This window comes from Euleptes europaea, chromosome 17 (genome assembly GCF_029931775.1).
Source record: "Euleptes europaea isolate rEulEur1 chromosome 17, rEulEur1.hap1, whole genome shotgun sequence".
NCBI classification, from domain to species: Eukaryota; Metazoa; Chordata; class Lepidosauria; order Squamata; family Sphaerodactylidae; genus Euleptes; species Euleptes europaea.
This window is the reverse complement of record NC_079328.1, coordinates 42,618,014-42,906,371: the sequence shown is the minus strand read 5'-3', so window position 1 is coordinate 42,906,371 and position 288,358 is coordinate 42,618,014. Positions and strand designations below refer to the sequence as shown.

General features: G+C 46.1%; 3 protein-coding genes and 1 non-coding gene across 5 annotated transcripts; 1 reads left to right on the top strand and 3 right to left on the bottom strand.

The window, feature by feature from the left end:
- Positions 1 to 18,224: 18,224 nt before the first annotated feature.
- CYLD (CYLD lysine 63 deubiquitinase) lies at positions 18,225 to 41,676 on the bottom strand. Of its 2 annotated transcripts, none has more exons than XM_056862959.1 (16): positions 41,017 to 41,676; positions 39,458 to 39,760; positions 37,995 to 38,100; positions 32,618 to 32,713; positions 31,905 to 32,021; positions 29,487 to 29,866; positions 27,202 to 27,367; positions 26,133 to 26,274; positions 25,741 to 25,863; positions 24,787 to 24,878; positions 23,706 to 23,772; positions 22,795 to 22,927; positions 21,946 to 22,054; positions 20,840 to 20,958; positions 19,874 to 20,090; positions 18,225 to 18,442 (listed from the first exon to the last, which is right to left on the bottom strand). In XM_056862959.1, exons 1-16 carry the CDS (start codon positions 41,518 to 41,520, stop codon positions 18,258 to 18,260), a joined length of 2,859 nt encoding a protein of 952 aa, XP_056718937.1. In that variant the 5' UTR covers positions 41,521 to 41,676; the 3' UTR covers positions 18,225 to 18,257. The 2 variants fall into 2 exon arrangements, with proteins under 2 accessions (XP_056718937.1, XP_056718938.1); XM_056862960.1 differs by having other exon boundaries at positions 39,593 to 39,760.
- A 21,439-nt stretch (positions 41,677 to 63,115) lies between these two features.
- SNX20 (sorting nexin 20) lies at positions 63,116 to 67,576 on the top strand. Its single transcript, XM_056862962.1, has 3 exons — positions 63,116 to 63,278; positions 65,666 to 65,829; positions 66,908 to 67,576. Exons 1-3 carry the CDS (start codon positions 63,116 to 63,118, stop codon positions 67,574 to 67,576), a joined length of 996 nt encoding a protein of 331 aa, XP_056718940.1.
- Positions 67,577 to 71,274: 3,698 nt separating this feature from the next.
- TRNAA-CGC (transfer RNA alanine (anticodon CGC)) lies at positions 71,275 to 71,346 on the bottom strand. The gene has a single exon. It is a non-coding gene; the product is annotated as a tRNA-Ala (tRNA).
- A 53,620-nt stretch (positions 71,347 to 124,966) lies between these two features.
- On the bottom strand, positions 124,967 to 261,108 carry NKD1 (NKD inhibitor of WNT signaling pathway 1). Its single transcript, XM_056862961.1, has 10 exons — positions 261,069 to 261,108; positions 260,829 to 260,861; positions 260,397 to 260,545; positions 180,071 to 180,128; positions 150,904 to 151,010; positions 141,068 to 141,163; positions 129,119 to 129,266; positions 127,947 to 128,031; positions 126,571 to 126,701; positions 124,967 to 125,544 (listed from the first exon to the last, which is right to left on the bottom strand). The coding sequence occupies exons 1-10, from the start codon at positions 261,091 to 261,093 to the stop codon at positions 124,970 to 124,972; spliced, it is 1,407 nt and encodes a 468-aa protein (XP_056718939.1). The 5' UTR covers positions 261,094 to 261,108; the 3' UTR covers positions 124,967 to 124,969.
- Between the last annotated feature and the right edge of the window lie 27,250 nt (positions 261,109 to 288,358).

Below are 288,358 nucleotides of genomic sequence, written 5' to 3'. Positions count from 1 at the left end.
CGGTGAGGTAGGTGGGGCTGAGAGAGCTGTGACTGGCCCAAGGTCACCCAGCAGGCTTCATGTGTAGGAGCGGGGGAACAAATCCAGCTCACCAGATTAGCCTCCGCTGTTCATGTGGAGGAGTGGGGAATCGAACCCGGTTCTCCAGATCAGAGTCCACCGCTCCAAACCACCGTTCTTAACCACTACACCATGCTGGAACAGGAATGAGTGCCTTGGCCCCACCTCACAGCAATGCAGATTTTCCCCAGTGTGGGTCCTAACATCTGAGCAAGTACAAGTTGGCGGGGGCCGACAAATTAAGGGCACCTAGATGAAAGTGCACAGGTAGGGGGCCTGAAATGTCTTCATGTATCCTGTTTTGAGCCGGCCCTTCATCCCGAAAGCTCAGGGCGACATACATGTTCTCCCCTTTGCCATTTCCCCCGCACAACAACCCTGTGAGGTAGGCAATGTTGACAGTGTATGGTCATTTATGCTTGGGAGTTTTACCCGAGGTTCGTTGTTCGCTGGATCCACACTTCCCTGTTGGGAATCTCTGCACCAGCAGTCTCCAAGCCCAAATCAAGTCTCGCACCTTTAAAATCTGCTTTGTAATTGGCTTACTTGCAGTGCTTACTGCGAGAGAACATTTCCCCCTCCCAAACCAATTGCCACATTTAAAAAGCATTTTAAGAACAACAACATAAAAAACGGAGCAATCTGAAAGGAAGGCGGGGGGAGAAATCCAAGCCTCGGTTTTAAAAAGCCTTTCTTCTGCTCAGAAAAAGCAGGAAGTATTTCAATCCCCGCTCTGGACATGCTGCTTTGTAATTGGCTGTGAGCAAAACTAAGCTTGTGCACCCCACACTTTGCCTTATGCACAGGGATTTCACCCAGGCTTTGCTCGGGGAACATTCGGGTTAACAGAGGAATGGGAAGACCCGGACGTTGGGAAGGCTGGCAGGGAAGCTGTGAGACGGATGTACCATGTAAAGAGCTTCAGTGGACATTATTATTTGGGGAAGATATTGGATAAGAAACTGAGGAAGAGCTGAAGAATCGAAACCGCCATCTGGCTTGCTGAATTTCATCTCCCTGTGAAAGGAATTGGACATATATATATTATTATATACAATACTACAGCAACTTTAAGACTTACCTGAGTTACGGACTTGTAGAGAGATTGTTTTGAACCGTGTACTACCGATTACTGCATGCTTACTTTGTGACAAAGCGGAAACTGTATATTATTAGAAACATTTATGTTGACTACGGTTACTTTTTGACAATTTTGTTAAGTAAATAATAACACTTTTGAAAGACCGTGGTTGGAAACTGTGTCGGACTTTTGCTAATATCTAAGTGCACACAGTGGTGCTTATTTCCTCCTATACTACCTGGAGGTGGGCAATCCTATATGACAGCGTCAATTAGAGACGGTGAGAAACAGCGAACTCGCCGAGGTCCGAAACCTCCCGTCAAAACACGAGCTTTTCCTTGTGCTCCTTCGTCGGTATATCGTCATAATCCGCTTTGAGAGGCATTCCCTTCCCTTCTCTCCCCACCCCAGTTATTGAGCTGAAGTTAATGGCTGGCTGAAAACTATGTCAACACAACAGCTGGAAAGCCACACTTCCTGGTAGCTTTATGCGAGCGCATATGCCAGCCACTCAGAACATGTGATAATTCAAACTGGAGCTGATACTACAATAGCAGATGGGACGGAGCATTGTTATTCTCACTTCAGCTCCCAGCCCTTGAGGGATCACTAAATAAAATCAAAGCAGATGGACCATTACAAGCTCATTCGTGTTCAGCTACAAGCACCTCCACCCCCAAGTTGTGATATACGGCACCTTGGTATAAAATGACATGGATGGGTAACATGACCTAATGAAAATAGCATCCGACTTGGCAAGTGAGGAATGAGGCTAAAGAAATATGCACGGGTCTATTTATCACAGGAGTTCTTTGCCTTGCAGTGCGCTCTTTGCCTTGATGCGCTGTTCCTGGAAATTCCTGCAGAGGCCTGGTCTACCCACGCAGCAGACGCCTTTTCAAGGTATGTGCATTGCTCCAAACAAGGCACCTGGGGGTCCCCTGCATTTTTCTCCTTCCTCTTTGCCCTTCTCGTTTCTCATTCTTGGGGCAACAGTAGGGTTGCCAACCTCCAGGTAGTAGCTGGAGATCTCCTGCTACTAAAGCTGATCTCCAGCCGATAGAGATCAGTTCCCCTGGAGAAAATGGCCGTTTTGGCAATTGGACTCTATGGCATTGAAGTCGCTCCTCTCACCAAACCCCGCCCTCCTCAGGCTCCGCCCCAAAAACCTCCCACCGGTGGCAAGGAGGGACCTGGCAACCCTAGGCCACAGCCAGAGCACACCCTCCTTTATCGCTTGCCATCTTCCTAAGATGGACCATCTTCCACTAGGTGGACCACTTTGTCTGAGCCAGCCAGGCTCTTCTTATGCTCTTAGGCAATGGTTTTGTTCCTCAGATCCTAAATGTGCCCCTATTTTTGCCACACCCATTCTGATCCGTTGGCTATGATTACAAGAAACTGCCTTATACTGAATCCAAGCATTGGTTTATCAAGATCAGTATCCTGCAGCTGGTCTCCACAGTTACAGGTCTTTCACGCCACCTGCCACCTGATCCTTTTAAAACAGGAGATACCAGGCACTAAGAAGAAGTTTTGAAACGCCGACTTTCTCTACCATTTAAGGCAGAATCAAACCGGCTTGCAATCACCTTCCCTTCCCCTCCCCACAACAGACACCCTATGAGGTAGGTGGGGCTGAGAGAGCTCTAAGAGAATGGTGACTGGCCCAAGGTCACCCAGCTGGCTTCATGTGTAGGGGTGGGGAAACCAACCCGATTCACCAGATTAGCGTCCTCTGCTCATGTGGAGGAGTGGGGAATCAAACCCAATTCTCCAGATCAGAGTCGAACACTCCAAACCACTGCTCTTAACTGCTACACTACACTGGCTCTAAACCAAAAACCTTCTGGGAGCAAAGGCAGATACTCAGCCACTGAGCCACAGAACCTCCCGAATAGGGCAATAAGTCAACAATACTATCAACGGCATCTTATCAGGCCTGCTCCCAAGAACCAGCCGCTGCCTGGTTGTGTGAATATATCTTTAGGCAGATCTGTGTGTGTATATAATAAAAGATCATGCAATCAATAAAGGAACAGCTCATTCACGGGAAACTGCATTTTAAAGATAATCAATGCCACAACATTCCTACATCTTTAGATATTCGGGGAGGGGGGAGTCGAGGAACCGCCAATAATGCAATTGTGCTAATGAGGCCCAGAGAAGAGCATGATGGGTAGGATCCATCCGCGGTTGGGGCTCATTTGCATGAACAGCAGCTGCTGGGTTTCACCATCCTCAAAAGATCATCACCTGGCTTGAAAGGGGAGGAAGAGCTTGTTCACCTTTGGGCATATAACTCTGCATTCATTAGTAGCAGCTGCCCATCTCATTAACCCCCTGTGAACGCTGCATTATGTACACTCCTGAGTCACTGATTGGTTGTAATGGAAGGCTGGGAAATAGGATTCTCTTTTGCAACACTGCTTCTGTAGGCTCCCGATCAAAAACACACACAGCATGGAGAATCCAGCGGAATACCCACAGGCCTAAGAAACTCCAGGCACCTCCGCTGATTCCAATGGGCAACTGAGCACACCGGGAGAGCCAAACGGGAAGCAAATGAGCAAATGGGGTCATTTATGCCTGGGAGTTTTACCTGAGGCTCATTGCCCCCTGGACCCACACCTTCCTGTTGGGAACCTATGCACCAGCAGTCTCCAAGCTCAAATCAAGTCCCTGCCCTTTTAAATGCTGCTTTGTAATTGGCTCACTTTGTAGTGCTTACTGTGAGAGAAAATCACCCCCCCCCCAAAAAAAACACCAATGGCCAAATTAAAAAGCATTTTAAGAAAAAACAAAAAACAGAGCAATCTGAAAGGGGAGGGAGAAATCCAACCTCGTTATTAAAAAGACTTTCTTCTGCTCAGAAAGAGCTCAGAGAAAGCAGGAAGCATTTGAATCCCCGCCGCTTTACACACTGCTTTGTAATTGGCTGCATGCTTTCTGTGAGAGAAACCAAGCTTGGTTGTCCCGCGCTTTGCCTTATGTACGGGGATTTCATGCGTGCTGAGCTCAGGGGAGAGGAAAGAATAAGGTTAACAGAGGAACGGGAAGTCCCGGGATTTGTGAGGGCTGGCAGCGAGGTCATCTCTAACGGATGGAAAACTCATGCATCACTCCAACGAACAACCGAGGCAGACCAGGGGCGAACGTGAGTGAAAGTACCCATGCATAAACGACCTGAATGTCATTGTGTTGGAAGAAGCAGGCTCTAAATCCACAGAAGCTTCTTTTCGAATAGATTTGTTAGTCTTCAAGATGACACAAGATTCCTGTATCTCTGCTAATGACCGATTCTGGAAGAAGGAGAAAGCAGCACTAACCGGGAGGAAAATGATACACGTTGGGCAACGTCAGGAAAGCAAGCTTGTAATACATTTGGGTAATCTGTTAATACAGGACATTGCTTGCGATCAAAGCACCATGTCTGTTCTTCCTGCCTTCTTTATTTATTAACTTTCACCTAGCTCATGGGTGACTCTTTGACCAAAAATATTCCAGTGCTCTGTCAGCCTAAACAAGCTCCAAGAAAGAATTTTTGTATCCCCACCATCCAACCCAAGCATTTGACATCCAAAGCTGCCTTATATACATGGCGTACATCTGGGAAAGATGCAGAAAAGGGCAACCAAAGTGACAAAGGGGTTGGAGCCCAATCTCTAAGAAGAAGGCAAACATGCTTGGAGCTTTGCAGTGGTAAAAAAAATGACTAAGGAGACATAATAGACATTTGTAAACCATCACGAAAAAAGCAGGGAGAGAGAAAGAAACACACACCCTTCTCCCAAAATACTAAAATTCAGGAGCGCCCAATGAAGTTGATAGCCAGTAGATTCAGGACAGATAACTTCTTCACACAATGCATAATTCGTTTGTGGAACTCACTGCCACAGGATATAGGAAATGAACTCCAGCACAGGTGTCTTTGAAAAGCACCTGCTCCAGATACCAACAGACCGCCCCACATCTCAGGTTATAACAATCCAGATTTCTACCAGCAGCCCTAAAGTGACAGGTAGGGTTGCCAACCTCCAGGTACTAGCTGGAGATCTCCTGCTATTACAACTCATCTCCAGCCAATAGAGATCAATTCCCCTGGAGAAAATGGCCACTTTGGCAATTGGACTCTATGGCATTGAAGTCCCCCCTCCCCAAACCCCACCCACCTCAGGCTCTGACCCAAACAACCTCCCGTCGGTGGCAAAGAGTGACCTGGCAACCCTAGTGACGGGAAAGCTGAACAACACTCTTCAAGCAAAAACAGAAATAAAACCTCTTCTTATTCTTTTTGCCTGGCAGAGCTCCTGTGCTATTAAAAACAAATGTGACAGGCAGAAGTCCAACAGGTACAACCCTCTTGGCAGAGATGCCGTAGGGGGAGGGAGGCACAAAAAGAAACGCCTGTCAAACGATTGTGGAACGATCGATACAATCACAGCGAGTACAAAACAGCCTCGGCCCGTGGCCATTGACGGCCACCAGAAACTGCTGCTTCATTACAGGCCGCCGTTGTTTTCAGAATCAACGGCGCGTATCCAAGGCCTACTGTTTCAATAAAACGATTTTCCTTTTAGGTTGGACGAACGCTCCCCCGGCTCCGGCATAATTGGTTATGAATTGAATCAACATGCATTTCAGACGCCAAAACGAGGTTTTAATTAATTTCACTCACCAGACATTCAGCGCAAACCATCCCGCTTGACCTGCGTAGCTTTGCTCGCGGAAACAGGGACTTGTTGGAGTTCACCTGCCGGGAGCAGGGCATTCGCTTTCTAAACCCCAGTGTTTTGCAAAGCTGCACACAAGAAAGAGCAATGCAGACATGCAAACCCTCATGCGGGAAATAGGTGAAAGCAGCAGCTGGCAACCTGGGTGCCAAATCTTGCTCGCAAATAGGGTTGCCAGGTACCTCTTTGCCCCCAGCAAGAGATTTTGGGGGTGGAGCCTGAGGAGAGCAGGGTTTGGGGAAGGGAAGGACTTCAAAGCCATAGAGCCCAAAGGCCAAAACGGCTATTTTTTCCAGGTGAACTGATCTCTATTGGCTGGAGATCAGTTGTAATAGCAGGAGATCTCCAGCTAGTACCTGGAGGTCAGCAACCGAATCAGGTTCACTTAATGAAAAGGCCCTCCTGAAGCATTCCATTTTACTACAACCCAATTCCTTTTTATGCTAAAAAGCCGTTCTGATCAATTCTGGTTTGCTACAACCCTATTTGTTTTATAAAAACGCTCTCCCGAACAATTCTGTTTCCTGCACTCTGCAGAACGACAGGACGACCCCACTGGCCCATCTCACCAAAGAAGGCCATTCAGACACTTCTCGCGAAAGCTTCCTTGGCCGTTGGCAGCGTTTCAAAGCCCTTCCTTCCCCTAATGAGCCGGTCCTCTTCGGCCTGAAGGAGGACCATCTCTGCCAGCTGGAACTGAGCCCGATATGCCTCTCTGCCAGACATTCAGAGGGTGAGCAAATGGTTCCGTCAAGGTCCGTTGAGGAAGAGACACACAGTTGAGTGTCCCCAACTCATTGATAACAACAAACCTTCCACATCGCCTTCAGGGATTTGGAGATGTTGATGTGACGCTGCGGGGAGTGCACGACTGCCCCAAGTATCCTGGCTGCCTTAAAGAGATTATAAATCAAACCTCCATCTACTTTCTATTTTAATCGTATTGCTGGACAGCAAAAGCAGCTCATGAAATTATCAAGAGTTGATTGAGGTAGAGTCGTTTCCCTCTAATTTCCTTTTTAGTCACCAGAGTTTCTTCACTGTCTCTAGGTGGACAAAATTTTATTCATAGAAGGGACCACAAGGGTCATCTAATCCAACCCCCTGAACAATGCAGGAAATTCACATCTACCTCCCTCACACACACACCCAGTGACCCCTACTCCATGCCCAGAAGATGGCCAAGATGCCCTCCCTCTCGTCATCTGCTTAAGGTCATAGACTCATCATTGCTGACATATGGCCATCTAACCTCGGCTTAAAAACCTGCAGGGAAGGAGAGCTCACCACCTTCCTTATTGTTTATAGGCCTCTTGCCAACACTGAAAGCACTGTACAATTAAAAATGAAAAAGATAAAATCCTTACAGCAAACATTAATGGAAAAAAACTGAAATCAACTGATTGCCAACATTTTAAAAGGGTCTTGAAGATCTTAGGAAGAGCAACCAATGATGGGCTGGAGGCTATGGTTGCCTACTCTGGGTTGAGAAATTGCTGAATATTTGGGGTTGGGGCCTGTGGAGGGGAGGGACCTCAGTGGGGTACAATGCCATAGAGTCCACCCTCCAAAGCAGACATTTTCTCTAGGGGAACCGACCTCTGCAGTTTGGGGATCAGTCATAATTCTGGCAGACCTCCAGGCCCCACCTGGAGGTTGGCAACACTGCTGGCTGTCTTTTGTAATACACAGGTGATTATTTAATTAGGAAAGTCTCCATGCCGCTTTTCGTCTTTGTCCCAAATGAGAAAACCTTTTGACAACGCACACATCCATAAAGCCAAAGAATACGAATCCCGAAGAATAAAAGATCCATGAACACCAGCCAGCAGGTGGGAATGCAAGTTATCAGCGCTAGAAAATGTAAGGGCTCACTCAACTTTCCAATGGCTTTCTAGAATAAGCAGTGCCAGGCCAGAAGGCAAGGGAAGGCGCCAAATTAACTTCAAGTGGTAAAGAGTTCCATAGCCGGAAAGGCAGCAACAAAAAAGGCCCCTGCTTCGCATTAATCACACTTGCCTTTGCATGGGCCACACAGAAGAGGGTAGCTTGCAAAGTACTGGACTTGCTCCCAACTTGACATTGAGGTCATTTTCACGGGATCTGCTCTATCCAAATGTAACAGCCTTTCCACCATACTTAAGACTCAGGAGATTGCATTTCGGTCGAAAGCTCCAGTTCCGAGACTGAAGCTTTCATCCCCACCATCCCTGCTGCAACGTTCAGGTATCGGTGCTGAAATCGGAAGCCTGGCTCAGCTTCAAAACTGTGTCCCCTCCCCCAACTTACTTTCTCTCCTTTGGAGATCAGAACAAAGCATCAGTCTTTGCTTTCAAACAGTATGATTGAGGCAGAAACCCATCTGGATCCCGAAGAGAGGGGTGTGTCCTAAACAGCGCCTTCCAGAATGTTCTTTGGTATTGCCTGCCTCCTACTGGTCGGTGGGTGACATGACTAATCTGGGGTGGTACCAGAAGAGCAGAGATTAAATTTATAGAGACATTTGTAACAGGAAGGGAATAGTTGGTATTAGAGTTTCTGCAGGGCTGGAAGAGTTGTTACTACAGGTTACTTCCGTTTGCTCAGCTTTTGTTTCCCATCGCCAGCGTTCTTGGTCTTCTGCCCACAGTCGTCATTTTGACATGGTGGTTCCATAACTCCAGGCCTCCCACTTCTTCCTGTCGCATGACTTTGATCTCACATGAACACATGTAGCTGCCTTATACTGAATCAGACCTTTGGTGCATCAAAGTCAGTATTGTCTACTCAGACTGGCAGCGGCTCTCCAGGGTCTCAGGCAGAGGTCTTTCACATCACCTACCTGCCTAGTCCCTTTCACTGGAGATGCCGGGGATTGAACCTGGGACCTTCTGCATGCCAAGCAGATGCTCTACTACTGAGCCAACAAATCTCATGTTTGAGCTCAGGGTACCAGGCGTGGAAAGGCTGAAGAGCACTGTAGTACTGCGCCAGTATGGTGTACTTAGGAGTGTCGGAGTTGAATCTGGGAGACCCAGGTTCAAACCCTCACTCTGACATGGACGTTTGCTGAGTGACTTTGGGTCAGTCACACTCACAACCTAACCTACCTCACAAGACTGTTGTGACGATAAAAGAGGGAAACTGCGTAAGCCACTTTGGGTATCACTGGGAAGCCAACTCTGGACTTGGCTGGAAGAGATCCGTATTCATCTCTCTGCTCGCTTGGCCTCTACAGTCCATTAAGCTTTTAGCCCAGCCTGAGTCGCAAGATTATTTGAACATATACAGCCAAGCCATGCCGTTGAGCTCAGGCTTACAAATCATGCCACAACAGCTCTTCAGGTTGGGAGACAAAGGACTTTAACAAGCAAAGCATGTGCTCTGCAGCTGAGCCACAAGTCCTTCCCCAAAAAGCTGTAGTTCAAAATTAGTTAAGCCCTTCCTTTCAGCCCATAGAATCATAGAGTTGGGACCACCAGGGTCATATAGTCCAACCCTCTGCACAATGCAGGAAATTCACAACTACCTCCCCCCACACCCCCAGTGACCCCTACTCCATGCCCAGAAGATGGCCAAGAGGCCCTCCCTCTCATCATCTGCCTAAGGTCATAGAATCAGCATTGCTGACAGATGGCCATGTAGCCTCTGCTTAAAAACATCCAGTGAAGGAGAGCTCACCACCTCCCGAGGAAGCCTGTTCAACCGAGGAACCACTCTGTTGGAAAATTCTTCCTAATGTCTAGATGGAAACTCTTTTGATTTAATTTCAACCCATGTACAGTTGTGAACTCTTTAGGACACACATGAAACCTTAAAATTAATTTTTAAATCAGCCTGTAAAACTTTTTTTCTCAACTACATACAGTATCTAGGATACATCTGAACAACAGCACTTTAAAATGAATTATGGGCTGTTTAAAAAAATAAAGACCAACTGGAAATTGTGTTTGTCTGCCACAAGATGGCATCTTATACATACATTTCAACCTGAAGTAGCTTGTGCAGAATTAGAAAAGCAAATCTTCCTAATTCCAGGATGATAAACGAAATATAAGGGTTTTCAAGAAGAGCAGCAATTCAAAATGGTGTTTATAATGAAGAAGCAGCGTAGGTTTTTATATGCCGATTTTCTTTGACGTATATGCAAAGGGTGGGAAATTGGGGGGTGGGGGTGGGGGAATCAGGAATACATACCATGACTCAGACTATGCACGGTAGGGATCAAGCCACCCCCCAAACTGTTGTGATGCACACATTGGAATCGTTCAAACAGTATGTCCAAAACGTACACCTGATCCCTTATTGTGTGTAGATATCATAGAGCAAGGAGTCGTGGCTGTAGGGTGCTCTAAGTTATTAGGATGAACATTCAGCATCCTCCCTTCCCTACCTGTACCATTTCTACCCCGCCCCACAAGGACTCGACATCAAGATTTAAATCCCTACGCCAGGGGTCCCCAACCTTTTTGAACCTTTGGGATTCTGACACAGGGTGGCGGGCGATGCCATCCACACCGAGGAAGCATGAGTGCAGGGGAGAAGAAGGATACTTTTTAAAAATATTCTGGGAAAAAGGATTGAAACAATGAAGAAGAGGAAGAGGAGGAAGAACAGAAAGAGGAGGAAGAGTTGGTTTGTATATGCCGACTTTCTTTGCCACTTAAGGGAGACTCAAACCGGCTTACAATCACCTTCCCTTCCCCTCCCCACAACAGATACCCTGTGAGGTGGGTGAGGCTGAGAGAGTTCAGAGTGAACTGTGACTAGCCCAAGGACACCCAGCTGGCTTCGTGTGTCGGAGTGGGGAAACAAATCCTCCAGATCAGACTCCACCACTCCAAACCACGGCTCTTAACCACTACACCATGCTGTGGTGGCCGCTACCATTGAAGCAACATGCGAATCTGCTCCGCCAACCTGATCTTCAGTAGCCGGTCAGAAGATCTGCAAGGCGAGTGCCCCACCTGGCCCCACCCACTTTCTAAAAACATTCGGTGGGCGCCAGAAAAGGTATCAGCAGTCCCCATGCCACCCACGGGCACCCTGCCTTAGCACATCAACCGTCAGGTGCTTTCTAAGTCCGCAAAGAAATGAGAGAGTCATAAAAACAGGACGTTTAATAAATATCAATACAGAAAACAGGATATGGTACAGTCTCTTCTTCTCTGGGAAAATTAAGGCTGTATTACAGCAACCTGCTATCGAAGACTTCCCTCCGTTCTTGGTGGAGACAAATCTATTGAGGACACACAGCACCGGAAACAGGCAGTTTATTTAACAAAATACCACAAACTGTGTAAGCCAATGCAAAACACACTTCATTACAGTGGCAAATAAATGGATCCAACCTTTAAAACAGGCAATCTAAGATTTTTATTATTTTTTTAAAAAAAAATAAGGTTTAACCTTCACATGCGCTCAACCACGGTTCTTCAATCTCATACCCAAGAACACAGAACTAGCGTTTGGATGTCCCGCTACTGTATGAAAGCTTGTATGAAGAGTGAATTACTACCTAAAACAAAACCATTTCACCGCTACCAATATCTGCCCTGCTCAATTCAGGTTCATGTTGTAGAGTAACACATGAAAAGTATTAAGCACAGTATCAGAATGCCAGAAGAACATCATACCAAAACAGAGAGACGATAATTATAAAGAGGGCTCAAGTTGTGTGTTCAACTTTGCATTTGAGTTCACGCATGCAAGTTCTCCATGGAAGGAGAACAACATTGGGGAAGCTTCCAAATGTGGGGGAAACAGTCATGGTGCCTGGTGGGGTTTCCTTCCAGCTCAAAGGCAATGCTTTCCAAAGGTAGTAAAACCCATTTGAATTGTGGTTTGATTTTAATGAGAATAGGGAAGTAAATACTCCTTACACCAAAATGTAAGACTTGTTGGTCGAGAACTCAGTTTGTTATGACATCCTGATACTATTTGGTTTAGAACCCTGGTTGCAGGCAAGAAAAGCCACCATTTCTTAAAATGCTGGATTTGGAATCGCCACCAAGTTACAATTACTTTTAGCCCAACCAAGCCTGCAGTCTTGGCTCAGCGGGCTAGTGGAGCACAGACGTCCCAAGGACTTCCTGGCTCATTCTCAATTGGCTCATGATGCTCGAATGCAACCACTGCTTTCAAACCGGGAGCACAGCATCTTCCAACAGCATAAGAACGAGGCAAGAATTTTTCAGACTAGAAAAGGAGTAAGGCCTCCTTCTCTCTCACTAGCACTGGGAGTGCGAGGAATGTAATTCGAGGTTTGTTCCTAGCAGGATGACCCCACTAGCTGAGGATTGAAGTGACACTACAGTTGTGATGAAGGAATTACCTCCACTGCAGCAGAGACAGGTCTATAAAATTATGCATGGCATGGAGAGTGGACAGGGAGCAGCTTTTCTCCCTCTCTCATACTAGAACACGGGGTCATCTGCTCAAGCTGGAGGGTGAGAGATTAAAAACAGATAAAAGGAAGCATTTCTTCACACAACACGTAGTTAAATTGTGGAACTCCCTGCCCCAGGATGTGTTGATGGCCGCCAACTTGGAAGGCTTGAGGGGAGTGGACATGTTCATGGAGGAGAGGGGTATTCATGGCTACTGGTAAAAATGGATACTAGTCATGATGCATACCTATTCTCTCCCATATCAGAGGAGCATGCCTGTTATATTAGGTGCTGTGGAATACAGGCAGCATAATGCTGCTGCAGTCGTCTTGCTTGCGGGCTTCCTAGAGGCACCTGGTTGGCCACCGTGTGAACAGACTGCTGGACTTGATGGGCCTGGGTCTGATCCAGCATGGCCTTTCTTATGTTCTTAAGGGGGGGGGGAGAGCTGACTGACAGCTTTAATGTTCAGAACCTCACCCATATACAAACATCCAGCACTGCTCATTTCCAACAGTTTATAAAGGAGTACTTGCCTCTTGATTTAAAAAGCCTTTAAAAATTTGCAATATTTTGCATACCAAGGTCTTGTCAATGGCAAAAACTCACAGAATTAAAAGGCTCTGTCATGTATAATACTGAACACGCCAAAGACAGTTCTCAGACACCATCCAGCAGAAGCTAACTTGGAAGGTCCGAGCCAAATAATCCTAGTGTTCAGGGAATATTCGAACACACACAAATAAGCAGTTCATATTCTAGTCCCCTCACGCTTGATGGATCACTTGACCGGGTGCCAATCTTTCCATAACTGCATATGTGTCTCACCGCAGGGAAGTCATCGGTGGAAGAACAAACATGGGATTGCTGTTGCTTCATTGTTCTATATTATGACGTGGTAGATAATGCTCTTCTCAAACTCGCACACTGTGTACACAACACAGGGGAAATAGGCCGCATCAGAACATCCTCTGACTGATTCGGAAATGTATCCATGTAAGAATGCAAAATAGTTTTAGACCCTAGTTAACAGCAAACAGGAACACGGTCGAATATTCATTTCAAGATACAACCGCCACTGAAAGTGCAAAGATCAACAGCTGCCATTTTGTCGTTGTTGTGTACATTGACTTTTGTGGGGGGTCTTTAAACATTACTCCAGCCACACACAGGGGCTGCTCAAAGAAAGCCAGTCTTTGTACAGGTAGCATTGACGATGGGCCTTTCTTTCAAGCTTGTATTGGTACCCAAAATCAAGGTTCGCCAGGAAAGACATCCAAGAGGTTCTTTAGGTAAGTCGTACGCAAGTCAACAACAAAGAGGTAAACTGAAGCCACGGATTTGTTGCCCAATGATATGCAATGTAGATGAGCAAAGATTTCATAGAAGGCAGGACTTTCGAAACATCAGCATCCACCAAATTGCTTCCTGGGAGTGGTCATTAAGAACCACAGAGCTCAGAGCTTGGTTGTCAAAACGACATACACCAAAAAACGCCAATCTCTGTTTACACAGAATCACAGGGTTCAATTAAGCCTCCTCCAGTATTCTGACAGCTTGCTCTATCGACATTTCACCCCAAACCATTTTTTTCCTAAATTGAAAAGCCCCCCCAATGTTTTTGTTTCCTCTTGTACTGTAAGGTCTCTAGGTTACGGGCCTGTACCATTTACCATGTAAAGCACAAAACACTTAAATGTCGCCCCGTGGTATAAAATTATTTTTTAAAAGATCATCTCAGAGCTTCTTATCTGGTAGATGTAACAACTTATAGCCTTAGAGCAGCTCTCACATCACTGCGATTTCAAACTATGCCCACAGAGCTTCTTGCCGGTCGTTTTTCGAATAAACCTTGGGCTCAACGTATCTGTATATGCTCAGTGGAAGATCTAGTCCATTACATCCTGGCCTGCCCTCTCTACATCTAGCCTCGGAATACGTTCCTGACAAATATTCTTTCCACTTATTATCTGATGCCAATGAACTAATTTTCTTGTTTTCTGATATTGACCCTTTTGTTACCCGAAAAATGGCAGTTTATGGCCTAGCAGCCAGGAAAATTGGTGCAAGGAAAACCACTGAATGCGGAAAGGAACCAAATTGGTATTTTAATCTTACGACTTTTAAGGGTTTTATATATATATTTTAAGTTGTTGTAATATTGTCTAGAGTGTAAAGGCCTGTGGCCACGCACAATAAACATGACTGACTGACTGACCTAAACGACGCTGACAGCATTTCAGGCCAGTTAATGATCATTCCGTTCCAGCCGAAACAAACTGAACTTGATGCATGTCAGCCCGGCAAAAAACATCAGGCTGGTTCCAATGATTCCCTTCCACTGAAGGAACGAGCCCTCCGCAACAGGAGAAGGAAGCAAGTGGATTCAACCTGGCAGGCCTGGATCCAACCACTCACTTCAGCTCACAGAAATCAGCCTCAGATGTGTTAAGCGCTACTCTCCGTCACCAACTGCGTGGCGAGGGGATCAACGACTCACAAAATCCAGCCGCCACCCCCCACCTGCCCCACATGCACACGAGCGGAAAGCTTTTAGTGTGCTATTGCAACATAGCAGGTAATCCATTTTTCCCTTCAACAGCCACATTTTGTTCACAACTGGACGCACAGTTTAACTTCTTTTCAAAAAAGTTATTTTAAAAGATGCTTAAGGCAACTACAACAGGATTATCCCCACAGCAAAGAGCTATTCGACTTACAGTTCATTTAAAATAAAAAATACACTCAATACTTTACAGGGAAATTGAAACTTTTAAGTTGTTTTTTTCCCATATGCACTGAAAGGCAAGTTGAACGATTTAACTACATACTGATCCAATTTAATCCTGGCAGATTAAAAAAAACACATTAGCAATACTTAAAAAAAGTCCAAAACAATCAACACAGTATATATACCCAGGCAGAGGGAAAAGAAAACCACAAGCAACAGCTTCTATTGAACAGACTAACAATTTCCTTCAATGACATTTCCCTGAGGCAAAAAGCTAATACATTGTTAAGGTTGCCATCTTGTGTCCCAGAAATCTGTGTACGGCACAGCAAGGGGTCACGGACTGTAGGGGACCATTCACCCCAACAATTTGAGGTATTTTGAGGATTGTCCTTTCAAATCAACCTCGCACAATGCTGCCAAAATCCATTCCAGATGCACACCGCACCTGAATGCCACGCATGAGCGAGCAGAATAAGCAAAGCATACAAGAATGAGCAAAGCAGACATTGGCTACCTTGATCACTGATTTCCCAAACAGTAGACAAAACGGGCCGTAGAGTTTCCCAGTGCGTAACAACTCAGCTGGGAAGGTGGAAGCATCACTTCCTTCAATGAGGGACCACAATTCATGTCCTCTACGCGGCTGACTTCCTCTGCGCCCCAGACTTGTCCTCTATGCACACATTCTCTGTTTCACATACATACGCAGTCATCTAACAAAATGTAGAAAAAGACACTAAAAACAGAGTCATCCACAAACATCCATAGTGGTATTCTTGAACCAATCTGAATTAGCCTTGATGCCTCAGTCTCCAAGCAATGCAAAAATAACGACAGCACTGTGGCCAAACTGAATTCTATGCAAGTAATGTATCAATCCTCTATAACAGGGCTTCTTAAAACTTATTCCACTTGCGACCCCTTTTCGCCCGAGAAATTTTTATGTGGCCACAGGTATATAGGTATATAAAATAGGTCTACAAATCAAACATTTACTGATAATAAATCATAAATTTAGAAACCTTTTACTGTTGCCAAATTTTTCGCAACCCCCATATTCAGTTGCACGACCCCATATGCAGTTGTGACCCACAGTTTAAGAAGCCTTGCTCTATAGAACTATCCTAGACTCTTAAGGACTCAAATGTTAAATATATTATACATACCACATATACACAAATACATTCACTTCTAATAACATATCACACTCCTAAGAAATAACCAGATCTCAAGGCATGAATTAATGAACAAGGAAAACACCACCAACATCTGGTGAATCTTACATACAATAAACCAGCTTGAATTGATCGCTATTGGTGTCTTCGCTGGTTTATTGTAACGTTCACCGGATGTTGGTGGTGTTTTCCTTGTTTGTTAATTTGTGCCTTGAGATCTGGTTATTTCTTAGGAGTGTGATATGTTATTAGAAGTGAATGTATTTATATATATGTGGTACACATAATGTAATTAACAGAGTCCTTAAGTCTTTATGACAGTACTATAGAACAGTGGTTCTCAACCTTTTTCCGACCATGGCCCCCTTCCGACCTTGTTTCCTTCCTGTGGCCCCCCTGTCCTACTGGTAGAAACGTAGCTATTTAAATGTTTTGTTTGTAAATAGCCAAGGAACAGAGAAGCATAAACAGCCACACAGAATGCACACATGCAGTTCTTACTGGGAAACTGAAATTTACAAAAAATACCCCACAAAAAGGGAATACAAGCTAATAAACAACAATGTTCACATACAAGGGAGAACAAAGCCTCTACCACCGTTGCGCAAGATTACAGCGATACAAAAATCCACAGTTGCAAACGATGCACAGAAGTGCAACGAAGAAAGTCGTTTGTTAGGTTTCCATGTGTTTCCATTTTCTTCACTTCTCACTTCCCTCTGTGGCCCCCTAGTCTCGTGCTGTGGCCCCCCATTTAGGCAATTTTCACCTGTGGCCCCCTTGGAATATCCTGTGGCCCCCTGGGGGGGCATATGGCCCCAGGTTGAGAACCACTGCTATAAAGGATTGATACATTATTTGCATAGAATTCTGTTTGGCCACAGTGCTGTTGTTATTTTTGCACTGCCAAGGTTAGCACGAATTTTGCTTTTGTTTTTTATTACCTCGGTCTCCAAGCAAACAAAACTATTGAGTTGTAACTCCCAACGGATTGGGCAGCTTCTGAAAAAAAGGACACAAATCCATAACAGCAGGCATGCAGGGTTATCTGCTAAGGAGTTCTGAACATGAGGGGGGGGAGGGAAAGAGAGAGAGAGAAGAGAGAGACAATAGATTAAACCAAGCTTGGAGAGAGTAGCGATGTAACATTCTCCAGCTGCAAAACGCCTTTGGGGATGGTTTTGTGTGGGTGCGCACACTGCAAACTTGTTTCCCCAGAATGAGTCATCCACACAAACTGCTCGCAGATGATTCCACGAATATTCTGCGAACTCAATGTCAAGTTTTCGAGGAGGCTGGCCAGATGGACCCCCGCGACAAAAACCCCTCCGTGTGTCGGCTTCTTGGGAAACCGTTCAGAAAGGCACCCTGTGGCTGCAGAAAAATTTGCCATCAACCTAACTTCGACAGTTTCCTGAAGGCGGTCATTGGCCACCTATAGAACACGGAGCATTCTTGGTCCACAGGAACACGGCAGAGCAATCCCACAACTGATGTGGTTTTACACACTCTTGTACAAAGCACTACAAAAATGCTATTTGTTTAACGATTTAACTTTGTGCTGTGTTTTACTTTTGTTTTTTAAGCCAACAGAAATGTCAGTGATGAGATTTAGGTCACCGTCCAGGGACCCAGAAAGGTAAAGTTCCTTAACTGTTCGACCTGCACAAGGTTTAAGAAACGTGCCATGCTCCCCGACGGGTTTTGTGGTTCTCCCAGACGTCTATGTAGAATACGCCATGTGGCAGATTAGACACATACACACATTATTCCACGTACACTGCAGTGCCTCCAAACTGTAGCCTGAAAATTTTCACAGCTTCGTTTAGACTTTTTTTATTAAAAATACCATACACACACACATACACACTTCCTAGAGTGCACAATGCTTAAGTACTTCAGTAACAGAATGTCACTGGAAGGGGTTCCCCCCCTCCTTTAAATATTCACTTCTTTTGTTGTAGACATTTTGTTTCCACCCTTGTGAAGCATCCATTGCCGGCAACAGATGTGCAAGCAGTTGAGCCGACGGCACTGCGGGGCCTTCTTGTGCGAGGGTTGGGGCCCGAGAAGCCCCCGTGTCCTTCTTTCCCAGTCAACAGGTTTTTACTTGTACAAGCTCATGGTTGGGCTCTGATACATACACATGTAAGCGTCACAAAGTAGCCTTCGCGCACAGCCTTGAATCCTCCGCGAGTCCAGGGAATGCAGCTCCTCTAGAGACATTTTCAAATACTCCCCAACTTCTGGACACGGAGTCACTTGAGGAATGTTGAAGCCATTTTGGCCTCCTTTTGGGGGGAAAGCAGAAAAAGATTGAAATTAGAAAGAAAAAGAAAGCACAAATAATTAATCTGGAGGTGGCTAGTCAAACAGAAGATGGAAGGAAAACCGGCTCTCCCACTACGCTGTGCCAAGATGGTTATGAGTACATCAGCAAGGATAACAGCACGGATTTGACCCCATTCTAACCTATATAATACCTTGGAACTATTACAAAGCAACCAACAAAGCAGGATGGGGCTACTGAGACTGGAGCAGGCTCACCTGAGACCTTTCTGCTTAATTATGCAAAGGAGGGTTACCCAATCGCGCAAGAAGGAATTTAAAATCTATCAGTGACATTAGCTAGATAGTGGGAATCAGGGCATGTTCAAACTAGGATAGAGTGGCTTAAAAGAGTTATGTGATGCAGTAAAACTGGTAAGACGGATTGCATTAAAATGTAAAAGAAATCAAGGGCTAGAAAGGTTACTGGGTCCCCCCTATATTGTGCCATTGTGCAAATGAAATTTGTAATAGAGCATCAGTATAAGTATTAAGGAGTACACCTGTGTTAAAGAAGTTATTGATGATTGAGATGCATATCCACATTAAAAGTCAAAGTGCAAGCACCGGGTCATTACTGACCCATGGGGTGATGTCATATCCTGAAGTTTAGTAAGCAGACTATATTTACGGTGTGGTTTGCTATTGTCTTCCTCAGTCATCTACACTTTTCCTCCAGCAAGCTGGGTACTCATTTTACCAACCTCGGAAGGATGGAAGGCTGTCAGCCTTGAGCCGGCTACCTGAAACCGACTTCGGTCGGGATCGAACTCGGGTCGTAAGCAGAGCTTTTGACTGCAGTACTGCACCTTACCACTTTGCACCACAGTAAGAGTTGAGTGTGCAAGCTTCTCCTCACTACAATGTTGTCCTCAACTGTCGTGCTGTATATAAAATGGCCAGTATTCGACTTGCATAGTAAGTTGAATTATGACCATTCATATCTCTCAGAGACATCAGTGTGGGGGTTGGGGTGGGATCAGCCCAAGCCATTAAGAATCAAGTTTCCTGCTATCTTTCTAAAAAAGTAAATGCATATATACATGAATTTATATTTTGTGCTTTTATGTGGAAGTTGGATCCTGCACATCTGTTCCACTAGCTGATGCAAAATGTTTGAGGGAAGCTTCTTCAGCCACACTAAAGGACCTCTGCTACCATAAAGGAACCAATCCGCTTCTATACTCGTATGATTTGCCACTCGATACACCATATTTTCAAGCACAATATAATGAAGGCATCGACTCTGAAAAGTCGGGAGGGCCCAATACTGGGCAAGAAGGGCTGCAACCATGCAAAGTTCCAGAGGCTGAGCCAGCATTTAAAGGTCTCTCTCAAGCCAAAGTGGAAATGAGAAACAGAAAAGGGGAGGGTCAAACGAGAAAAAGACGTACCATCCCGATCCGCCATGCTGTCAAAGAAGAGCCAGGCAGAGTCGCCCTTGCCGTACTTAACAAAAGCCACATAGTGGCTCGTTTCTATACACAAAACGGCAAACAACTCCATCTTCTGGCAAGGGATGCATCCGTGCCTCCAGTCCCAGTCAGGTAGGTCTTTAGGAAGAGACACCGGATTGAACTTATGACTCTGCCTTTTGGGATGAAGGTGAACCTACAGAAAGGAAGGTTAAAAACATGGGCTTAAAGATTCCGTCCCTGTGGCAAATCCTGTCTCCTTTTAAAAAATATATATTTTATTGAAAATTTACACATAACGAACTCAGTCATTCCCATACATACAGGATAATCAATCTTCCAGGGAATTCGTTTTAAACTTATTGATTCATTACTTACAAAAAATAAAAAGAAGAGGCCTAATCAACTGTCTTTCAATGCATTACTTAGTCTCAAGTTTATAAAAATATTAGTAACCATTTTTTTAATTTAAAATTTTATTGGAGACCAACAACAATAAACAATAACAGGAACTAAAAGAAGCAGGAAAAAAAACAATCTTCATGATTTAAAATACAATATATCTATAAACACAATAAAACAACAACAGGATTCCTATGCTACAGCTTATTTCTTTGTCTTTATATTCATTCCATCTTGACTGAGCACAACACATTCCCCTTTCTCACCCTTATTTATAAAATTCTCTATTTTATTTATAGTTTGTATTTCTTTTAATCTATACTTTAATCTCCATTTACTATTCCACGTCAAACTATTATATATATATATCCATTACATTTATTATCTTTATATTGATATTCTAGTTTAATCCTGTCTCCTGAAGGCATTTAAACCTCACATTCCCCCTCCGGCCCAGTTCCACACAAGATAGTCACTGCCTCTGGAAAGGATCCAGTTCAAACCAGAAACAGTGCCAGGACTGCTTAGAAAGAGCAAGCTTACTTGTGTGTTGCAAGTTTTGCAAAACTGCTTGATTTTGCCTGCAGAGATGTCTGTATCTTCGTAGCATTCTCTGCATTCATACATTGCGAGCCCTCCGCATATACGGCACTGCCTAGGAGCTGCGTTGTGTAAGAACAAAGCCACAGATTAATCACTCAGTAAAGCAGAGGGTGCAGCCGTCCTCTAAACAGGGACCAGATCCATTTAACCAGCCTAGCCGACAAACTTTTACATGCCAAACGTTAATAGACTGCTTTCAGTAGCGAATCTTTTAAGCTTTTTTGTGTAGAAAGGGGGGGAGAACTTAATGTCATTTACAAACGAAGGAAATTTTACTGCTTCAAAACAGTTTCTCTTTTCTGCAAACTTCGGAGAAGAGGGGAGGGCATTAGGAATGAACCACCCATGCAGTTCCCTCAGCTATCTGTGAGGGTCACATCAGCCCATTTTGATATTTGAAGCACAGTAGTTCACTAATAGCCACCAAGATTAGGTTAATTCATGCCATCGTATTCCCTATTACTATGTATGGGTGTGAAAGCTGGACAATGAAGAAAGCTGACAGGAAGAAAGTGGACTCCTTTGAAATGTGGTGTTGGAGAAGAGTGTTACGGATACCGTGGATGGCCAAAAAAACAAATCAGTGGGTTATAGATCAAATCAAGCCTGAACTGACCCTAGAAGCTAAAATGACTAAACTGAGGCTATCGTATTTTGGTCACATTATGAGAAGGCAAGTGTCACTAGAAAAGACAGTCATGCTAGGAAAAGCTGAGGGCAGCAGGAAAAGAGGAAGACCCAACAAGAAATGGATCGACTCAATAAAGGAAGCCACAGCCCTCAATTTGCAAGACCTGAGCAAGGCTGTCAAAGATAGGACATTTTGGAGGACATAGGGTCACCACGAGTCGGAAGCGACTTGACGGCACTTCACACACACACACACACACACAAAGAGTTCACTAATGAAGCACAGTAGTTCACTTCCAACTCCTCTCTTCCATGATCCTTTCACGCAGACAACATCCCGCCAGCATCACTGAAAGATGTCAGATGGAAGGCAGTGTCAAGGGATCATCGGATTCACCAAGTTATTGTATACTCACTGTCTTCCAAAAGGTCTGTGATATTCAACTCCAGGGAAGGAAAAATTTTGTTGAACATTTTGAAGTCTTTTCCGAACCGAGGCATCTGAATGATCAGACATGAGGGGGCCTGAAAACAAGAAGGCAGAGAGAGAGAAAACATGTTTTTCTTGGTTAAGTCACCCATCTGACACTCTAACCGCCTGACACTCTAATCGCTACACCACACTGTACTCAGATGCATGGCTTTAAAGCAGGCTGGAAAGCTGAATGGCAGCACAAAAGGTCTTGACTCACACACACACTCCCACAAACAGGTATCCACTGATTATATGAAGCACTGATACCCAATTAATGTTATGTGCGAAGTCTCCGTAGTGTAGCAGAGGGGGAAAAGTAATTTTCAGACTCAAAAGAAAACAAAAGATCCCCTTCCCCCACTCCCAGTGTGGGGTAGTGGATAAGAGCGGTGGCTTGGGATGGTGGAGTCTGATCTAGAGAACTGGGTTTGATTCCCCACTCCTCCACATGAGCAGCGGAGGCTAATCTGGTGAACTGGGTTGGTTTCCCCACTCCTACACAAGAAGTCAGCTGGGTGACCTTGGGCTAGTCACTCTCTCTCACCCCCACCTACCTCACAGGGTGTCTGTTGTGGGGAGGGGAAGGGAAGGTGATTGTAAGCCGGTTTGATTCTTCCTTAAGTGGCAGAGAAAGTCGGCATATAAAAACCAACTCTTCTTCTTCTAACATGCATCTACTAGGAAGCTCCAGAGCTTCCAACTGCATCCCTCGGCTTTCCTCAGAACAAGCATCTACCGGGGACATGTAAACCCAATTAACAGAAAGTGAAAGCAAGCACATCCTCCAAACCTCTGCAAATTTCAAACTGCTGTTGATGAAGGACCATTCCAGTAACTGCTGTATGGTAGGAACGCCAACTTTCTCGTTCTTGTCCATAAAAATCTGATAGAAGTAACAGTCCTGTACCTTTTGTCCTGCTGATCTAAGAATAAGAGAACATTTTAAAAAACAGATTCCAGTGAAAAGCATTTAGACTCGGCACCTAAGACACGTGATGCAGGAGATCTAAGACAAGAGATCTCCCACTGTTTATTATTATTTCAGTTTATAACACGCCCTCAATCCCTGGTTAAGGCCGGGCACAGGGCGGCAAACATTCTTTATTCCAGTCCTAAATGCAGCTTCACGGGGGGGGGGGGGAGAGATCAGACCCGAACTGGAGTTGTGACACTGGGGGAGGCAGGATTCCTTCACCTGTGCCATTCCACCACCACCACCCCAATTTAAATCTCCCACTCTTCCTATCAAATGGAATTCTATTTGCCCCACAGGCAGGAAAACACCCCAACTCTGATGGCACCTGTATGTCTCTCCTTGCAAGGCAAATAGTCATAGGGGTGGGGAGGGAGGGGAGGCAAGGCAAAGAGGGACTCTGAAGTGGAAAATAGTACAGAGATTGAAGCCAAGCCCCTACGACCCAGATACAGAAGAGTTAAGGATTCACAACTGAAGTCTGCAAGCCACAGAGTATCTCTCAATTTAATCCAACTGTTTTGAATCCTGCGAGGGGGCTTTTTTATTTTTGCTACTACAAAAATGTCACTAAGTAGAATGTTATGCTTCTGGCAGTTTCAAAACAAAAACCCTGAAATGAGCCAAATATTCTCTAAAAGGCAGAATGCTTGCTGGCATTAAAAAAAAAAAAGATTAGAAAAGTAGCTTTTTTCGCTGTAAAATTAAGTAGCAGAGGAATATGTTACCTTATTTTTAACAATGGCTCAACTCTCAAAATATGATGAAACAAAATGTTCAAAAATTCTTCTGGATCTGTGGGGAAAGGAAACAGACGTTACATCAGAATACCAACCAAAGTCACTCTGCAAAAACAGTCCTTAAGCTCACATATCTCAAACATATTTAAATTTAAAAAAAACTGAGAAGTCGGCCTGAACTGGGTGTTTTACTTAATATTCATCCTAACCGAATGCACAGTGGATCATATGTTAAGAATGGCTTTTTGGTAGGCCAGTGTAAAATTCACCCAACTTGAAATTGGCTACAATGCCCAAAAGAAACTGGAATTCTATTGGAATATTGAAGAAGTTCTGTAAAAGGTCTCTGAAGATAAGACCTCTCAAACCACTGAAGGCAAACAAAATCATTTGCTAAGCTCAGTTCTCACTGAAGAATCCTCACTTGATCAAATGAGTACGTGTTGCTCTCAGCACAGAAAAAAACGAGAAGAGTTATTTTCTATACCCCGCTTTTCTCTACCCCCCCCCCCCACAACAGACATCTTGTGATGTAGGTGGGGCTGAGAGAGTTCCGAGAGAGCTGTGACTGGCCCAAGGTCACCCAGCAGAGGTGGGGCTGTTTTTGTTTTTTGGGGAGAGGCATGGTTCTAGTTTAGTCTTCTCCAAAGAATATGGTTATTTGTAGGGAAAGACGAAATTCAAGAACGTTTCATATGTATGTTATGCACCTGGACACAGGTTTACCCTCTCATAAAGAGCTAGGTTTTAATCCCTCAAACAGGTGCAAAGTCAATTCCCATCTTGCAGTCTTGAGTTACCATGGGCGAAAACGCATGGTCACTTTAGCCTCCTTTATTCCGTTTCAGCCAGGATTCAGCCAGGATCGAATGCACGTTCGGCAAAAATGCATGCGTTCAATCCTGGCTTGTATCCTGGCTGAAACAGGGAATAAAGGAGGATAAAGCGACCATGCGTTTTCGCCCCATGACTCTGGTTAACCTTATTCCAACGAGGAAAATAAAACGGAGTTCTCTTCCACTCTCTTCTCGCTACAACCATCCAGAGCTAAGCTCAAAAACCTCATTACCTTTCTCTTCAGAAGTGAATCCAGAAGCTGCTTCAACTTTTTCTAAGATTTTCCTCAACTTCATTATTTTTGTTGCACACACGTATCCGTATCTACAACATAAAGATGGACGGTTTGAGAGAGACAGCCTGAACCACGAAGGGAGGCTGCTCACGAAGGCAAAACATTGCCAGCAAGGGAACGAAATATTATGTCAGAGCCTCCCATAGAATTTCCCCGGTTCAGAGGTTCCTCCAAGGCTCTTTCCCTCAGCTTGTTCTTAAGAACATAAGAAAAGCCCTGCTGGATCAGACCAAGGCCCATCAAGTCCAGCAGTCTGTTCACACAGTGGCCAATCAGGTGCCTCTAGGAAGCCCACAAATAAGACAACTGCAGCAGCACCATCCTGCCTGTGTTTCACAGCACCTAATATAATAGGCATGCTCCTCTGATCCTGGAGAGAATAGCTATGCATCATGACTAGTATTCATTTTGACTAGTAGCCATGGATAGCCCTCATCTCCATGAACATGTCCACTCCCCTCTTTAAAGCCTTCCAATTTGGAAGCCATTACCACATCCTGGGGCAGGGAGTTCCTCATTATAGCACACCACCAGGTGAATTTCCTTTCCCTGTCTCTCCTAATCTGCCACCCACGGTTCTGCCCTGGGCACCAGTGAGGTCACAATTCTGCCTTCCTGTCACATGGTTTTAGTGCACATGACTTCCTGTCACACTGTTGCAGTTGGGTGGGGCCCAAAGCTCGGTGGGATCCAGCTCTGGAAAATCTGATGGCCACTGTTTTTAGGGACAGTCAACCCAAGTTGCATGAACTGAGAGCACAATCTAAACTTCCTACACCCTTCCCCACCACACACACACACAAAAGCAATTATATGGGGATGATCAGTAGCAGTGAGCAAGGATGAGTTTCCTAGCAAAAAAATTCAGAAGGTTCGATTTCCTTTACTTACATTCTGAGAGGATTGACGATCTCTGTCCGCAGAAGCTCTTGAGTTTCACTATAATATTCTACGTCGTTCTTCTCTTTTGGTCTAAGCAAAACGGTATCCAAAACTGAGCTGAACGCAAACAGGCTGAAAAGAAAGGAGAAAATACTTTCACCCTGGAAACCCATGCTGCATTTGATCCGCGCTGAAAATCAGTGCAATGGAAAAGGATCTGCGAGAAAATTCGGAACATTTACAGGTCCAACTGGTTTCAGAGCGTTCTGCTCAAACTAATACCACACTGAGCGGCTATATTTTCCAGCTCGCAGTCGCCGGCTGAGCTTATGTTCAGGTCACTTGCGTCATTTCTCTCAGCCTTGGGACTTCAAGAAAAACTACAGCTCCAAGAAACTTACCAGAATAAAGTCGAGTCTAAATAGCAGGAGTTATAATGACCCTGGATTCCTTTCTTCTTTCCGATCATGGTTTCCAAGCCTTCTTTTTCCATTTTTGGAGGAGTGTTCTCTTCAACCACTTCGCTCAAATAGCCGCCGAATGCTTAAGAATGACATGTGAAGAAGAAGAAGAGTTGGTTTTTCTACCCCCGCTTTTATTTATTTACTTACTTATTTTTAAAATTTGTAACCCGCTCTCCACAGCAAGCTGGCTCAGGGTGGGTAACATCATTTAAAATAATACAATAACAATTGGTACAATAAAATCAACAGTAAAATACCTAAAACCCCAAAACCAACACGATGGTGCTCAAAATACAATTATACTGTGAGCCGTACAGGCCACCCATTCAAGATGTTATGCATATGAGAAGGGGAAGGGTAGGGAGGCCAGTAAAGATGATACCCGTGGCTGTCCTCGGTTGTGGGCATGGTAGAAAAGCTCTGTTTTACAGGTCCTGCAAAACTCCTTAAAGGTCTTTACCTTTATGGAGTCTCCAAGCGGCTTACAATTGTCTTCCCCTCTCCACAACAGGCACCTTGTGAGGTAGGTGGGGCTGAGAGAGTTCAGAGAGAACTGTGACCAGCCTGAGGTCACCCAACATGTGGAGGTGTTGGGAAGCCAATCCGGTTCACCAGATTAAGAGTCCGCCGCACTTAACCACTACGCCATGTTGGCTCTCAGTTAATCATGGGTCTGAGCGCTGTAGCAGAGAGGGGAAATATTGTACCGATAGTTACTTCCCAAAGTGCCCGAATGAGGGGGCAGGATGTTCCCTGCCTCAGAGCCGCCGCCCCTTCCTCCTATCACTGTTGGTACCACCGTCATAAGAAATAACGTTCCAAATCATACCTGACGCTTATGAAACATAAGCAAGAATGAAACAAATTCTATTTACTTCCTGTTGGGGAGCTCGCTGTAATTTTATGACTGTACAGAATACCCTACTGCAACCCACCCCCACCAAAAAAAAAACCTCTTGAAAACAATAAAATGTACTTTTTTAAAAAGGCAAGAAAGCTACAATACCTAAAGAGTTACAGCGTTCAATCTGGTTGGATACGGGCTGTAACGCAGCAAACCTGGAATCTGGCCTACAGCTCTTCAGCTTCACAAACAGGGCCTTCTTGGGTGCGCACGTAAAGTATCGAGTCCCTTTAAATGTACCATCTGTACAGCCTGCGCATTCCTCTTCCTGGAAGAAGCAAAACAGAAGAAGGTAACCAAAAAAAAATGCAGAGGATGGAGGGACCTTGATCCCATATCTAACATCGAAAGCAACCAAGGTTCTGCCACAAAGCCAGCGCCTGGGTGCAATCACCGGTGCATGCTCTGAGGAGGGCAGGGAGCTGTTCCTGTTGGCAGCAGAGGATAGGACTCGCACTAATGGGTTCAAATTGCGGGTGGAAAGGTACCGGCTGGATATTGGGGGGGGGGGGGAATTTACAGTAAGAGTTGTTGGACAGTGGAATAGGCTACCTAGGGAGGTGGTGAGCTCCCCCTCACTGGAAGTCTTTAAGCAGAGGCTGGACAAGCACTTGACAGGGATGCGCTAGGCTGATCCTGCATTGAGCAGGGGGTTGGACTAGATGGCCTGTATGGCTCCTTACAACTCTATGATTCTGTGATTCTACGCTCAGGCTGGTGCTTCTGACCAAAGTGAACAGAGCTTGGACAGCAGCTATCATCGCGGGATATGCCGAGTGCCACCTATTACAATTCTAAGGGCTCAAGAGTCAAGGACAGAGCGAAATCAGCAGCACGGACCTCGACATCACATTTTAATGTCATCTCCTCAAAAGCTCTCATTTAAAATATTCTGATCCCAAAAATGAAGTTTTTACAGAGATGGTGTAAGTCCTAACGGCCAGTTATAACCAAAGGGAAATTCTAAGACACTTGGTCAACAGGAATTCTAATCCCAAGTAATGACATCAATCTTGGCATTGAGCAGCGCAAAACTGAAGGAATCTCATTTTTTAAAAGCAGTCTGCTGGCCTTTCACTGGTGACCTGATAAATTACGGTAAATATGACTGCATCTAACCTATATTGTTCTTCCTGTGACAAATTCTGTGGTTTCCTCCCACCATGGTCTGTTTAAAAAAAATAAATCAAGATTTGCTTTGCTTTGTGGGCATTCAGCTTGCATTGCACAAGGTGCTATATCAGCACCAGTTTCATTATTATGTGACACTTGGTTAGAATTCTACATCCGTGTCTTTTAACCTGTTCCAGAGAACTCCAGGTTTCCTCAGGGCCTTTTAACAGGTTTCCCCATTAAATTCAATGGGATCAGAGAGACGTCCCTGAAAAGCAGATTGCTAACAGCAAGCAAGCTTGCTTCAGATGCTCCGTTTATACTGGATAAGACCTCAACCCATGAGAACAAGCCAGTGTGCTGCGTAAGAGTCTGCCTGCTGAGGATTCTGGGAAGTGCAGACACACAGGTTCATTTCAAATGAAAGGAAGGGCCTGACAGAGACAATGTTTGGGAGGAAAAAAATGCTGTTCTATGTAATTTGACATCAAGGGATTATTTATATAATTTGCACCAGAGTTTTTCTGCTTTTAAATCAAGAAAGACTTATCTCATTGGCCATGATTCAGCAATGACTTTGGAATGCTTCACTCTCCCCAAAATGGATTCGTATAGCCAGTCTGTGATGAACTCAACATGAGTGCTCACGTGACTTAGTTCTTTAAAAATTAGGTGCAACAAGCAAATCTTGCCCAGTAGCAACTTGGGAACGCTTTGGACCCAGTTCAATGCATAAAGATTTTAACCTTAAGCGTCTCTTTCAGGACTCATCTGCCCTGCGAAACACAGCAGGTTAACAGTTCCCCAGAGGCCACAGAGGTTATTCCAGTTTTGCCTTAATGGAATGGCCAACTGGGTGGGTGCATTCACATCTGCACCCTCTTCGCTATTCCAGCTCCTAGTTCTACCCCTCAACGAGCGGCTGGGATATGCCTACACAGCTCTTGCCAAAAGAACACAGAGTCGCCGAAGCAGTAGCAAGGAAAAGAGACGCATACATCTTGTCTGCTTGCTCTGCTCGCTTGTCTGCTTGTTCTGGTGAGACATATATGGTATCTTCCGCCTCTGTTACAACGCTGGAGAAAGGTAAAAATTTGCACTGCCGGCTTCAACTTTGCCAATTCGTTTCGTACTGCCTAATACCCAATTCCATTCGTGACCCTCACTCCAAAATCTTGCACTGCAGCCAAACAAGGTGTCCCGTTTTCAAAAGATGCCGTACAGCAAACAAACCAGAACAATGAAGTCTTTTTTTAAAAATGAACGCTAATTACCAGTTCTAGTCCAGCTAACACTTCATTTACTCCTGGCGGCTGACCAATCCAGCGGATTACTCCGTAGAAAGGGGGGTTCTCCTTCACTTCAGCCAAGGAACCTGCTTCGAGCCCGTGCATGTTGACGGGCGCAACGGTCGATGGCGGGCTGTCCTGGGGGTTCCCGGCACTCCCCTCTCCGATAACCGACTGAACAGATAAAGAGAGAGGGCTGTGGCCAATAGCATTGTTACTGCTGGACATCTTTGTCAGGCTGAAAGGCAGAGAGTGGAACCGGTTTTCAGCAGATAAACTGTTCGTTGGGGGAGGCTGGAGTGGTGGCGAAGAATGCCCAAACCCAGGAGATGAGTCGTTAAGGGATTTTGCAGAGTCTTCAGCAACTGTTGAAATTAAAATAAAGGAAATCAGCATGTTTGGGGGGCTTTAACGAAAATTTAATAAGTGCCTGAACAAGGCAAAAAGTAAAGGTAGTCCCCTGTGCAAGCACAGGGTCATTACTGACCCATGGGGTGACGTCACATCCCGACATTTACAAGGCAGACTATGTTTACGGGGTGGTTTGCCAGTGCCTTCCCCAGTCGTCTACACATTACCCCCAACAAGCTGGATACTCATTTTACCGACCTCGGAAGGATGGAAGGCTGAGTCAACACGTTGAACTGGCTACCTGAAACCGACACCCGTTGGGATCAAACTAAGGTTGTGAGCAGAGCTTTTGACTGCAGTATTGCAGCTGACCACTCTGCGCCACGGGGCTCCTGATGCTTGAACTAAAGCTCTGTGATACCCGTGGAAAGAGAGAACAAATATGCAAACAATCAGTCTCTCGGATGAGGTTCTGTGATGAAAACTGGCCCACTTATACAATGTACTGGGCACTTCTCAGATGAAACGTGAGCCAACAAGGCACACCCATTTTTCTAACATCAGGCTAGAAGACAGTACATAGGGACACGAGCCTGAAAAGGGAGGCCAACATGGCCATATTAAGGAGAGTTACACCCATTTAAGTTCACTGAAGGAGGAGGAGAAGGAGGAGAGTTGCACAGGGGACTACCTTTACCTTTTTAATTCCAGGCATGTTTGGCCAGCGCTCTGAATGAACTGTGCATGCAGCCTAGAACACACAAACTCTCCCTAGATCCTTCTACAGCACACATGCGTTTCACAGGAGATGCTGAGCAGACAAAGGCTTTCCCTGAAGATAGAACATTTGAAAACGACTGCTGCAATCCAATTTTTTAATATAAAATCTGCTATTCAAGATATTGCATGTACATCTAGCCAAGGCAAAAGGATCAAGTCACCAGCCTGAAGACGTGTAAATAAATCATGAGTCACGTTCAGTGCATGAGGTCACAAGCTGCTACGCTGGTAGGTTACTATTTATAAGCATCTGGCAACCTGGCTAGTCTAATAAGGAGTGCAAAGTCAACCTTTCACTGAGCACTGCCTCAGACGTTCTCGGCAATGACTCAAAAGCCCAAGTTAGCAGTGGAAGATGTGCCAGATAAAATGCCTGGCATTAGCCTGATAAATAGTGGCCAAGATCCAAAAAAGAACCGGGGAAGCGGCTCCCTGAGCCTAGAGGGCTTTGTTTTTTGCAGAGCACCCCGCCTCTCCCATCCCAGCTAACTGCTATTGAATCCGAAGGGCTCAAAAGTACTCTGCAATATAGTATGGGGAGTGCAGCTGTTCAAAACAAACGTCAAAACAGAGGTGTTGAACTCAATTGTTACGAGGGCTGGATATGACATAAATGACACTTGGTCGGGCCAGGCCATGCCTCGCCAGCACAGATCAAGAGTTGGGGGGGGGGCTGCCTCACAGACCAGACAAGAGCTCTTAAGGGGCCCAATCGGACCTGCGGGCCTTATGTTTGACACCCCTGCATTAATACATTTCCCTGGGCTAGCACCAAACCCCTTACTTCGGTGGATTTTTGAACTTTGGTCATTACAGAAGAAGCAGTGTCTCACACTGAAGTGACACTGCGGAAAGTGACACTGCGGAAGTGTCCATCGGAAGCACTAATTATCCACAACACAGTTAGCGGTAAAGCGTACCATCAAAATGTAACTGGCTCATGGCGACCCCAGGACCATGGGGTTCTCAAGGCAAGAGATGAGCAGCGGTGGTTTGCCACGGCCTTCCTCTGCCCGGCAATCCTGGTCTTTCTTGATGGTCTCCCATCCAAGTACTAACCAAGCACTCTGTTTAGCTTCCAAGCTCTGATGAGATCAGGCTAGTCTGGGCTATTTAGGCTGCTCCACAACACAAGGGCCACTAAATCAAACTTCCTTTATACTCCCTACATAAAGTACAACGGCCGAATGGTCTGACCAAGGTATTCACTCACCACCGTGATCTGCTTATTACACACACACACAAACGCAATGACATTAAGCTTCTCGTTACCTTCATCGATATACCACGTGTTTTTCGATTTCGGCTGCGGCTGAGAATCTACTGAGGAGCCATTTAAGGCGTAGAAGAACTCTGATCTGTTTCTGCTTCCAGGGTCAGAGAGCGCACCTAAGACACACAAACCGCGTTGTAAAGAGAAGAGAAACCACACAAGCAAAGAGGCACTGTTACACTAGTGGAAAGCCAGCACATTTAAAACAGGACTAGTTGCTGTCATTTAACAAGTTTGGCTGCCAACTTGGAAGGCTTAAAGAGGGGAGTGGACATGTTCGTGGAGGAGAGGGCTATCCATGGCTACTAGTCAAAATGGATACTAGTCATGATGCATACCTATTCTCTCCAGGATCAGAGGAGCATGCCTATTATATTAGGTGCTGTGGAACACATTCTCCTGCCGTCGTCTTGATTGTGGCTTCCTAGAGGCACCTGGTTGGCCGCTGTGTGAACAGACTGCTGGACTTGATAGGCTGACCCAGCAGGGCCTTTTTTATGTTCTTATGCGCTAGGGACCCTGATGCAGAGCGATGCAATAGATTGCTATACATCCCCAAGCGTCAGGTAGCCATACTACCAGGAAGTGTGTATACAGCTAGTTCTATAGCCTTCGTTCCCCTCAGGGAGATTCACACATAACAATTTTCACTCTCAGAAAAAAGGACAAACAAAATGCCCGATGCTTCACTAAGCAAGGTGAGTACAAATACCTGTCGACTTCGGCTTGTTGTGACTGAATCCTTTGTCACAGCCAGCTCTAGAGGTAAAGGCAAGTTTGGGAGGTCTCCTGTCCTGAGACACAGCCTCTAAAACAGAGCGGAGGGACAGAATTTTATTTACTTTTTACAAAAAGGAAGAGCTCACCACAGAAGATCTCGAGTAACCACAGGCCCACTTCAAAGCATCAGCTCAGATGGCAGTATTGCTCCTCCTTGCAAGGAATTGTGGGGAGGTGCCGTGGCTCAGTGGCAGAGCGTCTGCTTGGCATGCAGAAGGTCCCAGGTTCAATCCCCGGCATCTCCAGTTAAAGGGATGAGGCAAGAAGGCGATGTGAAAGACCTCTGCCTGAGACCCCAGAGAGCCACTGCCGGCCAGAGTAGACAATACTGACTTTGATGGACCAAGGGTCTGATTCAGTAGAAGGCAGCTTCATGTGTTCTGCTGAGGAATTTATTTTAATCCCCAGCATCTCCAGTTAAAGGGACTAGGCAAGTAAGTGATGTGAAAGACCTCTATCTAAGATTTTGGAGAGCCTCTGCCGGTCTCAATACTGACTTTGATGGACCAAGGGTCTGATTCCGTATAAGGCAACTTCATGTGAATGCACCTGTGGCTCAACATCCCTAAGGAACAGACACTGGCACAAAGCCTTCACCTGTTGCAAGGGTATTCCCAGGATTGAGTATGGTACTATGGGAAGCATGGGTCTATGATACTTTTTACTAACTGTATGCCTTAGATTTTGTGTTTTGCATTTCTGTATGTTTGGTCACTTCCATATTACTATATTTATTGATTTGTTCTGCTCATGACCTGTAGGTCACCGAGCATATGGAACAGAATAAAAGGAAAGGAAGCATGGGTCTATTTTGGAGAGCATAAGTAGAAAGGGCAGTGGTTAGACTGTCTGACTAGGAACTGGGAGACCCAGGTTCGAATCCCCGCTCTGCCATGGAAGCTCGCTAGGAGACCTTGGGCCAGCTACTCTCTCTCAGACTAACCTTCCTCATAGGGTTGTTGTGAGGATAAAATGAAGGAGAGGAGAACAACATAACCTGCTTTGGGTCCCCATTTGTGTGTGTTTTTGGTGTGTGATTTTTTTGCTGTCAAGTTACAGCTGACTTATGGCCACCACGTAGGGTTTTCATTGCAGGGTATAATGAAGTAAGTTAACATATTACCTTTTACTTTTTAACAAAATGCACAACTAAGCCAGATATTTTTGGCCTTCTTTTTAGATCCTGACATATTATTTCACCTGCACGGAAACCAAAGCGTTGTTGTTTTTTTCCAATTTAGATATTTATATCCCCACTTTTACACAATGCCCAAGGAGGCTTACACAACAGAAAACAAGTTAAGTCAGGGATGCTCTCACAGTGAAGTTACATAGGACAGAAGTTTAGAATAGCCCCCCTCCCAAAGAATCAATTATGACGTAGATCGCAAAATGAAAACACTAAAAAAGCACCAGATTACAAAACCACCAAATGCCAGCCTTGACTTCAGGTTTATTTTGTTTGCTTACCACACAGTTTGAGAACAAGCACATGCATCAAAAAAAACTTTCAGTTTCAGCCATTTGTTTAATTTACGGCTCATAATTTGCCTGACAGTCAGCAAATGGGAACACTTTTTTTAAAGAACGAGATGAAAGGTTCCTTTTTTAATACCCAACATAAAAAGAAGTCTTCCCCCCGCCCCCTCCCACCTCTCTGGTCAGATCTTCGGCAAAATTCAAAAAAGATCTTAAGGGGAGGCTGGGTGAGAACGGGCATGCATAATAAGCAATAATTTCAAAATAAACAATGAGCTTTCTTCTCTAAGCTGGTAAATGGAACTCCTCACCAAAACAACAAATGTACGGAGAAAACTGCCATTTCCTCTGCGTAACATCTGAGGATTCTTAACCAAGCTAGATATCCGTGTGCAAATGAGTGTGCAAAGAGTGTTCAAATGAAAATGTCCCTTCATGTTTCATAATCGGAATATAGCTGTTCAATGACATTTTAACCAACTCGCCCCTTGGGGATAACGCTATTAGCACACTTCAGTTACTTTCGCTGGAGTACATTAGCTTATCTCTACCCGGCCAGCGAAGGAAACATCCTTTGGGGGGGAGAACCCGATCCTTCAAAGGAAAGAAAAAATGTACTAGTAGTACTTTTTGTTTCTTGAAAGAGCATCATTGCCTCAAGGTGCTAGAAGCTAAAGATTACATTTAAAAGGCAAACACTCTGTGCCATCTTTCTTCCAATTAGGGCCCCGTTCCATCACAAAACATATTTTTCAAGTTGTTTTTTTTCATCAAGTGTTTTATTTTTTTCATTTTCTTATATGTTCTTTACGGAATATGACACTCACATCTCCTGCTGTATCCTGGCCCTTATGCCACACAAACTGCTGTCTCATCCCCCCCCATGGGGATTTCCCCTAAAGGGAAATGGGTTCAGTGCAACTAATTCTCCTTTTCTTTCCCCTGGCCTCCTCCCCTGCACTCTCAAATGCATTAAAGGAAAATCCCCTCTCATGCTTTTCTTTACTTAGAACGTTTTTTATGCTGCCTTTCCACCGTATCAGGATGCACGAGGCGGCAAATACGAACGTTAAAAACATAAGAAGAATTTTCTAACAGTTAGAGCAGTTCTTCAGTGGAACACGCTTCCTTGGGAGGTGGTGAGCTCTCCTTCCCTGGGGGTTTTTAAGAGGAGGTTAGATGGCCATCTGTCAGCAATGCTGATTCTGTGACCTTAGGCAGATGATGAGAGGGAGGGCATCTTGGCCATCTTCTGGTCACTGGGTGTGTGTGTGCGGAGGGAGGTAGTTGTGAGTTTCCTGCATTGTGAAGGGGGTTGGACTAGATGACCCTAGTGATCCCTTCCAACTCTATGATTCTAACAATTGAAAATACAGTTAACATTGTAAAATAATTCAATTAACACAAAAAACACTAGAAGGAGGGCCAGTAAACACAACTGGGAGTATTTGCCAGATGAACCCCCCCTCAAAACTATTTGTTTTTATCCCTCCCTTCCTGCACAGAGTTCCAGTTCATCTCACAACAACCCTGTGAGGCAGGCTTGGCTGAGAAACAGCCCAAGGCCTGCCACAAAGCTCGATGGGAGAGTGGGTATTTGAAGCCAGGCCTCCCCTCTTTGAAGAAGAAAAGTTGGTTTTTATATGCTGACTTTCTCTTAAGGCAGAATCAAACTGGCTTACAATCGCCATTCCCCTCCCCACAACAGACACCCTGTGAGGTAGGTGCGGCTGAGTGAGTGTGACTAGCCCAAGGTCACCCAGCTGGCCTTATGCGTAGGAGTGGGGAAACAAATCCATTTCATCAGATTAGCCTCCGCCGCTCAGGTGGAGAAGTGGGGATTCAAACCTGTTTTTCCAGATCAGAGCCTGCTGCTCCAAACCACCGCACTTAACCACTACACCATGCTGGCTCTCTTTGCCCAACTGTTTAGCCCCCTGCTTTTAAATCCTAGTTCACCTTGTGCCAGCTTGCTCTCCCCCCATCCCTTGAGCACCAGCAAAGACCCATGCTATGCCTCTCGACCACCTTGTTCAGGCACAGCAACCCAGTATGTGCTCTTTGCCTCGGCTGTCAAGTACGGGTTGCCCCAGCAGCTGCTGACTGGGCAAATCTCTCTACACCCCCCTCTTTCACCGTGACTGGGCAGGGTGTCTTGCCCATCCGCAAGGAACACTCTAGATCAACACAGCGGAGCGAAATGGCTCATCACAGTTCACATCCAGGTTAGGTTTTACACCGAAAGATTATTTACGTAACTGATCTTTGCTTGCAACGGAGCTGGCAGAACCTGGCCTTCTGACCGGCAGACAGCATCTCCTGATGTCATGTCTGTAACTTACCGCTTGCATAGCATCCTGCCTTTCAGGGTCTGCTAATTTTGGCTGCTCTTGGCAGTCAGCAACTGTTTATAGCTGCCACCACCTCTGGCCCTCCACACAAGTTTTCTCACACATACAGAAGAGCCAGAGGAGGGACTGGGTTGATATTTCAATTCGTAAACCCCAGAGTTTCAAACCCCATGATAAAATTGAACACATGAACATGGGAAGCTGCCTTATACTGAATCAAAACATTAGTCCATCATGGTATGGTCTACTCAAACTGGCAGCAGCTCTCCAGGTTCTCAGGCAGAGGTCTTTCACATCACCTAACGCCTGGCTCTTTTAATTGGAGGTGCGGGGGATTGAACCTGGGACCTTCTGCCACTGAACCACAACCCGTTGCCATTTGTATACTCCAACCACTAAGGGGCTAATAACATCTCCTGTAGGTTACGGAAATGGTATCACAGTTCTTCCACCGTCATGTCTAGTTCAACTCCAAGTGCCTCCAGAGCCCAGCATGAAGTCAGAATGACCCCTTCCACAAGATGCCATAAAACAAGGAAAGGGTGTCTCTTGCACCTGGCATAACGCAAGACCTCCCCTTCTTCCAAGTTAGCTGCAATGAGCAAGTAACTTGAGGAGTCTCTTTCTTTGACGTGGGCATCTAGAGGCAGAGGCCCCAGAGAGTTATGGTTGCTGCCCGCTACCGTGTTCTGGAACCCTGACTCTCATAACCAGCCTGCACATTTCAAGCAGTGCACGGCTGAAAATGCTAGATCCCTGAAGGCAGTGACATTTTGCTGTGGCAAAAAAGCTCTGGCCGTTTTTAGAAGTCTGGGCTCCGCATGAAGACTATTGTATCGCTAAGCTCCTCCTTGCTTTCAACCTTCAACACAGAGAGAGAGCACACTTGAAAGCTCGCAAAACATCAGGGATGAAAGATATTATTCCAATAAAACGAGACAAAAAAGCCATACCACACAACAGCAAAGTCAGCCAACAGACTCACGGGCCTTCTTCCTAGCTACTGTGTTTGGAACACAGATAAAAAGACCTAGGTCCTGACCAAGGTTAAAGTTACAGTTCAAGAGTGCTTAATATTCTCTCTCTTTCCCCCTGTTTTTAGACAGAGGTCTTGAACAATAAAACCACAAAAAGTAATTAAGACCCATCTCTATAAACACCTCCCTTTAACTCTTCTCTGAAGCCTCCAAAAACGAGCAACAAAATAAGTATGCTGAGGGCCAGAATCCTCTAAGAGGAAGTGAACCTTTTGCTCCAAAAGTTGCTCGAGGAAAAGCCGACCATTTGTTAAAACATGGTATAATCCCTTTTAGCCTAAGTGGGTACACGTACGGACAATGCAAAAGGATATGTACCAAGGAGTCCACTGACTGAAGAGGGCAGGGACACAGCCAATCTGAAAAAGGGATCCTTAGCATACAACCCAGGAAAGAGTGCTTAATATTGTGACTTTTAAAAAAAAAAACACGTAACACGTACCTGGGATAACATCATTGATATGCAAGAGAAGCGTGCTCTCGACACTTGCAAAACTGCACAGCTGCTGTCCATTGTATCTTCCATCCCAGTTTCCAATCGGATTGTCCTAAAAAGTTATTTTAGAAACCTGGTTACGTGTTGCCCCAAGAGGTGAGCCCGACAACATGAAATTCAAGCAGCGCCCGCGGGTTTCGGTAAAAGGTCTCGGGCACATGCAGCCTGGGTGGGGAGAGAATAGGCTTCTTCATGACTGCCTCGCAACAGCATTTCAAGAGTGGCGCTTTCAGGGGCGTCATTCCAACTCCCGCACTTACAGAAAAGGGACCGCATTCTGCAAATATCGTTTGCTCTGCCACAGACACCTCAGGGACTGACGATTACAACATTCAAGTGGTGGGAGAAAAGCCAAGCAAGATCTGTCAGCGACACAGAAGCCTCACAACAGCTACACGAATGGCTCTCATACTTGCAGTATTAAAGAGTCATTTTCAACACAAAGAAGACTAGCTTCTTTGCAAAGCAGCAACGGGAAACAAGTACATTCATTTACATGTTAAAAAAAGTGCAAAATGAATAATTTTCCCATATTGAATGCCTGCTAGTACTATAAAAACGTAACAGTTCCGCTTAATTTCCATTCATTGCAGAACCCCAGTAAACACTCCAATGTCAAACACGGCTAGGGGTAAAGATGTGGAACAGCACAGGTTACTGAAGTGCTTTTGGGAACTGCGCAATTCGCGTTAAATAAGAGCCTGATAGTCCTCCTACTGGCAAACAAGAAAAACAAAAATTCAGAACAGTCATCTTTTCAGAGCAAAATTGAAAAAAAGTCAGTAGTGCCAACTGAAATGTTACTCGGCTAAGCAAGCAAGGTACATAGAAGCAGTTATGAATAGAGAAATCTTGCATGATCACTTTCAAGTTAAGCTTAATAGGGGCTTTTAAAAAAAGATTAGTAGCCCATAACAATCTTTACTAGCCTCTCTGCTCACACTGTATCGCTTGTGGACTAATAAGGAAGTAAAACTTTGGTCAGTTGTCTGACATTCCATGGAGGAATTTGTTGCTGTTTTACTCACCAACAAGAAACCAGACAAGTTGCTATTTACAAGTCTGACTTCATGCTGTTTTTAAAAAGCAGCTGGATGGTGTCTTTAGGTAGCAATTGTGCATGATGAAGAGAATCACGGGTCATGAGGTGCTTTGGAACACAGGCAGGATGGTGCTTCTGCAGTTGTCTTGTTTGTGGGCTTCTTAGAGGCACCTGGTTGGCCACTGTGTGGACAGCCTGCTGGACTTGATGGGCCTCAGTCTGATCCAGCAGGGCCTTTCTTAGGTTCTTATGAGCCTAAAATGGACTAGCTGGAAGATATCTCCCCCCTCCCCTCAATATTGCATGTACTTCCATTTAACACACATGCAAAAAAAAAAAGTTTACAAGAATCAGGTGAAGTTCTTACCATGTCCACTCCAACCACGTATCCTAAACTCTCGTTTCCTGGTAAGACATCACAGAATATAACTGTCCCATACTCTATATTCTTTCCTATCTTCACAGAAACCCTGGAGTTGAGCTCCAAAGGAGGAAGTTCTACCTGCATGGAGTCAACTGGAGCAGCATAGTCATTCTCCAGTTCATTGTCATCATCTTCCGCCAGCTCCAGTTTGTCAAGTGCAACAAAAACGCCGCAGTCTTCGTCGCATCTGAACAGCTGTTTGCCTTGGTACTGTCCATCGGTAAAGCCCTGGCCGCGGCCTTCTTCCTAGATTTGAGGTTGGGGCAGGGGAGAGAAAAAGCACGGGCATTAGCAGAAACTAGGGTGCCGGTTGGATCCAGAGTAGATGGGCAATTTCCACGGATTACGCCTGTAGACCCTCTGGTGTCATTCTTCCAGGTCCCCTTCTGTCAAGGGAGCAGCATTCTGAGATCAATGGGCGGAACTGGTGGAGTGAGCGACTCAGAATGCTGGGACATTGAGGGGCGCGACATCACTCTAAGAGTGTATAAGTGTTATCTCCTTGAACGAGACGTCCCTCTCTTTGTCTTAACCTGGGACCTGCCCTCTGACCCTCCTGTTTCCCAGGACTCCTATAGTTGTTGTTTCACAGACTCTGCCACCTAGCTATCAGGGCAAGAAGAGACCTTTCAATCTCTTATTTCCTAGAGAAACGCAGAAGTATGGCGATTTACCCAAATCTCTCGTCCCGTTCTCACTACTGAACTACCCGACACCAGTGGCTGTAATCCCTTCACACTACCTTGTATCTGGAATAGCTCCTTCCCAGAGACTAATCCCTCTTTGTGACCTGAGAAAGGGCCCTTTTCCTCCCAATCCTGTCACTTCACAGGTTGTGTTTCACTAGCTTAGGCTAAACTGAACCCTCAGGTTCACAGGGTCATTCTCTCTCTGTCCATTGTTCTGCCACTCTCCACATGGCTCTTCATGGAGTCACAGGTATCTACAGGTCTCTCCTGTAGAAACAATGCCTCACACATCCACACACATGATGCCAGATTAGCTGGCCACTTATGACAGGGGAAAGTACTCTTTACATTAGTACTCTTCCTTTCGACTGCAACCTGAATGTGAACAGAATCTACTTGAATAATGTAAGTTTTACTTTTTTTGCAATATATTTCTTGGGAGATTTTATTTACTGCACTCAATCTCACGCTTCTATGAAACTCTGCTATGTTAACCAAATATTACAATAGGGATAAGGCCGGGACAATCCATTTGGAAATGCAGTCCTACCCTTATAATGAGCAGACCCAGGTTCAAACCCCTGCTCAGTTCTGAAGCTCACAGGGTGACCCTGCACTAGTTATTCTCTCGCAACCTAATTCGTGGGGAAGTTGAAAATATTAAAATGGGGGGGGGGGAGAAACTAACTATACCACACCCTGAACCTCTTGAGGAAGAAATCTTTTTTAAAAAAAACCCAACCGTGACTAATGGGGTTCATTCTTCAGAATGCTTCCCCTTGTAAAATTAAGACACATATACAAGAAACTTACCAGAAGCTCTACTCCGAAAAAAATCCCAGAAAGTGATCTTTCTTGCAACAGCGGTCCTCTAAACCGCACAACTCCGGGATATTTTTCGTCTCCTGATCTGAGCTGCACTCTCACCTGCGAACCAACCTCTATATGGAGACCTTTAGCCAGTCTATCTTTGTTCTTAAATATACTGTATCTTTCCTCGCAATTGGTAATGGCCAAGAGCAGCTCTGCTAATTTCTCATTTATTTCTACAACTTCCTTCTCATCCACAAACAGGATGGCGTGAGGCTGCTCCAAAATCTTGATTCCTACTTGCACTTTTTTACTTTTGGGGATACTTCTGGTATGTCCTCCAGAAGAACGATCCTGAATGAACTGGCCGATGCTCCCCTTTGGAACCTTCAATAACTTCTGAGTCTGTTTGTCTATAACGCTGCATTCTTGGAGAAGCAAATAAAATATACGCTCTTCCCAATAAGACGAGCCGCCTTTCTCTTGACTCCACAAGCCTGAATTCATTGCAGCACAAACTTTGTACAAACACAAAGAGAGATCTTCAAGGCAGGCGAGGGGCCAGCATAGCTGCAGAGGAATTAGAAGATTCCACTAGAAGGCCTGGTCCCAATAACAAGTTAAAGATTCTTCATTCATGTTCAAGAGAGCTAAATCCGGAGCAGATGACCTGGGACACAAAAATAAAGATGGCATCACTGGAGGTTGAAGGACCCGTAATAAGAGTAAACCACAAGAAAACAAACCCATTTTGAAAGCAGACATCACTGATTTTTATAGACCTATGACAGCAAGCAGCTGTCAAGAACGAGAACGCCTCTAAGGTAGCCACAAAGGTCATGCTGAGGATTTTCTCTGACACATAACACTGACTCCTATACTTTCTTATTCGTCGTCTCTGCAACAGTAATTTCATAAGACTGGCTGTGTCTAGTACACATTATTTACCCTTATTTAAACCTTGAAAAAACTGCACATCTGGTATGCTACTAGAAAGAACAGAATACTTTGCAAGTAACTGCTATAAAGGAGGATGAATCCAGTATCTGCTATGAAAACAGAAATGAGGGACGTGATTTAAACACACAAAAAGCCACACCGGGGGTTCTGACCCCTTTCCCGAGATCTTGCTCCATAAATCCATGCCACCAACACCACCCAACAGTGCCAGAACTCAGCTCAGCTGGGGTACGTGCACTTGGGACTGATTAGAAAAGGTGGAGAGAGGGTTCAGCATATAACCACGTGTATGATATTTTATAATACCCTTTCCCAACTTAGACTTGATCCAAATTTGATGACATGGGTGGATTGTTTGAAAGTATTACCCTAAGGCTTTACACAGTATACCTGAGTGAGTAACATTAGTTGTTTCTTCAGATTCGTACACAAGCTTATTATGATGTAGACATAAGGGATGCTTTGAGAAATAAAAGAAGTAATTTGCGAAAGCTCCCAAAAGAGGCCACAAATTACATGTAACTAAAAACTACGTATTGAGTAAACTAGTCTGAGGAAAAGCTTTTTTAAAATATAAAGCCCTCGACAGGTGTGGGAATCAGAGCCAAGAGCCTCAGATTCAAGCAGAAATCTCTACCCACTGAATCATGCTTTTTACTTATATAATTTTGTTTTGAGAGAAACTGATGCCCTTTAAACGTTCTCCCAGCTGCATGGGAGTCGCTTCATCCGAGAGCGCTTCCCACATAGTGCAAGAATGTACCCAAAAAAGTGACAAAACCACGTGCTTGGGGTGATCACATGCCCCCCCCCGAATCAGCATTCCATTGAAAAGACCCACACAACTGGCCCTACCCACATAGCTCAGTCATTTTAGACATTCTTTCATTCATGTGGGAAGCACTGTACTCGCCAACCAGCTCTCATGCAGCTAAGAGAATTGTTTCCAAGGGCACAGACTTCATTCTCAAACAGGCCAAGAATTCAGGGGGGCACAATGCAGGGGTGGTCATTAACCTATATGGTTTTAAGCAAAAAAGTATTAAACAAAATAGTAAGAGGCAGGTCTCTTGATGGATGCTTGCTAACTAAAGGGAGCCTCCATGCTCATTACAGCGTTAAGAGCGGCTGCCCTAGATCCGACCAGTGGTCCATCTAGCACCCCGTTTTCCCACAGGAGCCACCCAGGTACACCTGCAAGCCCAGTAAGCAGGAAATGGAAGCCAGATCTTTGCAGCTCCCAAGGTACCCATAAGTTCTCTGCCTCCGAGAACTGCTCCACCTAGCCAGATCTTTGGTCTCATCCATTAAGGAAATCCATATAACAAGACAGTTTCAGATGGGTAGCCATGCTGGTCTGCAGTAGAAGTTACCTGGTGAAGGAAGCTTTGCCTCTCGAAAACTTATACCCTGGGAATTTTGTTGGCCAGTTAAGGTGCTACTGGACTCAAATCTTGCTCTTAGAGCGAGACGCAGAATGAAAATACCACTAGTCCTCTTTCTATCTCCCACCCACCCCTTTTTGGTCCATAGCTTTTTCATTTGTTGCCCAAAGGAGTTACATGTGAAAAGAGTCAGGGAGGGATGGGTGATTGCAATCCCAAAGAGCCAGCTTAGGGATGGTGAAATGGACAGCACATTTTTCCCTGTCTTGAATTCCTCCAAGGTGAGAGAAGTAAATAAGCTTCTAGGAAAAATAGTTCGATGACAGGAGCTGTGTTGGTGTGGGAGGTGACTTTGTGGTCAGAACCAAGAGCATGGTTTTATGCATTTTGCATATGCTGGCCTGTGACTGCTTTATGAACATAAGAACTACCCTTCTGAATCACACTAAACTGCTCCCAACAGACACTACTGGGAAGCCCACCTGCAGGACTGGAAGGAACTACCCTCTCCATTTGCTCATCCCCCAAACATCTGGCCCTTGATCTGGATGGCCCAGCTTAGCCAGATCTCATCATATCTTGAAAGCTAAGCAGGGTCAGCCTTGGTTAGTACTTGGATGGGAGACCACCAACGGAGTACATGCTTTCTATGGAGAAGCAGGCAATGGCAAACCACCTCTGTTCATCTCTTGCCCTGAAAACCCAACGGGGGTCAATATATGTCAGCTGTAATTTGATGGCATTTTCCACCACCACCCAAACATCTGGTATTCAGACATACACTCGCGCTCTTCAAACAACACATGCAGGTAGTAGACAGTGTGCATAGATAGGAAACAGGTAGAAACAGGTTGAAAAGGGAACAACCCCTTTTCAAATGAACACAATGAAGAAGAGTTGGTTTTTATACCCCACTTTTCTCCTCTCCCCACAACAGGCACGTTGTGAGGTAGGTGGGGCTGAGAGAGTTCTAAGAGAACTGTGACTGGCTCAAGGCCACCCAGCAGGCTGCATGTGGATAAGTGGGGAAGCAAACCCGGTTCTTCAGATTAAAGTCTGCTGCGGTTAACCACTACACCATGCTGGCTCCATCACTGGGCAGAGCCAAGACATTCAATCACAAACTCGGGTGGTCCCCGCATGCTTTCCCACTGCCTCCTACAAACACTGGCTTCCTATGCCATATGAACAGTGAGGCTGCCTCTGAACATGGAGGTTCTAGCCACCTACCACAGGTGATAATTTCCATGAATCTACCTGACCTAGGCTACTGGCTACCACTATTAATACCACCTGCCACTTACTTACTTCAAAGGAATGACCATGGTAGTCTGTTACAGCACAAATAAACCAAGGACTTCTGGCATTTTAAAGGTGAACAACTTTTTATTCTAGCATAGGCTTTCGAGGACTGAGGTCCCTTTTGTGGCTTAGTGAAAACACACTATGTGCATCTGTCAAAGAAGGCTGAAGTCCACGGAAGTCAGTCCTAGAACAAAAACATTTTAACTATCAAGGAGTTGGCACAAGGCATCTGATTAGATGTTTCTATCCCTCCTGTGGTACTTCTGAAGATAAATATCAAAAAGTAAAAGTAAATAGGACAAAGAAGATGAAGTTCTATCAACTTTCACATCTATATCCAAAGTCACCACCACCACAGATGTGCAGCACAGAATTCCTTAAATAAGCTCTACCTTGTGTGAAGTATCAATGCTTTTGAATCCCTCAAAACATCACAATAATTCTTAAAAACCCATACGACAAAAAAAATTAAAACCACAAAATTGGTTGAAATCCCCCCAAACTATCTGAAGCTTAAAATGCCCTAAACTCAAAATGCAGAAAAGACCACACATTTAAAAAAAAAAAACAGAAGACATAAAACATAAATTCCCCTTATACCAAACTTAAACCCTTTATGCAAATTTAAAACAGTCACAACACATTCAAAAATCACTCAAGAGACTTCATAACATTTCAAAAATCCCCTGCAGGAGAGAGACTCTTTCTAATGCCCAAACGCAGAATTTTAACTCCCTAAGAAAACAAACAAAACTACACAAATATTTAAAAAAAAACCATAAGGCATGAAATATGTTTTTGCAAAATCCCTCCATCACCCCCCCAAAAAATCTAGAACTTAAAACCCCCAAAATACTATATAATTTGATGCAATAACAATAATTCCTAAAAGAAAGAAAAAAAATTGTGCCATAATAAAAGGGTAGAAATCACAAATATATATTTCTGACAGTTCAAACTGATCCCTTCTCATAGGACATGAGTTGTAAAATCTGATGGTTTTATGTTTTTAAAAGGTTATCACCCGCCCTGAGCCTGGCTTGCTGGGGATGAGGGTGGGCTATAAATGTGATAATAATAATGATAATAATGATGATAATGATAATAATATAAAGAAAATAAACCTAAAAGGAAAGAGAGAGGAAATATTAGGAGCACCGTGGGGAGGTGTCTTTGAATAATAATAAATTGAGTAATAAATTGAGTAATAATAATAATAATAATAATATACAGAAAATAAACCTAAAAGGAAAGAGAGAGGAAATATTAGGAGCACTGTGGGAGGGGGGTCTTTGAAAATAATAATAATAGTATAATAATAATATACAGAAAATAAACCTAAAAGGAAAGAGAGAGGAAATATTAGGAGCACCGTGGGAGGGGGGTCTTTGAAAATAATAATAGTATTTTAATAATAATATACAGAAAATAAACCTAAAAGGAAAGAGAGAGGAAATATTAGGAGCACCGTGGGAGGGGGGTCTTTGAAAATAATAATAATAGTATAATAATAATATACAGAAAATAAACCTAAAAGGAAAGAGAGAGGAAATATTAGGAGCACCGTGGGGAGGTGTCTTTGAATAATAATAAATTGAGTAATAAATTGAGTAATAATAATAATAATAATATACAGAAAATAAACCTAAAAGGAAAGAGAGAGGAAATATTAGGAGCACCGTGGGAGGGGGGTCTTTGAAAATAATAATAATAGTATAATAATAATATAAAGAAAATAAACCTAAAAGGAAAGAGAGAGGAAATATTAGGAGCACCGTGGGGAGGTGTCTGAATAATAATTAATAGAGTAATAAATTTAATAATAATAATAATAATAATAATAATAATAATAATAATAATATACAGAAAATAAACCTAAAAGGAAAGAGAGAGGAAATATTAGGAGCACCGTGGGAGGGGGATCTTTGAAAATAATAATAATAGTATAATAATAATATAAAGAAAATAAACCTAAAATGAAAGAGAAAGGAAATATTAGGACGACCGTGGGGGGGGGGCTTTGAAAATAATAATAATATAGTAATAATAACAACAATAACAATAATATACAGAAAATAAACCTAAAAGAAAGAGAGAGGAAATATTAGGAGCAACGTGAGGGGGGGTTTGAATAATAATAGAGTAATAAATAGAGTAATAATAATAATAATAATAATAATAATATAAAGAAAATAAACCTAAAAGGAAAGAGAGAGGAAATATTAGGGGCACCATGGGGGTTGTTTTTGAATAATAATACTAATAATAAAATAATAATAATATAAAGAAAATAAACCTAAAAGGAAAGAGAGAGGAAACATTAGGGGCACCGTGTGTGGGGGGGGGAGGGTCTTTCTCTCCCCCTCCCCCAAAAGGGCTCCTCCCCAGAGACAGCTGCATCTCCCTCTCCCCCCACCCCGCTACTCACCGCTTCCCACCCGGCCCAACGCGCGAGGACCGGCCTTCGCCTCCGACCCGGGTCGCCTCCCCTCCCCTCCCCTCCCCTCCGGCCGCCGCCCCGCCTCTCCCCGCACGACCCCGCCGGCGCCGCCCACCCCCTCGTCCCCGTCCCACTCACAGAGCAGCGCAGCCGAAGAAGCGCTTCGCGGCGCACACCCTACCCCGCTGCGACGCGCAAGGCCGAGCCGGCCTCCCCGCAGCAGCCAATGGCGGGCCGCGGCGCGGCACACTCCCCTCTGCGATTGGCCGCGGCCCAAAGAGAGCGCTCTCCCCCCCCCCGCCCCTCACCTCCCGCTCGCGGCCGCTCGGGAGCCGGGAACGGAGGGAATTTCCAGCCCCCCGAGCAAGTTTGGTGGGAGCGGCAGAAGGCGAGCCAAGCGGGCGTCGGATTGGCTGGTCCGTTTCCTTGCGTGCTTAGTGGCTGCGGAGGGGAAGGCGGGTCCCGCCCCCTTCCTCCTCTCCGGGTTTTGATTGGGTCGATCGGCCTGCTCCCGCCCGCTCACCTTTCTTTGACATGTGATTGGAGAAAGAGAGGCGGGGAAAGATAGAGGGGATTTATTTCATTGGTTGGAATCTCTGAAGTTTATCTACGTCTGCTATTGGTTAGGGAAGCAGAAGAGAACCCCTTGCAGATGGTTTAGTCCGGGTAGTTTCTTAATTTTTTTGCTGCTGGAAGCAAGCGAGTGGACATTGCCTTACTTTAAAATTTTGCAAAATTTTGCAAAATTAATTTTGCAAAATTAAGAGTGATTTTTAGTGACAGATGATGATGATTATTAATTAAAGGCCTTCTTGGATTTTTATTATTGTGATAGTTATGGATACAATCTTGGAAAGGTTTCAGTGTGATACGTGTTCACATATACAATTAAAACATAATACAGATGCACAAAGATTAGTTGAATATACAAAGATATTATCTAATAGAGACACAATATTTTAATTGTATACATGAATGGATGGACAGGATTCGATTCTTAATGCAATGTATACAATCTTAGCATTTATATCTCACTTTCAGTGTTCAGAAACACTGGGCATATGGTAAATGTTCTTTATGTAAGTCGTACAACTGCCCTGTGATAATAACAGCAACAGAACAACAACAACACATCATAATAATAAATTTTATTTGTATCCTGCCCTCCCCTGATGAACCAGGCTCGGTATGATTACTTAGGCACAACGAGAGTGGCTAACATCATATAAAACGCAACATAATTACAAACTTATAAATACAATACAGTTTAAACAATCTAGAATTAGAACTAAATTTCGACTCTAGCCCAATGGCACCTAGTTACTCCACATTAGGGAGGATATTGTTTTGAGGTGGCCATGTGTCCATGCCCCTTATCAATGTCTCACAGTCCGGGGGGAGGGGGGGGGAGGATGCAGATGGAGAAAAGACATAGACAGGCCAGTGTTGTTATACCCACAAGGGTGTTTTGCCTGCATCCACCCAGTAAGTTAATGACAGAGGCAATTTGAACTGCAACTGATTCTCTTACTGTGCCATCCTAAATACACTCCATTCTAAATCCATTGAAATCAACGGGCCTAGAAGGGTGTGACTGCTCAGGATTACACAGTTGGTTACTAGTTTATCTGAAGCTAGCTTCTTTGAGTTATCTTCGCAAGCAGCATTTTATTCCTATATTGCACTGGCAAGTGAAAGTAACTGCAACTTGCCTAAAGAAATCTCATAAGTCTAACTCAGAGACAAGATATGAACTTTGCACATCATTTAAAAAATCCAAATGTAAAGAAATGCCCTTTTATACCTCATGTCATTACAATTTACCAACACTGTTTTATGCTTTCATACTTTATGTTGTAAAAATACATTTATGATAATGCATAGCTATGGAATGGAATTTACTTCATTTAGTAATAGGTCTGTCTCTCGACTACCGGCAACTTAGTCTGAGTTTTGATTGTTTAATGGGCCAGTGTTGTGTAGTGGTTAAAGTGTCAGATTGGATCTGGCCAGTGTTGTGTAGTGGTTAAAGTGTCAGATTGGATCTGGGAGACATAGGTTTAAATCCTCACCCAGCTATGGTAGCTCACTTGGGTCAGTTTTGTCCCCAATGGGGACCCAAACCTGCTTACAACATTGTTCTCTTGTTCATTTTTATCCTCACAACAACCACTCTGTGGTCATTTATGCATGGGAGTTTTACCTGAGGTTCGTTGCTGGCTGGACCCACACCTTTCTGTTGGGAATCTATGCACCAGCAGTCTCCAAGCTCAAATCAAGTCCCCGCCCCTTTAAATGCTGCTTTGTAACTGGCTTACTTTGTAGTGCTTACCGTGAGAGAAAATCCCCCCCAAACCCAATTGCCGCATATAAAGCATCCAAAAGCATCCAAAAGGAAGCGGGGGCGGGGGGAGAGAGAGAGAGAAATCCAAGCCTCGGTTTTAAAGTCATTTTCTTCTGCTCAGAAAGAGCTCCGAAGAAACAGGAAGTATTTCAGTTCCCGCCTCTAGACATGCTGCTTTGTAATTGGCTATGAGTGAAACTATGTTTGCGTGCCCCACACTTTGCCTTATGCATGGGGATTTCACCCAGGCTTCTCTCAGGGAATGGAGGGAAAACTCATGCATAACTCCAAGGAACAACCGAGACAGACCGGGGGCGAACATGAGTGAAAATACCCCTGTATAAACGACCTGTGAGATAGGTTAGGCCGAAAGAGGGACAGTCCAAGATCACCCAGTGAGCTTCGAAGGAAGAATGGGGATTCAAGCACAAGTCTCCCAGATCCTAGTCCAATAGTCTAACTGCTCCTAGTCCAATAATCTAACCGCCACTCCATGCTGGTGGAGGGGAAAGCCTCATTTCTCTCACCAGTTTTGTATTACTGTGATTACTAATGCAAAGAGAGCATCCCGTGACATCTATGAAGTAGTTCTACTTTTCATCCTGGCTTGGTTTCCCTCTTCTCTTTTGCACCCAAGGCTTGCGCCCTCTCCACCAATGCCCTGCTAGTATGCAAATTATTTAGAAGGGTGGGGAGAAAGTATTGGCTGATCACAATGATGTCACCCAACCGCTGAGATGGCACAACCGTATTATAGGGTCACAGAGCCTTGGTGCTGACTAATCAAGAATCTCCACCCATGCCAGAAGTGGTTTTGAAAGTCCAATGTCAGAAGGGGTTGGTTTTACTTTGGATCGTAGTACCTCAGCCTTATTGCCTCTTGCTTGAGTCTTGGGCTTGGCTGGCATTCCCAAGAGTCATTGGAAGCTGAGGCCAAAGGAGATGAGGATATCTGAATGCTGGGCGGCCCTCCTCGGATGTCTCTGTTGTTTCAGGACAAAGAGAAGGTACAAGTTCTTTCTGTTCCTTGGATTGTTATAACTAAAGGCAAAGCTGACTTGGGAAGCTCCTACAGTGTAACCTCACAGAGACATTTGTTTTTTGTGCTGTCAAGTCACAGCTGACTTATGGTGACCCTGTAGGGTTTTCAAGGCAAGGTGGTTTGCCATTGTCTTGTCTCCATGTCACGGCCTTGGTATTCCTTGGAGGCCACCCATCCAAATGCTAGCAAGAGTTGACCCTGCTTAGTTTCTGAGATCTGATGAGGTTAGGCTAACCTGGGGCTATCCAGGTCAGGGCAACAGAGACTTAAGAAGAAGGAGCCAGTGTTGTGTAGTGGATAAGAGTGGTGGTTTGGACTCTGATCTGGAGAACCAGGTTTGATTTCCCACTCCTCCACATGAGCGGCGAAGGCTAATCTGGTGAACTGGATTTGTTTTCCCGCTCCTACACACAAAGCCAGCTGGGTGACCTTGGGCTAGTCACAGCTCTTTTAGAGCTCTCTCAACCCCACCTACCTCACAGGGTGTCTGTTGTGGGGAGGGGAAGGTGATTGTAAGCCGGTTTGATTCTTCCTTAACTGGTAGAGAAAGTCGGCATATACAAACCAACTCTTCTTCTTCGTCTTCATCATCTTCTTCTTCGTCTTCTTATTCATCTTCATCTTCTTATTCGTCTTCTCCTTTCATGAAGAGTAAAGAAAGAAAGAAGGGTCTAGCAGAATTGGTTGGAAGCAAAGCCCAGAGATTGAACTGTCTTCTGTGTGAAGGACCTCATACAAAGTGCTGTCCATGATCAGTGTAGTGATGGAATTTATGATTTCAAGATATTCCCTTATATTACTCTAGTCTAGTGTGTTAATTGGAAGAGCTTCCCTAAGGCCACATGTTCAAGTAGGCAGTTCAGCTACTTGAGAGTGCTTGCATACACCTGCTGGAGTTGCTTCTTAGATTAAAACGGTTTGAACTACTCCTTGTTCTTCCAGTCTCTATTTTGGAACCCAGAAACATTACAATCACTATTGAATTTATAGGCTGAATCTCCATTTTGAACACATGAAGCTGCCTGAGTCTGACCATTGGTCTATCAAGGTTAATATTGCCTACTCTGGCTGGCAGCAACTCTCCAGGGTCTCAGCTAAAGGAGGCCTTTCACATCACTGGATCCTTTTAATTGCAGATGATGGGGACAGAACCTAAGACCTTCTGCATGCTGAGCAGATGCTCTGCCACTAAACCCAACATCTACCAGACAACATGTCTATTGCAAACCCTCTGAAGTACCTATTGCAGAGATAATCTAGATCAGTGGTTCCCAAAGTAGGCAGTACCACCCCCTGGGGGGCGGTGGCATTACCTTGGGGGCACTAAGAGGCAAGAGGGCAGCAGGGGGGAGCTAGAGGTGGGCCCCTTCAACTGTGTTGTAGGATAAAGTAGGGAGCGCTGGGGTTGAGTTTGTGGAACCAAGAGGGCAGTAGCCTGAAAAGTTTGGGAACCACAGATCTAGATGGATGAGTCTTGGAGGAAGACTCCGTAGATTGGAGGAAGGCTTCAAAATTGAGCCAAAAGGAAAGATGGGGTATGAATATTTAAATGAATGAGTGAATGAATGAACTTTGCTCAGTGGAGTGGTGAGGGGTAGGAACCCCCCCCCCAATATCATTAAGACCAACCATGACTAGCTGTCAACCACATGAACATCAAAGGCCCCATAAAAATGCAAACAAACCTGAATTAGCTAATCCTTGCTCTTAAGCAAATATGCACATTCAGGATCACTTAGGACAGATCCACCATGCCTTTATAGCACAGAGGTCTTGTTTAAGAATGAGATCCAACACGTCTAGCATCCTGTGCAAGAATCCCAGGAACTGTCTCTAAATGGGGCTTCCAGAGCGTTTGCAAACAAGAACTGATTCAAAAGGCAGCTGCCTGATTATTGGCAAGTTGTATTGGTAGACCATGAGGGTTCTAGAGTTTAAAAAGCTATGCAAGACCATGACGTTAGCCCGCCCTGAGATACCAAAAGTAAGGCAAAGAGGCTGCCTGACAATCCAGATCTTCACCTAATAATAAGAACATAAGAAAAGAACTTAAGAAAAGCCATGCTGGATCAGACCAAGGCCCATCAAGTGCAGCAGTCTGTTCACACAGTGGCCAACCAGGTGCCTCTAGGAAGCCCCCAAACAAGACAACTGCAGCAGCACCATCCTGCTTGTGTTTCACAGCACCTAATATATTCAGCATGCTTCTCTGATCCTGGAGAGAATAGGTATGCATCATGGCTAGTATCCATTTTTACTAGTAGCCATGAATACCCCTCTCCTCCATGAACATGTCCACTCCCCTCTTAAAGCCTTCCAAGTTGTAGCCATCACCACATCCTGGGGCAGGGAGTTCCACAATTTAACTATGCATTGCATGAAGAAATATTTCCTTTTATCAGTTTTGAATCTCTCACCCTCCAGCTTCAGCAGATGACCCCGCGCTCTAGTAATATGAGAGAGGAAAGCTTCTCCCTGTCCACTCTCTCCAAACCATGCATAATTTTATAGACCTCTATCATGTCTCTCCTTAACCGCCTTCTTTCCAAGCTGAACAGCCCTAAGCTGTAACTTTTTAATTCTGATTTATTTATTTCAATAATGGTCATACTCCTTTTTGATAATGTTCTTAAGGTTTGTTTTCAAATTTGTCTTGACCTTCTTAGTAAGACCGACAATATTCATTCTTGTATTTTTATAATGCTGGTCAAATGACCGTAATAAATTGAATTGAAACAGCCCTAAGTGTTTTAACTGCTTAATAAGTGTTTGGTTTCCATACAGGTCTATGGAAAAAATGTTTATCTTTTCTGGAACCAAGTGGCGCGCTCGCAATCGGGAGCCTGTGATGGTACACGACATCTTATCAAACGATATCTCAGAGCTCAGGGACATCTCGAGCCTGGAGATCACGGCTATGATTCATGGCATAAAGGACGACGAGGACTTGTTGAACAGTACTTCTGAACTTTGTCTAGAAGAAGGTGCAGATGTGGAAGATCTGGGGTCACAGTGCCAAGTTTACATGGAGGGCAGGGAAGTGCATGGTACATTACCAAGCGAGGAAATGCATGGAAGCGGGACAAGGGAGAAGCTGGCGGATGAGGGGTATAAGAGGAAAGCACTTGAAGAAACAGAGAGCAAGTCTGAACCATCAGCAATGGGAGGAGAACAATGAGACAGTTTCTCAACGAGACCAGTACCTACTCTGAAGGAGACGGCAAGCGGAGAAATGGGAACGGAGATTGCCTTGGTGCCGATACTATTATCAGTGGGAAACAGATACACATGGGCTCCTACCACTAGTCAGACTGGTTATCGGAGACGTTTATTTGTGGGGGGGAACCTAGACTGAATCCTTGCTGCTACGTATCCCTGCCTCCTGAACATTGATGTTCAGTCGGGGGGGTATACGCTTGTGATCCACCAGTCCTGGACTTCTGCTGTTTCCTTTAATCTCCTGAAACAGGGAACCATGATAGGTTTTCTGGTGTAGGAAAGAGCTACTTTCTGTCCCCTTGTTTTTGAATCGTCTGGGGACCCTTGGCATTCTCAATACATCGAAGGCAGAAGAACCTCTATCTTGCATGCGGCATACCTAGTGTAGATATCCGAGAATCATGGTACCCCAAAATGATGTCTCTTTCAAGCACACTAGTCATGGGCTGCTCCTTAATACAGCTCCTAGCCTACCATTTGGGACGGTTCCATCTTCATCCTTTGCAGATAAAACCCACCTGGCGAGGAGATGTCAGAAAAACTATACCGTAGGCATACTGACGTATAAGATCCTTTTGTCGTCGTTTCCTAGGAAGGACAAACTCATTTTCATTAAATGTATTTCAGTGTGTACGTGGGCAAAGACTCCATAGTTGGTGGTTTTTCTGAGCAGCAATTTATCAGTCTTCTGTGAGCCTAGGAATGTTGGGTACAGGCATACGATAATTTCAGCCTTGCCAGGAAGGTGTCTTTTCGGACTTCAATAACAAGGGCTTGAAGCAGATTCAGAAGATGTGTGCTGAGTCATAGAATAGAATCATAGAGTTGGAAGGGGCCACCAGGGTCATCTAGTCCAACCCCCTGCACAATGCAGGAAATTAACAACTACCTCTCCCCACATGCCCAGTGACAACAACCCTCCCCCCGCCAGGCAGGATCCCACATTCAAAGCTCTCCCGACAGATGGCCATCCAGCCTCTCCTTAAAGACCTCCAAAGACGGGGACTCTAGCACCCTCCGAGGCAGTGCATTCCACCATCGAACAGCCCTCACCGTCAGAAAGTTCTTCCTAATGTTTAGGTGGAATCGCTTTTCAATTAGTTTAAATCCATTACTCCGTGCCCTAGTCTCTGGAGCAACAGAGAACAAGCTAGTGCCCTCATCAACATGACATCCCTTCAAATATTTAAACATGGCTATCATGTCTCCCCTCAACCTTCTCTTCTCCAAACTAAACTAACCCAACTCCCTAAGTCTCTCCTCACAGGGCATGGATTCCAGACCTCTGACCATTCTGGTCACCCTCCTCTGGACACGCTCCACTGGACATGCTCCAGTCTCATGAGTAGGGTTGCCAACCTCCAGATACTAGCTGAAGATCTCCTGCCATTACACCTGATCTCCAGCCGATAGAGATCAGTTCCCCTGGAGAAAATGGCCACTTTGGCAATTGGGCTCTATGGCATTGAAGTCCCTCCCCTCCTGAACCCTGCCCTCCTCAGGCTCCATCCCAAAAACCTCCTGCCGGTGGCGAAAAGGGACCTGGCAACTCTACTCATGAGTAGCATGGAAGCAAGCCAACCATAAGAACTAGTTGGACCAGCAAGGCTCTCTGCTTAACCCAGGGCTTAAGTTACCCTGGAGGGCAGGAGCCATCCCACCTGTTCCTGGGCTTCACCTGGCCAAGACTTGATCGAGACCCAATCCTACAAAGCACTATGTACACTTAGGCAGTGATCGGGCTCAGTAGCTGGAACACAGGCTGCCAGCCCGGCGCTCCTCCGGCGCTGAATTGCCTCCTCGCAGGCCCGCGGGCCCTGTTGCTCTTGCTGGGTGCAAGTAGCACTTGTGGGGGAAGATAGTCTAGGATCTGGCCCTACTCATCAGGGGACTGGCTGCCCTGGATTCTGGCAAGTTGACAACAGTACTTGGAGCTAAGCCTTCAGGAGCAGGTCTTTTGATGTAGGCCTCAGGATCCAGGGGCCACACGTCGCTATTAGATATATAGATGAAGAGTCCCTCAGTCTATCAGAATGAGTATCTTGACTTAATCCAGTATTCTTGCTTTAGGAGTATTCACTTGTAAAATAGAGGGAAAAAAGCATCCTCATTTTAAATACAAAAAGGAAATGTCTATTTGGTACACTCTCAGAAACAGAGAATTTTCAGGAACCCAACACACATTTTGTCTCTACCTTTTTACACCAGCGTGGTGTCGTGGTTAAGAGCGGTGGTTTGGAGCGGTGGACTCTGAACTGGAGAACCGGGTTTGATTCCCCCACTCCTCCACATGAGCGGAGGACGCTAATCTGGTGAACTGGATTTGTTTCCCCACTCCTACACATGCAGCCAGCTGGGCGACCTTGGGCTAGTCACAGCTCTCTCAGCCCCACCCACCTCACAGGGTGCCTGTTGTGGGGAGGGGAAGGAAAGGTGATTGTAAGCCGGTTTGAGTCTCCCTTAAGTGGTACAGAAAGGCCATTTATGCATGGGAGGCTTTGCCTTGGATTTGCCACTCTCTAGATGCACATTTTCCCCATCCAAATTTTCTAAACTCAACAATAAGCCCCCATGCAGAGTTTTGAGATTTCGGGTGGGGAAAATATGCATCTAGAGAGTGGCAAATCCAAGGCAAAACCTCCTGTGCATAAATGGCAAAAGTCGGCATATAAAAACCAACTCTTCTTCTTCTTCTTTATTATCTTACCCCAGATTTTGAAACAAATTTTCCTTTAATGATTCTGCGTCGCTGTGGGATAGACTATCCGGATGTTTTCTGGCACCACTTTTTAATGCTTTTGACAGGAAGCAGCCTGAAAACGATTTCTCCCTCTTTTTTTATGTAGTTGTACAACCCTCTCACATCTGTGGATCTTATTTTAACAGTGACCTGCTTATCAGCCAATAACCAAGCTGTTGAGCTTTCAAATTGCTGAGCACAGTGGAAATTAAAAAGAGATACTTCACTACTTCATTTCCTTTTGCTTCAGTCAGATCAAGGGGGCTTTTGTGCCTTGTGAATTACAGCCCAGAAATCTTTGCTGCATACCTTTGCTACAAATACATCTATCAGCACATTAAGGTAAATTTCACGCTCTGTGTCATTGGTGCCACTCACTGTGAGTAGGGCACACACACTATAAACCAAAAATAAAACTCCCAATGACAAAGTAGTAGGAGAGAAAAAGAAATAGGGGAGGGGCTGTGGCTCAGTGGTAGAGCATCTGCTTGGCATGCAGAAGGTCCCAGGTTCAATCCCCAGAAGCTACAGTTAAAGGGACTAGGCAGGTAGGTGATGTGAAAGATCCCTGCCTGAGACCTTGGAGAGCAGCTGAGAGTCTGAGTATACAATACTGACTTTGATGGACCAAGGGTCTGATTCAGAGTAAGGCAGCTTCATGTGTTCATGTGTTCAAATAAAGCCCGTGTTGGGCCACAGGAGAGAAGGTGGCATGGAGTAGCCTAATCTCATCAGAACGCAGAAGCTAAACAGGATCAGTACCTGGATGACAGACCACCCAGGAAGACTCTGCAGAGGAAGGCACTGGCAAAGTACCTCTGCTTCTCACTTGCCTTGAAAGCTCCTTGCTGGGGTAGGGCTGCCAACCTCCAGGTAGTAGCTGGAGATCTCCTGCTATTACAACTGATCTCCAACTGACAGAGCTCAGTTCACTTGGAGAAAATGGCCGCTTTGGCAATTGGACTCTATGGCATTGAAGTCCCTCCTCTCCTCAAACCCTGCCCTCTTTAGGCTCCACCCCAAAAACCTCCCACCAGTGCCGAAGAGGCACTTTGGCAACCCTATGCTGGGGTCACCATAAGTAGGTTGCGAAATGACAGCACATGCATACCTATAAGTTTGGCCTCATTTCTGGATTTTAGTACAAGTTCTAGATATGTGATATATGTGGTTCAACTTGCTCTTCCACCATCTCATCAAGGCTGGCCCAGGTGAGGAGCATCTTTAACGTCCTCCTCCCTTCTCCATCTGTTCAATTTTTGAATACCTCAAGCAATCTTTCTCTCTCTCTCTCTCTCTCTCTCTCTCCCTCCGTGCCCTCCTAGCAGAAGAGGTAGTATGAAACCGCCATAACATAATTTCCGCACTCACTCTAGGCTCTCAAAGTAGAAAGTTGCAGGTAGTTGCACTGGAAACTTTCTGGGGGATCTGTGTGTCCTTGTAACATTTGGCCCTTTTTTGAAACCCCTAATGTGTAGTGCCTGTAGTGGCACCTCTCTGTAATACTCTGAAATGACCTGGAAGAAGAAGGAGAAGGAGAGTTGGTTTTCATATGTCGACTTTCTCTACCACTTAAGGAAGAATCAAACCAGTTTACAATAACCTTCCCTTCCCTACAACAGAAACCCTGAGAGGTAGGTGAGGCTGAGAGAGCTCTAAGAGAGCTGTGACTAGCCCAGGGTCACCCAGCTGGCTTCATGTGGAAGAGTGGGGAAACCAACCTGGTTCTCCAGATCAGAGTCCACCACTCCAAACCACTGCTCTTAACCACTATACCACGCTGGCTCCCTTAAGCTACCTTCTTGATGTAATTAGCATTTCCTAATAATTTTCGCTACCACCAAAGGCTCCTGCCCTAGACCGCTTAGTTTAACCGGAAGAATAGGATATCTTAGTTATATTTGATAGAATGACAACAGTCAGAGTGTGGGTGGTGGCTGTCAGGTAAAAGGAGATCCTTTATTTTAAATAAAACAGATATTCTTAAGTTGTTTAACAAGTTTAAAAGCTTAATGATTTCACTTTGATTCAAACGTGTCATGGTTTCATTAAGACTACTAACTTCCTGGTTGCCAGACAGGCGTAGGGCTTCTTTTTTCTTTTCTTTTTTAAGTTCCCTAAATAGACCTAGCCACAAAGGCTTATTTTACGCACTTGCTACTTAGGCTAAAAAATTCCACATGGGGAAAAACACAAACTTTTCTCAGGGCAAAAACGCACGGTCGCTTTAGCCTCCTTTATTCCCTGTTTCAGCCAGGATTCAGCCAGGATCGAACGGATGCGTTGCGCCAAACATGCGTTCAATCCGGGCTAAATCCTGGCTGAAACAGGGAATAAAGGAGGCTAAAGCGACCATGCATTTTTACCCTCAGTACCTCACATTCTCCCTAACTCTTCAGTCCCTCTCCTGTTTCTCACGCAAACCCTCCAAACAAACCCAGTCAACCCCACACCGTAGCAAACACAGCTACCACCTTAGGGTTGCCAACTCCTGGATGAGAAATACCTGGAGATTTGTGGGGGGAGCCTAGGAAGGGCAGGTCTGGGGATGGGAGGGACCTCAGCATGGTATAATACCATACAGTCCACCCTCCACAGAAGCCGTTTTCTGCAGGGCAACTGATCTCTGTAGCCTGGAAATCAGTTGTAATTCTGGGATATCTCCAGGCCACCCACCTGGAGGATGGCAACCCTACATCCAATCATCACTCATCCATCCAGCCCCCCTCTTTGGAGCAGTGGAGTCTGATCTGGAGAACCGGGTTTGATTCCCCGCTCCTCCACATGAGCGGCGGAGGCTAATCTGGTGAACTGGATTGGTTTCCCCACGCCTACACACGAAGCCAGCTGGGTGACCTTGGGCTAGTCACACTCTCTCAGCCCCACCCACCTCATAGGGGAAGGGGAAGGGAAGGTGATTGTAAGCTGGTCTGATTCTCCCTTAAGTGGTAGAGAAAGTCAGCATATAAAAACCAACTCTTCTTCTTCTCTTTCTTACCTTAGATGCCTGCATTTTAAATAGGGTTGCCAACCCCCAGGTAATACCAGAGGATCTCCTGCTATTATAACTGATCTCTAGCCGATAGAGATCAGTTCACCTGGAGAAAATGGTCGCTTTGGCCATTGGACTCTATGGCATTGAAGTCCTTCCCCTCCCCAAACCATGCCCTCCTCAGGCTCCGCCCCAAAAATCTCTGCCAGTGGCGTAGAGGGACCTGGCAACCCTAATTTTAAACCACACCATACATACATATAAAACCCCACATTAAATTGCAGAAATAAAACACAAAACATTTACATAGCAAAAGATTACAGTCCTGTCAGAGAGATCAGATGCTTATTTTTGTTTCTTAATGCAATGCTTCCATTTTTGGCTTCTTCTTCCCAGTCGACCAAACATCTAACCTGAGTCCAGTGCCATTTTAAATCTGCATACCTCCTCAACATCTCACCCAAGACACATGCAAGACAAAGTATTAAAATCATGGGCTGAGACCACTCTTTTTCTTCTCTCCCCTTTAGATTTTAAAACATCTCGCCCGATGAAAAGGTCTGTAGGACTCGCAAGCTGCCACGCTGTTTTGTGCCATTTGGGTTGGTCCTAAGAAAAAGTATTGCGTGGCTTTCTGTGAACCCCAGCCTGAAGACCCCTTAACAAGACAGGGCAGCCCCTTAAACAGGGCGTTCAGATCCGCACCAAAGATTACCAGACCTTGAATCCTGATCTCACTTAACGGCATAACCACCCTCTTTAAACTCCGAAAATAAATTGAACCAGGAAGCCTGTTAAGACTGAGCACTTCCTTCTTCCTTCTGGAGATGTTAGCGCAAAGCGAAAGTTACTATTCTCAGAATGCAGAGGAAACAGAAGCAGCGCTTTCAGAAAATACTAGGGACTTTTTGAGCAGCGTTGCCACTCTGCAATACTTTCCACAACGCAACAGGTCAGTATTTGGTTTTTGCTTTATAGATTATTAGAGGTATCAGGCAGGAACATGGGTTTTAATGGGCTGTATCTGGCAAAGAAAAAAAAATGACGACAAAGAGTGGCGTGTCCTTAAAGAAGGCTTGTACTGATGGAGCATCTCTTATCTGGATATCCGAAAACCTTCAATTCGTGACTGGAGAGAGAAACTATGGATGTATATGAGGATGGCCAAATTAACAGAATTCCTACATGGAAAAGATATGGAAGATTACAAAAAAACTTGAGAAAAGGCCGTCACATATTGGGATAAACTGGCAAAAATGGATTTTACTATTTTAGTTAGTGAGTTATAGAAACAAGTTTTATTACTTTTCTATTTTACTGTTAATATTATTGTTAAAACTGTTTAGACACTTCTTCGGAAGTCTGGTGAGGGGTCACTTTTTTAAGGTGAGTGGAGGGTCAAAAGGGTATCTTTGTTTTTTGAACTTTATAACTTTGTAACTATGAATGTATGAACTAGAACATACAATTGATACTCTTTTGTATCTTTTTTTATTTTGTTTTCATTATTGTAACTGTTTGTTTTGTTTTGTTTTATGTTATAAACATAAAAAAATATATATCTAAAAAAAAAACGAAAACCGGACCCTTCGAGCTGGCTTGCAGTCAGATCCATGCTGCCTGCTTTCTATGTTTCTTCTCACCTAAAAATAAAATAAAATACAGGGTACACTGCATCGTAGGCGGAGACTGAAAGCCTGCCATTGTTAGATTGTTTGTTGTTGCTCTTGTTTAACAGCTGATACAGGTATTCTGGTGAGATAGTTACACCTTTGCTTTCTGGTGGTTCAATGTACCGTACGCAAAAGCGAGAACAGAGAAAAATGACTTATTGAGGATTCTTTAAAAAGTGTCCATTCAAGGATGGGCAGAAGACAGAGGCAGCTGTGATCTCCTTGTAAGAGATCATTGGAACAGCAGTCAGGAGCTTTTCGTAATTGATGGGATGATTGTGACGCCCAGGAAACTTGTGAAACCAAGGAGTTTCCAAAAAGGATCTGCTGTGAAAGACCCATGAAATACACTTAGGAACAGTGTAAAAAACGTGGGATGACCTACAGATCAATCAGAACATAGCCAATACCAGTAGTTATACAGGTTGAATATCCCTTATCTGGACTCCCCCCACCCAAAAAAAACCAGGCTTTTTGAGCCAGCATTACTCAGAGGCCCTCAGCAGCATGCCAATTTGCTTTCTGATTGTTCAGTGTACACAAAATAACGTTAAAACATTGTTTAAAATTACATTCAGGCTATGTGTATAAAGTGTATATAAAAACATCAATGAATTTGGGTCTAGGGTTGCCAGGTCCCTCTTCACCACCAGCGGGAGGTTTTGGGGGCTGAGCCTGAGGAGGGCGGTGTTTGTGGAGGGGGGGGGGACTTCAATGCCATAGAGTCTAATTGCCAAAGCAACCATTTTCTCCAGGTGAACTGACCTCTATCGGCTGGAGATCAGTTGTAATAGCAGGAGATCTCCTGCCACTACCTGGAGGTTGGCAACCTATTAATAAATCATGAGTAAATCATGCCCCTGCGGCCTTTTAAAAGACAGCAGCTGGCGGAGGTATCACCAAAGTGGGAAACTGGGCTCTCCTTCTCCTTCTCACGGGTTCTCTTTTGCCCTCCATTCTCATCGGTTTATATAATGCGCCCTGCAGCACATTTCATCTGTTCGTTCATTGCCGCTCCGAACTGGGACCGAATTGTTTCAGCAGACCGTTTGATGTTTGCATTCCACCACGCAATGCTTTTTTAGCTGCTGCTTTCAAGGGCTCGACCTGCCCTCTTTTAATCTGTTGTAATTAATATTGTTTTATGTTTTATCATTTTATGTTTCTAAGCTTCTAAGCTGCCTCGAGCATTTTTTTTAATGGAAAGAGGAACCTAAAAATATTCTGAACACTGACATACACGCACACATATATGCACACCCAGAACTTGCTATATTCTGACTGCTTTCCCTGGGCTTTTACCCTGATTAGCTGATAGCTGCCAATACTGCATATGTACTGTCTTCTAGTTGGATTTCTTCTTCTTCTTCTTTATATTTTATTTTATTTTATTATCATCATCATCTGCAAGGACTGATTGTTCCTCCTTCCCTTCCTGGTAGGTGAGTCTTTCCAGGTATCCAACACCCACTCCAACCCAGTTACACCTAGGGTTGCCAACCTCCAGGTACTAGCTGGAGATCTCCTGCTGTTACAACTGATCTCTAGCCAATAGAGATCACCTGGAGAAAATGGCCACTTTGGCAATTGGACTCTATGGCATTGAAGTCCCTCCCCTCCCCAAACCTTACCCTCCTCAGGCTCCGCCCAAAAAACTTCCCACCGGTGGCGAAGAAGGATTGGCAACCCCAGTTACACCAGTTCTGTTTACCAGACTGATCCATATTTTAGTTGCTTGCACTGGTTAGGGTTGTCAACCTCCTGGTGAGGGCTGGAGTTCTCAGAATGACATCTGCAGAATACAGACATCAGTTCCCCTGGGGGGGAATTGTAGCTTTAGAGGGTGGACTCTATGGCATTACATCCATGCTGACCTCCCTCCCTGCCACAGACTCCACCCTCTCCAAGCTCCACCCCCCAAAATCTCCAGGAATTTCCCAAGCTGGAGTTGGCAACCCTAAGCAGGTGCTCTTGACTCTCTTCCTTTTTGGACAGCTCTGCCATGGAAGGAGGCCTGCCCTACTCTGGAGAAAGCAACCACAAAGAAGCAACTGGGGTCACACCCGATTCTGCTGCGGCTGCCCACTCAGATGAAGACGATGGATACGAAGACCTGACTTCATTTAGAAGAAACCAGGAGCAGAAAGAAACTAGCGATCTCACAGGTTAGGCCTTGCTGGTTTTGCATCTGGTTGCCTTGAGTTACACCAAATTTGTTTCAGCTCAAATAGAATTTACCCTCAGCGTCAGGACTGAAATAGCACTCGGTGACCTGCCATTTGGCAGCCGAAAATAGGAACTTCTAAGGAAACGGTTTCACATGAGTACCAAGTAAAACAGATGACATAGCCAGTAACAAAACCCACCTTGGGGGTGATTTTCAAAGACTGGCTCCAAAATATACATTTGCCAACAACACCTCCCTCCTCCACAGTAACGATTTATAATCTGCCATCCTACTATTTAGATCGGGGGTGTCAACCATAAGGCCCGCGGGCCGGATCCGGCCCCTTGAAAGCTCTTATCCTGCCCATGAGGCAGCCATCCCCCCCGCCACTCTCAATCTGGACTGGCGAGGACTGGCCCAGCCCAACCAAGTGGCATTTATGTCCATCTGGCCCTTGTAACAATTGAGTTCAACATCTCTGATTTAGATCATGCATGAACATATTGTCTTGAACACATGAACACATGAAGTCAGTATCGTCTACTCAGACCGGCAGCGGCTCTCCATGGTCTCAGGCAGAGGTCTTTCACATCACCTACTGGCCCAGTTCCTTTAACTGGAGATGCCGGGGATTGAACCTGGGACCTTCTGCATGCCAAGCAGATGCTCTACCACTGAGCCACAGCCCCTCCCCCTTAACTGAGGCAGGCCATTGGTCAGTATTGTCTGCTCTCCCCCTATGCACTGCCATGACAGCTTCCCTCATTTGAGCAAGGTCTTCTACAGGTGCCAACCTGAAAATGGGCAAAATTAGTAAGTGCCCATACATGTGCCTTCTCCGTTGTGGCCCCTACCTTATGTAATGGCCTGCCTGAGGAAGTCAGGAAGGCTCCCCTTCTCCTGGCTTCCTGCAAACTATGCAAAACTGAATTATTCAAGAGGGCTTTTCTACACAGGCAATAGAGTTTGCACTGTACAAAATGATTTGTTACTTAGATAAGATGTTAGATACTGTGGTGTATACCACTGTGTTTTGCTTGCTGAAACTAGGGTCCTACTGTGTGATTTTTTCATCATTTAATGTGTCATGTTAATCCCTAAACTTTGCTTCAGTCCTGTTAGAATCATAGAATTATAGAGTTGGAAGGTACCACCAGGGTCATCTAGTCCAACCCCCTGCACAATGCAGGAAATTCACAACTACCTCCCCCCCACACACACACCCAGTGACCAGAAGATGGCCAAGATGCCCTCCCTCTCATCATCTGCCTAAGGTCACAGAATCAGCATTGCTGACAGATGGCCATCTAACCTCTTCTTAAAAACCCCAAGGGAAGGAGAGCTCACCACCTCCCGAGGAAGCCTGTTCCACTGAGGAACAGCTCTAACTGTTAGAAAATTCTTCCTAATGTCAAGATGGAAACTGTTTTGATTTAATTTCAACCCGTTGGTTCTGGTCCAATCTCCTGGGGCAACAGAAAACAACTCGGCACCATCCTCTCTATGACAGCCTTTCAAGAACTTGAAGATGGTCATCATATCCCCTCTCAGTCTTCTCCTCTTCAAGCTAAACATACCCAGCTCCTTCAACCTTTCCTCATAGGACTTGGTCTCCAGACCCCTCACCATCTTTGTTGCCCCCCTCTGGACACGTTCCAGCTTGTCTACATCTTTCTGTTTTTAGATTTCTGATTAGTTCTACAACCCTAGTCCTATTGAGCCAGCATGGTGTAGTCCTATAGAGTGACCATGGTGTATAGGTTAAGAACAGTGGTTTGGAGCAGTGGACTCTGATCTGGAGAACCAGGTTTGATTCCTCATTCCTACACATGAGCAGCGGAGGCTAATCTGGTGAACCAGGTTGGTTTTCCCACTCCTACACATGAAGCCAGCTGGGTGACCTTGGGCTAGTCACAGCTCTCTTAGAGCTCTTACAGCCCCACCTACCTCACAGGGTGTGGGGAGGGGAAGGGAAGGTGATTGTAAGCCGGTTTGAGTCTTCCTTAAGTGGTAGAGAAATTTGGCATATAAAACCAACTCTTCTTCTTCTTCTTCGAACTCTTATGTTCTTTTTCTTCTTTTTCTTCTTTTTCTTCTTTTTCTTCTTCTTCTTCTTCTAGAGAGAGAGAAATGGAATCTCTCACCCTGTACCTGTTGTTGAACTTTGGGGGGAGGATGGGAAGGGGGACAATCTAGCAATTTCCATTGCAGAGCTCAACAGTGGATCTCATACTTCAAATATGTAAAATAATGAATTCCAGTCCTGGCAACTTAGCTTAAATCAGGGTACAGAAACACCTTGGAGAGCTACTATGGATGAGTAGAGAGCACCAGGTGCCTGAGTTATTGCTTGGACTCAAACACACAGTTGATGTTTCATTTTAGGTGCTAACAGAAGTCCAAAGAACTCTCTAAGTCCCAACTCTTCCATGACCACAAAAGAACTTCAGGAATACTGGAGGAATGAGAAACGCAATTGCCGAGCAGTCAAAGTACTTTTTGAAATCCCGTCTGCCAGAATTGTAGAGAAGGCCTTCTCTAAGTATGTGGTAAGCTCATGAGGGAATGTGAAATAGTACTGAACAGCCTCAACCTATTGCCAAATCATGGAATCCTCTCCCTTTCCCAAAAAGATTTCAAAATCCACTAGCTAATCAAGAGCTAGTATGAGATAATGTTTGGAATATTGGACCAGGAAGATCCCAGCTTAGCCATGACTCTGGGCCAGCCAGCCTCCCACTCCACCTAATCTACCTCATAGGGTTGCTAAAATGGGGGAGGGGACCTCATATGCCATCCTGAGCTCCTAGGAGGAAAGGTGGGATAAAAAATGTAGTAGACAGATAACTGGGGCTAGCACACCACCACCAGCAGTATTCATTAGCCATGGAAAGCTCCAACGTGTAGTCTGAAAAGTGTTATTTGAGCTAACCAGGGTTGGGGGGGAGCCCTCTGTGATGTACACCGAACACTAGCCACAATTAGCTCTGAAAACGAAAGGAAGGGGGAAATCACACATGAGAGGGAACGAAGAAGGGGAAGCACAGTCCCACTGGGCATGTCTTGACTCCTAACCATGGTTAGCGCCAAACCCATAGTTTACAAATTAACTTTTGTAGCCAAAAAAAAAAAGTGGCGCGAACATAACACTAGCCATAGTTAGCTTTTAAAATGAAAGAAAGGGGGAACTCAGAAATAAGAGGGGAGGAGAAATGCTCCCACTGGAGACGTCTGGTCTCATAACCATGGTTAGGACAACGGGCAGGGGTACATTTGCACAAGGTTTATGGGGTTGATATACTGGAGAGATGAATTAAGATGGATCTGGAATCAAGAGCTTTGTGGTAGGGATCCACAAGGTAGGGGCTGATCAGCTGTTGAAGGCCATGATCCTCAAGTCTGGTTTGTCCACTGTGCAAAAAGCACTACTCTCCATACCCAAATACAACCTTCATCCTGATTGGATCCCTTTCTTCTCAGGATGAAGAGAAAGCCAATCCGATTGGCTTAGCTCGGCCCTGAGAAGCAGTTATGAGTTTGCCATGATGCCAACCTTTTGCTTGTGCCAAGCTTGAAGATGGTTTGATTTCTTTTCTTTTTTTCCCCTGTTGGTTTGTTTCCTGTTAGAAATACCAAATCATCATCATCCAAACTGGCAGTTTCGACAGCAACAGATCAATAATTGAGCGCCGGTACTCAGATTTCGAAAGGCTGCACGCAAACCTTTTGAAGACGTTTTATGATGAAATGGAAGACGTTCCCTTTCCCAAAAAGAGCTTGACTGGGAACTTCACGGAAGACGTTATCATGGAGAGGAAATTAGCCTTCCAGGATTACCTGCGGCTTCTCTATTCCATGGAATGTATCCAGACGTCGAGTACGTTTATCGATTTCTTAATAGGACTCGAAATGGAGGAAGCCTACAGTTGCCTACGTGGAGGACAGTATACCAGAGCTTTGGAGATATTTCTGCAAGTTGTGCCCCTGCAGGAAAAACTAATCAAGCACAGGCCGATTCTTCTGGTCCCAACCCTTTGTGCCATTCTCATCTGTCACAAAGACCTAGATGATTCCAGAAGCGGCTATGAATTTGGAGAGAAAGCCTTACGGCGCCTTCAGAACCATCCCAAGCACAGATACTTTATGCCCCTGCTGGAAACAATGATCTCCATGGCGTATGAACTTGGCAAGGACTTTGTGTCCTTACAAGAGAAACTGGAAGAGAGAAGAGCCAAGAAAGGACCCAGAAAAGCAGTGACCCTGAAAGAACTTGCTGTTCAGGAGTACGTACATTGAGTTAGGGTTGCCAACCTCCAGGTACTAGCTGGAGATTTGCTATTACAACTGAAAGATCAGTTCCCCTAGAGAAAATGGCCGCTTTGGCCATTGGACTCTTTGGCATTGAAGTCTCTCCCCAAACCCTGCCCTCCTCAGGCTCTGCCCCAAAAACCTCCTGCCGGTGACAAAGAGAGACCTGGCAACCCTACACTGAGTGGATAATGGGGGGGTCTTCTCTGGGGACACTGGGGCTAGAGTTAGTGGTGTGTGGTTGCAGGTTACAGTATCTTCTAGTCTACGGTACATTCTTAAGATCCAGTGATGCAATCCACCCAGGTCGCCCATGGCCTCTCCCTTACCTGGAAGGACTATGAAACATTTTTAAGATGAAGAAAGAGCCTTGCTGGATCCAACCAAAGGCAAGTCTAGTCCACAGTGTTGCCAACCTCCAGATACTAGCTGGAGATCTCCTGCTATTACAACTGATCTCCAGCCAATAGAGATCAGTTCACCTGGAGAAAATGGCCGCTTTGGCAATTGGACTCTATGGTATTGAAGTCCCTCCCCTCCTCAAACCCTGCCCTCCTCAGGCTCCACCCCAAAAATCTCCTGCCAGTTGCGAAGAGGGACCTGGCAACCCTACTAGTCCAGCCTCCTGTTCCCCACAGTAGACAGCCAGATATCCTCAGAGAGCCTACAAACAAAGCACAGAGTCCAACACTTGCCCCCACTCTTGCCTCTCCCAGCACCCCACTAGCAGCTGGCATTCACAGGTACACTGCCTCTGGAAATGAAGGATCCATTTAGCTATTACATTCTCCTCGAATGTGACCAACCCCCTTTCGAAACAAGCTACAGCTAGCATCCATCAGTGCATCTTGTGGCAGAGAGTTCCATTTAAGGTTGCCCACGCCAGCTTGGGAAATCCCTGGAGATTTGGGGATGGCAGGGTTCAGGAAAGGGAGGGACCCCAAAAGAGTATAATGCCATAGAGTCCACCCTCTAAAGCAGCCATTTTCTCCAGGGGAACTGATTGCAGGAGATCAGTTGTAATGCTGGGAAATTGCCAGGCCCCTGCTGGAGGCTGGCAACCCTAGTTCCAGAAACGAACTATGCATCAAAGCTAAGAAGTACTTCCTTTTGTCTGTCCTAAATCTACTGCCTGTTGAATTCATAGAATGCCCCCCAAGCTCTAGCATTTAGCGCTTTATGCCGGGCCGAGCACCTTGCTTAGCCAAAGGCAGCCTGCAGTGTTCCCGTCAGGCTGAAAGGTCTGGCTTCTGGCATCACACCCTGTACCTGCCAGAGGTCAACCACTGATAATAAAACATGAAAATATTCTGCCTGTGCAAACTCATTTCCCATAGGACTACAGCTACTATGGTGGTAGAAAGTGTCCTCAAGCCACTGCCAACTTATGACAACCCCCGTAGGGTTTTCAAGGCAGGAATCATTCAGTGATGGATTGACATCGCCTGCCTGTGTGTAGCAACCCTGGACTTCCTTGGCGGTCTCCCATGCAAGTACTAACCAGGGCTGACCCTGGTAAGCATCCAAGATCTGACAAGATCGGGCTAGCCTTTGGGTTGCTAGATTTGGGTTGGGAAATACCTGGAGATTTTTGGGGCGGAGCAGCCATTTTCTCCAGGTAAACTGATCTCTATCTGCTGGAAATCTCCAGCTAGTACCTGGAGGTTGGCAGCCCAAGTCAGGATGCAGAGGCAAGCAAAGGCAAGCCACCTCTGAATGTCTCTTGCCTCGAAAACCCCATGAGGTCACCATAAGTCAGCTGTAACTTGACAGCAGGGGGGAAAGTCTTTATACTTTCTGCTTTCTGTCGCATGACGGCAGATTTTAGAGCTTCAATATGATGGCTCTCGCTTGACAAACCTATAATGCACGTCAATCAAGACATACAACTGGAGCAGGTTTCATCTCAGCCAAAAGAGGAGACAGCAAACATCTGCCCGGCTTGCCTTACAAACCTCAGACAGCTCGTAAACCCACCCACCCCCCCTGAATTGAAATAAAATCTGGACAGATTGGTTTAGACCGCCTCGGGGAGTTGCACTAAAAAATGCTGAGTTTGGGCCTATTTCCATATCAATTAATAGATCATTTGGGCCATTAAGGAGGTAATAGCTCATACACCACTCTTGAAAATAACTGAAAGCGTCCCTGAGGTTGTCTGGTTCTTTCTGAAATATGCAGGAAAGCAAGCTGTTCCTCCCCACAACATCTTGTTTACAGGGAATCCTGTGATCTATACAACTTCAGCCTCGCTATCTGGGCGTATTGGCTACGCCATCAACCAAGGATAATTATTCCATTCTTGTATATCTTAATAAGGGCTGAAGTCTACTCATCTCACCAAATTCAGTATTTGTTCCTCCTTTCCCCCACTCTTTTATATAGGGTTGCCAACCTCCAGGTTCTAGCTGGAGATCTTATGCTATTGCAACTGATCTCTAGCTGATAGAGATCAGTTCACCTGGAGAAAATGGCTGCTTTGGCAATTGGACTCTACGGCATTGAAGTCCCTCCCTTCCCCAAACCCTGCCCTCCTCAGGCTCCACCCCAAAAACCTCCCGCCAGTGGGGAGGACCTGGAGCTCTCCCAGAATTTCAACCGATCTCCACACTACAGAGATCAGTTCCCCTGGAGAAAATGGCAGCTTTGGAGAGTGGGCTCTATGACATCACATCCATGCTGACCTTCCTCCCCAGCACAAACTCCACCCTCTCCAGGCTCCACCCCACCCCCAAATCCCCAGGAATTTCCCAAGCTGGAGTTGGCAACCTTAAGCAGGTGCTCTTGATTCTCTCTTCCTTTTTGGACAGCGCTGCCATGGAGGGAGATCAGCTGAACTCTGGAGAAAGCAACCAAAAAGAAGGTAAAGAAAAGCGGGGTACAAAATCAATTCTTCTCCTTCTCCTTCTTCTTCTCTTCCAGAGAAAGCAAATAGAGTAGCTACTGCTGGTCACCTCACCCTGTCCTGGGGATCCCCCAGAATTACAGCTCATCTCCAGACTACACAGATCTGTTCCCCTGGAGAAAAGGGATGCGTTGGAGGGCGGACTTTATGGCATTGTGCCCCACTGATGTCCCTGTCCTCCCCAGGCTCCATCCCCAAATCTCCAGGAGTTTCCTGACCTGAATCTGGCAACCCTACCCCCCATCCCCCGCCGGTGGCCTGGGGGGACCTGGCAACACTATTGGGCAGTAGGGTGGATTGGGCACAGAGAGAAAGGGGGGATGAGCAGCATTAATGAGCCAATATAACCATCCCAGCCAGAGCCTCCCAAAACAGCCCCACAAAGAATAGCCTTCCTGAGATCATGAACACATGAAGCTGCCTTATACTGAACCAGGCCCTTGGTCCATCAAAGTCAGCATTGTCTGCTCAGACTGGCAGCAGTTCTCCAGGGTCTCAAGTAGAGGTCTTTCACATCACCTACTTGCCTGGTCCCTTTAACTGGAGATGCTGGGGATGGAACTTGGGACCTTCTGCATGCCAGGCAGATGCTCTACCACTGAGCCACAGCCCCTCCCATGAACACACACATGAACAGGGTCACATGAACACATGAAGCTGCATTATACTGAATTAGACCCTTGATCCATCAATGTCAGTATTGTCTACTAAGACCGGCAGCAGCTCTCCAGGGTCTCAGGCTGAGGTCTTTCACATCACCTACCTGCCTAGTCCCTTTAACTGGAGATGCCAGGGATTGAACCTGGGGGCTTCTGCATGCGAAGCAGATGCTCCACCACTGAGCCACAGCCCCTCCCCATCTCATTCACTTGACGCAGAAGCAAGATTTGCACTAAAAACCACCAGGATCGCAGACCTTTTTCCTAGTCGCGATGCTGCTCCAGTTCCGAGAAAGTATAACTTGCCTATTAAAAGTTTCAGAAAAGCAGCAAGAAGCATTTCCCCCTGACGTTTATCTAGCGTGCCACTAGATGGTGCTGTGACATTGACTGCAACCGCATCATCCTAGGCATCCAGGTGCATTTATTTAAAAAATCAAAACTTTTAATCTTAAATAGCAAAGGGGGGGGGGCTTAAAAAAAAGCGTTAGAAATAAATAATTCCCAAAGTCTAACATTTAAATTTTTAATGTCCTTAAATAATTAAAGAAATCAATTCCATTGTGAGTTTTAGAATGGGAAAAGCTTACTTTTCTAGTCGTCCTTAAGGACAGTTTAATATCTCTCTTTATCAGGAAGCTGTTCGAGCCAGCTAGAAAGCTGAAAGAGAAAATATTCTTGCAGGCTTTTAGGCCTGGTGAGTTCAAAGCCGGAGTCACCGCAGCGCCTCCATTCCTGCTCCGCCGTTTCCTCCTGATCAAAAGGAGACAAAGTTAAAACTTGCAACTCCTAAAAGAACTATCAAATAATGAGGGGAGGACAGGAGAAAAAGTATACCAACCTTTTTTTCTGAGCAGCGCAAAGGAAAATAGAAAGCCAGCGAATTTGCCATTTCAGGTTTTAGCTTAGGTTGTCCAGGGACTCCCTACCGGCAGAATCAAAAGCGATGGATCAGCGGGATGGATCCAGAATGAACCAGCGGGATAACTAGATGAAATTCATTTGCGTCAGGATTCAGCCCCCAAAATTGTTTTAAACTTCATAGCTCAGGTAGGGCTAGGGTTCCCAGCTGCCCGGTAATGGCCTGGAGAAAATATGCACTGGTACTAAGGGAATTGGCTGTCTCAAAAATGGGAACCATACAGTTTTGGGGGTCGAGTGCTAGAGTGTCCCCTGAGAGATGCCGGTGCTTCTGCACCAACCGGGAAGTGACATCATCGTGCTGGGCATGCAGATCACCACCCCCGAACCCGCCTCTGTGAAGCTCCCGCTGGTTGCCAGGAAGGACCTGGCAACCCAAGGTAGGGCGCATGACAGAGTACCTCTGTGCTTGTGTTTATTTACCCCCACTTTTCTGTCCAATAGGGAACCAAAGCAGCTTACACTCTCCCTTCCTTCGCTTTATCCTCACAAAACAACCCAGTGAGGTAGGTTAGACCAAGAGAGAATGACTGGCCCAAGGTCACACAAAAATAGGGTGCTAACCTCCAGGTACTGTACTAATTAAGGCTCCGCCCCCAAAACCTCCCTCCGGTAGTGAAGAGGGACCTGGCAACCCTAGATGCATCATGACTAGTATTCGTTTTAACTAGTAGTCATGGACAGACCACAGTGTCAAACCAGGACCAAGGTCAACACTCACAGGTTTGGGTTATTGTGAAGGTACGTGGAGGAGAGAACTATGCATGTTAGCCTGAGCTCCTTGGAGGATGACCCAAATAAATATCAGACAGATAGGCTTATATGCCATGCATTTTTCAGAACTCTTTTTTTTAAAGACTTTTTAGCCAGTGGTCAGTCAAGACGTGCATCCATTTGGACAGCCTTTAATTTATTTATTTTTTGAGAAATTCACAGCAGATAGGTCCTTAACCAGGCCGTCAGTAGGGTTGCCAGCCTCCAGGTACTAGCTGGAGATCTCCTGCTATTACAACTGATCTCCAGCCATAAGAGATCAGTTCACCTGGAGAAAATGGCCACTTTGGCAATTGGACTCTATGGCATTGAAGTCCCTCCCCTCCCCAAACCCAGCCCTCCTCAGGCTCCACCCCAAAAACCTCCCACTGGTGGCGAAGAGGGACCTGGCAACCCTAGCCGTTAGCCATGTTGGTTAACTTCTATGTGCAGAAAATTCCTGAATGCCAGATGTTGCAAAGAAACCACCAGCCATGGCCTTTATTGAGTTTCCAAAGGCATATGGCTGAACAATGTTCAAATCAGAACTCTGGACTTGATGGTCACACACATGAATGCACATGAAGTGGTCTTACACTGAATCAGGCCATGGGTCCATCAAGGTCAGTATTGTCTACTTAGACTAGCACCAGCTCTCCAGGGTCTCAGGCAGAGGTCTTTCACATCGCCTACTTGCCGGGTCTCTTTAACTGGAGACGCCAAGGATGGAACTTAGGACCTTCTGCATGCCAAGCAGATGCTCTACCACTGAGCCCCAATCCCTCCCCAAGAGAGGAGGTCCTTGGACAGAGCAAGGCTGATCTTAGGAGCTGATGTTCCACAGAGCTCACAGGGGATATGGGGCCCTGTCGGTCAGATTGGGGGCATCTCTCACTCCAGTGCCCTTGATGGCAACGGCCATCACCACATGACTCGACGCCAGTTAACTTAGCCACTGAACTTTCCACTCTCCATCTGATCCATCAAGATGGTAACAAGGACAGAAGGAGCCGGGGGAAGAATTGGCTTGACAAAATAGTCTATTCCCCAGATAAGATGCTTTCTTCTTCCCTACAATGCCGATTCGAGATGGCCCTTTTTCTCCGGGTCTCTTTGAGAACGGAGGGCCCTGCGTTACAGAAGGATAACGACAAGGTTTCCAATTTCCGCAGACATCCTTCACTAACACCCCATTCACTGCTACAAAATCCTGCTTCCTCTCAAAGGAAAAGGACCCTTTACAGAATTCTGCACCGCTCTCCCAGGAGAGCTTGATCGTGCGCTCCTATTTTTGTTTTTCTTCTTCTTCTTCTTCTTCTCTTCCAGCCATTTTTCAATGAATCCACAAATCCCTTTGAGACAAACCCATCTTTCAAGCTATTTTTCCCCTACTCCATTGATATCACCTGCCCTTGCTGCCTGCAATAGCTTGTTTGCCTGTTTAAAAGAAAGAAAAGGAAGAAAACTAAGGATACAGGGGAGAATGTAGCATCATTAACAATTCTTTAATACATACAAGCAAATCTGGCAACTTTAAATCATGTTTCTTCCTTTGAAACACGCTGCCGACTGTCTTCCCCACTTTCTACTTAGCGAATCTTCATAGGTTTTTTTTAATAGTCTTTCTACTTTTGCCATGATCAAAGGAATCACACTCCGTTTGCTTGTTCCTCTGATAAGTGATAAAAGATGTCAGAGAGACTAATGAGAAGTGCCTCCAGCTTCCTTCATAAAGCCCCCGTAGAAAAGGGAAAAATCACAATGCATCATCAAACCTTTTAAGGGAGGGGAGGGGGAGCGAAAATGCTAGGTACAAAGGAGGTAGGAAGCAGGGTTTGGGGGGGGGGGGTTGCCAAAGAAACAAAACAGGACAGCAGTGAAAAGGAAATATTATTCCAATCAAGAGGCTCCAGCTAGATTTTTTTTTTTTAAAAAGAACCCAACAGAACCTTCGGCGAAATTGTTTGTAGACGTCTTTGTCGTGCATTTTTAACAATATCCTTGATGCCGCTTTTTAAAAATTATGGAAGTCGTCGAACGGATTGCTAACCAGACTCTATTTCATTATACAACCAGTTTTTTTTTTTAAAAAAAATGTTGCCAGTTAACCGGTATCGACATCTGAGAAGACCGTAAAAACTAGACTCTATTAGGCTCCGCCCACAACACCCCAGATTCTACTAGGCTCCACCCATGAGGCCCCAGAGTCCACCAGGCTCCACCCACGAGAACTAGGATTGCCAGCCTCCAGGTGGTGGCTGGAGATCTGGGACTACAAGTAATCTCCAGGAGACAGAGATCAGTTCAACTAGAGTACTGGTTCCCAACCAGGGGTCCGTGGAACCCCAGGGGTCCGCGAGAAGTAAATTAAGGTCCACGAAACAAAGTTATAAACCAATAATACATTAATATTTTCAATTAAAAGTTCTCTATTATAAAAATATATATTGAAATTTTATTCTAAGTTTAATGTTTAACTAACAGTTATGATTAAAGTTTATTTTCAAATTCTCGGAATTTTTATTTTGAACCTTGGGGTCCCTGCACCGAACAAAAGAGTCCTAGTGGTCCCTGGTCAAAAAAAGGTTGGGAACCACTGAACTAGAGGAAATGGGTGCTTTGGAAGGTGGGCTCTATGGCATTATACCCCAATGAAGTCCCTTCCCAAACCCTGCCCTCCTCAGTCTCCACCCCCAAAATCTCCAGGTATTTACCAACCTGGAGCTAGAAATCCAGGTTCATGATGCATACCTATTCTCTCCAGGATCAGAGGAGCATGCCTATTATATTAAGTGCTGTAAAACACAGGCAGGACAATGCTGCCACAGTTGACTTGTTTGTGGGCTTCCTAGAGACGCCTGGCTGGCCACTGTGTGAATAGACTGCTGGACTTGATGGGCCTTGGTCTGATCCAGCAGGGCCTTTCCTGTGTTCTTATGAGCATGCCTATTATGTTAGGTCATGGGACTCCACTCTGCCCTTCCTCCAGCCTGTCCTACTGTGAGTTAGGAATAGGGTTGCCAGCTCTGGGTTGGAAAATACCTGGAGATTTTTGGGGTGGAGCCTGAGGAGGGCGGGGTTTGGGGAGGGGAGGGACTTCAATGCCACAGAGTCCAATTGCTAAAGGGGCGATTTTCTCCAGGTGAACTGATCTCTATCAGCTGGAGATCAGGTGTAATAGCAGGAGATCTCCAGCTAGTACATGGAGCTTGGGAATCAGGAACAAAATAAAGTACCAAACAACGACCAGAATGCAAACACAGATTTAGTGCAAATTTCGTGCAAGTAAGACATCAGTGCAAAAAGTGAAACAATAACAAACATCACAATACAATTCTAGAATGCATTGCTCCCAACGGAGTCTTCAATGAGAACGTCTAGTACTCTTTACAATGGTCCCAAGGACTTCATATAAGAAGCAAAAAGCAGAACAGGTCAGATCGTGGTCGAAACGCAGTCCGGATTAACTTTGACGTTTCCCCACTTCTCCACATGAAGCCAGCTGGGTGACCTTGGGCTAGTCACAGCTCTCTCAGCCCCACCTACCTCACAGGGTGTCTTGTTGTGGGGAGGGGAAGGGAAGGTGATTGTAAGCCGGGTTGATTCCTCCTTAAGTGGTAGAGAAAGTTGGCATATAAAAACCAACTCTTCTTCTACTCCTCGGTATCTTGCTGGGCTCCCCAGAATTCAGCTCCTGAGCTTCGACGGCCGAGGATTCTTAGGATCCCATACAATGTATCTGAAGGGTCGAAAACTGCCCAGAGAAGAAGAAAATTTGCGGTACATGCATTTTAAAATGGAAACGAATGAAAGTTATTGGTTCTTGTAGGTCCGTGTTGGCGAACCTATGGCACGGGTGCCACTTCCGGCACGCGTAGCCCTTTCTGCCGGCACGCACTGTTCCTCCAAGCCACTGGCCTTTCTGGCTCTGCCCCACCCCGGATGGGGGAGGCTGTAGCCCAGGGGTGGGGAACCTCCGACATCATTGGCTGTGGCCCCCGGACTCTCCCACAGAAGCTGCTGCCATTGCTGCCCCTGGAGCGTGCGCGGCCAGCCAGGCGGGTGGGAGAGCGGGGAACAGAAGCCGAGCGCTCACACTCGGCATGGCCGGCGGCTTCTCCGGCGCCCTCTGGGCCTGTGCGGGCAGAGGGGCATGGCTGGTCGGTGGGTGCGAAGGAGGCGCCCTCTGCCCCACCCTGCTCGCCTCTCACAAGCCTGCCGCTGAGCCCCACCGAGTGGCAAATCCAAGGCAAAACCTCCCATGCATAAATGGCCTCTTTCTTTTTCTGTCTCCCTCTGTCCTTTTCTTTCTCTCCCTTGCTCCATTTCTTTCTCCCTTTCTCTCTCTTTTTCTTTCTTTCTCTCCCTCCCTTCCTTCCCTTTCCCCCTCCCTTCCCTTCTTTCCTTCCTTCCTTCCTTCCTTCCTTCTTTCCCTCCAGCGGCTTCTCCGGCACCCTCTGGGTCTGTGCGGGCGGAGGGGCATGTAGTCCTATTCCACTTTGAAGTGCCCACAAGCTATCCTCCAAACACCTTTCCATTTATCTTGATATGTAGAGAGAAAACACTAAGGAACTAGTTGCCAATCTCCAGGTACTAGCTGGAGATCTGCTATTACAGGTGATCTCCAACCAATAGAGATCAGTTCCCCTGGAAAAAATTGCCACTTTGGCAATTGGACTCTATGGCACTGAAGTCCTTCCCCAAACCCCGCCCTCCTCAGGCGTCACCCCAAAAACCTCCCACTCATGGCGAAGAGGAACTTGGCAACCCTAGCCTCTCCCTCTGGGGGTGGTATTCAGGTTAAATTGCCGCATTGGCACTCGGCGATAAATAAGTGGGTTTTTGGTTGCAGTTTGGGCACTCGGTCTCTAAAAGGTTCGCCATCACTGTTGTAGGTTATCCGGGCTGTGTTAATTTTGTTTGGAGAGTTAATTTTGTTTGGAGAGTTAATTTTGTTTGGAGAGTTTCAAGACACCCCTTGACAGAATTAGAGAGACTCTTTGAGTCTTGCGAGACCTGGACTGAGAATCACTGTTGGGACGGCACGTGACACCGCAATTGTTGCCGGAGCCCCGAGAAAGCCACTGCTGGTCAGAGCAGACTCTGCGGAGCTAGATGGAAACATGGCCTGAGAGTGAAAAGACCCTTCGTATATTCTACCATAGGCTGTTTCAACCATGCAGCGTCCAAGAGGACAGCTCTTCTCTGAGAGCTTGGAACTGCAGGCGTAGCAAAAGAAACGTGATAAGGATTTCGAGCATAGAAACACTGGGGCAACCCGTATTGAAAATGGGTGAGGAGGAATTACAGACTAACATCCATTCCCGAACTGGAATTCAAAGGGATTTATGAGTAGGGGTGCTAAGTCGCCTCCTATTAGGGTTGCCAGCTCCAGGTTGGGAAATACCTGGAGATTTTGGGGGCGGAGCCTGAGGAGGGTGGGGTTTGGGGAGGGGAGGGACTTCAGTGCTATAGAGTACACCTGCCAAAACGGCCATTTTCTCCAGGGGAACTGATCTCTGTCGCCTGGAGATCAGTTGTAATAGCAGAACTCCAGCCACCACCTGGAGGTTTGGAAATTAGCACGGGAGAAATGGTACAAAAGAGCACATAGACAGGACACAAAGTAGCAAATATATAATAGGTGGCAAAGATAGAAAAGACAAAACAAGTGTGCAACATGAAATCTTAACTACTAAGTTGCTAAATATATACAAAGATACAAGGTAAGTATGAAGTAATTTTTTGGTGTAAATCAGGAGGCAAAAGTCCTCTTCTGGATTTCAAAGATAACCAGTTCCTTTAGGATATCCAATTGCAGGTATAAATCCAAGAAATGGGGGACGGCCGTTTCACATTCTTTTCTTCAGCCCCATAGCATGCCATACTTTTTGTAGCAAATCAATTACATAGAAAAATAGTCTGTTTCAATTCAATCTTCTACAGCAGCAATGTAAACCAGTTCCCAATAGGATACAAGTAAGGATACAGAACTCCAGCCACCACCTGGAGGTTGGCAAACCAATATCAACCTATGCTGAAAACAACTATGTTGTAAATCAAGAAAATAGACAGCACGCTTACTCAAAGAATGCAAAAGCGTATATTAGCCACTCTAAATATAACATATCACTACTAAATAACATTATCTACACTATAACAATACTCCAACAATCCTACAAATTCTACCACCAGACTATACTTTAAAATCGCAGGCACTCAGGCATAAGTCCAAACTGCGCACGCAGCAGCCTGCGTTGTAAGACCAACAGCTAAGCAGTTTAGCAATCAAGTGGATAAGGCAAACGTCTTCTCAGTCCATCGAAAGATCCATCCCCAAAGTAGGTGGTATCGAAAGCACGGTCCACGGAGATACCCCGAAATTGACAGAGGCCACTGATCCGTAATTAGTACACCGATGCTGAAGAGAACGCTGGCATCTTCAAGTACTTGAAGGGCTGTCATATAGAGGAGGGTGCCGAGTTGTTTTCTGTTGCCCCAGAAGGCCGGACCAGAACCAACGGGTTGAAATTCAATCAAAAGAGTTTACGTCTAGACATCAGGAAGAATTTTTTAACAGTTATAGGGGTTCCTCAGTGGAACAGGCTTCCTCGGGAGGTAGTAAGCTCTCCTTCCCTGGAGGTTTTTAAGAAGAGGTTAGATGGCCATCTGTCAGCAATGCTGATTCTATGACCTTAGGCAGTTCATGAGAGGGAGGGCACCTTGGCCCTCTTCTGGGCATGGAGTAGGGGTCGCTGAGGGTGTGGGGGGGAGGTAGTTGTGAATTTCCTGCATTGTAGAGGGGTTGGACTAGATGACCCTGGTGGTCCCTTCCAACTCTATGATTCTATGCCAACATGATGATGTCACTTCGGGTTTATGCCAGAAGTGAGGGCATCTTGGCCATCTTCTGGGCATGGAGTAGGGGTCGCTGAGGGTGTGTGGGGGGGAGGTAGTTGTGAAATTCCTGCATTGTGCAGGAGGTTGAACTAGATGACCCTGGTTGTCCCTTCCAGCTCTATGATTCTATTCTATGAGAAGTGATGTTTTGGCATTAGTGTGACATGGATCAGGTAGATCCTTGCCCCCTGCAATCTCCTGCCAGATGCCAATGCTGGTAACCCTAGTTGGCAGACACTAGTGGGCTGTAGCCTGCCCCTTCAAAGCGGGTAATGTTTTTGGCCCTGCAATATTTTCTTTAAAAAAATAGTTGGAAGTTGGGCAGGAAAAGAAAACGGCATGACGACGCTACAAGTGGATATCGGTTTAGTAGCTTAACTGTCATGCCGTCTCCCCACAGCCCCAAAGAGCTGTAGCTTGATGTGGGTGATAAGAATCAGTTAGAGACTTCCTGGCTTGTTCCTCTGTTGGCGATGTTTGAATCCGACCACAAAGGCACGGGCAAGCAGAGATTCCAGCCCAAGGTGTTAAAAACACCCGTTTGCACAGGTTTCTGCAAACAGGGGGAAGTACTTGTTGCTTTCTGATGGAACCTGGGTGTTGGTATACTCAGGTTTTCCCAAACTAACTGGAAAATGGAAGCATTGAATTGGTGTGAAGTCTTCCCCCCCCAACACCGCATCTGTTCCCAATCCTTAATAATTTGCTCTCCTCTGTGCGTATAATAGGTTTCCTTATAAAAAAATATCCCCCAAAGATGCTGTGCTTTGTATAATGAGCTTAAAGCTTCTAATGGCTTTCTTGCTCCAAATTGCTTCAAGTTCCTCCACTCAATGCGCCATATGTGGCGTATTAATTTTTCCCAAGGAATTTATGTTTAATATATCACTTTAAAGGGCATCCTTGGAAATTATGGATTTTTTCTCTCTCGCCACACTCCTGCTGTCCCCCCACCCCAGTTTAATTTGGTCCAGCCAAGTAGAGTTTTAAGAATAAGTTAGTGGGGGGGGGAAGGGAGGGTCAGAAAAATAGACCGGGGAATGGTCACAAACAGGCAGTGAATGTTTACTGTGGGCCAGCTGACCAAGAACAACCCGTGCCTGGCTCGCTCTGTGCCCTCAACAGTGATCAGACCAGCACAAATGAATAAGTGAAGCGTGTTTCACAGAATGCCAATAAACAAGATAAGATCATAAAAAGAGCCCTGCTGGATCAGACCAGAGGTCCACCTAATCTGGCATCCTGTCTCGCACAATAGTCAATAGGGTTGCCAACCTTCAAGTGCTAGCTGGAGTTCTCCTGTTATTTCAACTGATCTCCAGCCGATGGAGATCGGTTCACCTGGAGAAAATGGCCACTTGGGCTATTGGACTCTATGGCATCGAAGTCCCTCCCTTCTCCAAACCCCGCCCTCCTCAGACTCCGCCCCCAAAACCTCCCACCGGTAGCGAAGAGGGACCTGGCAACTAGGGTTGCCAAGCTCCATGTACCAGTGGAGGCTAATCTGGTGAACTGGATTGGTTTCCCCACTTCTCCACATGAAGCCAGCTGGGTGACCTTGGGCTAGTCACAGCTCTCTCAGCCCCACCTACCTCACAGGGTGTCTGTTGTGGGGAGGGGAAGGGAAGGTGATTGTAAGCCGGTTTGAGTCTCCCTTAAGTGGTAGAGAAAGTTGGCATATAAAAACCAACTCTTCTTCTTCTGCTTCTGCTTCTTCTGCTTCTTCTGCTTTTGCTTCTTCTTCATTTTGTCTCCTCTGGTGACAAAGTCTATGGAAGGGCCAGTTTCCCTCTTTTGGAAAGCACCAGAAAAAGAGAGCCAAACGCTTCACGAGAGGATCATTTATTTCGTTTGACAAAACGTTGTCTCGACAATCCCTCAGTTTAAAAAAAAAAAAAGAGGCAAAACAAAAGAAAGGCAGAAGACAAAGAGCAAACTGCTGGTGTTGATATTTTTTTCTCCCAAAAGCAAAACCTGAACTTATAGACGAAGCCCAATACCATAGGCTTGTCTTTTAACCTGAAATAATTCCTTGAGGTCCTGTCATTCTTTTTTGTGATTTTTTTTTAACAGAACTCCTTTGATACAAGATAGGAGCTAATTCCAGGGGTGGGTCCAGAACTGCACACAGATAACCGCTGGTTTGCCAACCCAGGCGTTTTTAAAATTCCCCCCAGCGGGTGCTGGCACCTCTTGTCAGCCGCTGTCAAGAAGATCTCTCTCTGTGTTGGGCGATTTGCACAGCGGGAAGCCTGGAAAGTGACTGCCTCAGGTATTATGAAAATATGTGAGAGTCAGACCCTATAGAAATAAGGAGGGGAGGGGGAAAGGGGAGGGGGACACATGGGGACTCCTCGCTTTAAAAACGGAGGAGACGCAGAGGAAGGAGCAAAAGAGGAGAAAAGAAGCAGAAACGTTCTCCAGCTTCATTCTCACCTCAGGAGCAGCATTTCTTCACGTAACACATAGTTAGGTGGTGGAACTCCCTGCCCCAGGATGTGGTGACGGCTGCCAACTTGGAAGGCTTGAAGAGGCGAGTGGACCTGTTCATGGAGGAGAGGGCTATCCATGGCTACTAGTCAAAATGAATCTATTGATGGAAGGGTTCACTGTAAGCCCCACCCAATGTGTCACTTAAGGCCCATTCCCAGTAATCGGAAAGCAAACCTACAGCTGTCATGGGGAATTTAGATTGATCACTTTAGAGCGATTGGGGCTGGTTTCTTGGACTTGGGATTTGTCGAGCTGTCTCTACCGCCCTTCTGCAAGCTCTTAGAAACCGTTTCAGCCGGAGAATGTGAAATTTCATACAACTGCAGCTGTATGCCAGTTCTTTAAACAATTGTCGAGCGTTACGGTCAAAAGGGCCTCTGAAGTCTTAAATCGGCGGAGGGAGAAAACATTACGTAGGGATGTGGGATTAATATCAGCTAACTTGTTAAAATTAGTCACGGCCATAATTAAGAGCATACCCTAGAGTGTCCATGGGAAAGGAAGGTTTTTGGAGAAGCATTTCTGGAGGTAAAGTTAGACATTGATCCCCAGCGATAATGGGATAATGCTGTAAGTTTGCTGGCAGTGATACAGGGCTTTTGAACCTGGAAAAACTAACAAACCAGAAGCTAACCAAGAAAGCTAATCAGTTCCAGGCAAAGCTGGGATTTTTTTCATAACTGGGGCAGGTAGGGAGGATTTAATCACAAATACAACTAGAAGCTCAAAATCTTTTAAGGTCCACAACAAAATTTTTGCTGCTGTAAAATGAGTACATTGAGTTAGAATAGCTGAGAGTAGTAGTTAGAGTAGGCTTACTATTTGCCTGCCAATCCTCAGGCCTTGAGAAATTGTGGAGCAGGAGAGAAAAAATGGCCTCCATAGTGATGTTCTAGGAATTTCCCCATGCATCTATGGTCTTTACCATAAAGAACAGGGGGAATTCCTGAAGTGTCACCCAGAAATGGCATTCACACATGGTTGTATACTGCGCTATAACTGCACTAGAGCTAAGATTAACCACTGGATTTTGCTGAGGGGATAGGGCAATCCAGTTGCAAATGGCCACTATAGTGTGTCGTGGGTCAGCCTGCTGGGGCTTCCTCAGATGACAAAGACCCTGAAGCTGAAGGCTCTGAAAAAGAGGAGCAGCAGCAGGCTGAGCAGCTACAGGCAGAGGAGCCTCAGGCAGATGGGTCCTCCCGGCATCTACAGCCATCCAGCAGAGGAGACTCACCTATGTCAGAGGTCCAGCCACAGGCAGTGCCACCAGAGAGCCCCCCAAAGCCACTGGAGCAGAGGCGCAGGAGACTCCAGGCACAGCTACCTGAATGAAGAAGGAGTGCTAGACTGCAGGCCCAGCAAGGAGCTCTCCCTGCTGACAGGGATAAGATTAATGAGCTTCCTGAGCAGCCACATCGTACCCAAAGCCACATGCAGTGCGAAGAAGAAGAAATTTACATCTACGAATACAAATTACAGCTCATCTCCAGACTATAGAGATCAGTTCACCAGGAGAAAATGGATGTTTTGGAGGGTGGACTCTATGGCATTGTACTCCAGTGAGGTCCCCGTCCTCCCCAGGCTCCATCCCAAATCTCTAGGAGATTTCCAACCTGTACATGGCCATCCTATCCCCCATCCTATGCTGGTGGCCAGGGGGGACCTGGCAACCCTAGCTACCAAGAAACCACCCTGACCTGGGTGGCTAAGGCTAGCCCAATCTTATGTGTTCTCAGAAGCTAAACAGGGTTGTCCCTGGTTATTACTTGGTCAGAAGACCACCAGGGAAGTCCCAGGTTGCTACACAGAGGTAGACAATGGCAAACGACCTGTTTTTCTCTTGCTTTGAAAACCCTACAGGGTGGCTGTGATTTGGCGGCACTTTCCGCCACCCCCAAATACCCAAATAGTGTGAACTTGTCTGCTGCCAAATGCATGTATCACCGATATTATCTCCCCCCCAAAAAAACTTCGACTGCCCTCTCTCTCTGGCCATTTTTGCATAGTCAATTTTGATGCTCGCTCAAAGCTCTTTTTTAAAATGCGACTTTCAAAATGCCTTTTCACGGTCCCAGCGCAAAAGGAGAAGTTCTACTCCCCCCACTCGCCTGCTCCTTTGTTCCTGTTTGCATAGCCATTAGCGTATGCATAGTTAACGCGCCTCTGTTGTTTTGCATTGTTCCTTGAGGGGGATTCTTCACGGCAAACGCCAAAAGTTACGTTAAATGGGCACTTTTGTAATGCAAAGCAGGTATGCGCCGGCTTCACAGTCACTTCCGGAATGACGGTTCAGCGTGCAAAATTCAAAAAAATACACAAGGCAATTCAGCCTGAAACGCACTCTATGTATTTCAAGTACCCTGCATTGATTATTATTTTTTGTCCCTTCCATTTTCATTTCAGTTCAGTGGTAATCTTAGTTAAACTCTAGTAGGTTGTTGTAATAAAAAGGCAAAAGGTTTTTCAAAGATAGAAAGAAATATCTGAGGGATGTAACTTGAGTATAATAGTCTTTGCAGGGTCTTTGGATTCCAGGGAACTCTCCGGGACATAAACCGTCGAAAAGGGTTTTTTCCCTCCTTCAAATGTTATTCTTTTTCCCCCTTTTTTTAAAAATAGACTATAAACCATGCTGTAGGTTTATGTTGACCTGGAAGGAAGCCTAGGGATGTGAGGACAGTCCCATTATTACAACAGAGGAAGACTGGGAGGAAGTGCGGTTTCGGATACTCCTCCAAATCGCACAGACTTGTTGATGAAAACTGATCTCTCTGAAGCCTTTAAAAATGGGGTGGGATGGGGTGGGGGAGAGCTGGAAGACCAGTTTGGATTTATGTTCCTTGCAAAAAAATGTGTGACATGGTGAGAGAGAAAAGACATTTCAATGAAGATTTTTTTTAAAAAAAATGATTCAGAATTGTCGTTTTGCAAGATGAATAGACAGAAATGCTGTACAAATTGTTCAGATTCCAGCGAGAGGTGAAATAAAATACTCCAATCAATCCTGAATGAATAATTGTGTAACCATGCTAGGATTTGTTTTATTTACTTCACTTATACCTCGCTATTCTCCCCGGTGGAGACCCAAAGCGTAGGGTTGCCAGTCTCCAGGCAACTGAGATTAGTTCACCTGGAGAACCTTCCACTTTGGAAGGTGGACTTTATGGCATTACATCCCACTGAAGTCACTCCCCTCCCCAAATCCCACCCTCCTCAGGCTCCATCCCCAAATTCTCCAGGTATTTCCCAACTCAGAGTTGGCAACCCTCCCAAAGTGGCTTACATCATTCTCCTCGCCTCCATTTTATCCTCACAGCAACCCTGTGAGGTAGGGTAGGCTGAGAGAGTATGACTAACCCAAGGTCATCTAGCAAGCTTCCATGGCACAAGCAAGGATTCAAACCTGGGGCTCTAAGACACTAGTCCGACACCACACCACTACACCACAATGCCTCTCACTGTTCTCATCTTCTTTTATGCGCACAACAACCCTGTGAAGTATGCTTGCTCCCTTCCCTTTCCTTTTTTTTTTTCCTGAGGGCTCTTGTCCTCTTTTTGGTCATCCATATATAGGGTTGCCAGGTCCCTCTTCACCACCGGCGGGAGGTTTTGGAGCGGAGCCTGAGGAGGGAAGGGTTTGGGGAGGGAAGGGTCTTCAATGCCCCAGAGTCCAATGGCCAAAGCGGCCATTTTCTCCAGGGGAACTGATCTCTATTAGCTGGAGATCAGTTGTCATAGCAGAAGATCTCCAGCTAGTACCTGGAGGCTGGCAACCCTATCCATATATGGTATACTGTATCTAATGCCCATAATTAGAATAGGCCTGGAAACCAGAGTAAATGAGAGAGAATGGTAGGGATGGATAACATATTGTGAAAACGAATTAAATATGGGAAATGTTAAAGGCTATGACTTAATCTAATTCAATTGATTAATGTTGAAAGAATGAAGTATTCAATAATTAAAGTATATAGGATGATGATATGTAGCTTATAGAAATGATACAATGAATTGTAATGAATTAGAAAATAAATACAGAGGGGATTATATAGATAATAATTTGATAGAGGAGGGGAGAGGGGAAGTTAGAAAAAGTCAATACTGATTAGGCTGATTAGTTTGAAATTGTTATATTTTATATAACTCTGAAGATGACAATATTGAAATTGTATGTGACTTAATAAGAATATATATATATATAAAGGAAACCAGAATAAATGTGTTGCCAGTCTCCAAGAGGAGCCTGGAGATCTCCCAGAATTACAACTCATCTCCAGATGACAGGTATCAGTTCCCCGGAGAAAATGGCTGCTTTAGATGGTGGACTTAGGGTTGCCAACCTCCAGGTACTAGCTGGAGATCTCCTGCTATTACAACTGATCTCCAGCTGATAGAGATCAGTTAACCTGGAGAAAATGGCCGCTTTGGCAATTGGACTCTATGGCATCAAAGTCCCTCCCTTCTCCAAACCCCGCCCTCCTCAGGCTCCGCCCCAAAAACCTACCACTGGTAGTGAAGAGGGACCTGGCAATCCTAGGTGGACTCTATGGCATCACATTCCTGTTGAAGTCCTCCCCCCAAACTCCGCCCTCCCTAGGATCGACCCCGAAAACCCCCAGGGGTTCCCCCACCTGGAGTTGGCAACCCTAGTGTGCAATGTAAACTGACACAACATTACTTCCTCCCCAAAAATTATGAGTACGGGTAAAGACAAAGAGCTGCTAAAACTTGTCATGGTGGAGCAAGGAAAATCTTCAAGGCTCCATCCCAATTTGCCACTTAATAAAAAAAAAGCTTTCTGCTACCCAGTTTTTTAAAAAAGGAGACATTTCCAGCTCCCCACTCCCAGCCCACCACTGCAACTTTATTTATACATCAGAGAGAAGGGCGCAGAAAACAGATTGATTAACATTTGGAGGCATTTTGCTTTCCAGAAAAAAAATCAAAGCCTGGAGAATCTTAAAAAGGAGGACGAAAAAGTCGCCAAATGTTAATCAGTCTATTTGCAGTTTCTTCTCAGATGTTGAAATAAAGGGAGGAAATACGTCGGAATCACATTTTGCTTTGGCTGGCGGCCAGGAAATACCTTGAGGATATCGTGGCCGAGCCCCGCCTTCTCCAGAGCATCCCTTTGTACTGTAGATCTGAATTCTTCTGTGTGGTTCGCTGGCTGCTGCTCCAAAACACCCAAGAACAACAGAGAGAGGGAAAGAGGGCCGCATCAAGCCACAAGCAACAGAAAGGGGGGTGTTTGGGGGGGGGAGAAGGAGACCAATGCGTGCAAAAGTTGCACGAGTCTGTATTTCATGTGACGGAGAGCCAGCGTTGTGTAGTGGTTAAGAGAGGTGGTTCAGCATCAGGAGTTTATTTATTCACTGTATTTCTATCCCAACTTTTTCTAAAGCAGCTTTCCAAAAAAAATCCTTTTAAACAAATCTACATAAAACATAGTATAAAAAACAAACACCACGCAAAAAGTACATGTGTCATTCTAAGGTTGGTGTCTACCAGGTTTATCCATTTGGCTGGGGGGTAAGGGTTCCCAGAGTGCCCCGTGGCGCATCGTGGTAAGCTGCAGTACTGCAGTCAAAAGCTCTGCTCACGACCTGAGTTCGATCCCAACGGAAGTTGGTTTCAGGTAGCCGGCTCAAGGTGGACTCAGCCTTCCATCCTTCCCAGGTCCGTAAAACGGAAGGACTTCAATGCCATAGAGTCCAATTGCCAAAATGGCCATTTTCTCCAGGTGAACTGATCTCTATCCGCTGGAGATCAGTTGTAATAGCAGATCTCCAGCTAGTACCCGGAGGCTGGCAACCCTACATGCCACCCTCGCTTTTATTTAGTGTTTTTCAGCACCTCCTGCTGAAACCCACATCGGTATTAGTAGCTTTTGATGAAGCCAGCCCCAGTACTTCCACCCAACTAATTCGACTGGTAGGGTTGCCAGGTCCCTCTTTGTCACCGGTGGGAGGTTTTTGGGGCGGAGCCTGAGGCGGGCAGGGTTTGGGGAGGGAGGGACTTCAATGCCATAGAGTCCAATTGCCAATGTGGCCATTTTTTCCAGGTGAACTGATCTCTATCCGCTGGAGCTGTAATAGCAGGAGATCTCCTGCTACTACCTGGAGGTTTGGTAAACCAAAATTAGTGTGCTGTAGTTAGCTAGCAAACCAAAGAACAGCATACAATTGCAAAAGAACAAAAATTACTTCTTTATGCTACCATAAGCATATAAGAATACAACCAATCTTTGGTACAGACATTGATAATGTCCACAATAGAGCAATTGGCCACACTACAAGGAGAGGTCCTAGAACATTACAATGCTTCCGTGTTGGCCTGTAAATTACAATGCTTCCACGTTGGCCAACGCGGAAGCATTGTAATTTACAGCTAGCGTTGGCCCCTGAGGAAGGCTGTTTGCACAAGCCGAAACAGAAAGTAAACCGGGCTTCTGTTGACTGTTCCATCACTCCTTACCTCTTGGGAAAGGAAAGAAAGTTATGCTCCTAGTCATGTTCTAGGACCTCTCCTTGTAGTGTGGCCAATTGCTCTATTGTGGACATTATCAATGTCTGTACCAAAGATTGGTTGTATTCTTATATGCTTATGGTAGCATAAAGAAGTAATTTTTGTTCTTTTGCAATTGTATGCTGTTCTTTGGTTTGCTAACTACCTGGAGGTTGGCAACCCTATCCACTGGAGGAAAATCTGTGCGGCCTTTTATGCATGGCTGTTTCCCTCACGGTCACTCCTCTGATGACTTTGGGTCTTTGTTTGGATGATGCACGCCGTTTCTGACCGTCAGAGGTCGCAAAATGTGGGGCAACGCAGGGGGAGAGCAAGTCTCCTTAAGAACTTCCAGTTTCATCTAAAGAGCCATAAATATGAAAAAAAGGCATCTTTGAAAGGCTCAGTTCCCACCATTTGAAAAAAAAGAAAAAGAATAAAAGACTGCAGTCTGTTCTTCATTCTCCAAAATACTTCAGTCACTTCCCACTGCATTCTCAGGGCAATTAGTGACATTTTGCTTCTTAAAATGCTGTGGGTAGTACAGTGTTGCGGGAAGAGAAGACGCAATCAGAAACAGCTTTGGACTGAACTGGGACTATTTGCTTACAAAGACTATCTGGAGGATCCAGGGCAAAACTTGGCTTGGGGCAAGCTCCTGTGTCCTTATAGGTAAAAAAAAAAAAAACAGCAACAAGCTCTTCCTCAAAGCAACCTGTGCCTTGATGAACCATGGTAATACAAAGCAGCTGTAAAGCTGCCATAAAGTACACTGCTGCAAAATGCAATGGTAATGTAGAATCATCGAATCATAGAGTTGGAAGGGACCACTGGGGCCATCTAGTCCAACCCCTTGCACAATGTAGGAAATTCACAACTACCTCCCCCACAAACCCCCAGTGACCCCTACTACATGCCCAGAAGATGGCCAAGATGCCTTCCCTCTCATCATCTGCCTAAGGTCATAGAATCAGCATTGCTAACAGATGGCCATCTAACCTCTTCTTAAAAACCTCCAGGGAAGGAGCGCTCACCACCTCCCGAAGAAGCCTGTTCCACTGAGGAACCCCTCAAACTGTTAGAAAATTCTTCCTAATCTCTAGACGGAAACTCTTTTGATTTAATTTCAACCCGTTGTTTCTGGTCCGACCTTCTGGGGCAACAGAAGTTATAGAATCAGTTCTCTAGCTTTCTCAAAGTGATCTCCATATTCCAGAATCCAGTTAGGGTTGCCAACTTCAGCTTGGGAAAGAACTGGAGATTTGGGTCAGTGCCTGGGGAGAATGGAGTTTGTGGAGGGGAGGGATCTTAGTGAGGAAAGGCCCAGGTGGGAGCCTGTAATCTTTTGCATACATTTCACTGGCTGGACAAATGCCTTCAAAGTATCAAATGCTCCAATGAGATCCTGTTTGTTGGTACCTGTCCCAGGTGAAACACTGTACCTTGTATTTTGGGGAGATGTTTTAGTTGATTATTTAAAATGCTGGCTCACCTGTGCATACTGGAGTATCCATTCTTGTCCCTGCATCTGTAGAAGTTAAATATTGTGATGGGGGGAGGCATCCTGGATCTATGCACACTTATTTAAAAACATACACATGGCTTCAAAAACACCTCTGGCTTTCTTTCCTGCTTTTCCCAGGGGCTACGATTGCCAACCTCCAGGTACTAGCTGGAGATCTCCAGCCGATAGAGATCAGTTCGCCAGGAGAAAATGTCCGCTTTGGCAACTGGACTCTATGGCATTGAAGTCCCTCCCCTCCCCAAACCCCACCCTCCACAGGCTCCACCCCAAAAATCTCCAAGTATTTCCCAACCTGGAGGTGGCAACCCTACCAGGGGCTGTGGCTCAGTGGTAGAGCATCTGCTTGTCATGAAGGAGGTCTCAGCTTCAATCCCCACTACCTGCAGTTAAAAAGGACCTGGAGAGCCACTGACAGTCTGAGTAGACAATACGTGGTAAACCAATGGTATGATTTTTCATTATTATTATTAAGCTCGGGAAGGGATGCCTTCTCTGAGAGATACCTAATCTACCCTAAAACCAAGTAATAATACATTTCTCCCACCTTTGGAACCACTGGTTTTATTCATGTGCAAATGTGAGAAGATTTCCTCAACTCGTTCATCATTGGTTTTAAGAAGTTAAAGGTAGTCTCCTGTGCAAACACTGGGTCATTACTGATCCATGGGGTGTCATCACATCATGATGTTTGCTAGGCAGACTATGTGTACGGGGTGGTTTGCCATTGCCTTCCCCAGTCATCTACACTTTACCCCCAGCAAGCTGGGACAGAAGAAGAAGAAGAAGAAGAAGAAGAAGAAGAAGAAGAAGAAGAAGAGGAAGAGGAAGAGGAAGAGGAAGAGGAAGAGGAGGAGGAGTTGGTTTTTAGATGTCGACTTTCTCTACCACTTAAGAGAGACTCAAACCAGCTTACAATCACCTTCCCTTCCCCTCCCCACAGCAGACACCCTGTGAGGTACGTGGGTCACCCGGCTGGCTTCATATGGAGGAGTGGGGAAACCAACTATGGTTCACCAGATTAGCCTCCGCAGCTCATGTGGAGGAGTGGGGAATCAAACCCGGTTCTCCAGATTAGAGTCCACCGCTCCAAACCACTGCTCTTAACCACTACACCACGCTGGAAGGGTGGAAGACAGAGTTAGCCTTGAGCCGGCTACCTGAAACCGACTGCTGTCGGGATCGAACTCAGGTCATGAGCAGAGCTTTGACTGCAGTACTGCAGCTTACCACTCTGCACCATGGGGCCCCTTCATTGGTTTAAACTCACAGATGAATCCACCACAAAGCTTCAGTTGACAAAGCCACCTTTCATTGGGTGGCAGCCCAGCGTTTGATTGTAACAGCGCTGTCCTTATTTTTGAAATGTCACACGTTTGGATTGCGTTTTCCCATGCAACTAAATGTCTTTTTTTTTTTTTTTGAAAGAGAGAGGATAAAGGGCAGGGAGAACCGGGTATTTGTTCAAGGGAAGTTTTAAGCAAATGCTTGCCTTCCCCCCCCCCCCGAACCCTGTCAAAGTTTCCCATAAACCGCACACCTGCCGGGGCCGTCTCTACAACCCTCCCTCCCGCGTTCTGCCAACTCAAAGCTCTTTCTTGCCAACAGGCCTGATCCGCAGACTTAGATGTTGTTAAAAAAGCTTACAGTATCAGCGGGACGACGGCTGCCTCCATTAGAAACCTGATACTAAGATGCTGATTAAGACCAGGAGGGGGCTTTAATCAGCCAAAGCCATATGCTATTTAACTTAAGATGAAAGTGCAAATGATAATCATTATTTCAGAAAGGATGTATTTAAAAGAAGAGCAGAACCAGCAAGCGGCATCTTTTTATCATTAAAGTTCTTCATGCAGCCTCTCTCTCTCTGTTATTTTTTTTAAAAAAATGCTTTATAAGCTTTTATGAACATCTGGATCGTTCTTCATTAAATGGGTTTCCAGTGGCATGAGATTTGATGTTGGCTTCTATCGTCTTCTTTTTTAATTTTCGGCAGAGCGATGCTAAATTTCTAAATCAACAATTAATTCCTATTAATTATAGTTTTCAAACTGGCGAAATTATCCTTCATTAACTTAATCACTTCTATTTTATCTGCAAATTGTATTCATTCTTTTATAATCCCATACATCTAACGCCATACCCCCCCCCCCCCTTCATGCCAGGCTTTCTATGATGTTTTGCATGCTGTTTGTAGAATGGGTTTTTCTCTCTCTGTATGTGTGTGTTTTAAAAACAGCTATTTCTAATTCCCTTCCAGATCAGTCAATGTGAACCATCGCATCCCTACCCTTGGTTTTCCACACACACAAAAAGAGCCAGATTCAAAAGTGGTGTTTTTTAACCAAACACTATTCAGAGGACTGTTCTCCCTGACCCATGGGTGAAATAAGACCAACAAATGAAACTTCTTGGTACCCTGCAGCTTGTTTGCAGTGGACAGAAACACCAAGAGGCAAGGAAGAGAGCAAGCCAATTTACAAATCTGAAGAAAGGCTGTGGCTCAGTGGTAGAGTCTTTGCTTTGCATGCAGAAGTTCCCAGGTTCAATCCCCAGCATCTCCAGTTCAAAAGGACCAGGTAATAGGTGATGGGAAAGTCCCCCACCTGAGACCAGGAGAGCTACTGCCTGTCTGAGTAGACAATACTGTCCTGGATAGACTAACAGTCTGACTCGGGATATGGTAACTTCATGAGTTCCAGTCCTCACGCTTTGGGGCTCCAACTGTCCAACCCTTAGCAGAGTTACAGCAAAGTCCATTGAAGTCAATGGACTTAGAAAGGAGTAACTCAGAGCCTTAGAAGTGTGTACTTTCAGTGGACTTCAGTGCAACTCTGATTTGGGTTGCAAAAAAATAAAACATGAATCAGGAACATACTTAGGGTATGCCAAGAAATGGCCCTGATAGCTATTTTTGTATGCTTCAAGACTATCCATGTTCTTTATATTCTGCCTTTCTATTTAAAACAAATACTCAAGGCAGCATACCAAAATATCATAGAAGAATCGAAGAATCGACGAATAGAAGAAGAAGAAGAGGAGGAGGAGGAGGAGGGGGAGGGGGAGGAGGAGTTGGTTTTTATATGCCGACTTTCTCTACCACTTAAGGAAGAATCAAACTGGCTTACAATCACCTTCCCTTCCCCTCCACACAACAGACACCCTGTGAGGTAGGTGGGGCTGAGAGAGCTCTGACAGAGCTGTGACTAGCTCAAGGTCATCCAGCTGGCTTCGTGTGTAGGAGTGGGGAAACAAATCCAGTTCACCAGATTAGAGTCTGCCACTCATGTGGAGGAGTGGAGAATCAAACCCGGTTCTCCAGACCAGAGTCCACCGCTCCAAACCACTGCTCTTAACCACTACACCACGCTGGAAGGATGGAAGGTAGAGTCAGTCTTGAGCCAGATACCTAAAACCAACTTCTCTTGGGAATCAAACCCGGTTCTCCAGATCAGAGTCCACCGCTCCAAACCACCACTCTTAACCACTACACCACGCTGGTAGCCAGGTCCCTCTTCACCACCAGCGGGTGGTTTTTAGGGTGGAGCCTGAGGAGGGCGGGGTTTGGGGAGGGACTTCGATGCCATCTTTAGCTAGTACCTGGAGGTTGGCAACCCTAGAATCAAACCACAATCAGAAGGAAGTTTCACTGGGCAGCTGTGTTGGCTTGCAGTATAACAACTAGTTTCGAGTTCAGTAGCACCTCAGAGACCAAACAACTTTTCCAAGATTTGCCGAGATTGGGCTAGCCTGGGCTATTCAATAGTGTGCCTACTAGGGTTGCCAGGTTCCTCTTTGCCACTGGCGGGAGGGTTTTGGGGTGGAGCTAGGGTTGCCAACCGCCAGGTACTAGCTGGAGACCTCCTGCTAATACAACTGATCTCCATCCAATAGAGATCGGTTCACCTGGGGAAAATGGCCGCCTTGGCAATTGGACTCTATGGCATTGAAGTCCCTCCCTTCCCCAAACCCCGTCCTCCTCAGGCTTCGCCCCAGAAACCTCCTGCCACAAGCAAGGAGGGACCTGGCAACCCTAGGTGGAGCAAGGGCCAAATGCTCTGCAGTCTTGTGAGCCTCTAGGAGGGTAACTCCACCTCCCTTCTCTACCATCTTCTCCCAGAAAGAGTCTCCTGGGATTTCATTCCTTTCCTTGTGGACTCCTATAGAGGGCACCAGAGTTATATATATTTTCCCTTATCCATCAACAGGGGATTTCAAAGCAATAATGAAAAAGGACATTAAAAGGGCTTGGAATGGGGAAATTAGCTGACTAATAATCTGTGTCTTAAATTAGTTCTCAACTAATCTGTGAGCGCTTAGTTAAGGAAGGTGCATCAAACAGAAGCTGAATAACATGCAGTGTTATAAAACAACAAAACTAATAAATTATGTATATTAGCAAAGTATCTAACTGGGGAGAGAAAGGGTGAGAAAGGGTGTTTACCAGAAAAATATGGGGGGGGTGAAGCCTTTAAACCACCCCCACCTGCCCCAACCCCAGGGGTGGCCAATGTTTAGGATTGCCAACCTCCAGGTACTAGCTGAAGATCTCCTGCTGTTACGACTGATCTCCAGCCAATAGAGATCAGTTCACTTGGAGGAAATGGCCGCTTTGGCAATTAGACTCTATGGCATTGAAGTCCCTCCCCTCCCCAAACCCCGCCCTCCTCAGGCTCCGCCCCAAAAACCTCCCACCGGTGGCTAAGAGGGACCTGTCAACCCTATCTGAGAACTCTAGCCATATTTGCTGATAGATGCAAGGCAGTCTTAGCCACTGGTAAATCTAGGGTTGCCAGGTCCCTCTTCACCACCGGCGGAGGTTTTTGGGATGGAGCCTTAAGAGGGTGGTGTTTGGGGAGGGGAGGGACTTCAATGCCATAGAGTCTAATTGCCCAAGTGGCCATTTTCTCCAGGTGAACTGCTCTGTCAGCTGGAGATCAGTTGTAATAGCAGGAGATCTCCAGCTAGTTCATGGAGCTTGGCAACCCAAGGTAAATCTGGGCAGCTGCCCAAGGCACTGTGTTTGGAGGGGGGGCTGACTGCCCATGGCCCATCCCAACTGCTTACAGCCTAAGGTTGCCAGCTACGGCAACCCCAGGCTGGAGATTTTGGGGGTGGAGCCTGAGGATGGTGGAGTTTGGGGAGGGAAGAGACTTCGGGGGGGGTATCATGCTATAGAGTCCACCTTCCAACGCAGCCATTTTCTCCAGGTGAACTGATCTCTGTCACAAGGTTGTTGTGAGAATAAAATGGAGATGACGTAGGCCCCTTTTGGGTCCCCGCTGGGGAGAAAAGTGGGGTAGAAATGAAGTAAAATAAATTAAGTCAATAGTTCTAATACTGGGACTTTGGCATTTTGACTTTTTAAAATATTAGTTACAGGCTGAAGAATGACAAGATAACTATTTGGAAAAATACACCCTGACCCTCAAGATCTCTCCCTGCAGGATTCTTTAAGATGGTGAGTGGTCTGGAGACCAAGTCCTATGAAGAAAGGTTGAAGGAGCTGGGTATGTTTAGCCTGAAGAGGAGAAGACTGAGAGGTGATATGATAACCATCTTCAAGCACTTGAAGGGCTGCCATATAGAGGAGGGTGCCGAGTTGTTTTCTGTTGCCCCAGAAGGTCAGACCAGAGCCAACTGGTTGAAATTAGATCAAAAGACATTACGAAGAATTTTCTAACAGTGAGAGCGGTTCCTCAGTGGAATAGGCTTCCTTGGGAGGTGGTGGGCTCTCCTTCCCCGGAGGTTTTTAAGCCGAGGCTGACAATTGTGGCTCATGGATGGCCAACTTGTTAGTTTGTGCCTAAAGTGAGATTTGAACTGCGTATTTCCTGGATTACAGCTGATGCTCTTCTTAACCATTATGTTACGGTATCTCCCAGCATAAATGACCTTCAGCAGACAGCACATATTATATATCCAGTGAAGGCAAAACACAGCAGGCTTCTCTCAAAGCTCTGGAGACCAAGTCTGTTTTTTTTCGCTTTGATCTTCCCAGAAATGCCTTTCATCCAGGAATATATTGGAAAGTCAGTGCAATCCTAAAACGAGTTACACTCTTTGAAGTTCACTGTCCTCAGTGGTCTTAGAAGGGAATAACTCTGTTTAGGATTGCTCTGTAAATGTTCCTTTCAGGGTATCGACAGCCGTTTTGTTGGCTTTATCTCCAGCATTTCAAATATTCAGCAAAAGAGTTCATTTGGCCCAAGGGTCAGCATTGTCCTCTCGGATCAGCAGCCGCTTCCTGGGGTCTCACACAGAGGTCTTTCATATCATCTACCGCCTGATCTTTTAAACTGGAGTTGTTCGGGACTGAACCTGAGACTTTCTGCATGCCAAGCAAATGCTCTATCACTGAGCCCCAGCCCCCCACAACACTGGCATAAACCACCTCTGTTTCTCACTTGGCTTGAAAGCCTCTTGCTGGGGTTGCCTTAAGTCGTCTGCAATTTGACGGCACATGCCGTCAAATTGCAGACGTCTTATGGCAACCCCAGCAAGAGGCTTTCAAGCCAAGTGAGAAACAGAGGTGGTTTGCCATTGCCTTCCTCTGAAGAGCCTTGCTGAATTGTCTCCCATCCGGGTATCTACCATGCTTAGCTTCTGAGATCTGATGAGGTCAGGTTATACCATGCTGCCTTCCCTAACCATGGTCGCTATCTTAGATGGCTTTAAATAGGGGGTAGAGGAGTTCATGGAGAATCAAGAGTTGCTTGTTATAACAGCTGAATGGAATGGCTATGTTCAGAGGTAGCATACCTCTAGGGTATGCCAACCTCCAGGTACTAGCTGGAGATCTCCTGCTATTGTAACTGATCTCTAGCTGATAGAGATGGCCACTTTGGCAATTGGACTCTATGGCATTGAAGCCCCTCCCATCTCCAAACCCCTCTTTCCTAAGGCTCCACTCCCAAAATCTCAAAGTATTTCCCAACCCGGAGCTGGCAACCCTAAGCTGTTCATAGACCTGGGCCTGGTAAAGACAGGCACTTAGGGTTGCCAGGTCCCTCTTCGCCACCGGTGGGAGGTTTTTGGGGCGAAGCCTGAGGAGGGCACGGTTTGGGGAGGGGAGGGACTTCAATGCCCTAGAGTCCAATTGCCAAAACGGCCATTTTCTATAGGGGAACTGATCTCCTCTGGCTGGAGATCATTTGTAATAGCAGGAGATCTCCAGCTAGTACCTGGAGATTGGCAACTCTTCTTCTTCTTCTTCTTCTTCTTCCTCCTCCACTTTGAGCACTACCTGTATTGTGCTACTTTGTCTTAAAGGGAGAATAACCCAACCATTCACACCGAAGAAGCAGCATGTACCTGAAACGTTGACCGTGGAGTTGAAACCCTATCCAAGGCCTCCATTCCGTGGACTATGCCCCTTGAAACCCTACACTGGGTCGTCGTTGCTGTTGGCAACGGAAGATTACAATTTTGTGGAGCGGCCGCAAAAACCAGTCAATTAATTCTTTGCCCTTTGATGAGATGCATTTGTTAATAAATGAGCTTTTAGCTGAAACCAGTGGTTTTGTCTGAGAATGCAAACCGAAGAAAAAGTATTGCAGCGAATATTCATAATTAGCTTTACTCGCTCTGTTAAAACTCTCCCAGAGGAAGCTCAGGAGGAGGAAAACTTTCCTGCTTTCCATTGATGAGGAAGGTTCGGCTTTTCCCCTCTGCTTCTTTGTTAGATTTTGATGTTCCTTCCTCTGCATATCCTTGTCAGACAATACTAACTCACCACCTACGCCTGTCAGGAACCTTCACTAAGTTGACATTCCAAAGGCGTGCTGCTTGAAAGCTGATCTTACTCGATAGTTATATTTCTCAGCAAATATTTGGAAACCTATTAGACAAGTAAAGAGCCCCAGTCTTCTTTTAAATAAAAAAAATCTCAGAAACAATGTGACAGATGATCAAAAAATTAAGGGAATTTAATTAGGCGGGCATTTCAGAAAAATGAACGGAGCTTGACATCTGTGAAAGAAGTCTTCCCATAGTGGAGAGAAAGTAATGGAGGAATCTAGGCAGGAACCGAAGATCGAAGCACTTAAATTTCCTTCTCTGCCAAAACCACCGATTGATCAGTCCAAAGGGATGTTGATTTCAAGCAGGGCGTTTGCTATCAGGGCTCACATTATTTTTAGAGACAGACTGAAGTGCTCCTGTAGTTGCCAACCTCCAGGTAGTAGCTGGAGATCTCCTGCTATTACAGTTGATCTCCAGCCGATAGAGATGTGTTCACCTCCCAAAAATGGTTGCTTTGGCCATTGGACTCTATGGCATTGAAGTCCCTCCCCTCCCCAAACCCCAAAAGCCTCTAAAATCTCCAGGTATTTCCCAACCCGGAGCAGGCAACCCTAGGAACAGGGTTTAATCTACCCAGAGGAACATCCAGCAGACACCTCTTAGAGCAACAAAGGTGCAAAATGTCTAAGGTTGCCAGGTCCCTCTTCACCACTGGCGAGCGGTTTTGGGGGCAGAGCCTGAGGAGGGAGGGGTTTGGGGAGGGGAGGGACTTCAATGCTATATATTCCAATTGCCAAAGTGGCCATTTTCTTCAGGTGAACTGATCTCTGTTGGCTGGAGATCAGTTGTAATAGCAGGAGATCTCCAGCTAGTACCTGAAAGATATAGCAACTCAAAGCAAAAGCACCAGTAAATTGTGCAAACAAGATAATAACAACAAAGTATTGCTCTTAGAAAGTATATATTCAGAATAGTTCTAATAAGCACAACCCAAATTGAGCAATTTGGGTTGTGCTTATTAGAACTATTCTGAATATATACTTTCTAAGAGCAATACTTTGTTGTTATTATCTTGTTTGCACAATTTACTGGTGCTTTTGCTTTGAGTTGCTATAACTTCCAATTAGCACTTGTAGCCGTTTGTGATTACTAGTACCTGAAAGATGGCAACCCTACTGAAGTGGCACCTTCTTCGAATTTCCACTAGAGGGAGACCAAGTCTGGCAATCAGTGGGAGACTTACCAGGGGAGGAGGGGCTTGCCGGCAACCTTGTGATGTCACTGGTGACTGGGTGACATCACTTCCTGTGCTATCCAGAAGTGATGATATTGTGTAGGGGTGACCCTCTAGCATTTGGCCGAAACTCTGTGGTTAAGCAAAGGATTCCTGGCCATGGTATGAAGTCTCATCCTGCCACTATCATGGTGTGTAGGATTGCCAAAGATAGGACATTTTGGAGGACTTTCATACATAGGGTCGCCATGAGTCGGAAGCGACTTGACGGCACTTAACACACACACACACAGGATTGCCAGCTCCGGGTTGGGAAATACCTGGAGATTTTGGGGGTGGAGCCTGAGGAGGGCTGGGTTTGGGGAGGGGAGGGACTTCGGTGGAGTATAATGCCATTGAATTCACTTGCCAAAACAGCCATTTCCTCCAAGGAAACTTGTTGCCTGGAGATGAACACATGAAGCTGCCTTATACTGAACCCGACCCTTGGTCCATCAAAGTCTGTATTGTCTACTCAGACTGGCAGTGGCTCTCCAGGGTCTCAGGTAGAGGTGTTTCACATTGCCTACTTGCCTGGTCCCTTTAGCTGGAGATGCCGGGGATTGAACCTGGGACCTTCTGCATGCCAAGCAGATGCTCTACTACTGAGATCAGTTGTAATAGCGGGAGATCTCCAGCCACCATCTGGAGGTTGGCAACCCTGATGGTGAGGTGGAACAGTGCATGGATGGGAATCTGCTGGAGAACCCTATGGATGTTGGCATTCGGCTGCTTCTGAGAGGCTCACGTGAAAACCTCCAGCCGTGGGTACCGAGAGAGACTGGTCATGGTGCATTTGCAAAAAAAGCATCCAAATGGCACTACAAAGCAGCTGATAGATTGCTTTTAATGCCATTCCAGGTCCCCTTTCAAGTCTAGCATTTGACACTCGAGGTTACCATCTCTCTTATGTGACCCAACGTTCTTTTCTTTGCCACTTTAAGTCCTACAGATTCATTAGAAATAATTACTTGCCCTGTGGAAGTCACCACATGGTAGTTTTTCTAGACTTCTTTCTCTCTAAAATAACTTCCCAGAATCCAAAAAAAAAGTTTTTTTAAACCCCAAGACTTTTATTCCTTTGGTGTGGGTGTGTGTGTGTGTGTGTGTGTGTGTGTTTTCCCCTACCCTCCAATATATATTCCAGATCTAGGGTCAGCAGAAAGATAAAATATCAGAGGAGCTGTTTAAAGTCATAAATGGCTTTCCGGACAGGGATAGAAGCATCCTCTCCAGTTTTATTTTTTTATCTATTCATAGACCAAACCTCACATCTAAGAACGAAAAAGAGCAGAAGAAATGAAACCGATGTTCCTTTGCATTAGGCTTTCTTCTATGACTCAGCGTCTCAAGTTCCCAAGAAGAGATTCTTGAAAGCGCGCCCTTTTTCTTCTCTAGTATCATTCCACCGCCAGGCAAGCTATCCCCAAAGCTATTAGACCTTCATCTGTGCTCTTATCCCCCCGTCGAATCCCTTTGAGCTCGGAAAGACTTAATTTAGGTTAGGCATCGGAACTCGGAAGACTTTCCTAACCATAAGAATAATTGGGCAATTGTACAAATTTACCCCAGGAGAAGACACATGGCCTCCCGTTCATTGCAAAGCTATTAGACATAGGTGAAACCTCCGTCGGTGACGAGATTGGAGAGAGACTTGGCAACGCTTCAGAAGAAAAGACGTTCCTGAGGGCGGCTGGGTCGAGGTGTAATTGGTCTCACCGCAGAGAAGGGCGAATGCAACGTAAGGCAGGATTTCATCTTGATGTCAACTGACGGCAGGATTTCATCCTGAGGTGGTGATTCCCCACAAGCTGCAGTGGTCAGCATGGATGGTTTTTTCATCACGGAGGAAGCATGTTTGAAATCAAGCGCGACAGACCACGTTAAGAGGCCGCATGTGGTTTTGCCATAATTGACAACCAAAGTCGATTTTGCCAGTGTGGTGTAGTGGTTAAGAGCGGTGGTGTGGAGTGGTGGACTCTGATCTGGAGAACCGGGTTTGATTCCCCACTCCTCCACATGAGCGGCGGAGGCCAATCTGGTGAACTGGGTTGGTTTCCCCACTCCTACACATGAAGCCAGCTGGGTGACCTTGGGCTAGTCACAGCTCTCTCAGCCCCACCTACCTCACAGGGTGTCTGTTGTGGAGAGGGGAAGGGAAGCTGATTGTAAGCCGGTTTGATTCTTCCTTAAGCGGTAGAGAAAGTCGGCATAGAAAAACCAACTCTTCTTCTTCTTTGTGTTTGTGTGTCTTTGGAAGAACTGGTATTTTACCGCCCTGGGTAAATCCAGAGCATCTGTCATTTCTGTTTTATTACAGAAGTCAGGGGCCAGAGCCATTTGGCTGGCATACTTGAAGCCCTGGCCTATATAATACCGTGGGAGGGATGGCAAACATCCCAGATCAGCTACCTGTTTACCCTTGAGGGCAACTCTAGAATTCCAGTCCAGACCACGCCCTGACTAAAATTCCCTAGAGCGTCCTGGAATCCAGTAGGATTCATGAGTCTCCGTGGGCAGACCTGGAGATGCCGGGGATTGAACCTGGGACCTTCTGCATGCCAAGCAGGTGCTCTGCCACTGAGCCACGGCCCCACCCTGGACTCCACTCTGCCCTTCCTCCAGCCTGTCCTACTGTTAGTTAGGAATAGGGTGCCAGCTCTGGGATGGGAAATACCTGGAGATTTTGGGGGTGGAGCCTGAGGAGGACCGGCTTTGGGGAGGAGAGGGACTTCAATGCCATGGAGTCCAATGGCCAAAACAGCCATTTTCTCCAGGTGAACTGATCTCTATCAACTGGAGATCAGTTGTAATAGCAGGAAATCTCCAGCTAGTACCTGGAGGTTGGCAACCCTAGTTAGGATTGCTATCAAATTTCTCAACCAGGTTCAGTTTCAGTTTTGCTTATCTCTCATGCTAATCAAGTAGGGGTTTTTTCACCACCATCTTGTTTCCTTGTGCTGATTTTTTCCTTGCTAAATTTTTCAATAAGAACATTTATTTCACACGGAAACATGCTACTTTAGCTTCAGAAGATCATAACTGGAAATGTAGTTGGACCTTGGGCTTAGGGTTGCCAGGTTCCTCTTCGCTATCAGTGGGAGGTTTTTTGGGGTGGAGCCTGAGGAGGGCGGGGTTTGGGGAGGGGCTTCAATGCCACAGAGTGGAATGGCCAAAGCAGCCATTTTCTCCAGGGGAACTGATTTCTATCAGCTGGAGATCAGTTGTAATAGCAGGAGATCCCCAGCTAGTACCTGGAGGTTGGCAACCCTACTTGGGCTAGTTACACTCTCTCAGCCTCACCTACCTCACAGGGTGTCTGTGGTGGGGAGGGGAAGGGAAGGTGACTGTAAGCCGGTTTGATTCTGCCTTAAGTGGTAGAGAAACTCGGCATATAAAAACCAACTCTTCTTCTTCTTCTCTATTCACTTCATTTATACCAGGGGTGGGGAACCTTTTTTCTGCCAAGGGCCATTTGGATATTTATAACATCATTTGCGGGCCACACAGAATTATCAACTTAAAAATTAGCCAACCAAGCCCCAAGCAGTCAGCTGCCCCAGATGACCGCCTCCCCGCGTGGGCAAGCAGGTAGGCATCCAACCAGTGGCGCACTCGCCCACCTGGTGGGACAGGATGGTCTGTTGCACCAGCCGGGCGTAGCCGTCCAGCCACATGCCGGAGTTGCTCCTGTTCCGCATGGTCAGGGCCGGATTTTACAGCCGGCTCCTTCTACCACTGCCTGCAGGGATGAAATGAGGACACACTGGCTAAGAACTCCCCCCCCCACCGCGTATTCTGGCCCTGCCTCCTTTAACCCCTCTATTGTCGCCACTTCCGCCCCCAGCCCTGGGGGAATATGTTTCTTCATGGCCTGGGTGGGAAAGGGTTAACACAGTTTCTTGGGCGGTCTTAGCAGCTCCACAGCTAACGACTCTTCTGCAAGGGCGGAAAAGGGTTCCTTTTCTCGGCAAAACAAACTCACCTCTGCCTTGAATATAGTCTATTTCTGTCCGCGGAAGGGGGCGGATCACCAGCCTTAGATCTTTCTGAGCTAGAGATCTGCCATGAAGGACCAGACCAAATGATTTCGCGGGCCTTAAACGGTCCCCGGGCCTGACGTTCCCCACCCCTGATTTATACCCTGCTTTTCTCTCCATAAATGCCCCCCCTCAAAATGCCGAAAAAACATGGCAATATTTTGAAACACAGAAGCAACAAGGCTGTGTGTGGAGTGACTTCCTTAGTTTGCTACTCACTTTCATTTTAAAAAAAACTTTTTCAAAAAATCTCTTAAACTTGGACTAAGTAGAGTTTTAAGGTTTGCAGAGCTCTGCTCCAGCTGAGTGCTTCCTTTTAGATATGCACACCTCCGCGTTGGACATTCATTATCCAACCTCGTGTTCGTCTTTTATCTACAAGTCCTCTTCAGTGTTCAGCATAAACTACACGGACACCTTGCAGATTGACATTTCTTCATTCATGCTTTACCTTAAACAGCATGCACAGACATCAAAGGAGTGGGGCTGCCTTTGATGTTACAAAATGAAAAACGCCTCATGATTTGCCAGGACCGGGAGAACTTCGAGTATGCTCCTTCCTTTCCCCCCCCCTTTAAAGGGGGGGGGCCTTCCTTTCCCTACAGACATGCGCAAAAATCTTTTCTCTATTGTTCACCAAACTTAACCCAATGCTTAAAAGTAAACCGAGCTGAATGGTGTGCCAAACAAAAGGCAAACGGCACGCTGTTCTTCTCCAGCCAGTGTGGTGTAGTGGTTAAGAGCGGTGGTTTGGAGCGGTGGACTCTGATCTGGAGAAGCGGGTTTGAGCCCCCACTCCTCCACATGAGCGACAGAGGCTAATCTGGTGAACTGGATTGGTTTCCCCACTCCTACACACAAAGCCAGCTGGGTGACCTTGGGCTAGTCACTATCTGTCAGCCCCACCTACCTCACAGGGTGTCTGTTGTGGGGAGGGGGAGGGGATTGTAAGCCGGTTTGAGTCTCCCTTAAGTGGTATTGAAAGTCGGCATAGAAAAACGAACTCTTCTTCTTCATCCGTTGACAGAAGGGGCTGTCAAACAGGAGGCCTTTTGTAGATCTCGCCAATTGAGACTGCAACATGGGGTAGGAGCTGGGGCTCAGTGGTAGAGCATCTACTTTGCACGCAGAAGGTCCCGGGTTCAGTGCCCGGCATCTGCAATTAAATGGATCAGGTTAGTAAATGATGTGAAAGACCTCCATCGGAAGAGTTGCCAACCACCAGGTGGTGGAAATCAAAGTTGCAGCCTAAAGCATCAATAATACAATAAGTTCAATATTTCCAAAAAGGCAAAGTTTACTTAATTGCCTATGCATGTATTTTTCTGCAATCACATATTTTCTTACGTTTTAAGTTTCTTTGCTTGTTATTTGCACAAAATTCCTTGTTATCTTCACAAAGCAGTATGGTTATACAATAAATAACAGCTCAAAGTTTACAATATATGTCATGAATATTAAGAGTCTCCTGTTTGAGCAGTACAAGCTTACGGTAAAATGTGCTTGTTTCACAAATTTTCTTCAGCTGCTCATAGCAACACGGAGAAGACAATGTAAAGTAGAGCTGAATGCTTTCTTGACGCTGTAATTGTCGTCGAATTTTTTCTGTAGCCATACAAAATTACATGTTATATTTATATAATATATAAACGATTATATATACACAAAATGAAGTTTAATTTAAACCTTGCCATTATATTTACATACCTTGTTCAAAGGATCCTATTTCTCAAGTGGTATCCTTACGAGACCCGACAGTCATGCCTTATGACTTGATATTTCAGTGTGAATAGAGAGTAATCCAAACCCCACCAGGGGGTGGCTGGCGATCTCCCGCTATTAATTGATCTCCTGGTGACAGAGATCAGTTCACCTGGAGAAAATGGCTGCTCTGGAAGGTGGCATCTATGATATTATGCCCCATTGAAATCCCTCCCCAAACCCCACCCTCCTCAGGCTCCACTTAGGGTTGCCAGGTCCCCCTTCTCCTCCGGTGGGAGGTTTTTAGGGCGGAGGTGAGGCAAAGATCGCATGCGCAGCCGCACCGACGCAATTGCATCACTTCTGGTTTACACCGGAAGTTTGAGTGGAGTTTGAGTGGTAAACACCCCCTTACGATGCGTTTACACCCAGAAGTTTGAGTGGGAAGTTTGCACTCGGAGTTTGAGTGGTAAAAGGCCCGTTGCGATGCGGCGCTTCCGGGTGTAAACCGGAAGTGACGTGGTACGGCAGGCTGGCACCCATGCACATGTTGCTCACCGACCCTCAGTTGGTCGGCGGGCAGCCAGGTGGACTGGCGGGGGTTTGCCCGCCACCACCTGGCATTTGGTAACCCTAGCTCCACTCCATGTGGAGGAGTGGGGAATCAAACCAGGTTCTCCAGATCAGAGACCATCACTCCAAACCACCACTCTTAACCACTACACCATGCTGGCTCTCTTCGGGAGTGACCCAAAACTGCATGTTTTCCTCCGTTTCATTCAAGACTCATTGGGCTTTATTCCCAAGACAGAAGAAGAAAGCAGGGCACCTGTAAATATGTTGGCAAGCTCTGTGTGTGTCAGTGGATTGCTTAGATAGAGATGTTTAGGGTTTTTTTTAAAGGAAAACATTGGTTGAAAGGACCATAAAATGCATAGATCTGTCCTCTCAACGGCTTAGTGATGGGACCTATGGCAACTTCCCAACCAGGCTGAGACGGGATTAGCCTTAGCAACCAACTTTCACTCCATTCTCTGGGCGTCGGCTGGGAAAGTCATTCCAAGATTTAATTTTCCTCCTGGTCTATCTGGTCCTCAGAGTCCGGGACAAGATGGGGCCAAAGCATTTCCATGTGCAAACATCCATAGGAATCATTCTCAAAGCCATCTCAGGAATGCGAGACACAATGCCAAAAAATGCTCAGAGAGGGAAAGTTCAAACAAACATCTGTCAGGGACAATTTCTGTCTCGGGAAACCAACCACGTTGGGGGGCTGGGGGGATGAGCGGGAGGCTAGGCTGTCGCAGCCTTTGATACAGCTTCCAGTTGCACACTAGTATCACTCATAGCAGGAAATTGCCTTATGGGCGAAGACAGACATAATATAAGATGAGAAGTAGCTACTACAGCATGCGCCTCCCCAAATTTGCAATCGCAACGCCAGACATATCAAACTGAATGCCGGTTCAGCCTTCACTTCCGTTCAACCATTCTGCAGTCAAGCTTCCCCCTCCTCTTTGAAGAGTCGCCTTTATGTTTGCCTTTTGCTATTCATTTGGCACCTGATTTTTTTTTTTTTTTGAAGGAAACATTTTTAGAAGTGCAAAACTGCTTTGGGGGGAGGTAGTTGTGAATTTCCCGCATTGTGCAGGGGGTTGGACTAGATGACCCTGGTGGTCCCTTCCAACTCTATGATCCTATGATTCCATTATTCTAACTCCCTGGGTGACATCACAGGCCCCAGCCAATCAACGCTTTCTGTTGCACACTTGCGGAGGCGTGTTGCCTATTTTTTAAAAGAGTGACATGTACAGTTCATTATCTGTTTCTCCATTCATTTTCCAGCTTGTTTTTTTTTTTTTTTAAAGGAAATGCTTTAAGACAAGGGTGGGGAACGTCAGGCCCGGGGGCTGTATAAGGCCCTCGAAATCATTTGGTCTGGCCCTTCGTGGGTCCTGGCAGATCTCTAGCTTAGAAGGATACTGCACTGCCTGAATCTCTTGGGTCCAGCTGGGGACAGCAGAGCTCAAAAGCGAGTCACTCTATGTGGCAGACACTCGGAGCCATCTCTGGTCGTGCATCTTGGCTAAATGTTTGACCAAATATACCAGGCTAATTTTTAAGCTGATAATTTTGTATGGCCCACGAATGATGTTATAAATATCCAAACGGCGTTGGCGGAAAAAAGGTTCCCCACCCCTGCTTTAAGAAGTGCAAAACTGCAGAGTTTATTTTTTTAAAGATTGAAATCACCCCCTGGTCTAACAATATACCCATAACAGAAGACTATAGGTAGCAGCTCCAAAACCCTTAGGGTTGCCAGGTTCCTCTTTGCCACCGGCGGGAGGTTTTTGGGGCAGAGCCTGAGGAAGGGAGGGGTTGGGGAGGCAAGGGACTTCAATGCCATAGAGTCCAATCACTGAAGCAGCCATTTTCTCCAGGTGAACTGATCTCTAATACCTGGAGATCAGTTGTAACCGCAGGAGATCCCCAGCTATTACCTGGAGGTTAGTAATCAAAGAAGTGGCTACTAGTGCTTAAACAGGGAGTGTGGATTCAAATACCAAGCACAAGTAAGAACAAGCCAATATGAAGGCAATTAAATATCACAACTGGATTATGTTGATAGAAAATATATTATGAGGAAAGACCTCAAAGAGACAACAGCAGTTGATAAGAACAAGGGGACAAGATAAGACGTCTTATCCAGCCACCCGTACATACTAGGAAGGTACACTCCTTTAACTTCTGAATGAAGCTACAAGCATACGGAAGAATTTATAGCTTGAAAAAATATCTATGAAATGGGAATTTACCGGAAGCCCATTGCGCGATATTCTTGCTCCGTTGCTTTCTGTTCCATGTATGGACTTTTATGACTTGTGAGCGTTCCAACGCCTTTGTACTTCTTAACGTTTTGCTTTATTTATTGTACATTTTGGACCTTTGTCCCCTTGTTCTTATCAACTGCAGTTGTCTCTTTGAGGTCTTTCCTCATAATATATTTTCTATCAGCATAATCCAGTTGTGATATTTAATTGCCTTCATATTGGTGTGTTCTTACTTGTGCTTGGTTTTTGAATCCACATTACCTGGAGGTTGGCAACCCTAGCTACCCCTGCGGCTTCTTTCACCCACTGCCTGCCCCACGTGGCTTCCAGAAACAAGTGTGACTTAAAAAGTGAGGTCTTTGGTTTCCGCTCTCTTTCCCTCCTCCAAAAATCACAATCAATTTAACAAGATTTTTTTGGCAGATATTTCAAGCTCCGTGGGGGGGGGGGGGGAAAGATGCCACATCTCCCTCTTCTCGGGATTCATATGGATTCTTTAAAAGCATGACACTGCTCGGAAAGACTGTTGTTAAAGTTCAGATATTTCTGACAGGTTTGGCAGCTTCTCTGTGGCGTCTTTTTATTTCAGGGAAAAACGGGCGAGGATGACTCAGGCTTTTTCATCCTGGCACCAGGGGTTTGGTTGCTCCTGTCGTCGGTGCCTTCCACGTCCAACTCTTCCTCCGACTTTTCTGCTCCTGGCATCGCCATTCACCTGCACCTTCCTTTCAGTCACTGTATGGAAGTCCAGCGCAGACGGCGCACGGTGGCTTCTTAGCAAGGGAAACGACCAGCTCAAAAGACCTATTGGGATTTTAAAACACTTCTTGTTCTCATGAATGTAGTTAGTGGTCGTTTATGCATGGGAGTTTTACCTGAGGTTCGTTGCTCGCTGGACCCGCACTTTCCTGTTGGGAATCTATGCACCAGCAGAGCTCAAATCAAGTCCCCACCCCTTTGAATGCTGCTTGGTAATTGGCTTATTGTAGTGCTTACTGTGAGAGCAAATCCCCCCAAAAAACCCAATTGCCACAAAGAAAAGCATTTTAAGAACAACAACATAAAAAACGGAGCAATAGATATTTTATAGCAAATGGATATAGTACATATTGTGGAATCAGGTAATTTAATAATATAGAAACAATAGGCAAAGTAGACAAGTAAGACTTATGTTTTCTAAGAGGTTACAGCAGTACATAACCTTCTTTTATTAATTGTATTAAATGGATACTGATGTTGATTGGCTTAGTTTTATCATTTTTAATAATCTGGGGTCACGAAGAATTAGGTGAGCTTGAGCACTGTTAATCTGTATTTTGTGTTTTATTTTTTCCACTATTCCCTTCCCCCTTTTTATTTCTGTACCCCTATATTGAAAAAAACTAAAAAATATTTTAAAAAAACTAAAAAAAAAAGAGCAATCTGAAAGGAAGGGGGGGAAATCCAATGCTCCTTTTTAAAAACCCTTTTTCTGCTCAGAAAGAGCTTGGAGAAAGCAGGAAGCATTTGAATCCCCGCCTCTTCACATGTTGCTTTGTAACTGGCTGCATGCTTTCTGTGAGAGAAACCAAGCTTCTGTGTCCCACGCTTTGTCTTATGCATGGGAATTTCACCCAGGCTGAGCTCAAGGGAGATCGAAGAGTCGGGTTATTAGAGGACCAGGAAGTCCCGGGATTTGCGAGGGCTGGCCGCAAGGTCATCTCTAATGGATGGAAAACTGATGCATAACTCAAAGGAACAACCGAGACAGACCGGGGGCAAACGTGAGTGAAAGTACCCATGCATAAATGACCAGTGTCTCTCTGTCTCTCTCTTGTGACTTGAGTAGGAAGGGGGACAGTAGATGTTAAGCAGCAGTTCATTGTCATCCTTTGAGGAGAAACCACATATTAGCAAGCCCCACGCTGCCTTTATTATTATCTAGGCAAAAAGGCTTATTTTTCTGACCGCTATTGCAGGCCACCGTGGCCTAGCAATCTTCTGATCCCCACTAACACTTTCTGTTTCCATTCAGACATAAATGCAAAACCATGATTTAATGAAACCAGTGATGCTTGGGTAGGGTCGCCAGCTCCAAGTTGGGAAATACCTGGAGATTTTGGGGTAGAGTCTGAGGAGGGTGGGGTTTGGAAAGGGGAGGGACTTCAATTAGGGCTGCCAACCTCCAGGCACTAGCTGGAGATCTCCTGCTATAACAAGTGATCTCCAGCCGATAGAGATCAGTTCACCTGGAGAAAATGGCTGCTTTGGCAATTGGACCTGAAGTCCCTCCTCTCCACATACCCCGCCCTCCTCAGTCTCCACCCCAGGAATCTCCAGGTATGTCCCAACCCAGAGCTAGCAACCCTAACTTCAATGCCATAGATAGGGTTGCCAACCTCCAGATACTAGCTGAAGATTTCCTGCTATTACAACTGATCTCCAGCCAATAGAGATCAGTTCACCTGGAGAAAATGGCCGGCTTGGCAATTGGACTCTATGGCATTGAAATCCCGCCCTCCTCAGGCTCCACCCCAAAAACCTCCCGCCGGTGTCGAAGAGGGACCTGGCAACCCTAGCCATAGAGTCCAATTGCCAAAGCAGCCATTTTCTCCAGGTGAACTGATCTCTATCAGCTGGAGATCAGTTGTAATAGCAGGAGATCTCCAGCTAGTACCTGGAGGTCGGCAACCCTATTAGTCAGGCCGCCGCCTCCTTCTCCCACTCATCCTGGTCTGGGGATAAAAACCAAAGGCTTGCATTCGGAACGCCGGAGCACACTAGAAGTTGGTCCGCTTAAACTGCAGCAACTGGGAAGCAGATGTAGGCCCCGTCTCATTACAGTCGGGCGGAGAGATGAAGGGAGGGTGCGGAAAGGGCGCCTTTGTGAGCCAAGTGCTTTGATCTTTGCAACCTAAGTCTGGCCAGCTTTACAAACACAGAACTAAAATCAATTACAGTGCCTCCAGCCCGCAGTGTTTATAACTCCTGACACAACCTTGGACGGCTTTCTACACATTGAATTCAAAGGGGACACTGTCCAGGTTTGAGAGGGAGGGAATTCTTTCCTCCCAGCCTAGAATCAACACATTCCAAATCGCTTCGTTATATAAAAGTAGTTGAAGGCTCTTTTGCTGCTGCTCCCCGCCCCCCAAAATGATACAGAACATTTAATTTAAATAGAAGAAGAGTTGGTTTTTGTATGCTGACTTTCTCTACCACTTAAGGAAGAATCAAACCGGCTTACAATTGCCTTCCCTTCCCCTCCCCACAACAGGCACCCTGTGAGGTAGGGGGGGCTGAGAGAGCTCTAAGAGAACTGTGACTAGCCCAAGGTCACCCAGCTGGCTTCATGTGTAGGAGCAGGGAAACAAGTCCAGTTCGCCAGGTTAGCATCTGCCGCTCATGTGGAGGAGGAGGGAATCCAACCCAGTTCTCCAGATCAGACTCCATGTGGAGGAGTGGGGAATCCAAACCAGTTCTCCAAATTAGAGTCCACCGCTCCAAACCTCTGCTCTTAACCACTACACCATGCTGGAAGGATGGAAGACAGAGTCAACCCTGAGCCGGCTACCTGAAACCAAATTATGTCAGGATCAAACTCAGGTCACAAGTAGAGCTTTGACTGTTTTTGCCCCCTCCCCAGTACATCCCATAGCAGCCAGAACCATATAGAACAAGAGTTGGTTTTTATATCCTGACTTTCTCCACCACTTAAGGAAGAATCAAACCACCTTACAATCCACTTCCCTTCCCCTCCCAACAACAGACACCCTGTAAGGTAAGTGGGGCCGAGAGAGCTGTGACTAGCCCAAGGTCACCCAGCTGGCTTCATGTGCAGGAGTGGGGAAACAAGTCCAGTTCACCAGATTAGAGTCTGCCACTCATGTGGAGGAGTGGGGAATCAAACCTGGTTCTCCAGATCAGACTCCACCACTCCAACCTATCTCTCCTAACCACTATACCACGCTGGTATTCTGTGGTCTTCTGGCTCCTAAGCCCAGCCTATGAAGGGTCCCCTTGTAATTTCCATGAGGGGGTCAGCTCTGCCTTGGTGTCAAGCCAACTTCACCCTCTACCAGAATCAAGGGAGCAGCCAGCATGAGGAGAAGCCCCCGCCCCCCCCGGGGAGCATTCAAGAACCAGAAGGGCTGAGTTGGCGTGCTTTCATCTCTACGTCTCCTTAAGGAAAAGACTGGAAGTGTTCCCATTTCACAGATGGCAAACTGACTCTGAGAAGCAGCTGACATGCAAGAGTGACTCACAATGATCCCTGGTTCCCGCAGGGGTAGGAAGAACTCAGCAGGTCGCCCAACAGGTTGCGTGTGGAGGAGTGGGGAATCAAACCTGGTTCTCCAGATCAGAGTCCAGTCCACTGTTCTTAACCACTAAAAACCACACTGGCAATGATGGTAGGAAATATTGAAGGCAACACGAAAAGAGGCAGATCCAACAGGAGATGGATCAACTCAATAAAGGAAGCCTCTCTCAAACAGGCTTACAATCACCATTCTCCCCACAACAGACACCTTGGGAGGTAGGTGGGGCTGAGAGAGCTCTGAGAGAGCTCTGACTAGCCCAAGGTCACCCAGCAGGCTCATTGAGTAAAGATAAAGGTCCCCTGTGCAAGCACCGGGTCATTCCTGACCCATGGGGTGACGTCACATCCCGACGTTTCCTAGGCAGACTTTGTTTGCGGGGTGTTTTGCCAGTGCCTTCCCCAGTCATCTTCCCTTTACCCCCAGCAAGCTGGGTCCTCATTTTACCGACCTCGGAAGGATGGAAGGCTGAGTCAACCTTGAGCCGGCTACCTGAAACCAACCTCCGTCGGGATCGAACTCAGGTCGTGAGCAGAGCTTTTGACTGCAGTACTGCAGTTTACCACTCTGCACCACTGGGCTCATGGGGAAACCAACCTGGTTCACCGGACTAGAGTCCTCCGCTCTTAACCACTACATCGTGCTGGCAGGGATGATGGGACAAGAACGTGGGACCATGTCCAAGCCTGAAGCCCTACGTGGGGCCAAACTACAATTTTCTGTGGGAGATCTGTGACTGATCTCCTTTGCTTTACAGATCACAGTTCTGTGGCTGGGGGGAGATGTTGCTAATTTGCTTGGAGAACTAGTGCAGGAGCTAAGAGCGCTGACTTGAGTTGATGTATTGAATTTATACCCCGCCCTCCCTGACCAATGCTGGGCTCAGAGCGGCTTCCAACATATCTATATCAATATAGGTATATCAATTAAAATGTATCACATGAGCTTCTTGGAGGAAGGGCAGGATTTTTTAAAAGAAGACGGAAAAAAAGAAGAGTTGTTTTTTATATGCCAATTTTCTCTACCTTTTAAGGAGAATCAAATGGGGAGGGGCCGTGGCTCAGTGGTAGAGCATCTGCCTGGCATGCAGAAGGTCCCAGGTTCAATCCCTGGCATCTCCAGTTAAAAGGAATAGGCAGGTAGGTGATGTGAAAGACCTCTGCCTGAGACCCTGGAGAGCCACTGCTGGTCTGAGTAGACAATACTGACCTTGATGGACCAAGGGTCTGATTCAGTATAAGGCAGCTTCATGTGTTCATGTGTTCAAACTGGCTTACAATCTCCTTCCCGTCCTCTACTCACAGCAGACACCTTGTGAGGTAGGTTCACCAGATTAGAGTCCAGAAGTGATCGATTTCTTTAATATTTGGAATAGTAAACTGTCCTACAATACAGGAGAGTATTTATGTTTGCTAGATTAAATTCAATACCTTCTCAAGTAATGGACGGTCACTGTAAAAAGCTTTCTTGCTCAAATAGATTATGTTTTTGTCCATCAGGGCACATTGAAACACTGGAACGTTGTCTTTTGGAACATGTTTTTTTATTCTGACATAAGAGAACTGCGGATTTTGCCGCTTCTTCAAGGGAGGGCAAATATACCTATTGGAAAGAAACTGAGAATGCTCCCAGCAGGTAGTGAACACAAGAACACCTTGGTGGTTGCAAAGTTCTTTTCCCTTGCTATAGCAAGATATAATATAGCAGGGAGCTGTTCCTGTTGCCAGCAGAGGATAGGACTGCCTGGGACTCGCAATAATGGGTTTAAATTGCATATGAAAGGTACTGGCAGGATATTAGGAAAACATTCTTTACAGTAAGAGTTGCTCGACAGTGGAATCAGCTCCCGAGGGAGGTGGTGAGCTCCCCCTCACTGGCAGTCTTGAAGCAGAGGCTGGACAAGCACTTGTCAGGGACGCTCTAGGCTGACCCTGCATTGTGCAGGGGGTTGGACTAGACGGCATGCATGGCTCCTTCCAACTCTATGATTCTATAATATGAATAAATATATCTGAGTCGGGAGTTTTAGGACTGTTCTTAACTTTATTGGTGTGCTACTGCTCAAGGCCATTGGGTCAAATGAGGAGTTTAATTTAAGTAAGTAAGTATTTTGAATGTTGCCAGCTTCAGCAGATATTTGATCTACACATACAACAGCATGAGTAATAAAAGAAACTGCAGACCAGCAGCAGTAGGTAGGCGAAAGGGAACCCCCCCCCCTTTTACACTGAAAACACCTTGCTAATAGGAAACTAGCTCTGAGAGGGCAGCTACGGGGCTCAATGGATTAACAAAAATTTATTGATCTTGTTCTACATTACCCTATTTGAGCTCCCACAAAGAAATGCCATAGCCATGTATAGACACTTTCCAGATGATTGGCAAGTGCTGCCTCTCAACCTCTTGGCCATTCAGATACGCCATTAGCCAGATCAGTGTTAACTCTACTGACTGGAAAACTTCCCTGTCGGTTACATTCTTCTCCCAACTCCTTCCAACCTCCACAAAGTCTAAGCCAGGCCCCAGAATTGTAGGCTGATAGATTGCAAAATATTATTAACGGTTAGCATTTTTTCAATTCGGATCATCTGTAACGATATCCAAACGGCAGGGTATTTTCAGTCCAGGGTTTGATTAGGTAATATCCAAATACAGTTCCCTAGTGGTAGTACTTCAATGTGGGGAGGGGGAAGAGCTCATGAAATGAAGCTGATAACATCTTCTGATACCTCATGTCGCTTCCCTCTCATGGCTTCTGAACATTCCTTTAGTACGAGAGGCTTTGATAGTATTAACTGCTAAGTGTCATATCTTAATTTATGTTACATTATTATTGCTCCGTTGATATTGGGAGACAAATGTTCAACTTACGGAAATGTCTCTCTCAAACTGAAGACTTTGCCCACCAAAAAAAGAGGCGGGGAGAGAGAGCGAGGGAGAAGAAAAAGATCAGCCTTCAATATATTTTTCCGTCAATGCCCCCTTTAAAAAATATTAAAAAATCAATTTTTGTTGAGTTTTTTGCACAGCACATAAAAGACTGTGGCATCAATTAGCTTTAATTCTTTCCCCCCTTTTTTGGAAACCTCTTTGTAGGAAAATCTCATATTTCAGCAATTTGCATTATCCACACAATCTGCTTTGAAGTTCCAAGTTATGGTAAGAAAAGGATCCACTTATCAGCACATAAAAAATGTTCAAAGCCTTATAAACCCCCTGAAACAGATGTACATTATCACTGGATTTGCCTCTCTCTCTGCTATTGCATGGCTAATAGAGTTTCGCATGCCCCCTCACATCCTTCCTTTTAGCATCTTTTCTCCACAGAAGCATGCACCCCGCTGAGCCAATCCACACTTCAAAGATTTCTGTCTATCCATTAGAAACAAAGCACAAAATGAGAACATATGGCCTCTTTTAAATTTCCCACATTTAAGTCAATATCGTTTCTTTTCTCCTTTGGCAAAGAAACATAATAAGGTTTATCTCGCTCTCTTCCCCCCCTCCCCCACCTCCTTGTTCCTCTCCTCCTCTCCTCTCCAAAAACCTGCTAGCTCTCTGAAATTGCTTCTGTTAAAGCAGAACTTGTACTGAGCATCGGAGATCGCAGTACATGGGGGGGTGAGGTGAAGTGGAACCCCTCCCCAACTGCTTTGATTGTTGCAGATCAAGCAGATGCATTTTGACGATGTCCTGGAAAAAGACTTTTTTAAAAAAGAGATAATCGTACCTCTTACATTAAATGTGTCTTTTTAAAACAGCCACAGATCACAGAAGGGAACTGATTGATAGAGCATCTCAGCCTGGATCTTTTTTTGAGGTGATGGTTTTTCATATATTTGGGAACTGGAGGGTGAGAACAATGTGCACCATCTTGCGCTGATTGGAGGAAGGATGGGAGGAGGAGGAGGAGGAGGAGGAGGAGAAGAAGAAGAAGGAGGAGGAGGAGGAGGAGGAGGAGGAGTTGGTTTTTATATGCCGACTTTCTCTACTACTTAAAGAAGACTCAAACCGGCTTACAATCTCCTTCCCTTCCTCTCCCCACAACAGACACCTTGTGAGGTAGGTGGGGCTGAGAGAGCTCTAAGAGAGCTGTGACTAGCCCCAGGTCACCCAGCAGGCTGCATGTGGAATGGAGAAACCAACCCACTTAGATCACCAAATTAGAGTCCGCCGCTCATGTGGAAGAGTGGGGATTCAAACCCTGTTCTCCAGATTAGAGTCCACCGCTATTAACCACTACACCACTCTGGATAAAAGCAACAGAAGTTCTCAGAGATTTCCTTTCACTGAGTCAAAAGGATAGAAGCATGACCTTATTCAGGAGACCGAAGTGCCATGGGTTTGAGACAATTCATCCTGGGCTAGATTGTTCATTAATTGTCAGGTTAGACTTAAATACTATGCAGTTTCATGCAGTGGCTAGCCAATCGTCCGGGAGGGCCAACCAAAGGGTCCCGGTGCCAAGGCAGCAAAAGCAGCTTGTGTAGCATTTTATTTAAACTGGGTTTCTACCTGTGCAAAGAAGTTATGCTGCAGAAGTTGAGCCGGCTAGTTTGAACAGGGCACTGTGCAAATGTGAAGCCAGCATGGTGTAGTAGTTAAGAGCAGTAGTTTGGAGCGGTGGACTCTGATCTGGAGAACCGGGTTTGATTCCCCCACTCCTCCACATGAGCAGCGGAGGCTAATCTGGTGAACTGGATTGGTTTCCCCACTCCTACACCGGAAGCCAGCTGGGTGACCTTGGGCTAGTCACACTCTCTAGCCTCACCCACCTCACAGGGTGTCTGTTGTGGGGAGGGGAAAGGAAGGGGATTGTAAGCTGGTTTGAGTCTCCCTTAAGTGGCAGAGAAAGTCAGCATATAAAAACCAACTCTTCTTCTTCCTCCTCCTCTTCTTCTTCCTTTTGCCTCCCTGGGGTTTTGTTTAAAACCAGGTCTTAATTTGCCAAGAGAGAAGGAAGAATTTCACCACCGATTAAGTGCAAAGGTGGAACACACGTCAAAACGGTCACCTGTATCCTTACCTCTATTTGTGTGTGTGTGTGTGTGTGTGTGCGTGTGTGTGAGAGAGAGAGAGAGCGAGCTGGTGTTTTATGATGGGAACAAATTCTCCTTTATTGCCTGTCGTCTTCACAACAAGAGAGTGTCAGGGAAAGGACCCATTAGGCAAACTCATTTAAACAAAAAAAAAGGGGGGGGGCAAAATAAAACCCACCTTCCTGTTAAGAAAAGCCATTTTCAACCCAGGTGCTTCTCTCAGCCAATCTTAAAGCATTGTCAGGCGAGTAGCATCGAGGGTGATCCTTGGCAAAGTAAAACAAAATTCAAATGGCAGCATAAAGACGAATAAAATGTACTTCAGCATGAGCTGTCATGATCAGGCCTCACTTCATCAGATGCATTAAGCAAAACAAAATCTTTTCCAGGAATTCATATAAGAAAAGTCATGATACAGGTGGGGGACCCAGAGATGTACCAGAGAGAGCCGTTGTGAATCCCGTTGTAAGGCTCAGCAAGGTTTTCATAGCATACCACTTCGCAATTGCAGGGTCCATTGTATCTGAAGAACTAAATAATATTCACTCAGATCTGGAAACCCTTGCTTTGGGTTTTGAGACTAAGAATCAAGGAATAACCCCGCCAAATTCTCACCATGCCCTCATGGAGAACTGAATTAGTAATGAAGGTGTTTTCTGTGACAACGAAGACCTTTTCTTTCTAGGAAACAGATCTAAGATTTTAGGTTCACTGGGGGGGCTGGAATTTGGGAGTGGGTTTTTGTGTTCTGGGTAGATAGATTCCAGATAACCCCTCAGAAGCTCAGAAAACACCCAGTTGTCATTCTGTGATAGGCCTTGCCCTAATGGAAGATGAACACCTTTTTGCAGGTTAACAGTCCAATCAAGATCCAGTTTGCTTGTAGTCAACTGCTTCCCTAAGAATCCTTGACAATGCGACAGATTTCTGTCATGTTCAGTGTTATCCGCCTTTGTGTGACAACACCGTAGTGATCCTGGGATGGATAGTATCGCTTTTAACAAGATCTGAGATTCGCCGCATACCTGGCCCAGCACTGAGAGCTATGCACACAACCTGACGGAGAAGTTAGGTTGTTCTCCCATACCCAAATGGTAGCGGTGCCTGGTGCAAGTGGAAGACCCTGGGAAATGTGCGGTCATGCCAGAGATCTCGGATATCACAAAGGCCTCTGGATAATCTCCCATTTCGTGTTGGGGACCCTGCCTGAGAGTGTGAAACCATTACTTTTTGTGGTTGTACTGGCACCGTAGAATCAGAGTAAGAACATGAAATTAAGAGCACAATAACATAAGAAAGGCCATGCTGGATCAGACCAAGGTCCATCAAGTCCAACAGTCTGTTCACACAGTGGCCAACCAGGTGCCTCTAGGAAGCCCACAAACAAGATGTCTGCAGCAGTTATCCTGCCTGTTTTCCACAGCACCTAATATAATAGGCATGCTCCTCTGATGCTGAAGAGAATAGGTATGCACCATGACCAGTATTTATTTTGACCAGTAGTCATGGATAACCCTATCCTCCATGAACATGTCCACCCCCCTCTTAAAGCCTTCCCAGTTGGCAGCCATCACCACATCCTGGGGCAGGGACTTCCACAATTTAACTACGCTGGGAGGGCAGGGGGAAAATAAGGACCCGTAGAAACCCAAAATGGGCCACGCAGAGTCAATTCATTCCTTACCTTGACTCAAAATTATTCTGCAGGGTTTGTAAGGTGGGGGGAACCACGCCAGAACTGGTTAGAAAAGAAGACAGAGACTCAGGACCGTGACAACACCAACCTCCGCAAATGATTAGGAAACACCTTTTTTTTCCTGAACTAGTAAAATTTTAATTAACAGGGGTTTCTCTTGGCACAGTTTTGCTATTAAATAAATAAAGCATTTAGTCAAAAAACCATCTATATTTACTATACAAAATACTGAAAAGCAAACTTTTTAAAAAATGTATGGAGGCTTTAAGAGTTCTGTGAATAATAATAATAACAATAAAATAACCCAGATAATAGCCTGTGCTACATGACGTGAACAATTATTCACACTTGATGCACAAGATACAAATGTGAGACGGCACTTAAATGACCCTACATAAATGTTGTTGTTTTTAAAAAAAAAATCTTTTCTTTGTGTGTTAAGCAGAGGGACGCCATGTGATTAAAGTTCATTTACATTTCACGAAACCTAAGAGAGATACAGTATGGATATTTGGAAAGTGAACAAAACATAACCTGTAGCCTGTTTCCTTCAATATTCATCTTAGATGCTTTGAAAGCTTAACCCTGCAGTGATAAAATTTCCATCGATTGCAATACAGATGAATTTTCCACGCTTTCACACATACACACACACACACACACTCCTTCGGCCCCAGGAGTATTTCCACTGTTACCTTTTCTGAAAGAACTTCCTTGAATCTCAGTGCAACTTGGGGGGGAGGGGGACTATGACAACTGCCACCAGTATGGCCTGCTAAAAGGAAGTATAAAACCTGCAGATGGGAGCTTGTATGTTGGACTGCCCTGCCATGCAAAGGAAATTCCCTCCACATAGAAAGCTAGTAGGTCAGGAAAGATTCTAGCCTAGCCATGGCCTGACATACTAGTTTTCCAACCTGCAGATACAAGTATTTTGTATGTGTGGACTTGCCATCGTATGAGCCTTCCACTTGCAAATGGTCCAACCCAACATCGACATTACCACTTCCATGAAAACTAGGTCACAGCAAATGTTGGCCACTTTGGGTCAGGAGTAAATTCAACCAGTTATTTCCTGATCGCTGCCACAAAACCAGCCTTAAGAAGTGCCATCCTAGGACACCCTGAGGTTGATTTTTTTTTAATTGACCTATGGAACAACCCACACACAATTCTGTGCCTTCTGGCCATTTATGCAGGGCTGTTTCCCTCGTGGTCAACCGGCCGACTGCTCCTGTGCTTCGTTTTGATGATGCATGCCTTTCCCGACCGCCAGAGGTCGTCGCGCTTCCCAGTTTTGATTATGTTTTCATGATGCCGTTTTAGTGAGAATCTGGAAAATGCAGGCAAAATGCACGGGGAGAGCTAGGTGACCTCTGACGGTTATGAAAGGCATGCATCATCAAAACGAAGCACCGGAGCAGTCGGTGGGGGTGACCGCAAAGGAAACGGCCGTGCATAAATGGCCACCCTCTCAAGCTGCATCACTGAAAAACGTCTCGAACAGAGGTTCGTTCAACACCGCCCAATGAGACAGAGAACCCAAGAAAACTCTTCACCAGCTCTTCCAAGCTTCTACTTTTAAAAAGCTAGAGAGCGTGCTGGGGCCAGGGTCAACCTTATAATTCGTTGCTCATCTGTCCCGGTCTAATACTTTTTAAAAAAAATCCCATATCTCTCATTACAGAAAAGAATCAACTTTTTTTTTGTTGTTGTTGTTCAAGCTGCCAAATTGCACATGGAAAATGCTCAGTCAAAAGAATACCATTCGTTCGGGGCTCCAACGGCACGGCATCTTTCTCCAGCGGAATGTGAGATACACTTGTGGGGTTGCATGCAGTAAAACAAAAATCACTTGAGTACATCAGACGTCGTTTTAACACTATCATATAAATAAGCTTATTCCTTCTACTAGACATGTAAATGCCTTTTTTTTTTGCAGCCCATAATTATATATATACATAGGAGAATAAAAGGACTGATAAACACAAGCAGCAAAAATAGCCATAGACTAGAACAATTCAGTGGTAACTAAAGACGTTGTGAATCTCCCACCCTACCCCACCCCAGATTTTCTATACAGAAAATTCAGCCTATAAATAATGTTGAATTTTAGAAACGCAAAGAATAAAGGGAACGGGCCAGTCATCACACACACCAAACAAACTCTGAAGTTTGGCGCCAGATGTAACAGGACAAGATGTTGACGAGAAGAAAAGGCGTTAAAATAAAACAGCGTGTTTTTGTGTGTGTTTTTTTTTATTCTGCTTGGATGAAAAGAAGAGTTAGCAATTGCTAATTTGTCCCCTCCCGTCCCCTCCATAAATTGGAGCTCTGGTTTATGATTCTGGCCTCAATCCACAGAAAGGCAGGACTTTTAACACCGTCAAGGGTCTAATGTTGTACTCTCCGAAAGCCGGACTCTCTGAAAGACACGGTGCTTGGAAAAACCCCTATCTGGAACTCATCAAATAGCGGGACTGGACACACATACACACAACCACAACCCTAGCCTTCGTGTAAGCTCCCCGTCCCCCCCGAAACGTAGCATAAAAACATTTCACAATATTGTAAACAAACCGAAAAATCACTGAAACTTCAAAGACACGAGAAGCGAAATCAAGTGTGTGTGTGTGTGTTTAAATGCTCTGTGTGTCTAGTCGGAATTTCGTTTCATGTTCCAAAACTGACAAAGGCATTTTGGTTTCCTCCTTGGCCGCCTGTCAAACGGTCAGGCACAACTATTGCCAGAGGGAGGGGAGAAGACAAGAATGTGCCCCCCCACTCCCCCCTCCATGCCGAGAGATTGTTTTCCTGGTAAGCTTCTGCAAACAAAGACGCCCGCCAAAATACTTTCCCCTCTTCCAACATCCTTCGCCACCTTGCCAAAAAAATAAATAACCCCCTCCTTCCCACTCCATCACAACCACAGACCCTAAACTATGTCTTGCTTGGCCACTATCCCTGCTGAGAGCATGCCCTGACGCGATTGGCTCCGCCTACCAGCTTGCTCCTGCCACAGCCAATGACACAGGGGCAGGGAGCCTTAACCCCTTCCTGTCCGAAGGGAACAGCAACAGAGCTTCCCCCTTACGCAGCACCCCTCATTCCTATTTGCATGGGTCCATGCCCACGAGAGGATTCCACCCAAGCTTCTCTCGCTCCTCGCATTGGGAGCGAAGCAGGTAAAGAGGCCGCCACCCTTGTTTCCTTTTGGGTGGCTGGTTATGCATGAAGGGGGATTAGGACCAAGTTCGATGCTGAGGGCCAAAAGGTAGAGCCCTGCCTGGCTACACCTATTCAACTATACTATGAGAGCTGTAAAGTTATAAAGAATGCAAAAGCTTGGTCAGAAAATAGTTGTGCAAATTGGCTATGAGGAAGGAGTAGAGGCTTTCCTTCCATCCCCATTGCAGACAGAAAGTCCACCATTCTTTCCACATCCTTGCCTCTAGGTTAGCAACTAGGGGGTTGCTGTCCGAGGGTGGGTGGGAGCTGGAATCAATCCAGATGCCTTCAATAGAGTTGGCAACCTCCAGGTATTAGCTGGAGATCTCCTCCTATTACAACTTTTCTCCACCCAATAGAGATCAGTTCCCCTGGAGAAAATGGCCACTTTGGCAATTGGACTCTATGGCACTGAAGTCCTTCCCCTCTCCAAACCCCACCCTCCTCAGGCTCCGCCCCAAAAACCTCCCGCAGGTGGAGGAGAGGGACCTGGCAACCCTAGCCTTCAACTCCTGATCCCTACTGGTATGACCCAGATCACCAGCTCTTTTGGTCACACTTTTCCTATGTTTACCTTCAACAACAAATGATTTTTCTAGGGCTTTTTTGACATTCGTACTGCTTTTATGGAAGGGAAGTCCAAGGGGAAGGGGTCGGAGGAGCCGGAAGAGACGGGGAAAGAGAACAGCAGAAGCAAATGGGAATAAGCAGAAGCCACGGCCGCCGACGGGCACCAAAGTTCAGAGGCATCGAAAGAGAAAACAGGAACATACAACGTGGGGATTTGAAACATTCCCAAGGAATTACTATTTTAAGATTAAAATGTTAATATTCAAAAGCCACTGAGTTCTGGAAAACACAAGAAAATGTACCTGAGTGTGTGTGTGTATATATATATATGTGTGTGTGTGTGTGTCAGTGTATATATGTATATATAGATAGATATGCCAAAATTTAAAGTGAGAAAGCATATTCCTTCCACAACTATCTCTTGCTTTCTCTCAAAAAAAAAAAAAAAAAAACAAGGGAAGGGAAGGGGGACTCACAAACTGGGATTAAATGTTTTTTTTAAAAAAAAAAGTTAAAGAAAATCTGCAAACTAACAAAACAAAATAAAACACAGCGAAGTTTAGTTATGGGCTGAGTAATAATTGTGGGAAAGGAAGTTGCGTCTCTGTCCGATACGTGTTTCTTTTCAAAATGGTAGGGTGTGGGGCACATTCTGCATCATGCCAGTTCGGGCCTTAGAGCACACTCCGAGGAAAAGGCAAGCAGTAGGACCCTGGGGAGGTTGGAACTAAGCCGGCTTGGGGGGGGGGAGCCAGTTGGTGATGTCATGGCACCTAGAGTTGCCAACCTCCAGACGGTGGCTGGAGATCTCCCGCTATTACCACTGATCTCCAGCCGACAGAGATCAGTTCCCCTGGAGAAAATGGCCACTTTGGCAATTGGACTCTACGGCATTGAAGCCCCTCCCCAAACCCCGCCCTCCTCAGGCTCTGCCCCAAAATCCTCACACCGGTGGCGAAGAGGGACCTGGCCACCCTAATGGCACCTGAGGAAGTGGGGACTGAGTGTAAAAGCAGCAGCATTTTGAACCCTGAGGAGAGTTGCTTCCTCAGTGTTGTTGGGAGTAGAGGCCATAAACTGGAATAAAGCGGGTTAGGGTTAGGCACTGTTTACCCCACTGGTGTAGGGTGGCCAGGCCTCTGCCCGCAACTCCCAGGAAGATTTCTGGGGCGGGGCCCGGTGAGGATTTCATCTGACCCTGGAGTGACCTCACTTCCAGATGGCACTCTAGGAATTCTTCCAAATATCTATGGTAAAAACCATAAATACTGGGAGGGGGGATTCCTAGAGCATAACCTGAAAGCTACAGCACTTCTTGGTTAGGTGCCACCACCACCTTTTTATCTACTGCCGCGAATATCGGTAGCGGTGGTAATTTTAGAGCGGTGGCAGGGGATTGCCCGCGGGAAGCAGGCTTTTGGCAAACCTACATCGGAGCATTGCTGGACTGGTTTTCTGACATGCATCATCCAGTACGGGAAAAGAACTGATGCGTTAAAATATTACCATGTATATTAATCAGGCCATAAATGCATAACAGGGGGGAAACCCCAAAGAAGTGGAAATTAAAACCAAAGAACTGGATTTTTTTTTTAAATGTTAGGGGAAAAAATGTAGCTGTTTTGACAAGTACAGTTAATATTTTCCTCATTGTTACTATTAAGATATAGCTTGTAAAGAGGTGAGGAGTACAACATAAACAGGCAACGTGGATGCACTGGAGTTAAAAAAAAATACCACCCTCCCGTAGCACAGTACAATCAATTAGAAGTTCTGAATTAGACTAGAGGTAGCAGCTGTTTTGTATTCCCGGAGTCCAGAACCTCGGAACGTCGTTCCCGAAGACAGGCTCCCGAGCCCCGAGCCGACGCACGGCTAGGCCAGATGCCCAACCACATCATTGGAAGCATCTCTTCCGGTACCAGAGGAAGGGGTTGTTCTCCGAAGTGCGCAGACGGCCTTGCGGTCAGACCCAGCTCCGTAGAACCGCAATTGGCCATTTGTGTCTGCGCGCGCACGCGCTCTCTATTTTTTTTACAAGCCAACCCAACAATAAAAATCCACAAGTTACTAAAGTAAGATATACAGTTCCACGTAATATAAATAGTGTTAGATTATTATTATTATTATCATCATCATTATTATTTTTAGTGTTTTAAGTCCTAACGTGGGTACTAGCGGAATAGTAAATGGAGTAGCCACAACGTCAATAAGAACGACGCCCTCTCGTGGGGGAACCGCTGCACGGGGCTTCCTTCACATGGGATGATCCCTATCGACGAGGGAGCAGGGTTCCGGCTCATGTCTGGTAGAAGTGGTGGTAGTGGTGGTGATGCTCGTGGTGATGGTGATGTTCGTGACGCTGGACCATCTGTCCTACTTGGCCTTCGTACAAGACGACGGCGGGGAGGTCTCTGACGTGCTCTTTTTCCACAACTGTCCCCGGGGCCTGGAAGGTTTTGCACATATGGTGAGCCTCCTTGGCCCTCTGCTTGTGCTTCTTGTAAGTCTGCTGCGACTGCATGGGGAGGTAAGGAAGGTTTTGGCCCACCCGTGCCGTAGGGGAAGTCATCGGGACCGAGGTTCCCGGAACTGGTTTACTCCTCACGGCCCTTCCCGCGTTAACGGAAGCCACGTTTTTGCTCTGGGACTTTGGAGATTTCACAAAGTGCCTGCTTGCATCCTGACTCCGCAGCCTCTGCTGTATTTCCGCCAGCTTGGCGTAGGACGCTTCCATTAAGCTGATGTGGCCCGGGTCCACCGCCGGTGATCTCCGCTGGTGAGCGTGGAAGATTTCCGGTTCGTGGGAACGGGATCTAGTTTGATTCGCCACTCGGACTGGCGGGTCGTGTTTCTGAGCAGCAGGCGGAGATCCTAGAAAATGTAAGAGGAGATAGTCATATTCTTGTTGTGCGGGGTGGGGGTGGGGGCAGGAGATGATGAATATAGAAAATATAGTTGGGATGAAAATCGATCAGTCAGCTTATTCCTTTGATGTGCCAAATGGAAGCTGCCTAAAGATGAAACAAAGCTGATGCCTACCAATCAGCAGCAGTGCCTGGCATAATTTTTAATTTTAGAAAAATAACAGCACTTTAACTAATATATGACCCACTATTATGAAACTCTTATCAACAGGCACAGTATACAACGCTTGTAAATTTAATAAATTTCAACTATAAGAATAGAACAACCCATACTCCCTAACTAGCTAGCTAACAAAAGCTGCAAATATAAACAACCACAATGGCATACACTGTCCTAAAGGGTCATAATATTACAATAAACTATATAATGTTATATGAATATGATTACTTATTTGACCCCAGGAAAAACATAGGTAACAAATGAATATGAGTCTTTGTTTAATTTTTAATTTTGGCATAGACAAGGTTTACCAAATCAATTTTCCAGATGGAAACATCATTCCAATTTTGAAATTTAAAAACATCTAGAGAGGAAATATTTTTTTTGTCCTGCTTTTATAAGTGTGGGATACAGAACTGGATGCAAAATCATGGTGTAACTACTTGCACCCTATCTTTTTGAATCTTTTTCCTACAGAAGAAAAAATGGAAATGCAATCCAAACTATGTACAGTGCATGTCAGGGATGCTCTAGACTGATCCTGCATTAAGGAGGGAGTTGGACTATATGGTCCCTTCCAACTCTTATGATTCTATGATTTACTTATTCATACACACACATACACACACCACCACCACTAGCAGAGATTTAGGGCAGCTTACAAACTATGAGGTGGGCCGGGCTGAGAGACAGCGACTGGCCCAATGTCATTCCGCAACCTTCATTGGCAGAACGGGGATTCATACTTGACTTTCCAACATCCTAGCCCAAAGCTCTAACCACTACACCACACTGCCTGGGATAAAATACTACCTGGTCCAAATTTTGAAGTATAGTTTTCTATTCCTGCAAGATCCAAATAGTGGTTTCTCCTTTCGATGTTTTCATCGACACAATGACGATAGCATCCATTCTGTTCAGACTTGATATCGGCATGGTGGTACCTATGAGACGGAAGGCAAATTAAGAAGTATTAAAAACACCGAAACCAACGTGTTTCGGGATTCCCTCCGCCTTGCTATCTGGAAAATTTAATAAAATCCCAGAGTTTGCCCCTGCGGGAATGGTGAAATTGAATCCATTTTAATTGTTGTTTTTATGCTTATAGCTGATCCCAATTCATTGACCCACTGTTCATAAACAGGGAATGGCTCTTTGGTGAAATAAGGACATCCTATCTTATGACCACACAAAATCAAAAAATAACTGAATCAGTGGCAAGGTTCCTACAGTTAGCAATCAGGTATCATGAATGGTGTGTAGCTTTCCTTAATGGCTGATTTAGGATGGTTTTATCCAATTTTATTTATTTGTACTCGGTTTTATCCAAATGTATGTTCTTCCTTTTTATATGCCAATAAAGGCTTGTGTTGTGTGTTGTGCTTTGGGATTGCGTATATGATCATATTATCGAAGAAGAAGTTGGTTTTTATATGCCGACTTTTTCTACCACTTAAGGAAGAATCAAACCAGCTTACAATCACCTTCCCTTCCCCTCCCCACAACAGGCACCTTGTGAGGTAGGTGGGGCTGAGAGAGTGTGACTACCACCGCTCTTAACCACTACACCATGCAGGGAAGAAACAAGCGGACACCAGGAAGCACAGCAGCAATGGCATCAGCACCCACGGGCACCATGTTGGGGATCACTGACCTAATAGATCCTGCTTTTTAAAAAAGAATCTTTTAATAACTGCACTAGATGGAATAGTCCACATCGAACACAAACTGCACTTAATCCTGCTATCTTATGCTGTCAGCACATTTGATGGTACAACCTATGCGGTTACATGGTTTTGTGCTGGGGCAAAGTGCGCACATGTGCTGGGCTAGGCCAGAAAGTGAGGGTTCAAGGCTTGAGAGGTCTAACACACCCCCATGATGGGGGGAGTGGGGTGGAATTAGTCTTCATAAATCCAGGGGGACGGCAAGCTCTGCAAAGGCAGCTGTCTTTCCTGTTACAGGTATATTTATAGCAGAACTGTTTCCTGAATACCAGCCATCCGGAGCCAGGCACAAAAAGAGAGAAAAGAATCTTTGCAAGGGGTTTTAATGGTGTGGTAGCCAAGAATTCTCTATGCGAAAATACACCATTCCTGAGCCCGGCCTTTGGCTGGGAAAGGCAGGGTAGAAATGTAATGAAATAAATAAATAACAAACAAGCCTGTCGGGGCAATGATGCTCTTTACCTGAGGGACCCTCGTTGCTTCTTCTCACAACTCCTCAATTCTTCGTTGGCTTTGCTGTCCGTTCGGTGCCTTGAACTTTGAAGATCTAGTCGCACGCACATGGGGTAAAAAAACCAACACCCTTAATTTTTGCTCCTGGTATTTTTTTAATTTTTTTTTACACTTACAGACAACAGTTAACTGTTGTTGACTGTCTGAGATGCGAAGCCAAGCAGATCAATAAATCTCTTCACAATTACATTTAGGTGGCACTATGCTAGGAGAGAGATCTTACAGAAGTGCCTGGAAGGGGAAGAGGGGAGGGGGGAATCCAAGAAGGAGAAGAAGAAGAAATGGAAGAAGAAGAGGAAGAAGAAGAGTTGGTTTTTATATGCCAACTTTCTCTACCACTTAAGGAAGAATCAAACCGGCTTACAATCACCTTCCCTTCCCATCCCCACAACAGACATCCTGTGAGGTAGGTGGGGCTGAGAGTGATCTTAATAGAACTGAGAGAGCTGTGACTAGCCCAAGGTCACCAAGCTGGCTTCATGTGTAGGAGTGGGGAAACCAGTTCACCGGATTAGCCTCCGCCGCTCATGTGGAGGAGTGGGGAATCAAACCCGATTCTCCAGCTCAGACTCCACCGCTCCAAACCATCGCTCTTAACCACTAATGACTGATTGATATGTGATTAATTTCAAGACACTTATCTCATTAGTTGACAGGAAGGAAATATACATGGCTTCTCCCTGTCCACTCTCTCCATACCATGCATAATTTTATAGTCCTCCATCATGTCTCCCCTTATCTGCCTTTTTTCCAAGCTAAACAGCCCTAAGCGTTTTAACCGCTCCTCATAGGGCAGTTGCTCTAGCCCCCTGATCATTTTGGTTGTTTTTTTCTGCACCTCCTCAAGCTTTGCAATATCCTGTTTTAGGTGTGGTGACCAGAGCTCTACACAGTATTCCAAGTGTGGCCTCACCATAGATTTGTACAAGGGCAGTATGATAGCGGCAGTTTTATTCTCTATTCCTCGTCTAATTATGGCCAGCATGGAATTTTCCTTTTTCACAGCAGCCGCACACTGGGTTGGCATCTTCACTGGCAGCTTATACTTCTGAGTGAGTAATGAGCTGATTACTCTGGATTTAAATACTGGAAGTGAGTAACTTTCAGAACCAAACTCTTACCGGTGTGGTTCAGTAGGATACTTTTTTTCTTCTGACTCCCATCCGGCGCTACGGTAAGCTTCACACGCAAGGTTTTACTGGAGCTAGGAGAGTGGTTTACTGAAGCGTCGACTACCTCATAGATGGTATGAAGCAAGCTGGTGATGTCCTAGAATCAACATCGAAACAAAGAGAGGAAGACAAAAGCATAAGAACGGTAGGTAGAGAACAGGCTTATTTTGCTTAGCCAAAGAGTCTTCTTACTGCACTATTTATTAACCTTCTACAGTTGGCAGCCACCAAATCAGAATGTTTGTGAACATTCCATAAACTACAAATAAACAGCATAAGCTGAAAAGGTGCAATGTATGTGTATATCAAAAAGTATCACAACCAAAAAGTATATGTCAATGACACATATTCACAGACAGAGCAATAAACAAATATACATCACATACTATAGAAATATTAAGACCGACACATAGTATTTTCTTTAATCGCTTGCAGGAGATGTGAACAATGAATACATCCCAGAACAAAGGTAAGTGGAAAAATAGTAGTCCATATGGCTTGAAGCTTGTATATTTTTTTTAATTTTCCTTTGCAGATAATATATATAGCAGACAAAATCTTTCCAAAGGAGATAACTTAAGGGAAGGGAAGGGAAGGGAAGGGAAGGGAAGGGAAGGGAAGGGAAGGGAAGGGAAGAGAAGAGAAGAGAAGAGAAGAGAAGAGAAGAGAAGAGAAGAGAAGAGAAGAGAAGAGAAGAGAAGACGGCCTGGCTGCCTCTTTTAAAGACCGTTTCGCATTGCTCAGAATGAACTAAGCTTTTTCTATTCTCCAACATAATATTCTTATAGATTCATCATATAGTCAGCGTCGTATCGCTATTGCTTCCATCCTGATGAAGCAAATCACTTGCAGCACCTTACAGCTGGTCTCTATATATAAATGTTTGCATATATCGGATTGTCCAATGTAATATTCTTATTGATTCATCACATTGTCAGCGTCATATCGCTATTGCTTCCATCCTGATGAAGTAAATCACTTTACTTGAACATTCTGTGACACCACATTTGCTCGACCAGTGGCAGGGTTTGAAGGAACTTTGGCCCCAGCTAGTGTTTTGCCTAGTATCTGCTTGTGATCTTCCTTACAAATGCTCCTATTGATGTTTTCCTTTCAAGTACCAGAAGTTAACTTTACACCTAAATTGTTTCTGGAAGCCAGCGATAACATCAGTAGAGAGCAATTCTTACATGAATAAATTATCCGCCTCCGTTCTCATAGGTGCCAGCCATACTTAGCTGTAAAGCTTCCACTAATTTAGTGGTTACCTGTGTCCATTCTGTACTTCCTGGATTAATTCTTGATAACTAGGAACACACGAAATACCTAAGCCCTGTTTTGTTAAAAGGCTGAAGCGCCTGCCAATTAAGACCTAATTCCGGCGTAAAGAGAGACATTTACATGCTGGCACTGAAATAATCCCATGAAATGGGAAATGGTATGTCAAAAAAAAAAAAAAAGGATATTCGCATAACTTTTGTGGGGATGATCTTGTGAGTGCATCCAACAGAAATTCAGTTGCTGCTGCTGCTGCTGCTGCTGCTGCTGCTGCTGCTGCAGAAGAAGAAGAAGAAGAAGAAGAAGAAGAAGAAGAAGAAGAAGAAGAAGAAGAAGAAGAAGAGGAGGAGGAGGAGGAGGAGGAGGAGGAGGAGGAGGAGGAGGAGGAGGAGGAGGAGAAGAAGAAGAAGAAGAAGAAGAAGAAGAAGAAGAAGAAGAAGAAGAAGAAGAAGGAAGAAGAAGAAGAAGGACATGCTCCTCTGATCATGGCGAGAATAGGTATGCATCATGACTAGTAGCCATGAATAGCCCTCTCCTCCATGAACATGTCCACCCCCCTCTTCAAGCCTTCCAAGTTGGCAGCCATCACCACATTCTGGGGCAGGGAGTTCCACAATTTAACTCTGTACTAACCAGTGAGTTCAGAGACATCCCAAACCTCAGCTCAGTCCCTCCATCACTACGCTAGACTGGCTGCCACAGATAAATCCTTCCCAAACACTGTTTCCATTTACAGGCAGTCAGGGGATCAGAAAGGAATAACAGAAGGGCCAAGAGGCGGTCCCCGATGACCTCTCCCATATCTGTTCCAAAGAGAACCTGACATGTTTCATAGCAAAAACCAAGAAAACACAAAGCCCAGCAACCCCCAGCATCTAGCCCACAGCGGTTTGACAGGAACCCTTTTTGTATGCGACACGCTGAAAGGAAAAGTCAGAGCAACAGGCTTTCAAGGAGATAAGACCTCGCGCCTTCTAGCTTAGCACGGCAGGTTAATTAAAATCCAAAAAGGTTCCAGTTCCACTGCGAGTTATAATTGAAGTGAACAGGATGACTCCAGATGTGCGTCGACTCCGAGAGAAAATACATTTGTCAGTGTCCATTTATCCTACCGGCCCTTTTCTTCCACCTGTGTTCCAAACACGCCAGGTGGGTTTCCCCTACCTTTCTTTCCCTATCATCCAAATTCCATTGACAGCTTACATACCCACCCTCTTGACAAAAATATCAAGAAAGCCGGCGGGAAAGTCTACATCAAGGCCCGGCCGTCTCGATAAGAGAGAGGTGACCACCTGAGAGTTCTTCACGGTTCTTCTGTTCTCACGCCTCTCTCAAAGACCTCCCCCCCCGGCTTATCAAAAACTCCATCAACGAAGGCAGCGGCTTTTGAAACCAGGCTCCAGAGGGAAGGGGCAACCGCTCTCGCGAAGAGGCTTGTACAGAAACCGTGGCAACCGAGGGGCAACTCATCCCTCTCGGAAAGACCGATCTGTTTCCTAGATCATCGGGTCAGAAAGTTCTTCTCTTCACAAACGATTGCACTGAAATAATTCGGACGGACACAAATGACTTTGCTGCTATCCAGCTGTAGGCATTTCGCATTGCCAGACAGCCTCAAATGGACTAGACAGATCATAGAATCAGAATCACAGAATCATAGACTTGGACGGGACCACCAGGGTCATCTAGTCCAACCCCCTCCACAATGCAGGAAATTCACAACTACCTCCCCACGCACACACCCAGTGAGCCCTCCTCCATGCCCAGAAGATGCCCAAGATGCCCTCCCTCTCATGAACTGCCGCCTCTCATGAACTGCCTAAGGTCACAGAATCAGCATTGCTGATCTAGCCTCTGCTTGAAAACCTCCAGGGAAGGAGAGCTCACCACCTTGCGAGGAAGCCTGTTCCACTGAGGAACCGCTCTAACTGTTAGAAAATTCTTCCTAATGTCAAGATGGAAACCCTTTTGATTTAATTTCAACCCGTTGGTTCTGGTCCGACCTTCTGGGGCAACAGAAAACAACTCGGCACCCTCCTCTATATGACAGCCCTTCAAGCACTTGAAGATGGTTATCATATCACCTCTCAGTCTTCTCCTCTTCAGGCTAAACATACCCAGATGCCCTCTGAGCCGATCATGTCGCTGCATCATGCACCCCCCTTTCCATAACTCTCATACACAAGAAAACTTCCACAGAATCTGCGAATGCAATAAAGTTTCCTGTAGACCTGGGAAACCAATCGGATTTTTGGGCTATGAACTTTTGAGAACCAAGCCTCCCTTTGTCAGATGAAGGAAACTTGGAGCCTCAAAAGCTCACACCCTGAGAATCCCGTGGTCTCTAGGGTGCTGCTGGACTCGAATCTAGCTGTTCGATTAACCATTTGGGGAGGGGCTGTGGCTCAGTGGTAGAGTATCCGCTTGGCAGGCAGAAGGTCCCAGGTTCAATCCCCGGCATCTCCAGCTAAAGGGACCAGGCAAGTAGGTGATCCGAAAGACCTCTGCCTGAGACTAACTCTTCTTCTTCTTCTTCTTGCTTCCCGTCATGTTAGAAGAACCCTTTCCACAAAACAGAAAACTGTACAGGGAGATGGGGGAAGGAGTTTGAACCCTCCCACTCCCACACTGTTTCCCCAACACAAACCACCACCGAAACGGCACTAGTTATAACCGTTTAAAGGGGGGGGGGGAAAGGCGCGTACACATCCCTTTTCCTTTAAAGAGCTAATAACAACAATGGAGAGGGATGGGATGATTTCAATTAGGGGGAGTGGAAGGGAGGAAACCCCCTCTCATCGTCCCTGTGTGGTCCCAATCTGAATCCGAACTGTGTGGGTCTGTAATTAGTCTTAAAAGACTAACAGGGATCTGTGATCTCCCTCCCCTCTACTTTTACTCCAAGCCTTTACCACACTTCCTATCTTCCATTTTGACTCTACAAACTGCAGGCTGGGGCCTTCTCTAGCATGCCCCAAAATATTTAATTTCCTCGCTTGTGGCTGGTGGAGCAACTTGATTTGGCTCTCCAAGTGATATGTCTGTATTATTGGATTAATTCCCAATGACAATAACACCGTAGGAGGTTGAGAGTTCAAAGCAGTTTATTAGGCCAAATATACATACCAGGTGAGAACTGCCCCGAACACCAGAACAAAGGATTGCAAGTTGCAACAAGGTTTATAACTTCTGGTCAGGGGTGTTACAAAGGCGTCATATAGTGCGTAGAGACACAAAGACCCAATAATGGATGCATTTGGATTAGCAGATCCTATCAGTGTGGTTTTGAGGCGTGGATTTAGGTGGCCATATGATCTCTAATGGAGAAACGAAACTTAACATTTTTATCTGACACTCCTAAATCACTGCCTTGGGCCTCATTAGGGCGGCTAGCTGTACCAGGCCTGCAAGGAGGATCTCCCTGGCACCTGATTCGTAGTGTATGCCAGTTTATGCTAACTCAGTGATCACACAGGAGTGGATAGGAACCAAAGAATAATACTTGACCCCTTATACATGGGGTATTGTCATTATATATGTGTGCAGAATATGGTATTGTGCTAGAGGCTAACCCTTATACCCCGGGCTTAGCATCTTTATGTGTGAGTATGCGGACTGAGTATAAAAGCATGCATTTCCAATAATAATGAAGATTATAGGCATTGCACAAGGTCTCAGGCAGAGGTCTTTCGCATCACCTACTTGCCGAGTCCCTTTAACTGGAGATGCTGGGGATTGAGCCTGGGGCCTTCTGCATGCCAAGCAGATGCTCTACCACTGAGCCACAACCCTTCCCCCAACCCATGGCAGACTCATTTCGTTCCTGAAAGTCCCTGATCCCCCAGGAAAAGCTTTTTGTGGAGACTCCCATAGGAGGGTGAAGGAAGGAACGTCCCATTCTGCCTCTGTAACGTTTCGCCTGGATGCAACTCCCCACAGGAGACGTTATTTGGATTTTCCCCCCTATCTCTGATCAGAACACATGTGTCTCTCGTAAAGGAAGAAAGCACCAGTCTGGAAAAGAAAATGATGAAATAGCAAAGCCAAATCCATTCTGCGAAATGGCTTCGGAAATACCGGGAAGAAATATTCCAAGTATTATTAACATACTTTCTGTCGGTAATCTTTTCAACAATCCCGCACGGAAGGAAAGAGTTATTACTCCCATATAACAAAAGGGGCAGGCGCCGAGGCCAAGAGAATTGTGGAATGTCTGAGGTTTTCAAAGTCTACAACACACAACACTGCATTATTTGCAATATCCTATTTTGTGTGTTTGTCTGCGTTTCACAAAACTGATGCCCCCCTTTCCAATTCTGTTAGTCTTTAAAGTGCCACAACTCTATTTTGTTTTTAATGCTGTGCAGGGGCAGGGGGTATCAGCGAGAAGCATAAAAGAAATGAAAATAAACAAAAGGAAAACATCAGCGTTGATCTTATTTCCTTCTTTCTGGAAAGAATTACAAAACGTTTCATTTTTAAGTTTGTTTGCCACTGTTTCCGATAACGGCAAGTTCTTCCTATCTATCTAGAGCAAAGCTTAAATTTTGGGTCACAACCCCATATGGGGTCGTGTAACTGAATGTGGGGGTCGCGAAAAATTTGATTTATTATCAGAAAATGTTTTATTTGTATACCTATTTTATATACCTATAAACCCGGGTTCGCATAAAAATTTCTCGGGCGAAAAGGGGTCGCGAGTGGAAAAGGTTTAAGAAGCCCTGCTCTAGAGCAATGTCCGCTGCTCTTAACCACTACACCATGCTAGCTCTAATACATAGGGTTGCCAGGTCCCTCTTCGCCACCAGTAGGAGGTTTTGAGGGCAGAGCCTGATGAGGACGAGGTTTGGAGAGGGGAGGGACTTCAATGCCATAGAGTCCAATGGCCAAAGCGGCCATTTTCTCCAGGAGAACTGATCTCTATCGGCTGGAGATCAGTTGTAATAGCAGGAGATCTCCAGTTAGAACCTGGACGCTGTCAACCCTAGTAATATATGTAGAAACAGACAGCTAAGCTTTGACTAAGCCTGTAGTTGGCTGCCTGGGATGGCAGAGGTGGGGTACTTTCCCCAACAACCAAGCAACTTGCAACAAGGGAATTCAAACATTCCAGCAGTCAAGTTGGGAAATACGCATACCAATGGCGCAACACCTTCCAGCCTAGAAGAAGAGTTGGTTTTTGTATGCCGACTTTCTCTACCACTTCAGGGAGAATCAAACCAGCTTACAACCACCTTCCCTTCCCCTCCCCACAACAGACAACCTGTGAGGTAGGTGAGGCTGAGAGAGCTGTGACCAAGGTCACCCAGCTGGTTTCATGCGGAGGAGTAGGGAAACCAGCCCAGTTCACCAGATTAGCGTCTGCCGCTCATGTGAAGGAGGGGGGAATCAACCCGATACTCCAGATTACAGTCCACCACTCTTAACCACTACACCACACTGGTCTAGTGGGACTGGCATGTTTCTCACCCAGTGACTTGTGAGACCTTGCGTTGGAAGGGGAGTCAAACACTTCTGCAAACACAGGGAAAGGATTTCCAGCCACAATCCTACTACTGGCCGAATGCTGGAATCCGGCTTCAGACTGAACAGGGACAAAGCCCGGGGGGAGTGAGAGGAAAGAAACCGAAGCGTACAGCAAGGGAAACACAAAGCTGCCTGGATGAAAACACATTTGCTCTGTTCTAAGCTTGAAGTCTGATTCTTACCGTCCATATGAAGTTAATTACAGGGCAGTTGTCAAGTTCTCTAGAGGCCCCCCTGCTTTTATAATGAGTTCATCTTTTAATGGCACCGAGAACGAGGAGAAATAATATTAGCCAAGTTTCGTAATATCCACATTGCGGCACGGACAGTTATCTCCCCGCATGCCAAAAGGGGCCATCAATGGCCCCGCTTCAATCCAAACATTAATGGCTGCGTTTTAAGCGCAGCGACGGGATGCTAATTTTATAATTTTGCCATCACGCTAATTATGCTCCCCGAGTACGTGCGGCTATCAATTAAAAAAAAGAAGCGTGCATAGATCTGAACTGAAATTGCAAAAAGGCAAAAGAGAGAGAGAGAGAGAGGCATCTCAAGAACAGAATCAAAGCCGCATTACATTCAGAAGATTCTTAAAAGAATATTGCCAGGAACCAAAGCGCTTCCTTCTGAGGTGGAATTTCAACGCTTTCATGGGGATTTGTCATTACACACTGGTAAAAAAAACAATCATGCACGCGCCCCTCTTTTAAATTTTGGGTCACTTCAGTTCAGGCAAACATAAAGAGAATTTGTACTCCATTTTGCATTTCCTTCAAGTTATTTCTTTGGATGTTCGAAGCGTCCTTTTGGAAAAGCTCGGAGGGGACAGGGATGGGGGGGTGGAGAGGCACGCAACTCTTCGGATTGTTCTCTACCTAACAGGATTCGCCAAATCAGTAACAACTCCAAAGCAGATCTGTAAATACAATAGTTATTTACTTGGTCACCTGTGGCGAGCGACCACTCTCCAAATGTGACTAGATGGCTAAGCTTTACAAAAGGTTTTTTTTTCTTATTTAGGCCACCAAAATAACTAATGTAGGGGTATGTAGGCTAATAAAAACATTTTTGGGAAAAGGCTAACAAAATTTTGGGAGGGGGGATTAATAACTGCCGTGGCTTTATTTGCATGGCTGATTTAAAGCGCTATGCGTGAAGACTGGCTGAATGCTATTCATGTGTGTGTGTGTTAAGTGCTGTCAAGTGGCTTCCGACTCATGGCGACCCTATGAATGAAAGTCCTCCAAAATGTCCTATCTTTGACAGCCTTGCTCAGATCTTGCAAACTGAGAGCTGTGGCTTCCTTTATTGAGTCAGTCCATCTCTTGTTGGGTCTTCCTCTTTTCCTGCTGCCCTCAACTTTTCCTAGCATGACTGTCTTTTCCAATGAATCTTGTCTTCTCATAATGTGACCAAAATATGATTGCCTCAGTTTAGTCATTTTAGCTTCTAGGGTCAGTTCAAGCTTGATTTGATCTAGAAACCACTGGTTTGTTTTTTGTTTTTTTTTTGTATTTTTGGCAGTCCATGGGTATCCATAACACTCTCCTCCAACACATTTAAAAGGAATCTACTTTATTCCTATCAGCTTTCTTCAATGTTCAATTTCTTCAGTGTTACTCATACAGGGAGGTAAAAAAACAAGCTCCACTCCTTCAAGATTGATTCACACACAATCCTCTGTTGGAGGAATTTCGTGTATTGGACATGTTTTCTACCTGTAAGAGCTTCAGGGAGACCTTCTTCCCGCAAAGGCTAAAACAGGGAACGGTTGGTTGAGAATACCACTGGAGCTCTTAAAACTCTTTTCCTGTGCCTGACCCACCTCCCATCCAGTCCCAAGTTTGATGGCAACCCCTCGCTTGCTCAAGTGAAGTCTCTTTACCTGGAGGATCGTTAAAGAAGAAAAAGGAGCTAGAAATTAAAGCCAAAGGTCTATCTCTGTGAGCATGTGGGGCCACCACTAAGGAACAAGAAGGACACAAGAGTTAGAAGCACTTTCAAAAATGGTTGTCGCTTCTGGGGAAGAAGAAGAGTTGGTTTTTATATGCCAACTTTTCTCTATCACTTACAGAAGAATCAAACAGGCTTACAATCGCCTTCCCTTCCCCTCCCCACATCAGACACCCTGTGAGGTAGGTGAGGCTGAGACAGCTCGAAGAGAGCTGTGACTAGCCCAAGGACACCCAGCTGGCTTCATGTGGAGGAGTGGGGAAACCAACCCGGTTCACCAGATTAGAGTCTGCCGCTCATGTGGAGGAGTGGGGAATCAAACCTGGCTCTCCAGAACAGAGTCTACCACTCCAAACCACCACTCTTAACCACCACATAAGAACATAAGAAAGGCCATGCTGGATCAAACCAAGGCCCATCATGTCCAGCAGTTTGTTCACCCAGTGGCCAACCAGGTGCCTCTAGGAAGCCCACAAACAAGACAACTGCAGCAGCATTGTCCTGCCTCTGTTCCACAGTACCGAATATAATAGGCATGCTCCTCTGATCCTGGAGAAGATCCTGGAGCTGTGCTCATTTGCTTAACTAATGATACCTGCTCTGAAAAACATGAGGGCTAGACCCAGCCTTTTATTTTGGTATACAAAAACGCAAGCGCCAAGATTGTCCAGCGAGGTTCTTTGAGGCCATGCCTGCGTGCTTGTGTTCGAGAGCCGCCGGCTACATTCGGTTGCTTTGAAATCCAATCCGATGGTGGGCAGCGGATAATTTGACAGCCCGGCCCAGGGCTCCATGCCCATAAATATGATTGACTGACGTGACTAATACCACTGGAAAGAATTTAAGGCGAGCACACTCTCTATTTCGTTCGCTCAGCTAGAAAGGGGCACCGATTTGCAAAGGTTTTGTTTTGACACTATGTTTAGATAATCATTTATTTTAGTGTTTCATTCCAACAAAAACAAGCACTTTTAAGACTCTTTTAGGTTTCAAACAGCTAATCCCTGACATTAAACAGCAACAGACTATATATATATACACACACACACACACACACACACACACACACATATATATAAGCAAAAGGATTCCAAAACCAGAAAGAAGAAGAAGAAGAAGAGTTGGTTTTTATATGCCGACTTTCTCTCCCAATTAAAGGAGACTCAAACCAGCTTACAATCACCTTCCCTTCCCCTCCCCACAACAGACACCCTGTGAGGTAGGTGGGGCTGATAGAGTGTGACTAGCCCAAGGTCACCCAGCAGGGTTCATGGGTAACAGTGGGGAGACCAACTCGGTGCACCAGATTAGCATCCACCGCTCATTTGGAGGAGTGGGGAATCAGACCCAGTTCTCCAGATCAGAATCCACTGCTCCAAACCACCGCTTTTAACCACTACACCACGCTGGCTCTCGTTGGTTCCCAAAGCGGACTTATCCCTTGAAGGCTTCGGCACCAAGTGATGAGTCCCCGGTGGGTACACAAGCATGGACCCTCCCTCTCCACTGACAGAACTTCCATACTACCTCGAAATGCAAGGCTTTCCAGAGGAGTCAATTCATACATCTGGCAGCCACTAATCAAGCATACAGTAACGGAGCATGGGGGGGGGGGACCTCTGCTTGTGGATATCAGCCAACCTTACTGGGAGGGCCAGTCTGCGAGAGGAATGTCTTTGGGGCCTCACAGTAAAATGTGCAGATTTTACGTTCAGGTTCATTAGGGAGACGTCCCTCTGTGTGCTTGAGATGGATGGACACTAAAATTCTGCTCCACCGCAACGTCTTGATCCTCATTCCTATGGGACTGTCATGTCACAATATTGCAGTGTATTGATGGGAGAAGCCAAATCTGAACTATTTGCCTTGCAAACATCTAAGGCTCAAGGCCTAGAAACCTGATGTCCCTTGACACCAGACCTCCCTTGCCTCCCCACTTCCTTCCTGCTGACAGCACACAGTCCTACCCTACTTTCTACCATCTTGAATATTTTATATCTCGTAAAATCATAGAGTTGGAAGGGACCACCAGGGTCATCTAGTCTGACCCCCTGCACACTGCAGGACATTCACAACTACGTCCCCCCCCCACACACCCAGTGACCCCTACTCCATGCCCAGATGATGGCCAAGATGCCCTCCCTCTCATGAGCTGCCTAAGATAATAGAATCAGCATTGCTGACAGATGGCCGTCTATCCTCTGCTTAAAAACCTCTAGGGAAGGAGAGCTCACCACCTCCCGAGGAAGCCTGTTCCACTGAGAAACCGCTCTAACTGTTAGAAAATTCTTCCTAATGTGTAGGCAGAAACTCTTTTGATTTAATTTCAACCTGATGGTTCTGGTCCGACCTTCTGGGGCAACACAAAACAACTCGGCACTATCCCCTATATGACCGCCCTTCAAGTACTTGAAGATGGTTATCATATCCCCTCTCAATCTCCTCCTCTTCAGGCTAAACATACCCAGCTCCTTCAACCTTTCCTTATAGGACTTGGTCTCCAGACCCTTCACCATTTTTGTTGCCCTCCTCCGGACATTTTCCAGCTTGTCTAGATCTTTCTTAAATTGCAGTGCCCAAAACTGAATACAATACTGTAGGTGAGGTCCTTCCTTCAAGAAGTCCAGGTGCCATACATGGCTTTCTCTCCCTCATTTTATCCTCTCAAAAAGTCTGCATCTTGAGTTAGGTTGAGAAAGTGTGATGGGCCCAAGGTAGAGTGGCCAGATCCTACTTGGCTACCGGCGGGAGCTTCTTCAGCATGAGGAGTGATAACATCACTTCAGGAAGAAAGGGATCCATCTGTGTGCACGCACACACGCAGTGCGGTAACATCACTTCAAGCGCAATACACCTAGGGTTGCCAACCTCCAGGTACTATCTGGAGATCCCCTGCCATTACAACTGGTCTCCAGCCGATAGGGATCAGTTCCCCTGGAGAAAATGGCCACCTTGGCCATTGGACTCTATGGCGTTGGAGTCCCTCCCCTCCCCATACCCCACCCTCCTCAGGCTCCGCCCCAAAACCTCCCGCCGGTGGCGAAGAGGGACCTGGCAACCCTAAATACACCAGAGGACATATAAACCAAGCTTCCAGTTAGCAAACGCAGGGTGTGGTTCAGGAAGCTTCGCTCTGCTTACCTCACGTGTGACTCGGCCGTTGTTGTCGAAGTCATACAGTGTGAAAGTCCATTCTTGTCTATTGTCTTCTTCAAGGGACACATCACACTGCAATTCCTGAGGAACACGGACAGAGCAAGCGATTACCTAAAGCCAAAATCCTACTGGCGGAGAAGGCTAAGCTCTCATTTAAAAGATGTTAAATTAACAAAAACAGCTGCTTTCAAAAATATCATTTTATTTTATATTTATAATTGTAAATTCTATCAGGAACGTGTTGAGAGGAAACATAACAATTATTTAAACACAGGCCGTTTATGCCTGGGAGGTATCGCCTTGGAGTTGCCACTCTCTAGCTGCACATTTCCCCCCGTCCGAATTCTCAAAAGTCTGTGCGGGGGCTTATTGCTGGGAGAATTCCAGGCCCCATCTGTAGGTCGGCAACCCTAGGTCTAAAGCATGGCATACCATAATGAGGAAAGGGGACAGTTTACGTGCAAGAACAGAAGAAATGATACAGCCGGCCTGACCTCAACAATCTGGTCCTCTAGTATGAACTGGCTAGTATGAAGCACAGACATTGGGGGAAAAGAAGAAGAGAAATTCTCCCCCAGATCTAGTACTGGGGGGGGGGGAATCTGCCCATTAGGCCAAATTTTTGACCTTTGCACATATTGGTTCAGCTACTTGCCTGGACTTTTAAAAAAAGTTATCTGGGCCATCTCTCCCCCCCTGGTTGTTTGGCTACCCTACAGTTAGGAGTTAACCCCCCCCACACTCCCGCTGTCTTTTCTCTTGAGCAAGAGAAGGAAGGCATTCAATAGTGCCGTCTGTCTAATTCCCTTGGGCTAATACTCTTAGGGAATTTGAAACATTTTTTCCCCCAATTTCATTGAGCAAGACAGAGAAACTATGTGAAAGACACTGACTGAAATGCTCAGACATATAATGCAAGATCCTCCAATTTAAAAAGAAAGAGCAAGAGAGCGTGCACGGGGAGGGGGGAAAACCCACTTAATTCAAGAAGAGGGAAGGAAGCGAGAGACTCACAGCGTGAAACGAGATGAAGTTGAAACAGAAGTGACCATTAATACAAAATAGCCCCATGGCATAAACCCATCTCTGAAAAAAAACCTTTCACTGCAAAGATTTTTTAAAAGTAGCAATAATTCCAGCTACTCCTTATTACTCATTAAGCCTTCACGTCTACTGAAGTAGAACCCAATTTGGAATTAATAAAGGGAGGGGGAAAAAATAATCCTTGCCCACCACAGCTGGTGCGTGCCATCTTTCTAAGTTGTGAGTTTATGGTAAAAACATTAGGCACAGCAATGTGCCCATTTCTTAAGACTCCAGTCTTAAAACCAATGCCGTGAACACATGCAGCTGCCTTGTACTGAATCAGACCCATGGCCCATCAAAGTCAGTACCGTCTACTCAGACCGGCAGTGGCTCTCCAGGGTCTTAGGCAGAGGTCTTTCACATCACCTACTGCCTGGTTCTTTCAAGGGGAGATGCTGGGGATTGAACCTGGGACCTTCTACATGCCAAGCAGATGCTCTACCATTGAGCCATGGCCCCTCCCCAAGGATGCATCAATGTGTGAATGTGTGCATGGGGGGTCACATGGAGAACTACCATTTGAATGCTTTTGTAGAAAAAAAGCAAATATGGGGCCAGGGATGCCTCTCCTAAGAGTGCAGTGATTAGTTTCAAAGGGCCCCCCATAACTGGCCTGGAACGGAAGAGAAACAATAGATCGTCTTCCTCACTTGCAAGGAGGTGGTACTAAGTGGCATATTGGGGAAGAATATAAGCAGTGTGTTTTCACACACATGACGCTGCCTTATACTGAATCAGACCCTCGGTCCATCAAAGCCTCTTAGCCACGACACCACTTAACCACTACACCACGCTGGCTCTCCCAACAGACTTAGAGGAGTGTTAGGTAAAGGTAGCCCCCTGTGCAAGCACCAGGTCATTACTGACCCATGGGGTGACATCACATCCCGACGTTTACTAGGCAGACTTTGTTTACGGGGCGGTTTGCCACTGACTTCCCTAGTTGTCTACACTTTACCCCCAGCAAGCCGGGTACTCATTTTACCGACCTCGGAAGGATGGAAGGCTGAGTCAACCTTGAGCTGACTACCTGAAACCGACTCCCGTCAGGATTGAACTCAGGTCGTGAGCAGAGCTTTTGACTGCAGTACTGCAGCTTACCTCTCTGTGCCATGGGGAGTAAGCCCTGTTTAACTACACTGAAAGCCCGGTTGAACATTTTGAGTTTATTTCCCCCTTCCGTCTCCCAAAAACGTATGCTTTGGGAGTCAGCAGCAAAAGCCGGGGGGGGGGGGGGAAGTAAAGGGAACGTGGCTGCCCGCAAATAAAATAAACAAGCGCCAAATAGCTTTGGCATCATGGGAGCGCAAGAAATACCTGCTTGATCTGCTGACTTGAATCCAATTCCCTACAGCAGTTAACTGTAACCCCCCCTCCCAAAAACCCTGCTGAGTTCAAAGGAAACCGTCCCTCAGCTGTATCAAGCCCGGGCTGAAAGCTGCCAAACCACCCCCCCCCCCATGGTAGAAACAGAGTTTTGTATTACACAAACATTTCCAACAACTTTAAAAGCCAGGGCACATTTACCATCTTCGACTCAGAACTGTCTGTCTCTGCAGTCCCGTTTTGGATTCTTTTGTACCTGGGTCATAAGACGAAAGCATTTGCCCCCCCCCCTTTTTAAGCCCCTAAAGCTTACATAGTTCAGAAGCTTTGATTTGAAGTTGTGGGAAGTGGAGGGGGAGACAGAGAGATCGACACCTGGTTTTTTGCCACAGATTAAGAGCTCTCCTGGTGTTGAACTGCCCAACACACAAAGATCTTTTGCGGGGAAATGAGGCACACCCGGGTCTTACCGTCGCCTTCCCTTCTTCTCCCCACAACAGACACCCTGTGAGGTAGGTGGGGCTGAGAGAGCTGTGACTAGCCCAAGGGCACCCAGCAGGCTTCATGGCTCAGTGGTAGAGCATCTGCTTGGCATGCAGAAGGTCCCTGGTTCAATCCCCGGCATCTCCAGCTAAAGGGACTGGGCAAGTAGGTGATTTGAAAGACCTTTGCCTGAGACCCTGGAGAGCCACTGCCAGTCTGAGTAGACAAGACTGACTTGGATGGACCAAGGGCCTGATTCAGTATAAGGCAGCTTCATGTGTTCATGAGTAGGAGTGGGGAAATAAACCTCATTCACCAGATTAGAGTCCGCCGCTCATGTGGAGGAGCAGGGAATCAAACCTGGCTCTCCAGATTAGAATCTGCCGCTCTTAACCACTACACCACTAGGTCACGCTGGCTCTCTTGAAGGAGGGTATGTGAGTTAGCTGAGAAGTGTGTCATGTTTACAAACTGGGTAGACTGGAATGGTCAGTGCCTCTGCCCAGTATTGGGAAGGTACACTTAATATAATGGCCTAAATTTTACACTTCAGACTAGCATGTAATCTCAAAATTGCTCTACTAGGCTGGTTTTCAAGAGGTAAACAGATGCTTAACAGGTCCATGAACAGATGCTTAACAGGTTATTAATTGTGGAAAGGTTACAGGTAGCACATTATTGGAGGCAACCTAAGCTTATGGCTTAGGAGATTTTGGTTTCTCCTGGCTATGGAAAAAATTACTATCTATAAAAGGTTATGGGACAGAAGGAGAATTGTTTAAGAGGAATTTATAGGTTACTGGAAACTGTTTTTAACGCAGTGGGATACAACAGACCTTGGAAGAAAAAAGGTCACGGAGATTCACATTCAGATTTATTAATACGGCTAATGCCATTAAAACATACATATCAGTTGCAGGATAAAATGGAAAAAAAGAAGAAAATAAAACAGAATCTAAAACGATATAATACACAAAAAGGTCACAGAGATATTCTTTTACATTTAAGGATTTGGTTATCAAATTATTAAACGCTAGGTACAAGTGGATTCTTAGTTCACGGTGTATTTTGGAATTTGGCAACTAAGGAATTTTAACTATCTGATTGGTGAGAAGGCATTCGGTTCTGCCTTTTGTTGTCCACTTTGGTTAACGTGCTTTTGTAAAACTGATTCTTACAATTAAAAAGAGGAAGGAGCAGAAGCCAGGGTGAAAGGGGAAGTTGCACTAAACAGAACAGGAAAAGATCCTCCGTGGAAGACAGACGCTCTACAGACAGGGAGATTCATCTGTCCACTTCTGTTGCTGTCTTCTGCCAAGCGGGTGAAAACTCGTGTTGTCTGTTCGGTATTTCCTCAATGATCCCTCCTTTCTAGTCAATGTTTTAATTGCTGTTTTTATGTTTTGTATGTATTTTAACTTTGCTTTTCATTGTTTTAATACGGGTTTTGTGTGTGGGGGGGTGATTTTAAGGGTTTTTAAAATGTGATTTGATCATTGATGTTTTAAATTGTTAGCCGCCTCGGTGGCTCTTGTGAAGGCCGGAAGGTGAGATACAGATTTTGCAAGCAAACAAAATGTGATGGAAAGTTGCTTCGACACTCATTCACTGGATTTAGAGATATGTATTTTCAAGGAAGAGAACACACGGTCACCACCATTGCCAGACTCAGCGTATCCATCTATCCTCAAGCCGTGGCTTTTTGGGGAGGAGGTTTGTCACTGAAATCGCTACTTTCTACACCAAAACATGAAACTGGAGAATATTAGTGGCTTTAACTGATGATCAAAAGAATGCACTAGCTGTGGCTCACTTAACGCTTAGGGCTGTTTAGCTTGGAAAGAAGGTGGCTGAGGGGAGACATGATAGAGGTCTATAAACTTATGCACGGTTTGGAGAGAGTTGACACAGAGAAGCTTTTCTCCCTCACTCATAATACCAGAATGCGGGGTCATCTACTGAAGCTGGAGGGTGAGAGATTCAAAACTGATAAAAGGAAGTATTTCTTCATGCAGCACTCCCTGCCCCAGGATGTGGTGAGGGCTACCAACTTGGAAAGCTTGAAGAGGGGAGTGGACATGTTCATAGAGGAGAGGGGTATTCATGGCTACTAGTTAAAATAGATACTAGTCATGATGCATACCTATTCTCTCCAGGATCAGAGGAGCATGTCGAAGATATTAGGTGCTGTGGAACACAGGTAGGATGGTGCTGCTGCAGCTGTCTTGTTTGGGGGCTTCCTAGAAGCACCTAGTTGGCCACTGTGTGAACAGACTGCTGGACTTGATGGGCCTTGGTCTGTTCCAGCATGACTTTTCTTATGTTAAGTGGTAGAGCATCTGCTTGGCATGCAGAAGGTCCCAATTCAATCTCCGGCATCTCCAGTTCAAGGGACCAGGCAAGTAGGTGATGTGAAAGACCTTTGCCTGAGACCATGAAGAGCCGCTGCCGGTCTGAGTAGACAATACTGACTTTGATGGACCAAGGCAGTACAAGGCAGCTTCATCTGTGTTCACTATTTGACAAAGGGACCGTACTTGGTTTGCCATTCACCGGAGAGATAACACACATGCTGTTTTGGTGGCATCAGCGTACCACCTTCTCCATGGAGGTAGGCGTCCTTCTAGTCGGTATGACAATGTGCCTTCAGCGCTTGTATTTATGAAATCTCTCTCTTTATAAGCAAAGCCTGCCAAGAAACAACGTCTGTTTGCATGTCTACGAGGAAATACGCCATCTGACTCATTCCTGGCAGGAGCGTTTCTTCCTCGCCGCCATCTAATCAGATGGATTTCCAGTGTGACTGGGTCAAGGTCGGATCACTCGGGAGACCCAGAGATGAAAGACTTTTACAAAAGCATCCTTCCCACCAGGAAGTTTATAACTAGAAAGAGTATAGTTGCCTACAAAGGACGCACGCACAGGCAGATAGACACACACAAAAACACAACTGTGTGGCAAAAAATAAAAGAAAAAAGAATGCTCATAAAAAGAAGGAAAAGGAAGCGTGTTCCTGTCCAAAGGTACACAGCAAGGTCTGGGAAAGGTTTTGACCTCCTGAGCTAAATTTTAATATCCTTCACTCACATCTCCAGGTGGTCACACATGCCCAAGATCTTGGATTACCCATCTCCTCCTCAGCCAGTTATTCCACCCCCACCCTGAAATTCCAAGAGCTATTCGGACACCCCCTGCCTGTACATATAATTTGCTGCACACCTGCTTCATATATAGGAATTTTCTCCATCCTCAGTGAAATTTGGCCCTCATTTCTGAGAGACTGAGCTACTGAAAGTCCCCAGTTTGAGTCTGACCTCTGCCATGAATTCTGCAAGCTACTCTCTCATCCTTCCCATCTACAATATAAGGATAATAATATTTATTCATCTTGCAGTGCTGTCGTGAGGACTGCAACAAGGGGACCGTATAGGGTTGCCAACCTCCAGGTACTAGCTAGAGATCTCCTGCTATTACAAGTGATCTCCAGCTGATAGAGATCAGTTCCTCTGGAGAAAATGGCCGCTTTGGCCATTGGACTCCATGGGACTGAAGTCCCTCCCCTCCCCAAACCCTACCCTCCTCAGGCTCCGCCCCAAAAACCTCCCACCAGTGGCGAAGAGGGACATGGCAACCCTAGGACTGTATGAACTCAAGTAACCTTCTTCCAGATGAACCATCCTGTACAATTAGGTCAAATTAGGAGGGACCTGGCAACCCTAGGGGTGACTGGTTTATATGTATGCCTTCTTGTTGTATAGTTATTATGGTATTATGCTTTTAACTTTGATGTTTTATGGTTTTACGTGATTTTAGAGACTGTGGAGAATATGGAGAAACGGAATGGTTTCCAATTGGCAAAGGTGTCAGACAAGGATGTATTTTATCTCCCTATCTCTTCAATCTATATGCAGAACATATAATTAGGAAAGCTGGATTAGATTTAGATGAAGGTGGAGTGAAAATTGGAGGGAGGAACATTAATAATTTGAGATATGCTGATGACACTACATTATTGGCAGAATATAGTGAAGATTTGAAATGACTACTGCTGAAAGTAAAAAGAGAAAGTGCCAAAGCAGGACTACAGCTGAACATCAAGAAAACAAAAGTAATGACTACAGGAGAATTACACAACTTTAAGGTTGACAATGAGGAAATTGAAATTGTTCAAGACTTTCTATTCTCTTGGCTCCACCATCAACCAAAAGGGAGACTGCAGCCAAGAAATCAGAAGGAGATTGAGACTGGGAAGGGCAGCCATGAAGGAGCTAAAAAAGATTTTGAAGTGTAAGGATGTGTCACTGGCCACCAAGACTAGATTAATTCATGCCATCGTATTCCCTATTATTATATATGGGTGTGAAAGCTGGACAGTGAAGAAAACTGATAGGAAGAAAATAGATTCCTTTGAAATGTGGTGTTGGAGGAGAGTGTTACGGAGACCGTGGACTGCCAAAAAAACAAATCAGTGGGTTATAGATCAAATCAAGCCTGAACTGACCCTAGAAGCTAAAATGACTAAACTGAGGCTATCGTATTTTGGTCATGTCATGAGATGACAAGAGTCACTGGAAAAGACAGTCATGCTAGGAAAAGTTGAGGGCAGCAGGAAAAGAGGAAGACCCAACAAGAGATGGATTGACTCAATAAAGGAAGCCACAGCCTTCAATTTGCAAGATCTGAGCAAAGCTGTCAAAGATAGGACATTTTGGAGGACTTTCATTCATAGGGTCGCCATGAGTCGGAAGCGGCTTGACGGCACTTAACACACACACACAGAGAGACTGTTATCCACTCTGAGCCCGGCTTGGCTGGGAATGAGGGCGGGTGATAAATTAGAAATAATAAATACATAAATAAATAAATAAATAAATATGGCTCCCCTACTACTAGTATTAAGGCGGCAGTTAAAGACTTATCTGGTCCAGCAAACCTTTGCATTTGAGTTGTGTAGACTGTGGATGTTGCGCATTTGTACTGGGTTGGCTTCATTTTTAAAATCTTTAATTTTAATTTTAAAAAATTCAACGTTGACCGAAATAGCCAAAAAAGGAGGTGTGAATATGATAATGTTTAAAACATAATAAACAAGCATTTTGCACATTTTAAGAGTGCTAAATAGTATTTTTTAGTAAACGATGATTTAAAAACCCTCACAGATGGTTTGCTGAAGACAAAAAGGGTTTTTGGAGAGGCAAGTTACGAACATGGCCAATAAATTATTTGCTTAAGCTAGGAGCTTCAGATCACTGGATGCTTAGTGGTAAGAGCAAGCTTCAGATAAATGGCAGGCACTTCTTTATTCTGCCAAGGATCCATCAATCTCTGACTTATTAACCATGTTGCTAAGAGAAATTGACACACATTAGGTAAAACAAAGAAAAGGCTAAAAGCCATGGTCTTACAGATTTTCATGTTAGTCTAGAAACAACAGCCACCTTAGAATCATAGTTGGAAGGGACCACCAGGGACATCTAGTCCAATCCCCTGCACAATGCAGGAAATTCACAACTACCACCCCCAATGACCCCTACTCCATGCCCACAAGATAGCCAAGATGCCCTCCCTCTCATGATCTTCCTAAGGTCATAGACTCAGCATTGCTGACAGATGGCCATCTAGCCTCTGCTTAAAAACCTCCAGGGAAGGAGAGCTCACCATCTCCTGAGGAAGCCTGTTCCACTGAGGAAGCGCTCTAACTGTTAGAAAATTCTTCCTAGTGTTTAGATGGAAACTCTTTTGATCTAATTTCAACCCATTGGTTCTGGTCCAACCTTCTGGGGCAACAGAAAACAACTCCGCACCGTCCTCTATTCGACAGCCCTTCCAGTACTTGAAGATGGTACTGACATCACTGACTTCTCTTCAAGTAGAAAGATAGTCTTTCGTTGTGCGCGTACATATGACTGACATATGCATACTATTACTGGTAGTTTTGGTAAACAAGCAAAGGGGCAGACCCTGCCTCCCAAGAAAACTGCAATATAAAATTGACTATGAGTAAGACGATTGAAGAAACCGCATGGGAGACAAGGCATGCACAACATGACTTCTGCACAAGCTTGTGGATAATTGTGGATGACAGCGCCGTGCATCTCTTTGGAAGCCACACAGAAGCCAAAGTGGAGGAAATCTGGCCAAAGTAATTCCAGAAACCCTCCTCGTCCTGGAAGCAGGTCATAAAAAGAGCGGCGGAATGCCTGAAAAGCCACCGATCCCTGTAAAGACTACTCAGTATCACTTTGAACGTGAAGATCATTTTAAGCTATAGAATTTGTAAGTTGGCCAAAAAAATCGAAGGATAGTACCAGAGGTGTTCCATCTCTCTTGCTTTGACTCAAAGTTCCCCCTCTTTTATTCAACAGATTTTCATTTGTTACCATTTTAGCCACTCACCAAGCACAGGTAAAACTACTGTCATGTGATTGGATAAGGCAACACTTCACAACCCACCAAGCCAATCACAGTCCTCCAGTTCCATACCAAAGCTGATAGGTGATTGAAAACCACACCTGCCTTCCATTTCTGCAGGCCCAACATGGCAGCAAAAATCTATGGGGCCCTCCCCAATGAATGGAGGATCCATGTTTGACTTTGTGGGTCACAACAGGAGAACCTACTTCTATCCATTAAATATAGGGTTGCCAGCCTCCAGGGGGTGGCTGGAGATCCCCCACTGTTACAACTGATCTCAAGGCGACAGAAATCAGTTCCCCTGGAGAAAATGGCCACTTTGGCAATTGGACTCTATGGCACTGAAGTCCCTCCCCTCTCCAGACCTCACCCTCTTCAGACTCCACCCCCCAAATCTCCAGGCATTTCCCAATCCGGAGCTGGCAACCCAAATTAAATAGTTCGCTAATAGTGCAACTGGAGTTTTAAGTTGTAGTGATCTGCTGATTGTTCATTTGTTTTTAGGACCTTACCTCAAATTTAAGTTGCTTCTTGGCACTTGCTCGGGCATCGGTTTCCTTTTCCATTTTCTTTTCATCACCGCTACAAGCTCCATCCGTCTTCTCCGGAGGCAAAGCCACTAGAAGAAAGACAGCGAGTGAGGGGGGGAAAAAACCACATTCAGAAGAAAGTTCTGGAACAGTCGGCCAACAGTCATGACACCTGTCAGATACCTAGTTACAAAAAAACCCCACATTATTCAGCTATTTCAACTTGAAACTCGATTTTAAACTAATGAGTACACGCACAAAAATATGTGGATTAATAATAACTCCACATGTGGTTCTACTGGAAAATTTAGCCTATGGAGTCATCACTTTACTGTCCAAAAAGTCAATTCGACCTCTAACCAAAAAGAATGGTGCCAATACAGCAGTGTTTGGTTAAAATGTCATCTAGCTGATAATTTAAGAACCAACAGAAATTAAAGGGAGGGGAATTACAATGGATTAATGAAGCAAAGGGGGATTTTTTAAACATAGCCAGTGCTCTCATGTCGGTGTTGGCTGATCTTAGACCATTATAAATGGATTGATTTAAAAACGCAGCATTCCAGTTAAGAAAGGACAGCTGTTTTCCGGTGCAGGTGTAACATTCCAGGTTTCTTAACCATTGTTAGGAGATTAGCAGCACCCTGTGAGGTTATTCCTCCTACCCCCCTGTACTCGAGTTAGTTTCCTCCTTCCATTTTCATGATCCAGTGATGCACACTAAAATTAACCAGGTTCAGCTCAAGCAGCAGTCAGCTTCTAACAATGGTTTAAAGCCAGCGGATGTTATCAGCACAGATGTTACAGAGTGCCATGGTTAGGGATGCCATGTCCCTCTTTGCAACTGGCAGGAGGATTTGGGGGCACAGCCTGAGGAGGGTGGGGTTTGGGGAGGGACTTCAGTGGTATAGAGTCCAATTGCTGAACTGATCTCTATCGGCTAGAGATCGATTGTAATAGCAGGAGATCTCCAGCTAGTACCTGGAGGTTGGCAACCCTAACCATGGTTAACCTTGAAAATAAGAGAGGAGAAGCTGACCACAACAGGGGGAGATGTAGATCTAGGGCCCCCCAAATCCTTGGAATTCTCCCAATCTTATTGTTTGAGGTCGGGATCCATGGCCTGAGCCCCACAAATCCCTTGCCCCTGATGCCTGTATCTATTTGATGAATCCCAAATGATCCTTTAAGATAAAATATATTTCATAAGAAGAGCCCTGCTGGACCAGACCCATGGTCCATCTAGAACAGAATGGTCTCCCACAGTGGCCAACCAGTTCCTCTGGAAGTCCAAGGCCCAGGATTTCCCAGGATGTTGCCTCCTGGCACTGAGATTCAGAGGGTTTTCTACCTCTGAATGTGGAGGTTCCCTTTAGTCACCATGGCTAGTAGCCACTGATGGACTTATCCTTCATGAATTAGTCCAATCCCCTTTGAAAGTCATCCATGCGTGTGGCCATCGCCACATCCTCTGGCAATGAATCCCACTTTTTAATCACTCACTTAAAGATGTATTTCCTTCTGTCCACTCTGCCTATCAACTCTATTGAGTGCACTCGAGTTCTCGAGTTATGGGAGAGAGGGAAAAGTTCTCTTCGCCTAAGACATAGTTAAATTGTGGAACCCCCTGCCCCAGGATGTGATGATGGCTGCCAACTTGGAAGGCTTGAAGAGGGGAGTGGACATGTTCATACAGAATAGGGCTATCCATGGCTACTAGTACAAAATGGATACTAGTCATGATGTATACCCATTCTCTCTAGTAACGAGGAGTGTGCCTATTATATTAGGTGCTGTGGAACACAGGCAGGATAATGCTGCAGTCAATTTGCTTGTGGGCTTCCTAGAGGCACCTGGTTAGCCACTGTATGAACACACTGCTGGACTTGATGGGCCTTGGTCTGGTCCAGCATGGCTTTTTTATGTTCTCTCTATCCACTCTCTGCCTCATGGATAACAGACTGACATCAATCCTTTGCTCTTCCACTGATCTCAAATGAAGGATTCCGTATCTGGGCAAAGAAGGGGCTATCCAGTAACGGGCCGAATGGGGAACGAGCGCTCTTGATTTTTAAAACATTGAAAGTTAATCTTTCCACATATTCGGAGAGATCAATTATACATTAAAGCAAAGTTTTCTAACAGGGAAAAGCTGTGCGGTGACAAATTCGACCCTCAAATGTTAAGAGTTAAGACTATATGGCGGGGTTGGGGGGGGAGAGAAACTCGGTGCATAAATGCCTTGGAAATACTTTAATATTTCATAGGGGCGACGATTTTCTGTTCCTTTCACCTGAGATCCGGTTGCTAGGGGAATATTCCCTTCAAAATTTATCCTTCGTATTTCAACACAACGATGACATAATTTCTTTTTTTTGGGGGGGGGTGCTTTCAAGAATAAGGATCAGTTCTCTTTCCCTCTTCCTTTTTAATGCAAGCTTTTAAGCACGTAGCCCTAACCAGGCTACAGCCTAAACAGGAGGGGCTGTAAAAATATCTATTTGTATTTTTTCTGATCCACCTTTCTGATAAAAATTGCTCAACCATGTGTACACAATTTAACAATAACAAACGAGTTAATTCTGTTGCAAAGAGGAAGGAAAGGATAGTTTTCAAATTGTGCAATGCTTGGATGCAGAAAAAAACAACAGAGCTCTTTACACACAATGCGGTGCAGTGGTTAAGAACGATGGTTTGGAGCAGTGTACTCTTGATCTGGAGAACCGGGTTTGATTCTCCGCTCCTCCACATGAGCGGGAGACGCTAATCTGGTGAACCAGGTTGGTTTCCCCACTCCTACACATGAGGCCAGCTGGGTGACCTTGGGCTAGACACAGTTCTATTAAGAGCTCTCTCAGCCCCACCTATCTCACAGGGTGTCTGTTGTGGGAAGGGGAAGGGAAGGTGATTGTAAGCTGGTTTGATTCTTCCTTAAGTGGTAGAGAAAGTCGGCATATAAAAACCAACTCTTCTTCTTCTTCTTCTTCTTAATATGAGGTCCAATCATAGCCACACTTAGTCCAAGGGAAGACAACAAAATTAGGTGTTAGAACAGTCCATACCATTTCACGTGCTGGCGAGGGATCACATATTTGAATCCTCCACTTCTGTTTTAGCAAATGTATAACTAAAACTTGGTTTTAGTGCCTGCGCTGAAGCTCCCTGTTCTTGGGCGAAATTTCCAATCTGGGCACATATGGAAAATATGCCACCTTAGAGCTTCGTCCGCATCATTCACGAGGAGCTGGGACCCAAAAGCGGCGAAAGCATCTATTAATAAAACGTGAGCCCTCGCCGGGAAGAGTTAAAACTGGCAGCCCTGTAAACTGAGAACACCATTGAGCCGCATGCCAGAGTTCAGATACACACAATGTGAACTTCCACCAAGAGTCTTGCCAACAATATTAAATTTCTCCAGACCGGACTGCTTTCTTAAACAAGAGGCAGATTCGTGTTTCCAGCATCTGCACCATTAGAAATAGGTCAGAGGACACTATCATTCCTGTAAAAATATTCATTTGCTTCCTCTTCAGATGTCAAACCTTTGCAAAGATCTGGATTTTTGTGTTAAAACGTCATAGCTGTAGGAAGACGGAGCTCGCTTCTTCCAAGAAAAAAACTTTACAGCCAAGATCCAAGGAGCTACTTAAAAGCAAGCCCAAGGGGTTGGGCATGCCCCAGAGGTCTTGTAAGCCCTCTCTGATTTCAGCGGCAGACCACCACGCCAAGTCACAAACAGCCTCCAAGCCTTTCCTCGGTGTCAAAAGTAGTTTGTCATTTCGCATTTGAGGCAGCTGTTCAAGAAGCACACGCCCATAATGTTCCCCTCGCCCAAATCTCCTTGGGCATGTGGAACTGGATGTCCATTTCTTTGGATCCTGACTAGTATGTCCTTCCAAGAATACAGAAGGATACAAATAGATCACAGAATCATAGAGTTGGAAGGAACCACCAGGGTCATCTATTCCACCCCCCTACACAATGCAGGAAATTAACACACACCCCACTGACCCCTACTCCATGCCCAGAAGATGGCTAAGATGCCCTCCCTCTCATCATCATAGAATCAGCATTGCTGACAGATGGCCATCTAACCTCTGCTTAAAAACCTCCAGGGAAGGAGAGCTACCACCTCCTGAGGAAGCCTGTTCCACTGAGGAACCACTCGAACTGTTAGAAAATTCTTCCTAATGTCTAGGCAGAAACTCTTTTGATTTAATTTCAACCCGTTGGTTCTGGTCCGACCTTCTGGGGCAACAGAAAACAAGTCGGCACCCTCCTCTGGATCACAACAATGTTCCACCTAACTGAGTATTTGATCTGCAGCAGCAGTTAATGGTAGTATGTTTATTGCCATCTTCTAGATGCCTTTGGGAAATGTCAAACATTCTCATTACAACATAATGCAGATTTTTTTTACTAACCTAACCCCTTTAAACCAGTTTTTCTGTACAATCCGCTTGTTCATTTATACCTTTCATTTACCGTCAAAGTGGTAAAAGGGTGTGAAAGCTGCTACCTTTTCCACACACCTTTGTCAATGAAATTCAAATTCCAGACTAATAAATTCCAGAGAGGTAGCCGTGTTCATCCGTGGCAGCACAAAAAGAGAATTGTGGCACGGGGAGGGGCTGCTGCTCAGTGATAGAGCATCTGGTTTGCATGGAGAAGGACCCAGGTTCAATCCCCAGCATCTCCAGTTAAAGGGACTAGGCAGGTAGGTGATGTGAAAGACCCCTGCCTGAGGCCCTGGAGAGTCGCTGCTGGTCTGAGTAGACAATACTGACTTTGAAGGACCAAGGGTCTGATTCAGTAGAAGACAGATTCATGTGTTCATGTGCTCAGTGACAGAGCATCTGGTTTGCATGCAAAAGGTCCCAGGTTCAACCCCTGGCATCTCCCGCTAAAGAATCTCAGGAAACCCTTTGGGAAGGGCCCGTGGATCAGTGGCAGGGTATCTCCTCGGCATGCAGAAAGTCCCAGGTTCAGTCCTCCAGTTTTAAGATCAGGCACTAGGTGATGTGAAAGACCTCAGCCTGGGACCCTGGAGAACCACTGCCAATCAGACAAGTCTGACAGTGACAGACAGATGGTCTCACTTAGTATAAGGCAGTTTCACACATGAAGATGCCTTATATTGAATCAGACCCTCAGTCCATCAAAGTCAGTATTGTCTACTCAGACCAGCAGCAGCTCTCCAGGGTCTCAGGCAGAGGTCTTTCACATCGCCTACTTGCCTAGTCCCTTTAACTGGAGATGTCGGGGATTGAACCTGGGACGTTCTGCATACCAAGTAGATGCTCTACCACTGAGCCACAGCCTCTCCCTTAGTGCTTACCATTAAGAACTAGAGGACAAATTGCAGCACAAGTTTTCATTGAATAAAGCCCGCGTCAGATAGATAGCCAGCATGGTGTAGTTGTGAAGAGCGATGGTTTGGAGCAGTAGACTCTGATCTGGTTTGGAGTGGTGGACTCTGATCTGGAAAACCGGGTTGATTCCCCACTCCTCCACATGAGCGGCGGAGGCTAATCTGGTGAAATGGATTTGTTTCCCCACTCCTCCACATGAAGCCAGCTGGGTGACTAGGGTTGCCAGGTCCCTCTTTGCTACCGGCGGGAGGTTTTCGGGGCAAAGCCTGAGGAGGGCAGGGTTTGGGGAGGGGAGGGACTTCAATGCCATAGAGTCCAATTGCCAAAGCAGCCATTTTCTCCAGAGGAACTGATCTCTATTGGCTGGAGATCTCTATTGGCTGTAATAGCAGGAGAGCTCCAGCTAGTACCTAGATTCTAGATCAGAACCATCTCCCCCCACCCATTTTCTTATGAGTTTGCTTGACATTCTTTTTGAGAACAATTTTTTTCGTTATCAAGATACATTTTTTCTTCAAATCAGTGGGGTTTCCATGGGGGCAGCTTGCGCCCCCTCGATTGCCAATATTTTTATGGCCCATTTTGAAAAAACTCACCTTTTTTCTTCTTCCATTTTCTCTAATCAAGTGCTTTGGTACAAACGGTATATTGACGACATCTGTGCTATACTTTCCAGTCCGGAAGTGTACCAAGAATTTTCTTCTTGGCTGAATTCTCTACATAAATCTCTAACCTTTTCAGGCAACACTAACACTCAAGAGATTGCCTTTTTGGACGTCACTATTTTTAGACTTCATAACAATACATTAGCTGTCAAACCTTATACCAAACCCACTGATTCTGGTTCCAATCTTCATTTTTCCTCGTTCCATCCCCTACATCTGCGCTCCAATTTACCCTTCAGCCAGTTCCTGCGCATTAAAAGGAACTCTTCTAGAGAACAGGATTTCGTTGCGGCTGCAGAGGCATTAACATCAAGGTTTCACAGAAGAGGCTACCCTCCTACAGTCATTCAACGGTCTTTTGACAAGACCTTTCAAAAATCTCGTAGGCAACTTCTTGAAAAAGACTCTTCTGTCTCTCCCACTGGAACTCATCACTCTAGGGTGGTAGCCTCCTTCCAATTTTCACATTTAACTTATGATATAAAAAAGATCCTGTTGCGTCATTGGCATTTACTCCACAACATCCCTGATTGTAATCTGCCGCCATTATTGGGTATGAGGAAGACTGCCTCTATATGTGACATGCTTATTAAAACTGACGTGCTTCGAACCAAGGAAACACCTTCGATTACGGGTCATCATAAATGTGGGCATTGCTCCATGTGCCCCTACAGTTTACCTATTAAAGAAGTTCATTCCACTGCTTCTAAATTTTCTTACAGCTTACGGCAGTTCAGTAATTGCGGCACACCCATGACCGTGTACGCGGTCCTCTGCCCGTGCCGTTTGATGTACGTTGGCTGCTCCTCTCGCCCCATCAGACTTAGGATCGGTGAGCATAGGGCGCGGATCAGGGCACGGAATCTTGAGGCCCTGCTCGTACAACATTATATCCAAGCACACCATTCTGACACGGATTTATTATTTTTTGTTCTCTGGCAGTTCAAATCCAAACCTTATTGTACACAGGATGCTAAGAAAATATGGATGAGAGATCTAGGATATAATCCCGCTTAATTTATGCTTTCCAAGGGTCTGAATAACGAGTTCGACCTGTCATGTTTCGTGTGAATGGTTACTTCATGACGTTGTTGGCTTCCTTGCTTCACTTCCTTCTATGTCATGTCTCTTTAAATGTTTCTCTACGTCAAGTCGTTTTTTAGATTTAAGCCCCACCCCACGCTTACCTTCACCGCAATTCTAAGACAATGTGCTATTAGATGATTGTTCTTGGGTAAGCTCTACTTTCAAACCTATGCTTATGTATATATTGTGTATATATGAACTTTATTATTTAATCCTTCACTTCACAGCTGACGGTCCTCGGGACAACTGGCTCACACCAAATCTTGGATTAAAAGCTATGGTTGCCTTATAACCTTTGGAGCTGAAGAAAGCCTTTGAAACGTGCACCAACGACTAGCCACACGTTCTCCTTTGTTTCTTTCCTTTGGATTTAATTTGTTACTACGGACTCTTAGAACTTGAGACCTGGACTTTGAAAACGGGAACTTCCCGTTCATTTTTGACTGTAACTGTGAACATTGGGAGCATTCTGCCCAGTTTGCATTTTTGCTTCTTTGGTTCATGTTTATATCGAATGTTTATATTGAATGTCTGTGCTGAGCATGTTTCTTTTCTGTACTGTCTTTGCATGAGGTAATGCTGTTCAGCATAATATATGATTTCTGTTAAATTTCCAGTGTGGTTTTGTATTTGCGCCCTCGTGCCGCCATTTTCTTTAACGCAGTTAAATACGGCACAGGTGTATTTGTTATTGTAGTACCTGGTGGTTGACAACCCTATGGGTGACCTTGGGCTAGTCACACTCTCTCAGCTCCACCTACCTCACAGGGTGCCTGTTGTGGGGAAGAGAAGGGAAGGGATTTGTAAGTCACTTTGAGACTCCTTAAAGGTAGAGAAAAGTGGGAGGGAAGGCCTCGGCCTCTATGCCCTGTTGTTTACCCTTCATAGGAACTGGTTAGCCAGACAGGGCTCCTCTTGTGTTTTACTGTCTTTACTGCCTTGAGATTTCTGAACAGAAAAAGCACTGTCTGAATAGGGTCTTTTTTATTATTATTATTTTGTTGCTAGCGTCTCATTTTCAGTCAACCCCATGATTGCATCTTTGAAAAACATTACATTCGCTTCTTCATAGAGTCCCTTTTCTCCTCCAGATCCTTTTTTTTTAATTATTATTAAATGAATTGGAAAGTATGTGCCTTGAACAACACACTACAATGTTCCTTTTCTATTTGAAACTGGAAACACAACAAAGCGGGGAAAATATTACATTTCAAACATTGTGAAACACTAGTCCTGCATTAAAGAAAGCTAATTGGCACAAGTACACTTACAGATGTCTTTTGCCGAGGACAGTTAATTAATAACATCTATTTGTGAGAAAGAACAGGGGAGAACAAAAGCATATGTGTAGGGGTGCTGAATCCATTACTGTCAATCTCCAGTCAGACTGTTATTGAGTTTCGCCAAGGCAGGCAGGCAAGAATGCTATCAGTTCTTTAAGAGTCCCGTGCCTGAGATTAACCAATGAAAAAGAGATTGTTGATAGAATTGCTGCCAAAATGGTTAGGGAGGCGGGAAGGAGCTTCGGCCAAACGCTGCAGCTTCATACCCTTCTCAACCCCGATCTCACCATTGCAGTGGGCGTTCCCACATCTTAACATTAAAAGAAAAACCCTGATGAATCATGCTTAAACCTCAGACATCACGTATCACTGTGGTGGGGTTCAACCTTTTCACCCCAAGCTATCATCATTCACACAAGAAAAATATGCAAGAACCACCACCAATGCTTCTTTAAGAAGAAGAAGAGTTGATTTTTATATGCCAACTTTCTCTACCACTTAAGGGAGACTCACACCGGCTTACAATCACCTTCCCCTCCCCACAACAGACACCCTGTGAGGCAGGTGGGGCTGAGAGACCTCTAAGAGAGCCATGACTAGCCCAAGGTCACCCAGCTGGCTTCATGTGGAGGAGTGGGGAAACAAATCTAGTTCACCAGATTAGCCTCCGCCGCTCATGTGGAGGAGTTGGGAATCAAACCCAGTTTACCAGATCAGAGTCCACCGCTCCAAACCACCACGCTTATCCACTACACCACGCCGGCTACAAAAGACTACAAAGCCCTTGAGGGTTTAAGACTACAAAACTCATGAGGCACTTTAACTACAACAGAATGGGTTCTTATATCCACCACGATCAGTTGAACAGCGGCTGTTCAATAACACATTTATAACAAGTAGCTATAATGTTTGGACCTATAAACTCATTTACAAAAATCTTTTTCATGACATGTTTTGAAGACCACCTTTTGATTTATACCCCATCATGAAATGAAGCCAACCTGGTTGAGATCAGCCAAGCTGGGCTCTTGGGTATACCATCCAGTTACCAAGTTTGAACGGAAGAAGTGTATACAGAGTATAAAACTCGCACTGGGTCATAACCAAATCCGCGGCAGGTCTCCAAGATGAATAACCTCTGTCTATCGAATGTGGAAATACCTTCTCCAGGAGATCCATCTACGTCTGAATTTGAATATTTTCCTTGAGTTGCTTTAAGATTTAAATGTGTCGATGTTTAAAGTCAGGAATTAAGCAAGGGGTGGGGTAAATTTTAAGCGGCTATTATATCATTAAGTATTTTTAACTGTTTTGTGGGTTTTAGAGTTATTTCCAGCCCCAGGCCTCAAGAGGTGGGTCAGGATCCTAATTTAGATAGACAAATAAACATGCAACAGAAGAACCTGAACTCATTTTGGAGTTTACCAAGTTTGTCTTGATTTTGTGCCACCTGAAATAACACAAACAGCTGAAGAGTAGTAGTAGTAGTAGTAGTAGTAGTAGTAGTAGTAGTAGTAGTAGAAGAAGAAGAAGAAGAAGAAGAAGAAGAAGAAGAGGAGGAGGAGGAGGAGGAGGAGGAGGAGGAGGAGGAGGAGGAGGAGGAGGAGTTGGTTTTTATATGCCAACTTTCTCTACCACTTAAGGAAGAATCAACACAGCTTACAATCATCTTCCCTTTCCCTCCCCACAACAGACACCCTGTGAGGTAGGCAGGGCTGAGAGAGTTCTAACAGAGCTGTAACTTGCCCAAGGTCACCCAGCTGGCTTCGTGTGTAGGAGTGGGGAAACAAATCCCGTTCACCAGATTAGCCTCCGCCGCTCATGTGGAGGAGTGGGGGAATCAAACCCGGTTCTCCAGATCAGACTCCACCACTCCAAACCACTGCTCTTAACCGCTACATCATGCTGGCTCTCGAGATGCCACTGACATAGTGAGAAGCGCAAGGCATCGGGTTTGGAGAGCCAGTCGTCAAAAGAATTGTAATTCAAACTTTTCTCGCACATGACAGAAAGCAAATTGTCCTTATGTGTACCAATTTAGGCTAAAATCGATTATACCACATTTTAACAAATGGTCTGTGTTTTCTCAAACAACTTTGGAGCAAAAGGTTCTGTTCCTCTTAAAGGATTCTGACCCTCAGCGTCCTTATTTTGTTGCTCGTTTCTTGGAGGCTGCAGAGAAGAGTCTTTTAGAGATGGGTCTTATTTAAGTTTTATGGTTTTATTGTTCAAGACCTTGGTCTAAGAACAGGGGGAAAGAGAGAGAGACAGAAAGCAAACAAGACCCCAGCGAAGCTTCTTCGCAATGCTGTGTCACACCAAGAACGAAGATTCCAGGTTTATGAAATATTTAATCTAACCCTTGTTAGATTAAGCTGCAGGGGAACTGAAGACTTCCTTCCACCAAAGGCTTTCATTTCGGAACAGTCCACGATCGGAACAGGGAGCGGGAGAGTTAGGGAGTGCACAAGACCAAGGATTTCTGGCTCATCCTTGAGATGAAGAAAAGGGGGCTACACCAAGGTAAACTAAGGCAAGGAAACAAATGGTGCAGAGAGAAACAAATTCTTTAATCATTTGTACAACCCCTACGTGTTTCGCGTGCAGCTTCATCAGGGGGAAACCTTTCAGATGTGTGGGGATGTCACTAAAAAGAATCTAAAAGATTCCCTCTGATGAAGCCGCATGAGATACGCATGAAAATACGCATTTGTTTCCTTGCCTTCATTCTTGAGGTGGAAAAATGGTGAAAGCGACACCTGGATGCAATCACAGAGACTATAGTTAAGTTTGCCCGAGATAATCTTTGCAGCCGGAAATCATGTATGGAGGAAGTCTAGCAAGGCTTACGTATTATCTTGATGGCAGAGACATAAGGAAATTGCCTTATTGTAATTTGTTCAGCTTAGATATACTATTTAGTAATGGAAACCCACTTCCAACCATGGTTTCCCATACTTGATTGCAGCCCAACCATGGTTTAGCTACCTGGACATAATGCTCTACCATTAGGGTTGCCAAGTGCCAGGTGGTGGCGGGTAAACTATCGCCAATCCACCGGGCTGCCCGCCAACCAGCTGAGGGCCGGCGGACACCCCGTGCACGTGAGACGCGCCTACGTCAATTCAGGGTTTACCCTGAAGCGATGTGGACGCTCTAGCAAATTCAGCCGATACTCTATGGTTTCCGAGTAAACCGGAAGTGATGTAGGCGCATCGGCATGTGGGCGCATCGAACCAGGCGCGCGTCCGCACCGCACGCCCCAGAAAACCTCCCGCCGATCAACCGATGGCACCTGGTAAGCCTATCTACCATGGTTCAGGAAAACAAACCACGGCTGAGTATTTCATCTGCATGGAATCTAAGTTTCTTCAGCAACCTCTGGACAAATATGGCCAACCATTCCCATGTGCTTAAACCACACTGATCACAAGAAACAACTGGTTTTTGAAAGTCCAAATTAACAAGGCCTACAGCCAGGCAATTATCCTCAAATTCAAATTTCACTTTCAAGTTTTAACAACTAAGACATGAATGAAAAAGTATCACCCCCTGCTAAGCACACACTGCTGCACTGATTGAAATATATTCCCCAAAGATGTTCGGCTTGAGCTACCCCAAAGTCTTCTTCCCACGCCAACTGGGGAAAAGGGGGAAGAAACAAGAGGAGTGCAAGAAGAAAACAGCCTCCACCAGCAAAGTCAAATGAAGTACAAAGTTCATAAGGACATGTGCTTGCATATGGTTACAGACAAAAGCGATGAACCCAGAAGCTGCCTTAGAATAAGTCAGCCCATTACAATCTACTACGACTGGCAGTAGCCCTTTAGATAGGTCTTTCCCAGTCCCTGTTACCGGATATTGACTTAACTGGAAATACCTGGCAACGAGCCTTCTGCAAGCACACACAGTTACTGAGTGGGAGTGGAGGGTCCTTGACACCTCCCACACCCACTGATGCCCCCTCAAAAATGCCACACACATTGCCCAAACTTTGCTTGCAATGGCATGCAAACACAGAGTTGGGATAGAACCACACAGATAGGGTTGCCAACCTCCAGGTAGTAGCTGGAGATCTCCTGCTATTACAACTGATCTCCAGCCAATAGAGATCAGTTCACCTGGAGAAAATGGCTGCTTTGGCAATTGGACTCTATGGCATTGAAGTTCCTCCCCTCTCTAAATCCTGCCCTCCTCAGGCTCCGCCCCAAAGACCTCTCACCAGTGGCGAAGAGAGACCTGGCAACCCTACACACAGATGTTTGCTTTTCATATATCTTCACCAGAATCATGAGAGGAAGCAGGGAAGTAGTGGCACCCACCCCAGAAATGAAAGAACATAGGAAGCATCTTGCAGGATTAGACCCGAGACTCATACAGTCCAATTTCTCAACAGAGGCTGGTTGGCTGCCTTCAGAAAGTCCAGACGCCAGGTGAGAAGACAACAGTCCTCCCCTGATATTTCCCCTCCCCCGTTTTCTGATATGCAAAGGTGTAGTGCCACTGAACATGGAGGTTCCATTTTCCCATCATGGCCACACCGCTGTCGCTAAACATTGTGAGTTTGTCTCCAAGAATGTAAACTGAGATATAACTCTGCAACTACGAAGCTCAAGCACGAGAATGGCAGCATGAGGTAGGGAAAATATAATCGTCCCTCTAACGGCCATCGAGGAAAGCAATCATACCTAAGCAGCACGTCTAGCAGCATCTCTTCAACAATCTGCACATCTAATGGAAAACACAGAGTTTAAAAGACAAGCTGATCAAAAGGAATAATTGCCATTAACCTGGAATTTCCTGGTTTACCAGACTGCGACGAGTCAAATAGCGCTATTAACCGAAGCCACACCAAGCATATGTGTTTATGCATTGCTGTAAATTTGGAAGGAGTCCATTATTTCGATTCTCACTTGCCTTGGCTGTTCATTTCGCCAGCCGATAAATGAATAACTGGACCCTATTTGTTTGATTTAGGATCCTTTTCATGCGTATATGTTCTAATTTTTTTCCCATTTAAGAAAGGGGAGCGCCTTCCCTACAGAAGTTGCCAAAACATATGGCGGCTCTAAATTGCCATTCGTTCGCAATTATATAACTTCAGTGCGAGCTCAGGCAGCAGACCTCAGCGCCTCGCGTTAAAAATTGTTTGATGCATTTATACCAGACAGCCTCTCCTCTTCCCAATTAGTTCCCTGACTGTGGTTACATTTCATCAATAGCAACTGCCAGATTAAATGCCTTCCTTGACCATCTTCACCCCAGTCTACTTTGATGTTCACTTTTTTCAAGCTTCGGAATACCTTTTGGATGAAGATCAGACAGCATTAAACAGAATTACTAATTAATTAAGCAAAGTTAAATTCTAAACACTGTTTGTTGTGTTCGCCAAAAGCCTCAACAGAACAGCCCTTCTCCATCTCTGCCGAGATCAAAGAAGATCGTTTTCCTTCCCCTACCCCTCCCCACCCCCATCTCTCCAAAATTAGCAAGTCCAAGCTGGAAGGAGCTGATGATGAAATGGTACATAGTTATATACTGTAAGGGTTGTTTGTTTGTTTTTTAATTGCCAAATTGCAGATCGATGCAACTCACAGAGTTAGGTGGTGATCTCAAGGATAACTTGTCCAGCAAATAAATATTAGGACTGAAGAACCCCAAAATAATTAGGGAGTCAAAGAACTTCGGGGCTCGCCTGGCAATCCACTTTGGTTCAAGCATGCTCAGATCATTCAGGCGTCGGAGGAAACAGCTGCATGAAATACCAGTCCCTGTGACTCACAAACAGTAGGTAGTTTCAGGATTGGCCAAGCCGAGTATATATAAAAAAGGTAACCGTGTGTAAATAGAAACAGAAGGAGCACACAGATGCATGGCTAGAGGGCTACAACTGCTGCTTAACTGCTTGATAGCCGTAGAAAAGAGCAAGAGTCCAGTAGCACCTTAAAGACTAACAAACTGTCTGGCAGGGTGTTGAGCTTTCGTGAGCCACAGCTCACTTCTTCAGATAGCCGTGTGCATGTGTGTAAAGTGCCATCAAGTCCCAGCTGACTTGTGGCAACCCAGTAAGAGACTGACAGCCCATTCCTAAGCTGTCGGCGGCCGGGGACGGTGGGGAGGAGGCGCCGCCGCAGCATCTCCTAATCCATTTCCTGGCTGCCAAAAGCTCGGGAAAAAAAGCCTTTTAAAGGCTTTTTGTTTTTTAAAATGGGGCTTTTCGCCCCATTGAGAACAGAAAGGCTGCGCCTGCTAAAAATCAGTCGCAGCTACGCTGTTCGTCCCAGTGGCGTACCTGGGTGAAAGGAGACAGGAGGCTACCTACAGGCAGCCCCACCCCTGGAATGCCCCAGGAACACCCCTGGGACTCCAGCACACACCCTGGAATGCCGGCGTGGGCCTTTACACCGGTGGGATGCCGGCGGCCCAGCCAGCGTTGGGGTTACTCACAATGGCGTAAGTAGCCCCGGTGCTGGCACAGGGGGTCCCAACGCCGGCGCAGCCCCTTCCTGGCCTCCTGGGGACATTCGCCTTCCGAAGTCAGAAATGGGCTGTAACAAGGCAAGAGACTAACACAGGTGGTTTGCCATTGCCTCCCTGAACTTTCTTGGTGGTCTCCCATCCAAGTACTAACCAGGGCTGATCCTGCTTAACTTCTGAGATCTGACAAAATCAGGCTAGTCTTGGCCATCCTGATCAGGGCGTTGATAGCCTTACTTTGAAGTAATGGGAAGGGGGCAATGGGAGGAAACCATTTTTTTTTAAAGGAGCCAGAATGACCCCAATTTACATTCCCTCCCAAGGAAGACCTGTGCTTATTGTGCTTGGCAACCATGATTATTGCTCATTCCTTCTTGCACAACCCAATTTTTTTTTACATATTTATGTTTCCACGGTAATTTTTTGCCCTTTTTCATTTTAACTTCTTTTTATTTATTTTTATTTGGGGGGGGGGGGGTTGGTCCCTTTAGGATTTTATTATTTTATTTTAAAGTCCCAAGGAAAAGCCTACACAACACTATTTAAATGAAGGCAGCGTAGGTAATGCCATTAATAATGCAAACTTTGATTTCCAACCAGTCTCGTCAAACTTAAGATGTTCAAGGAGAAATCTGGGCTTCTGCCACACTGGCAATGATACAGGAGCTCTGAAGATATCAAGGGGAGGGAATATGAATATCAACCTTTTCATCAAAATTACTTCCCGGGGGAGAAAGCTGTCACAATGACCCCCACAGAGCAAAAGAAACAACGCTACAGAAATTAATCTTGAACGTTCTTCTGGTTGCTACGAACCAAACATCCAACTGATGGGCTTCCTGGCGTCGTGGACAAGTCTAGAGCTCTTAATATCCAACAGCTCTGGAAACCAGATTGCATACCTCCCCATTTAAAAAACAGACTATAAAACTAGCAATCCCTGGAGAACTCTTCCCTGATTATTGTAGTTTTCTATCAGTATTGTAGTTTTCTATCAGAGCCCTTTTATAAGAACCGCATCACCAGATCTGGTAGCTCAGCTTTGAGAGACTGGAGGACGCAACATTCTTTTTTGCAACAAAGATGGAAGAATGCGTTGGTTCATTACTATTGCTAGTAGCCAAATTAAAAGGGTCGTTTTTCTTATACTGCGCTCCTTGGTTGAAGCCAGACAATCCCATGTTGGCTGGAATGGGAAAAATTGGTAATGCCTGGTGTAAAAAAAAAAAAGCATACATTCTAATTCAACATGTCTGCTACTTGCTTCTGGGCAACAAAAGGTCTCTTGGCACAGAAGTTCCAAAAACAAAAACTGCCCACTAAGCCAGGCAATATTTAGCATATGTAAGATTCAGTCAACAAGAGATGATTGACTCAATAAATGAAGCCACAGCCTTCAATTTGCAAGATCTGAGCAAGGCTGTTAAAGATAGGACATTTTGGAGGACTTTCATTCATAGGGCCGCCATGAGTCGGAAGCGACTTGATGGCACTTAACACACACACACAAGATTCAGTGGGAGCTGGACTACTTTGTCGAGACTGTATCCACCGCTGAACATATTTGACCCGAGATCCAGGTTGAACCACTGATCCATCTAAGCTGGAACTGTCTTCTCCACCTGGAGATGCAAAGGACTTAACAACTGGGATCTTCTGCGTGCACGGTATGTGCTCTGCCACTGAGACACGTATATAAATATATATGAACATACGAACAGCTGACCCGAAGATTTTAGGTGCCCTAGGCTATGATGAGAAAGTCAGACATTGCCTGTCCTCCTCTCCCCATCTAGTATTGCCAGTCAATAAGTGGAAACCAGTGGGAGATGGGGGGCGGGGATACAGTCACCGCATCCAATATCACTTCCACACAAAATCAGATGTCAAGTTATTCTAGGAATTACCAGAAATTCTATGGTAAATCCATAGAGTTTCTGGCACTTGTGATGTCACTTCTGAATTTCTTCTGAATTTCCCCTGAATTTACATCACATCAGGGGGGGAAACGTCTCCCTGATATCATAGTTGTCATGGGAGATCTCTCGCCATAGTGGGAGTCCTGGCAACTCACAGCACCACAGGTAGGGCGAAGAAACCAACCACCCTCCTCTCCCCCATGCTGTTGAGGCGGGGAGAAGAAAAGGGCTGCCGCTTACCATGGTAGACGCCATGGGAGGACAAGGTGGTTCCAGGACTGGTTGGTGCCACTTCACCTCTGGTGGCCTAGGCAATTAGTTAGGTGTGCCTAGCGGTCGAGCCACCCCAGAACTTATTTATTGCCATCTTTTATAGTCCGCCTTTCTCACTAAGATTCTAGGCAGACATATATAACTGGACCATTTAGCTCAATTCCCACCGTTATGTTCCTCTTCATGCTACCTCCCCACCAGACATACTAGCTGGCTACACAAAATCATTTTTGGAGTAACACTGAAGTCCAATGCCTAGAATTATACGTACAGAAGAAACTTCTCCAGAGCCCTATGAAAGTACTACTGAAGCAACATTTTCCCCATTTTCTGGTTTTACGAAGCCTCATTCAATTTTTGTTTATTTATTTGTTTGTTTAATTCTATTTTTATCTCACCCTTTCCCGGGACAACGGTGCTCTGGGCGGCTAACAACAATATAAAATTCACAATTTATCAGTACCGTATATTAAAACATAAAAACATCAATATCGATATTATAGTTTAAAACCAACCAATTTAAAATGGTGCACCATTTACACAACCCAATCAAGATGACTCCCTCCTATATACAACTTAATTAATCTAATCTAAGGGAGGGGATCATTACTGACATAATATATATGTCAGTATATATATATATATATATACTGACATAATATATATGTCAGGATGGATCTCTCTCTCTTACTCTCGGTTCACTGTAATGTGACCTTTTTTTATAGGCTATGAGATTCATAGAATCACAGAATTACAGAATCATAGAGTTGGAGGGGACCACCAGGGTCATCTAGTCCAACCCCCTGCACAATGCAGGAAATTCACAAGACGGAGCTTGCTTCTCCCGAGAAAAAAAACTTTACAGCCAATATCCAAGGAGCTACTTAAAAGCAAGCCCAAGGGGTTGGACATGCCCCAGAGGTCTTGTAAGCCCTCTCTGATTTCAGCGGCAGACCACCACGCCAAGTCACAAACAGCCTCCAAGGCTTTCCTCGGTGTCAAAGGTAGTTTGTCGTTTTGCATTTGAGGCAGCTGTTCAAGAAGTACAAGCCCATAATGCCCCCCTCGGCCAAATCTCCTTGGGCATGTGGAACTGGATGTCCATTCCTTTGGATCCTGACTGGTTATGTCCTTCCAAGAATACAGAAGGATGCAAACAGATCATAGAAACATAGAGTTGGAAGGGACCACCAGGGTCATCTAGTCCGACCACCTGCACAATGCAGGAAATTCCCACCAACCCCCCCCCCACTGACCCCTACTCCATGCCCAGATGGGCAAGATGCCCTCCCTCTCATCATCTGCTTAAGGTCATGGAATCAGCATTGCTGACAGATGGCCATCTAGCCTCTGCTTAAAAACCTCCAGGGAAGGAGAGCTCACCACCTCCCGAGGAAGCCTATTCCATTGACTAACCACTCTAACTCTTAGAAAATTCTAACTAATATCTGGAAGGAATTCAGTGCATTCCCGGCTCTGAATTAACAGCTGAGGAAACCTGATTACTTGCATTTTTAATTATTATTCCTAAAGTAGGACAGAATAGGTCGGAGAGCTGCCAGCTAGTCACAAAATCTGATTTCCAGGTCGTCTGTGCAGGGAAGAACCGCCACTTCAGGTTAATTTCAACAACCCTGAACCTTTAATTTTTTTTTTCTTTAAGCTTGCAAATTGTGCTTCTGGTTTTTGTTTTTTTTTAAGCGATGGGGCGGAAAGGTGGTAGAGGAAGGCAGACCAACCCTTTCCCGCAAATAAATGACATTTTTTCCTTTTTTTTTCTCCATAGAAGAATATGGTTGACTGGTGCTAGCACTTTGAGGTTTTGGATATGATTGAGATGAAACATCTGTTAAGGGAGGGGGGGAATGTGAAGAGGAGGGGAGAGAAAAACTTTCCCCCTCACTAAAAATACCTCTTTTTTTCCCCTTCTTCCTCAGCAAAACTTAAAACATGTGATGAAATTCAACTTTTAAAATATAACCCCGAAGCTACTCGAAAACTATAAAAGTCACCTCTGTATCTGAGGCGAGTCAGAATTTCCACTGTTCACGCTGGGCTTTTATGAAGAGCAGACTTTAGGAAAAGGGGGGGGGGAAATAGGCTGTAATCTGTCTAGGTAACAAAGGCTACTTGTTCTGCCCGTTGAGGTAAAACTTTGGGTTTCTGTAGCTACTCTAAGCAAGAGTGGAGTCGACAATCACAATAGGCCCCTGACTGCTATGAACTTTCCGCTCGGTGCAATATCCTTTTCTCTCCAATTGCCGCTGTAGATGCCTTTGACTTTGTGTATTTCTTATAGATTTGCCAAGACAATCGGGTTGTTGTGTCTGAAAACAGCCAGCCCCCAAGGGCTTCCAGAATTTAACCAGCCCTTACAAAACTTTTTTATGAAAAGACAGCTTGTAAAATTCAATTCCTTGATTGATTCCCGCTATCTGGAGCTGCTGGCTTTTGAACCAGAGGAGAAAGAGGGGGATTGTTATTCCCTGCCGCCGCTGCCGCCCCGACAAACTTCCCCTTGATGCAGAAAGGCGTCTCCTCGCGACTCTCAAATATACCAGGGACGCTGGGCAAGTCGTGATGTCTGTGCTTGCGTGGCTTCGTGGATACAGGACGTTCCCCAAAACAAAGAGACCCCATTGTATCCTACAGAGATGACAGATGGTGGAGTTGGCACCATGGGTGCTGAACTATCCGGGCTTCCTCAAGAGACCACGAGGAAGCCCTCAGTGAAAAGACTGGTAATGGCATGGGAGTTTTGCCTGAGGTGTGTTGCGCGCTGGACCCACACTTTCCTGTTGGGAATCTATGCATCACCAGTCTCCAAGCCCAAATCAAGTCCCCACCCCTTTAAAAGCTGCTTTGTAACTGGCTTACTGTGAGAGAAAATCCCCCCCCCAAAAAAACCCAACTGCCAAATAAAAAAGTATTTTAAGAAGAAAAAGCAAAAAACAGAGCAATCTGAAAGGGGGGGGGGAGAAATCCAAACCTAGTTTTTAAAAAGCCGTTGTTCTGCTCAGAAAGAGTTCCCAGGAAGCATTTGAATCACCACCTCTTTACATGCTGCATTGTAACTGGCTGAATGCTTTCTGTGATAGAAACCAAGCTTGGGTGCCCTGTGCTTTGCATTATGCATGGAGATTTCACCCAGGCTGAGCTCAGGAGAGAGGGAAGAATCGGGTTAACAGAGGAACAAGAAGGTTCGGGATTTGTGAGGGCTGGCAGCGAGGTCATCTCTAATGGACGGAAAACTCATGCATAACTCCAAGCAACAACCGAGACAGACCGGGAAGCGAAGGTGAGTGAAAGTACCAATGCATAAAACCTCAGACACAAAGTGATAGAAAACATGGTAAATTTCTGAACACCATCGATTGCTTGGGAGGTCAAAACGTTGGAAAGGACTCCAGCAAAACCATGGATCACGTTCCAACCGTCACGAGACCAATGTCATGTGACCAAGGACCAGAATTTGGCTCCAAATGCCCAATTGAAAAAATGCACTTTTTTTGAGAACAGATTAAAAAAAAAACCCGCAGATGTCTCTTTAAAGGGAGCAGGCTGGAGTTTTTGGATTCACTTCGCAGAACATGTGAAACAAAGCTCGATGAGGCCATGGGTAAAGACCACGGAGCAGAGGAGAGCAGGAAATCCCCGCCTGTAATAATCATTCCTGGGAAATTAAAAGGAAAAAAGGATCTTTGTTCCTCGAGTCGAATCAACTAAAACCGCTGGTATTCATCATGATTCCAGCGAGATTATTTTCAAACACTTTACTGGCTCATTCCCTTACTGGTATTCATTGTTTGCAGCGCTGGCTGACCCATGGGCAGAGTTCAACTTCAGACAGCTTAGCACATGCCGCCAAGGGTCTCCGTATCACACAGAACTAGAGACTTAACATTTCTGTTGAAGTACATCAGTGCAGACTCATTAAACTACCTACCATAGTCTGGCCGTACATGAGCATCGCTGGCAGTTCCAAACACAAGTTTCCTAACTCGGTAACACATAAATTAGCATGCAAGATCACAGTTGTGCAGCCTGGAAAAAAAAAAGTGTGCCAGGAGAAGCAAAGCCCCCTAAAGGTAAAGGTAGTCCCCTGTGCAAGCACCAGGTCATTCCTGACCCATGGGGTGATGTCACATCCCAACGTTTACTAGGCAGACTGTATTAACAGGGTGGTTTGCCATTGCCTTCCCCAGTCATCTACACTTTACCCCCAGCAAGCGGGGTACTCATTTTACCAACCTCAGAAGGATGGAAGGCTGAGTCAACTTTGAGCCGGCTACCTGAAACCAACTTCCGTTGGGATCGAACTCAGGTTGTGAGCAGAGCTTGGACTGCAGTACTGCAGCTTACCACTCTGCGCCAAGGAGCTCCTATACATGGACTCACTGAAAGGCTGCCCAATAGGGTTGCCAGGTCCCTCTTCGCCACCGGTGGAGGGTTTTTGGGGCGGAGCCTGAAGAGGGCGGGGTTTGCGAGAGGAAGGACTTCAATGCCATAGAGTTCAATTGCCAAAGTGGCCCTTTCCTCCAGGTGAACGGATCTTGATCGGCTGGAGATTAGTTGTAATAGCAGATCTCCACCTAGTACATGGAGGTTGGCAGCCCTACTGCCCACTATATCTCTGTATGAGTCATTGCTCTGGCCTGGCCTTCTCCCAACTAGCTTCCACTACAGCAGTAACTCCTGTTCCACCACTGCGATCAGGTGCATTTGGACAATTTATTCCCTCCAGATGTAAAGGCATGGAAGAACTGCCTGTTTGTTTGTTTTTAAAAAGAGAGTGCCTGTTGCATCTCTGCATGAGCTGCTAGGCTTGCCTCTTTCTAATCAGGAGGCATGCTGAATACGATGACTTGTGTAGAAGTGCAGGGAGATGGCCGCCTCTGAGGGCGGAGGATTAGTATTTATTTTATCCTGCTTTTCCGCAAAAATGCAGCTCAAAGTGGGCTCCCCGAAGACAACCACCAATTCAAATGACAGCGAAACTTTAACACAAATTCAGTTTACAACATTCCTTGTAAAAAAACCCAAAGGCATTCATACTCTTAAAGTTTCGTAAATATGCCATACAGTACAGTTTTTATATGCCAAGTTACAAACGAAGCATTTCATGTCTCCAAAGCAGTAAAATAGATTGGGGCTTGAGAAGACACTAAGTAGTGCGCTTACTTTAATTTCCCCCAAGTATTCGGGGAGGAGAAGGAGGTTTCCCCAGAAATTTTACATCTCTGCTCCAATCTCCATAGGGAAGCATCCTATGGAGGTCTAGCAATGGCTGTTAACGGTGGCCTTTTCCCAATCAGACAGCAAGCCAAACAAAAAACTAAATACCTTTAACCACAGTTTGGCATAATGTCAGAACCAAGCCACCATTTTTCGAGCCAAACTTCTGAAACTCAGTGAAACTCAGCGAGTTTTAGTGAGTGGCAGTTTGGAAGCCTCAGATTTAACGACCAATCCTTGAAAAGAGAAGAGTTCAAGTCAAGAAGAAAATCTGCCTTCCCGTTCCCCCTTCTTTACAGCGCATTACAAGGTAAGATTTTCCTCTTGCACACAGTGAACAACCTGCCTGTTTCTTACAATTTCCTGGATCTTCGTACGGCCACAGGAAAAACGTCTGCTAAGCCTTGCAGGTCTCGTGTTCTTTGGTGATCTTTATGGCTCCTGCCAAGCTAAACACTTTTCACTTGGTGAGCAATTCCATACCCCCCTTTTCCACCCCACCCACCCACACTTTGTACTTACTGGTACGGTGCTCATTTCCCATTAATCAGCTTATCAGCTTCCAACTCAGGTGGAGCTTGGTTCTTTTGGCACGCAACGGAGCGTATAAAAACGTAGCTCAGGTTTAGGGAACCTCAGGCCCACTTGCCAAACCAAGCCGCCTCCGCCTTTTCAGACGGCTCCTTGCAATTCCCCGAACGGCCCCCGAGAGTCCGGCTGGCTTGCTTCTGGCCCTGAGCCCACTCTCTGTGGGCTGCGTCAGCCAAGTGTGGGGTTCCATGTGAGACCGGCACAGCCCGGACCAGGGAGGTTTCCAGCCAGAAGCCAATGCGACCCGGGAAAGAAAAACAGCCGTTCCTCAGAACTGCGTTCTTGCATGGCGTTCTTCTGCAGGCGCTGCAAAAACCGATTCTGGCAGATGGTGCACACATTTACACGAGAATGTGCATCTCCACGAAAATGCATGTTTGCCCCATTGATTGGTTTACGAATGTACATCCCGCTCCAAATTTAAAAATTTGAAGTGGCTAACAAATTATTTAAAATACAGGGGGGAAACAAAACAAAACGTAACATCAAACCAACCACAACAGGTGTTCGGTCCAAGCTAACAGTCTCGAGCGCAAATGCTAACCTGTCCACAAATGTAAACCACTGTGTTGCAGTGGTTAGAGCATCATACTAGGACCTGGGAGTGGTGGGGGGGGGGGGAAGCACCGTCAAGTTGCAGCTGACATGGAAACCCTGTAAGAGTTTTCAAGGCAAGAGATGAGCACAGGTGGTTTGCCGTCGCCTGCCTCTGCATAGCAACCCTGGACTTCCTTGGTGGTCTCCCATCCAAGTACAAACCAGGGCTAATCCTACTTAACTTCTGAGATCCAACAAGATTGGGCTATCCTGGGCCATCCAGGTCGGGACAGACCAGGGAGACTCTGGTTCAAATCCCCAATGCTGTTGTGGAAGCTTGCTACTAGTAAAAATGGCTACTAGTCATGATGCATACCTATTCTCTTCAGGATCAGAGGAGCATGCCTATTATATAAGGTGCTGTGGAACACAGGAAAGATAATGCTGCTGCAGTCTTGTTTGTGAGCTTCCTAGAAGCACCTGGTTGGCCACTGTATGAACAGACTGCTGGACTTGATGGATCTTGATCTGATCCAGCATGGCTTTTCTTATGTTCTTATGAGCATGCCTATTATATTAGGTGCTGTGGAACACAGGCAGGATGGTGCTGCTGCAGTCGTCTTGTTTTGTGGCTTCCTAGAGGCACCTGGTTGGCCACTGTATGAACAGACTGCTGGACTTGATGGACCTTGATCTGATCCAGCATGGCTTTTCTTGTGTTCTTATGTGACCTTGGGCCGAGGATAACATGCTGGAGAGAAGAATGCTGTAAGCTGTTTTGGGTCCTGCTGGGGAGAAAGGCGGGGTATAAATGGAGCATATAAATAAAACAGGAGTCCAGTGGCACCTCACAGACTAACAAATTTTTATTCCAGCAACCTAGTTTGTGGACTAGAGCCCACTTCTTCAGATTCTTTTTATGCAGTCATTTTATGTGGAGGGATGAAAAATAAAACAGCTGGGGCAAGGAAGCTGTGGAATCCTTAAAATCATGGAATCACAGAGTAGGAAGGGGCCATACAGGCCATCTAGTCCAACCCCCTGCTTAAAGCAAGATCAGCCTAGAGCATCCCTGAGAAGTGCTTGTCCAGCTGCTACTTGAAGACAGTTAGCTCACCACCTCCCAAGGCAGCTGATTCCACTGCTTAACTACTCTTACTGTAAAAAATTTATCTAATGTTCAGCCCTCAATTTAAACCCATTATTGCGAGGCCTATCCTCTGCTGCCAACAGGAACAGCTCCCTGCCCTCCTCTCACTAACAGCCCTCCAAATACTTAAAGAGAGCAATCATGTCCTCCCTCAGCCACTTCTTTTCCAGTATGGAAAACCTTTCCTTGTAGGGCTTGGTCTACTTTTAACAGCAGATGAACACATGAAGCTGCCATATACTGAATCAGATCTTTGGTCCATCAAAGTCAGTATTGTCTACTCAGACCGGCAGCAGCTCTCCAGGGTCTCAGGTAGAGGTCTTTCACATCACCTACTTGCCTAGTCCCTTTAACTGGGGATTGGACCTGGGAGCTTCTGCATGCCAAGCAGATGCTCTACAAACTGAGCCACAGCCCCTCCCAGGGTTTGAACCCGGGACCTTCTATGCATGCAAAGCAGGTGCTCTACCTCTGAGTCATGGCCCCACTGCCTGCCAAGATTTCAGAACCGATGGAAGGAAGCAGCTTTCCAAACTTCTTCAGGGAAATTATTCCAAAGAATAGGTCTCACCACAGATAAAGATCCATCTCTCACCACAGCAAAGATCAAGGGCTGACAAGATGGAATGGTAAACAAACGTGGCTGAGACAACCTCAATGGGCACACCGCCCGATTCATTAAAGAGATGCTCCTTCAGGTACAGGCAGGAATCTGATAAGGTGACAGTTTCTAATGCTCCATAGCAGGCCTCCACCCACAGTGACTCATCTGGGTGGAGTACACTGATGCACGGATACAGCTGCCAACATAAATATGGAAAACATCTGGCTAAAAGCTCCACCCACTGTGACATGGGAGGAGACTGCAGTGTGCAAAGTGGGTGCGTGGCTTCTACCCAGAGAGGGCTTGGGTCCCACAACTCCTTTCCAGCAAGTTGGATCTAATTACTCCCTTCTGCTACATCATTCTTTGGTAAAGCGGTAGACTCTAATCTAGAGAACTGGGTTTGATTCCCCACTCCTCCACGTGAGCGGCGGACTCTAATCTGGTGAACCGGGTTGGTTTCCCCACTCCTACACATGAAGCCTGCTGGGTCACCTTGAGCTAGTCACAGTTCTCTCAGAACTCTCTCAGCCTCACCTTCCTCACAAGGTGTCAGTTGTGAGGAGAGGAAGGGAAGGTGATTGTAAGCTGGTTTGAGACTCCTTAAAGGTAGAGAAAACCGGGGTATAAAAACCAACTCTTCTTCTACTTCTTCTACAGAAAGACTTTCCCCAGTGGAAAAGGCCTTCTCCGTCAGAGGAAGTCACCGGAGGAAGACATGGCAGAAGGTCACTGGATCCAGCTTAGCAGAAGGGAAGTGTAGGATCCATCCCTGAGTCTTTGGTCTAGAAGCACAGGGTCACTACAGAGTTGTATCTGATGAAGGGAGCTTAGACTCTTGAAAGCTCATACCCGTTATTGCACGTATAACCCAAGATGATAAGTGGGAAAATAAAATACAGGATATTAAAGAGAAATGGTCAAGTTATATGGAATGGTTAAAAAAAGAAGAAGCCAATTCGCACATAGCATATAAGATGGAAAGATTGTGCTCATGGCTAAAACTATAAAGGGAGCCTTTGGTCGGAGGAGGGGAGTTGAGGGTGGGGGGGGAAGAGGTAAACTAAATGTATAAGAAGATATATTGTTTATAAAGTTTTTTCTCAAAATAAAAATAAATAAAAAGAAAGCTCATACCCCAAAAACCTTGTTGGTCTCTAAGGTGCTACTGGACTTGAATCTAGCTGGTTTACTGCATACCAACATGGCTACCCTCTGAAACTATCTAGAGAGTCCATGTTGAGGGAACTCCATAATGTGGAACAGTTCAACGTCAGAAATTTGATAGAGCACAGGAAGTACCCATTATTTGCCCGGGGCCACATGAATTGCCACAAAGGAACTGGTCGATCCCATCACCTGCTACATTACTCCCTCTGTGTGACTGCAGAGTCATGACCACTCTGTGCACGGGAGGAGAGGAGGCATGTGCAAAATGGGCCTATCTATTGCTGCTGTCTCGTACACGTTATGTATGTGCTGTTGAGCCGGCACTGATTTATGGCGACCAACAGCAAGGGGCTTTCTAGGCAAGTAAGAAGCAGAGGTGGTTGTCCATTGGCTTCCTCTGTATAGCCTTCCTTGGTGGTGTCTCATCCAAGTAGCTTCCAAGATCTGACGAAATCAGGCTATACCACGCCGCCTTCTCCCACCTCCTTTTCGTATAAGCGACAGAGAATTGAGAATGTGACGAAAAGTAAACGGCACAATCCCTAAATTAATCTCTCACCATCTGTTGCATAACGTCAACGCTGTCAGGTTTGATCATCGCAGGGTGGGGGAAACCCCATTTGTTCTAAGTTTGAAATGATTTACAAAGCACTGAAATCAAAGGCGAGGAGCAGGCCCAAAATGAGCAGCACTGGCCAGTCAAATAGTTTCTTTCGGCGGTCGCTCAGTAAACAGTCGCCAGAATTGCGTCTGTCTGAGGCTCTTGTCAAGCATTGACACTGAGTCAACAACCCGCTCTTGTGGCTTAAGGCTTTTGATGTTTACTTTGTTCTTTCCGCAGTTCAAAAGAGAGCGCTAACGCACCGGTCCTCTTACCAAATACAATCTTAATCCCAGAATCCACGGCCCTTTGCTGTTGACCAGTTAAGTCCGTTAAGACGAAAAGGATTTGATCCAGCTTTACATAACAACCCAGAAGTTAAATCCACCTTCTTTTTATTTGGACTGATCGGAAAGTTCGTTTTATCTTCGCTGCTCAGATGGCTGGTTAATAAGAAGGGCGGGGGAAGGAGGGCAGAGAAGGTAATGAAATGGACAATGCGGAAACGTAAACAAGGGTTGCAATTATCTCCCTAATTGACGCTTTGTTGTGCAGCATTGCTGGCCAAAACTCAGTGTTTTTTTCCATTCAGACCTTGATGTTTCGATTCTCTGAATCAGGGGCTTCAAACATAAGGCCCATGGGCCAGATCCGACCCCCTGAGTGGTCTTATCCGGCCCACGATTCAGCCGAGGCAGCCACCCCCTCCACTCTCAATCTGGGCTGGTGAGGCATGTCTCGACCCCCACCAAGTGACATTTATGTGATATCTGGCCCTCGTAACAAATGAGTTTGACATCTCTGCTCTAAATGAATATGGGAAACCAAGCAGTGGTTTCCTCTGAGATTGGGGGGGGGGCGGGGAGAGGGTTTGAGCAGAACAATGAAATCAAGCAGGAAATAGACCAATGTTAACCAACATGGTAGAATCACAGAATCATAGAGTTGGAAGGGACCACCAGGGTCATCTAGTCCAACCACCTGCACAATGCAGGAAATTCCAAACTACCTCCCCCCCCCACACCCCCAGTGATCCATGCTCCATGCCCAGAAGATGGCCAAGGTAGGCTGCTGCAATTGAAGGTCACTGTCAATTAATAGTAAAACACTGAACACATGAAGTTGCCTTATACTGAATCAGACCCTGAATCAGATCAAAGTCAGTATTGTCTACTCAGACTGGCAGCGGCTCCCCAGGGTCTCAGGTGGAGGTCTTTCACATCACCTACTTGCCTAGTCCCTTTAACTGGGGATACAGGAGATTGAACCTGGGACCTTCTGCATGCCAAGAAGATGCTCTACCACTGAGCCACAGCTCAAGAAAAAAGAATAGAGGGTATTAACAGGCCAGTTGGCCATGATAGCCACATTACAGCTGATCCTTTGGACTTGGAATCAGAACAGGATAAAAGCTGACATGTGAGTTCCAGGAGAACTGCGTTTGGACCTGGATGGAGAACTGCAGAAAATCCATGGGAGGGTAGTTGCAGAGGTTAAGTCCGCTGCAGATCAGATCCCTTGAGATGAAAAGGTAATCCAAAGGTGGGGGTGGAATGAGAACATAGGCAAGCAAAAAAGATGGAAGGCTAGAACAGAAGTAGGCAGGCAGGCAGAACTGGAGCTAGGCTACAGAATCCGACAAGCAAAGGCAAACTCTAGCTCCTGCTCAGACAAAGGTCTAGGCTTAGACAAAAGGGTCCAAGGAGCTGTCTGAGGGGCTGAGCCACGCTGTCCTAAGTGGGGTCCTTCTTCTTCTACTGTTTATCTTCAAGTAGTTCCACATGCCATAATGTTGCTGTTATGCCAATAAAGGTTTATCCTGAGTCAAACCCTTGCTCTATCAAGGTCAGTCTTGTCTACTCTGACTGGCAGCTACTCTCCAAGTCCTCAGAAAGTTGTCAATGAACTTGACATGGAGAGACAGCTAAATTGAGGCTGAGAAGGGCAGCCATGAAGGAGGTAGAAAAGATCCTTAAGTGTAAGGATGTGTCGCTGGTGACCACAATCAAGATAATTCATACCATAGTATTCTCCGTTATTATGTGTGGTTGTGAAAGTCGGACAGCGAAGAAAGCTGACAGGAAGAAAGTTGAAATGTGGTATATGCCTGTAACCCCCCTTTTTATTATGCATTAGAACAAGTTTCCTGTATAAAAAAGAAGCCATAATAATTGTTTTTCAATTACCTTCCAGGTGGAAGTGTTCATTTTCAATTGCCTCCCTGAAGCCTTCACCTGCCGGATCCTGCAAAAAAAAAAAAAAGGGAAAGGGAAACGTTATTTGCATGTTTACTAGATGCAGGACAGTGGTATTTCAAGGGTGCACCAATATTTGCGCTGACCTGCAGAAGACATGCAAAAGTTTCATCTGAACCAAGTAAGTACCCATCTCTGATCAGACATCCAGGAATCGTTAGTTTCCAGAAACCATTCCACAGTTCGCAGACTGGTCTTGGATCTGATTATACATATTACCCATTCTGACAAGATGTTTTCGTGCCTTTTCAGGCCCCGGGAAAGACTCAAACAGGAGTAGTCTTTAAAATGCAAGGCAAGAAGCAGTGCTGCCGTGTTAATGGAAACGTGAAAAGCACCTTTGCAAATCAATTTAGTTCCACATACTTATTTGATACAGTAATTTTATATCATGTGCTTGGGATAGCTGGGAGAACAAAATAATGCAACTGACAGACAGTACTGGCAAGAGAAGAGATTTAAAGATTAAAATCCTTTTACAAGGCAGGTTAATAGTTAGCACCACCATACTCTGTCAATTAATCATGCAAAAAAAAACAACTCAAATGTAGCCTAGAAGTGACAATATTTGGAATCTCATTTTCCCAACACAAAAGACTCAAAAATGTTATATCCTCCAAAGCAGGACTCTTCAATCTTGACTCTATTTCTTCAAATGCACTCCTTTATCCAACATTGCTTTGTGATAGTCACTAGAAGTGTCCAGAGGAAAAACAACAAGCAAGTGTGGTGTGGTGGTTAAGAGCGGTGGTTTGGAGCGGGTTTGATTCCCCACTCCTCCACATGAGCGGCGGGGGCTAATCTGGTGAGCCAGGTTGGTTTCCCCACTCCTACACATGAAGCCTGCTGGGTGACCTTGGGCTAGTCACAGCTCTCTTAGAGCTCTCTCAGCCCCACCCACCACACAGGGTGTCTGTTATGGGGAGGGGAAGGGAAGCCGGGTTGATTCTTCCTTAAGTGGTAAAGAAAGCTGGCATATAAAAACCAACCCTCCTTCTTCTTAATCTCCTTCTCACACGTTTGGAGAAACGCTAGCCAGGGAAAGAAGCGGTAGGACTCCCCTATGAAGCGAGCAATCAATTTACCCCTAAGCAGACCGGTATTAGATACAAATTTAGAGAACCAAATTCCCGGGGTCCTCGACTGATCACCACAGCATGCAATAGCGCTCAAATCCCAATTATCACTCTAATCGGCCTGATAAGGATGCCACCACTGGAAATTTGCAGCATATCTGTTTCCAAATTAACAAGGGATCATTGTTGCTTCATTGCACAGGGGTGGCTCAACAAATTTACAAATACTGATAGAATATCTGTTTCCCACAGTCCACGGATGTCTTCCCTCAAGGCGAGGGCCAGCGGTTTCAACATCACAGGAACATATGAAGTCATTCATATGAGCCGTGACTCAGTGGTAGAGCAGCCACTTGGTATGCAGAAGGTCCCTGGTTCAATCCCTGGCATCTCCAGTTGAAGGAACTAGGCAAGTAGGTGATGCGAAAGACCTCTACCTGAGACACTGGAGAGCCGCTGCCGGTCTGAGTAGACAATACTGACTTTGATGGACCAAGGGTCTGATTCGGTATAAGGCAGCTTCATGTGTTCATGTGTTCATTTTATACCAAGGCACACCATAGGTCCATCTTTTTTTGTATGCTCTACTGATACTTCATTTTCTTTTGAAAAGAGCCATATTTGGTTCTATACTGAGCTTCAGGGGACAGACCCCTGGTCTACCCCGAGGGATTATACCTCATCAGGGTCTCTGGTAACACCCGTTATGCTTTAACTGCAGATATGGCATCTGCCTGCCTTCCTAGTCCCCTCAAGAGGTGGGCTTTTTATAACCAGCTTATTGGAAGTGTGCTTGGTCTAAACAATAGCCAGCCCATGGCTTCTGAAGAGGACGAAACAAATTAATACGTTTTGAAAACTCCCTCTTATCTAGACTTTAACCATGACCTGGTTTTGCTGCACATTGTAAGGGAAAAGATTGGTCCACTAGAATGGGTTTATCAGTATTCCATGTGTACCTCCTACAATGCAATTCTAAACACGGTTGTGTCAGTGTGTGTAAAGCGTCATCAGGTCACAGCTGACTTATGGTGACCCCGTAGGGTTTTCAAAGCAAGAGACGATCAGAAGTGGTTTGCCCTTCCCTGCCTCCGCATAGCGACCCTGGAGTTTCCTACTGGTCTCCCATCCAAGTACCAACCAGGGTCGTTCCTGCTTTTTAACTGTTCCCAAATACAGAGTGCTTTTCTCCAAGGCCAGATTAAATGCACTGCCATTGGGGGAGTTAGTAGGCAGATTTTCAGGGGTCCCTTTTTCTGAGTGACTTTGTGATTGTGGATCCAGGAGTTTGGACACTGTGGCATTTTTTTATAGATTGTAAAAAAGCATGATCTCGCCAGAGACAAATGGATCACAATACACATTCAGAGGTGGGGACCAGCTTTAAAGCAAGATATAGTTGCAAAGTTATTGGCTGATCCAAATGTAACCCTCAGCGTGGCAAAAATTTTATCTATGGTTTTTAATGATACCTCTTCTTAACTGTACTGTTTAGATATTATATTTTTGTATGTTTGGGTATTTATGTATTATGGAATGTATTGAATTTGCTTTGCTCGTGACCTGTTTGGTCCATGAGCATAAAGAATGGAATAAAGGTCATATCTGCTTACCTTCCGAGATCTGATGAGATTGGGCTAGCCTGGGCTATCCAGGTCAGGGCAAAACCTAGTTACACTCTTCTAAGTCAGTGGGCATAGGAAGTCGTAACTCTGTTTAGTAGGGTTACCACACTTGTATTCCCAGCGATGTTTGAAAACATTATAAAAAATACTGTTCACACTTTGTTTGGCCCCTTTAGCTATGAAGACGTCTTCCAACCATTTATTAGCCATGGTATCCAAAAACCCTTTTAAAGCGATGTTTTTTATAACATTTCCAAACTCTTAATACATCGCTGGGAATACAAAGTGCGGTAACCCCCTAAGATTGCATTGCTAGGGACTGATTTCAGGAGCAAGTTGGCAAAGATTGGCCACGTAGGTTTTATGTATTTATTTCGTCATTCTTATAGCCCTCCCTCCCCAGCAAAAGCTTGGCTTTTTGGGGGTTGTCCTTTTTATATATATATCAGTTTCCCCTCCTTAGACCACTTATCCTCCCCATAGCTTCCATAGGGCTATTTTTTTAAACTGATTTTGCAACAGCTGCAGTACACATATTAACGGCACACTAACCGCAGAGCCTGTTCCAAAAAAGGCACATGGCAACCTCTGTGTATTTCAGCAATACCACTAAGACAGCCGGAGCTCATCATCTGCCAATCAAACGCACTCCTTCATGCCAGCCTGATTATGGAGAGCATTATCTCTGATAGACAGACGTTTGTTTAATAGGGCTGCACGGGCAGCTATTGACTTTAAATGCAGGCTTGCTATTCTCAGCACCAAAAGGAATAAATGCTTATTAATTGCAAGAGGAAGCTGGAAGGTTCTACCCTGTTAAACACTTCACTGGGAAGGAAACATCGTCAGCTTTTTGAAGACGTACCATTGACCCAATCCAGAGAGAAACAAATTGAACTCAGTGAGGCTTAAACATTTCTAACTTTTCTCTGGATCAGCACAATTCGAGTCCAGGAGCACCTTAGATCTTCATCATTGGAGGACATATTTCACTATATGTTAGTATGCCAGCTGTATGGCGAGCCTAGAGTCAAAAGTTTGGATGGAATCCTGAAGGGAGCAATTTTTTTGTTCTGAATTTGATAACTTGATCTTTTTACTTTCTGACTCTGATTCACATGTAACTTTCAGAATGTCACAATTTGCTATTGCGGCCGGGAAGATTAGAGCTCTTGAAGTTATTAAGAAAAATTCTGCACAGGAAATCAAATAATGTTTCAGTAGAAATTGTGTATGTAATTGATTTTACCAGGGCAATGTACACCGCTGTATTTTTATCTTTTTTCTGATATCATTTTACGTTTTCTGTATATATGTAAGGATGTTTTGTAATGGCCTATGGCTAAACAAATAAACGAATACCCTACATCCACAAGGTTTTCAGGGAATGATCTTTCAAGAGTCAAAACTCCCTTCGTCAGATACTTTGACTCTCGTAAACTCATACCCCAAAAATCTTGTTGGTCTTCTAAGGCGCTACGGGACTCATACCTAGCTGTTCTACTGCAAACCAACACGGCTACCATCTGAAACTTTCTCTGGATCGCAAACCATATGTAAAACTAGGAAGATGCCTGTTACATGTTCCTCAACAGCATCCTAAAATAAAGAGCAAGCGACGCTCACGCAGCAATTCTAATTTCATCGCTCTGTGAACATTCACCAGCTTACTCCATTGCTTAAATCAAGGCTCTCTCTATGCCAGACGTATCTAAAATTACTTTGAAAGAAACCTCAAGTTAGTTTTAACTGTCATACCCTGCCCCACACCCAGCAAAGAATCTCATGAACCTTAATGGTGCAAGGGTGCTTAGAAATACTTCGGCTGAAAACCCGAGCTTCTGCACAGAACCCTTTCCAGAATTCCTTCACAGAGAGCCGTGACAGTTCAGACAGATTCCGTTGTGTAAAAATGTTCCCAATTAAATTCTTCAAGAACGGGTGCTTCATTCGGCAGTGAGAACACTGCAGAAATTCGCTCGCCGATGTCGAAGTTTCCCTCTGCAGCCACGAATGACAGGCAAATGGTGCAAAAACACCGATGAGCTTTGGAACCTTTGCATCAGTCAACCTTTGAGCATCGAAACCCTTGCACCAGACAACTTTTGAGCATCGGAACCCGTGCGCCAGTCAACCTTTGAGCGTCGGAACCCTTGCGCCAGTCAACCTTTGAGCATCGGAACCTTTGAACCATTTAACCTTTGAGCATCGGAACCCTTGCGCCAGACAACCTTTGAGCATCGGAACCCTTGCGCCAGCCAACCTTTGAGCATTGGAACCCTTGAGCCAGACAACCTTTGAGTATCGGAACCCTTGCACCAGTCAACCTTTGAGCATCGCAACCCTTGCACCAATCAACCTTTGAGCATCGGAACCCTTGCACCAGACAACTTTTGAGCATCGGAACCCGTGCGCCACACAACCTTTGAGCGTTGGAACCCTTGCACCAGTCAACCTTTGAGCATCGCAACCCTTGCACCAATCAACCTTTGAGCATCGGAACCCTTGCGCCAGAAAACCTTGCAGTCAAACCTGCAGAGTAAGGCTTGGGGATAAGCTCCCCTCACTGATGCCCTTGGTAACAATGGGCACAACAATGGAACCAATGGGTTAACACCCGATCTGCACAATGGAATATTTGACAATATATTACAGTCAACTGCATGGTGTAAACCAACAATATTTCACAGAATCATAGAGTTGGAAGGGACCACCAGGGTCCTCTTGTCCAACCCCCTGCACAATGCAGGAAATTCACAACTACCTCCCCCCCACACACACACACACCAGTGACCCCTACTCCATGCCCAAAAGATGGCCAAGATCCCCTCCCTCTCATGATCTGCCTAAGGTCATAGAATCAGCATTGCTGACAGATGGCCATCTAACCTCAGCCCACCACCTTCCAAGGAAGCCTGTTCTACTGAGGAACAGCGCTAACTGTTGTGACCAGGCACAACTGATTAATGTATTGACCCTAATCATGAGTATCTGCTTTTACTCTACCTGGTTAGGGAATGGAGAAATTCGGCCTGTGCCAGGAGCCCAGGGAGCTGGCAGCGATATGTTTCCCAGCAGAACAGGACCAGAGTTCAGAGCAAAATGTTAAGACGACAGGTATCGGAGGCACTTGGAAAACACCTGGAGAGCCACATGAACAAAGACAGTCCGACTGCTGCCCAGGCAAAGATCTAAGTGTCACCTGGAAGCACGTACTGCTATGCGAAACCAGAGAGGAGGAGGAGGAGGAGGAGGAGAATTGGTTTTTATATGACTTTCTCTACCTCTTAAGGGAGACTCAAACCAGCTTACAATCCCTTTCCCTTCCCCTCCCCACAACAGACGTCCTGTGAGGTAGGTGGGGCTGAGAGAGTGTGACTAGCCCAAGGTCACCCAGCTGGCTTCATGTGTAAGAGTGGGGAAGCCAATCCAGTTCACCAGACTAGCCTCTGCCACTCATGTGAAGGAGTGGGGAATCAAACCCGGCTCTCCAGATCTGAGTCCACCCCTCCAAACCACAGCTCTTAACCACTACACCACGCTGGAACAAGAGGGCTGCCTCAGAAGGTGGAGCTCGGCTGGAACTCGAGAAGTTAATGCGGTTATTCCAGCTTTCTCACCATAGTATCCAATGAAACAGAGAAAAGGAGGCCCCTGGGTCCTAAACCTGGATGTTCCCAGACAGGTGCTTGGCGTTGTCTCCCTCATGCGGAGATTAGGCCCAGATAGTCCACACCTTTGAATGGACGTGCAGTCTGCAAACTGGAGACGTTGTTACCCCTTGCAACAAAAGACAGGTGTGCAACCTCCCAGAGGCATGCTAACGTCCCTTCATAAATCTGTCACCAGAAGGTGCCGGGGAACAGATGGCTCGCATTCCACTCGCCGCAACCCTCCCCGGCTCCTGGAGGGTCCCTTCCCCCCACTCGTAAACCCAGGTATGTCAACATATGCTTTCTATAGCAGATCATGATTTTTTGCGGGCCAGGAAGTTGCAGGGGAGAAGGGGGTGGGGAGAAACTCCTTGCAAAAATCCAACATCTTCAGTGTTTGTTCTACCAACCAGTCAAAGAGCCGGACCCAGCGTGAGCCGCAGACATCAATAACTTGAAAAGACGCGGGGTATTTTCACCCCTCCCCTCCCCCGGTTCAAAAATATGCAAGCCAGCTGCCCTGAGCCAGTGGGAGAGAAAGCTGAGACAAAAAGGATGAAGAAGACAAAAGCTACTGGCACACAATCTTGGAGGGAGGGGGAGAGAGGAGGAAAAAGCAAAAAATGCACAAGCCACGCTAGAATTCCAGATTCAGCTGCTTGGGTATAACAGAGAACTCTGCTGGTCACACCATGCCTGGAGATTTTACCAGCTGGCCCAATAAAATAAAATAAAAATACCACCTTTTGTAAAGCGAAGTTAATTGAGAAGATTCCTCCCCCCCCACCACCAAAAAAAACCCTCAACTTGGGCAGAATGCACACTCTCCCATTGGATTTCCACAAATATGCAAAGAACCTATTATCTATACTTATGGTTGTCAACCTCCAGGTAGGGCCTGGAGATCTCCCGAAATTACAGCTAAAATTAAATCAAAAGAGTTTCCTTCTAGACATTAGAATTTTCTAACAGAGCAGTTCCTCAGCGGAACAGGCTTCCTCGGGAGGTGGTGAGCTCTCCTTCCCTGGAGGTTTTTAAGAAGAGGTTAGATGGCCATCTGTCAGCAATGCTGATTCTATTACCTTAGGCAGATCATGAGAGGGAGGGCATCTTGGCAATCTTCTGGGCATAGAGTAGGGGGACACTGGGGGTGTGGGGGTAGTTTGGAATTTCCTGCATTGTGCAGGCGGTTGGACTAGATGACCCTGGTGGTCCCTTCCAACTCTATGATTCTATGATGTTCAGACTACAGTGATCAGTTCCCCTGGAGAAAATGGCTGCTATGCCATTATACCTTGACCTGGTGGCCTGCCTGTTGGGTTACGATATCTATTGTGTTGCAGCGGGTACTATACTAAATTTGTTGCACCATCTGTTTTAATAATTTGTGGGCTATTTTAGTGTTTTGCAGGTTTTTATTGGTATACGTATACAGCCTGTGATTTTATTGTTGTGACCTGCCCTAAGCCTGGTTTTGGCCGGGGAAGGTGGGCTAGAAATGCGATAGATAGATAGATAGATAGATAGACAGACAGACAGACAGACGATATACCTTGTTGAGGTCCTCCCCTATCCATACTCTGTTCTTCCCAGGATCTGCCCCCAAATCTCCAGGAAATTCCCAGCCTGGAGTTGGCAACCTTATCTATACTTACGGGTTGCCAGAGCGTAAGCAGTAGTCAACGCTGTATCAATACAGTGGTTGTTTGGGGAACTAAACATCCCAGCTTCAAGACAAAAAGCTGGGTATCTAACGAAGGGAGCTTTAACTCTCGAAAGCTTATACCCCGAAAATCTTATTGCTCTCTAAGGTGCTAGGAACCCCGTGGCGCAGAGTGTTAAGCTGCAGTACTGCAGTCAAAAGCTCCGCTCACGACCTGAGTTCAATCCTGACGGGAGTCGGTTTCAGGTAGCCGGCTCAAGGTTGACTCAGCCTTCCATCCTTCCAAGGTCCGTAAAATGAGTACCCAGCTTGCTGGGGGTAAAGGGAAGATGACTGGGGAAGGCACTGGCAAACCACCCTGTAAACAAAGTCTGCCTTGGAAACGTCGGGATGTGACATCACCCCATGGGTCAGGAATGACCCGGTGCTTGCACAGGGGACCTTTACCTTTTACCTTAAGGTGCTATTGGATTCGACTATAGCTTAAGAATGTCTACTGAAATCCTCCAAATATTTTGATTGTGCAATGAGCAACACCGCATGAAGTTTATGGCACCTCCAGGTCACCATCTGAATTGTTAAAGGTGCAAACACCAGGGTGACATCACATCATGACATTTGCTAGGCAGACTATGTGTACGGGGTGGTTTGCCATTGCCTTCCCCAGTCATCTACACCTTACCCCTAGCAAGAAGGGTATTAATTTTACCGACCTCAGAAGAGCGGAAGGCTGAGTCAACCTTGAGCCGGCTACCTGAAACCGACTTCCGTCGGGAACGAACTCAGGTCGTGAGCAGAGCTTGGACTGCAGGACTGCAGCTTACCTCTCTGCCCCACGGGGCTCTTCTTTCCGAATCATTAGGGGAATGCAAATGTTGTCGTTAATAATGCAAGTCATATTTTTGAATCAGTTCCTTGGTCTGTGAACCTCCATTTTCAAGCAAGGCAAAACAAGCACACGTCCTGCTACTCCGTCAAATGTTCGAGCGCTTCTATTGAATGTTCTGGGCAGGTCAAAGGTCTCACACGTGTGTGCATAAGCCACAGGGGCAGCTCAGTTGGCATTTCTCCCCCTTTCATCTTTTACATACTTGAAAGGACCCAATTTCAACCGACCCCCTTCAAAAAAACCTGAAAACCGAGAGAGAACTACATCCGTTAGCATTTCTCTAGCTGCGGCGGTTGTTTCTGGCTATGTACTAAAGATTCTCAAATAGTTCTTCCTAGAAAAATAAAATAAAAAGAGCAGGGTCTCCCCTCCCTCCCCACCTAGCACAGGGACTGGTCTGCTATGAGCATTTCCTTAAAAGGAACCACATCAAAGCGGAAGAGTTTAGCTGTTCCCAACTCCCTGCCCCCAGACTTCGAAACCCAGGCTTGGTACTCCAGGATTTAATATCTTTGTTCCTTCTCCCCGCTCTCTGTTTCCTTCTCATCAGCTCTTTTGTCTGCATCTCTGTTCTCTTAAAAGCTAACAGATGTTGATGCCATGAAGTTTCAAAGAATTTTTTTTTCATGCCCACATAACTTATTAGAACTAATGTATTCCAAGTATTCTCGAGCTTTGGGAAACATTAGAGGTGAAGGGGGGGGGGAAGGAGAAGGAGAAAACGGCTGCATGGAAAACCTCTGAAAGAAAACAAAACACACCGCTCACTTGAAAGTCATGGACAGGTTACTCCTTCCGCACAAATTAGCACGAAACAAGACTTCCTGGCAGAAAAAGAAACCCACGCAAAAGGACGTTCACCCCATACTATGTACACCTCAACCTTGTACTCTGGGTTAATTAATATGGAATAACTGTTGCACCCATATTTCATGCTTGAAATCTGCTAATATGGCCTAGAAACGTCACTCTTGAGATGAGACCATCCACTCTTTCACTGTTAACAGTCTTCAGTGCAGATAAATGGTTAGAGATAGTTAAGGGGATATTTGTCTACGTTAAGACATACTGAGTCCGGTCTCAAATTCTCATCTCGACCACAGTTAATCAACTGTTAGTTTAGATGGCTTTAAAAGAGGACTGGACAAATCCACAGGAGGTCACACATGAACACATGAAGCTGCCTTATACTGAATCAGACCCTTGGTCCATCAAAGTCAGTATTGTCTACTCAGAGCGACAGCGGCTCTCCAGGGTCTCAGGCAGGGGTCTTTCACATCACCTACATGCCTACCTGGACACTGAAGAAAGCTGATAGGAATAAAGTAGATTCCTTTGAAATGTGGTGTTGGAGGAGAGTGTTACAGATACTGTGGATGGCCAAAAAAAACAAATCAATGGGTTATAGATCAAATCAAGCCTGAACTGACCCTGGAAGCTAAAATGACTAAACTGAGGCTATTGTATTTTGGTCACATTATGAGAAGACAAGAGTCACTGGAAAAGTCAGTCATGCTAGGAAAAGTTGAGGGCAGCAGGAAAAGAGGAAGACCCAACAAGAGATGGATTGACTCAATAAAAATAGCCACAGCCCTCAAGATCTGAGCAAGGCTGTCAAAGATAGGACATTTTGGAGGACATTGATTCATAGGGTCGCCATGAGTCGGAAGCAACTTGACGGCACTTAATACACACATGCACCTGCCCAGTCCCTTTAACTGGAGAGTCCGGGGATTGAACCTGGGACCTTCTGCATAACAAGCAGATGCTTTTCCACTGAGCCATGGCCCCTCCCCTGATGGGCAACTGATGGTTAGATGGCTGAATGGGATCTCCATTGTCAAAGGCAGAGTACCTCTGAATATCAGGTGCTCGGCAGGGGGACACAACAGAGGGATGCTTTGGGCAAAGTCTTCCAGGGGCGACTGGCTGGATCCTGTCGGAAACAGGATGCTAGACTAAATGGACCCTTTGGACTGAACCAGCAAGGCTTTCGTTCTATTCTTAAATTCACCTTTATACAGTTAAATATTCACTTTCAGTCTCCAGTTAGTATTATTTAAAATGTGTTCCAGAAAGATATGATTTTTTTTTTCCAAACAAGGTGGAAACACCAGGGGTTGTAATTAAACCAGAGTACAGACCAGTGAAAACGTAGCCAAAACCAAGGTTCTATTCAAGCATTCCTCCAAGGAGAAAAAAGGTTTCTTCCCCCCTCCCCAAAATGTCATTTCTCTCGTCTGACAACCATGCAGCATAGATCATAGAAACTCTTTTGATTTAATTTCAACCCATTGGTTCTGGTCCGACCTTCTGGGGCAACAGAAAACAATTCAGCACCCTCCTCTATATGGCAGCCCTTCAATTTTCCAGTGGCAAAATGGAACTTTCCTGACTTCTCTTTCCACTGCAGGCCACAGAGCCCCATGAAAAGCTGCTCTTGGGGAATGGGAGACCCTAAGGAATGACATGAGGAGAGTCTGCAGCCGGAAGGAGGAATTGGTAAGAACACAAGAAAGGCCCTGCTGGATCAGACTGAGGCCCATCAAGTCCAGCAATCTGTTCACACAATGGCCAACCAGGTGCCTCTAGGAAGCCCCCAAACAAGACTTTGACTGCAGCAGCAGCATCCTGCCTGTGTTCCACAGCACCTAATATAATAAGCACACTCCTCTGATCCTGGAGAGAATAGGTATGCATCATGACTAGTAGCCATTTACTAGTAGCCATGAATAGCCTTCTCCTCCATGAACATGTCCACTCCCCTCTTAAAGCCTTCCAGGTTGGCAGCCATCACCACACCCTGGGGCAGGGAGTTCCACAATTTAACTATGCCTTGTGTGAAGAAATACTTCCTTTTATCTGTTTTATCCTTTTATCAGAATGACCACAAAACAACGGCTGACCACTAAGACTTATGATTTGTGCATGCCCTTATCCGTAGCAAACATAACTTGCAAAACACAGTGATGCTGCTTTTAAATGTGCAACAGAATTCTCCTTTCTCCTTTGGCCAAAATGGCCCCAGGAATTGCTGGCAAGACCTTAGGGAACGAGGAAAGGATAACATCAGTTTCCTAGCAGGGGGGGTATCAAACCGCATGGCCAGGCACAACTTGTGGTCCCTTTCTTCCTCTCCTAGCGCCAGCCAATCTCCCCTTGAAATCGGCGGGAGTTTTGCCTGCATAAGGCCTGCATGGATCAAGACTTCTCTGATCACAGAGTTGGAAAACAGTAGGGTTCTGCATCTCGCACCCCCCTCCAAAGGCAGCTTGGCGCCTGTCCTATATTTGGAAGGATATAAAAGACAAAGTGTTCGGTTGGGGGTGGGGGGAGGCGGAGAAGAGAGGAAGAAAGCTCGTTACAGCATGAGCCTTGCTCTGCCGATGCCCCTCCGCGAGCACTAAAACATCTAACCCATTAATGCAAGGAGAACGCAGCGCAATCGGAGAAAGATGCAACTGAAAAGCACCGGAATGTCATTCCCGCAGAATTCTCCCTCTGCTAATCCACAGCTGTCCGTATCTAACAAACTCACAGCTCCCCTCAACCACCGGATTTTTAATGCACCACAAACAGAAGGTGCGCACCACTGCAGAACACCCGCACGGACAGAGAGCATCCTTAATAATATAAACCGAGGGCTTGATGCAGTTGTTACTTCGTCCCTGGGGTAAGACTGGTGATTGGGCCTCAAGGCTTGTACACTCGTTTGTCCATTCCTCTTATCTAGGGTTGCCAGGCCATGTCCGGCAACCGACAGGAGGTTTGGGGAGGGGCCGTGGCTCAGTGGTAGAGCATCTGCTTGGCATGCAGAAGGTCCCAGGTTCAATCCCCGGCATCTCCACTTAAAGGAACCAGGCAAGTAGGTGATGTGAAAGTTCTCCGCCTGAGACCCTGGAGAGCCGCTGCCGGTCTGAGTAGACAATACTGACTTTGATGGACCAAGGGTCTGATTCAGTATAAGCTTAGCCGCTTCATGTTTTCATGTGACATGGGTTTCCAGCAATTTCTAGAGCTACCTGATGTCAAGAAGAGGTCTCGCGGCATAGCGGGTGGCCTGGCAATCCTACTTTCACTCCAACTGAGGACAACTAACTAAACAGAAGAACCTGTTTTCAAGTACGTGTAAAATTCTCTAGTTTGCTGGCTCCGTTTCCATAGCGGTGGGTGCAGGGGAGAAGACAGAGGGACAAGACTGTAAACAGAAGGCAAATGAGTGTACAAGCCAGGGGGGAATCGAAGAATCAGAATCCAGGGGTGCATCCCACAGCAAACCGTCAATGACGTCCAACGTTGAAGTGTGCATCTCCTTTAGGTCCACAGATCCTAAAGCTAAGGATGTCAGAAAAACTCCATGAGCACCTATGAATAACCGAAACCGCAGGAAATAAGGGAACAGGTGCCATACATCCCTAGCTAGGAAATCTGCCGGAGACCACCAAGGGTTCACAAAAAAGGCCCTTATTAGATCTGCTCCCTCATTCCTCCTCGGGCAGATAAGAGTGGCTGCCTAACCTCGCCAGCATGTGACATTGATGAGCCTGTATGCTCCTTGTTTTGACTCCTCCCGTTGGAGTCAACGGAGGAATCCCTGCCCTTTCCTACGCAAGACTTCAGTTTCCATCGGGATCACCCCCTCAGGCACCACATGGTCAAAGCAGGGCGGTTTGGCACGGCTCCTTCTCTTTCCTTTTGATCAGGTTGCCCCTTGCCTTAGGACAAGAACTATCAGTTCCTCTTCAAGTGTTTCCTTTCATGTAACATCTGCATATCCGTTGCGGGGGGGGGGGGGGAAGGGAGGGAGTTAAAGTCAAGGAAGACCAAGTTCCAAATGTGGAATATAAAAATTTCAACAGCAGCGTTTCTGATGGGCCCTGATCTGGATGCCCCACGCTAGCCCGATCTTGTCAGATCTCAGAAGCTAAGCAGGGTTGGCCTTGGCTAGTACATGGATGGGAGACCACAAAGAAATTCCAGGGTTGCTACACAGCACAGAAATAATTGCCACATATCTTTGCTACAGATCTATTGGCACGTAAAGGTAAATTTCACACTCTGTGTCATTAGTGCCACTCACAGTGAGTAGGGGAACACACACAATAACCAAACACAAAACTCCCAATGGTGAAACAGTAGGAGCGAAAAAAGAAAGCCCGTGTTAAGTTTAGCCTCAGGAGGGAAGGCAGCTTCGTATAGCTTGATCTTGTCGGATCTCAGAAGTTCAGAAGGGTCGGGACTTGGATGGGAGACCGCCAAGGAAGTCCAGGGTCACTATGCAGAGGCAGGCAATGGCATACCACCACTGAACGTCAGCGTGGCATGGTGGTTAAGAGCGGCGGTTTGGAGCAGTGGACTCTGATCTGGAGAACCGGGTTTGATTCCCCACTCCTCCACGTGAGCGGCGGAGGCTAATCTGGTGAACTGGATTTGTTTCCCCACTCCTCCACATGAAGCCGGCTGGGTGACCTTGGGCCAGTCTCAGCTCTGTTAGAGCTCTCTCAGCCCCGCCTACCTCACAGGGTGTCTGCTGTGAGGAGGGGAAGGGAAGGGGATTGCAAGCTGGTTTGATTCTTCCTTAAGTGGTAGAGAAAGTTGGCATGTAAAAACCAACTCTTCTCCTCCTCCTCCTCCTGCATCACCTTCTTCTCCCTCCACACCATTTTCCCAATTGGAAATATTCCCTCATCTGGGTGCATTAAGCCCCAGTGTAACCGTGCTGTGTTTGCATTTTTCTCTACTAGGGTTGAAAGCTGACATGGGGGGGGGGGGGATTTTCAATCAGAGAAAATATGTGGAGAATTAGCCCACCTTCTCCAGTGTCATGGCTCCAACCTGCACTGGGCCTCTTCACGGCTGCTCCACAGAAGACCAAACACCACATCTGGAGTTCCGATCCCAGAACTCCAGCATCACAAATCACAAGGCCCTGTGAGTTAAGGCACGTTTGTTTAATTTCGAAGCTATTTTGGTTCTGAAGTGTTAGTGTTATAGGGAACGGCAAAGGGAAAGATAAAGCCCTGGCCTTTCTTTCCGACTAGGGGGCGGTCATGGATTTTGCTCATTACGGCGACGTGTTTTTAACCTTACATTTCTTTCGATATCTTGTAGGGGGGAGATTTTGTGATATGCAAGAGGTTGCGGTGCTTGAGAAGCAACTCACGACGAGGGAGTCACTCTAGAAGTCCGCACGGAAAGAACTGAAAATTGGATCTGAAACCGCGGCGCGGTTCTCCAACTTGAGGCAACGAAACAGAGAGAGGGCACGCGCGAGAAAAGTCTCCTTCAGATGCTTCAAAATCGTTTGAGCAGATCAACACGGGTCCTTTCCCCTCGGTCTCTGTTTGTCTCATCAACACCATTTCCCAGCATGCTTGAAAAATGCAAAGGCCAAGCTCAGGTAGAATAAAGGATTTTACTCGAGCCAAACAAAACCAGGCGTGTTTTTTGAATGCGTTGCGTTTCATTAAAGGAGTCGTTTTACCCTGCGGACTCTACTGTTTAAGCCAACATTAATGGAAAGACACCAACCTACGCCCCCCATGAAAACAAACTTTGAACCCACAGCATATAAAAACGACCCCTATGAGCCGGCTCCGGACTCCAGCTGGGTTCTAGTGGAGATCGGACAACCCGATGCAATAATTTTCGCCACAGTGCAGGGGAAGGAGGGGGGGGGAAATGAAAGAGTGATAGGTTGACTGTAATTACAGTAACTTATATATTCGCAGGAAAGCTCCAAATAGAAAGTTCAGCTGAACGCTTTATTTCAGCCCCATTCCTCCAAAGGCTGATTTTTGTTAAAAAATACAAAAAGGCAACATGGCATCATCTTTGCATTTAAAACCAAAATAAAATAAAATCCCAAATTAGTAACACGTTAAAGCAGATTTTGTGTCCCTTGTCCAAGTACAGGATTTAAGACTTGGACCAAAACCACCATTCTCCCACTTATAAAGTCCTTCTTCGTTGGCTTGCCATGTGCAAACCTCTGCGCAAACATCAATAACCCCAACACTTCAGCTTTTAAAAATATTTGTTTGCTTGAGTTAAAGAAAAATAATAAATATTAAAGAATGATTGGACAACTACTTCTCCCATGTGATGCAGTGGCCTATAAAGAGGCCTAGCAAGAGGAGGAGCAGGAGGAGTTGGTTTTTATGTACCGACTTTCTCTACTACTAAAGGAAGAATCAAACTGGCTTATAATCATCTTCTGTTCCCCTCCCACAACAGATACCCTGTGAAGTAGGTGGGGCTGAGAGAGCTGTGACTAGCCCAAGGTCACCTAGTTGGCTTCATGTGTCGGAGGGGGGAAACCAATCCGGTTCACCAGATTAGAGTCCGCTGCTCATGTGGAGGAGTGGGGAAACCAAGATTAGCCAGATTAGTGCCCGCCACTCATGTGGCGGAGTGGGGAATCAAACCCGGTTCTCCAGATCAGAGCCCACCGCTCCAAACCACCACTCTTAACCACACCACCACGCTGGCTCTCAGTGGCACAAGGCATGTGGAGTGAAGCATGTATACCCAGTGAGGTTGGGTGTGTTTCTTTTTGGTAAGGCTAGTAGATCAGACAACTGAGAAAAGTTTAGGAGCAGAGTTGGAGAAACAAACACCGGCTCTCCGCTTCGGCTAAATGGAGCACCAACCCTTCTTGACTTCAAAGTGGCGACATTTAACTTCCCTTGAAAAGTCCTTACGTTCCTGTACAAACACAACATTTAGAGCCCCGCCCTTTTAAGGGAAGATGAAAGGGAGCCAATCTCCTCTTTAAATTACCAAGGCGGCTTGAGCTTTGACTCCCTTTTTCAATGGGAAGTGGGTGGGGGGGACAGGAAAAAAAGAAGAGTCTGACTTCAATCAGTGTGTATAAACTTAGCTTTTGTTTCTCCTTTTACCCAAATGACTCCGCTCTTAAGGATTTATTGTAACTGGATTGCTTTTCTACCCAGCAGGGAACTGCAGCGCTAAGCAAAGCGGAGCTACACAGTAGGGTTTTTTTTTTTTTTTCTGATGCTGATTGAATTTCTAGACTTTCAGCTCTTCGGAAATGTTTGCTCTTGTATAAGCTGTCAGAGGGAAGTTGCAAGCAGTCGATTTTTCTCCCAGCTAAAGCGAAGCAGGGGGCTCTGTAGGCAGCCGGCAATGTGTGGAATGGGGGGGGGGGTTTGAGAAGGATCAATCGCGTGGCTGAGGAGAGGAGGGGGTGGGACCATTACCATGAAATGGGGAAAAAAACAAGATGTTGGAGAAAAAGTCATAAAAAGGGGAGAAGGAGGGGAGAAGCCTTTCCTTGGGTATAAATACTGGGAAGAACATACAAGATTCTCAAATCTTAGGAAGGTTGGAAGGGAAAAAGGGCCAAGCTTTAGAACAATATTGTAGGGAATTCAGTGTGGCTAATCAGAGGCCCTGTGGCGGAGTGGTAAGCTGCAGTACTGCAGTCCAAGCTCTGCTCATGACCTGAGTTCGATCCCGACGGAAGTCGGTTTCAGGTAGCCGGCTCAAGGTCGACTCAGCCTTCCACCCTCGGTAAAATGAGTACCCGGCTTACTGGGGGTAAACTGTAGACGATTGGGGAAGGCAATGACAAGCCACCCCGTAATAGGGTTACCAGGTTCCTCTTCACCACCGGTGGGAGGTTGTTGGGGCGGAGCCTGAGGAGGGCGAGGTTTGGGGAGGGGAGGGACTTCAATGCCATAAAGTCCAATTGCCAAAGCGCCCATTTCCTCCAGGTGAACTCTATTGGCTGGAGATCAGTTGTAATAGCAGGAGATCGCCAGCTAGCACCTGGAGGTTGGCAACCCTACCCCGTAAACATAGTCTGCTTAGTAAACATCGGGATGTGACGTCACCCCTTGGGTCAGTAATGACCTGGTGCTTGCCCAGGGGACTACCTTTACCTTTTTAATCAGATGGAAGCCCTGAGCCGGATAGTCCTGGCTAGCCTGATCCTGTCAGATCTTGGGAGCTAAGCTAGGTCGGCCCTGGGACTAACTTGGATGGGAGACCACCAAGGAAGTCAAGGGTTGCTATGCAGAGGCAGGCAATGGCAAACCACCTCTTTTAGTATCTTGCCTTGAAAACCCCACAAGGGGTCGCCATAAGTCAGTTGCGACTTGATGGCACTTTACACACACGCGCACAAGTTGGGGGGACCAGGCAGTAGGTGATGTGAAAGATCTCTGCCTAAGACCCTGGAGAGATGCTGCCAGTCTAAGTAGACAATACCAACTTTAATGGACCAAGGGTCTGATCCAATAGAAGACAGCTTGATGTATGTTAGCCCTGACCTGGATGGGCCAGGCTAGCCTGATCTCCTAAGATCTCCAAAGCCAAGCAGAGTCGGCCCTGGTTAGTAGTTGGATGGGAGATCCACTCCTGCCTCTGCGTAGCAACCCTGGACTTCCTTGAGACTTGAGTTTGTGGTCTTCTGTGCGCTTTTATAATAGTCCTAATTACATTATATGCTACCTTACAAGGGAGAAAGGCAGCTAATAAATGTTTTCATGATGTCAGTTAAATTAAATTAATTCACCATAGTTGCTCTGAATCACTACCTGGCTGATAGTCTCAACCAAGTAAAAAAGGTAAAGGTAGTCCCCTGTGCAAGCACCGGGTCATTCCTGACCCATGGGGTGATGTCACATCCCGACGTTTCCTAGGAAGACTATGTTTACAGGGTGGTTTGCAAGTGCCTTCCCCAGTCGTCTACACTTTACCCCCAGCAAGCTGGGTACTCATTTGACCGACCTCAGAAGGATGGAAGGCTGAGTCAACCTTGAGCCGGCTACCTGAAACTGACTCCTGTCGGGATCGAACTCAGGTCAGGAGCAGAGCTTTTGACTGCAGTACTGCAGCTTACCACTCTGCGCCGCGGGGCACTTATCAAATAAAGCAATCCATAAAACCAGAATGCTGCCTTTCCCCCCTCTTGTCTGGGATGGGCATCCGTGCTTGTAGATCAAAACAGAAGCCAGGCCAAAGCCTGCCTGATAGAAGAACACTTCTTTCCTGGCTCCTGAAGACTAACTGGAAGGACCACTTGACTGACCGATTGCAAGGCACTTCTGTTTGCCGAGCATTGGGCTAATGAATGCCATTAAGTGCTCCAGAGATTAGAGAAGCTCACTTTGCCCTCTGCAACATATTTCGGAGAATGTCAAGGATTTCCCCCCCCCCCCATGCCCACACTCATTTCCGCTGTGGAGCGGCTGCACGTTACCAAAAAGGATGGCTGAGGGAAGCCCACTGTTTAACATGGGAGAGAGACATGATTTTATCGGGACAAAAAGGGCAGTGCGGAAACAGCACACCCGGCTTTGATCCGCTACGACAACCAGTTTCATTAAGATTTACTTTTGGCAACACAGGACTTTATGAATTTGCTGTTCAGTGGGGCCCACGAAAGCCGGCTGGACAACTGTGATCAGTGCGTTGATGCCTCCAGGCTGGGGAAGAGACATGCAAAAATCCCTGCCTTTAAAAGAGTGGTCCTTTATGCTGGGGAGTTTTACCCGAGGTTCGTTGCTCGCTGGACCCACACTTTCCCGTGGCGGATCTATGCACCAGAAGTCTCCAAGCTCAAATCAAGAAGCATTGGAGTCCCCGCTCCTTGAAACGCTTCTTTGTAATTGGCTGTAGTGCTTACTGTGAGAGAAAAGTCGTCGTCCCCCCAAGGAAACCCAAGTGCCGTGTTAAAAAGCATTTTAAAAACACAGCTCTCTAAAAGGAATGGGGGGGGGGGAGAAACCCAAGCCTCGTTTTTAAAAAAAACCTTTCTTCCGCTCAGAAAGAACTCCAAGGAACCAGGAAGCATTTGAATCCCTGACCCTTGACACGCTGCTTTGTAATTGACTGTAGTGCTTTCCGTGAGAGAAACGTTACTCCCCCAAGCTTACGTGTCCCACGCTTTGCCTTATGCATGGAGGTTTCACCCGGACTGATCTCAGGGGAGATCGAAGAGTCGGGTTATTAGAGGAAAGGGAAGTCCCAGGATTTGCAAAGGCTGGCTGCGAGGTCATCTCTAATGGACAGAAAACTCACGCATAACTTCAAGGAACAACCGAGACAGACCGGGGGGCGCACGTGAGTGAAAGTACCCTTGGATAAACGACCAGTAACTCCACAGTCCTAAGCAGCATTACGCCCTTCTAAATCCATGGAAATCAATAGGCTTAGAAATACGTCACATTTTTGATAAGTCTACTGTAAGGTCCCGATCCAGTCCGAGGTAGCCGTGAGAAAGCCTCACTGTAAAACCAAAGAAAAAGTCCCTACCGTTTTCATGCCGTGGCTGTCTTTAGCCGAATAGGTGAAGACTCGTTTTGACATTTTACTTGTTTGTGTATTAGAATAGTTTATGCTGGGGTCCCCAACATGTTTCCTGTGGGTGCCTTCATGCCTACAGACACCTTTCCGGGTACCCAGCAAGTGTTTTTAGAAAGTGGGAGGAGCCAGGTCGGGCTTTTGCCCAGCAAGGCTTCTGATTGGCCACTGGAGATTTGATTGGCTGTGCAGATTATTTGCTTTGGCAGCAGCTGCCACCCCAACACAAGGATCTTCCACTGTGTGAAAGACGATAAGCCATAGCAGCCCTGGTCTGTCTGGCTCCACCTCCTGTGGCAGCCACTTTATGCCTGAGCCTACCACACTATGTCGAAATTCCAGATGTGCCCGCAGGCTCAAAAAGGCTAGGGACCCTTGATTTATGCCCTGTTTTTTTTATTATTATGCAAGGCGGCAAACAAAGTGCCAAATGGCAATGAATGCAATAAAACCATAAAAGACAGATGTCACCCTTTCAGTGAAAACAGAACTAAGAAAATAGCAACATTGGTTTACAGTTTTGATGCCTCAACAACAACAAAACCAGCGTGGTGTGGTGGTTAAGAGCGGTACGGTGGACTCTGATCTGGAGATCCGGGTTTGATCCCCCCCCCTCCTCCATATGAGCGGCAGAGGCTAATCTGGTGGACTGGATTTGTTTCCCCGCTCCTACACAGGAAGCCAGCTGGGTGACCCCAGGCAAGTTACAGCTCTGTTAGAGCTCTCTCAGCCCCACCGACCACACAGGGTGTCTGTTGTGGGGAGGGGAAGGCGATTGCAAGCCGGTTTGAGTCTCCCTTAAGAGATAGAGAAAGTCGGCATATAAAAACCAACTTCTTTTCTTCAAGCCAAACACACTGAAATCTTGGCAAGACTTTATCTGTGAGCCTGACCTAGACAATCTTACAGCCTCCAGAACCACAGGATAAAAACAGGGCTAAGTAAATGCTTGCCCTGTCCTAGATAGCCCAGGATAGCCTGATCACGAGGCAGGCCATGGCAAACCACCTCTCTTCATCTCTTGCCTTGAAAACCCTAGGGGGGTCACCATAAGTTAGCTACAACCTGACAACACTTTCCACCACCACCAAGCAGATGCTTACTTTTACACACCTGAGTAGGCCCAGAGTACATTCAGCTCGAGCAGAAAATGGTCCACTCAGTGCTACGTCAAAGGCCCCAATACATATATATTTGAAAAGGAAAGCAACAAAGAAACAACCCCAAATGCAAACCGATTGAGCAGATTACTGGTTTGAAAATGCTGGCTGTGGTCATATAATTCCAATACAGGTTTATTTTAATTTTAAACATAGGATCTGTCACATGAGGGACTTCCACAGCCGCCTACTTATTTTGGAGAGAGAGAGCGAGTGCTTGGTTTTATTTTAGTTTTGTATTTGACCAGCAAGTTTTGCATCGATGTGGCAAATTACCTGCAGATTCTCAAGGAAAGGACTTAAACTTTGGCTGGCTTCACTTCTAAATGGACACATCATCTAAGGGTAGAACTTGTGATGACAGACACAGGGATCCCGCCCAAGACTAGCAGCCCTGTGAACTAGTTCTCCGCCTCTTCCCCATAATATCTCACAGGATATTACAGGGAAAGAAGAGAAAAACTCGACATGGGACTGCCATTTTTAGAAGCAGCCCTGTGTCTGATGACAAACCGCAGTGCCAAGTTCCGCCCCGTTTTTGGAAGGGGAGTCGACAGAGATGTAGAACCACTAACCACATCTCTCACAAGAACACATGAAGCTGCCTTCTACTGAATCAGACCCTTGGTCCATCAAAGTCAGTATTGTCTACTCGGACCGGCAGCGGCTCTCCAGGGTCTCAGGCAGGGGTCTTTCACATCACCTACTCGCCTAGTCCCTTTAACTGGAGATGCCGGGGATTGAACCTGGGACCTTCTGCATGCCAAGCAGATGCTCTACCACTGAGCCATGGCCCTCTCAGAACTACTGCTCCCCTCCTACAAAGACAGTTTCAGCGGGTAGCCATGTTGGCCTGATGAGAACCCCAAACTCATGTCCAGCAGCACCTTAAGGTCCAACAAGATTTTCGGAGGTACGAACGTTTAAAAGTCAAAGTTCACTTCACCAGGTGGGCTCAGATCTAGCTCATCTCCGTCTGTTCAGGTTTACTGGTCGTTGCAAAGGTAAGGAGGAAAAATCTCAGCTACCTCCCCCGCCAACTTGAACACCAAAGTTTTGATGCTGATGCCCCTACAATACTTTCTCTGTCCTACAATCCTGATGTGTCCGTCGGTGAATTCAAATTATTGCTCCAGCTCTGTTCTATGGAACTGAACTTCTAAACTCCAGCTGTGCTTCTTCATTGCTGTCTGAGCGAACGAGCAAGTAGGCGGTCGTAAAGATGGGGCCTCGTGGATAGGGTTGCCAACCTCCAGGTACCAGCTGAAGATCTCCTGCTATTACAACTGATCTCCAGCCGATGGAGATCAGTTCCCCTGGAGAAAATGGCCACTTTGGCGGTTGGACTCGAAGGCATTGAAGTCCCTCCCCTCCCCAAATGGCCGCTTTGGTGGTTGGACTCCAAGGCATTGAAGTCCCTCCCCTCCCCAAACCCCGCCCTGCTCAGGCTCCACCCCAAAAACCTTCCACCGGTGGTGAAGAGGGACCTGGCAACCCTATTAGTGGACCCTGTCTTGCACTCTTCCACTGCCCCAAAACTCACTTTCAACTTGTTCTGCCTTAGCCACGTGATCGTGACCTCAGACCATTGGTTCAGAACTGAGAGAGACGCCTCTGGAGACTCAGATGCCAAAATACAGAGTTGGGTGTCCGTAAAAGGCTCAAAATGTAAGGTTAGAAAAATGAAATGGAGGATCTCAAGTTCTGCGCCAAAGGTGCAAATGTACCGTACGAATGCAGGTATCACATCTGCATTGGCTCTCCATGTGTTTCTGAGCACAACTCAAAGTATTAGTTCTTACCCTTTTTTTCCTTTAAATTTTTTATTTTATACTTACAAATAACAAAAACAGATGAAACATGACTTTATCATAACACAGGGTTGCCAGGTCCCTCTTTGCCACCGACGGGAGGTTTTTGGGGCGGAGCCTGAGGAGGGTGAGGCTTGGGGAGGGGAGGGATTTCAATGCCATAGATTCCCATTGCCAAAGCAGCCAGTTTCTCCAGGTGATCTGATCTCTGTTGGCTGGAGATCAGTTGTAAAAGCAGGAGATCTCCAGCTAGAACCTGGAGGTTTGATTCCTCACAGAACCTGGAGGTTGGCAACCCCAGTGCGGATCTTGCTTATGCCTAACTTTTGCAGAAGCCAAGTGTAACCATGCGGTCAGCTCAGCACCTGAAAACTTCATTGGTCTAACTTAACATTGCTTATACGCCGGATCACCTTCACCTGAACTGGGCTGGCCGGAAACAGAATGTTCCTAGTTCACTTTGGTCCCTGAGTTCCAACATGGCTAAATTAAGCCTCCTCCTCTTCCAGTCGCAGATAGGTCTTGACAGAATCTATTTTGGCCGAAAATAAAAAAGACCCAGCCTTCCCGCAACCCCCTCCCCCTAGAACACCGCTCCAGAAAGCTGTCAAAACTGACCTGCGTGAAATTTAAGAAGAGAACGGATGTAAATCAAAGGGGCAAAAAGTAATAAAAGAGCTCCTGGCAAGACTTGATGATATGTTGATAATGTTCTCGTCCCGGAGTCAGGGTGACACCAGCCCAAAGATGATATATAGAGCTAAGCCCGCATACCGTACGATTTACTGGCCTAATGACAGTTTTCATTGATCCGGGGCCAACAATTACTGGATCCCATCCCACTGCCTATTTCAGTATCTGGCTCTGGCTCCCAATCAAAACACTAACCCGGCTTTCTCCACAGTTCCCGTGCCAACTCTGCGCTGCCTTCTTTTGCCAAGAAAGGATGATATGCAAATCCAGCAGGTGCTAGGGGCATGCCAACGCTGTTTGCAAGCCTAGGCATTTTTTTTTAAGAAGGAAGAAAAGAAAAAGGGCGGGGACAGAAAGAACAGAAAAGGCTAAGGGAGTCCCAAAGAAGCGACCAGCTTCGCATGGCAGCTCGATCAGTGGGTCCTAGAAACAGCAGATGAATTTTCCAAGGGCCCTCAGGAAAGACCAAGGGTAGATCTGGGATAATTTTTTCTTCTTCTTCCGCAAAAAAAACAGACACCCCTCTAGACCAAAGCTTCTTAAAATGTGGGTTTAAGAAGTGTGGGTTTAAGACCCCATATGGGGTCGCATAACTGAATGTGGGCATCGCAAAAAACTTGGCAACAGTAAATGGTAAAATTATGTGTATTCCAAATAATTGTTTTAAAATAAATTTCTTTATGGTTTATTATCAGTAAATGTTTGATCTGTATACCTATTTTATATACCTACACGGGTCGTGTACAAATTTCTCAGGCGAAAAGGAGTCGCAATCCCATATGAATTTCCCAAGGACCCTCAGGAAAGACCAACGGTAGATCAGGGAGATTTTTTTCTTCTTCTTCCTCATAAAAACAGACACCCCTCTAGACCAAAGCTTCTTAACCTGTGGGTCGCGGCCCCTCAACTGAATGTGGGGGTCGTGAAAAATTTGGAAACAGTAAATGGAAAAATGGTATTCCAAAGAACAGTAAATGGTATTCCAAAGAATTGTTTTAAAATACATTTCTTTATGATTTAATATCAGTAAATGTTTGATTTGTATACTTATTTTATGTACCTATATACCTGGGGTCGCATAAAAATTTCTTGGGCGAAAAGGGGTCGCGAGTGGAAAAAGTTTAAGGAGCCCTGGACCCGAGGGCATCTCTCATCATTGGAGGGGGAATGCGGGTTGTGATGACACCAAAAGACAGCATCCTTCTAAATTATATTAATTTATTGTTGTTGTCTCGTCAATATGTATATGCTTTAAAGAGTACAAGGCCTCTGCCCCAAGGAGTTTACAATTTCACATCTAACACAGGGAAGACACCAAAGGGAGGAGAGGCAGGTTGAATAAATAGGGGAGGAATGTGCCGAATTACCAATAAACCAACAGGCCTTGCCGCTCATGAACCAGACAAAAACAAGCTGTCATCGGCTGTTAAGTTTTCATGCCCTCATGCAACATGACTGCAGAGCGAGGTTCCATTCATGGCCTTTGAAGAAGAGCCAGTGCACCTACACTTAAGCCGGAAAAGTTGCGAGTCTTACACAGTGCCACAAGACTCCTGTGAGTTTTTGCTGCAACCAACTTGATGCAGCTAAAACCTCTGGAATTCTTATCACGCAGGGACAATAGGCCAGCCATCTTCATGGATGAGTGGGGATTTGAATCCAAGCCTCAAGTCGCAGCCGCCTGATGGCAACCCCAGAGGTTAAGGGGAGACATGATAAGTTAAGGGGAGACATGATAGAGGTCTACAAAATTATGCACGGTATGGAGAGAGCCGACAGGGAGAAGCTTTTCTCCCTCTCTCGTAATACTAGAACGTGGGGTCATCTGCTGAAGCTGGAGGGTGAGAGATTCAAAACAGATAAAAGGAAGCATTTCTTCACACAACGCATCGTTAAATTGTGGCACTCCCTGCCCCAGGATGTGGTGATGGCTGCCAACTTGGAAGGCTTGAAGAGGGGAGTGGACCTGTTCATGGAGGAGAGGGCTATTCATGGCCCCTAGTCAAAATGGATACTTGTCATGATGCATCCCTATTCTCTCCAGGATCAGAGGAGCATGCCTATTATATTAGATGCTGTGGAAGACAGGCAGGACAATGCTGCTGCAGTCGTCTTGTTTGTGGGCTTCCTAGAGGCACCTGGTTGGCCACTGTGTGAACAGACTTCTGGACTTGATGGGCCTGGGTCTGATCTAGCCTGGCCTTTCTTATGTTCTTATGGTTTTCAAGGAAAGAGATGTTCAGAGGTGGTTTGCCATTGTTTGCCTCTGCTTAGCAGCTCAGGGTTTCCTTGGTGGCTTCCCATCCAAATACTAATCAGGGCTGAACCTGCTTATTGTCCAAGAGATGACAAGATCGCGCTAGCTTGGTCCATCCAGGTCAGGGCCTGTTTTTATCTGTCTATTGTTTTGCCTATCAAAGGGTAACACTTCATGGATCTGAAGAAGTGAGTTCTGGCTCAAGGAAGCCACAGTAAATGTTAAGCCTTTTGAGGGTCACAAGATGTTGTCTTCCCTGCAGCAGATTAACATGGCTACCATCTGCAATCGGTAACAATGGAGTAGGGTTGCCGACCTCCAGGTGCTAGCTGGCGATCTCCTGCTATTACAACTGATCTCCCACAGATAGAGATCAGTTCATCTGGAGAAAATGGCCGATTTGGCCATTGGAATCTATGGCATGCCTCACAACAGACCCTCACAACAGACCCTGTTCTGCACTGCTTCCTGGTTCTCTGAAAGGGCACATCTGTTTCATTTAGAAAGCATAGACAACTGTTTGGGGGGCACATTATTATTAAAAGATTCCAAGCAAAGAGAATAAAACCAAGCAGAGGCTGTGGCAAAGGCAACGAACGGAGTGGGTATAATGACGAAATGATCCTCTCCCGTTCAGGTGTCAATTTGGTCACTGAGAATGTTTTTTGGCCCGTCGCAGCAACACATCACCAAATGGTCTCAGGACTCCCACATCAGGAGCCGTTGGAGCGGATTTTAACAGACAGCCTCAATGAAGCTTTTGGCAAGCGAAGACCAAGATCTATCTGGCGGGAAGGCTGGAAGGCTCCCAATGAGCTAGCCCGAAAATGGGATACTGATAAAGCAAAAGCAGCACCGGCGCCCATCGCTTGCCGAAAACAGCCACCCTGCCCCCAAAAATGCACTTGTTCCAAGGTTTCGCTGTAGCTTGCAAAGGGGGAGCAGTGTCAGTCTATTGTGGGGGTGTCAAATTCATTTGTTATGAGGACTGGATATGACATAAATGTCATTTGGTTGGGCTGGCCCTTTTATGCCAGCCCAGATCAGCTGTTCCTGTTGGCAGCAGAGGATAGGACTAGCAATAATGGGTTTAAATTGCAGGTGGAGAGGTACTGGCTGGATATTAGGGGGAAGGTTTTTACAGTAGGAGTTGTTTGACAGTGGAATCAGCTCCCTAGGGAGGTGGTGAGCTCCAACCCACTGGCAGTCTGTAAGCAGAGGCTGGACAAACACTTGTCTAGGGTGATCCTGCACTAAGCAGGGGGGTGGACTAGATGACCTGTATGGCCCCTTCCAACTCTATGATTCTATTATTCTATTCTATGATTCTATGAGGGGGTGGCTGCCTCGGCTCGCAGGCCGGATAACGCCGCTCAAAGGACCGGATCCAGGCCCCGGGCCTTATCTTTGATCCCTCTGGTCTATCGTATCAAACAAAGCAAAAGTCCAGCAGCACCTAAAAGACCAACAACACTTATTTCAAGACAAGTGGCTGCAGTGATGCTTCTTTGAATCCGCCTATGCCCAGCGGTCTCCCTTTGATTAGCGACGGGCATGAATGGACATCCGCAGGCACACAGGCACCAAATTCCTCGTCACCCAAAAGCCATCTGAACAACATATCTCAGTGGGTCTTTGTCACAGTGCAAAGAGCCCCAAATAAATCAGCATCAGTCAAATTCATGCTGAAAGGGGGATGGGGTCAGAGGTCAAGCGGGGAAGGGAGAATCTGATTCAGAGCTGAAGATTACATTTCCTATCAAATTACACAAGGATTAGATCATGGAAGGACACTTTGGTCTTAACTGATAAAATAAACAGGGTCATTCAGCAGTCTGTTGCTTCTCAAAGAGCTACAGCCCAGTTATATGCACATTTACTCAAAAGTAGGTTCCCTTAAGTTCAATGGGACATCCCCAGGATTGTATACTTTTATATACAAATAAAAAGCTAGTGTGGTGGACTGGTTAAAGTATCAGACTAAGATCTGGGAGACCCCGGTTCAAATCCCTGCTCTGCCATGGAAGCTTGCTGGGTGACCTGAGGCCAGTCACACACTCTCAGTCTTACCTACCCCACAGGGTTGTTGTGAGGATAAACTGGAGGAGAGAAGAATGAGGTACGCCACTTTGGGTCCCCATAGGTGAGAAAAAAGGGGTATAAATGAAATAAATAAATAAATACTTTCTTTTAGCAATAATAAAAGCAAGACTCTCCAACTGTATCTATTTCTCTGTCATGTAAGTAGTGGTAAATTCCATTCAATGTATTTTGACCTGTAAACAAAGATTCAGATCAAATATTGCTAGATAGCGGTCAATTTTTTTAAAGTATTATCTTCATCTGTACTACTGTTCTAATAAACAATACGTCTGCTGACAGCAGGGCCAGCCTACCATTATGAAAAAAGGTAAAGGTAAAGGTCCCTTGTGCAAGCACCGGGTCATTCCTGACCCATGGAGTGACGTTACATCCTGACGTTTCCAAGGCAGACTTTGTTTGCCAGTGCCTTCCCCAGTCATCTTCTTTTTACCCCCAGCAAGCTGGATACTCATTTTACCGACCTGGGAAGGATGGAAGGCTGAGTCAACCTTGAGCCGGCTACCTGAAACCAACTTCCGTCGAGATCGAACTCAGGTCGTGAGCAGAGCTTGGACTGCAGTACAGCAGCTTACCACTCTGCGCCACGGGGATAATTAAAGCAAGCTAACTTCCTGCAGCAAGCAAGCACAGGGGAAAAAGAGGGAGCAAGACAGGATCCAGAGCTAATGCTACATGGCAACGGAGAAAATATAGCTATAAACTGTGATGCCCCGTTACAATTGCACAATGTCTTGTTTCTGCTCTTCAAAAAAGAACCTTTGAGGGTTTGGATTGCCCAGGAGGTAGCCTTTGAACTCGGTTTGCAAGCAACCGAAAAGTCTGCGACAAACCCTTGTCAAAGGTCCCCAAACACGTGCCTCTCGTCAGAAATCAAAAACAAGCACGGGAGTCCCCTCTTGGTTACATTCTGCTGAAGTTCATGTTCTGTCATCATCTTGAGAGCGGCAGAGCCATTTACCGCGTTCCTTCTTACATGTGGCAAACCAAAGATGCATTCCTGGCTTCCCCCACATGCTTCCTGATTGATAGTCTGCCTCCGGTTCTCTCAGGGTGGTGAACCGCCACAAAGATGAACCAGAGAAAGACAGATGCATCCGGAGCTTTGGTGCTTAACCCATGTGCTAGTCCACGTGGAGGAGTTCTCAGTAGTGGAAAAGAGCCCCGGATACTGGAAGAGTCTCTCATCACCCCATTGCAAAATTTGGTGCCGTCGCTATCTCTCAAACTCTGTTCCAGCGAACCTTCTTAAATCAGGAAACAGCACAGTTCAAGGGTCCTTGAGTGTGGAACGAGATGTTCGGTGGTACATATATAATTATTCTTGAACTTGAGATAGTAGTGCAACTGAAAATCTAACACTTCTAGCATTTATCAAATTTAGCACTGATTAAATTTACAAAACTATTTTTTCATCCCTAGGAAATCCTACAAGTATGCAGAAAGCTAGGGTTGCCAACCTCCAAGGACTAGCAAGAGATCTGCTGTTACAACTGATCTCCAGCCGATAGAGATCAGTTCACCTAGAGAAAATGGCAGCTTTGGCCATTGGGCTCTATGGCATTGAAGTCCTTCCCCTCCCCAAGCCCTGCCCTCCTCAGGCTCCGCCCCCAAAACCTCCCGCTGGTGGCGAACCCTACAGAAAGCCCACACTTTACAAAAAGCATTCAATCACAACGTTCGCTGTTCCGAGGAAAAAAGCTAGCGTGGTGTAGTGGTTAGGAGCAGTGGTTTGGAGCGGTGGAGTCTGATCTGGAGAATGGGTTTGATTCCCCACTCCTCCACATGAGCGGCGGAGGCTAATCCGGTGAACTGGATTTGTTTCCCCACTCCTACACACAAAGCCAGCTGGGTGACCTTGGGCTAGTCACAGCTCTCTTAGAGCTCTCTCAGCCCCACCTACCTCACAGGGTGCCTGTTGTGGGGAGGGGAAGGGGATTGTAAGCTGGTTTGCATCTCCCTTAAGTGGTAGAGAAAGTCGGCATATGAAAACCAACTCTTCTTCTTCTAAAGGCCACTGAGCACAGAATAAAAGGCAATCTCACGTTCCTAAATTAAGTTCTAGACTGCGATTTTAAACCGTCTGACAACGGATACGTCACCTGCTGTACTGCAAGAAAACCCCTTGGCTGTGCACACAAAATCACGCGGGAGACAGGATTTCCCTTTAACGAGAACAGCCCTGGGACACAGCTCCAACACATTAACTAAAATTACATTCAACACGTAATTAACAAGAGCTCTGGACTCGCAATGGCAACCGCTCAATTTCTATCGCACTAATTAGGTACGACAACCTTTCGAGCTGATGAGTACAGTTTCTGGCGGGGGCAAGAATTCACCTATCCAAGACAGCCCTGATCTTGCACACCAATGTGAAGTTGGATTTCACAACTACCAACTTGCACAGTGCAGTTGTTGGGAATTAGGCTACAAGTTCTGTCTCTGCCAGGATTACAAAGAGAGTTAAATGTTTGAATTTTGTTTACATTGACTCAGGGGGATGGTGCTAGCCACTTGGCAAATGACTGGTCAGATCAAGAACTATTGGTCTTGTGACGTTCTGGCGCGATCCTAGAAGCTTCCATTGAACCACCATTTTGGTTAAGAAGAGACTTACTTCTTTTCACTTCTTCTTCCTCTAGTAGATCATGTTAACTATATTCTTTGCAGTGTTTTAAGCCTTAGAGCCTGTTAGCCACGTGCTGGCAAGAGTTTAGGAAACAAATTGTAGATATGAGTAATTAATTTATATTCCAAGTTTATCCTCTTTTTGATATAGTAAACCTCTATATTTACTGAAGGAAAGCAATGTGTCTTGAACTTTGTGTGTGTGTGTCTAATTTATGATCCACAAGATCACGATTTATTACAATCTATCTCAACAGAGGTCCCCATAACTTTCAGCCTGTGTTTTTTTTTTGGGGGGGTGGGGGTTTGCCTATGTGAGCAACCTGCCGAAGTGAGAACAACATTATGGCCCGAGACTTAACAAAAACCAGGCTTCATCCAGCTCCCTCTGCAAAATACAACGGGCAATATTTATTTATTTTACAAAAAGTACCGCAGAAGTGGTTGAGATGGAGAACACTCTAAAACCCAACAACTCAGGAGGAAAATTACAACCTAACAAGGAAGCCCTGGGTTGCTACGCAGAGGCAGGCAATGGCAAACCCCCTCTATTTATCTCTTGCACTGAAAACACTATTGGATTGCTGTAAGCCAGCTGTGACTTAACGGCACTTTCCGTCACCAAGAAGATAAAGCGATCTACGCTGAAACAAATTGTAATGCTTTGATTTCAGTGCATCTTTGTACTAAACATGGGATTGGATCCAGCCAGTTTTTTCTTTCTTTTTTTGCTCAGTGTTGTCTGGTTACCATTTGTGTCATTGGGTTCCCAGCACAACCTTTAGTGGTGGTAGTAAAGGGAAAATGCCATGCACAGTTGACCCGACAGCTATGAACGAGGCCCAACTGAACATACATAGGCTTGGACCATGAGGTTGATTTCCTGGATGAAATTGACAGCATGACGCAAGCAAAGGCGCATCGGATTTGGTGCTGTTGAATGGCACGACACCATGTGGAGGATCGGTGTCACCGGGTGGGAAGAGTCACTCCCCAGCAAACATAAGGAAATATGTCATCTGATCTGGCCAAGCCTAACTTGGATAGCGAACAAAGCTCTAAGACAGTGGCTCAGTGGTAGAACATCTGCTTGGCATCAGTGGTAGAACATCTGCTTGGCATGCAGAAGGTCCCAGGTTCAACCCCCAGCATCTCCAGTTCAAGGGACTAGGCAAGTAGGTGATGTGAAAAACCTCCGCCTGAGACCCTGGAGAGCCGCTGCCAGTCTAAGTAGACAATACTGACTTGGATGGACCAAGGGTCTGATTCAGTATAAGGCAGCTTCATGTGTTCATGTGACAACCAAACTCGCACCCAACAAGTTGAAAGAAATAGGAAGAAAATGTGTGTGTGTGAGAGAGAGACAGAGAGACAGAGAGACAGAGTGAGTGAAGGACATCAAAGTCCAATATTTAGTTCTGCTTGTATGTGGAAAGCGGCAAGCCATCCCTGGAGGATACAAAGTTGTGATGTTTGCTGCGGTGCAGTCCAACTTCCATTAAACCGAGAGAAAGAGTTCAAGCCCCATGATAAGTTTCTAACTGCTGATCCAATAAGCAGCTTAAAAAAGACTCCTGATCTCTCAAAGTAAAAAAAAAAAAAAAAACACCACTTTTTTTTTTGCTTCAAGTTTCAAGCTACATTTCAAACATCAGAAAAGGAGGAAGAATCGAGGGGAGGGGGAGGAAGCAAGAGAGAGAGAGTTGGAGAAACGAGGGGGGGAAGGAGAGACAAACACAGGGGTCTGGACTTGGCAACAGAAATTATGCCGCGGGAATTCTTTCATCCTGCCTCCCATCCCATCCCAGCTCACATGGTGGTGGAAAAGATAAGCCCGGCGCGCCATCTGATAGCCTATCTTGTTCCTGCAGAGAACCGCCATTGGACATGGGAACAAATCTTCACAGAATTCTCCACCCTGTAATGGAGACTTCAAAATGGTTCCATTGCCCAGGATTCGTGCCTGTCGTGGCAGGACGACGGGGGCTGCCGCTGGAAGCCAAGGAGAGGGCTGGAGGGACCTTCAGGTCCAAGGCAATTTCTATCTTCTTAGGACCCCCTGTGTAAGAGACCGGATGGATCAAGGGGAGAACCATCCTATGTTATCCTCGTTCATGCAGGCCTGCATTCACACATGGTTGGATGTTGAGCCGTGGCAGCCATTTGCAACTTGACTGGCTTGTCCACGCAGGGAAATCCAGCTGCAACCGACTGAACATAAGAACATTAAAAAAGCCATGCTGGATTACACCAAGGTCCATCAAGTCCAGCAGCCTGTTCACACAATGGCCAACCAGGTGCCTCTAGGAAGCCCACGTGCAAGATGACTGCAGCAACATTATCCTGCCTGTGTTCCACAGCACCTAATATATTCGGCATGCTCCTCTGATCCTGGAGAGAATAGGTAAGCATCATGACTAGTATCCATTTTGACTAGTAGCCATGAATACCCCTCTGCTCCATGAACATGTCCACTCTCCTCTTAAAGCCTTCCAAGTTGGCAGCCATCACCACATCCTGGGGCAGGGAGTCCCACAATTTAACAATGCATTGTGTGAAGAAATACTTCCTTTTATCAGTTTTGAATTTCTCACCCTCCAGCTTCAGCAGATGACCCCATTTTTTAGTATTATGAGAGAAGGAGCAAAGCCTGTCCACTCTCTCCATACCATGCATAATTTTATAGACCTCTATCGTGTCTCCCCTTAACCACCTTCTTTCCAAGCTAAACAACCCTAAGCGTTTTAACTGCTCCTCAAAGGGCAGTTTTTTGTACCTGTGGGAGAGATACCATGAACTGCCAAAAAGATAAATAAGTGGGTTCTATAGCAAATCAAGCCTTAACTCTCCCTAGAAGCTAAAATGACTAAACAGAGTCTGTAGTACTCTTGTCATGAGCAGACGAGAAAGATAACAATGCTAGGAGAAGTCGAAGGCAGTAGGAAAAGAGGAAGACCCAACACGAGATGGGTTGACTCTATAAAGGAAGCCACGGCTCTCAGTTGGCAAGACCTAAGCAGGGCTGTTAACGAGAGGACGTTTTGAAGGACATTAATTTATAGGGTCGCCATAAGTCGGAGGCACATAACACGCACACAAGAGAGAGATACGTTGGCACAGCTTAACAGGATTTGGCTCTAACGAAACCCCATTCACAAGTTTAAATGAGGATACTTGATTGCACGTATCCTGTTTGTCAAAAGCCACTATAAAAGTGATATGTACCATACCAAGCATCTAGTCCATAAACACGGGAGGGGAGGCCAGAAGAATGTGCTCTGGATTGAGACAGTTTTACAAGCTCCACATACAAGAACGAAACCGGGGAACGAAGGAGGCAGAACTCCTCAGCGTTGCATGGATCTGCCTCAGGAATCCACGGACACATGACATTTATAGAGAGAGCATTTTCACGAGCACGCGCACTCCTCCAGTGTAGCTAAAAAGTACAACTTAAGTCCTGGAGCTGAGTTGCTCAAAAAACGATCTGCTAAATGGATTATCTTCCTCCAGAACAGCCAAGCGGCCTTCCCAGGAACAATAGCTCCCACTCAAACAAATGTCTGATGAAAGGGACAGATTTTCTGCTTTGTAGAGCAAGGGTCTAATCATAATATTAATTCTGCACGCAAATTCAAGCACGCTATCTTGGCGGCTTGACGAAGCAATTATAGCAACCTTGATGGCTCCGACCCAAATCCTACCTACTTCTTGGGAGCAAGAAGGTTTTAAAGGGGAGGGGATCCATAATTAAGGCAAATTTAGGAGTGATCTTTTAGATGGCTGGGAGAATAGAGGAAAAGGAGGAAGTGCTTTGCCTCTCTGTTCGCACGTGGACTTTCCGAGAGCTCCTCGCATTTTCAGGATTTAAGTCAAGCAGTCGGGTTCCGGGTCAACTTCAAGACTGCAACGCAGCACATGTTTTCAGAAGAAGGAGCAGACTTCTACAGAAGGCAGGTGAGTCTAATACCCAGATTGTTTCAACAGCAGGAATGGTTTTTCCATGAGGAGATCAGTCAGTCTGATGCCAATCAACAAACCCTTGCATTTAAAAAATATATATTTATTTGGTTATTTATAGCTTGCATTTCACCCAGAGACACAAGGCGGATTACATAGCAGATTACAAGTCAAGTACAATTAACAGGATGGGACATCCGATAGGCTTTGGACTACAGAAATCTGAAAACCGAAATCTCAGAGCTGAAACAAAGCATGAGTTTTTAAACTTGAATATATTAAGTGGTGTAGAAACTACCAAGTCATGTGCGTACTTCCAGTGATAGGTAGATAAGAACATAGGAAAGACCATGCTGGATCAGGCCAAGGTCCATCAAGTCCAGCACGCTGTTCCCCCAGAGGCCAACCAGGTGCCTCTATGAAGCCCACAAACAAGACAATTGCAGCAGCATTATCCTGCCCGTGTTCTACAGCACCTAATACAATAGGCATACTCCTCTGATCCTGGAGAGAATAGGTATGCATCATGAGTAGTAACCATTTTGACTAGTAGCCATGGATAGCCCTCTCTGTGAACATGTCCACTCCCCTCTTCAAGCCTTCCAAGTTGGCAGCCATCGCCACATCCTGGGGCAGGGAGTTCCACAATTTAACTATGCGTTGTGTGAAGAAATACTTCCTTTTTGTCAGTTTTGAATCTCAACCTCCAACTTCAGCAGATGACCCCGCGTTCTAGTATTATGAGAGAGGGAACAATGTCAGCTACGTTCCCTATCCCTTTACCAATGCCGCTTTCTGACCATTTCATTACAGCATTTGGACATCACAACAAACCAGGTTTTAATAATCATGAGTTCTTCATAATATCTGAATTGGCCCCAAGTACAGTTTTGGCTGCTGCAATTCATCCCCTTCCTTTATGGTCTGTCAGCCGAAGATTCCCGAAGATCCAAACGTCAGGAGTAGAAATGACATAGCTATAACTAAGTTACTGCAAACTACCCTACCCTAGCCCTGACCTGGATAGCCCAGGCTAGCCTGATCTCGTCAGATCTCAGAAGCTAAGCAGGACTGGCCCTGGTTAGCACTTGGATGGGAGACCAGTGAGGAAGTCCAGGTTTTTCTACGCAGATGCAGGCCATGGCAACCCACCTCTTAACGTCTCTTGCCTTGAAAACCCTACGGGGTCGCCATAAGTCGGCTGCAACTTGACAGCACTTTCCGCCGCCACCAAGTTACCCCAAACTAGCGTTTAATTCTTCTCTCTATCAAAAAACAAAAAAGGAACTTTTTTTCCAAGTAGCAGGAGGCGTTTTGTAGGTGTCATTGCTTCTGAATACTCATGGGGAGGGGAATGTTAAATTAAAGATTTATGAGGGGAAAGACACAGTCGAGCATGTGAGGAAAGAAACATGAAATAGCATTCTTAACTAGTATTCTGATTTGGCATCAGATGTTCATTGCTATAAAGTTAAAGCAAAAATACTTAAGAGTTGCCAAAGTTTCAGGAGTCCCATATAATTGTTTCTTAGACAGAAGCATCAATCCTTTTCTTTCCAGAAGTGAACACACACGAACACATGAAGCTGCCTCCTACTGAATCAGACCCTTGGTCCATCAAAGTCAGTACTGTCTACTCAGACCGGCAGCGGCTCTCCAGGGTCTCAGGCAGAGGTCTTTCACATCACCTCCTTGCCTGGTCCCTTTAACTGGAGATGCCGGGGATTGAATCTGGGACCTTCTGCATGCCAAGCAGAGGCTCTACCACTGAGCCACAGTCCCTCCCCTAAAGTGGGCAGGGATTCAGATCCAGACAATGTACTCATGCAAAAAGGTGCTAACAGCTGGCATCACAACTGAACATAGCAATCAAAACATCTTTGTAGGAGAAAAGGTGGTTTGCTCTATTGTGACATCAGATCCCACCTGGCAGACAGCCAATGAAGCGGGCTTTCAGTTTTTCCCCAGTTCACTCAATTGTTGGTGCTGGTGAATATGAAGACAAGCCGGCAGAAAGGACGACAGCAGCCAGCTGAGAATCTGATTACCGCAAAAACTATCACGGCGAGGTTTTGCATTATGGCCAAAGAAAAGGAATAGATGCCTCTCAATACACAACCCCGAATAAAGACTAGAAATTGTAAATTTTTGCTCCAGTGGCTGCTCGACAAGCCAAGACAGACACGCTCTTTTTTTGCCGAGTTGAACACAAGAACATAAGAAAGGCCCTGCTGGATCAGACCAAGGTCCATCAAGTCCAGCAGTCTGTTCACACGGTGGCCAACCAGGGGCCTCTAGGAAGCCCGCAAGCAAGACAACTGCAGCAGTATTATCCTGCCCGTGTTTCACAGCACCTAATGTACTCGGCATGCTCCTCTGATCCTGGAGATAATAGGTATGCATCATGACTAGTATCCATTTTGACTAGTAGCCATGAATACTCCTCATGTACATGTCCATTCCCCTCTTAAAGCCTTCCAAGTTGTTAGCTGTCATCAAATCCTGGGGCAGGGAGTTCCACAATTTAACTATGCGTTGTGTGAAGAAATACTTCCTTTTATCTGTTTTGAAATTGGTGACACAATTGGTAACGCAAAGTCACCAACTGGCAACGAAACACTAAATGGGGGGCCCTGGCATTTTAGAGCCTTTTTGCACCTTTTGAAATTTGAGAAGGCTGTCCAAAATGGCTGTCCCAGGGGGTGGAGCCAAACCCAACACCTCGCTCCTCACTATGCAAAAGAATTTTAGGAGGAGGATAAAAAAGAAACGAAGCTCCGGAGAAGGAAGGGAGAAAGAGAAGGGGGAATAGAAAGAAGGAAAGCCTGAAGGGGGAACGGAACCACAAGCCCTGCTCCTTACTAGTCCTCTTGTACTTCCAAATGGCCACTGCTATGGCACCCATGGTAAACCTGTCTATTTGAATGAAGGTAAAGGTAGCCCCCTGTGCAAGCACCAGGTCATTCCTGACCCATGGGGTGACGTCACATCCCGACGTTTACTAGGCAGACTGTTTACAGAGTGGTTTGCCAGTCATCCTCCCTTTACCCTCAGCAAGCTGGGTACTAATTTTACCAACCTCGGAAGGATGGAAGGCTGAATCAACCGTGAGCCGGCTGCCTGAAACCGACTTCTGTCGGGATCGAACTCAGGTCGTGAGCAGAGCTTGGACTGCAGTACTGCAGCTTACCTCTCTGCGCCACGGGGCAGCCAATAAATAACTGCTGCCTTACAAAGACCACGCTCACTTTCAGCAGGCACCAGTGTAAGTAATGGCGGGTGCCAGGTTGGGAAACACCGCACTAGTATATAAGACAAGCAAGTTTCCGTATTTCTGTTCACACAAGAGACCTAGCTTACCCAGTAAAAGTACCTCACTTGAATGTTTCAAGGGTACTTAAATTCTCATGGTGAGACACTGAAATCTCCGCCAGGTGTTAAGACTGCAAGTTCAGCACCTTCCTTCTCCTTTCTGCATTTCTCCTGGGCGCAAAAAACTCTCCCCTTTTTAAGAGACGGCGCTCAGATCTGGGAGAGAATAAAGGATTAGCAAGGGCTTGCATGTCATTTCCCCCCGTGATCATCCACTCGGCTCGGTATTTTGTATCGGTCCTTTAAGTCTGATCATATAAATATCAAATACCTATTCTGCCAGATCCAACATTTTTTCACCTTTTTGAAGGACTGTCACTCCGAATTAGAATCTATCTTGTTATTCTTTTTTTTGGGGGGTACAATATTTCTTAACCAAATCAGATGCCGGGAAACACAGTTGTGCCAATTTTTAGTACACTAGCTTCATTATTTTACAGCCAGCTTCTAAAAGATGCACAAACACAATTCTTTCCAACCTGCATCAAACACAAATGCCAGAAATATGTAAGTCACATAACTGAAAATACTACAGGTTGAGTATCCCTTATCCGGATTGCTTGGGACCAGAAGTGGTCCATATTTCAGATCTTTCCGTATTTTGGAATATTTGCATATGCATAATGAGATATCTTGGGGATGGGACCCAAGTCTAAGCAGAAGTGGTTGCCATTGCCTGCCTCTGCTTAGCGACTGGACTTCCTTGGTGGTCTCCCATACAAATACTAACCATGGCCAACCCTTCCAACCCTGCTGAGCTTCCCAGATCTGACGAGATCAAGCTAGCCTGGGCCATCCAGGTCAGGGCATAGCTGAATCACTGAAATGCAGCCAATGGGCATTATTTTTAGTACAGACGATGATTCCCCATTGCAAACGTCAGATGATCTGCAAGATGCACTGGCACAGTACAGAACGAGTGGAGTGATGGGCGAGCAAAACACACCGGGTGCCCCAAAGGTCATGATCTGGCGGGAGGAGGTATCATTACAGCAACTACATAGTCCACGTAACATACTAAGGCACCATCCAGTCAAGTGAAACATTCTAGGACAGCTGACGTTTGGGCCAGACTCCATAATTCACTCCTAGCCAAACGGAACGGCGCCTCGGACGAGAATCAGCATGGTGTAGTGGTTGGAGCAGTGGACTCTCACCTGGAGAACCAAGTTTGATTCCCCGCTCCCCCACAGGAAGCAAGCTGGGTGACTTTGGGCTAGTCACAGCTCTCTTTGAGCTCTCTCAGCCCCACCTACCTCACAGGGTGTCTGTTGTGGGGAGGGAGGGGAAGGTGATTGTAAGCCGGTTTGAGTCTCCCTTAAGCGGTAGAGAAAGTCGGCATATAAAAACCAACTCTTCTTCTTCAAGGTACAGCTTTTTCTTTCCAAACAAAATCCTACTACAATAGACAGGGTAGCAAAAATTTTGCAACTGAGAATTTAAACCCTGACTTTGTTTAGTCCTGGTTTTCGTGTTTTCTCATTTTTGTACTTATCGTGAACATATGCCAATAAAGGTATTGTTGCTGACACCTGAATCCTGCCTTGCCCTCCAAGGATGCTCCAAAGAAGAGTATGGATGGCTCTCTCTTCCTCTGATTTAGCCTCATATCATCACTGGTGAGAATGGGGTGGGGGGAGAAACCCCAAGAAAGGAGTGCAAAATTTCCCTATAACCTGATACTAAAAACAGAAAGAAAAACCGCCCTGCAGGAAAAAAAAACACCCCTACTCAGAAGAGATATTCTGTGTTTTTCCCTACAAAGTTTTTTTGCTACTGTATGCTGCATATATATATATCCCCTCCCCAATCCATGAGTCCAAGCCTGAAGCATTTAATGGTTTATGCAACAAATACATGCGAAACGCCTGCTTTAAAAGTTAAAACCCCTCAAGGGCTTGTGAATCTTTTAGCTGTAACCTACCCTTGGAGGGGCTGTATCCGCCCTGCACGAAGCTAAATGCACTTTCAGAACATGTTTGCTTTAACTTGAAGCTAAATTCCAGGTTGGGGGGGGGGACGAGGTCAGTGGAGACTCTAATAAATGTTAGAATATACCTTTTGGCAAGAGAACTTCTGACTGGTGTCATGAAGGAGCAACTTTTACTGCTCTCTAAAGAAATATTGGTTTCAGAAGTCCGTATTGTATTCAAGACACATGGTAGCTACATTAAATCAAGCTGCGAAAAGTGCTGGGGATATACTTTTAAAATTTTTCTTTTTTTCCCCTTTTCTTTTTTTGCAAAAGGGGGGAAAAAGTACCTTGAAACAGATCTTGACATGTAGAGAGAAAGGAGGGGGGTCGCCTTGCTGAGGCTTCCATAAATTCTGAAGAGAGGAAGTTTTGAACGTGGGTGTTCTTAAGTTACATTCCACATGGAAACGACTTGCAATAAAAGCTTAAATATATTAAAATCTTTAGGACCGTATACACACACACCCCAATTTCTATTTTTGCAGACTCTGAAAAATGTGTTACATATTTATATGGTAGCTTTAATGAGCACCAACATTCGTTCAGCCCGTTTCTGACAACCAGCAAGCACATTTGATCTAAGAGCTGGGAGTGGGGAGATTTTTTTTTTCTTTTGCGCTAATACGCAAGCACATAATTTTCCCAATCCAGTGCTCTCAATCTCCATGCAGGGGCTCCAACACACACGAGATCTTGAAGAATGGGCTTTTCTGCATTCTCTCCTAACATGGGGAGGGGACGTGGCCCAGTGGTGGAGCATCTGCTTGGCATGCAGAAAGTCCCAGGTTCAATCCCTGGCATCTCCAGTCAAAGGGACTAGGCAGGTAGGTGATGTGAAAGACCTCTGCCTGAGACCCTGGAGAGCTGCTGCTGGTCTGAGTAGGCAATACTGACTTTGATGGACCAAGGGTCTGATTCAGTAGAAGGCAGCTTCATGTGAAACATGCTTTCATTATCTCGAACATAGGACTACTACTTAGAATGTCTCGATTCAAGTCCAGTGGCACCTTAAGAGACCAACAAGATTTTCGGGGTATGAGCTTTCAAGACTCAAACCTCCCTTTGTGTAGCTGATCTAGGGTTGCCAGGTCCCTCTTCGCCACCGGTGGGAGGTTTTTGAAGTATTCACTCTCTGCAGTTGAGTTGGCTAAAAGAAAGAAAAAACCTTGGGAATTTAAGATGATCCGTTTTTTTTCAAAATCATATCTGAAATAGTGGAAAATTTAATTATAGACGGCGATCTCTACGCCTAAAAAACCAGGTTGGCAAGCCCACGTTAAATACCGGGTCGGCAAGCTGATGAAGGACATTCGAAACGCATCCTTGCCACGGACCCTAGTCCAGCCTCGGACACTTGCCACGGACTTGACTTTGGATTCGTTTCTTTGTGATTAGTACATGGCGGCACAATTTGTTCAATTTGAATTTTAGTGCTTATTGCCACGGTTACAGTTGTATAAGCCTTAGTTGGCTATTGTAAATTTTGTTAAATTTTGTTAAGTTTCTGTTTTGAAAATTTGACTAGTTTCGGCTTAAGCCCTGCGAGGCATAACATGTGAATTAACACACAATTTTGCTTTTGCATTATTGGAATGAATGAATTACGCAACTAATTTTTAGTGTTGTTGTCTTCTGTTGCTCTTTTCTTGAACTAGTAAATGGTTGTATTTACTATTACCTGGAGGTTGGCAACCCTAAGCTGATCTCATAGTTTATCTCATAGCGTATAATTGTGTATGTTATAGTATCTAAACAACCAAAGGGTTGGTGAAAGGGGTCTGCATATTTTCGGGGTATGAGCTTTCAAGAGTCCAACCTCCCTTTGTCTCTCTGATGAAGGGAGCTTTGACTCTCAAAAGCTCACAGCCCAAAAATCTCATAGAATCATAGAGTTGGAAGGGACCACTAGGGTCATCTAGTCCAACCCCCTGCATAATACAGGAAATTAACAACTACCTCCCCCCCCATCCCCAGTGACCCAACCCTCGCCCCGCGAGATCTTGTCGGTCTCTAAAGCGCTTGTGGATTCAGATCTAGCTGATCTACTGCAGGCCAGCATGGCTACCCTCTGAAACAACTGTGGAATATCATACCTACGAGCTGCACATACATGATTTATTTTTTACATTTATATCCCGCTTTCCAGATCATCGTCTCCCTAAGCAGTCGAGACGCACAGGCCCTTGCCCTGCGGTTTACAAATGAAAATGATCCTTCCAGATACCCTTCAACAGAACTTTCTCCTTGCCAGACTATTTGCGCTGGTTAGAAATTAATAAGTTCAGACAAGCTTTCTTATTGGTGAGACGTAATGCCCTAGACTCAGCTGAGACACAAGGGCGATACAATAAAATTACTGCAGAAGAACGAAAATGCCCGTTTTGTCTGGTTCAAATACTCCATAGCCCACATAGTTTTAGCATGTCCACAAAATAATACTGCACGAAATAAATATATCACTCCCTGGATAAAACAGCTAAAGACGCTTTCTGAGAAGTGGATAATGCATTATCTGTTGTCAAATAGATCGGTCAATTGCTTGAGAGATGTGGCAACTTTTCTCTTTATAGTGTCAATGAAAAATTTAATTTAATTTCCCTTTTATAAAGTGTGAAGTGGTTAATGGATAGCCAGTGGCTGTTAAATCTAGGGAAAGGAAAATGAAAATGACCCAAACATGTAAGAGAAAGGAAGAGAAGGGAAAGGGTAGGGGACTGAAGTTAGGCTGACAGTATCCAGCTGTGTCCCAACTGATTCCTTGATGATGGTTTTTTCTGGGGTGGAAACGAGAGCAACTTCCCTGAGGCCTCTGGACCTCTGGCCAGTAGCATAGGCCAGAGTGGTGATTCCTGTGCATCTGTTATCCCCGAGTGTTAACTCAGTAAGTCTTAAAACAACCCTGCATGGTAGGTCACTATTAGTATGTCTACATTTTCGGGACAGGATGATGGCATAGCTAAGGGACTGATTTTCCAAAGGGCACTTAGTGAATTTTGAGCTGTTGGTGCTCTGAGCAGAGCATCTAAGCAACTGAAGGATTGGTGGAAGGGTCAACATATTTGTGGGTTCAAGGTGTCCACTCTGCAGGCATGAACCTGCTAGCACTGGTAGTTTTCTCACATTAAATAATCCATTATTGTAGGAGGAGAACTGTCATGCGGCCTAGGAATTGTGGAGCTGATCCAGCGCTCTTCAACTTGCAAGAAAATTCCTTTTTATCATGAGATGTACCATTGTAGCCACAATGATAATTCAGACAAATAAATGTTACTTGTAAGCAGAACAGTTGCGCAATTCAGCTCTCCGTTTTCCCCCCAGGCCTTCCAAGAAACCATCCATATTATCTGGGAATTCAGGCGTCAATCTTCGTCAGATCACTTATTTATGACGAACGTGGCTGATGGTTGGGCTCACGGGCTCCCCTCCCTCTGTTCCTTTATGTATAGACCTGCAAATGAAGATATCCTATCTGGAATCCTTCAGTCACATGCCTGTTTGCTGTGATGTGCAAATGAACATTTGCTTTTTGTACAAAAAAAACCCACACCAGTAGACTAAAACGAGGATTATCATCATTGGCATTTTCATTTATAGTTCACCTTTCTCAACGGGACCCAAGGCAGATTACAAGCATGATAAAAAAAAAATTCAGTCAATCAGTAAATGGATTACAATATATGATAACATCAGGCAATTAGTGAGCAGATTACGCGATATGATAACATGTGAATCTGACCGCAAAGATTCCAAGTAAGACAAAATAATGTTGTTGGGTTGGGACTGTAGATCAAGAGAAAGTCCAGAACCATGCATTCAAAAATGTCTGTTTAAGGCAAGGGTCCCCAACCTTTTTTAACCTATGGACATCTTTGGAAGTCTAACACAGGGTGCTTTGGCAATTGGACTCTATGGCATTGAAGTCCCTCCGCTCCTCAAACCCCGTCCTCCTCAGGTTCCGCTAAGATTGCCAGGTCCGTCTTCGCCACCGGTGGGAGGTTTTTGGGGTGGAGCCTGAGGAGGGCGGGGTTTGGGGAGGGGAGGGACTTCAATGGCATAGAGTCCAATGGCCAAAGCAGCCATTTTCTCCAGGTGAACTGATCTCTATCAGCTGGATCAGGGGGAGGGGCTGTGGCTCATTGGTAGAGCATCTGCTTGGCATGCAGAAGGTCCCAGGTTCAATCCCCAGAAGCTACAGTTAAAGGGACTAGGCAAGGAGGTGATGTGAAAGACCTCTGCCTGAGACCCTGGAGAGCCGCTGCCAGTCTGAGTAGGCAGTACTGACTTTGATGGACCAAGGGTCTGATTCAGTATAAGGCAGCTTCATGTGTTCATGTATAATAGCAGGAGATCTCCAGCTAGTACTTAGCTGGAGGTTGGCAACCTTAATCTTGGGGGGGTGCAGGACACAGAGGCAATATGGCAAAATCCCTATCAACCTAGAGGAAGGTAAAAACCAGGCCCACTGGGTTCCCCAGCATAGAGCCCAAATGAATTAACAAGCCATTAAATAACTTTTGAAACTTCTAATCTTTCTCTCATTGGCTATACATAGAATGCATAGAAGGTTATCCATATCTGAAAAAAGATATTCGAAAGCTTCCAAATCCAAAACAAACGTTTAAGGAACTTCCACTTTAAATTTTCTTAACTCAAGCATCAATTAAGCATTTAACATCACATTTCCATCATCTCAGAAAAGCCTTCCTAGCAACTGAAGTGGCAGAAGGGAAGACCAGACTCGGTTCTTAAAGCACATTACCCTGGCTTTCAATTTAAAGAGGGATTAGAAGAAATGCCATCGAATCAAACCAGAAAATACTAGACGTACTGGATTTCAAGAAAGTCCCGTTTATCTCTTAATTATTAAAAATGCATATTGCCAAACGCATTAACCACTGTCATAACCAAAGTCAGATCCAATTTCTGGCATGGCAGAGACAGTGTTCTGACAGTCCCGAGAGGTCTTGTTCTCTAAACGTAGAACTGGGTTGCCAACCTCCAGGTACTAGCTGGAGATCTCCTGCTATTACAACTGATCTTCAGCCGATAGAGATCAGTTCACCTGGAGAAAATGGCCATTTTGGCCATTGGATGCTATGGCATTGAAGTCCCTCCCCTCCCCAAACCCCGCCCTCCTCAGGCTCGGCCCCAAAAACCTCCTGCCTGTGGCGAAGAGGGACCTGGAAACCCTAATATAGAAGCCATTCCAAAGCTAATTCTACAGTTTACAGAACAATGAGATAAACTGACATTTTATATAATAAAAAGAAAAGCCCAATGTGTGTGTGTGTGTATGTGTTTGTAATTAATTTATTAGATTTATAACCCGCTCTCTGAATATATGTATAAAACAAATCAACAGTCTCTATGGCAAAGGGGTTTTGCATCTTGAGAAACAAGGGAGCAATAATGATTATGCTGTTATTAGGCAAAAGAAATTCTGCTAATAAGCACTAAACAAAACATTTTGGCAATAGTTCTACTATCGCTCTCCTGGGGTCAAAACAATCGCCTGTTCATAGGACAAAGAAAACATTTTGCCAAATTTCAAAGGGTCCGGGAGAACAAAGGTCCCTTCCCTTCTGGGTCATCTCCAATTTCCGCAGCATTTTTTTTTTTTAATCTTCTTTAAAGAGGACATAGAGGCCAAATGCCATTTTACAATGCAAGCTCCAAAGTTCCCTGGCTTGAGGTTATACGAATTTCTTCAGAAATGTTTGAAAACCAGCAGAGGGGTTGGCTCTCCCTTTTTCTGTTCAAACAATGCATTTATTATAAGGAAACAAACCTTGGCTAATGAAGAAAAAAAGGTAGCATATTAAAAACATTCTACAGGCCCATATGTTTGTTTACTATGTATGTATTTACTATGATACGGTACCCTATTTCTACCAAAAAAATGTTCAAGGGAGTACTGATTTAGATTTCATATATGTAACTTTAAAATTTAAATGGAAAGGTTATAAGTAAAAAATTATGTACAATTTTAGGTGCAAAAATATATCCCACGCAAAAACAAATGCACATGTTCATCCATATCTGTAGTGCGGGGTTATCTGCAGCCGGGGTTATCTGCAACCAAGGTTGCCCACTGCCGGCAGAAACAGAACTCGCAACACCAGGGGGTTGGACTAGATGGCCTGGATGGCCCCTTCCAACTCTACGATCCTGTGATTCTGCAAGAGGTCTCCGAACTGAAGCAAGTAAACCAAAGAATGTCTCCCAGATTTGTAGAATGCCACACGGGAACCCGACCTAAGGTAACAACTAAATAAATTATTCTGTCCAAATATATAAGGGAAACCTGAAATGGAGGAGGAGGGAGAAGAAAAGCAGGCCAGATATACAACATTGATTATTACAGCCAGATTGGCGGAGCCCTTTTTAAACCCACACATCTCTTGGCACAAACCCATCCCCCATAATCCGATCTTCATCAGAGAAGTTGTCCTGATTAAGGTACTTAAAGTGTCTGAAGATGCAGTTAACTCCACTGCAGACAGAAGGAAACTGTCTTAATTCTCTTAAGCTTTAAATGATACGGTGCAAGCAAAAGAGAGAAGCAGGAATACAGTTTTAAAGTGGCAGAGGAGGAGAGCAGGCAGGCGTAAAATCTAGACAGGGCGACGAGAAAGCCCGTTGGGCAAGACGACACCCGTTTTCTGGGCTGCTCACTTAAAGGACGGTTTAAGATTATTGACAAGAGAAAGGACCTTTCGGAGCAGAAAATTAAGTGGCCCAGGACATCTCCGGCATCCGCCACTCGTTTCCAATAACCGCTTCCTCTCGGGCTCCCCCACCACGATGACATTTTGCGCTCTTCTGAGAAGACGAGGGTAAGACGCTCATTAACCTAGGAAACCTCCTCCTCCTCAATTCTGAGCGGGACAATGCAGTAAGGCCCTGCCCGCACCCGAGGCATTAAGTTCCCTCTCATTATAAGACTTCCCATCACTAAGTCAGCCTACACAAAAGGCTGCTGTCCCCTGAGCCCCCCTCCCTGACATCCACTCGCCCTGAATTCTTTTGTAAACATTTTGACATGTGCTTCAGTTCAGGGTCCGCTGCTCTCAAGAACCACCTTAGGGAGAAGGTCATTTGGTGACTCGAGAAAAGGACTCCGGTCCAGCCAGTCCATAAAACCACGAAGTGCAATTGGGCGAATAGGGGCTGTCTCTGTGGGGGATACTCCTCAAACAAGACTGGTGTGGTGGTTAAGAGTGGTGGTTTGGAGTGGCGGACTCTGATCTGGAGAACCGGGTTTGATTCCCCACTCACACAAACACATGAAGCTGCCTCATACTGAATCAGACCCTTGGTCCATCAAAGTCAGTATGGTCTACTCAGACCGGCAGCGGCTCTCCAGGGTCTCAGGCAGGGGTCTTTCACATCACCTGCTTGCCTGGTCCCTTTAACTGGAGATGCCGGGGATTGAACCTGGGAACCTCTGCATGCCAAACAGATGCCCTTCCACTGAGCCACGGCCCCTCCCCGAAGCAAGCACTCCTCCACATGAGCGGTAGACACTAATCAGGTGAACCGGGTTGGTTTCCCCTCTCCTACACATAAAGCCAGCTGGGTGACCTTGGGCTAGTCACAGCTCTCTTTGAGCTCTCTCAGCCCCACCTACCTCACAGGGTGTCTGTTGTGGTGAGGGGAACGGAAGGTGATGTTAAGCTGCTTTGAGTCTCCCTTAAGCGGTAGGGAAAGTTAGCATATAAAAACAAACTCTTCTTCCTTGGTTACGTCCATCGATAGGACAGCGTTCCAAACAGCAGGTAGAGTTTCATGCTGAGAGGACAATTCACCTCCACGTCTTTGAGACTCAGGGCGGTTCTGTGCTCACAGCAGGAAGAGATGATAGATTTGCAAGGTGGTTAAATCGGCTGTGCCCTGACTTGGATGGCCCATTCTTGACAGTTCTCAGAAGCTAAGCAGGATCAGCCCTGGCTAGTAGTTGGATGAGAGACCCCCAAGGAAGCCCAGGGTTGCCACGCAGAGGCAGGCAATGGCAAACCACCTTTGTTTGTCTCTTGCATGAAAACCCCACGGGTTGCCTTAAGACGGATGATGGCTTTCTCTACCACTGAAGGAAGAATCAAACCGGCTTACAATCACCTTCCCTTCCCCACAACAGGTCTCTATCGGCTGGAGATCAGTCGTAATAGCAGGAGATGTCCAGCCACTAACTGGAGGTTGGCAACCCTACTCTAACCACTACAACATACTGGCATTCAGTGCCAACAGGTGAAACCCAGCATTAAAAGTTTGCACACTTGATCAGGAAAAACAAAATATCGGGCCAATATTTTGCATGAAGGAAGAGAGGCAGAAGCATGAGAAGGCCACTATGAAACTACTGCAGGGAGATGCTTCTTGTGGGGTGCGTTTTCCCCCTCCGCATTTACAAAACATAAAAGGCAAAAGTTCTTAAAGTGGCAGAATTGATTTTAATATAAAGTAAGGTAGCGGGGGTGGGGGGAAACGACCCAAGAAGAAAAATCCTGTCTTCTCCCCACTTTCGCCAACATTTTCCATTCACTCTGAAACTTCTTCACAAATTCTCTTTAAACTACGAACAACAAAAACGCACCACTTCGCTGACGCTATGGGGGAAAAAATCCCTACAAAGTCACTTTTCATGAAAAGAAAAGCTACGAGGAGAGGAAATGAAGACTAATGATGGAATATTTCCTGCTACTTAATCATCGCGCCGTTAAGCCTGACGGAATAATGTCCACTTGGTCTTGGTAATTGACTTCCCCTTTTTGCAGGTTTACAGGTCTGTGCGATTCGGCCCCAGATGCCGTGGCGACACTCGACATTCTTAAAATAATGACAGAGCGCCACAAAGACGTTGCACAAATTAAACGCTGGTCCCTTCCCTGGTAACTGCGAACTGGTATCTCCCCCCCCCCTCCTGCTCCCTTCTTCAAGCATCAACCTGTGTCATGTTTTTCTGGCCCAAAGACTGTCCGGCTGTCCTCGACTAGGGCTAGGGTTGCCAACCGCCAGGTAGTAGCTGGAGATCTCCTGCTAATACAATTGATCTCCAACCAATAGAGAGCTGTTCACCTGGAGAAAATAGCCACTTTGGCCATTGGACTCTATGGCCACAAACTCCGCCCTCCTCAGGCTCCGCCCCAAAAGCCTCCCGCCAGTGGCGAAGAGGGACCTGGCAACCCTACTAACAGACATATAATCTATACAGGCTGTTGACAACTGTGAATCAGCAGGTTAGAGCGTGCACCTTAAAAATATACATTTCTTTAATTAATTTAAATGAAACTACTCATTCATCCCAATTAACCAGGCTAGGGCTTTTTCCTGCTGATTGAATTGACTCACTTTGCTGGGCAAAAGGGGGGTTGAACGGGAATTTTAATTTCGACAACATCAAACGCTAAAATAGTTGATTTGCTCCCCTGTAAACACTTAGCAATGGCGGTGGTGCTTCATTATCAACAAACTTCCTTTTTAATTATTCATGTTTCTCTCCCTCCAGTTAAAACAAAAACTCAGATTGAAATAGCTTGGACAGAACTGGAATCATATATAGGACATCTAATAAGGACTGATCCCTCTGCGTACGTCGTCATAGGAGGGGATTTTAATGCCAGGCTTGGTAAAGATGACTCACTTTGCGTAATTCGCCTTTAGTGAGAAAGGCGGACAATAAATAATGTCAATCAAGAAATAAATAAATAAATAAGATAAAGTGGTTTACATCATTTTCCTCTCCATTTTATCCTCACAACAACCCAGTGAGGTAGATTAGGCTGAGAGTGGGTCGCCCAACTTCACCCAGCGAGCTTCCCCGACAGAGTGGGGATTCGACCTGGAACACACAGTCTCTCCCCACCCCTGCAACAACTGCTTTCTTGGGGAGGGGCTGTGGCTCAGTGGTAGAACCTCTGCTTTGCATGAGGAAGGTCTCAGGTTCAATCCCCGGCATCTCCAGTTCAAGGGACTATGGCAAGTAGGTGATGTGAAAGACCCCTGCCTGAGACCCTGGAGAGCCGAGGCCGGTCCAAGTAGACAATACTGACTTTGATGGACCAAGGGTCTGGTTCAGTATAAGGCAGCTTCATGTGTGTTCATGTGTTAGCTGGTGCTGGTGGAAAGTGCCATCAAGTCGCAGCCGACTTTGTGAAGTAAGAGATGAGCAGAGGTGGTTTGCCATTGCCGGCCTCTGCGTAGCAACCCTGGGCTTCCCTGGCGGTCTCCCATCCAAGTGCTAACCTGGGCCAACCCTGCTTAGCTTCCAAGACCTGACGATCAGGCTAGCCTGGGCCATCCACGTTAACAGCTTCTCATCTAAGCCAATGGGAAACGTTCAGCCAACTTGGAGGAGAATTATAAGCGCTGAGCAGTGACTTATTCCAGCACTAAATCTAGCAGTAAAGCACTTTAGATCCTATGCTGTCGACTCCGTAAGGACTTCCCGGATCACTTAGAAGGGCGGATGGGACACAAGTGAATACTTTTACTACTGGAGCAAGCGGCATGACCGCTGGAGTAAACTACTGCTCCTTGAGAGCGCAGGTATGTCTGATTGTGCCAAGAACAGCCCGTAAATTATTTCGTGAGTTCAGATTGACAAATCCAAACAGATTTTTGGAAGGCCAGCAGGAAAGCAGCGTCGCACCCTTCTAAGTCACAGACCTAAAAGGGTGTAAATCTAACAAAAGGGGAGAGGAGAAAAGACATGGCAAAATTTATGGAAAAAGCTCCTCAAGTCTCATTGGCACTGATTTGAAGAAGACAATATGAGAAGTTTGCATTCTTTCATCCTCTCCCCCCCCCCCACATCTGATTTATGGTGATCCCCAGTCGGGTTTTCATGGCAAGAGACATTCAGTTGGTTTTGCATCACAACCCTGTATTCCTTGGAGGTCTCCCATCCAAACAGCCTCTTACTCTGGAAGGATTCCAAATTGGGCACCGTTTGCAGGAGAATGGAGGATGTAATTGAAATTACATCAAAAGAGTTTCCATTTAGACATTAGAAAGAATTTTCTAACCGTTAGAGTGGTTCCTCAGTGGAACAGGCTTCCTCGGGAGGTTGGTGAGCGCTCCTTCCCTGGAGGGTTTTAAGAAGAGGTTAGATGGCCATCTGTCAGCAATGCTGATTCTATGACCGTAGGCAGATGATGAGAGGGAGGGCATCTTGGCCATCTTCTGGGCATGGAGTAGGGGTCACTGGGGGTGTGGGAGCACGTAGTTGTGAATTTCCTGCATTGTGCAGGGGGTTGGACTTAGATGACCCTGGTGGTCCCTTCCAACTCTATGATCCTATGAACCCAGAACTCGCATCTAACTATTACACAGCCATAAAAGGATGAGATCGATTCTAGATGGAACAGGTAAAAACAGCCACGTTGTCTTCACATTTTCTGTGTCCAGGTCTCACCTTGGCCCGTGGCCCATTTGAAGATGAAATTTTGCATGAAAATACAAAAGAAATAAAAATGTTAACAGGGCTGCAACAGGAATACCCCAACTTCCTTCTGAGATGGCTCTCAAAGGAACTCCGTCCTTGATCCCCATAAAACGCTGGTTTGTTTTCTTTATAAATTGTCCTTCCTTTTGATGTCTATTCTAAACCCTTCTGCAAAAGTAAAAAAACACACTAAAAGGCAGATTTTAAAAAAAAAATAAACACCTGTCCCCCTGTGCTATATGTTTGTATTTACAAGTTTAACAGAAAGCTTCATTCGAACGTGGGTCAGGGCTTGTTTTTAAGAAAAACATCGCATTCCCCAAATCACACACGGCTCAACACATCAGGAGCGGAGCAAAAAAACTGTGGACTCAGTCTAGGAGGCTGGGAGCCAGCCGGAGAAACCTTTTGAAGTTAGAAAAACATCCTCTGGTCAGGGCGCATTTGTGAAACTGTGGGACAGGCGCTTTAAACAACATTCCCTCCAAGATCACCTGTGGCGTGCCAGCGGATTGGCGCCGGATTTGCTCCGACAACATAACCCCTTATGCTGGGAAAGAAGTCACTCCCCTGCAAAATGTATCTGTAGCGGTTAAGGCCGGCCTTTCCGAGGACCAGTTCCGCATCGCGGCTCTCGATCAAAACGTCCATTCAGAAGGTTGCAAGGAGAGGTACAAAATTTGGGCAGAGATGGTTTAACGTGAGACGGAGATGAACCACCTGGTTACGGAGGTGGCCCTGGTCAGCACATCCCTTCGACAGAATTCACAGCGGATCTTTCTGGAGAAGCAAAGGTTTTTAAGATTCAGTTTTACTTCAAACTTTTAGCCGCTGCCTGTCTTCCTTACGGAGCTCAACCCGGCTTGTGTGTGTGTGTGTAAAGTGCTGTCAAGTCGCCGTCGACTTATGGCGACCCCAGCAAGGGGCTTTCAAGGCAAGAGAGAAGCGGGGTGGGCGTGCCATCGCCTTCCTCTGCAAAGCCATCCTTGGTGGTCTCCCTTCCAAGCAGAGACCCTGCTTAGTTTTCGAGATCTGACGATATCAGGCTACAGTGTGCCACTTTCGCTCCCCAAGGTGGCTTCCAACATAGAAAAAAAACGCATAGAATATTAAAACACTAAAAAACATTTTTAAAAATATGAAATCACAACTGTGGACTGCTAGTAATCTTAACCACATGCAGTCCTAAACAAAACCGCCTTCAACTGCCTTTTGAAGATTAAAAGTCAGTGGGCCAGACACACTTCTCTGGGGATGTTGTTCCATAATCATGGGGCTGCCACCAAAAAGGCCCTCTCTTGTGTACCCAACAAATGATATTCTTTCATTGATGGGACAGTCAGGAGGACCTGTATTTCTTCATTTAGAGAATGTTTATGCCGCCTCTCCAGGAAACCTGCTCAAGGCAGCCTATAAAATAAAACACAAGAAAGAGGCTAAGCAAATAGGGCACGGAGGCCAAAACCCTCCCCTGCCGCTGTCTCTCGGCACTGGTCTTCAGGGGTTTGCTACCTCTGTAGATGATCTTGTTGGTCTAGGGTTGCCAACCTCCAGGTAACGGCTGGAGAACTCCTGCTATTACAACTGATCTCCAGTTGATAGAGATCAGATCACCTGGAGAAAATGGCCACTTTGGCAATTGGACTCAATGGCATTGAAGTCCCTCCCCACCCCAAACCCCACCCTTCTCAGGCTCTGCCCCAAAAACCTCCCGCCAGCGGCGAAGAGGGACCTGGCAACCCTATGTTGGTCTCTAAGGTGCTACTGGACTTGTATGTAGCTGCTTTACTGCAGACCAAAGCAGCTGCCCTCTAAAACTATCTGCAGATGGAAGCTCCCTTCTGCCACCGTGGCTATCAGCCACTGGTGAACTGCTGATGAACTCCACAGTCGCATCCCGATTCCTTTGGGTATTCCTTTGGGGAGGGGCTGTGGCTCAGTGGTAGAGCATCTGCTTGGCATGCAGAAGGTCCCCAGGTTCAATCCCCAGCATCTCTAGTTAAAGGGACTAGGCGAGTAGGTGATGTGAAAGACCTCTGCCTGAGACCCTGGAGAGCCGCTGCCCGTCTGAGTAGACAATACTGACTTTGACGGACCAAGGGTCTGATTCAGTATAAGGCAGCTTCATGTGTGACACCAGCTCAGAAAACCATGATGTCAGCTGATGTTTGCGACTCGTAAAATTACACTGTTGTTGAGGATTGTAGTTTGACGCTTTACATCGACGTACAAGCCCCGTGGCGCAGAGAGGTAAGCTGCAGTACTGCAGTCAAAAGCTCTGCTCACGACCTGAGTTCGATCCCAACGGAAGTGGGTTTCCAGCAGGTCGGTAAAATGAGTACCCGGCTTGCGGGGGGTAAAGTACAGACGACTGGGGAAGGCAAGGGCAAACCACGCCATAAACATAGTCTGCCTAGTAAACGTCGTGATATGACATCACCCCGTGGGTCGGGGTGCACAGGGGACTACCTTTACAAGCACATTTTACCTTTCAGTGTTTACATAGAAATTACAGCCATCGTACAAAATAAAAAATGAGCTTTAACTATAGATGCTGAGCTCACCAGGGAACATCACCTGAGAGCTTCCATGTAACACATAAATTTAACACATGAAGATGCCTTATACTCAATCAGACCACTGGTCCATCAAAGTCGGTATTGTCTACTCAGGCTGGCAGCAGCTCTTCAGAGTGGTTGGAGGAGGAGGAGGAGGAGTTGGTTTTAATATGCCGACTTTCTCTACCACTTAAGGGAGACTCAAACCGGCTTACAATCACCTTCCCTTCCCCTCCCCACAACAGACACACTGTGAGGTAGGTGGGAGATGTGAGTAGCCCAAGGTCACCCAGCTGGCTTCATGTGCAGGAGTGGGGAAACCAACCCGGTTCTCCAGATTAGCCTCCACCGCTCATGTGGAGGAGTGGGGAATCAAACCCGGTTCTCCAGATCAGACTCCACCGCTCCAAACCACCGCTCTTAACCACTACACCACGCTGGCTCTCAAGGTAAAGGTAATTCACATCACCTACTACATGATCCTTTCAGTTGGAGATGCTGGGGACTGAACGTGGTGCCTTCCGCATGCTAAGCAGATACTCTACCACTGAGCCACGGCCCCTTTGTTAAGCCGATGACTGGCACTCTTCTCTTTTTGCCTCTCAAGTTCCAGATCCTCGGAGAGAATCGGAAAACACCCCGGGGATGAGTTAAGCTGTACTGGCCAAGCCTCCTATTTACACATGAACTGCAAGCTGAACGCACAAAGGCCAAATCCTGGCCCGGCTCGCGAACCACCTGTCCCGACGATGGTTTTGGTCCAACTTTCAGATAAGAGAGGCCAGCTTTCAGCCAGCTTCAAAGGACATATAACAATATAAAATGTGCCCCGCGCTTGGCTTTAGCCCCAGACTTTCATGAAGATCAGATTGCAGAGAGATGAAAGGAAGAAACCACAACCAAGAAAGCCATTTAGTCAAGGGGACATATCAAAAAGTTCCCAGAGAGTTTGTTAAAAAACTCAAGGGGTCAGGTCGCTGCCGAAACTAGCCAATTTCAAATTAGGCCACGGCTTTCTGCCTGTTTCAAATCCCTTGCCGCACTTTCAGCTAGACAAAAACGACAGGATGCCCCCCAAGAGCCAGCGTGGCATACAGAAGAAGTTGGTTTTTATATGCCGACTTTCTCTACCACTGAAGGAAGAATCAAACCGGCTTACAATAACCTTCCCTTCCCCTCCCCACAACAGACACCCTGTGAGGTAGGTGAGGCTGAGAGAGCTCTAAGACAGTTGTGACTAGCCCAAGGTCACCCAGCTGGCTTCATGTGTAGAAGTGGGGAAACAAATCCGGTTCTCCAGATTAGCATCCGCCACTCATGTGGAGGAGTGGGGAATCAAACCAGGTTCTCCAGATCAGAGTCCACCGCTCCAAACCACCGCTCTTAACCACTACACCACGCTGGCTACGGTGTTGGGGACTGGGGAGGACTGGGAGTAGGGTTGCCAATTCCAGGTTGGCAGATAGCTCAAGATTTTGGGGGTAGAGCCCGAGGAGGGTGGGGAAGGGACCCCAGCGGGGTATGTATTCTAACCCCTCAGACTTCCACCACCCCATTTCTCTTGCAAGTGCGGTCTCGGTCATAAACACAGGGGTACGCTCCTTTTATACATTCTAAAAGCATAGGCATCCTTTGGGGGCGTAGCACTAAGCTGGCTTTGAACACATGAACACACAAAGCTGCCTTACAAGTAATAGCAGATCTCCTGCTATTACAACTGATCTCCGGCCGATAGAGATCAGTTCACCTGGAGAAAATGGCCGCTTTGGCCATTGGACTCTATGGCATTGAAGTCCCTCCCCTCCCAAACCCCACCCTCCTCAGGCTCTGCCCCCAAAACCTCCCACTGGTGGTGAAGAGGGACCTGGCAACCCTACATTTTAACAGCATTATAGGCCCCCGAGCAAAGCAGTGCACTGCGGGGGCCCTACCTATACAACCCCTCACAGGAATAAAAATGTAAATAGTCGATAAAATTAAAGAAATATTTATTGGTGCTTCCATGAGGAACAAGTCCTTTCTTACATTATACTTCAGTATTTATTCTCAATCCAAACGCAAATTAACATTAATATTGTTCATTATCTTGAGTAAAACTCATGCTAAATATGCAAGTCACAACATACATAGATTAGCATGGGGCCCCCGGGCAACTGCTCAATGTGCTATGGTTGCCAAGTCCCTCTTCGCCATTGGTGGGAGGTTTTTGGGATGGAGCCTGAGGAGGGCAGGGTTTGGGGAGGGGAGGGACTTCAATGCCATAGAGTCCAATTGCCGAAGTGGCCATTTCCAACTGGTGAACTGATCTCTATCAGCTGGAGATCATTTGTAATAGCAGATCTCCAGCTAGTAAGGTTGCCAGATCCCTCTTTGCCACCGGCGGGAGGTTTTTGGGGTGGAGCCTGAGGAGGGCGGGATTGGGGAGGGGCTTAAATGCCATAGAGTCTAATTGTCAAAGCGGCCATTTTCTCCAGGTGAACTGATCTCTATCAGCTGGAGATCACTTGTAATAGTAGATCTCCAGCTAGTACCTGGAGGTTGGCAACCCTACCAGCTAGTACCTGGAGATTGGCATCCCTACAGCGTGCCCATGCGTTAAGATGGCCCTGGGTGTTGGGAACAGAGTAAAACTTCTCTTCCCACCTGGCTGGATTTGGTGCCACCCCTCACAATGCACGGTAACCCCATAGCCAATTCACATGTGGCCGCCATGCAAGAAGCAATCCCTTCTTGTCCAGTAATGGGAATTCACAAAGCAGGTTGAACAGAGTTATGGGATGCCTGCGCTTTCCTTTCAAACAGGAAGTTCAAAATTGAAACGGTGACTAGGTCTCAAACACATCATCCAGCATTTCCTTCTTTTTGGTCCAATATCCTTCCTGATTTGTTCAGCGAATCTATGGAGAAGCGATGTGTTTAGAGCTCCTTTGTAGACCTGATTTGCACTGGGAGGGGTGTTTAACCCTCCCCACATCCCTTTATTGGCCTAAAATGGCCCTGCAAAGTTGCTGTCTGACTTGGGTACACTTGCCAATTCCATGTTGGGAAATTCCTGGAGATTTGGGGGTGGAGCCTGGGGAGGGTGGGGTGTAGAGAAGGGAGGGACCTCAGCGGGGTATAACGCCATAGAGTCCACCCTCCAAAGCAGCCATTTTCTCCAGGGGAACTATTGTCTGGAGATTGGTTGTAATTCCAGGAGATTTCCAGACCCCAGCTGGAGGTTGGCGACCTTGGGGCAAACACATGCAGTCTCTGTACAATGCCTCATCAGGCCCCAGGAATTCCAAATTTCTTATTTAATATAATGATTAGAGTGCCAGACTAAGATCTGGGAGACCCAGGTTCAAATCCCCACAGTCCTGTGGAAGCTTGCTGACTGACCGGGGGCCGCTGAGCTCTCAGTCTACCCTACCTCACAGGGTTGATTTTAGGGCAAAATGCAGATGGAGAGAATGATGTGGGAATGATCCTTTGGGCCCTACTCAGGAGACAAAAGCAGGGTATAACTAAACACACACACACAGAGAGAGAACTGCCTTATTCTAAATCAGGCCCTTGGTCCGTCAATGTCAGTATTGCCTACTCGGCTGGCAGCAACTCTCCAGGGTTTCAGGTAGAAGTCTTTCATCTCACCCTGTGCCTGGCCCTTTTTAACTGGAGATGCCAGGGATTGAGCCTGGGACCTTCGGCATGCCAAGCAGAGGTCCTTCCCCTGAGCCGCAGCCCCTCCCTAAATAAAGCAAGCTGGAGAAAGAAGTTAATTTTAGATCACCCCACCCTGGTCTGGATTAGACACTATTAGGTACGCCATAGAGTATCCCACTCTTCTCTGCCCCTCTTTAATTAAGTGTGTGGGGTTTTTTTCCCCCATTCTCTTACATATTCATGATGCTGAGGCAACCCTCTTCTTTCTAAAAGCAAGGCTGTCTCCGTTCTGGCGTAGCCGCAATCTCTGGCTGAGTAAGGTCTAATGCAAGAACCCAAAATATCCTGGATGAAATTCTAAAAGGCATTGAAGAAACCAATCGCCTTATTGTAGCGCAAAGCCTTTGATGTAATCCTGGCGAGTTTATACTGGGAGCCTGCCTAGTTCTTTATGGTCACCTTCAGACATTCTGGATGAAAAGTGGATCATGCGCTCCTCGCACACACACACACACACACACACACACACACACACACTTATGAAAGGCTCTTGCGCCATTCTGCCACAGCCTGTGGCTTCAAGGTAAAACCAGGTGGGCAGCAATAGTGCTTTTTCAAAACTTTTCTGGCAAAATAAACGCTTTGGATGTTTTTCCCCTGGAAAAGGAGGAACGACGATAACAACTGGGCTCTGTGGCCGAGGGAAATGTTTCGTTTTATTTTGAGGCCAAATGAAAATAAGGTCTCTTAGGCAAAACTTTTTAAAAAAAAAAGAATCCTAAAAGGTTGCGTAGGAGATTCCGTGAAGTGGTTCCCCCCCCCCCGTTTTGAACCGTCATGTTTCTCAAACACATTTGCTAGTTTTCTGCGAATGCCACCCCCCCTCCCAATTAGCACCAGATATACCCAGTTGGTAGGGTTGCCAGGTCCCTTTTAGCAACTGGCAGGAGGTTTTTTTTTTGGGGGGGGGAGCCTGAGGAGGGTGGGGTTTGAGGAGGGGAGGGCCTTCAATGCCATAGAGTGCAATTGCCAACGCGGCCATTTTCTCCAGGTGAACTGATCTCTGTCACCTGGAGTTCAGTTGTAATAGCAGGAGATCTCCAGGAATTACCTGGTAGTTGACAACCCTACTAGTTGGTGAATATCATTCAAAATGTAGTGGACTTTTCTTCAACGAATTAACTCACTTTGCAATTCTTTGCAAGTTTTGGGGGGGTTTTGCCATCAGGTGGCAGCCATCTGATGGTGACCCTGTAGGGTTTTCAGGGCGAGAGACCAGCAGTGGAGGTTTGCCGTTGCCTGCCTCTGCATATCAACCCTGGATCGCTGGGAATACAAGTGCGGTAACCCCCACTGTTTTTCTATTCTCTGGTGGTGTAGTGGTTAAGAGCGATGGTTTGGAGCAGTGGACTCTGATCTGGAAAACAGGGTTTGATTCCCCACTCCTCCACATGAGCGGCGGAGGCTCATCTGGTGAACCAGGTTCGTTTCTCCACTCCTACACATGAAGCCAGCTGGGTGACCTTGGGCAAGTTACAGCTCTGTTAGAGCTCTCTCAGCCCCACCTACCTGACAGGGTATCCGTTGTGGGCGGGGGGGGGGAAGGTGATTGTAAGCCGGTTTGGGTCTCCCTTAAGTGGTAGAGAAAGTCAGCATATAAAAACCAGCTCTTCTTCATATCGCCCAATTACATTTTACTCTTCCGTTCTTCTACACTGTCAACTGGAACAGGCCCACGTCCTTAACGCCCGTCATTATAGCCCACTTACAACACGGCAAGTTAAACATACATGAACATGTGTGAGGCTGCCCTACACTGAATCAGACCCTTGGTCCATCAAGGTCAGAATTGTCTACTCAGACCAGCAGCGGCTCTCCAGGGTCTCGGGCAGAGGTCTTCCACGTCACCTACTGCCTGGTTCTTTTATAACTGGAGGCGCCGGGGATTGAACCTGGGAGCTTCTGCAGGCAAAGCAAAGGCTCTACCACTGAGCCACAGCCCCTCCCAGTCACCTCCAAGGGCACCGCAACACGCCTTCCTCCCTCCTCCGCCAGACACACAAAAAAAAACCCTGCGCTGCCTCCGCATCGCACATCGCTCACATCACACGGCAGATCAAAAGATCCAAATCTGCTCCCAAATCCCATTCCTCCTCCAAGAAGGCCCTTTGTAGTGTCACTTCCCCACCGAGCGCATCCCCTCGCTTCATACCTCACAGCGTGCACGGCTGCACCCCCAAGATCAAACACTCGCGCATGATTTCCTTCCACAGATCTTGAAATCACAGAGTTAGACTTTAATGGGAACCTCAATATGCCTAATCCTCTAAAGCTAGCACAGCAATGCTCCCAAATACATTAAACTCTGCCATAATCACAAAAGGAAGAGGGGGGGGGGAATCTCTCGCGCTGGGACGCGCGGCACAGGAAAAAAAAACTACCCTGACCACATGTCAATCTGTCTGGGATCTAACACGGTTGCGCACGCTGCAGGCATTTTGTGGACACCGAAGGCCAGAATTTTGCTGCTCAAAAAGAAAGGCTCCCAAATATTCTCGGGGGGGGGGGGGATGCAAACGCAGACATGCAAACACACGCCCCCACACACAAGCGTCAGAGCCGATAGCACCTCTGGCAGATAAAAACCAAACACAATCCCAAAATGAGTGTGATTGTCTCACTCCATTTAATGACGTTCTGTTGTCATTTAAAAAACAACAACCACAAGTGCCGCGCACAGACTGTGTGGGGTGCAGGTTGGCTCAGTTTGCCTTTTAAGGTCTAAACTAAAGGCACCTAACATGGCTATAAGGACAGACAGTTCACAAGTTAAAATCACCTCCTTACCAAGCCGGGAGAAGGGAGTACATCACCGTGAGAACCACACAGACACATGAAGCTGCCTATACTAAATCAGACTCTTGGTCCATCAAAAGCAGTATTGTCTACTCAGACGGGCTCTCAGGGGTTTCGGGCAGAGGTCTTTCACATCACCTACTGTTGGCGGTGGAAAGTGCTATCAAGTCGCAGCCAAGTTATGGCGACCCCATAGGGTTTTCAAGGCAATGGATAAACAGAGGTGGTTTGCCGTTGCTTGCCCTCTGCGTAGCAACCCTGGACTTCCTTGGTGGTCCCCCATCCAACTACTAACCAGGACCAGCCCTCTGTATGGGTATGTAACTTTGCCTTATGATATTTATGATATTGTTTATTTTGTGCTTTCTACCTCCGTGAATTTTCTTTAGATACTCATAAGCACTTATGTTTTTACAGAACATATGTTCTGAAGGATTGTAAAGTGGAATGCCAATGATGACAAAGCGAATGCGAAATAGGGGCTTACTGGAGACCTATTTTGGCTTTCACCATCCAGCTGCAAGGACCTGCTGAGTCTTTTGGCTTTTTTCATCTTGCTTCAAGAACCTTGAGTCATATGGACTATTGTTGCAAACTAACATAGCACTGTATGAGGGTCATTTTGATATTTGTGATTGTACAATTGACTTAAATGCTTCTTTACTTTATTGTTTGTGCTTATGCTTGTGCATAGAATACAGTTTGTGTATACGCACAATTGTGTTTGCTTTTTGCCATAAGTGCCTGAGATTTTCCAGTAGCTACATTTTGGGCACTCGTTGCTATTTTGATTTCCAAAACCTCCAGGTAATAGCACAAGATCTCCTGCTATTACAACTGATCTCCAGCCGACAGAGATCAGTCCACCTGGAGAAAATGACCACTTTGGCCATTGTTATGGCATTGAAGTCCCTCCCCTCCCCAAGCCCCGCCCTCCTCAGGCTCCCCCCCAAAAAACTCCCGCCAGTGGCGATGAGGGACCTGGCAACCCTAACCAATGGCTCTTTAGCAGAAGAGCAGGATAAGATTCTAATAAACCTAAAATAAATATGGTTTCCAATGCCTAGAGGTGGGCCTCTAGGGACCCTCTCCAGACTTATTGTTTGTTTTGCCACCAAGTCCCAGCTGATTTATGGTGACCGCCCCCCCACCAGGGTTTTCAAAACAAGAGACATTCAGAGGGAGTTTGCCATTGCCTGCCTCCGTGTAATGACCCTGGACTTCCTTGGTGGTCTCTCATGCGAGTGCTAACCAGGGTCAACCCCGCTTAGCTTCCAAGATTGGAGGAGATCGAGCTACCCTGGGCCGTCCAGGTCGGCTCCTCTCCTGACTTCCAGAACCATAATAAATTATGCTAATCTGTCCAATCTGCACAATTTATACCTGCGACCAAATTTAAGATTTATTTGGAGCAAGGCAAGTTTTTGGAATGGATCTGACCCAGGACACAGATTTCCACAAGCAAAGGAAATGTAAGGAACGTCTACAAATGTTATCAGCTTCACATAAATAATTTCTGCACTACCAAACAACACCAGCAAAAACTTTTTGTTCATTAATTTATCATTTCTCTCCCCTTTTTTTGTACAGGTAACTTATTTGTGTGGAACAGTAATATGAGAACAAGGGGACGGGGTGTGCGTGATATGGAAGGTTTCCCCCATTTGAATTCTGAAGTGATATGAAATGATACAGTGCCACTCAATACTTCTTTCTGAACATGTAAGAGAGTCCTCGGTTGAGTTCTGTGGTTTTTTTTTTTAAATAAAAAAATCAAAATATGTTCATTTTAGGCAGGTTCTTCAGGCATATATTCTAATCTTGCCTGAGCCCTCAAACGTTAAAGAGGGAGGAAAGGGGGAAGAACAACACAAATACAGAAGATGTGATTTATTTACACATTTGCTGCAGATGTCTGAATTCCCTCTAAACTGGGATGGGGGGAGTTTTTGCACATCTTTAATGAGGGTGAATTCATTAGTCACGCACCTTTGCCTGCCGCCCGGCATTTTCATCTCAGGACAGAATTCCTGGCGTGCTAGGAAGCGTGACAAGCCCCACCCCACCCCCAAACGTTTACCAGCTGGGTCTTCCAGCTAGCTTGGGTTGACCCAGAGACCTGTAAATCATATTTTTTTTAAAAAATAAAATGTATTTTCAAAGTCATGACATTGAGCTTAGAAAGCACTGAGACCGGAGAACACAACACATTCGCGCTCTTTGTCAAATGCTTTCCGACCCCTCTTAAGAGACACCCGAATTGACATTTTTGCAATCTGCAGCCATGACGGCCAGAAACTTGTTTGCGTGTAAAGGGCTGTCATGTCACAGCCGACTCATAGCAATCCCAGCAAGGGGCTTTCATGGCAAGGGATTAAGCAGAGGTGGTGTGCCATTGCCTTCCTCTGCAGAGCCTTCCTTGGTGGTCTCCCTTCCAAGTACTGACCCTGCTTAACTTCCAAGACCTGAAAACATTGGGCTATGCCATCCCCTCCACCAGAAACTTAATTCTGCTTTAAAAACAACAGCAACACAAGGCTACAGGAAGCCAATCCTTCAGAATTTCCTTCATTGTGCAGGGGGTTGGACTAGATGACCCCGGTGGTCCCTTCCAACTCTATGATTCTAGGGTTGCCAACCTCCAGGTTCTAGCTGGAGATCTCCTGCTATTACAACTGATCTCCAGACGATAAGAGATCAGTTCCCCTGGAGAAAATGGCCGCTTTGGCAGTTGGACTCTATGGCATTGAAATCCCTCCCCAAACCCCGCCCTCCTCAGGCTCCGCCCCAAAAACCTCCCGCCAGTGGTGAAGAGGGACCTGGCAACCCTAATTCCTCCTCATCCAATATCATTTCCCTCCTGATCCACTCACAGATGCCTAGGGTTCATTCAGAGCTCTTTTCACCGTGTATCTTTCTGTAGTTTACTCAGGGATTTCGGCTGGTAGACAAATGTGATCCTCTGATGGGCATCCATTAAAACCGAAACGGCCTTTGCGATAAAAAAGATTTCAAGAAAACCTTTCAGGAGAGCAAAGCTATCAAGCTCAACAAGGGGAAGTCTCATTAATAGCTTAATTAAGAGATAGCACAATGAATTTCTTTGGGGACTCTACAAATAGATCCACCAGGCCCCAGAAATCCACGCCCATCTGCTTCTCAAGGCGCCTTTGTTTGGAGCATTTGTATGGCATTGAGCATTACAGGTGGCGCTTGAACACATGAAGCTGCCTTATACTTAATCAGAACCTGGGTCCATCAAGGTCAGTATTGTCTACTCAGACCAGCAGCGGCTCTCCGAGGTCCCAGGCAGAAGCCTTTCACATCACTTACTTGCCTAGTCCCTTTAACTGGAGATGCTGGGGATTGAACCTGGGACCTTCTGCATGCCGAGCAGAGGCTCTACCACTGAGCCTTGGCCCCTCTAAGCAGATGCTCTATCACTGAGCCACGCTTAATGTTACTGGCCTTAGATTTTAAGTCAAATGCGTCCTCATCCCTGCTGCGTCCTCATCTCTGCTGATGTCCTCATCGAATGCGTCCTCATACCTCCTGCTGCATCCTCATCTCTGCTGTACAAAATTATACTCGGCATGGTGTAGTGGTTAAGAGCGGTGGTTAGGAGCGGTGGATTCTAATCAGAAGAACCGGGTTTGATTCCCCACTCCTCCACACGAGCAGTAGACTCTAATCTGGTGAGCTAGGTTAGTTTCCCCGCTCCTACACATGAAGCCAGCTGGGTGACCTTGGGCTAGTCACAGCTCTCTTAGCGATCTCTCAGCCTCACCTACCTCACAGGGTGTCTGTTGTGGGGAGGGGGAGGCAAGGCGATTGTAAGCTGGTTTGAGTCTTCCTTAAGTGGTAGAGAAAGTCGGCATATAAAAACCAACTCTTCTTCTTCCTGCTCTGCTTGGGGGAAGGGGCGGCTTCCCAAGAGCAACTGGGTGGCCCCATTTGAACAACAAAATGGATGTTTCGGCCTCTTTGAGTGGGGCTCGGTGCTTATTATTGTGCTTGCATCCTGCCCTGGCTCCGAGGAGACCTGTGCCTGTAACCGCCCCGCACGGCTGAAACAGAGTAGGCCACCCAGAGGGCAAAACCTGTCCCCAGTCCAAAGCCAACACCCTTCCCGCGACACCACCCTCCCTCGAAAATGAAAGAGCGGCCGTCCGAGGAGGATGCCGAAGGGAGAGGCGCGAGCCGCAATCTGGTCTGCGAGCAGGTCGGGCAGAATCCGAGCCTCCGGCGCGCTCACCCTCCTCATTAATCCGTCCGCCGCCATTCTGTTTAACCAGAATGCTTGTGCTGCGTAAACAAAGATAAAACAACCTTTTGTTCTTCTGAGAACAAGAGACATGAACTGGCACAGAATTAGGTCCAGATTAAAGAGGAGTGCTTCAGCCTGAGCTGGGGGGGGGACGGGACTAGTGCATGGCTTTTGGTTTTCACGGACTAGGAGAAGCATCATGCCTCTTTGTATTTTTATTTTTTTTATTATGTCAGCAGGTACTCACAAAACAGCCAGCGTGGTGTAGTAGTTAAGAGCGGTGGTTTGGAGCGGTGGACTCTGCTCTGGAGAACCGGGTTTGATTCCCCACTCCGCCACACGAGCGGCGGAGGCTGATCTGATGGACTGGGTTTGTTTCCCCACTCCTACACAAACAGCCAGCTGGGTGGCCTTGGACAAGTCACAGTTCTCTTAGAGCTCTCTCAGCCCCACCGACCTCACGGGGTGTCTGTTGTGGGGAAGGGAAGGTGATTGTAAGCTGATTTGAGTCTCCCTTAAGTGGTAGAGAAAGTCGGCATATAAAAACCAACTTTTCTTCTACCAGCAATTGCAGCACAGTGTCTGTAGCCGGCTCTGGCAGAGTTGCCAGTTGTCCACTGCGATCCAGGTTTTGGTCAAGTTATTACAAACCTATCTTTTTGGGCTTGACCTTGAACATGGTTTGGAAACAACCGTTAGTTCAGAATGTAACAGTAAGGAAGCTGCATTCAGGAGAGGGGCCGTGGCTCAATGGTGGAGCATCTGCTTGGCATGCAGAAGGTCCCAGGTTCAATCCCCGGCATCTCCAGTTAAAGGGACTAGGCAAGTAGATGATGTGAAAGACCTCTGCCGGAGACCTTGGAGAGCCGCTGCTGGTCAGAGTAGACAATACTGACTTTGATGGACCAAGGGTCTGGTTCAGTATAAGGCAGCTTCATGTGTACAGGGAATCGTGCACTTAAAGAACACATTTCGTTGCAAATTTGTTCCTGGGCTCAATTTAAAGAGGATGCATTTAAAAGCCAAAAACAGTTTGACTCTGGGACTAGCTTCTCCCATATGAACTTATCCAAAAATTATATCTGCCATGTGTCCAGACAGTGGTGTAGTGGTTAAAGCATCGGACTAGGATCTTGAAGACTCGGGTTCAAATCCCCATTCAGCTGAATATCACAAAGCACACTGGGTGGGACAATTACAGTGTCTCAGGCTAACCTACATGGAAGGGTTGTTTTGAGGATCGAATGGGGAAGGAGAGCCCTGCATGCTTCCCTGAGCTCCTTGGAGGAGGTGAAGGATAACAATGGGATAGATAGGCAGACAGACACTGAGAAGAGGACCTTTTCGGTTGTGGCACCTAGCTTATAGAATGCCCCTCCCTCTGCCTTATACCAAAACATGATGATTTTTCAGCTTCAAGTTAAGACATAGTTATTTACCCAGGCACTGAGATTAGTGTGGTGTAGTGGTTAAAATGTCAGATCTGGGAGATGAAGGTTCGAATCCCCCGCTCCGCCATGGAAGGTTGCTGGGTGACCATGGGCCAGTCACACACTCCCGACCTAACCTACCTCACAAGGGTAGTTGAGAGGCTACAACGGAGGAGAAGAAAACGATGTGGTAATGATGTTTTGGATGCTTTTAAAGTGAGAAGTGGGGTATATACGTGCATGAAATGAATACATAGTTGCTCTGCAAGAATAAATGGTTGCAGGGCAAGAATCTTCTCCAGGCGACCATGTTGGGAAACATGGTTGACAATGCACCACAAACATCTAATGTAGACATATATCTGGAAGAGGATGAGTAACTTGCAAGAGCGGTTAAGGGGAAGAGTTATATACAGCTGTATTGGCCCATGCAAAATTCTAAACCAGGAACAAAATCCACATCATGCCCTTTATTAGTGCCGTCAAGTTGCAACCAAATTACGGCAACCCTGTAGGGTTTTCCAGGCAAGAGACGTTCAGAGAGGGTTTGCCATTGCCTGCCTCTGTGTAGCAACCCTGGACTTCCGTGGTGGTGTCCCATCAAAGTACTAACCATGGCTGACCCTGGCTGTTACCGCACTAGGAATTCCCAGCGATGTATCAAGAGTTTGGCAATGTTATAAAAAAACATCGCTTTAAAAGGGCTTTTGGATGCCACGGTTAAAAAATGGTTGGAAGACGTCTTCACAGCTAATGGGGCCAAAGTGCGCACAGTATTTTTTATAACAGTTTCAAACTCTTAATACATTGGTGGGAATACATAGAAAGTGCGAACAGTATTTTTTATAACATTTCCAAACTCTTAATACATCGCTGGGAATACCTAGTGCGGTAACAGCCCCTGTTTATTTTAAGAACATAAGAACATAAGAAAAGCCCTGCTGGATCAGACCGAGGCCCATCAAGTCCAGCAGTCTGTTCACACAGTGGCCAACCAGGTGCCTCTAGGAAGCCCACAAACAAGACGACTGCAGCAGCATCCTGCCTGTGTTTCACAGCACCTAATGTATTCGGCATGCTCCTCTGATCCTGGAGAGAATAGGTATGCATCATGACTAGTATCCATTTTGACTAGTAGCCATGAATACTCAACCATGAATACACAAACAGGACATGTGGAGAGACGGTCAACGCGCGGTGGCACACACACACTTCCACACGCCAACAAAAAAAATCTCCCCCCAAACGCTTCAACATCTGCAGCTTACTTTTTCAACCTGGTTTTGAAGCTCGCATGCAGGAAACATAACCCGCGGCCTTTCAAGAATTTCTATAAAGGCCAACAGCTGGACTTATGGGAGGCGTGCCGAGAGAACGTTCTGTTTTGTTTTAAAAGATCATCACCGAATGATATTTTTCTTCTTCTGAAGAAAGAACTGGCCCTTACAAAGTTTCAATACTCCAGCGACTCCTCTCACCCCCCCCTTTCTAAACCAGTTCAAAGAGAACCATAAAAAGTCATCCTAGCATCTTCTGGAAAGAGAGGGAGCAGGGCTATAAAAATACCACTTATTCAGCTCCTCCTGGGCCTTATTACAGAATTGCACAAAACCTTATAAAGAAACCTTCCTTTAATGAACTGGTGCAGAGGACATTTCCATATGTCCAAAAGAGCGCGCTACAAAATATTCTCATCTGCGGTGTTTGTTTGCTGGCAAAGGCCAAGTCTTAGGATGAGAGTTTAAGCCATTAAGGAAATTAGCACGTTTATAGTGGCACTTCATCCTAATTTGCAGTCAAAAACAACATGTGTCATCAATAATTTTCTCCCCCAACGCCTACTTTCATGATGTCAAGCAGGATATAAAGGGGGGGGGGGTTCCAAATGGTTGGAACAATCCAAATGACATAGGCATTTTAAGGCCATCCAGATCTATATCTCCCTGATGTGCTGATCTAAAAATATTTTAACGTGACCCAAAGGGGAACAGGAGGGGCAAACGGGGAGAACTCCCTATAGTTTATGACAAGCAGAGTGCAAAATTAATAGATTTGCTTATAGAGTTATATATGAGAAACTTGCTCAGGGTCTTTTAACTATTGGGGAACACATCTCTAGAGGCGTGTCTCTAGAGTTGTTTCTACCTGTAGCTATGACCCTACTTCTCTGAGTTTTGAGTTTATTTACACATGAGTGAGGTTTCCCTATGGGTTCTAGGACTGTTAGCTATTAAACAGACGCAGAGCTGCATAGAATGCTGATATCCCATAAATAGCCATTCATATCCTTTCTCAGTCCTCTTCTGAATCCCAAAACTGCAGATTTGGTCAATGCTTTTCCTCGTGACCACAAGAGCTACAAGCTTTCTTATTTATTTATGTATTTATTTATTTTATATTCTGCCTTTCTCCCCAATGGGGATCCAAAGCAGCTTCTATCATTCTCCTCTCCTGCTCTATCCTCACAGCAACCGTGTGAGGTAGGTTAGGCTGAGACTGTGTGAAGAAGAAGAAAAAGAGTTGGTTTTTATATGCCAACTGTCTCAACCAGTTAAGGAAGAATCAAACCGGCTTACAATCACCTTCCCTTCCCCTCCCCACAACAGACACCCTGTGAGGTAGGTGAGGCTGAGTGAATGTGACTTGCTCAAGGTCACCCAGCTGGCTTAATGGTGGAAGAGTGGGGAAACCAACCCGGGTCGCCAGATTAAGAGTCTGCTGTTCTTAACCACCGCTCTTAACCACTACACCACACTGGCTCTTTCTGGCCCAAGGTCGCCCAGCAAGCTTCCATGACAGAGTGGGGATTAGAACCGGGGTTTTCCAGGTCCTACTCTGACACCGTAACCACTCACCATGCTAACAAAATGAAATAAAATGGTAAAGGAAGGTAAAGATCGTTCCCTGTGCAAGCATCGGGTCATTACTGACCCATGGGATGACGTCACATCACAACCAAAAAGGAAAGATCTTAAAGAACATCAGATTGTGCTCAAAGTAACAAACTTTACAGAGCACATACGTAGTAGAACCAAGCCTGGACTTCAACCCAGAACCTGCTGGTTGGGGCAGTAATTTCCCACCGGTTGTCACTTAAAAGTCACAGAACGGAGGAAGAGCGAGATTCGAGTCCAGAAGCACCTCAGAGACCAACCAGATTTTGGGGGTATAAGCTTTCAAGAGTCAAAGCTCCCTTCGTCAGATACAAGAGCTTTGACTCTTGCAAGCATGTACCCCGAAAATCTGTTGGTCTCTAAGGTGCTGCTGGACTCAAACCTAGCTCTTTGACTGCAGACCAACACAGCGACCCTCCTGAAACTACGAGAATGGAGGAAGAGACTGTATGTATTAGGAAAGGCTGAGGGACTTGGGGATGTTTAGTCTGGAAAAGAGGAGGTTAAGGGGGGACATGATTGCTCCCTTGAAGTATTTGAAGGGGTGTCGCTTAGAGGAGGGCAGGCAGCTGTTCCTGTTGGCAGCAGAGGATAGGACTCACAATCATGGGCTTAAATTGCGGGCGGAAAGGTACCAACTGGATATTAGGGGAAACGTTTTTTACAGCAAGAGTTGTTCAACAGTGGAATCAGCTGTTCAGGGAGGTGGTGAGTGCTCCTTCCCAGGAGGTTTTTAAGCAGAGGCTAGATGGCCATCCGTCAGCAATGCTGATTCTATGACCTTAGGCAGAGGATGAGAGGGAGGGCATCTTGGCCATCTTCTGGGCACTGGGTGTGTGTGGGGGAGGTAGTTGTGAATTTCTTGCATTAAGCAGGGGGTTGGACTAGATGGCCTCTCTGGCCCCTTCCAACTCTATGATTCTATGATTCTGTAATCCTTTACACAGCTCTTCGGTCCCTACAGACTGGGACTGAATACAAGTTCCTGGGTCAGGCCTAGGTCTTTGCCTGTGTAGCACCCAGACTCTGGCATAGCCTCTACGGCTCCCTCCTCTTGGTCTTCTGCTTTCTTACCTACGCACTCACCTTTTTGAGCCTGTGGGAACATTACTTAACTTCAGTAATACAGTGTAGATCCTTGTGCTATGGTGGCAGATACCGCCTAAGCAACATTTTTTTAAAAAAATCTGCACAGCCAATCAAATCCCCACTAGTCAATCAGAATCCTTGCTGGGCAAAAGCCATACCTGGCCCGCCCACCCACCCCCCACTTCCTAAAAACACTTGGCAGGTGCCAGAAAAGGTGTCAATGGGTGCTACGGCCTTCACAGGCACCACCACCCCTGTAGGGATGTCAGATCTCTCTTTGCCACTGGCGGGAGGTTTTGGGGGCGGAGCTTGAGGAGGGTGGGGTTTGGGGAGGGGAGGGACTTCAATGCCGTAGAGCCCAATGGCCAAAGCAGCCAGGTGAACTGATCTCTATCAGCTGGAAATCAGTTGTAATAGCAGGAGATCTCCAGCTAGTACCTGGAGGGTGGCAACCCTAGACCCCTGGATTAATAGGTCTGGCCTGGAGGAGGAATCAGACAGAATAACCCCACGGGGGATCTGCCCAAATCTACTCCCATCCCAACTGGGTCCCTACAAGCCCAGCTGTCTACTGCCCAGATACGGAACTGCTAAATACCCTTCCTGTAAACAACCCTTAGCCCTGACCTGGATGGCCCAGGCTAGCCTGATCTTGTCAGATCTCAGAAGCGAAGCAGGGTCAGCCCTGGTTAGTATTTGAATGGGAGACCACCAAGGAAGTCCAGGGTTGCTGGAAGGAAGGCACTGGCAAACCACCTCTGTTAGTCTCTTGCCTTGAAAACCCCAAAAAAGGGGTTGCCATAAGTCGGCTGCGACTTGAGGGCACTTTACACACACACAGGCAACCCTTGCTGTAAATCAACCCCGTATTACTCCATATTACCCGAGATTACATCTCTTCCTGCCGCCGCCCTAATGGCAACGTGTTCTTACAAGCCTCATTCTTCCTCTTTTTTAAGTTCCCGCAGAAAGTTCAAGGGCCACTCGGCTTCCCTGCCAACATCCAAATTAACAGCTTGCCATGTCAACTCCGAACTATCTGGAAAATGCACATAGATAAACACACATCGGTCTCATCTCGACCGGCTCTGCCAGATGGCTCGGCGCACTCGACTTTTGTCGATTTCGCAACACAAAGCGTTTGAATTTATGCTCCCTCCCCCCTTGCGAGCGCACACACACACATGTCAGTTCAACCTCCAGCACATAGCTTTGAAACCTTGTAAGGACGCCTAACGCTTTCCATATGGCAATAGCGTTGTGGTTTTTAATTGCACCAACTGGTATCATTCCGGGATAATTACTTTGGAATCCAGCTTCCAGGGAGATCCTTTGGCCAATTCACTAATCTCATCACCCGTAGCACCCCTAAGACTCTCGGAGAGTCTTTGATGGGGGGGAAGTGTCCCCCATCACAACCTTTCCAAACCAGAGATGTCAACACGGAGCGTGCATTTTTTAATTACATTATCTTCTGCGGCGGCCAAATGTCATTAGTCTTTTGGTCTCCTCGTCCTTTGATCTTGCAAAGTTCGGGAAATACTTTTAACCGCCCATGGGCGTATGTGCAATAAAAAATAACAATGACTCATTCTGTATAAGTAGCCAAACAAACAAACAAAACAAAACCTGATACGTTGGCCTGCTCCACCAGTATGTTGCAGGGGGGAAAAAACAATGCAAGGCTGAGTAATGCATTATTTTAAGTAGTCACACAATAACACAGAAGTCACACAATAACACGTGTCCCATACTGTGGGGCGGAACGTATCCTCCCACTCCACTGAGCAAAGTTTGAGGCCTTCCTCCAACCTAAATGGGTTTCTTCCAACTTAAGAAAGATGTAGACAAGCTGGAACGTGCTTCTATAATACTATCGGTAGGGTTGCCAGGTCCCTCTTAGCCACCGGCGGGAGGTTTTTTGGGGTGGAGCCTGAGGAGGGCGGGGTTTGGGGAAGGGTGGGACTTCAATGCCATAGAGTCCAATGGCCAAAGCGGCCGTTTTCTCCAGGTGAACTGATCTCTTTCGGCTGGAGATCAGTTGTAATATAAGGAGATCTCCAGCTAGTACCTGGAGGTTGGCAACCCTATCTATTGGAGCATGACCCTCTCAGCTGACTTGGCAAATTTGTACGTGTGCATCCTGTCTTTCTTTGTGCTAGGCTTACCAGGTGCCTGCTAATGGTGGGCAAACTCCTGGTTAATGGTTGCAGATTCCCGTTGATGCTCATCTGGTCGGCGGGCGGAAGCAAGCCAGCAAACCGGGGCAGTGGCAACTATCTTCATCAGTGCACGATGACGTCACTTTCACCATGATCCGGAAGTGCCAGCATCACATCAGGTGATGCTCTAGCACTTGGTCAAAAACTCCATAGAGTTCTGGGATGAGTTCTAGAACATCATCCCAGGGCAATGCCGGAAGTGATGTCATCGCACGGTGATGAAGATCGCCCCACCCACACAGCAAGTACTTGCCTCTCCCCATCTCCCGCCGGTCGCCAGGCCGTGCCATGCCTGGCGACCCTACTTTGGGCTCATCACGTAAGAGATACATTCCAATGGTAGGGGGGGAAATCAGCAATTGAGAACAAAACAAGTACACAACAAATAGCACGTAAACATCAGCCATAAACATTCACATCTTATGCTTCCCAAGAAAAGATAGTTGCAAAGGGTAGCTATGCAAAGAAGAAGACTTGGTTTTTATATGTCGACTTTCTCTACCACTTAAGGAAGAATCAAACCGGCTTACAATCCCCTTCCCTTCCCCACAACAGACACCCTGTGAGGTAGGTGGGGCTGAGAGAGCTGTGACTAGCCCAAGGTCCCCCAGCTGGCTCCGTGTGGAGGAGTGGCAAAACAAACCCGGTTCACCAGATTAGGTGATTGTAAGACAGTTTGAGTCTCCCTTAAGTGGTAGAGAAAGTCGGCATATAAAAACCAACTCTTCTTCTAAATGTGACACAGCAGGTGGGACTACATGGATTCTCCAAAAGTAGCAGCTGTACTCCATGCAACTCTGGAATCAGTCCACCTATGCGCTAGAAGATCTCCCAAAATGCTACATTCTAGGTTTCCATAACACGTTCAGGAGTCGTCAACAGACAAATCCCAATAGGTCTAGAAGAGTGAAGTCTGACTGACTTTATCCCATTTGGAACACACTTAAAATGACATTCTTTTTCAACCCCAGAAGGATCCAACAGGATTGCAACATGCAAGTCAGAAAACTAGGAACATTTGTTATGGCTTTGAAGATAAAAGAGAGCTGAATTAAGCAAATGCTACACTGAAAAGCCACCCCACACCCCCCACACCCCCACCACTGAGCTGACACTCAAGAGCTAGGACAAAAAAAAAAAAACCTTAAGAATGATGTAGGTTTGCAAAATCAGTTTGTAACAACAAACATCTGAAGAAAGAACAGATAAATCCATACACAGCAACTGACAATTTTTCCCTCTTCCGCTTTGCGGGCAAAACTCCATAAAATAGCAATGAAGACGCCTTCCCTTTGCTCTCAAAGTCTTTGTGAGGCTTTCAACCCTTGGAAGTTTCTCGCGCTAGAGAGAAGCCTGAGAACACTCGCCGCACACCAAAACTCCACTTTGTTCTAATTCCCAGTTCATAAAAAAACATGGCAGCCAAAATATGATCCCCGCAAGTGAACGCGGAGTACAGCACAGACACATCGCGGCCCCCAGAAAGGCGTCAACGGTTTCACAGAGATGGGGATTCCAGAACCAAGACAGAGAATGGCATTACTCAGAAGAAGGGGGGGGGGTCCCAGGATTGACAGCCTCCAGGTACTAGCTGGAGATCTCCTGCTATTACGACTGATCTCCAGCCGAGAGATTAGTTCACCTGGAGAAAACGGCCTCTTTGGCAATTGGACTCTATGGCACTGAAGCCCCTCCCCAACCTGTTCCCTTCAGGCTCCGCCCCCAAAACCTCCCGCCGTTGGCAAAGAGGGACCTGGCAACCCTGGGGGGGGGGCTCCAACCTTTTTGAGCCAGAGGGCACCGCCAGAAAGTGGCTGCCACAGGAGGCGAAGTCAAACCTGCAATCGCTGTCGCAAGAGGCGGAGCCAAATGCAATACCTTCCTCCTTTGCTTTGCAGTAGGGTTGCCAGGTCCCTCTTTGCCACGGGTGGGAGGTTTTGGGGGCAGAGCCTGAGGAGGGTGGGGTTTGGGGAGGGAAGGGTCTTCAATGCCATAGAGTCCAAAGGCCAAAGCGGCCGTTTTCTCCAGGGGAACTGATCTCTGTCAGCTGGAGATCAGTTGTAATAGCAGGAGATCTCAAGCAAGTACCTGCAGGTTGCCAACCCTACTTTGCAATCATGCTAAGCACATACCGTTGCCTTATTCAGGGTTAGCATTATCTGATCTTGGTTGGAAGCATGGTCCAGCCACTGGGAACACAGCAATCCTGGAGGAGGAGGAGGAGGAGGAAAATTGGGTTTTTATACCCCAAATTACTCTACCTTAAAGAAGACTCAAAGCAGCTTATAATCACCTTCCCTACCTCTCCCAACAGACACCTTGTGAGGTAGGTGGGTAGGGTTGCCAACTGCCAGGTAGTAGCAGGAGATCTCCTGCTAATTCAACTGATCTCCAGCCGATAGAGATCAGAACACCTGGAGAAAAATGGCCACTTTGGCAATTGAACTCTATGGCACTGAAGTCCCTCCCCTCCCAAACCCCACCCTCCTCAGGCTCCGCCCCACAAAATATCCCACCAATGGCGAAGAGGGAGCTGGTAACCCTGTAGGTGGGGCTGAGAGAGTTCGGAGAGAACAGTGACTAGCCCAAGGTCACCCAGCAGGCTTCAGGTGGAGGAGTGGCGAAACAAACCCGGTTCACTAGATTAGAGTCCGCTGCTCATGTGGAGGAGTGGGGAATCAAACCTGGTTCTCCAGATTAGAGTCCACCACTCTTAACCACTACACCACACTGGGTGCACTTCTACTCCTGAACACTGATCTCCCCTTCTGCAACTGCCCATCTTAGGGTTGCCAGCCTCCAGGTACTAGCTGGAGATCTCCTGCTATTACAAAGGACGGATCTCCAGCAGATAGAGATCAGTTCCCCTGGAGAAAATGGCCACATTGGCAATGAAATCCCTCCCCTCCCCAAACTCCACCCTCCTCAGGCTCCGCCCCAAAAATCTCCCGCCGGTGGCGAAGAGGGACCTGGCAACCCTAGCCCATCTCCCTGGACTCTACGGACTGGAACAAAGCTCCCTTTCTACTTCACAAAAGAAGCTCACGGCCCCACCCACTTTCTGAAAAGCTCAGGGGAAGAAGTGGTGAAAAGTCAGGGAACAATTTTCAACATTAGAACTGGGGAGGTGTGGATGGGGGCTCAAAGCCGGGTTTAGCCAGGCAACATTTCTACCTCCCTAAGGGGGGGCACATGGTCATTAGCAGAGCAGAATTCCAAAGTACAAAGTCCCATATCCCTAAAACAGGTCAGGTGATGAAAAAGATCTTCCACATTGGGCAATACGGAAGCCATCCTGGTGAACTAGGGTTACCAGGTCCCTCTTTGCTCCCGGTGGGAGGTTTTGGGAGTGGAGCCTGAGGAGGACGGGGTTTGGGGAGGGGAGGGACTTCAATGCCATAGAGCCCAATTGCCAAAGCAGCCATTTTCTCCAGGGGAACTGATCTCTATCAGCTGGAGATCCATTGTAATAGCAGGAGATCTCCAGCTGCTACCTGGAGGTTGGCAACCCTACGGTGAACCCAAGCTTATTCTTTCCTCACGTGAACACATTAGACCATCACATGAACTCATGAAGCTGCCTTATACTGAACCAGACCCTTGGTCCATCAAAATCAGTATTGTCAACTCAGGCCGGCAGCGGCTCTCCAGGGGCTCAGGTAGAGGTCTTTTACATCACCTACTTGCCTAGTCCCTTCAACCTTCTGCATGCCAAGCAGATGCTCTATCCCTGAGCCACAACCCCTCTCCATCAGTCCCTCAAGGTCAGAACTGTCTACTCAGACTGGCAGCAACTCATCAGGTTCTCAGGCAGGGGTCTTTTAACTGTTTGAAGAGGTCAGGGGTTGAACCTGGGGCCTTCTGCATGCCAAGCAGAGGCTCTTCCGCTGAGCCACGGCCTGTCCTTGCTTCAAATCCAGCTACGTTAAATCCTTGCACAATGTGGCATCTACGCCTCTCTGGATGACGAGGCGGCGACTGCCAGCTACAGCAGCAGTCTTGTTCTGGAGCCAAGAAGCTGCATAACTTCAAATGATGTTTGAGTTCCTCTGTTCCCTGCTATTTCATAAATCATTCTTCTCCTCTGTCAAGAACAGCATGGGAGGCAGGCGCTCCAGAACTTCATAAAGCAACCGCAGAACGAGCAGCTCTACTGCGTATGTACGCATGGGTGTTTTTTTTTACAGAATATTAACCAGAGCATTAAGAGGAAGATGCTACTTTGTTCTCTGTTAATAGTTCCTTTTCCGACTCAGTAAAGAAATTGTGAAACACGTGAAAAATGGGCAACAACTTTTTTCTGTACCAATGCAACGGCTCTTGCTGCTAACCAAAACAGCAAGGCACTGAGCTCATTTTTCCAACAGGGGCTGAATGGAAACAAAAACTTGCAAACCAAAAATGTCTGGCATACTTTGGAGCCCTAATTCAAACTCTTATCGGAGCTTGATTTGGCTACACCACTGCTATTCATAGGTCTAGACTGTGAACAGACTGCTGGACTTGATGGACCTTGGTCTGATCCAGCATGGCCTTTCTTATGTACGTTCGCACTTTACTTACTAATTAAGATTTACGCAGGTCAATGTGTGAAAGCGATCAATTCAGATCATAAGGAGACTGGATTGCCCGTGGCATCTTGGACGGACCATACATTATACCATACACAGCTGTAGGGTTGGCAGGTCCCTCTTTGCCACCGGCGGGAGGTTTTTTTGGGGGTGGAGCCTGAGGAGGGCGGGGTTTGGGGAGGGGAGGGACTTCATTGCCATAGAGTCTAATTGCCAAAAGGGCCATTTTCTCCAGGTGAACTGATCTCTATTGGCTGGAGATCAGTTGTAATAGCAGGAGATCTCCAGCTAGTACCTGGAGATTGGCAACCCTATACAGCTGGTATGTTTCTAATTATCCCAACCCCAGTTTATTCATTTTCCTTCCAGCAGAAAGTCACAGAAGATGAGCAAAAAGTAACAGATGGGATGCATTCTGATGGACCTTTGTTTATTTATCTGCCATAAGGTTCATCTTTCTAGAAGACAAACCAAAGCAAATTTTGGGAGAGGACTTCCTAGCAAATGACAGCCAATTACAGCACAGTAAACATGTACAAACTATGTACCAAACTAGTTGTTGAAAAATACACTTTGCTTAGTCATAACTAAATAGGAGTAAGCAACCCCAGCATATATTCCAGATTAACCCCCCACACAAACACACTCAGAGTTGGGTGAAGTTTTTGCCTGGAAATTTGAATCGTGACTTCTTTGCTACTGAATGTGTTTGGACATCTTTTTTTCTGAAAGAGGGTAGGCAGGAATGCCCGAAAGCTTCACTCAAACAGCTATAAATTGAAAGAACTGTATATAATCCACAAATGCATTATGTGTCTAATAATTCCACTCCCCCATTTCTCTGAAATGTATACAATCACAACTTTTGAAATGATCAGAGCCAGGTCATTTAGGCATGGAACATATGTTCCCCATCTTTGTGAGTTCAGTACTTAAACCCTACTAAAAGACTTGCTAGCAAAGTTTGGTCTTTTCACCACTTTAATAATCATCTGAATAAGAAGCTAAATATTCTGACCAGGGGAAACGGTCACATACTTACAAACCTATATTGAAGTCTAAGAGTTGACTTGGTTAGCTGTGGCACAAACTGCTTCCAGGTAATCAAGCAATTAAGCTTTATAAAAACCCGGCCCAAAACATACAGAACTCAGCATAGGCATACTATAGGCAAACAGACTAGTAAAAACCTTGTGGACTAGAAACTTGTCGTGATAGAGATATACTTAAAAAGACTTCTTTAACCCATGACTTGATTTCCACACTGACCATGCAACCAATGCAGAGTTTGCAAGAATCAGTCAGAAACCTATACTGATAGTCTTCTCCAAGGACTCTGCGTTGTGTAAATACCACCGGCCTTCGCACGCAAAACTAAACCACCCAAACGTGAAGAAATCAAGGAAGCGCACATTTATGCATACCAAAAACAGGAGTCATAATCTAGATCATTACTCATTGATTACCTGTTTACAGTTATTGTCTATTGTCTAGGCCATTTGGACACAGCCAGGACCCTCCTAAGGACAGATGTGTGCCCCATGGGATAGACTTGAGTAGAATTCGGAGGTGACCTGCTTAAAATTACTCTCACGGCCTGCCATCCCCAATATTCAATTCAGAGTATTTCCTAGATCATTGTAGAGATGTCATATAACATTGTAGAGATGTCAACGTGTTCTCCTTTTGGGACAGCGCTAGGTCAATAAGACTGGAGCTTGGAAGCAGGGCTAAATTTTTATCTAAAATACCAAAACCAACATGTAGATCTGGCTTTTCTTGAAAGCTGCAGTTTGTGAGTTCACCTTCTTGCCCAGTTAAAACTTCCTAAGACATTTCCCTCCTTACTACCAAAGGTTCCCTTTCATATCTGTCTTCAAGGATGACAACAGGAGAAAAAAAGCAAAGTCCAGATGTTCAGGAAAAGCTATCATACACATCTCTAACAATGAATGTGCCTTCAGATATGCCTAAATAAGAAAGCAAACGTACGACTCGATCCCATGCATTTTTACTCGGATATATGCTTCAAGGGGGAACCACGTAACCTAAACCAACATCAGTTTCCCCCACTGGAAAGCCTCCTTGAGAGAAAACACAACTCAAGGACTGCAGACAAAGCTTGCTCCTCTGCCCAACTCTTTCCTGAGCTTTTCCTGCTCAAACGTTTTCCCCTGTTGACAAAAGTTAATGCTTCCCACCAAACTTTTTAAAGTTCCATTCAGGCAATGGAACTTGAAGACCAAAGTTTCTCTCCACACCTGGACAGTCCAAGCTGTAGACCTCCACGCTAACTTCTCACCGGCCCAAAAGGGTACCAGGAGAACACATTCCACAAGTTTTCAACAGGGAAAACAATGGCCCGAAGAACAATACAGAACGCCCTCATGACCCCCCTTTCCCCCTCCCATTCATACCATTCCCAGAAGCCCAGCAGAAGAAAAAGTCATCCCCAGACAAAAGAGGCGTAGGAGCATCTCCAAATGGTACTCGGAGATGGACAGGAAAAGATAGATCTGCACGTGGTTAGGTAGCCGAAAACACAGGGAACTGACAAATGGCATAGTCCTCTGCAAAGGGACCCCCACCAGGAGCACAAACGAAGAATCCTACAGGAGGAGAAAGTAACTCCTAGAGCGTCTCTCAAGTCAGTTAAAATCAGTCAGCTTCATGAAACAAACTGCAACACAGCAGAAATAAAAGGGGGCCACACGCACACACACAAAGCATAACCCAGAAGTTTCCTTTTATATATTTAGGCTCTTGGTAATTTTGCAAGGGGTATCCGAGCGGGGTTGGGGGGGGGGAGGCACCATCTGCCCATTCCCAAAAAAAAAAAAAAGACCACCTATCTGATCAAACAGGGTTTTCTGCCCTACCAGAACACAGTTTTGCCCTCCACTTTTCCATCCCCTCCAAAGAGAGGACGGAGAACATTCCCAAAGGCACAACACCCCAACTGAGAGAGGAGGGAAGGGAAACAGAGAGGGTGGGGGAGAGGGAAGTTTCTTCCCATGAACTACAACAACCAGGATGGAAATTAAAAGCTTTGACTCTGGAAGCAAGAGAAAGAACCCATAACTTACCCTGGAGCCGGAGAGCCTGCAAACTGCCCGGTGCTGACAGGCTCCTTGAAGTCCCAAACCACCGTTCCCGGTTCCCAGATATTTCTGCTTCACCATCCAGTCCTCCAGCCCTTTGCGAGCCAGGGAGGCATTCACCGCAAAACTATCACCTGGGCAGAGAGCGGAGCAAAAAAAAGATATAATTGTCACACTGGGCTCCAACATCCCTTTTTTAAAAAATTTGTTACCTGCCCTGGCCTAACACCACCCCAAGGAGGGGGAGGGAGGAAGAGAAGGTGGGGGAGAGGAACGGATCTAAGAAGGAAACCCAGTCTGGGGTCACACCGCCAGCATCCGCACTGGGGCAAGGACCCACAAACTTTTGGGAGGCAGGAGAGTGAAGTGGGGGAGAGAGAGGGATGAAACCGACCCCAAATAAAGAGACCAGCTTACCTTCCGGACTTTCTCTCAGTTTACAAACAGCGGCTTCGGAGATCCACACGGAACCAAGGGAGGGGAATTGGGGTGGGGGAAAGAGGGTGTGGGGGAGAAAAGATGGTTAGATCGCAGCATTTCTGCCCTCCTCTCCTCCTCCTCCCTCTCTCCTCCCGCCAAGCCCGAAACCCAGACCTGGGAACCCCTTCTCCTCCGCCTCCCCCCCCCCCCCGCCAACAAGCCTTGCCACAAACTTACCATGTTTTGAATGAAGTTTCCCCATCTTCTCTGCATGGATTCGACCAGGAGAGGCATTGGGCAGAGAGTCAGCAGCGGGCTGGGGAGTTCATGGCTTTGACCAAAAAAAAAAAAAAAAACCAAAACACACAAGAGGAGGAGGAGATCTCTTTTGCCTCTCTGGGTCTGCAGCCAGATGAACACTTTCTATGGAGAGCTTAGATCCGACTAGAGATTCCCAACAGGTCTCTCTATCTCTTGTTAGAAACCGACGGGCTCCAGTCTTCCCCCTTCCTTCCTCAAAAGCCACGATGCAAGGAAAGAAGCAATGGCATGCATCGCATATGTGTGTACATATGCACGTTTGGGGAGTGTGTGTGTGTTTGTACACACAATGCAAGCGACGCCCGTTCCAAGCTGCGCCTTCTTGCAAAACTACACAGCCTCGGCTGCTCTCTCTCTCTCTGTTCAAGTCTCTCTTCTCTCCTTTTTCCCCCTCCTTCCTTTTCCTCCTTTCCCAAAGACAGAGGCGGTTACAAAAGACCTTACTTCACCCACCAGGGAACATGATTGACACCTCATTGAGATTAGACCACTTGCAGGCAAGCCTCTGGATTCCTATTGGGCCGGGGCGGCACATGAAAGGGGCGAAGGATCCTTTTGGAGTCTCCAAAAAAAAGAAAGGAAGGAAGGGGGGGAACTGGGAAAAGCTGCAGAGGCGGCTTTGGTGTGTTTCTCTTTCAGCAGCCAGACGCAGGCAGCAGAGCTCAGAGCCATGGAGGGAGACCCCATTCCTGAGATGTCTCTCTCTCGTTCTGGGGGGCTTCTTCTTCTATTTTTTGCAACTACAAAAAGAATTTTTTAAAAAAAAAAATACAGCCATCGGTTGCTGCAACTTAGGAACTGGGGCTGTTTAAAAGTGCAATGCAAAAAAATGCACATTGTCTGTGCAATTAAAAAAAAAAAGGTGGAAAATCTAAGCTTGGTCCCATATATCGAAGAGAGGCGCATGGGGGGGACTGCAAGACATGGGTCTCCCCCAGAGATGAGCAGCGGCGTGGCGGCCGCCCCAAATTAAGTTTCCAGGGATGCGTGTAAAACGGTTTCAAAACACGTCGATACTAAAATCATAAAAACGGGGTTAAAACAACAACAACACAAAACTTTCAGAGCGTGTATCCCCACTCCCAACGTGAGAGAGAAAGGTCTTCTAAGGCTGCAATCCTAAAAAGGGCTTTCCTGGGAGTAAGCCCCATGGAAGACAATGAGGCTTGCTTCTTTTTTTAAAAAAATATTATTTTTCAAACTGGTTCACATTCTATTATATCATTCCATTCATACAGTATATACTATAAACAATTTCTATCTTATCATTAAACAAATATATATAGTTGACTTCCCCTCTCCCCACCCCTGTCCATTTGATATTCTTATTTCTCTCTTCGTATTTAGTGTCTAATTCATTGTAATAAACCACCTGTATCGTTATCTTAAACTCTACTTTTTAACAATGAGGCTTGCTTCTGAGTAGACCTGTTTAGGACTGCCATCCCCCCCAAAAAAAGTCACTTTAAAAAAACAAAAACAGTACCTCCAAAATATCAGTGTGGTGAAGTGAGGCTGTCAAAGATAGGACATGTTGGAGGTAATTGATTAGGGCTGCCAACCTCCAGGTCACGGCTGGAGATCTCCTGCTATTACAACTGATCTCCAGCCAACAGAGATCAGTTCACCTGAAGAAAATGGCCGCTTTAGCCATTGGACTCTATGGCATTGAAGCCCCTCCCAAACCCAGCCCTCCTCAGGCTCCACCTCAAAAACCTCCCGCTGGTGGCAAAGAGGGACCTGGCAACCCTAGACATTGATTCATAGGGTCGCCATGAGTTGGAGGCAACTTGACGGCACTTAACACACACACACTATTAATTAGGGGTGCCAACTACAGGTGCCAGCTCCCGGTTGGGAAATACCAGGAGATTTTGGGGGTGGAGACTGAGGAAGGCAGGTTTTGGGGAGGGGAGGGACTTCAATGCCATAGAGTCCAGTTGCCAAAGAGCAGAGTTTGGGGAGGGGAGGGAACTCGGCCAAAGAGTCTGCCCACCAAAGCTGCCATTTCCTAGGGTTGCCAACTCCAGGTTGGGCCATTGCTAGAGATTTTGGGGTGGAGCCTGGAGCGGGGTTTGAGAAGGGGAGGGATGTCAGCAAGGTAGTTGGGAAGTGGAGCCTGGGAATGGGAGGGAAATCTGTGGGGTGTAATGCCACAGAGTCTACCCTCGAAAGCAGTCATTTTCTCCACGATCTGGAGATTTCTCCATAATAGTCTGGAGATCGTTTGTAATTCCCGAAGATCTCCAGGCCCCACCTGCAGATTGGCAACCCTAGCTCTTGGGGAACTATAGTCTGGAGATCAGTTGTAATTCTGGGAGAACACCTGGTAACCCACTAACCCTCACTGTGATTCCCATGCATATTCCAAAACACATGTGTGTGTGCATGCACACCACAGAGTTCTCCAACTTGGGGTGGTATTGTTCTGTTTTTTAAATGTCACATAGCTTCCAGTAATTTTTTATGAGAACATGTTATCTTCTGATTTGGTGGTGGTGGGAAGTGTTGTCAAGTTGCAGCTGACTTTTGGCAACCCCATAGGGTTTTCAAGGCAAGAGACGTTCATATGAACACATGAAGCTGCCGTCTACTGAATCAGACCCTTGGTCCATCAAAGTCAATATTGTCTACTCAGACTGGCAGTGGCTCTCCAGGGTCTCAGGCAGAGGTCTTTCACGTCACCTATTTGCCTGGTCCCTTTAACTGGAGATGCCGGGGATTGAACCTGGGACCTTCTGCATGCTAAGCAGATACTCTACCATTGAGCCATGGCCCCTTCAGAGGTGGATTTCCATTGCCTGCCTCTGTATAGCAACCCTGGTATTCCTTGGTGGTCTCCCATCCAAGTTCTAACCAGGGCTGACCCTGCTTAGCTTCCCAGAGCTGACGAGATCAGGCTAGCCTGGGCCATCCAGGTCAGGGCATCTTCTGGTTTACCTAAAGGAAAATCTTTTCCTCTGAGTCCAAGAAGGCTCTGCTCAGGTTGTCACCACCATCAGCAGTCCATCAGGAGACAACAGTGTTAATTTTTAAAATAAAAGAGTTAGGGTTTAAGGGCTCCAGCCTTAGCGGCCAGGAAACTTGCATTTATTTACTTTATTTATATCTTGCCTTTCTGACCAGTGGGGACCCAAAGCAGATTACAGTGTTCTCTTCTCTTTAGGAATGTCAGCCTTTCCCTCCACCCCCAACGAGGGATCGGTTCAAGGGTACATTGCGAGAATAGCTCAGACTTTATCTTCTGCTTCAGGATCTATACAGAAGGGCATTTGGAAAGGCGTCACTTGGCATGATGGATGTAAACAACCTGGGACCCTCAGTGCATCAAGCAAAGGCTCTGCCGCTGAGCCAAGGTATTTTTGGCATGCAGGTAATTGGCAAGCCTGTCACCTGTATTTTCCTGTCTGGTGTAAAAGAAGATCTTCCCACCCAGCCAGAAATGTCAGGACTCAGAGGTGTTGCTAACATATTTGGCAGGACAATACATACAAACAATTACGGCAAATTACCGCCTGGTATACGATCATATCTGCAGTGACCCAGAGCCATTCCGTGAAGAATTGGAGCAAGTTTTACCCTGGCAACTAGTGTAGGCACAAAGGGTTAGGCAGTTGTAATAATCTCTGAAGAGGAATCCATATTCTTGCTCATTTCTTTGCAAGAATTACTAGTGTTGCTGACCTCCAGACAGGGCCTGGAGAACTCATAGATTTTTTAACTTATCTCCAGACTACAAAGGTAGGAGGAGGAGGAGGAGGAGAAGAAGAAGAGTTGGCTTTTATATGCCAGCTTTCTCTACCACTTAAGGAAGAATCAAACTGGCTTACAATCCCCTTCCCTTCCCCTCCCCACAACAGACACCCTGTGAGGTAGGTGGGGCTGAGAGAGTGTGACTAGCCCAAGGGCACCCAGCTAGCTTCACGTGTAGGAGTGCAGAAACCAATCCAATTCACCTGATTAGCCTCCGCAGCTCATGTGGAGGAGTGGGGAATCAAACCCGGTTCTCCAGATCAGACTCCACTGCTCCAACCCACCGCTCTTAACCACTACACCAAGCTGGCTCTCCTGGAGAAAAGGGCTGCTTTGGAGGATGGACTCTATGGCATTATACTTCAGTGAGGTCCTTCCCCTTTCCAAATCTTGCCCTCTCCAGACCCCACCCCTAAAATCACCAGGAATTTCCCAGCCCAGAGTTGGCAACCCAAACAATTACACAACTGGCAGCACATTGAAGAATTTGTTAAATTAAAACTTGGCCTGCACAACCTGAAGCCCACCAACACAGGCCCACCGGCTATGTATGTATCATTTTGAGCCTCTTTGGTGACTGCTTGGGTATACCAAACTGACTCAGCCTTTCACCCTTCCGAGGTCGGGAAAATGCGTACCCCGCTTGCTGGGGGCAAAGGCAAGATGACTGGAGAAGGCACTGGCAAACCACCCCGTGAACAAAGTCTGCCTAGTAAACGTCGGGATGTGACGTCACCCCATGGGTCAGGAATGACCCGGTGCACCGTGCTTGCACAGGGGACCTTTCCTTTACTTTTTGGGTATACCAAAACAAGGCATTACCAACACCAACACTCTACTAAAATGAAATAGTTTCTTTTTCATCATTATCACAAATGTCATTTCCCCACCTCTCCAGTTTTGGAAAGAATATTTTCTTCTGCTGATACCAGTGTGCTGTGAACTACAGGATTCTCACAGTCATTAAACACACACACATAGGACAAAACTTGTATCTGGTCATTTCAGTTGACGAAAATTACATCTCCTCGGGGAATCCGGCTAGGAGAGATAAAAGAGACAAAGAAAAGCAGAACGCTTAACATTAAAAAACAAAAATCAAGATTTTTTACTACCCAACAAGCCTCCATATCACGCTATGCAAAAATCCTGGAAAGGGGCCCAAGGCAAAAACCCAAAAAACCATTCCAATCTGTTTATTTTCAATCCATACGAAGTTTGGGAGCACTTGGATCTGGAACTCACCTGGGCGGGGGAAGACACAACATTACAAAACGATGCATCTGCGCCGATTTAAAAAGCTTCTGCGGCACACAGTCGAAACCCGGTGGAGGCATGGATTACCTTAATTAACAGAGACATTTGCTTTTGGTAATATTTCAGCAGGAGATGTGATCCCGTCCTGTGGAATTCTGGGGACATTTGGGATTGCCAAATCTCCCCACCAACACCACACACAAACACAGGCAGGCTCCAAGGACTGCAAATATGTCACACCCTTTGCAAAATTTCACAGGCTTCATCTTGCCAGAAGGGAGGAGCAAAGGGAGGAGCAAAGGGGAGGGGCTGTGGCTCAGTGGTAGAGCATCTGCTCGGCATGCAGAAGGGCCCAGGTTCAATCCCCAGCATCTCCAGTTAAAGGGACTAAGCAAGTAGGTGATGCGAAAGACCTCTGTCTGAGACCCTGGAGAGCTGCTGCCAGTCTGAGTTGACAATACTGACTTCGATGGACCACGGGTCTGATTCAGTATAAGGCAGCTTCATGTGTCCATATGTTCGTTCAGGAATTTAGGAGGGGCAACTGATTTTACATGTTAGCACCTAGTCAGATGTTTGCTGAAAGGTTCAGAGGCAGGAAGATTCAGGTTTGATCTGGGGGCCATCTAGGGCTGCCAGGTTCCTCCCTGGCCACTGGCAGGGGATGGGGGGTAGGGTTGCCAGATCCAAGTTGGGAAACTCCAGGAGATTTGGGGATGGAGCCTGGAGAAGACAGGGACCTCAGTGGGATACAATGCCATACAGTCCACCCTCCAAAGCAGCCATTTTCTCCAGGAGAACTGATCTCTATAGTCTGGAGATGAGCTGTAATTCCTGGTCCCACCAAGAGGCTGGCATCCCTAGGGCCATCGGTTTTCTCCACAGTTGGAATAAGCTGCCTTGATGAGGGCATTTTGCCTAGGGGCTCTTTGCACTTTTTAAATCAGCATTTTGTCTACATTGATTTGTCCATCAAAGCACCCTGGTGCTATGCCATGGTCAAGGGACACCTGTGCACTCCTGAAGCACCTAGCACCCTCCTATGGCTACATATTCCAGGGAAAGATCAGTGAAAGTGGAAATTTGTCCCTTGGGGCTTGACAGCTGTCGGTGCTCTTCTCTCAGATGAGCCCTGATTAGCTTCCAAGCTCTGATGAGATCACGCTAGTCTGGGCTATTTGGGCTGCTGCTGATAGACCTACCGACCATAAGAACATAAGAAAAGCCATGCGGGATCAGACCAAGATCCATCAAGTCCAGCAGTCTGTTCACACAGTGGCTGGCCAGGTGCCTCTAGGAAGCCCACAAGCAAGACGACTGCAGCAGCATTATCCTGCCTGTGTTCCAAGGCACCTAATATAATAGGCATGCTCATAAGAACATAAGAAAGGCCATGCAGGATCAGACCAAGGTCCGTCAAGTCTAGCAGTCTGTTCACACAGTGGCCAACCAGGTGCCTCTAGGAAGTCCGCCAACAAGACGACTGCAACAGCGTTATCCTGCCCGTGTTCCATAGCACCCAATATATTAGGCATGCTCCTTTGATACCGGAGAGAATAGGTATGCGTCATGACTAGTATCCATTTTGACTAGTAGCCATGGATAGCTCTCTCTCCTCTATGAACATGTTGACTCCAAATTGGAGTGAACATGTTTCAAATTGGAATGGATAGCTGGGTAGCAACTAGAAAATGTGGCTTTAAAATATATTGGATAAATTCATTCCAATCTATTGGATACATATCCAATAGATTTTAAAGCCACGTTTGCTAGTTGCTATCACCGCATCTTAATGGCAATTAATTTTACAAATTAATGGTCCATCTGTTGCGTGGAAAGCTATTTTTAAAAGAAACATCAAGATGTTTAAATACAAACAGTCCAGTGTTAAATACAAACAGTCCAATCTACCATTCCAAAGGAATGAAAACCACACTTCATGCATTGAAGCATTTCTTCTGTATTTGCCTGGCCTTCGATGAAACATAGGTCAAACTATGTTAAAAACTGAGGAAGCACTGAGCATCGGAAGTGGGGGGTGGGGGGATCAGTAAAACTACAATGAGGCGTCAGGACCACAGGATCTTGCCGACGCACAAATTCTTTTCTTTTTGTTTTGTTTCTGGACTTTCTTTCTTTTATTCTTCAATGGAGCATGTTAAGGAGTGATGGTGAAGCCTGTCCATTCATAACACTGTAATAATGATGGAAGAGGGCCTCTCATTTAACCCTCTGACCGCAGAGGAATTTTTTGAAGGGATGAAATCTGTGACGCAGACGGGACGGGGGGGGGAATCTTTCGCCCCCCCCCCGTCGCTCTTTCATTAGTGCCGAGCCCGCTAAAGCTCCAGCAAAAGAGCCGACGTCGGAAAGGAACCCCTTTGAACCTCAATGCAATATAAACCTGTTCTCAGCTGATGATGGGGAAATTAAATTTATGCCCGAGTTAAACTAAGGCAAAAGATCTCACTCTTTAAGTTTTATGCGCTTATTAAACGTGGGAGCCGTTACTTGTCGTAGAAAAATGTGTGCATGTGTTTTGGAAGAAGGAAATTGTTTTCTTGTGCCCCCAAGAAAGGAGGGAAAGCAGACAAAAAGGGGAAAAGGAGCACTGCAGAAAAATAACAGGCAAGACCGCTGAAGAGGGGATATGCAACCTGTACTTTGACCATTAAAGGTAAAGGTTGTCCCCTGTGCAAGCACCAGGTCATTCCTGACCGATGGGGTGATGTCACACCTGCTATTACAACTGATTTCCAGCCGATAGAGATCCGTTCACCTGGAGGAAATGGCCGCTTTGGCAATTGGACTCTATGGCATTGAAGTCCCTCCCCTCCCCACATCCCGCCCTCCTCAGGTTCGGCCCCAAGAACCGATCTCTATCAGCTGGAAATCAGTTGTAATAGCAAGAGATCTCCAGCTAGGACCCGGAGGTTGGCAGCCCTATTCATATGCATTCAGCCATGTTGCCTTAAATGGTCTTTTGAAAGCTGCCATCTCTCTGTGCCCTTCTTCCTCGGATAATTTTTATTAGCTCGAGGTGACAGAATAATTGTTACAGCCAATATGGCAGGATTCGAGTTCGCATTCCTTCCTTTGACACCGCGACCAACGCTTTCATTTCCCCACCTTCTCTTAAATCCCCATTTCAAAAAAGTTTAGTGCAGTTCTGGAGCAAGTCCAGGTGGAGAAAGGCCAGCGCATCAAAGAACTTTATATCTCAAGAGGTTGCTTTATTGGCTGCACCGGCCAAGCTCTGAGGCCCGAGTCTCCGCTCCGGAGTGAAAGGGGAACAACCGGTCCAAGAAAAAAGAACTTAAAAGCTGTGCAATTTACTCCTATTGTACATATTCAGACTCCCCCACATGTCCCCACCCTGCAGCTTGCCTCGATGGTGTGATTTTCCCATGCAAAGAAGAAATAACCCTGACACACCTGAGTTTCTCTCCCTAATAATGCTAGAATTCAGCTAATTAAGACAATTAAGCTGGCTTTTTGTGGAGGAGTGGGGAGTCAAACCCGGTTCTCCAGAATTAGAGTTCATTGCTCCACTGACTAGTTTGCATTGTTTCTCTAGACGAGTGGTTCCCAAGCTTTTCGGGGCCACCCCCCTCCCTTGGTTCCACAAACTCAACCCAGCGCCTCCTACCTTACCCTATAAAAAGTATTATTCAAAATAGGGGTTTGCAGAACTCACTAAAGAAGATAATAACAATAAAATTTCAAAACAGTAACAATGAATTGCACATCTATTCAAAATCAAATTAAAACTTTTTAGTTGAAATTTGTTCAACAAAACCGATGAACTTGATCCGGTGGTACCAGCTCTCTGGGGAAAAAATGCTGATAGTTTCCACCACATTTGCCAGCATGGTGCCATAGCTTGATCTATTGTTAATTAGTGAACAACACAGTTGAAGGGGCCCACCTCTAGTGCCCCCCTGCTGCCCTCTTGCTTCTTAGTGCCCCCCTAGGTAATACCACCGCCCCCCAGGGGGAGATACTGCCCACTTTGAGAACCACTGCTCTAGACAGTTGTTCCCAAAGTGGGCAGTACCAACCCCTGGGGGGGGGGCGGTGGGATTACCTAGTGGGGCAGTAAGAGGCAAAGGGGCAGCAGGGGTGTGCTAGAGATGGGCCCCTTCAACTGTGTTGTTGAATAGGGTAGGGGGCGCTGGGGTTGAGTTTGTGGAACCAAGGGGGCAGTGGCCCGAGAAGTCTGGGAACCACTGCTCTGGCCGAATTGGGAATGCACTTTCATTCCTCTCCCATGGCTGGACATTGCAAAGGAAAATCAGCAGAAGTCATGCTGACTTTCATGATAGCTTGCCTGCTATTCCTGATCTTCTCATTGAAGAATACCTCCTAATAACATCCCATTCCTGAAAAATGGGTCCAAAGCCCTTAGGAGGCCGACTACAGCTTCCGCCGGCGCAGGGGCCCACACCGCCAGAGCCCGGAAGGCGCACGCCGGTATGAGTGGCCCCAGCGCCGGCATGCAGGGCCAGGCACTGCTCCCCGACCGCCGCTGTCTCCTACTGGCCTCTGGCAGCTGGCACAGGCTGCGGCAGCGAGCTGAGAGGTGTTCCAGCGCCCCAGGAGGCATTCCCGCGGCGTAATGGCGACAGCCGTGGGGCAGGGCTGACGTTAGTTGGCCTCCCGAGCACTTTTGGCTCAGGAACGCCCCTTTTAATTTTTGTTAATACGCCAGCTTTTAGCTTTTTAGCTTTTAGCTGGCGTATCTCCCGTGCAACCCTTGGGTTTTTGGCAGAGGTTTCGGCAGTACCAAAACCTCTTTAGGAGGCAACGCCGCTAGTTTGCCTAAGCCCGGTGCAGGCATTCCTTTAAGGAATGAGCTGTAAGCTTCAGAGGAAATCCAAGGCTTCCAGGAAATCAGGTTGAAAACCAGCAAATTAGGCAAATCTGTGGAGGAAGCATCTATCAAGAGCTATGAGCTATGATAGCTGAAGGCAACCACCATATTGTCCCTGAATGCCTTTGAGAAATCTTCCAACACCCATCCTCAAGATAGCTTCCTTTCCCTCACCATATCCTGCTAGCCGCCTCCCAAGAGGTTTTCCTACACCTCTTGATATATACTGCTACATCCTCAGAGTTATCTTACTACACTCCACCTTGAGATATCTTTGGATACCCCTTTGCCTGTACCTAGAACACATTTCTTGGAGAAAAGGTCAACCGGTGGCTATGCGCCATGGTGATGAAAGGGAACCTCCACATTCAAAGGCCTGAATACCACTGCTAGAAGGCAACATTGGGGTATAGCCTTGACCTCTGTGCCCTGTTGACTGGTTGTTCAGGGTAACTGGTTGGCTACTTTATGAAACAGGATACTGCCCTAGATAGACCACTGATCTGACCTGGCAGGTCTTTCCTTATGCTGTTATCTTTGTGTACCCAAGTGATCTAAGTACATCCCCACATATCTTTCTGTCCTCTCCTCCTACAACTGTCCGAAGTATTTTCTTCTGTCTCCACATATACCTTCCTAGATCCCCCACAGTCCACCGGTGCCCCTGAAATATCTGCCTATTTCCCCCCGCCATATCTTCCTGTTTCTTTCAAGGTATCTTCCTGTATCCTTTTCGATAGCTCCCCACATGCCTAATTTGAATCTCAGGTGCTTAGCTCATGCACCTTGTAGCTAGCTTAGCTAAGCTGCAGTCAAACAGTGGGGGAAACGCCTTCCTAAAACATCCAGCTCTCCGGTTTTTCGAAACAGAAGGTTGAGCTAGAGTAGGGTTGCCAGGTCCCTCTTCACCACTGGTGGGAGGTTTTGGGGGCACAGCCTGAGGAGGATCGGGTTTGGGGAGGGGAGAAACTTCAATGCCATAGAGTCCAATGGCCAAAGCGGCCATTTTCTCCAGGTGAACTGATCTCTGTCGACTGGAGATCAGTTGTAAAAGCGGGAGATCTCCAGCTAGTACCTGGAGGTTGGCAACCCTAGCAAGTGAAAAAGCAAGGGCGGCAGGGAAACAAGGACTCCTGGGTTCACCACGCAGTGTGCCCGATCCAGATGGGGACCTCACAGCCATTTTTAAAGAACGACATCAGCTTCTAAAACAGCGCCGCTGTCCTGTTTAGTTTGGCTCCATGATCTGACCCGGCAAGGCAATTCTCATGCTGGCCGAACCATTTCTACCGTGTATCTGAAATGGTAAACACACAGGCACATTATGCACGCCACAAATATATTCTATTAGGATCTTACACTCACAGCTGCACCTTGTCCACAGTCGGCTTTACGGAGACCACATACAAGGTAATTACTTCCCCCACATTAACCAAGGGAGGAGGTCCATTATTATAGTGTTAGCTAGCCAAACATGACTACAGCTGTATCCGTTCCCACATTCTGGCCACAAGCAGAATCTCATTTCAGGCCAGATTGTATCTTGGGCCTGACAGAAGACAGCGATGTTACACGAGGTAAATTTGCATAAAATCGGGAGGGGAGAAATTAGGTAGCATGCTGATGATGATGAAGAAGAAGAGTTGGTTTTTATATCCTGACTTTCTCTACCACTTAAGGGAGACTCAAACCGGCTTACAATCACCTTCCCTCCCCCTCCCCACAACAGACACCCTGTGAGGTAGGTGGGGTTGAAAGAGCTTGAAGGGAGCTGCGACTAGCCCAAGGTCACCCAGGTGGCTTTTATGTGGTGGAGTGGGGAAACCAAGCCGGTTCACCAGATTAGCATCCGCCACTCATTTGGAGGAGTGGGGAATGAAACCTGGTTCTCCAGATTAGAGTCCATTGCTCTTAACCACTACACCACGCTGGTGGTCTCACTTTAGAATATCAGGATTTATTTGAGACAGTGGATTGCTTGCCAGGTAAACATAACAATTCAGACAGATAAGAGAAGATCTGTCCAAGTTATTCACCCCTATAGAAAAGCGCCGTGACTAACTCAGGGCAGAGCTTGCAAGGAGAGAAAACAAGAATTAAAGAAGTCAACAGAATAGCTGAGAAAAAGAATGGCCTACGGCATATAATTTAAGGGACTTCAAGAACACTGCTGACTGCCAGCCAGAGAGGAAATCGGTCCAGTTTGCCAATATCAAACACTCCAGCCAGTTGGCTGCTTCCTCACAGTCTTGGCAGCTGAAGGGAAAAAATTGAGAGGTGTAAATTATGTACATTTAACGTTCATTTTGTAGGATACAAATTTCTGTGGGTTGCTTTTGGTATAGCTTCATTTTTTTTCTCCAAAGTGCTTTGCAAAACAATACCCATGATCTACGAGAACACTGATAGTGTGGGCATGTCTATGAATGATAGTATCTGAAGTTCCGCCAAAGAATGGCATAATTGCAGACTTTGACATGATAAAGGCAGAAAGAGCTGCACATCTAGAACGTACTTCACAGTGGGTAGCCGTGTTAGTCTGTTTGTAGTAGTCAAAAAGGGCAAGAGTCCAGTAGCACCTTAAAGACTAACAAAAATATTTTCTGGTAGGAAATATCTGAAGAAGTGAGCTGTGGCTCACGAAAGCTCATACCCTACTAGAAAATATTTTTGTTAGTCTTTAAGGTGCTACTGGACTCTTGCCCTTTTTATCTAGAACGTACGTTTGAGATTTGGCTTTTGTGGAAAACAGCATTTCCAACAAAGGGGTTAACCCTGGCAAGAAGGAAGTTCTGGCCACTGCAATGACAAACACAGCTTCAGTGAAAACTGTCTAGTGTCTGGAGACTTTGACAACACACCTCTCAACTAAAGCAGCTGCACTAGGGTTGCCAACCTCCAGGTAATATCAGAAGATCTCCTGTTATTACAACTGATCTCCAGCCGATAGAGATCAGTTCACCTGGAGAAAATGGCAGCTTTGGCAATTGGACTCTATGGCATTGAAGTCCCTTCCCTCCCCAAACCCCACCCTCCTCAGGTGCCACCCCAGAAAACTCCTGCCGATGGTGAAGAGGAACCTGGCAACCCTAAGCTCCACAGAGGAAACATCTCAAAAATAAATAACAAATTTATTTTGAAGGGTATTTTTAGCCTGGAGAAGAGAAGACTGAGAGGGGATATGATAACCACCATCTTCAAGTACTTGAAGGGCTGTCATATAGCGGGATGGTGCCAAGTTGTTTTCTGTTGCCCCAGAAGGTCGGACCAGAACCAACGGGTTGAAATTAAATAAAAAGAGTTTCCGTCTAGTCATTAGGAAGCATTTTCTAACAGTTAGAGCGGTTCCTCAGTGGAACAGGCTTCCTCGGGAGGTGGCGAGCTCTCCTTCCCTGGAGGTTTTAAGCAGAGGCTAGATGGCCATCTGTCAGCAATGTTGATTCAATGACCTTAGGCAGATGATGAGAGGGAGGGCACCTGGGCCATCTTCTGGGCATGAAGTAGGGGTCACTGGGGTGGGGGGGGGGAGGTAGTTGTGAATTTCCTGCATTGTGCAGGGGTTGGACTAGATGACCCTGGTGGTCCCTTCCAACTCTATGATTCTATGAAACTGGGCTGGGATGCACAACAAGAGGAAACTTACTCAGGAGCAGGTAAGCCTATCAATACTCCAGCGGACGCGACCCAGACTTGGTTTAGGAGTAGTAATTTTGCAGAAACACAATGGCTGCTGGCAGCTAGTGGAACACACATCTGTATAAATGGCTGGTGCAGAAAAAAATAGGCACAAACAGAGAATGGCTAACTTGGTAATCCTAAAAAGAGCTACACTCTTCTAAATCCATTGACGTCTGTGTGGTTAGAAGAGTGTAACTCTGCTTAGGATCACACTGTAAGCACCTTGCTTGCTGGTCAACTCTCTCATCTCTGTAGCTATGCATTTCAGGTGGAAAAGGACCAGAAAAACGGACCTCGTTTTTCCATCTTTCACCAGGGGAAACTCTGGTAGGATGCAACCCTTTGGTTTTATTGCGATGCAACCCTTTGGTTTTATTGTGATTTACACATCAGGAAATTCTGTTTTTCTGCAGATACAATTTCCAGAGCTACCAACTAGTATGAATGCAGAAAAGACTTCTGAGCATGCCATCCAGGCCTATGGAAACTCTTCACATCCTTGCTTGTGGCAGACAGAAGAATGTAATAAATCAAAGCGGGAACAGAGAAAGATGACTTATTGAGGATTCTAAAGAAAGTGTCCATTCAAGGATGGGCAGAAGACAGAGGCAGCTGTGATCTCCTTGTAAGAGATCACTGGAGCAGCAGACAAGAGCTTTTAGTAATTGATGGGATAATTGTGATGCCCAGTAAACTTGTGAAACCAAGGAGTTTCCAGAAAGGATGTGCTGTGAAAGGCCCATGAAATACACTTAGGATCAGAGTGTAAAAAATGTGGGATAGCACATAATGACCTTCAGATCAATCAGAACATAGCCAGTACCAGTAGTTGTACAGCTTGAGTATCCCTTATCCGGACATCCGCTATCCAGACTCACCCAAAAACCAGACTTTTTGAGCCTGCATGCAGGCATTACTCAGAGGCCCTCTATATAGCTATCATTAGCTTATACATTCAATCACGGTTCTTAGTTTCTAACTTTATGTGTGTTAAGTGCCGTCAAGTCGCTTCCGACTCATGGTGACCCTATGAATCAATGTCCTCCAAAATGACCTATCTTTGACAGCCTTGCTCAGATCTTGCAAATTGAGGGCTGTGGCTTCCTTTATTGAGTCCATCCATCTCTTGTTGGGTCTTCTTCTTTTCCTGCTGCCCTCAACTTTTCCTAGCATGACAGTCTTTTCCAGTGACTCTTGTCTTCTCATAATGTGACCAAAATATGATAGCCTCAGTTTAGTCATTTTAGCTTCTAGGGTCAGTTCAGGCTTGATTTGATCTATAACCCACTGATTTGTTGTTGTTGTTTTGGCGGTCCCGGGTATCCATAACACTCTCCTCCAACACCACATTTCAAAGGAATCTACTTTCTTCCTATCAGCTTTCTTCAATCTCCAGCTTTCACACCCATACATAGTAATAGGGAATACTTTATACAGTAATAGGAAATACTTGCCCTGACCTGGATGGCCCACGCTAGCCTGATCTTGTCAGATCTCAGAAGCTAAGCAGGGTCAGCCCTGGTTAGTATTTGGATGGGAGGCCACCAAGGAATACCAGGGTTGCTGTGCAGAGGAAGGCACTGGCAAACCACATCTGTTAGTCTCTTGCCATGAAACCCCCCCAAAAAAGGGGTCGCCATAAGTTGGCTGTGACTTGACGGCACTTTACACACACACAGGGAATACTGAAGGACAATGTTACTCCTCTGAAGATGCCTGCCACAGCTGCTGGCGAAACGTCAGGAAAGAAAATATCAAGACCACGGTCACACAGCCCGGATAACCAACAAGAACCAATCAACATAGCTATTGTTTCTCATACATTTTTTTAAATTTAAAACTGTAATCATAGAGGTTCGTTGCCTTTCAGTACAATTCTATGTGTTTAAAAAGGTAAAGGTAGTCCCCTGTGCAAGCACAGGGTCATTCCTGACCCATGGGGTGAAGTCACATCCCGACGTTTACTAGGCAGACTATGTTTAAGGGGTGGTTTGCCTGTGCCTTTCCCAGTCATCTTCCCTTTACCCCCAGCAAGCTGGGTACTCATTTTACTGACCTTGGAAGGATGGAAGGCGGAGTCAACCTTGAGCCGGCTACCTGAAACCAACTTCCATCGGGATCGAACTCAGATCATGAGCAGAGCTTTTGACTGCAGTAGTGCAGCTTACCAATCTGCACTACGGGGGATGTGTTTACAACCTTTAAGGGTGTAACTCTATTTAGGACTGCATGTTTCCCTTCCATGCTTTTCTTAGGCACCAATCTTCCCCTAGTTCCTAATGCTTCTTCCTTCCTGAAGCAGCCACATGGGTGTTCCCAACTAATCGAGGACCACGTATTAAATGTCACTGTAAGATTTGGCTGCATGATGACAACACCGGAGAGTGACGTAAAACGACAGCATGAAAATTTTCTGGAAATGGGATCAAACCTTTTGGAAAGGAGCGGTGTCACTTTTAGGCATTGCCGAAAATGTGTGGCATGAACTTTTGTTAGTAGTCTAGGCCAAGTCCTGGATAGCCCCAGGCTAGCCTGATCTAGGGTTGCCAACCTCCAGGTACTAGTTGGAGATCTCCTGCTATTACAACTGATTTCCAGCTAATAGAGATCACCTGGAGAAAATGACCGCTTTGGCAATTGGACTCTATGGCATTGAAGTTCCTCCCCTCCCCAAACCCCGCCCCCTCAGGCTCTGCCCCCAAAACCTCCCACCAGTGGTGAAGAGGGATCTGGCAACCCTAGCCTAATCTCATCAGATCTCAGAAGCTTAGCAGGGTCAGCCCTGGTTAACGCAGGGAAACCTCCAAGGAATACCAGGGGGTTGACACAGAGGCAGGCAATTGCAAACCACCTTTGAATGTCTCTTGCCTTGAAAACCCTACGGGGTCGCCAAATGTCAGCTGTGACTTGACAGCATAGACGCATGAACACACACTAGGCCAAGTCAACAAGAACAGTCCCCAGGCTGAGAGTTAGGGTTGCCGAGTCTCTCTGTGCAGCCAGCGGGAGGTTTGCAATTATTGGGGCAGAGCCTGAGGAGGGTGGGGTTTAGGGAGGGGCTTCACTGCCATAGAGTCCAATTGCCAAAGCAGCCATTTTTCTCCAGATGAACTGATCTCTATCGGCTGGAGATCAGTTGTAACTAGGGTTGCCAGGTCCCTCTTCTCAACCGGCGGGAGATTTTGGGGGCGGAGCCTGAAGTGGGCGGGGTTTGGGGAGGGGAGGGACTTCAATGCCATAGAGTTCAATTGCCAAAGTGGCCATTTTTCTCCAGATGATCTGACCTCTATCGGCTGGAGATCAGTTGAATTAGCAGGAGATTTCCTGCTACTACCTGGCAGTTGGCAACCCTAGTTGTAACAGCAGGAGATCTCCAGCTAGTACCCGGAGGTTGGCAACCCTACTGAGAGTCCTTTCCCTTAAATCGTATCTGTAGCCAGATCACCCTATCTGTAGGATGTTCTAGTTAAAAACAAAAGCAAAAAAAAATCCCAAACTTAGGAACTCAAGGATGGGGTTTTTTTTTAGTTTCTACTCAAGTTTTCCCCTTCCTGAAAGCATTTTGCTGAAATGAGATTTCCTCCCTTCACTTGCTGTTATTTGCTGAGGAAGTAGAAAACTTAACTTTCACCAGCCATCATGCATATGGTATATTATGCGGAAAACAAAAGGAAGCCGGAAAAAAAAAAACCTTGCTGTTCCAGCACTTCAATAATCTGTTAGCATCTAAAGAAATGACAAGGGAGGAAGTTTTAATATAGACGAGGGGTTTTTTTATTTGCATTTCTTAACAATAAGGGTGGTTTATACTCCACCTGGTGTCTTTTCTCACATCACCTTTTATGAGCTTCTCCGGGTGACAAGCATCTTTGTACAAAGGGTTTCTTCTCCCTCCCGCCTCCCCCACTCCCATTCTAACTCTCTACCAGGCTTCAGGATTCAACACAATGGAAGCATTGAAGGAAAAACAGTGGGACATCTCCTTTGATCTTATGTTCTAATAACTTGTGTATGTTTGTGTCCAAAAACAATGCTCCGAGGGTCCCCCCCCCTTTTCTCTTGTGAACCGTCTGCTGTTACTTCTGCCACCACCAAAGGAATGTAATTTTAATCATGGGCCAAGTGTTAACCATTTAATTTTAGCCAGGAAAAAGCAAAAGAGAGAGAGAGAGACGCAAGAGAGCCATATAAACAAGAAGCCGTAGATGCTGCTAATTGCGAAGAAGAAGAAGAAGAAGAAGAAGAAGAAGAAGAAGAAGAAGAAGAAGAAGAAGAAGAAGAAGAAGAAGAAGAAGAAGAGCTGGTTTTAATATACTGACTTTCTCTACCACTTAAGGAAGAATCAAACGAGCTTACAACCACCTTCCCTTCCCCTCCCCACAACAGACACCCTGTGAGGTCAGTGGGGCTGAGAGAGCTCTCAGAGAGCTGTGACTAGCCCAAGGTCACCCAGCAGGCTTCACGTGGAGGAGTGGGGAAACCAACCCAGTTCACCAGATTAGCGCCCACTGTTCATGTGAAGAAGTGGGGAATCAAACCCAGTTCTCCAGATCAGAGTCCACCGCTCCTAGCCACCACTCTTAACCACTGCACCATGCTGGCTTAACCACTACACCATCCTGGACATTTTGGAGGTAGAGCCTGGGGAGGCGGGGCTGAGGAAGGCAGGGACTTCAGCAGGGTCTACCCACTAAAGCAGCCATTTTTCTCCAGGGGAACTGGTCTTGGTCATCTGGAGATCAATTGTATTAGCAGGAGATCTCCAGGTGCCCCCTGAAGGTTGACAACTCCTAGTCTACAACCTAGACATTAGAAGAGCTTTAACACTTAGAGCGGTTCCTCAGTGGAACAGGCTTCCTCAGGAGGTGGTGAGCTCTCCTTCCCTGGAGGTTTTGAAGCAGAGGCTAGATGGCCATCTGTCAGCAATGCTGATTCTATGACCTTAGGCAGATGATGAGAGGGAGGGCGTCTTGGCCATCTTCTGGGCATGTAGTGGGGGTCACTGGGGGTGTGGGGGGAGGTGGTTGTGGATTTCCTGCATTGTGCAAGGGGTTGGACTAGATGACCCTTCCAACTCTATAATTCTATGATTCTAACCCTCATCAAGCTGGACTTGGATGAGAATTAGTGGTCCCAGCCTGACATTTTACTCCCCGTAGACAAGGTTCCATAAAGTAAGTCTGCAGCCCTGACTGTGTTTTCTCTTCTCGCTTTTAGTGTGTGAGAGAGAAAATGCTTTGAAAGCATATTTTTCCACTGCAACAGAGCTGGCCTCTCTTGTAGAAAAGAAGCTTAAGTTTCCTTGACTTCCTTTCCTCTGTGCAGTGTAGATTTCAATTCTAGTAGGATGAAATATCTGACCTTTGGAAGAAGAAAAAAAGACCTCACGTTTAGGATACAAAATAGAAGACCTGGTTATTCTTCTGGTTTGTAAGAGAGATTCAGTTCAGTTGAACAACGTCTACTTGATTCCTTTTCCAGGAAAAAATATATAGCATTTCCCCCTCCCCTGTCCAAAGAGCAGTCTGCAGATTAAGACTTTTCAACTATCTCAGCAGGAACAAAAAATAATTATTATGAGAAAACGGGGAATTGATCCTGTACTTTCAGAATAATATAGTGAAGTTGACCCAAGAGGCTCTCCAGGCTGAAAAGAACTGAAATCCAGAATGAAGATGTTTGTAATACAATACCATTAAGGGGGAAATTATATGTATAAAGTTTTCATTCTCCCCCCACCCCCACTTTTCACGAAATTGTATAGGATGTGCAATTTGACTTCATTCCCATACTCTCAATGGAAAATAAATGCTATAAACAGTCAGATGGGGCTTAGAAGAGATCAGTCCTTCTTAAAGCGACATGCAACCCACATTCGGGTGGCGCGATGTGGATTGTTTTCCCCCTAGATCGGCCGAGGGCTCAGGCTGTGTATCGAATCGAGGGACCTGCACCTTACACCGACCCTTGTTTCAGACGCATTCAGCACCAACCACGCCAAATGCAAACACAATTAGAGCATTCAGGATAAGACAGTAGGAGATTGCCTTTGATGTCGGGATAAATTGAGAATCGGCATGGTTTTGTCTGAGATGACAACCATCCCAGGTTTTCTAATGGGTATCTAATAGTAAAAGAGAATTTTATGATGCTCATTAATTACCAAACTGTCATGTGCTCCTGGCAGAAAAGAAAGTAATCCTCTTCCCCCAGATTAGACAGCCACCACAAAGGACTTCAAAGACAGCGCAGTCCCCTCCCCTGAGAACAGCCTCGCGTAAACCTCACAGCTCTCTTGAAAAGCTAGGTTGCAAGTTGACAAACCCTTCCTGCTACATGAACAGGGTATTTCTACTGGCAGCTGAGATATTATTCTTTAGCCGGTTAATACACACAGAGACAAAAAATTTTTTAAAAAAAACTTTGGTGCAGGCATCCAAGAAATTCCAAAATGTGCACTAGACTTTTCACGCACTGTCTGGTTGACAGTGGTGTACACTTCTTTCTCTCTCTCTCTCTTTCTCTCGCTTTCAAAAAAGCTGCATCCTGGAGATTTGGGTGGTAACAGGGCAGTGGAAGGAGGTGGTGTCGATCTCGCTACATGGGGAAATTCAAAAGACACAGAAGAAGATGTTTGAAACGCTCCGGTCACAAGGGAGGGGAAGCCACCACAAGCAGAATCCTCTCCTTTGTTCGTAGGCCGTGGTGAACCTGCTAAATGGACCATCTCAGAATTGATTTGCTTGGCTGCCTTTCAACCTTAAAGGCTCGGAGCAGGGAGGGTAACAAACATGTTGCAAATGCTCAACCTTTACAAGGATGAGATCTAGATCTTGTACCACCCTCCCCCTAGATACCAAAAGCCAACTGGGACTTCCAAAATGCCTTGTCCTGCTTCCAGGCACTACACGTCCAGAAGAGGCTCCATTACCACATTTAGAAATTTACCACATTTAGAAATTACCACATTTAGAAATAGGTTGTACTCTCCTTCCCTGAAAAATAAAGCATTCTGGAAAATTTTATGCCCCACATCTCTGGCTGGCATTGACATATGTGGTTTGGAAACCACCCGGAATGACAGTTTCCATTTCAGCTGAGACCCTGTTAGGAGCTGAAAGAACTCAGCGCAAGAGAACCCACCGAGTGACTTTGATGGCTTTATGGATGTGTGGCCCTGACCTGGATAGACCATGGATGGACCCTATCTCGTCAGATGTCGGAAGCTAAGCAGTGTCGGTCCTGGTTAGTACTCGGACGGCAGACTGCCAAGCAAGTCCAGGGCCGCTACATGGAGGCAGGCAATGGCCAACCACCTCTGAACGTCTCTTGCCTTGGAAACCCTACTGGGTTGCCCTAAGTCAGCTGAGAATCGAAGGCACTTTCCACCACCATGGATGTGTGGGGCTAGATCAGGGGTCCCCAACCTCTTAGTGCCTGTGGGCATCTTTGGAATTCCAACAAATGGCGGTGGGCACAAAATGGCTCCCCCAGCAGCTGGACCTAACTACAAAATGTCTGTACCTATTCTCTCCAGAATCAGAGGAGCATGCCTATTATCTTAGGTGCCTTGGAACAGGGTCAGGATACTGCTGCGGTCATCTTGTTTGTGGGCTTCCTAGAGGCACCTGGTTGGCCAATGTGTGGACAGACTGCTGGACTTGAGGGGTCTTGGTCTGATCCAGCATGGCCTTTCTTGTGTTCTTATTTTCATGCCTATTCTTTCCACTTTCAGAGGAGCATGCCTACTCTATCGGGTGCTTTGGAACACAAGCAGGACAATGCTGCTGCAGTCGTCTTGTTTGTGGGCTTCCTAGAGGCACCTGGTTGGCCACTGTGTGAACAGGCTGCTGGACTTGATGGGCCTTGGTCTGATCCAGCAGGGCTTTTCTTATGTTCTTATGTCAGGGAGCGAGGGTATATACACCTGCAATAATAACTCTTCAACATTTCAGGCAGAAGCTCTGTTTAACAGGATTCCTTGTAATCTGCACAGACAGTTAGAAGCCCTGCTGGGAAATAGCCCCACCTAGCCCCACCCAATTTCTAAAAGCACCTGGAGGGCACCAGGAAAGGTTTTGGTGGGCACCATGACACCTGCTGGCACCACTGTGGGGACCCCTGTGCTAGATCAACAGTTGGCTCTTTGCTCCGTGGAGTGTAAGGGCTAGTCAGCCGCTACACACCTAGGATGGCCAACTGCTTGGCCCTCCCAGGCTCTCATGCTGCTGTAGAACAGATGCAGCCAGATGTTGGCCAGCCTTAATCCTTACCTGCAGAAAAGGAACAGAGAGCTAGCTGAGAACACCCTGGGCCCTTTCACACATACTGAATAATGCACTTTCAATCCACTTTCAATGGACTCTTAATGGGGGTTTGCAAGTGGATTTTGCCATTTCACACAGTAAAATCCATCTGTAAAGTGCATTGAAAGTGGATTGAAAGTGCATTATTTGGTGTGCGCGAAAGCGCCCTCTGCCTTTACAGAGGAAATAAAGAAAAAAGCCCTGCAAAAAGCTTAGGAGGAATGCCAGCAAGGTGGTTGCAGATAGTGTGGTATCGATCAACCCTTTCGACCCTGAAGGATATCTGGATTTCCATAGGAGTTGCCTTGTTTACAGGTTAATTCTTCACTTTGGCCAGGTAACATACTCATGATTACTCCAGAAGACAGCTGCATGCCAATAAATATTATTTAAAGAGGTCGATATGGACTCAGCTGGAGGAAACGGATTGTGGCCCTTGAGGAAAGCAAAAGTATTTTTTAATTAATTTTTATTACAACATGTATAACCCGCCTTTCCTCATGGTTCAAAGTATGGGGCAAGCCTTGTAGAAACAGCATAAGGGAAATGGAGTTCAACGTGAAGGGCTGTCAGGAAGGAGAAAATACTATTTAAGGAAACAAATGTATTTGAGGCGACTGCCCAGAACTCTAAGCAATGTGGCCCCCTCCCCTTTTTAATTACACTGTTTCTCCCCCTCCCTTATCTTCTTTCATTCCTTAATGCTCTTGCAGGCATCAAGGGTGTTTGTACACAGAAAATAATCCTAACGTCAACGTAAAATGGAAAGTGCACTTTCTTTCTTCTCTTTTTTTAAACCAGCATAATAGCTGCTAAGAAGATCTATCTTCCTAATGATCCGCTCGAGGGTCAGAACAACTAATCTCTTCTTAGGACTGTAAAGATAATATTAACACAGGGAGAAGAAGCTATGGGCAGCAGACAAAGCCACTCAGCAAATCAAAAGACCCCTCGCTCTCTAAGTGATATTCCACATGCCTCTTCCGCACCACTTCCCATGCCGTATGTCATCGGCATACCATCAGGGAAACGGAGGGCTTCAGCCTTCATTGGTTGCACAAGAAGGTTGGGAAATGCCTGGCTAATTGCTGCTAAAGTACGGCTCCAATATAAGAGGGCCTTTGTTACTGGGAGGGGCCATGGCTCAGTAGTAGAGCATCTTCTTGGCATGCAAAAGGTTCCAGGTTCAATCTCTGGCATCTCCAGTTAAAGGGACTAGTAGTTAAGTAGGCGATGTGGAAGACCTCTTCCTGAGACCTTGGAGAACCGCTGCCGGTCTGTGTAGTCAAGACTGACCTTGGTGGACCAATGGTCTGATTCAGTAGAAGGCAGCTTCATGTGAGTCACTCTGGGAACCGGAGAGGAAGACAGTAAGCCTCTAGTTTATCTCAGCGTGGTGTAGTGGTTAGGAATGGTGGTTTGGAGTGGTGGAGTCTGATCTGGAGAACCGGGTTTGATTCCCCACTCCTACACATGAGCGGCGGAGGCTAATCTGGTGAACTGGATTTGTTTCCCTACTCCTACACACGAAGCCAGCAGGGTGACCCTGGGCGAGTCACACACTCTCAGCCCCACCTACCTCACATGGTGTCTGTTGTGGGGAGGGGAAGGAAAGGTGATTGTAAGCCGGTTTGATTTTCCCTTAAGTTGCAGAGAAAGTAGACATATAAAAACCAGCTCTTCTTCTCAACCTCCAACACTTTGGATGAGAGGCATGGTGTGGTTCCCATCTCTACATGGAGGAATCTGCCAAGGTGATGTTCACATTCTATGCTCTGGACATTGGCCAGGGCAACCTATCTTTGTAGTCCGGAGATCAGTTGTGATTATGGGAGATCTCCACCCCACCCAACCCCCAAGGTTGGCAACCCTAGATGGTGGTGAGGATATAATGGAGTAGGGGTTATACTGAGCTTCTTGGAAGAAGGGTGAAATAAAATTGTACTCAATGCAATCATATTCGCAGGCTACTCTGGCTAGATTCGTGGAATGAAAAGAAAACTATCCCTGTTGGGGGGAAATTGGAGTCCAAGAGCATCTTAAAGGCCAACTAAATTTTTCAGAGTATAAGATTTTGTGAGCCAAAGCTCACACTAAGGTTGCCAGGTCCCTCTTTGCCACTGGCAGAGAGGTTTTTGGGGTGGAGCCTGAGGAGGGCAGGGTTTGGGGAGGGGAGGGGCTTCAATGCCATAGAGTCCAATGGCCAAAGTGGCCATTTTCTCCAGGGGAACTGATCTCTATCAGCTGGAGAACAGTTGTAATGGCAGGAGATCTGCTATTACCTGGCAGCCTTAGCTCACACCAACCACTGTGGTAAAATGGCTAAGGGTGTCAGACTAGTATCTGGAAGACCCAGGTTCAAATCCCCACTAGTGCCATGGGGGCTCGCTGGTGACCTCGGCCCAGTCACGTGTTCTCAGCCTGTGGGGATAAAACAGAGGGGAGGAGAATGATGTAAGCCGCTTTGGGTCCTCTCCAGGGAGAAAGGCGGGGTACAAACGAATTAATTAAATAAACCCTGTTACTAACTTGTATCTGGCTGCGGAACATTCCAATATTTACACAGGATATATTGAGACATGCCTGTACCATGCTGGATGAATGAGGGCTTGGCTGGTGTCGTGGTTAAGAGCGGTGTCTCTAATCTGGAGAAACAGGTTGGTTCCCCCACTCCTCCAGATGAGCAGCGGACTCTAATCTGGTGAGCTGGGTTGGTTCCCCCACTCCTTCACATGAGCAGTGGACTCTAATCTGGAGAACTGGGTTTTTTTTTCCCTCCTCCACATGCAGCCTGCTGGGAGACCTTGGGCTAGTCACAGCTCTCTCTGAATTCTCTCAGTCCCACCTACCTCACAAGGTGTCTGTTGTGGGGAGGGGGAGGGAAGGAGATTGTAAGCTGGTTTCGTTCTCCTTAGAAGGTAGAGGAAGTCAGCATATAAAAACCAACTCTTCTTCTCCTTCTTCTCCTTGTTTTTCTCCTTCTTCTTCTACATGATAATAAGCCCGTGCTGCCTCGCCCCACCAATCCTGAAAGGGGGGGGAAATGGACTTTATCATGGTAAGTACATATCTAAAATCCTGAAAGGGGGAAAAAATGGACTTTATCATGGTAAGTACATATCTAAAACTGCCCTTAAACCCCTACTAAGTGACATCAGACAGATTTACCCTGACCTTAGCCAGACCTGGATGTAACCCTACCTAAGGGCCAGACTCCCAGCCCGTTCATTGGCAAGCAACTCTGGATTCTCTTGGATCGTATTTCAAAAGGGGGGGAAATGGGGGGGAGAGCAGAAATTCAAGACTGGTCAGGCAACAAGATCAGAAAAGGAGGAGAGGAAAAATTACAGCTTGACCTCGTTGCCAGTACTACAGAGGAGGTCTATCGAGTAGGGAAGGAGCGACTCTCTCTCTCTCTCTCTCTCTCTCTCTCTCTCTCTCTCTCTCTCTCTCTCTCTCTCTCTCTCTCTCTCTATATATATATATATATATATATACACATATATATTTAAAGAAAGAAACCGTAAAACAAGGCTGCAATTTTAACCTTCCTCTCGAAAACCTCAAGAGGAACATCATAGAGAAATAATTAGATATGCGCGACGGACACTTCAAATCAAAAGCCCTCCCTGCGCTTTAACGTTGTACGGAGAGAAGGGGGGGGGGAGAAAAGGGAAAATATCAAGCTTCCAGTTCTCCCTGTGTGAACTGATTGACTGAGATAAAGACCTGTATAAATAGCACGAGAGCAGTTTTCATGTCATTATCTCTTCCGCTGAAGAAAAAATAATAATAAATTGTTCAAACCAGAAGGGCAGACCCATTGGGGAGGGAAAAAATAAGGGTGAAATATTATGGAGTGGGGAGACCCCACCCATCAAGTCTGTCTCCAGTGCTGAACTTTGGGATGCCAACCTCCAGGTGGGGCCAAGCAATCTCCAGGAGTTACAACTGACCTCCAGACTATAAAGAGCAGTTGCCCTGGAGAAAATGGCCGCTCTGGAGGGTGGACTCCAGGTAGGGTTACCACCAGCTCCAGGTTGGGAAATACCTGGAGATTTGGGGGGGGGTGGAGTCTGAGGAGGGCTAGGTTTGGAGAAGGGAGTTCAATGCCATAGAGTCCGATTGCCAAAGCGACCATTTTGTCCAGGGGAACTGATTTGTACGGCCTGGAGATAAATTGTAATTAGGGTTGCCAGGTCCCTCTTCACCACCGGTGGGTGGTTTTAGGGGTGAAGCCAGAAGAGGGCGGGGTTTGGGGAGGGAGTTCAATGCCATAGAGTCCAATTGCCAAAGCGGCCATGTTCTCCAGATGAACAGCTTTCCATTGGTTGGAGATCAGTTGTAATAGCAGGAGATCTCCAGCTACTACCTGGAGGTTGGCAGCCCTAACTCCAGGGCCTTATAGCCCACTGAGGTCCCCCCTTTCCCAAAATCTGCCTCCCCCAGGTTCCACCCCCAAAGCTCCAGGAATGTCCCAACCGAGCGCTAGCAATCCTAGCTGAACCACACCCAATGATGTCCTCTTAAAGAACAACCAAACCCCCAAATTTTTACAGAATGATTTCCCCATAAAGGCTGATGAAGCGGGAGGTGGAAACTCAAAGAGCAGGCACGAAGGTCCCTTGACATCCAGCCTTTGAAAAGATGGGTGGGGGGAAAATGATCGGTGCTGATTTCCTTTGGCTCGGGGAAAGTTCCACGGGGAACTCGACAAGAGGGATCAGTCGCTCATCTGGTATGAGCATTAAATCGACCAGAAACCTGCGGGACGGGACAGGGTAGGAGACGAGGGGCTGGAGCAGGAAGAGCAACCAAACAGATGTGGAAAGCTAGGAAAGCAAGAAGATCAATTGCGTGGCAGAAGGGGGGAAATTATGAACTGGCGTGTCCTCAGATGTCTAAGTGGAGCAGAGCAATAAGGCTGGTGGGGTAATAAAGACAGCCCCGAACTTTAGACTACATTTAAATTACATGTGTCTTTCAAGCCAAATGTCTCTATAATGAGCCGATGTTATGTGAACTCTGGACCAATACGGGCAATTTTTTTTTTATTTTTTGGCTGTCTTATGTATTATCGTGTGGGAATAGGCTATGGTTAGGCAATGTTAAAGAGCCACATTTGGGGGAGTTTCAAATTGCGCTTAAAATATGCGGCGAATCGGGCTGTGGAAGGAAACGCTGGGAAATTTTGCAGGATCTGCAAGCCATTGATCTGGGCCAGGCTTCAGATGTTCGCATGAAACAAATGATTTGTTTTCATCCTGTTTGGTTTTTCTCAGAGATGGGGATGGAAGGGGAGAGTCTTGGTCCTCTGGAAACTTTTCTTTCCGGGGCAG

What these genes read in the sequence shown, in the direction of transcription:
- NKD1 (XM_056862961.1), bottom strand. Translation starts at nt 261,093, where the DNA reads ATGGGGAAACTTCATTCAAAACATG. An exon ending in GCAGGCTCTCCGGCTCCAGG is followed by an intron (nt 180,129 to 260,396) that starts GTAAGTTATGGG and finishes TTTTTTTTGCAG; the next exon opens with GATCCGGCAGGTGAAGGCTT. An exon ending in TACTTCAAAATTTGGACCAG is followed by an intron (nt 125,545 to 126,570) that starts GTAGTATTTTAT and finishes TACATTTTCTAG; the next exon opens with GATCTCCGCCTGCTGCTCAG.
- SNX20 (XM_056862962.1), top strand. Translation starts at nt 63,116, where the DNA reads ATGGAAGGAGGCCTGCCCTACTCTGGAGAAAGCAACCACAAAGAAGCA. An exon ending in AGAAACTAGCGATCTCACAG is followed by an intron (nt 63,279 to 65,665) that starts GTTAGGCCTTGC and finishes GTTTCATTTTAG; the next exon opens with GTGCTAACAGAAGTCCAAAG. An exon ending in AGGCCTTCTCTAAGTATGTG is followed by an intron (nt 65,830 to 66,907) that starts GTAAGCTCATGA and finishes GTTTCCTGTTAG; the next exon opens with AAATACCAAATCATCATCAT.
- CYLD (XM_056862959.1), bottom strand. Translation starts at nt 41,520, where the DNA reads ATGAATTCAGGCTTGTGGAGTCAAGAGAAAGGCGGCTCGTCTTATTGG. An exon ending in CAACAAGCCGAAGTCGACAG is followed by an intron (nt 32,022 to 32,617) that starts GTATTTGTACTC and finishes TGTGTGTCTTAG; the next exon opens with GTGCGCTCTCTGACCCTGGA. An exon ending in GAGCCATTGTTAAAAATAAG is followed by an intron (nt 22,928 to 23,705) that starts GTAACATATTCC and finishes TCTTATTCTTAG; the next exon opens with ATCAGCAGGACAAAAGGTAC.